This window comes from Lissotriton helveticus, chromosome 11, assembly GCF_964261635.1.
Source record: "Lissotriton helveticus chromosome 11, aLisHel1.1, whole genome shotgun sequence".
NCBI lineage: Eukaryota > Metazoa > Chordata > Amphibia > Caudata > Salamandridae > Lissotriton > Lissotriton helveticus.
The window spans coordinates 172,416,875-172,705,232 of record NC_136072.1 but is presented as its reverse complement, the minus strand read 5'-3'; the positions used below and the strand labels follow the sequence as shown (position 1 = coordinate 172,705,232).

The 288,358-nt window shown below is 44.1% G+C and overlaps 1 protein-coding gene across 1 annotated transcript; it reads right to left on the bottom strand.

Moving 5' to 3' along the window:
* Window positions 1-64,822: 64,822 nt before the first annotated feature.
* LOC144791729 (cytochrome P450 2J6-like) lies at window positions 64,823-230,197 on the bottom strand. Its single transcript, XM_078666497.1, has 9 exons — window positions 229,788-230,197; window positions 166,858-167,020; window positions 145,674-145,823; window positions 137,890-138,050; window positions 106,873-107,046; window positions 89,214-89,355; window positions 87,340-87,527; window positions 72,197-72,338; window positions 64,823-65,510 (listed from the first exon to the last, which is right to left on the bottom strand). The coding sequence occupies exons 1-9, from the start codon at window positions 229,956-229,958 to the stop codon at window positions 65,332-65,334; spliced, it is 1,470 nt and encodes a 489-aa protein (XP_078522623.1). The 5' UTR covers window positions 229,959-230,197; the 3' UTR covers window positions 64,823-65,331.
* Between the last annotated feature and the right edge of the window lie 58,161 nt (window positions 230,198-288,358).

The window sequence follows — 288,358 nt, the reverse complement described above, 5'->3', positions numbered from 1 at the left end:
GAGCTCACCACCGCTGCGCCCTGGGAGGGCCCCAAGTCCAAATGGCTTCCTAAGTGAATTTGATAGAGGATGCATTTCTAGAAAGGCCCTCACCAGCTCGGGGCAATACAGGAGTCCCTGAGCGGGAGATTTTCTCGCCGGATTGGGCCGTGCCGAAATTGTGGTATTTCTCATACCAGGCCGCCCAGCTGATGGCCCATTTTCATATCGCCCCATTTCATTACTAAATCTAGAAGCCAAACTCTTAGGTAAGAGCCTTGTGAACCGCCTCCTACCACATATATTGGAACATGTTCATCCAGACCAGTCTTGCTTTATGACTCAATGGTCCACACGCCACAGCATCAGGCGAGTGCACAACGCCCTTGCCATGGTACCTGCGCTTGGACGACCCACAGCAGTCCTACTCTCGGACATTGATAAAGCATTTGGCTCATTGGACTGGGAGTATTTATTCCTCCTCTTACAAGCTCTAAACCTCTGCCTTTGATTCTTATCTTACATTTGCTACTTATACACAGATCTTTCTCCCTCTGTGCGGGTGTCTGGAGCTGTATCAGCTTAATTTCCCATCAGTAGGGGCACGCGACAGGGGTGCTCCCTATCCCCACTCCTCTTCGCACATGCTATAGAACCTTTGGCAACATGGGTGCAATGGGATCCCCTGAGCCAAGGCTTAAACTGGTCCCAGGAGGTGTCGGACAAGATCGCATTGTATGGAGACGTCGTCCAGTTTTTCCTTACGGATCCGGGGTTTACGGCCCCACGGATACTGCAGATCCTTAAAGTCTTTGGGAAATGTCAAGTGTTTGCATGAATCTGATCAAATCCATATTATTCCCAGTCTGTGGCGATCAGGGACGAGGCACATGGGCATCACAGCTGACACACACATCCAGCGGTTTCACATACCTGGGTGTATTTATATCACCCGATCAGACAGTGTCCTGGACACGCAACATAAATCCCCTAATACCTAAGATCCGAGCCGAGGTGCGGGCATGGTCCACTCTTCCCCTATCCCTTTAAGGTCAGTCCACCATCTTCAAGATGGTCTCATTATCGCGGATTCTATGTCGGCTTCAGAGTTACCCCAATTCTATCCCTCAATTGTTGTTTACACAAATCAACGCAATCCTCACTAACTTTTTATTAGGCGGCGGGGCTACACGAGTCGCACTACGAACGTGTACACAATCCACAATACACAATTGCGGCAGCCGATATATTCGCTTATTACTCAGCTTCCCACCTCTTCAACATTAATGAATTGTGGTACAATTCTCAGACGACCCCAGTATTTGTGGTTGAGAGAGGCATGATGGAGGACCAATCGTTGCTTGAAATACTGTAGAGCCGCAGTCGCTTGAACCATCTACCCCCTGCCACGAAGGTAGTGATTTGGCTGTGGAGACGCGTGGTCCAGCAGATGGGTTGGGAGGGGCGGTTAACACAGAAGACCCCATTATGGCAGGGATCTTATATTCTACAAGTTGGGACATTGTCCAGGTTTAATGTAATAAAAGGAACAGTCCTTAAATCCTTCCAGCAACTACAGGAAGAATGTCACCTCCACCGTAATCAATTCTACAAAAACCTGCAGCTGAGACATGCTCTGTCCCAATACCTTGCAAAACTGATAGAACTCCCAGAATTCCATCCATTGGAAGGGCAATTATTAATGGGGCCATAGATACACATAAGATCAGACAAATATATCGAACTTTAGTTACACATAACAATACAACACTAGACACACTACGACAGAATTGGGAAAGTGACATACCGGATCTTTCAGATGATGATTGGACTGAGGCACTGGCGAGTCCTCGCGGTGCCGCTATAGTGTCTCGCTACCGTCTGATTCAATCCAAATTCCACCACTGAGCCTATTACACCAGACACCGCCATCGGAGCATGGGTGCAATATTGTCACCGGTGTGCCTTTGATGCAACCGAGAAACTGGCACCTTCCTCCAACCCTACTGGTATAAGATATTGACCTATCTTGGTATGGTTCTATCATGGCACATCCCATCTGATCCCACATTAGTTTTGCTTCACAGCACAGACGAAATTGGTGGCAATAGGTACAAACAGCACCCCTCTTATTGCTAGGGCTCACACTCGCTAAACAGGATATTGCTCAACATTGAAAGAGTGCCTCACCGCCACCCTTAGGAAAGTGGAAAAAAGCCTTAGATTTGTGCATGGGAGTTGAATTAGCAGTGTTCCAGGCACGGGGTTGCCCGCAGAAGCACCAAAGGATATGGCAATGATAAGCAGATTATAACGGTATTGACTTACCCTCAGAGGAGTCCTCGGAATCAATCATTTTGCGGGAAAGCAATTCAGTTTTGTAGGCTCTGTAAATTTGATATAATTATCCAGTTAGACACGATGCATTAATGAGTGGTACGGGGAGAGGTTGGGGTGTGGAATCTGTGGTCAAGTTTAGTATAGGTTAACTGTTTATTTTCTCATTTCCTACAGGTGCATGGTGGCATTTAACATTTATATTGAAATGTATTGACGTGTAGGCCCTGGGGCCGCTGATGTACCATATATAAAAATTGAATAAAATGTGTTTACAAAACAAAAACATTGCATATGCGCTGTCACTCATCCCTGCACTCATGCACAATTAATTCCCCCCCACAGACCCATTCCCACTCACTCATCCACAATAAAATACACATGGACTCAACAAGCCTATATAAGATAAATTGAACCAATAAACATAGAAATAAGAAACAAATGTTGCTGCCTAAATATGGCGGGCATATGCTTGCAATAATTTTTTTAATAAAATGTAAACCTAGTAGCATGAGGTCATCTTGGAATGGTACTGTGCGTAGTATACATAGTGTAACAATAATCAAAGCTTAAATGTCTAATGTCTTTATCATTTCCTCTTCACAATAAATCTATTGCTCTGCTACCTTTTGTTGCAACTTTTTATGATAAACAAATCAGACCTATGGCATCGGTCAAAACTTTTCCGAATTAACCAAATATGCTCATAGCTTTAAGTATTGGCTTGTCACCAAAACCACCTACGGCCATACTATATTGCACATAACATTTGCTACAAGGCAACCCATAGCATACAGTCCAAAAAGTATTAAGATGTGCAAAATTACAGTTGGCAAAACAATCTACAACCCTTACTATGAAGGCCTAACAAGGACACTCCTACTGCAGATTTTCGATGTCCTTGGTTTGTCAGAGGGGGTGATTAATACCAATACTCTTGTCTACTACGGTAATGTGTGAGCTGCCACACAACAAAATACTTGTTGGCGGGCTATTAATACAGTATAATAACTATCCCGCCTTATAGGCCTATTGGTTTTCACTTATGCTTTTCACAATAAATAAGTCAGACCTACTGCCTTTGTTGTAACTTTGATACTAAACTGATCTGACCTAATGGCATCTGACATAACTTCTCCCAATGAACCAGTCAGATGTGTAGCCTTTAGGGTTGACTTGTGGCCATAAACAACTTAGGCCTAAGCACTGAACATATTTTTGTTTTTTTTAAACTCTTTTTTCATGACTGTCACAAGGTGTTATACATTACTGTACATTACCAAATGTGTTTACATACATCAGTCTTTTCCGTTTCCATCATCGGTTACTATATCTAGCATATCTGTGCCAGGATGAGCTGTTTTCCTCATTCAAGCTCGGATTTATCTCATTTGTGATCTTGAAACATCAGTATCTTGACTTACAAAACTGCCAAACCCCAACTACCCATTTTTCCCCCCCTCCCACCTCCCGTCTCCTGGTCGTCCTCTCTAGTACACTCTACATTTCAGTCCAATGTGTCTCAAGCTATCCGGAAATAGGTAGGTGTGCTAGGCCCGGTCTGGCCCTTGTGGATGGTGCCGACATTCGTGAGTCCCAGCCGCCCTCCACTATATGTAAATGTTCACCCCACCTGGTCTTCCGGAATATCTAGGTCCACCTCTTCCAGCTCAATCATCATTGAGTCCCAGTCCTGCGCGATAGGGTATTTGCGAAGGCCCTTGTTCTCCTCCTCCCGCAAAGCCGCAGATTCGGCTTTGCCCCATTTCAGCAAGTCAGTCCGCCACATGTCTACCTTCGGGGCCCTGGGCGACTTCCATCGCATAGTGAGCACCCTGATTGCCAGTACGAGTGCCAGATCCGTGAATTTCAGTTGTGCTTTGCGTGTCTTGGGTCTTTTCCTATTACCTATCAAGCAGGGTAATGCTCCCTCAGGGATCCGGAGTGTAGTTATGGAGTGTATCGTGTGTTTAATCGTCCCCCAGTAAGTATGTAATTTCGGGCATGTCCAGAGCATGTGAAGGATATGCGCCTCTTCTTGTTGACATCTCGGGCAACAATGTGCGGCGGTAGGGAACATCCTATGAAGCCTCTGGGGTGTAAGATATGCTCTATGGAGAATCATGGCCTGTATGAACTGAAACTTAACATTCCTAGACACTCTTCTATGGTGCCCCAAAATTATTTTCCACTCCCCGTCTGTTATGTTTTCCCCGGAGTCCTCAGTCCAAATCTCTCTAAGTGTGGTGATCGGCGACGTCACATGTTCACTGATTCCGACATACAGCCATTTCACCAGGTGTCCCCCCGTGCCCATGTAATGTAGGAGGTGCACTAATTCGTGTTGTTCTGGTTTTGTGCGTTGTGGGGCCCAAGCTCGCCGCACGAAGTGCGTCACTGAGGCGTGTACCATGTATAGTCGCGGAGTCGCCCCCGTGGTCTGCACAAATGAAGCGTGATCCAGCATGGTTTCATCTCCAAACAGGTCTCCCACTCGGTCCACCCCGGCCTCCGTCCAGGGACGTAGTCTGCATGATGTCAGGGTCCCCTGTGGTGTCGGGAGTCCCAGTAGGGGTATGTTGTCTGCATATGGAGAGGTCCCAGCCGTGTATGACAGTGCTTTCCTCCAGCAGGTCAGAGCTACATGCAGGAGAGGGTGGCAGTCTCTGGGGATCTTAGCAGTGGGCAGTAGGAGGGAGTGTAATTCTCCATGTGCTAGTTTATCCGCCGTGTAAGCGATCTCATGGAGATCTCTGCCCGCCATCCATCGGGTCAACCATTGGAGCTGGCTGGCATAGTAATAACTCCGCAGGTCTGGTACGCCTAGGCCTCCCTGTCTGGTGTGTAGTTGCACTTTTTAAGGCTGATTCGTCTTCTCCCCGAGCCCCATATAAGGGTGATCAGTAATGTATTGAGCGCGGTGAAAATTTGTCGCGGGAGCAGGACCGGCAGGTTTACAAAGAAATACAATATGCGGGGGAGCAGGACCATCTTTGAGATCGCCACACGTCCCATTACCGATAGGGGTAGGGACGTCCAGAAGCCTATACTACTTCGTAGGCCAGTAATGGCCTTCCGGATATTACCGTCTATTTGGGCCGCCGGGTCCCTGTATACATTAATTCCGAGATATTTAAACGTGGTCGGTGCCACTTGGATTTCATGGGCGCCGAACTGTATGTGGGGGGGTTGTTGACCATCCCGAAAAAAGAACCCCAGAGACTTTCCCGGATTTATAGCCAATCCAGATATGGACTCAAATCGTCTGAAGATAGACGCCAGGTGGGAGTGGTCCTCTCGTAGGTTCCGGAGGAACACTAAGATATCGTCTGCATATATAGAGACCATGTGGTCCGTACCCTCCACTGGTATGCCCTCCTCTCTAGCTCTATTACGGAGTGCAATAGCCAGGGGCTCCAGTGTCAGAACAAACAACAATGGCGACAGTGGGCAGCCCTGTCGGGTGCCCCGGTGGACTGCGTAGCTGTCAGATGTGTGTCTGCCCGTGCGCGTCCTGGCGGTCGGGCCCGTGTACAATAGGCGGTTCCATTTTATGAGGGGCTCCGGGAATCCAAATCGATGCAGGACTTCGAACATGAAGTTCCACGTCAGGGAATCAAACGCCTGGCGGAGGTCCAGGGCTATACAGGCAGCATGTGGTAAGGTATTAGGGGTAGTTGTCATAAGGGCATGGAGGCATCTCGAATTTTGGGAGGTACTTCTCTCTGGGAGAAAGCCACATTGATCAGTATGTATCAGGCCAGGGAGGTGGTGCTGGATCCGCATGGCGATAGCCTTACTAAGGATCTTATATTCCATGGAGAGCATGGAGAGGGGCCTGTAGTTCCCCACCTCTAGGGCGTCCCTACCGGGTTTCGGGATAGAAATCACCAAGGCCTGCATGGTGGTAGCCGGGAGATGGCCGGTCTCGTAAGCAAGCAGTGTTTTATATTTTCTCCAGTACGGGGGTCAGCACATCAGCATATGTTTGATAGAACTCCCCTGGCAGGCCATCCATGCCCGGGGTCTTTCCTCGGTTAAGTGTGTGAATTGCTATCTTTATTTCGTGTTGTGTGATAGGCCCGGCTAGGGCCGCTTGGATTCCCGGGGCCAGCCTTGGGAGCAGAAGCTCTCCCAGGAAGTCCGCCATGTCGTCTCCAGCCTCTACAGGAGGAGGAGCATAGAGGTTCTCCAGGTGAATCTTAAATGTTTGGTTAATTCCTAGTTGTGTATGTACTTGTTCGCCTGCTGCGTTTCGAATAGCCGCTATTGTAGGGCTCTCTGGGGCATCCCTGACCAGCCGGGCAAGCAGAGCACCAGATCTGTCCGCCTCCGCCTGTTGGCGTTTCAGGTATGTCCCATGATCTATCACCCTCAAGGTTTCCAGTATTTCTGCATGCTCAATGTTGCACATCTGCAGATCAGCTTTCCTGTCGGGGTCCTGCCCTGCCGCATTTTCAAGGTCTCGCAAGCGCTCTTCCACGTCGCATAATTTGCCATGGATTTCCTGTCTGGCTCCCACTAGCCGGCCTATAGCAGCCCCCCGGATCACAGCCTTCATTGCATCCCATACGATTAGGTTCGAGGACGCCGAGTCCCAGTTTGTGGCAAAGTAGTCAGTCAAGGTGTCAGCTAAGTGTGCCCTAAATGGGCCATCCTCGAGCAGCGTGGGATTAAGTCTCCATGTAGGGACTGGCGAGGGTACCTTTCCCCAGTGTAGATCAAGTGTTAGTGGTCGGTGGTCTGAAAACGTTTTAGCTAGGTAATCTGATGTGACGCATCTAGTCGTGATGGAGTTGGAGCACACAAATCTATCCAATCGGGTATGTAGGTCGTGGACGGGGGAGTAGCATGAGTATTCTCTGTGTGTTGGGTGCAGTGCGCGCCAGGTGTCAGCCAACCGCCACCCTTGGAGCCAAGTCCCGAAAGAGTCTGATAGTTTATGTATTCCCGTCGCCTGAAGTGGGGGGTGTGATCTGTCGAGGGTCACATCTAAGATCATGTTCCGGTCACCCCCTAATATCCAGGGGACATCCACCCAGTCCGTCAATGCCCGGCCCACTGCAGCAAGGAATCTATCTTGGTCAAAGTTTGGGGCATAGATGCTGCCCAGGACCACCACCTCCCCGTCCAGAGTACCTCTCACCAATACATAGCGCCCTTGGTCGTCCGTGCGCCTTTCTAGTTCTACAAACGGAGTGCCGTGGCGTACCCATATTGTGGCTCCCCTGGAAAAGGCAGAGTATGTCGTGGAAAATACAGTACCCCTCCACTTTTTCCGTAGTAGGAGGGACTCGGAGTGTGTCATGTGTGATTCCGGGAGGAACGCTATATGTGCCTGTTGTCTGAGCAGGAAAGCATGCACTCTGTGTCTCTTCTGCACAGCCCCCAGTCCCCTCACATTCCAGGTGACCAACCTATACTTTCCCCTAATGTCAGCCATAATCATCTGTAGGTGTCGCAAAGAGTGTTCCCATATGTTCAAGCAAGTGATTCTTCGTCGTCAACCAGGAGACAGTTCCCTCCCTTATCCCAAACCCCAACTGTGGAGGCGCAGCCTCTAAACCCTGCTGTGCCAAACCATAAACTTTCAAACAGATGTAAACAGGTAACGTTGCATACGCTAGTGGGGGGGTCGACCAAGCAGGTGCCGTGTCCATTGAGCCATACCCGGTCAAGCCGTCGGCTCAACGGCGCCGCCGGGAGAGTTCTGTCATATTTGCGCAGTATAAGCAGCCACGTCTCGTGGAGGGGGGGGGGAAAGGCAGAGGAATAGGGGAGGGGAGGGGGGGAGAACTCTGGCCACCTTCTAATGCTGTCGGTAGGATGCAATCAGGTGTCCCAGGGGCACAGGAGGTGTACGAACCTCACCCCACTAGTCCCGGACAGATGCCACTCCTCCCCCCCCCCCCCCAGGTCCAGGTCATTTAGTGTTATCCAGCAAGGGAAGGGCCCCAAATATATCCAGGACAAACCTAAAGTCCCTCCTCCCCACCTCCGCCACCCCCCAGTCTATACAAAAAGGATATCATGTTGTGTTCCAGCCACAGGGCAGAGCCACAGGAAGTGTCATTCTTGGGCATTATCCATAAGTTCGTCCGCAGCTCTGGGTGTCACTGTCGGGAATAGGACCATACTGTTGTCCGAGTCCGAGTGGACTGTGCTATCCTCAGTGTCTGAGGGGATCTTCTCTTGGTCCTCTCTGAAGGAGCTCACCGCCGCCCCTGCATCATTTTGTTCCTGCTTCTGTTGGTGGACAGTAGGTTTGCGCTGTTTCGGGTGATTGCGTCGGGCGTTCTTCCCGGTCCCTCCCCGAGTCGAGCTTTTGCTGGACCCAATATCCGTAGAGTTTTGTGTCTGGTCCAGATGGTCCTCGATCTCCATCGTTTCCATCCATTCCTCCACATCAGCAGGGCTTTCGAAAAAATGAGATTTTTGGTCATGGATCACTTTCAGGCGCGCCGGGAATAACAAGGCGTAGCGTAGTTTTGCCCGTTGGAGTCTCTGTTTTACTTCATAGTAGGAGGACCGCTGTTTCTGCACATGAGTGGTGTAGTCCGGGTACAGTGATATGCGTTTGTTCTCCCACTGTATGACCGATTTTATTCTGGCCTGGCTTAGCAGCATGTCTCTATCCCTATAATTTAGGATCTTGACAATAAGCGGCCGTGGTGTTTGTCCCGGTTTCGGTTGGCCAGTTGGGATCCTGTGAGCTCTCTCTACACAGAAGAATGGTGACAAACCTTCAGAGGCGACATTATCCCGGAACCATTGTTCCATGAACTCCGTTGCACGGGATCCCTCGCTTCTCTCCGGCAGGCCAATAACGCGGATGTTATTGCGTCTATTACGCCCTTCTGCATCCTCCACGCGGCCCATCAGGGTCTGTACTTGACGTTGGATCAAGTGTATGGAGTCCGTATGTTCCGCCACCGCCGGTGTAATTTCAGCTATCGTCAGGCCCTGATCCTTGACTCTATCCGCTAATTTCTCATGATCTGCTTTAAGCAAGGAAAGGTTGGTGGTGAGGGTGCCCATCTGCGTCTCCATCATCGTCCTGGAGTCTCTGATCTCTTTAAGTATGAGGTCTAACTTGTCTCCCTGCTGGTTCTCCGGGGCGGTGGAAGTCGATGGCAGCAGTGCAGGGCCCCCCGGGTCCGCGTCCAAAGTGGGTCCTGTGCCCGCTCCCTCCTTGCCCTCCACAGTCTTCACGCCTTTACGCACCATGGTAATCTGCGGGTGTCCGGGTGGCAGAAGGGGTACGAATCAGGCCAAGTTTCGGCCGCTCGGCGTGTGTTGTACCTTCTGGAAGTGTCCCCTTCGGCCTCTCTTATCCCTCCCTCCCAGGGTCAGTTTCCAGTGGGGTCTCAGTGTATCCTCAGAGGGGGGGCGCCGTATCCCACCCGGTCCAGGTCAGATGGGCACTCAGTCTGTCTCTATAATCAACTCTCGGTAGGCGAAAGGTGTCTCCCTCCGACAAGCGGGGTCAAGCGGTCCAGGGTCGACAGCAGGATCAAGTGGCCGCCTTCCCGTACCGGCTCCCAGTCATGAAGAGGCAGGGGCCGACCCAGGAGGGCCCGTCAATGGCGTATGGTTGGCGGCACCCCGGGGGTTCCACTCCAGGTCCCGTCGACGCCCCAGTCTCCGATCCACTCCGTGGAGGTAGGGCCTGTGCCACTTCGGCTCCGCCGGTTCTCAGTCTATCCCCCGGGGCACCACGGCAGGGTCTGGTCGCGGGCTCCTGGGTCCCCGCCCGCCACAGCTCGTCTCCGCCCACGATCAGGGCCGTATTCGCACCCGAGGCCCCGGTGCTCCGCACAGCGTCAGGCCCCAGGGGCTCCCTCCTCTTGCCCCCAGGCTCCTCACCTCAATTCACTGCAGGGTGTCGATGGGCCAGGCGGGGAGAGCCCCAGTCAGCAGGCGCCGCCGCCGGCGCGGGCAGTCGATCTCCAGCGCCCGCGCCCCGGAGCCCCCAGCCACGGCGCAGGGCCGGTCGCAGCCTCCTCCTCTCCTGCCGGTGCCCGGGGTCGCAGGGCACCGGTCAGCGCTCTCAGTATAAGCAGAGACAGGATCTCTGTCGCGGGGGCCCGTTTCCGGTGCGCAGATGCTCCGCCGCACCGTCGCCCTCCTGACTCCGCTCTCCGGGCACCTCCGCCACTCGAGCCCCCGGTCAGCAGCGTGAGACCAGGCCTCAGACTCGGCCACGGCAGATCTCCTACCCTCCAGCCGTCAGCTCTCCAGGATTTTCGGCGGAGTAGGCGGGAGGTCTGTATTACAGGATTCGGCTGTTTTCAGGCAAATTCAGCCCCTCGGCGCGGTCACAGGAGGTTTTACTCCCCCGGCGGCTCCGGAGCTCTAACAAACTCCGTCCGCCATGCTGGCCTGCTAGCCACGCCCCCAGCACTGAACATAAACTTTCCCTCAAGGCAGCCTCTAACCATACAGTCCTCTAACCCTGGCTAAGAGAGAATAACAAGGATCATCAATCACAGTGCAAATCTACGCAATTAGTTTGCCCGAGGAGTAACCAGAATTAAAACCATTGCCTAGTACAGTAATAAGTGAGAGTCCATGTAACACAACACTTGTCTTCATCTTAAATGCAGTGTGATAATTTTCCTGTAGAGGTAGATAAGTTATATCATATGATTCTGACAATAACTATGCCAGGCCTAGTGCCTATATCATATCCCAATTGGCACCGCCTCACCACCTCTTCATTGTATCGGCCGCCACTGCTTCTTAAAACTTTTTATGGTGATCACGTAAAGTCCTGCAATGTCTATACTGTCAAGCCAACCCCAAAAACTACTTTAAGGTAATTCTACAAACCATCTTATAAAACTGTCGATGAAAAATGTAACTTCTTACTAATGTTACTGGCGGAATATGTTTGAAATTGGCTCGCTTCCCACTAGGCTACCTGATAATTCTACTGGGCCACAGGGGTACACAGGGGTACCCCCAAACTGTCCCAAACAGTGGCGTTTGTAACCCACTGATAGAATCCTCCTAGTCCCTTCTCGTAGGGTCAGGTGGAGTTCCTGGCAAAGTAATTCATTAAATGTTATATAAAGGTCATCACATTTTTTAAAGTCCGACACCAAAACATGGTAGTGTATACACTAGCTCACTTGCCAATGCATTTTTATGACTGTTGGAGCGTTCTAAAACATATGATCTGAAACTTAGATCAACATTTCTGGGACTACTACTTTCACGATAAAGTTATCCGTATTATGGGGCATATTATCAAGAAACGGCGTTAAAATTATCGCTGCTTTAGCGGCAGGAAACTGCCGCTAAAGCGGCGATAATGGGCTTGATAATATGCCCTTGTAAGTTCCCCTAGAAGCCCATGTTCTGTGTGAACATGGGCTTCTATCATTATCAAGCCCATTATCGCCACTTTTCCTGCCGCTAAAGCGGCGCTAATTTTAACGCCGTTCTTGATAATAAGCCCCCAAGCCCCTACTCAAATCTTTGATGTACTAACATTTTTTTTAAACTTTTCTTTTTAAAATTGCTTTAGATCTCCATTGTCATTCTGTGTCATTAATCTATCTATAGTTCTTCTCTTTTCTAGTATTCGTAAATTTGTTTACATAAGCCATTGCTTATGCTTTGTCGTACTCAAGTGGAGGGTAAAAATCCTTCTATACTATGAAAAATGTAAACTAAAAAATAGGATCTGACAAAACTCTTGCAAGTCTGGAAAATATTTTTAAGCAGGTACATACAAATAGTTGTATTATTAAACATGTTCTAAACTAAAACTACTCCTCTTTCTCTTACCTGAAAATAACTAGCAATGAGTTGATCTAGCACAGTATTTTACAGCTGCTGCTACCCACAGATGCACATAAGAACACAATGTAACACCACATAAGACATTTGAAAATGACCCTCACCTACCTCTTGTGAAGAGTGTATCCTCAAAAAGAGCTCGACATACTGGTGACCTGGTCACTGAGACATCTGCAAAAATGAGAATACCGTCACTTTGTTTGGTCTCCATCATTTTTAGTATTCCAGAGACCCTTTAAGATGTTCCCTGCCCACCAGAGGTCACCCTCTAAATGACTGCTGAAGTGCAAACTTGCACAGTCTATTAAGAAGGCCCTGTGGTGCCCTGCACAATACAAGTTACATTGCTTCCTCCCCTGACACATGCACATATACACCTTTTCACCTACTTATTTATTTAATGAGATTTTATATAGCACGAACATTACCCCAAGGTGTCAGAGCGCTTTACATAAAAACCAGTTGCGATACATAAGGACTTAGGATTACATGTGTTACATAAAAGATACAAACAGAAACAAAATTGCAAATGTACACGTTATAAAGTCACACAAGGAAGAGATATTCAAGGAAGGGATACGAATGGATATACTCTAAGAGTCACGTAGGAATGGTTGATAGTACAAAGGACTACTGCATATACTAGTGATTAGAGTTCTCTATATACATAGGGAAGGGATATGAATGGATATACTCTAAGAGTCGCATAGGAATGGTAGAGAGTACAAAGGTCTACTGCATATTCTAGTGATTAGAGTTCTCTATATACATATATATACAAATAGTAGATTTTCTCAGGTCAAGACCCAAAAAACCAGGAGAGCAGAGTTCCATTAAGTGGGGTCGGAGGGGGGACGCAGTCACAACACCAAGGGAGGGTGGGAGGGATACAAGCGTATGGCGAAAAGGCAAATCAGAAAAAGGAAGAAACATTTAAGGATCGTCAAGGGGGAAACGAGGGAAAAGGGGAAAGGATGCCTCCCCAAATGATTCACAAATGGACCAAAAGAAGCCCTTACAAGTCATAGAGCATGAATTACCAATCAATTCAGCCTAATAGTCCCCATATAATAGTAGGTACGTACGCAGACACCCACCCATGTTCCAGTATTGCACCAATCCACATATCTGACAAAGATCCCATGATAAAGTTTCTAAGTGAAGCAGTGGTACATGATAATATCTCCAGGAATGGCCTTCCACAGAGCACTTAAATTTCATATAGCATCCGCCTTCACCTCCAACATAGCGCAGACCTCAATCTCTCCCACTGTAATCTTCATTCTCATCCTACTTTCTCAACTGTGTGTTGCCCCTTCTGACGCCCACTCTTGTGGCTCCAAATTTACAATGAAAATGATATAGACTTCTGCAGTCAATTTCACTAGCAGTGCCCAATTCAATACCATGGCTCTCCTCTGTCTCTTTACAAGCAGCCCAACCGCTGCAGGTAAGAGCGGTCGGGCCAGCTGGGGGGATTTTCAAGAGAAGACCACGAGGGAAAATTAATTATTTATTTATTTCCCCTTGTGGCCGTCTCTCGAAATCCCCCCCCCTCCCCCATTCGGCACCACCGCCCCACCGCTCTTAACTGCAGCAGCCGCGCCTGAAGCAGCCCCTGCTTCTGTCAGTCTTCAAGAGTGGAGCTACATCTATCACTCCAGGATGGGGCGGGCCTGTCTTTTTTCGTGCAGAGTTCTCCGCCCCAACCGCAGAGTCTTCGCCATCGTGAATTTACTATTAACTAGGTTTGTGAATAGCAAAAAATAGTAAACTTACACAGAAGAGTAAATTTACGTTTGTGAATCAGGACCAATGTGTCGGGTTGAGGTTCTATGCACCAGGCATGGACTTGCGACTCTTGTCATGACGTGTGTCTGCGTGTGCCTGTATGTGAGAGACCAATACCCAGAGGTAGGATTTACCGCAGTACTGAAACAGAATAATTTGTCAAATACTGTCAGATGTGGTGTCCGCCCAACATCCAGTTCCCTCGTCTCACTTCAAGGGGTGGTGGGAATATCTTTTCTTCAATGCAGAGGCACTGATGCATTTTCTCTGTGAAAACTGAGTGTCTATTCTGTCTTGGGTAGGGTGGTCCCTTTAGCAATATCTGCTCGATAATGCAAAGTAAATCATGACAGTATAAGATAGAAAAAGTCCATACATGTCTTCCACATGCTGACAAAAATCTCTCAGGTCATGAGGCACTATAGTTTTGATTTTAACAAAGACTTCTGCTTTTGGGTTCCCTCTTGCGTAAAAAACCTAAATTGCTGACATACCCATTATGCCGCTATGTCAGAAGAGTGGGCCATCACATTTGTAATCCTGCTATGCTTCAAGCCACAGTCTCATCATCGGATTGAAAGGCTACCCAAAGGGCAGGAGAGGTGGTGGCTTCCCTGCCTCAGACATACAGGGGCTTATTTATGAGCCCTTGCGTCACTTTTGCGCGGCCGTTGCGTCACTTCTTGGGACGCACCTGCAGGGTAAACATTTCACCATGTTGCGTCATATTTACAAAGTGACACATCTAGGTAGATGTGTCACTTTGTAACACCTGCGCCACATTATACCTGCCCCAGGTATAATGTATGCAGGGTGGGCGTTCTGATGCAAGAAAGCCTCGTAGAAGTGATGCAGTGAAATCTATAAGATTTCACTATCCAGTGTTTCTTAGTAAGGAGAAATACCTTCTGAACTATTCCAAGGCAAGGGATTTAGTGGCAGTGAATAAGGTGAAGTATAGGGAGTAGGAGATTGTGTTCAGTGTTATGTTATGTCACCTGGCACATGTGTGGTTCATGAATGACACTCGTGTGTTGCTGTAGCACTCTAAAGTAAGCCCGGGTGGCGTACTCCGCTCCGCCAACGGAGTTTGCAGAGTTCTGCCAACTCTGCACTCCATTGGGAACGTGGCGTTCAAGCAAGAACTCTGACTCCGCGGCATAGCGGAGTTATCCCCTGGGCTCACTGTGCCACTGGATTCAAGCTATCCTGGCTAATGAGGGGCGAAACCCCGAAACGGATCCTAGGATTCTTGTTTCTGTTCCATGGAGGACCTGGCTTCAAAGAGCGATCTAGTACTATTATCTTCCCTAGAGAACGTGGATATTTATTTCTTTGCTGCTACTTTTATTTTAAAATGTACAGCTGCCAGGAAGAGCATAGTGCTGCTATAACTTTATATATTCCTGTCTGTACACTAATGTTCTTGTTTATGCTGTTTTATGCCCACAGTATGTAAACGTATGGTTCTTTTTACATATATCAAATTATTATTCCCGTGTTTGCCCGAGCCATATTTGAATTTTTGTTTTAAAATGTACAGCTGCCAGGAAGAGCATAGTGCTGCTATAACTTTATATATTCCTGTCTGTACATTAATGTCCTTGTTTATGCTGTTTTATGCCCCCAGTATGTAAACGTATGGTCCTTTTTACATATATTAAATTATTATTCCCGTGTTTGCCCGAGCCATATTTGAATTTTTGTTTTAAATTGTACAGCTGCCAGGAAGAGCATAGTGCTGCTATAACTTTATATATTCCTGTCTGTACATTAATGTCCTTGTTTATGCTGTTTTATGCCCACAGTATGTAAACGTATGGTCCTTTTTACATATTTCAAATTGTTATTCCCGTGTTTGCCCGAGCCATATTTGAATTTTTGTTTTAAAATGTACAGCTGCCAGGAAAGCACTTGGTGTGATAAATATATTTATTCCTGTCTGTACATACATGACCTCTTTCTAGCTTTTTAGCTACGTTTTACATTTTTTTATTACTCCTGAGTATATTTTGAGTCAGTTTTAGAATTATTATATATGCAATGAATTGTTTTTAGTTGTTTTTGCTTGTATGATTTGTATTTCTCAAATCGAATAAAAGCTTATGACTTGACTTGACTTGACCTGGCTTGGCAGTTCGGGCTGGACTTTTCCCATGAGGCACAGGGTCAAGACTGATTTGCATATGGCCAGGTCTAAACTGGGGTGGCTGGTGAGCAAAAGAATGATGGATTTAACCCAGATCTCTTGCCCGGGGGTGAATGTTTTGATTTGTTCTGCAGTCCATCCATCAATTGTGGGTCTTTTGCTAACTCGCCCTAAGTGCGCCGGGTATGCCCAGACGTGGGTCCCGTGCTCTCCATGCCACCGGAGTCAAGCTATCCTGGCTGATGAGGGGTGAAACCCCAAAACTGGTCCTAGGATGCTTGCTTCCAGTCCAGGGAGGACCTGGCTTGGCAGTTCAAGACTGATTGGCATATGACTGGGTTCAAACTGGGATGGCGAGCATAAAACAATGGATTTAGGCCCAGATCTTTGTACTGGGGTGAATGTATGACATTGTTCTGCATTCTGTCTGTCAATTGTTCTTTTTGCACTAATTCCAGGAGAGACCCCTTTAGACACCTTGCTGGAAGGTGCACTACCTCAACAAAAATGTAGAGTGCCCCTGCCAGAAGGACATGACCAGTTAATACCACAACCTAAGTCCAGCTGCAAGGACACCCTTGAAGAACAGAGTTTTAGCCAGTGGCACAAGGTTACCAGAGTGAGCTGCCGAAGAAAAGCCATACCAGGCATCCCAATATAAGCTACAAGAGAGGTTCTATTGCCATACTCCCCATAGGCTCCAATGGTCCAAGTCAGGGTTCGCCAAAGTCGATCCTGGAAGGCCGGATCCATGCCAGATTTTTTGCATATATTCCCATTTAGATAAATGTAGCTGTCTTAAAAATCTGGCATGCTTTCAGCCCTCCAGGACCAACTTTGGAGGACCCTGTCCCACGCCATAGAAAAGCATGAACCTGTTCCAACCTGACTGTCCCATATTGTATGGTTCCTATACTTAATTTTGCAGTGGTCCTGTAGATGTCCTGACAAATGCAGACTTCAACAGCTAGCCTAGAGCCTCATTGAATTGGCCCTCATTCAACAACCATTATTAATAACAATAATAATAATAATAGTATGTCTTATGAAGCACATAGCTACTTCTTACAAAGTATCCCAGTGCTAGGATTCTGACTTCGGAGGGTAAGTTGCTCATTATGCTAACCAGGTCTCAACCAGATCCAAAGAACTAGGTTTTACATTTTTTCTTAAAAAGAGTTTCAAATGGAGCTTGCCAAATTGCAACAGGAAGAGAGTTTGTTGCTGCAAGATGGCTGAAGGAGCTGCCTCCAATTCCAGCTCTTTTAAATCTTGGGGTAACAGCCTGTTTTTGTTCGGATAGTGTTAGGTTTCTAGATGGAACTTACGGTTTGACCATCAACTGAAGATAAGATGGGCCTTAAGAGGAAAGCCTTGTAGCAGTAATATAGTGCTTTGAAGATGACTCTATGCCTCATTGGGAGCCAGTGCAGTTTCCTCAGTGCGGTACCGATCGAGGCACGCTTAGGTAGATTGAGCAGTACCCGAACTGCAGTGTTCTGGATTTGTTGAAGCCTGTTAAGGCAGGATTGGGATACACCTAAGTAAAGGACATTGTAGTAGTCCAGTCTAGATATAATCACAGCCCGGACTACATTTTTTGGTCGGATTCAGGTAAAGGGTGGAGAATCTTTTTCAAAGATCTCAGCATCCTGATTTACCGAAGGAGAATTTTTCATTGAACCAGATGCCCAGATTTTTTACTTTCGGCTAAGGAGAGAGTAAAGAACTGAGACTATCAACCCGTTAAACCACGCTAAGCTGTGGAAAACACTTACTGAGATGGGTGCTCCGGCTGGGATTATTTCTCTCACAATTGTATTACCTTCTGACCGCTTGGGTACGTTATGGGCCTATGGGGGAATGTACTTCCTGCTTTAAGGTATCTCGGCGGATTCATCTGGGGTGTGTTCTTGCTCCCTTGTTCTTCTCATTATATATTAATGGAGTGGATGAGGTACAGCAAAAAGTGAAAGCTGACGCCGCTAGGGTTAGGAATTGCCCGGTTCCAATCCTACTATATGCAGACAATGCTGTACTGTTATCAAGAATTGCAAATGGGCTCCAGCTCCTAGTTTATAATTTTGTCTATATGAAGGATAACGACATGAAGATCAACCTAAAGAAAACATACACTATGTAGGATAGGGTAAAAAGGAGACCACACCATATTGAGGAAGAGAGATTGGCCGGGACGCAAGCGTTTTCATATCTAGGAATTCAACTTAACGGTGAGGGGAGCTGGGGAACACAGTTGCATACAGGAAGATTGAAATTCCTGGGAGCCATAGAATCCCTTTTTAGATCTGCTGCTAAAGTAGGTAATAAGCCAACCAGGGAAATATTGGTGTTTTATAAAAAATAAATGTCTTCTGAGTGTTAGCTATGGGGGTCCGCTGAGGAGGTGGGTAAATTGTGACCTTCTACATAAGGAAGAAGCAGTTCCCTTTTTAGAGGATGACTTACAAGCCAGCCCTGTTTTTTTTGGGCAAAATCTATGGAGGAAAGTTAACACAAAATTTACCAAAGAAATAATACTGGATTGTTTATCATTAGAGTCTGGGAAAAAGATTACATGGTTGGCCTACATAGATAGCCACCGGAAAAAGTAGAATATTAAGGGGAAAGAGTGAGGCACAAAGAGATATGCGTGAGAGTAGCCAGTCTACTGTGCGTAGATATATTTTAGGCCTGCTACAAGGTGGTTTTCAAAATGACCTTTTAATTGTACAGAACGCCCAACATAGATTCTACCTCACCTTATTCGCATAGGGATTTTGCATTTTAGGGTCACCTTCCCAAAAATGGGGGCTGGGCACATACACTACCTAACTGCCCATGTGACAGTATATCCAATTAAAGCACAATGCACTTTATCCTGTTTTGTAAATGGTATAATGATTTGAGAAGACAAGACTTATTATCCAATGTTTGAAACTGGAAAATATATTTATTACCAGGAAGCTTTTAAGTACTTATGTGCATTAGAAAATGTGGCTGTCTGTTTTTAAGTCTCCTCCTTCATTATAGCTGCTATTTTTAGAAGGAAACGTCTATCATATCTATAAGCACTCGTGTTAGACCTGGCACCATTGGTGTGGGTCTCCCTTCCATTTTTTGCTGTTGCCTCATATGTTTTTGCTGGTTATAGATGCTTTGGGCACTGTGCCACTGCTATCCAGTGCAAGTGCTCCCTATGGTAAATTGATGTATGGATTAGTGACTCCATGATTGGCTGGTTTGGTTTACTTGTCAGACCCTAGTACAGTGCACTGTGTGTGCCAAGGGCTTGTAAAGCAAAGGTTGCTGGTGGGCTTGCAGCACTGGTTGTGCCACCCACAGAAGCAGCCTGTAAAGTGTGTCTCAGGCCTGCCATTGCAGAGCCTGTGTGCAGTCTGGTACTGCCATGTTGACTGGGCAAGTACAACCACTTGCCAGTCCCTAAACCTTCCCTTTTCTGCATATGCCACCCGTATGGTAGGCATATGCAGTGCATTGTAGGTAAAAGGTAGGACATGCCCTGATGTGTGTGGCATGTCCTGATAGTGAATTACAGCTTTTTCGTTTTTCACTATTGCAAGGCTACCTGTTCCCCCTAGGCCAGAATGGGCAGTTTGATTATAACATCTTATAATCCTAAGTGACTCAGGGAACTAGGTAGAAATTCGAGTTTAGTATGCCTGAACTCAGAATGATAAAATACATCTTTTAATGAAGTTGGTTTTAATATTCTGTGTTTGAAAATACCACTTTTAGAAAGTAGGTGTTTTATTGCCTAACTATCCAAGCCTGCCTCTGCTAGGTTGTGTATTCCTTGTCTGGACTTTGAGTGACAGGGGTTTGGGGATTCCAGGAGACACGGTGAGTCAGCACAGGGATGAATAGACCCCTATGCATGTAGAGTGGTGGGAGGAGTTGCACCTGGGGCCTGAATAGGGCTGTGCCTGCCTTCCACAATGCTGGCTCCACCTCCTGTGGTGCGTTGAGGTCCCTGGCCCACACTGTCAAAGTGCTCCAGGACTGGCCAGAACTGGTTTGGACTAGGTACAGGACACACTCTGCCTTCAGAGAACAAAGAGAATAGTAGTATAAATATTGGGGCCCAGGCCCAAGGACTTTAGATCATTTTTGGGAAACAAGAACCTTTGCTGAGGAGAGGAACCAGAGAGAAACTGAAGGAGGAGACTATCCCTAAGCTGAGTGCTGTTTGGTGGATTGACCTGCAGTGGTTGCCTGACTGCCAAAGAAAGGAGAAAGGAACGTTGTGCTACTTTCATCAACTTGTAAAGGATCTCCATTGGGTTGAAGATTAAGCTTGCCTCCTGCTGAAGTCTCAGGGACAACAGACTTCACCAACCAGCTCCCCTGCATTCCCTTGCTGGGAATTTGAAGTGCCTACTGTTGTGATGGGCCTTCTGGGATACTGCGTGCCACTGGGAGCTGGAAGCGCGACTCACGAAGAAGCGTGATGCCGCCGCAGCTGCTGTCATCGCATCACTGAAGAAGGGTGCCACAGCTGCCGCATCGCATCACCGAAGCGCCTCGCATCGCCAGAGAAGAGTGTTGCCATCGCAGCAGATGCTGTCACATCACTGGAGAAGTGTGAGGGCGCTGCAGCCGCTGTAGTCGCACCACTGAAGAAGGGTGCAGCCACTGCTGCTATCCCATCGCATCACCGAAGCGCCTCGCATCACCGAGAAGAGTATCACCGTCGCAGCAGATGCCGTTGCATCACCAGAGAAGCATGTTGAAGTGCCTGTCGCAGCTCAGAAGATTTACAGAGTCACAGCACGGCCATCGGGCATGCATGCATCACCTCGTCGCTGTCGCATCAAGGAGAAGATGCCATTTTGTTTCATTGCATCGGGTCGTCAACACATCACGGCGCTGCTGGTCGCATCGCCACGGAAGCGCAGTAAGAAACAGACGCATCACCTCCCCACGCGGAGAAGAACCAACGCATCACCGTCCCCTACGCAGTAGTAGGGAACTGACGCATCACTGTTCTTGCGTGTAAGGAACCAACGTATCACCTTCCCTGCAACTCTTTCGTCGTATAGCGTTACGCATCCCAAGGTATATGGAGCATAAAGTTTCGCATTTACCATCTAAAGAGAACTAAGCTATTACTATCATTTTAATGTACAGTATTGGGGATTTTTGTTGTTTGTGGTCTTGTGTTAAGTCTATATAAATATACGTATTTTTATACTACAACTTGTGTGGTGTCCATCTGTAGTGCTGTCACTGTATTACTATATGTGTTCACAAATGCTTTACATACTGCCTCTGAGATAAGCTTGCCTGCCTGTGCCAAGCTACCAAGGGGGTGAGCATGGGTTATTTTAGGCGTGTAGCCCCTTACCCTGACTAGACACAAGGGTCCTTAATTGGTCAATGGTACCTACCTCTGCTGACTAGAGACCCCCAAATCTAACATTGGTGGTCAGCAGTGAGGAATCTGGGCTTGCATTTGTGACTCATATACAATGGTTGGTGAACACTACTAGTGAGTTCAGACCAAATGCAACCACATACATTTTGGTAGATTGTTTTTTCTGGGATTTTCTATTTTTGCCAAGAATTACCAAGTTTAGCCACCATGAGTAAAGCAGCTTCCATCGCATCTATTGATTGGGATTTTGAGGAGGAGAAACTAGAAAGATACAATCTGAGACAGCTAAAGCACTTCTGCAGGAGCTTTAAAGTTGCTATGACCGGTCTCACCAAAAAGGATGAGATCCAAAAGGCGCTAAGGGCCTGGGTGGAAGCAAGGCATGTGAGCATGTGGAGGGGGCTGAAGATGGAGAGGGGCCGCTGGAAGGGCCATTGGGTCCAGGGGGGAGGAGAGCACCTTCCCCAACAGGTAGCAGTGTTTCTGCCAAGGGCCTGTCCCCAGAAGAGCTGGAGGACAGGGAGAAAAATAGGATGCACGGAATGGAGCTGGCCAAGCTAAAGATGGGTGGGCAGTTGGAGTTGGAGAATAGGAAAATGGCCCTAGTGGGAAAAAGGATGCAATTGGATCATGAGAGAAGTTTGAGGGAGTTGGAGTTAAAAGCTAGGAGCTTAGAGATTACTCCCTCTGCTGGCAGCACACCGTCCATGCCTGTTGAAGCAAGGGTGTATATACCTAAGGATGTGGTTAAAGAATTTTATAAGAATGATGATATTGGGCATTGGTTCAAGGCCTATGAGGTAGCTATGTCCTCCCACCGGGTCCCTGAGAAGGATTGGGGAGCGGGGTTGTGTGGACGGTTCCTTAGTGAAGGGCGGGATACCTTGTTAGACTTGCCTTCTGAAGTCCACAATTCTTGTAGCCATATGAAAGAAGCATTGATGTACAGTTATAGGATGACTCCTGAACTGTATAGACAGAGATTTAGGAATTGCAAAGAGTTGGAGTCAAGCACATGGGTAGAGTATGTAACTTTTTTTGCAGAGCATTGGATGGTTGGGTGAAGGGTAGCAAAGTGAATGATTTTGAGGCGCTCTTTGATTTAATTGCATGGGAGCACTTGTCAAGTAATTGTTTTCCAGAGCAACGCCAGCAGGCTGACTAACCCTAGGAAGCTTGCTGAGGAGGCAGACCGCTGGGTGAGCACCCTGGTCCACAAGGGTCGTGTGAGAGACTCCGCCAAGAGTGGGCAGGGTCCCCATCAGAAGAGTGGGGGACAAGGGTAAACAGAGGGAGTTCCAGAAACGGCCCCAAAGTAATCCCCACGGGAACCAAGGGAAAGGTTCCCAGCCTCCCCCTGAGAAGAAGGCCGGGCCAGACAGGTAGACCTATTCTGAGGGGACCCCTGAGGTGCTTCAAGTGTGGTGAAGTGGGCCATAAGTCTATTGATCCCCAGTGCCCACAGTATGGAAAGACAGCACCCCCTAGTGCATCACCCTGGCAGATTTTGAGTGTAGCCCTGGGGGAGGAGATGGGTGCCCAAGGTGGGTGGGGTCCAGCAGAGATGTCCCTCGTTTCTTTAAGAGACTGTGAGGTGGTCCCCAGAACCCAGCTGCCTGATAACACACACTAAAAGGTACAGGCAGTGGGTGACCATCAATGGCCATAGAGTGGAGGCTCTTAGAGTCACCGGAGCCAGTGTAACAGCTGTCAAATGTCACTTGTGTCTAAAGAGCAGGTAGTCCCCAATGCATTTTACCCAGTTTTTGCCGCGGACAACACAGAGAGCCACTGCAAGGTGGCTCAGGTACCCTTTGAGTGGGGGGGAGGGGGGTCTCTGGTACTCTTCAAGTAGCTGTGAGGCCAGCCATGCCTGTTGACTGTTTGTTAGGTAACAATTTGGAGAGCTCCACTTGGGCTAAGGTGGGGCGAAGTGTTCATTTGGAGATGTTGGGTCTGCCTGAGTGGGCGTGTGTGACTACACGGTCCATGGCAGCCAGTAAGGGTGTTCAAGAGGACCTGGAGCCTTAAAGGGAGGGCCAGGTGCCTGCCTTAAAGAAAAGAGGTAGGGGGCGTGGGAAACCAGGCTCCGAAGTTCCCACAGTCCAGGAGGAGGCACACCTTGAGGGGGATGCCCTGGAGCCTACAGGGGAACAGGTAGCTGAACTGGGGGACCTGCAGGAGCTGACCCATTGGCAACAGGAAGGAGGACCCTCCAGGGAAGAGTTCTGCAAGGAGCAGAAGAAGTGCCCTTCTCTTGTAGGTTTGCGGCAGCAGGCTACAAACCAGGCAGCAGGTGATTAGTCTGGATTACATTAGATTTACTGGGAGAATGGTCTCCTGTATAGTGAGCCTAAGGTTGCTGAGCCTGGGTCAGCCCATGTGCTGGTGGTACCCCAGCGCTTCAGATCCTTCCTGCTTGGGATGGCTCATGATGTGCCGTTAGCAGGGCATTTGGGGCAGGACAAGACCTTTGAGAGGCTTGTCACCCACTTTTATTGGCCCTAAATGCGCAAGAGTTTGGACACTCATTGCAGGACCTGTCAGACTTGCCAGGCAAGGGGGAAAGAGTGGGAGGAAGCAAAAGGCTACTCTCCAGCCATTCCCTGTGGTCAGCAACCCCTTTGAACGGGTGGGCATTGACATTGTGGGGCCACTGGACCCCAAGACAGCCATGGGCAACAGGTTCATCCTGGTCTTGGTGGACCATGCCACCTGGCACCCAGAAGCCATCCCTCTCAGGACAGTGACGGCCCTCGTGGTAGGACGGGCACTGATGGGAATTTTCTTCCATGTGGGGTTCCTTAGAGAGGTGGTGTCTGACCGAAGTACGAACCTAGTTTCCAAGTATATGAAGTCCCTGTGGCAGGAATGTGGTGTAACATACAAGTTCACCACTCCTTACCACCCCTAAGGTAATGGGTTGGTTGAGAGATTCAAACGGACCTTTAAGGGCAGGATTCTGGGTCTGGAAGACCCCATGAGGCGTAAGTGGTACGTCCTCTTACCATGCCTTCTCCTTGCATAGCGTGAGTGCACCAGAAATCTCTAGGATTCAGCCCCTTTGAGCTTCTCTATTGTCACCCAATGAGAGGACCTCTGAGTTTGGTCCAGGAAGGCTGGGAGCAATCTCCCAAGAAATCTCCCCAGGATGTATATAGCTACATACTGGCCTAGGCCTTTCAGGCAACTCGCCGAGGCGAATCTGGGAGCCAGCCAGGAGATGAAGCAGTGGTACAACCAGAATGCCACTCTGGTTGAGCTTCAGCCTGGACAGAAAGTGTGGGTCATGGCCCTAGTGGAGCCCTGTGCGCTCCAGGATAAGTAGACCGGACCATTTGAGGTGGTGGAGCGCAAAAGTCCTATTACCTACTTGGTAGATTTGTGGTTTCCCAGGAACCCCTTGAGGGTCCTGCATGTCAACCGCCTGAAGCCCCACTTAGAGAGGTCCAAAGTGGGCATGCTCTTAACAACAGATGCTAGAATGGAGGAGGAGACTGAGCCTCTTCCTGACCTCCTGTCGGCGACAGCGCAAGATGGGTCAGTGGATGGTGTGAACCTCTCTTCCACTCTGACCCCTGAGCAACAGGATGACTGTCACCAGTTGCTGGGACAGTTTTCTGATCTGTTCTTCCTGATTCCCAGTGTCACTGATTGGTGCGTCCATGATCTGGACACTGGAGACAGTTCTCCTGTGAAGCACAAAACTTACAGGGTGACTGACAGGGTGAGAGCTTGCATCAAGGAGGAGGTCTCCAAGATGCTTACGTTAGGGGTGATTGAGTCCTCTAACAGTCCTTGGGCCAGCCCAGTGGTCTTGGTCCCTAAGGCTGCCGCACCAGGTGCCATGCCAGAACTCCGGTTCTGTGTGGACTACCGAGGGCTCAATACAGTAACGAGGACTGATGTGTACCCCATCCCCAGAGCTGATGAGCTCATCGATCGGTTAAGGGCTGCCCGGTACCTGAGCAAGTTTGACTTAACGTCTGGGTGCTGGCAGATGGCCTTGACTGATGGGGCAAGAGAGAGGTCAGCATTCTCCACACCAGATGGGCACTACCAGTTCTGGGTTATGCCCTTTGGGATGAAGAATGCCCCTGCCACCTTTCAGAGGTTGGTCAACCAGGTGTTGGCTGGACTGGAAGAGTTCAGTGCCGCCTACCAGGATGACATTGCAGTGTTCAGCACCAGTTTGGAAGAACACCTGCACCACCTCTGGGAAGTGTTGATGGCGCTGCGGAGGGCAGGCCTCACGATCAAGGCGAGTAAGTGCCAGATCGACTAGGGTTCCGTGCTGTACTTGGACACCAGGTTGTGAGTCGCCAGTTGGTGCCCCTATAGCCCAAAATTGAGACCATACTGGCTTGGGGGCCCCCCAAGACCCAGACAGAGGTGAGAGCCTTTTTATGACTCACCGGGTATTACTGGAGGCTTGTCAAGGGGTATGGCAGCATTGTTGCACCCATGACAGAGCTGACTTCCAGGAAGCAGCCCAAGAAAGTGATTTGGACTGACACATGTCAGAAAGCTTTTGATGCCCTGAATACTGCCATGTGCACAGCGCCCGTGCTCCTGGCACTCAACTTTTCAAAAGACTATCATTCAAACAGATGCTTCAGAGCATGGTATGGGGGCTGTTTTGTCACAGATAAAGGAGGAGGGCCTAGATCAACAGTATGGGTGGTCCCCAGAACACAGCTGCCTGATAACACTAAAAGATGCAGGCAGTGGGTGACCATCAATGGCCATAGAGTGGAGGCTCTTAGCGTCACTGGAGCCAGTGTGACAGCTGTCAAGTGTCTCTTGATGTCTGAAGAGCAGGTAGTCCCCAATACATTTTACCCAGTTGTTGCCGCGGACATCACAGAGAGCCACTGCAAGGTGGCTCAGGGTCCCTTTCAGTGGGGGGGTTTCTGATACTCTTCAAGTAGCTGTGAGGCCAACCATGCCTGCTGACTGTCTGTTGGGTAACTATTTGGAGAGCTCCCCTTGGTGTAAGGTGAAGTGAAGTGCTCATTTGGAGATGTTGGGTCTGCCTGAGTGGGCATGTGTGCCCACACGGTCCATGGCAGCCAGTAAGGGTGTTTAAGAGGACCTGGAGCCTGAGAGGGAGGTCCACAGTATGGAAGGACAGCAACCCCTAGTGCACCACCCCGGCAGATGGCGAGTGTAGCCCTGCGTGAGAAGATGGGTGCCCAAGGTAGGCGGGGTCCCACAGAGATGTCCCTTGTTTCTTTAGGAGACTGTGAGGGGGTCTCCAGAACCCAGCTGCCTGATAAAACTAAAAAGTACAGGCAGTGGGTGACCCTCAATGGCCATAAAGTGGAGGCTCTAAGAGACAGCAGAGCCAGTGTGACAGCTGTCAAGTGTCACTTGTGTCTGAAGAGCAGGTAGTCCCCAATGCATTTTACCCAGTTGTTGCCGCGAACAACACAGAGAGCCACTGCAAGGTGGCTCAGGTTCCCTTTGAGTGGGGGGTCTCTGGTACTCTTCAAGTATCTGTGAGACCAGCCATGCCTGTTGATTGTCTGTTGGGTAACGATTTGGAGAGCTCCCCTTGGGCTAAGGTAGAGCGAAGTGCTCATTTGGAGATGTTGGGTCAGCCTGAGTGGGCGTGTGTGACCACATGGTCCATGGCAGCCAGTAAGGGTATTCAAGAGGACCTGGAGCCCTAGTGGGAGGCCCAGGTGCCTGCCTTGAAGAAAAGAGGCAGGGGGCATGGGAAACCGGGCCCGAAGTTCCCACAGTCCAGGAGGAGGCATACCTTGAGGGGGATGCCCTGGAGTCTAAAGGGGAACAGGTAGCTGAACTGGGGGACCTGCCGGAGCTGACCCATTGGCAACAGGAAGGAGGACCCTCCATGGAAGAGTTCTGCGAGGAGCAAAAGAAGTGCCCTTCTCTTGTGGGTTTGCGGCAGCAGGCTGCTAACCAGGCAGCAGGTGATCAGTCTGGATCACATTGGATCTTCTGGGAGAATGGTCTCCTGTATAGTGAGTCGATGGCTGCTGAGCCTGGGTCAGCCCGTGTGCTCCTGGTACCCCAGCGCTTCAGAGCCTTTCTAATGGGGTGGCTCATGATGTGCTGTTTGCAGGACATTTGGGTCAGGACAAGACCTTTGAGAGGCTTGTCACCCACTTGTATTGGCCCTAAATGTGCAAGAGTTCAGACACTCATTGCAGAACCTGTCAGACTTGCCAGGCAAGGGGAAATAGTGGGAGGAAGCAAAAGACTCCTCTCCAGCCATTCCCTGTGGTCAGCAACCCCTTTGAACGGGTGGGCATTGACATTGTGGGGTCACTGGACCCCAAGACAGCCATAGGCAACAGGTTCATCCTGGTCCTGAAGACAGGGTGAGAGCTTGCATCAAGGAGGTCTCCAAGATGCTTGCGTTAGGGCTGATTGAGTCCTCTAACAGTCTGTGGGCCAGCCCAGTGGTCTTGGTCCCAAAGGTTGCCGCACCAGGTGCCATGCCAGAACTCCGGTTCTGTGTGGAGTACCGAGGGCTCAATAGGACTGATGTGTACCCCATCCCCAGAGCTGATGAGCTCATCGATCGGTTAAGGGCTGCCCGGTACCTCAGCAAGTTTGACTTAACGTCTAGGTGCTGGCAGATCGCCTTGACTGCTGGGGCAAGAGAGAGGTCAGCATTCTCCACACCAGATGGGCACTACCAGTTCCGGGTTATGCCCTTTGGATGAAGAATGCCCCCTGCCACCTTTCAGAGGTTGGTTAACCAGATGTTGGCTGGACTGGAAGAGTTCAGTGCCGCCTACCAGGATGACATTGCAGTGTTCAGCACCAGTTTGGAAGAACACCTGCGCCACCTCTGGGAAGTGTTGATGGCGCTGCGGAGGGCAGGCCTCACGATCAAGGCGAGTAAGTGCCAGATCGACTAGGGTTCCATGCTGTACTTGGACACCAGGTTGTGAGTCGCCAGTTGGTGCCCCTATAGCCCAAAATTGAGACCATACTGGCTTGGGGGCCCCCCAAGACCCAGACAGAGGTGAGAGCCTTTTTATGACTCACCGGGTATTACTGGAGGCTTGTCAAGGGGTATGGCAGCATTGTTGCACCCATGACAGAGCTGACTTCCAGGAAGCAGCTTAAGAAGTGATTTGGACTGACACATGTCAGAAAGCTTTTGATGCCCTGAATACTGCCATGTGCACAGCGCCCGTGCTCCTGGCACCCAACTTCTCAAAAGACTTTATCATTCAAACAGATGCTTCAGAGCATGGTGTGGGGGCTGTTTTGTCACAGATAAATGAGGAGGGCCTAGATCAACAGTATGGGTGGTCCAGAGAACACAGCTGCCTGATAACACTAAAAGATGCAGGCAGTGGGTGACCATCAATGGCCATAGAGTGGAGGCTCTTAGAGTCACTGGAGCCAGTGTGACAGCTGTCAAGTGTCTCTTGGTGTCTGAAGAGCAGGTAGCCCCCAATACATTTTACCCAGTTGTTGCCGCGGACAACACAGAGAGCCACTGCAAGGTGGCTCAGTTTCCCTTTGAGTGGAGGGGGGGGGGGTCTCTGGTACTCTTCAAGTAGCTGCAAGGCCAGCCATGCCTGTTGACTCTCTGTTGGGTAACGATTTGGAGAGCTCCCCTTGGGCTAAGGTGAAGTGAAGTGCTCATTTGGAGATGTTGGGTCTGCCTGAGTGGGCATGTGTGACCACACGGTCCATGGCAGCCAGTAAGGGTGGTCAAGAGGACCTGGTGCCTGCGAGGGAGGCCCACAGTATGATAAGACAGCACCCCCTGGTGCACCACTCCGGCATATGGTGAGTGTAGCCCTGGGGGAGGAGATGGGTGCTCAAGGTGGGTGGGGTCCCGCAGAGATGTCCCTTGTTTCTTTAGGAGACTATGAGGTGGTCCCCAGAACCCAGCTGCCTGATAAAACTAAAAAGTACAGGCAGTGGGTGACCCTCAATGGCCATAGAGTGGAGGCTCTTAGAGACAGCAGAGCCAGTGTGACAGCTGTAAAATGTCTCTTGTGTCTGAAGAGCAGGTAGTTCCCAATGCATTTTACCCAGTTGTTGCCACGGACAACACAGAGAGACACTGCAAGGTGGCTCAGGTTCCCTTTGAGTGGGGGGGGTACTCTGGTACTCTTCAAGTAGCTGCGAGGCCAGCCATGCCTGCTGACTGTCTGTTGGGTAACGATTTGGAGAGCTCCCCTTGGGCTAAGGTGGAGCAAAGTGCTCATTTGGAGATGTTGGGTCTGCCTGAGTGGGCGTGTGTGCTCGTGGTACCCCAGCGCTTCAGAGCTGGGGTACCTTCCTACTGAGGCTGGCTCATGATGTGCCGTTAGCAGGACATTTGGGGCAGGACAAGACCTTTGAGAGGCTTGTCACCCACTTGTATTGGCCCTAAATGCGCAAGAGTTCAGACACTCATTGCAGGACCTGTCAGACTTGCCAGGCAAGGGGAAAGAGTGGGAGGAAGCAAAAGGCTCCTCTCCAGCCATTCCCTGTGGTCAGCAACCCCTTTGAATGGGTGAGCATTGACATTGTGGGGCCACTGGATCCCAAGACAGCCATAGGTAACAGGTTCATCCTAGTCTTGGTGGACCATGCCACCCAGAAGCGATCCCTCACAGGACAGTGACGGCCCTCGTGGTGGGACGGGCACTGATGGGAATTTTCTCCCATGTGGGGTTCCCTAGAGAGGTGGTGTCTGACCGAAGTATGAATCTGATTTCCAAGTCTATGAAGTCCCTGTGGCAGGAGTGTGGTGTAACATACAAGTTCGCCACTCCTTACCACCCCCAAGGTAATGGGTTGGTTGAGAGATTCAAACAGACCCTCAAGGGCATGATTCTGGGTCTGGAAGACCCCATGAGGTGTAAGTGGGACGTCCTTTTTCCGTGCCTTCTATTTGCATAGCGTGAGTGCAAGTGAAATCTCTAGGATTCAGCCCCTTTGAGCTTCTCTATGGTCACTTAGTGAGAGGACCTCTGAGTTTGGTCAATGAAGGCTGGGAGCAATCTCCCAAGAAACCTCCCCAGCATGTATATAGCTACATGCTGGCCTTCAGGAACCAGACTAGGCGTTTCAGGCAACTCGCTGAGGCGACTCTGGAAGCCAGCCAGAAGAGATGAAGGGGTGGTACAACCAGAATGCCACTCTGGTTGAGCTTTAGCCTGGTCAGAAAGTGTGGGTCATGGCCCCAGTGGAGCCCTTTGCGCTCCAGGATAAGTAGACCGGACCATTTGAGGTGGTGGAGCGCAAAAGTCCTGTTACCCACCTGGTGGATTTGCGGTTTCCCAATAACCCCTTGCGGGTCCTGCATGTCAACTGCACGAAGCCCCACTTAGAGAGGTCCGAAGTGGGTAGCTCTTAGCGACAGATGCTGGAATGGTGGAGGAGACTGAGCCTCTTCCTGACCTCCTGTCGGCGACAGTGCAAGATGGGTCAGTGGATGGTGTGAACCTCTCTTCCACCCTGACCCCTGAGCAACAGAATGACTGTCACCAGTTGCTGGGACAGTTTTCTGATCTGTTCTCCCAGATTCCCAGTGTCACTGATTGGTGCGTCCATGATGTGGACACTCGAGACAGTCCTCCTGTGATGCACAAAACGTACAGGGTGACTGACAGGGTGAGAGCTTGCATCAAGGAGGAGGTCTCCAAGATGCTTGTGTTAGGGGTGATTGAGTCCTCCAACAGTCCTTGTGCCAGCCCAGTGGTCTTAGTCCCAAAGGCTGCCGCACGAAGTACCACGCCAGAACTCCAGTTCTGTGTGGACTACTGAGGGCTCAATTCAGTCACGAGGACTGACGTGCACACCCCATCTCCAGAGCTGATGAGCTCATCAATCGATTAGGGGCTGCCCGGTACCTCAGCAAGTTTGACTTAACGTCTGGGTACTGTCAGATCGCCTTGACTGATGGGGCAAGAGAGAGGTCAGCATTTTCCACACCAGATGGGCACTACTAGTTCCGGGTTATGCCCTTTGGGATGAAGAATGCCCTGCCACCTTTCAGAGGTTGGTCAACCAGGTGTTGGTTGGACTAGAAGAGTTCAGTGCCGCCTACCAGGATGACATTGCAGTGTTCAGCACCAGTTTGGAAGAACACCCGGCCACCTCTGGGAAGTGTTGATGGCGCTGCGGAGGGTAGGCCTCACGATCAAGGCGAGTGCCAGATTGGCCAGGGTTCCGTGCTGTACTTCTACACCAGGTTGTGAGTCGCCAGTTGGTGCCCCTACAGCCCAAAATTGAGACCATCCTGGCTTGGGGGCACCCCAAGACCCAGACAGAGGGGAGAGCCTTTTTAGGACTCACCGGGTATTACTGGAGGTTTGTCAAGGGGTATGGCAGCATTGTTGCACCGATGACAGAGCTGACTTCCAGGAAGCAGCTTAAGAAAGTGATTTGGACTGACACATGTCAGAAAGCTTTTGATGCCCTGAATACTGCCATGTGCACAGCGCGCCCGTGCTCCTGGCACCAAACTTCTCAAAAGACTTTATCATTCAAACAGACGCTTCATAGCATGGTGTGGGGGCTGTTTTGTCACAGATAAATGAGGGCTTAGATCAACCCGTAGCCTTCATCAGTAGGAAGTTACTTCCACAGGAACAGAGGTGGAGTGCAATTGAGCATGATGCATTTGCTGTGGTCTGGGCACTGAAGAAGTTGAGACCGTGCTTGTTTGGGACTCACTTACAGGTTCAGACAGACCACAGGCCCCTCAGATGGTTGATGCAGATGAAGGGTGAGAATCCAAAGCTGTTGAGGTGGTCCATTTCCCTACAGGGGATGGATTTCACGGTGGAACACCGCCCTGACACAGAACATGCCAATGCTGATGGTCTGTCCAGATTTTTCCGCATTAGTGATGAGAACTCCCAGGGTAGGGTAGTTCTCCCCACATTTCAGCTGGAGAGGACACATTTTAGACCTGGCACCATTGGCGTGGGTCTCCTTTCCATTTTTTGATGTTGCCTCATATGTTTTTGCTGGTTATAGATGCTCTGGGCACTGTGCCACTGCTATCCAGTGCCACAGTGCAAGTGCTCCCTATGGTAAATTGATGTATGGATTAGTGACTCCATGATTGGATGGTTTGGTTTACTTGTCAGACCCTAGTACAGTGCACTGCGTGTGCCCAGGGCTTCTAAAACAAAGGCTGCTGGTGGGCTTGTAGCACTGGTTGTGCCACTCACAATAGCAGCCTGTAAAGTTTGTCTCAAGCCTGCCATTGCAGAGCGTGGGGGGAATCTGGTACTGCCATGTTGACTGGGCAAGTGCACCAACTTGCCAGTCCCTAAACCTTCCCTTTTCTGCATATTAGTCACCCCTATGGTAGGCCTAAGGGCAGGGTGCATTGTAGGTAAAAGGTAGGCCAAGGCCTGATGTGTGTGGCATGTCCTGATAGTGACATGCATTTTCGTTTTTCACTATTGCAAGGCTAACTGTTCCCCATAGGCCAGAATGGGCAGTTTGATTATAACATCTTATAATCCTATCTAACTCAGGGAACTAGGTAGACATTTGCGGTTAGTATCCCTGAACTCAGAATGATAAAGTACATCTTTTAGTGAAGTTGGTTTTAACATTCTGGGTTTGAAAATACCACTTTTTTAGAAAGTAGTTATTTTATTGCCTAATTATCCAAGCCTGCCTCTGCTAGGTTGTGTATTCCTTGTATGGAGTTTGAGTGACAGGGGCGGTGGGATTCCAGGAGACAGAGTGAGTCAGCACAGGGCTGAATAGACCCATCTGCATGTAGAGTGGTGGGAGGAGTTGCACCTGGGGCCTGAATAGGGCTGTGCCTGCCTTCCACAATGCTGGCTGATGTCCCTGGCCCACACTGTCAAAGGAAAGAAGGAGTCTTGTCAACAAAGTGCTCCAGGACTGGCCAGAACTGGTTTGGACTAGGTACAGGACACTCTCTGCCTTCAGAGAACAAAGAGAATAGTAGGATAAATATTGGGGCCCAGACCCCAGGACTTTAGATCACTTTTGGGAAACAAGAAGAACCTTTGCTGAGGAGAGGAACCAGAGAGAAACTGAAGGAGACTATCCCTAAGCTGAGTACTGTTTTGGGGATTGGCCTGCAGTGGTTACCTGATTGCCAAAAAAGGAGAAAGGAACTTTTTGCTACTTTCATCAACTTGTAAAGGATCTCCAAGGGCTTGAAGATTGAGCTTGCCTCCTGCTAAAGTCTCAGGGACAACAGACTTCCATGTATTCACTTGCTGGGAATTTGAAGTGCCTACTTTTGTGCTGGGCCTTCCGAGAGAGTGCGTGTCGCTGTGAGTTGGAAGCGTAACTCATGGAGAAGAAGCGTGACGCCTCTGCAGCCGCTGTCATTGCATCACTGAAGAAGGGTGCCACCACTGGCACGGTTGCATCGCATCATCGAAGTGCCTCGCATTGCAGGAGAAGAGTGCCACCGTCGCCGCAGCAGACGCCGTTGCATCACCGAAGAAGCGCGATGATGCCGCAGCCGATGTCGTCGCACCACTGAAAAAGGGTGCCGCCGCTGTCGCATAGCATCACCGAAGTGCCTCACATCACCAAAGAGCGTCGCCATCGCAGCCGACGCCGTCGCATCGCCAGAAAAGCGTGTCGCAGGGCCTGTTGCAGCTCAGAAGATTCACCGAGTCACCGCACGGCCATCGGGCGTGCATGCATCACCTCGTCATTGCCACATCAAGGAAAGGACACCATTTTGTTTAAGTGCATCGGGTCGTCATTGCATCATGGTGCTGCTGGTCGCATCGCCACGGAAGTGCAGTGAGAAACAGACGCATCACCTCCCCACGCGGAGAAGAACCAACGCATCACCGTCCCCTACGCAGCAGTATGGAACTGACGCATCACCAATCTTGCGTGTAAGGAACCGAAGCATCACCTTCCATGCAACTCTTTCATGGTATAGCGCTACGCATTCCAAGGTACATTGAGCATAAAGTGTTGCATTTACCATCTAAGAGAACTAAGCTGTTTCCACCATTTTAAAGTACAGTATTGGGGATTTTTGTTGTTTGTGGTCTTGTGTTAAGTCTATATAGAAATACTTATTTTTATACTATAACCTGTGTGGTGTCCATCTCTAGTGTTGTCACAGTATTACTGTATGTGTTCACAAATACTTTACACACTGCCTCTGAGATAAGCCTGCCTGCTCGTACCAAGCTACCAAGGGGGTGAACAGGGGTTATTTTAGGAGTGCAGCCTCTTACCCTGACTAGACACAAGGGTCCCTATTTGGTCAAAGGTACCTACCTCTGCCAATTAGAGACACCCAAATCTAATAACTGACATATGAGGCTGAGCAATGAAGAGCCCGCTTAACTAAATGAGCTGACTGAAGAGCCTATTTTTAAATTTTTAATTGTTTTTATTAATAGTTTTAAATTTTTAGATTTGTTATTATTATTAAATAGTTTAAATAGGTATCTATATATTGTACTTTGTGTGCAATTTTATCTTGAGATATCCCTATATAAGGTTGAGAAATGGACACTATTGCATGTCGAAGTATGCCATACACTATGTGAAGTATCTGATGCAAATTTTGAATCGTATATAGGATGTCTATGCGCTTTTATTTTACTTCCTCTATTTTTATAGATGTACTGTGAAAGAGAGGGAAATGTATTATAATTAAATTTTTTTATGACTCTTTTATGGATATTTTTCTTTTCAAATAATTTAATTTCACTTGACTTGACCAAGACTATAAGGTCACCAGGCATTGGACCAGGTCTTAAGGTGCTTGCCCAAAACCAAGACCTCCGTCTTCCCAGCATTCAGGTTTAGACAGTTTAAGTCCATCCAAGCACCAACCTCTAACAAGCATAAACAGAGAGAAGGCCATTTGTTCTCCGTTCCGAGATAGACTGATGGCAACATTGCATGTCATCGGCATATGAGATGATGGTAAACCTATAACGTCCAATGATCTCAGCCAGAGGGCTGGCGTAGATATTAAAAAGGGTTGGGCTTAGTGAGGAGCCCTGTGGTTCTCTGCTCCAAAGAACACACTGTTGAGTGGAATGGTTTTTGGGAGACCTGAAAGGTAATGTCCTTTCAGAAATGAGGCTAGCCAAAGCAGCGCTTTCCCGCCTTTGCTGCTCTCTAGAGCCTCTTGATGAAGATGTTGTGAGATACGGTGTTGAACGTGGCACTGAGGTCAAACATTAAGATTGCCGCAGTGTCGCCCTCATCCATAATCCGCCAAGCTGACTCGAAAGCTAGCAGCAGGGCAGATCCAGTACTATAGGAAAGGCGGAAGCCTGATTTTGTCCAATGCAGCAGGACGTTATCCTCCACAAATCTCCAAAGCTGCCTATTCACATGCTTCTCTGCAATCTTAGAAAAAAGTGGTAGCAGTGAAACGGGTCTATAGTTTTCAGGCTTAGAGGGGTTGAGTAAAGGTTTTTTCAGAAGGACCACCATGGCGTTTTTTCAGTTCTGGGGTGCCCCGCCTGAGGACAAAGAGCAATTCAGTAATTCACATGGGACAGGTTGAATTTTCTCACAGCCCTGCTTCAAGATGGAAGGAGATATTAAGTCTGCTGGGGAACCTGGCTTAATAGCAGAGTATTGGGATTTCAGTTCCTCAAGCTGAATACAGCACAATTGCTGGAGCTTAACAGTGTCAGCAAATAAATCAAACCAAATCTTCAGCGGGGATGATTTCTAGCTTTCACTGGGAAGAAGGCATGAATTTTCTCCACTCTCTGGGAGAAAAAGAAGCTAAAGCATTACATCTTCCTTCAGATGGAAGAGATGAAGGTGAGAGTGGAAATAACGAGGTGAGAGATTTGACAATCTGGAAAATTTCACGAGAGGAATTATTAGTGGACTGAATTTTCTTAGAATAGTAGTCTCGGTGGGACTGATTAATAGGCTGGTGATGTTTTTTGTGCCGCCTTATAGTCAGCTCTGCAGACTGGATCATAGGGTTTTTGGCTTGTTTGAGCACATTCTGGGTTTTGTAGCAGTTGCTGAGCACATTCCAATTACAGTAACCAAAACTAACAGTAACATTAGTTGTGTCCTTTGGTGTAAATCTCTAAAACCATTTGATGTATTATAGGCCAGAGTGCAACTGAACAGACCCAAATGTCACCAAAAAACACTCCCAGGATAACATTGGCTGCAGTGCTGGATGATAAACTGAACTACAGCTACAAAGACATTTTGAGTTTGCTCTCTGGCCCTGAAAGTGCAAGGCCCATCTGTTTTTGGTGTTTCCCAGTGTTTAAAGTGTATGACAAATACCAGTAAGTAACATGCTTTTCCTTAACGGTGATAAGAATGGTCTGGAGAATGGAAGTATTACCTGCTATTTGAAGTGTCACATTGTCTCTAATGTTCTACCCTTCCACCAGCTCTTGTAGAAAGACATGACAGCTCGACCTCTCTAACCCATAAAGACTCTAATGCTAACATGAAGATCTTGGCCTTTCAAAGGGCCTGCAACAGTAATGTGACCCCGGGCATCAGAGGTAAAAGACATTGTCCCCAATTCATGCACTGCAATCTCTGACGACCTTGGAAGCCCCAAAAAGGCCCCACATTGGCAGACAGGCAGTTGGCAAGGAAACAGTATAGGAGGCAACTTCTGCCCATCCACAGCCTCAACACCTCTAGAGAAAGGAGTGCGGGGGCTCCTCCCAACCCTGTTGCCCTGCTTTCCTCCTGCTCTCAGCTTTGGTCCCTAAAGGTAAATGTATTGGTTATGGATGGAAGGAGTGATCAGGGAGAGCCTGTGAACAGACATATAGGGTGGGTGGTGGTGGAGAAGATGAGGCTCATCCAATTTCTTTCCTTGGATTACTGCAAGGTCTAGTGATGTCTCACCCGCTGGGCTCCTTACCTAACTCGCTGACAACCCATTTCCTTTCATTTATTCCCATCCGTGTGCCCAACCTCACTTTGCAAGCCGAGTCAATTTGTGGTGTGAACTTTACAAGGACCAGCATTCCTTCCTCATAGACATCAACCCACCACAGTCTTAGGTAGTAATACAAGTGACATCACTCCCCCCACACCTCCCACTGACATCATAAAGGTAACCCTGGTTGCAGCCTTACCCCTACAAAACACTCCTGTTTGCTTGCCACTAAGTGGTTATGAGATGGGCTAGAAGAAGAAACTACAGAAGTACAAAATGTTTACACTCTGCTTATATCCTTTTCCTTATAGAATACAGCAAAACCCAATGCGGCGGACCAAGGTTCTGCACCTCAATTTCCATATAAGTTACAAAATATAAATTGTCCATGCAATCTCGTCCAGGGTATGCCGCACAAATATCCCACTGGATACCAGATAAGAGAGTTCAAGAATGGAAGAACGGTGCCACCAGAAGGAAGTCAGAGGTTCTCAGGTGTAATCCAAAAATATTCTTTATTAAGTCTTCAAATTAAAATCTTTTTGTGGACATCAGCCAACGCGTTTCGTTCCCGGAGGAACTTCGTCAGGGCAAAAATGTGTAAGTCTGGTATCCTGCAAGCAATTTTCAACAGTGGTTTCCTCAGTAACTGATATTCAACAAGAATTTCATATATTTGACTATTAGATTTCACAAGTCATTCGCACGTCTCAAGACCCCGCAGTTTCGCAATTATGTCAATTCACGTAAGAGGTAAGATACCAGATCCTTAGAAGTAAAGAAAGTAGTCGCATCAAGGTGGAGAGAATTCCAGGCATCAAAATAAGAGCCCAAAAATAGAGTCCTCGTCTATGTAGATGTCACGACCAATCGTCTTGCATTCCGACCATCGGTCCTTACCTAACTCACTGCCAACCCAATTCCTTTCATTTATTCCCATTTGTGTGCCCAACCTCACTTCGCAAGCCGAGTCAATTTGTGGTGTGAACTTTACAAGGACCAGCATTCCTACCTCATAAGACATCAATCCACCAAAGTGCCTTGGGTAGTAATACAAGTGACATCACTCCCCCCACACCTCCCACTGACATCATAAGGGTAACCCTGGTTGCAGCCTTATCCCTACAAAAAACTCCTGTTTGCCACTAAGTGGTTATGGGATGGGCTAAAAGAAGAAACTACAAAAAAAAGTTAAAAAAATGTACACTTTGCTTATATCCTTTTCCTTATATCAAGGTTCATTGGAATGAGGTGAATCAGAAGCGACAGAGTTTTTCGCATAATTATCGATTTGTGGCATCTACTGCATAATCTGCAGATTTTAACAACCGAACACGTTTTCTAGCTCAAATGGATTAAAAATGACTAAAAACGTGGTAACCCTTATCACTTTTGCTTTGAACACCTCAAGAGACCTTCTGTGAACCCCATCTGTAGCCCTAACCTACGCCGTATCCCTCTAATTCCCCTGTCTTTCCATTGTCATTCCTTTCCTTCACCTGTGTTGCTTCCCCTGCTCTCTCCGGGTTGTTAAAGCGCCTGCGGGTCATTTTTCACCCCAAGGACCCTGGAGCCAGCCCCCGCCATGCCAAATTAACCTCCAACTTTCTGAGGTTGATATAGAAACACCTCATAAAGGTAACCCTGGTTGCAGCCTTATCCCTACAAAAAACTCCCTGTTTGCCACTATGTGGTTATGGGATGGGCTAGAAGAAGAAACTACAAAAAAAGTTTAAAAAAATTACTTTGCTTATATCCTTTTCCTTATATCAAGGGCATTGGAATGAGGTGAACCAGAAGCCACAGAGTTGTTCGCATAATTATCGATTTGTGGCATCTACTGCATAATCTGCAGATTTTAACAACCGAACATGTTTTCTAGCTCAAATGGATTAAAAATTACTAAAAACGCGGTAACCCTTATTACTTTTGCTTAGAACACCTCAAGAGAGACCTTCTGTGAACCCGATCTGTAGCCCTAACTACGCCGTATCCCTCTATTTCCCCTGTCTTTCCATTTTCATTTCTTTCCTTCACCTGTGTTGCTTCCCCTGCTCTCTCCGGGTTGATAAAGCGCTTCGAAGAGCTTTTCCCTCTCTTTTCCTGTCAGGTCTTTACATCTATGCTCCCTATCTGTACATCCGCCATTGTACTCACTTTTCTCGTCATTCTGACTCTCTTGAGTCTCAGAAAGCTCTGAAATGTCCACAAGTAAACCAGTTGGCGCTATAACTAATATCACAAAAACACACGAAGGCATACATAGTAACTAACTTTGAAATGCTAATAAAAAAATAAAAATAAAACAAACTAATAAGAAATAATGGAGGATACGCACCTGTGTGTCGACCACCAAATAGCAGTGGGTCGTCACATCGCCTTCAGCAAGCAAGTGAAGTGGGCAAGGCCTGTGCCTGCTGTTTTACCCCTTGGCATTATGACGTCATGCGTTACGCGTCCAGCGGGTAAAACAGCTGCTCAATTATGAGGTGCGCGTGCGGGTCATTTTTCACCCCAAGGACCCTGGAGCCAGCCCCCGCCATGCCAAATTAACCTCCAACTTTCGGAGGTCGGTATAGAAACACCTCATAAAAGTAACCCTGGTTGCAGCCTTATCCCTACAAAAAACTCCTGTTTGCCACTATGTGGTTATGGGATGGGCTAGGAGAAGAAACTACAAAAAAAGTTTAAAAAAATTACTTTGCTTATATCCTTTTCCTTATATCAAGGGCCATTGGAATGAGGTGAATCGGAAGCCACACAGTTGTTCGCGTAATTATCGATTTGTGGCATCTACTGCATAATCTGCAGATTTTAACAACCGAAAATGTTTTCTAGCTCAAATGGATTAAAAATTACTAAAAACTTGGTAACCCTTATTTCTTTACATCTATGCTCCCTATCTGTACATCCGCCACTTTACTCACTTTTCTCGACATTCTGACTCTCTTGAGTCTCAGAAAGCTCTGAAATGTCCTAAAGTAAACTAGTTGGCGCTATAACTAATATCACAAAAACACACGAAGGAATACATAGTAACTAATAAGAAATAATGGAGGATACGCACCTGTGTGTCGACCACCAAATAGCAGTGGGTCGTCACATCGCCTTCAGCAAGCAAGTGAAGTGGGCAAGGCCTGTGCCTGCTGTTGTACCCCTTGGCATTATGACGTCATGCGTTACGCGTGCAGCGGGTAAAACAGCTGCTCAATTAGGAGGTGCGCGTGCGGGTCATCTTTCACCCCAGGGACCCTGGAGCCAGCCCCCGCCATGCCAAATTAACCTCCAACTTTCTGAGGTCGGTATAGAAACACCTCATAAAGGTAACCCTGGTTGCAGACTTATCCCTACAAAAAACTCCTGTTTGCCACTATGTGGTTATGGGATGGGCTAGAAGAAGAAACTACAAAAAAAGTAAAAAAAAATACTTTGCTTATATCCTTTTCCTTATATCAAGAGCCACTGGAATGAGGTGAATCAGAAGCCACAGAGTTGTTCGCGTAATTATCGATTTGTGGCATCTACTGCATAATCTGCAGATTTTAACAACCGAAAATGTTTTCTAGCTCAAATGGATTAAAAATTACTAAAAACGCGGTAACCCTTATTACTTTTGCTTTGAACACCTCAACAGAGACCTTCTGTGAACCCCATCTGTAGCCCTAACTACGCCGTATCCCTCTATTTCCCCTGTCTTTCCATTTTCATTTCTTTCCTTCACCTGGCTGTGTTGCTTCCCCCTGCTCTCTCCGGGTTGTTAAAGCGCTTCGAAGAGCTTTTCCCTCTCTTTCTTTTCCTGGCATTTCTTTACATCTATGCTCCCTATCTGTACATCCGCCACTTTACTCACTTTACCACTTTACTCACTTTTCTCGTCATTTTGACTCTTGAGTCTCAGAAAGCTCGGAAATGTCCACAAGTAAACCAGTCGGCGCTACAACTAATATCACAAAAACACACGAAGGAATACATGGTAACCAATAAGAAATAATGGAGGATACGCACCTGTGTGTCGACCACCAAAAAGCAGTGGGTCGTCACGTCGCCTTCAGCAAGCAAGTGAAGTGCTGTTTTACCCCTTGGCATTATGACGTCATGCCCTACGCGTGCAGCGAGTAAAATAGGATCTCAATTATGAGGTGCGCGTGCGGGTCATTTTTTCACCCCAAGGACCCTGGAGCCAGCCCCCGCCATGCCAAATTAACCTCCAACTTTCTGAGGTCGATATAGAAACACCTGTCGTTAGTGGCCAGTTCTCTGCATGGGCCCCGCCCTTTACCACTAGTCTCAGGGCCCAGGCACTATTTTGTACTCAAGTTGGATAGCATAGTTATTCCATTTGGGCTCTGAACTCTTTTAGGACGAGCAGTCAAGCTCTACTCCTGGGGGAGTGGAGGCCAGGTACTCAACTTAAAGCATGACACAGTAAAACACAGTTGGCTGATAGGTATTTATGTTGTTTGGTGTACCTTTGGTCAACTTAAATCTAGATTCAGGACTTGTGGGTTTTACTGCAGTGGTTGTGAACATGGGTACTTAGGGAGGCCAAGCAGTGCAGAGTACTTCCCCCTTCAGGAAGCCCCCTAAGTGTATAAAAATGGGACTTTCCGGGCCTCTCACCATATTATGCAGGGAGTTCCAACGTTATAGCCTTATAGCCTGCCGTAGAGGGCTATACCAGCTATTAAAGGCCCTCTCCAGCGTTAAAGTCCCGAGCCGAAGGCGAGGGCCTTTAACAAGGGAGAGGGACTTTAATAGCCGGTATAGCCCAGCTAGGAAGGGCCATAAGGCTATTAGAACATTCTGCCACTAGAGGGCAGAATGTTCTAACAAAAAAGAACAAAGCCTTAAGGGAGCGGGAATCCCCTAAGGCTCCCCTCAGGCTTTGTTCACAGCCAGCGCTGTGAACAAAGAAACATTGGAATGTTGGCGCTCCGGGCTTTTACCAGCCATTATAAGCCCAGAGCACTCCATTGTTTTCAATGGAGCTCCCAACATTTCAATGTTCTAATTTGCTTTACCCCACTGCTGTAAACAGTCTCGGTGAGAGATCAGGCGCCAGGCAAAGGCATGCAAGACTAAGGTTTCTCTACAGTACCTTTGGCCGTCTTTTCCAACTGTCTAGGTTTGGAAATACATAGGACAGCTCAGTGGGTAGAAGTCACAATTGCTGAGATCCGGGTAATATGGCCTATAAATATATGAATCCAAAAACTCACCACTCAAGCAGCAGGGGCGTCAAAGAAATAATGAATGTAGTGTTCTGGGAGTACAGTTTTAAAGTGTTATTAGGCATCTGGACATTGTTTTCAAGTCAGGACACAATCCATTTGAGGCCTGTAAGGCCAGGTGTTCTCAGATATGTCTTGAAGGTTCTTAAACAGAGGACTGATGTAGGGAGTCAGCACTCACTACGGCAAGCCCTGGCTTCCACATTTTAGCATTCCTTTCCTCAGAAAGGGCTACTGCACTGAAAATGTTGTTCCTTGGGGGAATCCAAGGGCCCCGTAGGGACCTGCTGGGCCCACGAATACTATCAGTCCCAACCAACTAAAATTGGAATTTAGGGTTAGAGTGTTAACCCAGCTTTAATCCTCAATACTTTCAGTAGCATAGCTAGTGTGTCATGGGCTTATTGCATGGAAGGAAACACCCCGGGTGCTGTTTGAATTTTAAAATACAGCAGTAATTAGGGTTCAGTGGGCAACTCTGGTGTCTGGGCCCCGGTGCCACTGCACCTGCTGCACCAATGGAAGCTACACGCCTGAGCACTTGCAGAATATAATCCTAGTAGTGGGCGCCGTTCCAGCAGTTTAATAATCAGGACGACGAGCTTCATATTCTGCATAACAACACCAGCTTCAGGCCTGAGAAGGGAACACTTGAGATTTGATAACCATATGAAGGAGAGTGATGGACAGCTTAGATGGTTCTGGGGGAGGACGAATTGCTTTGAGATTTTGTTACTGAAAAACAAAAATGAATGCCCCATGCTTAAATAAGATGAGGTTGCCCACCTGCCATTATTTTCCTACGAAAATGATTCTGGGCCAGATTTACAAACACGGTTGTACTAGGAGCAGCAACCAGCCCTGGCAATGTGCTCAACCGGCCACAGGAGCTTGGGGGGGGGGGGGGGTTGTGAGAAGCACCGCTCCCGCTTTTGTTACAGGGGGCCGATATTGCAGCACTGCTTCAAAACCGGCCCCTACGGGTCCAAAAACTAGCCCACACAGGTCCAAAACTGGCACCCACCTTTCCGGCCCATTGGGAAAATGCCCATTGCCCGCTATGGCCAGTCAGGCCCTGTTCACAAAGGGCCTCCGCATTCGTGGCGGAGGCCCCGCAGTTCTGGCGGGGAATCCTCACTCGTGGCGGAGGCCCTCACTCGTGGTAGGACCTCCGTAATGACAAACTGCAACTTGGAGATCCTGCCATGAGTGAGGGCCCCCGCCACAACTGCAGGGTCTCCGCCATAAATGGGAAAACCCTTTGGGAATCGGGCCCTCTATGCTTTTGGCTCAAGGACTTTGACCAGCAGGGTTGGAGGAAGTGGGGCAGCTGATGCTACAGCGGAACTCCAAAAATCATTTCTAATCAGCACTTACCATTTCCCTGAAACCTCCGAACACACACTCATTCGTCAGTGGGGCCCATAACACTGCACTTTTACTCTATTCACTTAAACTTGGCTTCAAGGAATTTGGTGAAACACAATGGAGTAATGCTGTAACATTTAGTGGAATGTCTAAACCTATTTAATCAGTTATTATTTACACCTACAGTTTTATACACTTTACCATGGTTTTATTCAAACATTAATTTTATTCAGACACACCACCATAGTGGCAATGGATCTGCTAGAAAGAAAACTAGGCATAGGAAAATCACAAGACCAGCTTTAATATTCAATTTTCCCAATTTTATTAAAAGCAAACTTTATTATGTCTGACATTTAGGCATTGATTTTTTTTTGGTGTTCAAACTGCTTTATTACATATTGGTAAAGTACACAACTTCCAGTGCCTACAACCTGGAGGCCAGCAGCATCGTATATTGAATGAGCAAACCTCGTTAATGAAACACAGCCATTTGCACTGGCATCCCGGAGGCCCAGCGGCGTAAACCAGTGTCTGTTTAGAAGCGCCAGCCAGCACATGGGATGAGACGAAGATAGAATGCAGGATGCAATGCAGTAGAACATGGTTTGTTTTCGTTAACTATCCTCAACCTCTGAACAACCCCAATAGTACTGGTCAAGTAGTAAGGTAGTCTGTACGCTACAGTAGTCTCGTGGTGGGTATAACACCAGTGATGCATTGTCCATTTGTAAATTTTGACCGGTCGGCATCACCAGGGACAACAGGTCAGTCTATGTCTTCTGGGCCCGCTTGTGGGACAAGGAGAGGCTCGCATATGTGACCCCTAAATTCGTTCCAGCCTGACCAGATGTCTTCCCATTTGCGAGGGCACCCCCTTGTAGTGTAAACCGTTTTTTCTTGTAACATACACCAGTCCATATCGCTTTGCCAGTCCCGCAGTGTAGGTGGATTGGGGGCTCCCCATAGTCTTGCTATGTTTCTTTTTGCTACCATCTGCCCCAGGGTGACCCAGGTCCTCCCCCTCGAGGACAGGTCCGTGGGCTCCCAGATGTTCAGGAGACATCGCTTAGCCTCAGGACGAATCTCCACCTCCCAGACCTCCTGCATACACTGTACCACCCGCCTCCAGTATTTTTGCACTTGTGGACACTCCCACAGTATGTGGAAAAAGGTGCTTACCCCTCCGCAGCCCCTTTTACAGCGCCCATCACCTCCCCTCCCTATTGCTGCTAGCCTAGTGCATGAGAAGTAAACTCTATGTAGGATTTTCAGCTGGACCAACCGGAACCGGGCCGAGATAGCCACATCTCTAGGTGATGCGAGAGCATTGGACCACTCCTCCTCATCTATCTCCAGCCCGTCTGCCACCCATTTCTCTTTCAAGGGGAGGAGAGCGTCAGGGGGGTTATTAATCAGTTTTTTGTATGTGAGGGATATGGCTTGTTCTGGGAGAGGCCCGTCGAGCAGCCTGTCCTCCAGTGGTGAGGCCTGTGGTAAGGTAGTGTCCGGTGGAATGTTAGCCAGGAGGGAGTGTCGCACCTGTAGGTACCGGAAATGTTCAGTGTGTGAAAGGTCGTGTGTTGCTTGCAAGTGCGCAAACTCGTGTATTCCCTTTGGCCCCCAAAGATCTCTAATTTGTGAAATGCCTATCAGGTCCCAGCTGCGGAACCCCTTAGTGCGTCTCTGGGAACCGAGTTTTTCAGAGGCGTCGACATGGTGAGGGTATCCGACCAGCCTAGTTGTTTCTGTGCAATGTGCCATATTTGTACCGAGTATTGGGTCGGGCCTGTGAGTCGGTGTCTACCCGGTTTGGAGTAAAGTGCAACCTCGTAGTTCCCCCCAGGGAGGAGCCATCTATCCATACTGTACCCGGGGTCCCCCCCGTCACCGTACGTCCCTTGGTTAATCGCCGCTAGGTGTGCTGCCCAATAGTATTTACGGATGTCGGGAAGGGCAATCCCACCGTCGTACCATCCCAGGGTGAGTTTGCGCAGTGCGGTTCTGGGCGCCCCGGCCCACAGTAGGTCCCGCTGCGCGGCTTCTACTGCAGTGAAATATGAGTTGGGTACTAGCTCAGGATAATTCTGCAACGCGTATAAAAACCTCGGCAGCGCCACCATCTTAAAGAGGGCCGCGCGGCCTAAGAGGGACAAAGGGAGCTTTTGCCAGGATTTAGCATCGCGCTGGAGTCGCTTGAGGGGCGGGATTAGATTACGTTCGTACCGCAACGCCTTGTCCGTGGAGACAAAGACACCCAGGTACTGGAAGCCGTCGGTGGCCAGTGCTAGAGGGCAGGTGGCGGGGAGCCTCGGGGGTTCACCGCGCAGAACGTAGAGGAGGGATTTATTCCAATTAATCCGAAACCCTGAGTTCCTTCCGAAACTCGTGAGGATGTCGAGCGCCGCCATGATAGATCTACGAGGTCTAGACAGGTACAGAAGGATGTCGTCCGCGTAAAGGGAGATTTTGTCCGCCCATCCTTCAGTCCAGGCTATACCCCTGAGGTAGACATCCTGACGTATCCAGGCCGCGAGAAGCTCAAGGGAGAGCGCGAAGAGGAGGGGAGAGAGAGGACAGCCCTGTCTAGTTCCTCTCCCAAGGGTGAAGACTTCCGATGCTTTCCCGTTCACCACCACCTGGGCCAATGGCTCCGTGTATAGGAGACGCACCCAAGATATGAAGTGTGGTCCAAAGCCCAGTTTGCGCAGCACTGCTATCATGTAGGGCCATTCTAGGGTGTCAAACGCCCTCGTGGCGTCAAGGGAGACCACCACTGCGTCTTCCTGCAGCCTGTGTCGCTGTCCAAGTACCCCATTAAGGCGGCGAATGTTGAGCGGCGTGTTACGGCGGGGCATGAATCCTGACTGGTCCGGATGGACCAGGGTGGACAGGACCGGTTGGAGTCTATTTGCAAGCGTCTTGGCCAGGATTTTGGGCTCCGCGTTGAGCAGCGATATCGGCCTGTAAGAGGCACAGGACTCTCTGGGCTTCCCTTCCTTTGGTATAGCCACTATCGTCGCTAGACGCTGGTCCCCGGGCAAGATTCCTTTTTGCCGACTCTCCTCGAACATAGGCCTTAAGTGTTTGCTAAGGGTTTCTGGCTGCAGTTTGTAGAGTTCTATTGGGAGGCCGTTAGGTCCTAAGGCTTTACCCGGTCGGAGGTCAATAATTGCACGCTGTAGCTCGGATGCTTCAAGCGGGCGGTCGAGGGCTTCTCGGTCTTCGTCGGACAGGCAGGGCATACGGATGTCTTTCAAGAGGGCCATGGAGTCCTCCTCTGGACGATCAGATTCCTGGCTATATACCTGCTTGTAGTGGTGTGCAAACTCCGCCACTATTTCCCGGGGTTCAGTTACCACGGTCCCTGGAGCCGTGAGAAGCTCCGGGACCACTCTATTGGCCTGTTGCTTCTTTTTGAGCCAGGCTATTAGTTTCCCGGCTTGTCCCCCTGATCATATATTCGTCCCATCTTGTGTCTGGTGACCGTCTGAGCTTCCTGCGTGACCAGTTCCCTGTATTCAGCCGTTCTAAGCCTTAGCCTATGGAGTATATCAGGTGTCCCATTGTCGCTGGCCTCCTGTTCCAGGAACGCCAGATCTGTTTCAACTGTGGTGATTTGTCGTTCTCGCTCTTTCCGCCGACCTGCTATGGTCGACAGCGCTTCCCCCCTGAGCACCGTTTTAAAGGCCTCCCATAGGGTGACTGGGGAGTCCACGGACCCTACATTATTGTGGAAGTATTGGGTGATGGATTTGGTGAGGGCCTTCCTAGTCTCCTCGGCTTTAAGGTGCCAGGCACTGATCGGTGTAATGCAGCCCTCACGTCGGGCCCCAAAGGTTAAGTGCGTGAAAATAGGTGAGTGATCAGATATGCCTCGCGCTAGATGGGTGGCTTCGTGGACCGTCATGTCTTGGTGCAGTAGGGTGAGGATGTAGTCAAGGCAGGAAAATGTGCGATGTGGGCCAGAGAAGAAAGTGAATTGGCTGTCCGCCGGGTGGAGCAGTCTCCAGACGTCAGTGAGCCCAAAGGCGTCAAGGAAGTTAGCCAACCATGCCTGCCCAGGAGGTGTGTCCCTGGGGGGATGTCTGTCTAGGGCGCCGGATATTACCGCATTGTAGTCTCCCCCCAATATCAAATTCCCATCAGGGAGGGAGAGTAGCGTGGTGCCTAGGTCAGCATATGCTCGGGTTTGGAGGCCCGGTGGGATGTAGACTGAGAGCAGGTTTAGGCGGCGGCCCTCCCATCTGCCTGATAGCACCGCAAAGCGGCCCAGTGGGTCCGGCTCGATATGGTCTATGTGGATGGGTAGTGAACGACGCAGCAGTATCCCCACTCCCCTGGAACCTGAAGTGAAGCCTGAATGAACTGCAAGGGTATACCCACATCTGTTGAGTGCCTGACACGTGTTCCCCAAGAGGTGTGTTTCCTGCAAAAATACTGCATCCGGCTGATATCTCCTGAGGAACTGGAGTACTATAGTACGTTTGAGTCTGTCTCCTAGCCCATTAACGTTCCAGCTTAGAACTTTGAGACTTTTTTCCCACCTCTTAGCCATAACCGTTGCCTTGTGGAAGAACTTTTGTTCACGCCCTGGTGTAGAAGTGGAGACTTACTGAGAGAACTACACATGACCGTACAACCTTCCCGTTGCCCCTCCCCCCCAATCACCCCCCCAACAATCATGTTGAATACAGACATTAACATTCTTCATAAATCGGCGGCCCACAGTCCCCATCCCACCCCTTTGAAACCCCCAACCGTTTGAACAATCCCCCCACCCTGCTCCCTGCTCCGTAGGTTTCAAACTACCCACACCCCCAATTAGCAGAGCGCCTGTCGCCCGACCCCACCCTGGAGAGAAGAAAACCGCTTCCCCCCCGAGGAAAACTCTGTTGGTGAGCACGTGTGCCAGACCCAACTCCAGCCGCCGTGTCTGTGTCACCAAAAGTATAAACCCCTCAGGTTGACCGCCTTGCCTGGAGCTGTTCAAGGGTACAGTAGTGTGGAGGAACGCACCCGCCACCCGCCATAGGAGCCCAATGTCTTACCACGATGGGCACGCATTCAGGTCCAGTCAACGCAGCTTGATTCCGCATGGCAAGACCTCAACGTGCTGTGTCGTCGTGAGGGGAGTCCCAACGAGGACTATTCGATCTGGAGCGCCATGACCGCTGACTCCTTTCGGCATCCGCTGGATTTCCCACCGCTGACCCTGGGGATGATGCTCCCGGTTCCCTCCAGTTGCCACGGTTCTGTGCTGCTGGCGCTTCAGGCGCCAGACTGTCGATCCATTCCTGGACCGCCTCCGGTGAGGTGAAGAATCTTGACTTGCCCCCGGATATGACCTTGAGTTTCGCGGGGTAGAACATCATGTACTTGATACCACGTTCTCGGAGTGCCGCTTTTACCCCATATATGAACGTCGATCTTGTTGAACCTGCATTGTAAAGTCTGGGAAGAATCGGATTGTGGTACCCTCGTACTGCAGGTCACCCTGTTGCCTGGCAGCCTGGAGGATGGCATCGCGGTCTCGGTAGTTTAGGACCCTGGCGATTATTGTTCGCTGCGGGCAGCCAGGTTTAGGCTTGGGGACCAGGGCCCGGTGGGCCCGCTCAATAGTGAAGAACTTGGAGAGTCTCTTGGGTCGCAGGTGGTTGAGGATAAGGTCCTCTAGGAATAGCTCCGTACTGTGCGTCTCTGAATCCTCCAGCACCCCTACGACACGTATATTACTTCGTCTGGCCCTTCCCTCCTGGTCCTCGAGCCGCATGGTCATGAGGCGGTGTTGGTGGACAAGTTCATTTACCCTCCCTTCCAGTCGTTTCGAGGAGGCCCGGAGTTCCCCGATGTCCGCTTCATTGGTCTTGGACCTCTCAGTGGTCTTACCGAGGTCAGTGCGCAGCAGGTTTACCTCAATCGTAATTTTGTCCATTTTCGATTCGAGCGTGGTGCCCAGTGTTTGTATGGCGGCCATTATAGAGGTCAGTGAGGGCTCCTCCACTCCCATGGCACCCCCTCCTTGCGCTCCGGACTGTGCAGGGCCAGTCGCCACCGCATACTTGTCAAGTTTGTTTGTTTGGGACGGTAGCCCCAACTTGGGCCTCATCTTTGGCGTTGGCTCCAACGCCCGCGGTCCCACAACACTGTCCTGTGGCCGATAAGTTTGCGCCCCCCTTTGCAGCAAGTCGGCTCAGGCAGGGGGGCGAGCAGTCATGTGATGCGGAGGGCTCTCCGGGCAGGTAGGTGTCCACTCGCCGGCCGGGCCCGCGCCGCTGGTCACGGGAGCAGGCCCCGCACCCAAGCGAGTCACAGCACGCCCACAACGGTCTGCACTCCTCAGGACGTCCCCCGGTGGTGCTCACAGGTCGGCCAGTATATTCGAAGGCAGCAGCTCCTCCGTTTGGTGTTCAGGGGCTGCAGCAGCCCAGGCGCTCACTTCAGCACGGGCTCCGGCCGCGAGCAAAGGTATTGCAGGGGGCTCTCGTAGCCCTGGCGGTCGGTCCCCGGCCTCGCCGCAGGTCTGTACCCGCTCCCAAGTTTGTCGGGCACTCCTCCACCTCGTCCCGGCAGGCACAGGGGACCACTCCCGCCCAGCCCAGCGTCGCCCTCCTCAGAGACGCTAAGGCTGGTCCCTCCGGCGGCCTCGAGGTAGGCCGCAAGCCGGTGCCTCAAGTTTGGCTGCGCCGGCCCCGGGCTCCAAGTCGCGATCACGGGCCAGCCGCTATGGGAGAATCTCCGGCGCCCAGGGATCACACCCCGCTCCCGCAGCACTCCAGGTGCTTACCTCAGTACGGGCGCCGGCCGCGAGCGAGGGAAGCAGGGGGTCCTCGGCGCCCCGGCAATCCGTCCACCGGCTCTCACTTCTGTCCAGCCCAGCGCCGCCCTCCTCCGGGATGCGAGGGCTGGTCTTTCCGGCGGCCGCGAGGTAGGCCGCGATCCGGTGCCTCAAGTTTGGCGGCCCGACCCCGGGCTCCAAGGCGCGATCTCGGAGCAGCCGCCGGGAGCGAGGCGACGGCGTTTCGTCACTGTTCGGAGCTCGGACTCCGTTCCAGGCCCAGAAAGGCAGCACTACACCCGAGGGGACAGGTGCGCTTGGGTTCAGGCGCCCCTGCAGGGATCAGGCTGGCGGATTTTATGGGGACAGCAGTCGCCCCGGCAGAGCTTGGCGACTAGGCAGCCATCTTCGTTGGCTCTTGGCCACGCCCCCGATTATTTCTTTAATAGGTAAAAATTTTGAGAGGAAATCGAAAAAGCAACCACCTCTAAGCAAAATCAGGGGTTTTTATACACCAATTTCTTAACTTAATCTATCTAAAAAGTATCTAACATCACCAATTCGGGTTCTGATTGGACAATTTGGGGTGGGTGAGCATCTCCTCACCTTTACAACATCATATTCAGGGTGAATCAGCAAAATCATAATGCGTTATTGTTTAGGACAGTCTTTGGCCTGGGCACTTCCTCGACTCTCAACGTTGCGCTGTATTCCCACGTTCAGAACACTTGACCGTCCATGTTTTGGCAATCATCCTAACTTCAGGGCAAAGCAGCCTTGAACTTCCCATCCGAGCACAGGCAGCTCACTCTCGCTGGCAGGGTTTGGGCACGCATGCGCAGTCCAGCACTTGCTCACAGTTAGCCAGAGTAACCGGATTTTGTAGGCCTCAGAGGCCACTTTTGGAACTATCATAGAAACAAACACAAATTAATGTTAATTATGGTACTGAAACCCTTCTGTTTATCTCCCACCATACTAATGTTTCCCTATTAGTTATTACCTAGCAGCTAAGCCACATAAATGGGTTTTATACTTACATATCTGACGACCTTTCAGCACAATAACGTGTACAATAAGCACATTCATATTTCGCTTATTTACATTTAAGCTGTGTGTTAGTTCACAACACAATAACAACATCAATTAGTTAATTATATTGCTCCATGCAGGCAAAATTAGTATTCCCATGAGTTCATGAATTTGCATCTTATACTATTTGTTGATTAATACACCTCAAAACACTATTAGTAAATGTTAATGTTATGGAACATTGATTTTACAAGAGGTACGCAAAATTTTGTTTTGCCATCTATCTCCATCAATTCCCTCATCTGGTGATTTTATCACCAAACATCTCTCAAAATTTTGGAAAATGTAGCAGAACATCTTTCGAATTCTTCAGTTTAGTACCATCTACACTCTAGTATCTTTCTCCTTTGAATCTTTGAAAATCTTCTCTCTTATTTCTTCCATTAGTCTAACTGGATACCTGCCATCACACATATTACCATTTCTCCATCTACGCATTCTACTCTCATGTGTTTCTCCCCATAAATCTTGACCTCTACCTCTTGGTCTAATATGCCTGCTCAACTTCTCGCTTTCCAATTCATACATCTTTTCTTCCCATTCGACCAATGCTTCAAATTGAGTTGGTCTAGGTCTCTCTCGGTTCAAGCTTCATCATTCTGTCTCTCAGATTTCTCAGGATTGCCAAATCAAATGATCCTCCTTCTGGAAAAGCTAACACACCATCATCCTTGGTATACCGTACCCAATTCTCCAACCAAACACACGTATGGCAACCATATATGAGGCACAGGGCCAAGACTGATTTGCATATGGCCATGTCTGAACTGCGGGTGGCTTGGTGAGCAAAATAACGATGGATTAAACCCAGATCTGTGACTGGGGGTGAATGTTTTGCCATTGTGCAACATTCCGTCCATTATCTTGTGTGTTTAACCATATTTCGACATCATATGAGAAGCAGGTGTTTTTGGCGAAGGAAGTATTTTTCCCTCTCTCGTAACTACCTCTTTGTCTTTTACAAACATGTTTTTCAACTTTTTAAACCACAAAGGTTTCTTCTTATCTTCGTCATAATAGTAATAAGACATCTTTCTGGTAATTCTCTGTCTTTCAAAAGATCGTACACTTCCCTGTTTGCTGTTCCGTAACACCAACCTATCACAGTGCGGTTTGCACTAACGCACCAATTAGAACAAGATACGTCACTATAATGCTCAACCAATAGCTCTCGCTGTTTTCCGTGATGCACCAATCAGCTCCTACTCTGTCTTGGTCACGAGGACCAATCCCACCGCAACACTTTTGACGTCACCAGCGCTCTGGCTTCTGCAGCGCTAACTGGCCCCTCCTTTACAGGGTTTTTTTTTTCAAAAAGCCGTATTTACAAGATATTTTACAAAATCAGTTAGTAACTTACACAAAACAATACCATTTGCCTGTTTCGCTAATAAAGTGATAGATTTCTCAATCACACAAGTATTCTGTAACTGGAGTAGACGACGCTTACCTCCACAGAATTTTAGACTCGTCGATAAAGTAGCACTACCCTCTACCTTACCCTTCTATCAGGCAATAACAAACTCGTTTCTCCAGGAAAGCACATACAGAGATCTTTTTTACCTCCTTAGAGACAATCCCAGAGTTTCACCAGAACGCGTATTGCAATTTCATTTACACACGTTCATACAGAAATCCCTATTCATATATACACGAACTCTGTATCACCAGTAGGCAGCACCTACCTCTAGCCCACCTCAGAATTCCTCTTTTGTTAGTAAAGTAGACGCCACTCCTTTACCCTTCTATCAAGCTCGGGTTAAGTCCTACTACTCTCCGCGAGGTAAGTTTTAATCAGGATACGCAATGAACCCTGTGCTTGAAGGCTAAGATTTTTATAGACTGTCCTCACCATACATTTATCCTTTCACACCTAATGTCCCTAAACAGTGATATGCGACAATACCACCGCAGTATTCGACGATACTCCTTTTTTGAAACAGACCAATGCACTGTGCGACTTTACTTGCCACACTTCCTCTGCCTGCAGACAGAGGCTTAACTCCGATCTCGAAATTTCGAGTACATGACATGTGAGCCTGTGCACCAATCAGGGACACCCACAACCAAGCATCTGAGAGATCAGCCAATCAGGTGCAAGTACCACACCCCAGTACCTGGAGGTGGCCACACCAATGCAGGTGCAGAGCAACAGAACTGCAGAGAGAGCTGTAAGGGAGACAGAGGAGCAGGCTGCACTGAGACCAGAAGAGAAACAGCATGGAGTCCCAGGAGGCACAAAAGGACGGAGGGGACAGAAAGAGGAAGGTTAAATTCAGCCCAACAGAGCTCCAGGTGCTGGTGGGGGAGGTTGTGGAGCACTACAGCCAGCTGTTCGGGAGACAGTCTCTGCAGGTTGCTGAGTCTGTAAAGAGGACCACCTGGCTGGCAATACAGAGCAAGGTCAATGCCCTACGAGTGACCCACAGAGAAATTGATGACATGAAGAAGAGGTGGTATGATCTGAGGATCACCACCAAAAAAAACTAGCCACCCAGAGGAAGGAATCAGCAGCAACCGGTGGGGGGAAGAGCGGTGCCCCAAGCCTCACCGACCTGGAGCAGCTCGTGGAATCAACCATGGAGCCTGAAAGCATACATGGGATCGGGGATGCTGATAGCTCAGCAAGAGCTGCAAGTAAGAAAGGTAAGATGCATGGACATGTACCCCACCCATTCCCAGGCCCCTTCCCCAATGTGGGTGAATCACTCACAATCTAGCACACATGACTGTAGTCCCCAGCAATGCATCATGGTAGTTGTAGTCATAGGTACATACATCAAAGCTGCCAACACCGAACCCTGCATGCCATGCCACACTCCACATGCACAAACAGTGAAGGCAAATGAAAATGTGTGTTAGGAATCTGTGTTGGGAAAACAGGCAGCTGATCATTGTCCATGTCTGTTCACAAGAGAGTCATCGCGCAGAGCTGCAAGTAAGAAAGGTAAGATGCATGGACATGTACCCCACCCATTCCCAGGCCCCTTCCCCAATGTGGGTGAATCACTCACAATCTAGCACACATGACTGTAGTCCCCAGCAATGCATTATGGTAGTTGTAGTCATAGGTACATACATCAAAGCTGCCAACACCGAACCCTGCATGCCATGCCACACTCCACATGCACAAACAGTCTAGGCAAATGAAAATGTGTGTTAGGAATCTGTGTTGGGAAAACAGGCAGCTGATCATTGTCCATGTCTGTTCACAAGAGAGTCATCGCGCAGAGCTGCAAGTAAGAAAGGTAAGATGCATGGACATGTACCCCACCCATTCCCAGGCCCCTTCCCCAATGTGGGTGAATCACTCACAATCTAGCACACATGACTGTAGTCCCCAGCAATGCATCATGGTAGTTGTAGTCATAGGTGCATACATCAAAGCTGCCAACACCGAACCCTGCATGCCATGCCACACTCCACATGCACAAACAGTCTAGGCAAATGAAAATGTGTGTTAGGAATCTGTGTTGGGAAAACAGGCAGCTGATCATTGTCCATGTCTGTTCACAAGAGAGTCATCGCACAGAGCTGCAAGTAAGAAAGGTAAGATGCATGGACATGTACCCCACCCATTCCCAGGCCCCTTCCCCAATGTGGGTGAATCACTCACAATCTAGCACACATGACTGTAGTCCCGAGCAATGCATCATGGTAGTTGTAGTCATAGGTACATACATCAAAGCTGCCAACACCGAACCCTGCATGCCATGCCACACTCCACATGCACAAACAGTCTAGGCAAATGAAAATGTGTGTTAGGAATCTGTGTTGGGAAAACAGGCAGCTGATCATTGTCCATGTCTGTTCACAGGAGAGTCATCGCGCAGAGCAGCGCTGAGAGGGGAGTGTATTGCCACAACATCGTCTGTGAGGGAGAAGGCCAAAGACACTGCTGGACCTAGCACTGTCCCTGAGGAAACATCCACACCCCAGGCACCCACAGCAATGGAGCACGACACCACTGCTCAGCCACTCTCGCCCCTGCTGTTCGACACACAGACTCCGCCAGCACCAGCAGAAGCCACAACACCCAGCTCAGGGTCCCCTGTGCACGTGAGGCCAAGGAGGCAGGATGTACCACCTTTAAGGATCCTGGAGAGCTCCGATGAGGAAGTGGTAGTGGGTCCCAGACCTAGTACACCAACAATGGCTGGCCTCGCTGGACAACTTGGCTCTCTGGGATCTGGCCGTGCAGGTGACCGTGTCCGTAGGGCACGAGAGCAGGATGAGGGGCAGGATGTGCAGGGTGTCTTCGCTGGGCTTGAAGCCACAATGGTGAAAGTCCAGCGTATGCAGGCCAAAGGCATCATGGCTGTGCACCGGCAGGTGCGCATCCTGAATACCAGGATGTCGGACATCGATCGGGGGATAGGTGCCATGGCAAGGGGAATGGAGGCCATGGGCAAAGGGATGGAGGCAAGGGGCAAAGGGATGGAGTCCATGGCAGAGGGGGTGAGGGACATGGAGGTGCGCATGGGCACCCTCTGTGACAGGCTGCAAAGTGACCAAGAAGAGAGGCGCAGGTATAGGCGTGAGGTCAGGCTGCTCAATCAGTCGATTAACCGGTTGGCAACTTCCACCACCCTGCAGTGTCGCCGCTCTGTTAATCTGCAGACTGACATTGTTCACTGCTGCAGTGACTTGTCCCGGGGGATGGGGAGGGTGACCTCAGCAATCGAGGCAATGCTGACACAGCTGACAGCCACAGGTGGCAGCATGGTTGTTGGGGACACTGAGGAGTCAACGAGCAGGAGTGGGTCCAGCACGCCTGTTCAGGACATTTGTAGGAGCAGCAGACTCCATGCCGAAGACACCAGCACCACTGCACATGTAGACCCCCAGCCCCGTGCCTCGCAAAACCATGCGTAAGCGCAAGCATTGAGAGACATAATGATCACAGGACAGGTCAAAGTGAGGAAACTTTGGCAAAACATTGTGCAAAGTGCATTTAATTTGATATATGTTTGTTTTGAAGGTGCTGTTGTGTACATTGAAGTGAGTGTTCCAATCACTGGACATGGCTGTGTGTCATCGCTCAATTAGAAGTATCTGTTGGTAATTTCAGCACGTCGCAGTCGACCATCTGTTGCTGGTGCTGCTCCTGCTGCATTGTGATCTGCTTGTGCTGTCCCATCATCAATGTCCTCATGATATGTGAGTTCTATCTCTGTGCCCTCCTTGGTGGCAAGATTGTGCAGCATGGCGCATGTCGTAATAATCTTGCAACAGATAATTGGCGTGTACTGACGTGCACCTCCACTCTTATGGAGGCACCTACATCTACTTTTCAGCAGCCCAAATGTACGTTCCACCACGCAACGTGTTGTTCTGTGTGCCACGTTATAACGCCTTTCACTCCTGGTGGATGGGTTCAGGTAGGGGGTGAGCACAAATGACCGCAGGGCATATGCACTGTCACCTGGGTGGGAAAGGATAATTAGATTAGTCACATACTCAGGAGTGCTCCTTCTGCATGAACTGCCAGGGTGTCTCACACATACTTACCCAGCAGGTATCCATCACCAAAATCACCAGCAACAAGGCGTCTGTATATCCCACTGTTGGTGAATATGTAGGAGTCGTGGGTACTCCCAGGATATTTGGCTACAATGTCCGTTATCATGTTGCTAGCGTTGCAGATCACCTGCACATTGATTGAATGTGTGGACATCCGGTTTCTGTATATGTGCTCAGTTGCTGCAGGTGGGCATAGTGGGATGTGCGTACCATCGGTGCAGCCTATTATGTGCGGGAACTGTGCAAGTTGATAGAATTCGGTTTTTGTCCTTGCTAGTTCTGCAGGTGTCTCAGGGAACTCAATGTAGTGCTCCATCCTCTGCATCATGGCGTTTAGGAATTTTCTGAAGAAGCGTGACAGGCAGCTCTGGGACACTCCACCTACAGAGGCTATCACGTGCTGGTAGCTCCCAGAGGCAAGAAGGTGTAGGCAGCACAGCACCTGTACATGGGGTGGGATGGCGTGTGCTCTTGGGGTTGGGTGTTCCAGATATGGGTGGAGGTCCCTGATCAAGTCCAGGATTGTTCTGGGGTGGAGTCGGTACCTTTGCAGGATCTCTGCTTCAGTAAGTTGGAAGAGAGTGATCCTCTGCCTATATACCTGCTCCTCCCTTAGCCAGACCCTCTCTCCTTCTGCCTGTATCCGTAGCCGCCTTGCAATTACGTAGAAGGCCGCCATTGTGGGTGTACTGTTGCATTTTGGGAGCTTCTTATATATCCTGTTCCTGGTTTCCACCTGCTTCCAATCCATGTTAAATACCGACTCTTAAATACCGAATTTCACGAAATTCGGTATTTCCTGACTTTGCTACATCTCAAATGGCCTTTTTTACCACTTCTTATTTACCGACTCTGTAAATATGAATCCGGTATTTACCGATTCGATAACTTACCATTTCGTATTTACCGAATCATTATGTATTCGGTAAATACCGAATCGTGTAATACCGATTCGGTGTTTTACCGACTGGTATTTACCGATTCGGTACGTTTTTGGTGACATACATCTCGATGCACTAATACCGGTCGGTAATGGCCGATTTTACAGATTTTCGGCCGTTACCGACCGGTATTTGGCTACCTACATCGGGCCCTAATTTCCTAACTTAATCTATCTAAAAAGTATCTAACATCACCAATTCGGGTTCTGATTGGACAATTTGGGGTGGGTGAGCATCTCCTCACCATTACAACATCATATTCAGGGTGAATCAGCAAAATCATAATGCGTTATTGTTTAGGATAGTCATTGGCCTGGTCACTTCCTTGACTCGCAACGTTGCACTGTATTCCCACGTTCAGAACACTTGACCGTCCATGTTTTGGCAATCATCCTAACTTCAGGGCAAAGCAGCCTTGAACATTCCCATCCGAGCACAGGAAGCTCACTCTCGCTGGCAGGCTTTGGGCGTGCATGCGCAGTCCAGCACTTGCTCACAGTTAGCTAGAGTAACCGGATTTTGTAGGCCTCAGAGGCCACTTTTGGAACTATCATAGAAACAAACACAAATTCATGTTAATTATGGTACTGAAACCCTTCTGTTTACCTCCCACCATACTAATGTTTCCCTATTAGTTATTACCTAGCAGGTAAGCCACATAAATGGGTTTTATACTTACATATCTGACGACCTTTCAGCACAATAACGTGTACAATAAGCACATTCATATTGCGTTTATTTATATTTAAGCTGTGCGTTAGTTCACAACACAATAACGACACAAATTAGTTAATTATATTGCTCCATGCAGGCAAAATTAGTATTCCCACGTGTTCATGTATGTGCATCTTATACTATTTGTTGATTAATACACCGCAACACACTATTAGTAAATGTTAATGTTATGGAACATTGATTTTACAAGGGGTACACAAAATTTTGTTTTGCCACCTTGCTCCATCACTGACATCCGAGAAGTCTCAGTGGGCTCCCACCACATTCTAAACATGCATTGGCAAAAACCAATAGATCTAGCGTTGGTCGCCAGCCTTCTGCGGCGTTTTAGCACAGTGGACGGGGCCGCGACGGCCAACAGACATGGACAGCACTACGGAGGTAGTGCACGTAACGGTCGTTGCCCATCAGAAGCAGCGAAGGGGCTCAAGAAACAAAATAATAGTTTACTTCAAGCAAAAAAGTTTCTTTGGTCTCCAAAAAACACACAAATTATAATAGTACTCCCTGGCCCGGAAGGGAACTACCCTGTGTGTGGATGTTTTCTTTGTGAAAGGACGACTTGTGGTAACTTGTAAATGAAGTCAGCCAATTGCTGATAAGGGCTGATACATTGCCCCTTAATGCATGCTGAAATGGGTGAAAGTAAAATCCTAATGACACTAACCACAGATTGATGGATGGAATCTGGCTGAAACCCCTATAAGTAACGATGTTATATACAGCATTTTAGTAAAATCCAGGGTCTTAGGCTAACACAGACCTAAAAAAGTCAGTCTGTCTGGCATTAGCTGCAAGCTACTTGCCTTTAAGAAAAAAAAGAGAAGGAAGGAAAGAAAGAAGTAAAGAGAAGGGAGGAAGAGAAGAAAAGGCAGAAAGAAAGAAAGAGAAGAAACAAAAAAGAGAATGCAATAAAGAGAGACGGAAAGAGGGAAGATAAGAAAGAAACAATGGAAGAAAGAGTGGAAGAAATGAAGGAAGGAAGAAAAGGAAAAGAACGCGAGAAGGAAAAAAGAGAATGAAAGAAAGCAAGAGAGAGATAGAGAAGCAAAGTGAGAAACAAGAGAAGCACAGTGAGAGAGAAAGAAGGGAAAAGAAAGAAAGAAAATGAAATGAAAAGAAGAAGAAAGAAAATGACAGGAAAGAATGAAAAAAGTAAGAAACTCATAAAGAATGAAAGAGAGAAAGAAAGGAAGAAAGAAAGAAAGAGAATGAACTAGAAAGAAAGAGAAGGAAAAGAGAGAAAGGAAATGGAATGAATGAAGGCATGAATGAGAGAAGAAGTGAATAAAGGTAAGAATGACAGAAGACTAGAAAGAATGAAAAAGAGAAAAAGAAAGATGGAAACAAAGTAAACATATAGGGGCATATTATCAAGGGATTTATCTCCACTTTTTTGGCTTTAAAAGCCAAGAAAGCGGAGATAAAATTATGTCCCTATCAGCAACCGGGTGCTAACACGCACATTCGCATGTTAGCACCCTTTTTCTCTACGCTTCCCCTTGCATCTCTAATGAGATGCAAAGGGGGCGTTCCAGATAAAAATAATAGGAGAAATGTTGTTAAGCGACATTTCTCCTATTATCAAGGATTGCACTAACCCTGTTAGTGATAAAAAAAAAGCAGCGCTAACCGCGGTTAGCACTGCTTTTTTTACACCTGGTATTTTCCTGACTTAGCCATGATATCCTATGGAAGGTGGATATCATGGCTAAGTTTGTGAGCCCCTATCATCAAGCTAACGCCAAACTAAGAGAGATTATCATTGGTTTTCCAGCGATAATCTCTCATTTGGCAGTTAGCGCGAGGATTTTTATCACTTCTGAGATAAACCTTGCTAATAGCAAGTTATCTCTGCGATAATTTCCGGCGATGCTTAGCGTTACAAAAATTTGTTGCTAAGCATCGTTAGCGATAAATATCGCTAATTGTTGGTAATATGACCCATAATACCTTATTACAGAGCAGTTTCAAATAGACACAATCTGATCTGGTGTGCTTCTTAATAGAAGCAGTCAGAAAAGCAAAACACTTCAAAGGAATTTACAACATCAATGACAGGAGATGGGATGTGATAAGGATGGAATGTGCATCAGAAGTGTCCTGCTATCACTTCAGGCTCTAAACACAAATGCAACACTAAGGTAATTATAAAGTAAAAACAAGCACTGACAGAGCACCCGCAGGAACCCGGGAGGTGCCTCCCCCGAGCCTATAAATGGAGGGAATGTGGTGTGCAAAAAGGTGTGGACACTGTGTGGGCACGCGCAGATAGACAGGCGGTGATATGGACTGCGATTCATTTTTAGCCGCTGGGTGAACGGCTGTCTGCAGCAAGCGGGGGAAGGGGGAAGCAACAAGAGCGGCAGGGGAGAGATAAGTACAAGCCCCAGAGCACACTGAAATGCTTACGAGACGGAGAGGCCGAGCAACAGGCCTGTGGAACACTTTTTAAGCAACTCATGAAAGTGCGCGTTTATTATTAATGTAGCACGCGTGAAAGGGACAGCCAAAGAAACAAGCCGCGCAGAGAAATGAAAGGCACGTAAGCCATTGTTGCAGATAAACGCCGTAATAGGAAAAAAAAGTGCGTAGTGGCTAATTAAGATACACTGTCTCCCGCCGCAAGTACCCCTTCCAAATTAAAGAAGTATTAGTCCTAAGTACTTGATAGAAACAGCCTACTTAAAGCACAGGGAAGAAGGAAGTGTTTTCAAGCTTTTTCTGAAACTCAGGTACTTGAATAGCAGCCAGTTTTCCGGGTCCATGTGTGACTATTTAGGGCAGTCTTGTATTTTTGTTAGAATTCTGGAACTTGTAGTCTTAGTAAACCCAGTGTATAACCAGGACTACAAGTCCAATAACTCCAAGAAAAAAAGTACAAGGCTAACTGGTCACACATTGATTGGGAAACTTGGCAGCTATGTACTTGGGCATCTTTTCAGGCTTGGTTCAGGGTATTCCAAAGCCTGGGACCCTGGGTGCATCGTGCCACCTTGTTAGATCTTACAAAAGACGCATTGGGTGATCAAATGTCCAGTGTTTGCATACCGCGAGGGCACAAACAGCACTTCAGATGGTAATGCCTACTGCTGTGCAGGGCAGCGGGACAGAACACAGCTCAGACGGTCCCTGTACCCATTAGATCGCATCTTCCTATTTGTTGATATATTTAACTTGCCTCAGTGCTCTTTTCCCTTTGACTGTGTGGAAATACTAAGCGTAGGCGTATGAGGATATTATCTCAAAATAATATGTGTTATAATGTAGTCAGCATTTAAGAAACTGTTTTGTAAACAATACAATAACTTTAATCCCGCCCTCTGTTAGTATAATGTATTGCATGATGACTGTTGGCAAGTGGAGGAGAAGCAACTCACTTAAATTAAATAAGGAAAAAATTGAAGTCCTAATGGTTTCTGTCGAGTTTTTACCTCTTAGTGCATTTTTCAGCATCTCGACTCTTTACATGAGCACTGTTTACATTACAACATGTCACACTCATTGTATTATAGCATGGGGAGATTAACAGCCTGATTCATCAAGGAACCGTTTTGCGAGTCTCTAATAGAGATTCATAAGGAATCGCTATTAGAGACTCGCAAAACGGTATTCATGTAGGAATCGCAAAATAAAATGCGATTCCTACACATTCCTTATTTGCGATTAGCAAATTGCTAATCGCAAATAAGGAAAAACTCCCCATTCATTCCTATGGGCCAAAAGGCCCATAGGAATGAATGGGGAGTATTCCTTATTTGCGATTAGCAATTTGCTAATCGCAAATAAGATAGCGATTTGAAGGGTGCCAGGGGTGTCCAAAGGACACCCTGTAGCACCCCTTAAATGCACATTTGAACAGGTGTTGCGCACACACATGTCCAAAGGACATGTGTGTGTGTAACATGCAAAAGAAACAAATGCACTAAAGTGCTTTTTACTCGTTTTTCGCAATTTACCACCAAGTCAGACTTGGTGGTAAATTGCACCCAAATATTGCGATTTCGCAATTTCTAATTGGTTGATGAATTGCATTTAAGGAATCTCTATTAGAGATTCCTTAAATCCAATTCCTCGCAAATATGCGATTTCGGTAATAGCGATTTTTGCATTTGGGATGATGAATCCCAAATGCAAAAATCGCACTCGCAAAGGGCCAGATTCTCAGAATCTGGCCCTTTGCGAGCGCAAATCAGCTTGATGAATCAGGCTGCAAGTGATTTGCCAAGAATCACAGGATGTTGAACCAGTCCGAGAGTAGACCCTGTTTCCCCAGTTGTAAAGTCGGCAGCATTGGCTGGAATGCCACATCCTGAGTAGACGGAGGGTGGCAGGCAGAAGCCACATGAAAGCTCGGCTTCTCATGGGTTCGAGGTTCCAACAGGACCTCGAGCCGAGCATGAGCCACCTTTCAGCCTCTCCCACGTCAGTGTATGCAAAGGATGCTGTACGTGCCTGGCCTCGAGCCCACGTGCATCCGGGCTCTGCGCCGCCATACTTAGGGAAATAGAAAAAAAAACACAAGTCCCTGCGGCAGTGATGCGTGCAACGCATCAGAAAATAAGAAAAAATCATCCGGCGCATTCATCTTTCTGACAGTAACAAAAAGGTTACTGGATGGACTCATCTCTCAAGCCGGTAAATATTATTCAATCCATAATGTGTACATGCGTCTTGCAATCCATCACCCCAGGCCATCAAAGTGGATAAAACAGAGGCCCGACGGCGCAAGCTGAAATTATCTGTCGACCTCCTACCGCTGTCCAGATGTAATACCAGCTAACAGTAAGTATTTGTGTAGCGCACACTACAAACTGGTGATATGGCTGCCCAATTGAGGTTCCTTGTTTTATCAGCCTTGAACGGGTGAAATGTGGAGTCTATTCACACCTGACCTGCATGTTTAAAGTTTTTAAAAAGTGGGGAGGGAAAAAAAGCGTGCGCTGCCAACCTCCGGAAACAGGAGGTGGCAGGGGGGGGGGGGGGGGCAGGAGATGTGCACGCTGTCTGTACGCGTGCACATCTCCTGTCCGCGCGTGCCACCTCCTGTCTCCCTTCCAGCACCAAAGTGGCAGCAATAGTCTCACTAGCAAAGCAGTGCATGTGCTCCGTTTCCACGCGAGACCTACCAAACACACAGGCACCGAAGGACACGTGCTCCCTGTGAAAGAGCAAAATGAAGTCACTCAAAGTGAAGTTAACCAGTGGCTTTAGTAGGCTGACCCTTTGCCCCATGCTGTGCTGTGATGGGCGGTATCAAAATGTGATTGACACAATAACAGACCAAGGGATAAAGAGAGATGGCTGAAAGCCCCTATATGTATGTAAGTAAATTGTACACATTTTACCAAACCAAAAGGTCTAGGCTAACAATCAACCCTAAAAAGACCCAGTTTGTGTTTATCCAGGCCCTCAGCCTTAAAGAATTGCATGGCTCTTGGACGACTTAATCCATCGAACATATATTATAGGCACTTAAGGGTCACCTGGTCTCCTCGTAATTGATTGAAGACATGACACTACAGCTCCTCGTGGAAATGTAGAAGAAACAAAGCTGATGGTTCTGGACTGCAGGATGTTCTAATTTCTTGCATCTGAGCTGGAAAGTGTCTGACATTTGGTCTTTCTTGTCCGCATTCCTAATTTCCATGCATGCCTCACTGGATATCTTTAATCTTGGATAGTAGGTATGCTATGGTGCCATATCAGGGCCTAAGCCCTACCAGTGCTAGTTTGTCTATTCATCTTAAAATTTATTGTATAAAACATTCACTATTTTTATGTAAAACTGGATGCTGGGCATGCTAAAGCCATAATAATCAAGTACTGCTCGACTTTAAAATGCTAGTTTAATGTGAACTTTCCATTGGACTCAATACATATTTTGGTGGATCACTGAAGGAGATTGCTACTTTTTTCTTTTATAAACAATTTTATTGGTTTTTATGAGCAACAAAGTAAAACAGTGCATGAAATTGGTACTTTTTAATGGAAATTGAAGGTAGAAAGAAGGTTGTACTGTCAATCACAGGCTATAATAATTATAATGTGTGTTCTTTCTTCTTCACTACAATCTTTATTTTGAATTCTCAAATAAAGGATCATTCTATTTTGTTTTTATGAAAAATGTACAGAATTAATTTTTAGGTGTTTGTTGTAGAGTAGGCATAGGTTCCATGAGGTGTTTGATAGGAAAATCTATTTTATTTCAATAGCAACATCACATGTGTTTCCAGATGATTTTCAATGTCATTGATACTTAACTTTTCAAATCAAGCACTTTTTCTTTACAACTTGTTGAATCTGGTCTGTTGAAGGCAGCAGGTTACCTACGGATGTTCTCCTGGGGCTATCGTGGAACAGCGCAGACCGTATATGGATGAGGATGTAATGTAGATGAGAAAATGTAGGTCTCATTGAGTTTCTTTACTCCTGCAGGAGGCCGGAAGGTGAAGGCCCGAAGAAGGCTAGAGAGGAAGATGAAGAGCTCGGTCCTTGCCAGCTGCTCCCCAAAGCACACACGATGACCTGCAGTAGAGAAAAAAGAGGAGTACTGTCATCTGATGAAGCCATGGACCGAAATTACTCACTCGAAGAGCCACATGGATCATTGGGGCCAATGAATATTCTCAGGCATGTGTGATGTGCACACAGCTGGGAATCAGGACTGAAGTAATGGAAGTTCTCCAAATATTGATTGGATGGGGCAACCTCAGCTGGAGCTCAACTAATTAGAGACTTGCCAATCTTACTGCTTAAGCCTCCAAGTGTATCATTAAAAAGGCACCAAACAAGGTTTTGGGACATAAGTATATGTGAACCTACCTGCCAGCCCTCTTTAATGTAAACTAGAACAAGCAATGATGATAGATCTAGGCTGTTTATATTCTTCTGGGATGTGCAAAGGTGCTAGCTTGTGAAGAGAATGTTATCTACATCTTATGGCAGACAGAGGTAAGTGTCCATTAAAAGTAGTGTGCATTTTCACTTACCACTAGTGTCACAGGTTCCTGTTTTTTATGTTAGAATTAAAATGAATATGTGTTCACTATGTACTGCTCACTCTCTTACACATCAGACTTAACAATTTTGGCCCACTTCTGACAATGTTGTCTTCTCCAGGTCACAGAAAAAATAATTCACAAGAGTTTACCATTGAATATCCTGTAAGAATACAGGCAGATCCTCTTAAGTCTTTTTATTTTATTAGTTTTCGTTTTTCACATTCTAGTCAACAAAGTTTGGGTACCATAAGGAGGGTTCCAATGTATTTCAAATAATTATGGACCATATTTACAATAGGCCTTGGCGGAAAAACAATGTCACCGCACTCTGCTGAGCTGAGTTCCGCAAGCAATTGGAGTGAGGCAAGTTGTACAGATATTTTGCACTGGGAGCTTGTCTTGTGCTGTAAAATCAGCATGAATGGCACCACCGCAGTGCAACAGGGCGGACCTTCTTTTCTGCCGCTCGAGTAGATGTTCTACTCAAGCAGCAACTTACTCAATGCGAGGGGCAGGTTTCTCAGCGCGAGTGGTAGAAACCTGCAGCGGCCACCTGGATTGAGAAAACTCACCCGTAGGTGGTCTAGTGTTGCTTTTTGCTCAACGTAAAGTTCTTTACATTGTCCAACAAACTGAAGTCGGTAATTGATATGGATCCTGGAATGATACAAATTGGCCCTAACAACATCCAATGGCCACTTTTCCTCTTTGAAAGAGGAAAGAATGTCAATGACCAGGGTAGCCACACTAGACTGAGACACACAAATAGGACGCTCAAAAGGGCATGTCCCAGCTGGCCACTGTAATTCTGCAACCAAACAAAAGGACCACATCAATAGATATAGGGCCGAATACTCGCTGGGAACAATGCAAACATAAAACTTGTCACAGCACAAATATTATCTGCAGAATAGCATACCCATATAACAGGTGAAACATCAGGATGAACACAAAAAAATTGATTCAGGATTCAAGAACACATGCAACATTCTGTGTGTGAAACAAACAACCAATTGAGTAGCCCACTTTGTACAAATGATTCACAAGGCAGATGGTCTGTACTGGACAGTTATTGAAGGAAACCCTGTAATGACCCATGTATGACTACACACCATTTACTGAATACAGAAGAGGGATTTTAGAGTTTCCACACATCTACATGGTATAATTGATAATGTGTAATGGTTGCAACTCAGCATTTGAAGAGGTCCAAAAACAATATTTAAAATTTAGGACCAGCAAGCAGCTGCCCCCTTCCTACATGAAAAGGATTTTCCATACATTTGTCGGAATCCATAGGGGCACGTAGAAAACCACATTTGCCTCAAAACCAGGGCCACTATATTAGGTAACTCTTTAGGGTTCCTTTGACTTAAAATAGAATAAATATAATATACCATCCTACTGGACTGAATGGGGCTCACTCTCTGAAATTTCCGATACAGATCATCACCAAATACTCTTTGAATATACCATTAATGGTGTTAAATAAAAAAAAGTTCAGTGGCCTGACTATATTTCCCAATAATCTAGAGGGAGACTCATTAATATAGCGACAAGTTATTATGATGAATTTGATGTTTACTTACAGATCTGTTGGACTTTTCCTTTGCATTAGGCCCATGCAACGAAACACCATGAGGCTAATATCAGTCTCCAGTTTTGGCCAGTTTTAGGACTAGGTTAATTCCATGTACCTGGATCCACATTGTAGGAAGTTAGTCAGGTGATTAGAGTTCCCAGCACCCTAGTCCAAGAACAGTGATGTGAATACATGTTACCATGTCTTTGTGGGGTCAGGTGAAAATTGATGTGATGTTGCTGCACAACTTATATCTTCTTGGGGTTTTAATTCTACACACTACGGGGCATATTACCAAGGGTGGCGATAGGCAATTATCGCCGGTTTAGCGGCCGTTTTCTACCGCTAAGTGGCGATAATTCTATCGCTCTATTAGCAAGCTGTCGCTAACTGATGTTAGCGACAGCTTTTAGGCGGTAGCGAGCAGTTTGGGGCCCACTTTTCATGTCAGCGGTATTTATCGCTAATGACATGCAAAGTGGGCGTACCCAACCTGTTAGCGACTGAAAGCAGTCGCTAACGTCGCTATCGCCTATTAGCAAGGCAGGCGTAGCGATGGGAATATTCCCGCTATCGCCAAAAAACAACGCCTGCTCAGACCAGTTCTTAGCCATGTTATCCAATGGGAGGTGGATAACATGGCTAAGAGCATTTCGTCGCTAATGCGTGAATATCGCTGTATTCTCAGCGATATTCACGCATTTCGCCTGATTTTTATCGCTTTTGAGATAAACCTTGCTAATAGCAAGTTATCTCAGGGATAAAACCTGGCGATACGCGGCGATAAAAATATTGCCTCTTACCCTACTTAGCGATAAATATCGCTATTTGTTGGTAATATGCCCCACATTTTCCAAATATCCAAAACCAAGCAAAGTGTTGTGAGTTTATGCCTAACCGTTGTGTTCAAGGTCTGGGTGTTCTTCACTGCCTTTATTTAGAAATCCCCATTACTTTTTTTTATACAAGTTTCAAGACACTGGGGGACATATCAGTAAGGAACGGCGATGAATAACACAAAGCGTGCTTAGCGCTTTGTTATTCATCGCCGACTATCTCTGGAATTTATCGCCCTGGGAGCATGTTATCAACAAGGCGTTGCTCCAGGGCGATATAAATTCCAGAGATAGTGGGGGAAATCGCAGTTTCGCAGGGAACATCCCTGGTTTTCCAGCATTGCTCCCTGCAAAAGGGCGATAACCTTGCTCATACGACCCTGTGGATAAGTCAGGATTTTAGCAGACGTTAGTTTTTGGAGAAAACAGCAGTTTTCTCCAAAAACTAACGTCTGCTAAAATGCTGGGGCAGCCTTGTAAATATTGCAATGTGCACATCAGCGATATTTGCAAGGCTGTACTGCCCAGTGACGCCCACTTTGCATTTCATTAGAGATGCAAAGGGAGGCGTCGGGAAAATGGGTGCTAACATGCGACTATGCATGTTAGCACCCTCTTGTAAATAGGGCAATAGTTTTATCTCCGCTTTTTTGGCTTGTTAATATGCCCCTGGGAAGCCGTAGGTAAAAAAAAGCAGAGAGCTATCACCTGACCCTATGGACTCACAAATTTGGGTTTATCCATAAAACTGAAGTTGTTACCATGTAGATTAAAATGCAAAATTACTTACATTTATAGTTACAGTATCTAAAGTAAAACCCTGCCCTTTCCTAAGAGGCACTTAGTTTTGGTACCTTGATCTACGTGTACCCCCTTTCCTTTGACGTTGGTAACTTTTTACTTCAACGAGGCACTGTCTTTAACCGCACGACGGTCCCGATGTAGGTAAATTAGATTTACCAATTCATAAATACCAAATTTTACCGATTCGGTATTCATGAATCGGTAAATCTAATGTAGATAATTTTTCGGTAAAAAATACCGAATCAGTAGGATTCGGTATTTACCGATTCTGTAATTACAGAATCGGTATTTGTCATTGATTCCTATGGGCCTTGAAGCCCATAGGATTCAATGGCAAATACCGATTCTGTAATTACAGAATCGGTAAAATTACCGAATTGCCAAGGGGGACAGGGTGTCACTTTGACACCCTGTTGCACCCCTGTTTGTGGCTTGTGTGCCATGTGACACACATACATGCCCTTAGGGCATGTATGTGTGCCACATGGCACAGGTGTACATGCACAGATGTGCATGTACACAGGTATTCGTTATTTACCATGCAATAGTATTACATGGTAAATAACGAATCGGTAAGGGCCTGTGGCACTGTTTTCAGTGCCACCTACATATTGATTTACCGATTCGGTAAATTTACAGAATCGGTATTTTACCGAATCGGTAACTTTACCGATTCGGTAAATATACCGATTCTGTAAATTTTAAGGCCCCTACATCTCCATTTGCAAATACCTGTCGGTAACTGGCGAAATCGGCCGTTACCGACCGGTATTTGCCGACCTACATCTGGCCCTACATGTCTATCGCTGTTTTTTAGCCTTGAGATGGGGAAACGTAAACGAAAGACACACTACCAATCTTCCAATACACAGTTATAACTCACTGACCCCAGAAGTGAAAAGATCCTCTCCAAAGGGTAACCTTCTCGAATTGATATAAATAAAATTCAGGGGTACTAAGCGACTCGATGATGAAGAAGGCCACATGACATGGGTGAAAGTCCAGCATCCTTAATACTAAGTGACCTTCCAGCCCAATTGCATCTGAAAAGAACTGTCCAACAACCAGGATCTGCTCAGTTATATCAATCATACAAATTTTGCTTAGGTGGTGTTGCTTGGAAGTTCTGTGTGTTTTTTGCTCGTTTGCACCCAGAAAGCGAACACTGAAACAACTAATACAGGGATTCCAATATACAGCGTGCAGGTGCTGCTACACTGAAGGAGGATCCTCAAGGGTCTTAACCTTAATAAAAGGATCCCCTGTCTTAAGTTTTTGTGATGTGTCATTGATGAGGACACCAATCAGACAGCACCATCGCTGCATGTAATACAGCTGTGCAGCAGACCCTCACAGGTAGGAGCGGGCCTACCTCTGAGTGAATGAACACATTCTATACAATAGGGCCAACAACCCTTTGGCAAAGAGCAGAATGGCACAGCTTGGCCTAATGTGTGGACCTTCCTCCCTACAGATGCCTAGTGTGACAGCTTGGATCTTGACAAAGGCTATAGCCCATAGTGTGAAAGGATTTTTCTTGTTATATATTTCAGATTATCTCTGTGAGGAGGGTTGGTTATTTGGTAGCTAGAATGTTTTGTGATGGTGAAATGCATGAGCTGATGAAGGTCACATTTTCACTATTTCACCAACAGTTATCTTGGATCCATTGTCCATCAAATTAGCTTCACCTAAACTTAGACACACTTCACCATGTATCCCTGCACATCAACTCCCAGGTGGAGGCATTAGTAAAATCCCTCATTTAATTGTTACCCTTGCTGAAGGATTTGCCTTTAACTCATCAAGAGAGTGGTCCCTTGATGGAAAATCCCATGGTCAATTTCCAAATTTACAGCCTCTTTCAGAGTACTGTGCTAACACCATTTGTGCCTGACTTCAAATCACATGTGCGAAATGCGCTCCATATCCTGGTTCCTCCCCCTATAAGTTGCCACAGGTAATACCTGAAAAAAGAGTGCATAAATGTGAATAGCGTGCAATGAAACCGGTCTCAAAAGGCAGTCGTTTCAAGGTGTATGGGAGCATTTTTTGTAACTGATCACAAAAAAAACTAGATGCTGGTCAGTCATGGTGCTTCACCTGGGTGGATTTTGTGCCCAATTCTTCCATGCCAGTTGCAGTAAGACACTAAACGTTCAACACACTTGAGCTGGTATCCAAGCAGATCAGGCTAAGCAAACTCCTTTTCATAATGCACTACTTGCTATGCGCAAGAGGTTTCAGACAGAACCCCTATTTCTTAGGCGCGATGGCCACTGCATTGACCGCGGTCCCCTTTAATGCTGTTTGTGGCATAGATCTCTGTCTGGATGAACCAGGCATCTTGAAAGATAAAAATTGGTAGGATCATGCTTCCAGATATTTGGATTTTGCCCCTCTCAATCTCCTAATGGTTCTGACCTCCAAATTTACTAGGATGTGTGACCAGTGTTATTTTTTATTTGGCTCCCTGATTGCGGAACCATGTGGCTGATCACTCCACTGTCCTTTTAGTACTGATGAATTTCCGCCATGGTTTGGAAATGCTATGGGTTTTGAATGATGTAATGAGATCTTGTTTGTACTTGCTGCACACAAGCAACAACAATTGTTTATTTGTTGTACTGTTCATTAATGCTCTAAACATACACATCCCTATGCTGTAAGTGGTTATATGACGAGTTTTATAGTATGGAAATGATGGTTTCCCAAGTGCTTCTGTCAAATAAAATACATTCAAATTCTGAAGAAACATTATCATAGGCCTAAAATATTACAAAAATCCAGGGTTTTGTTGCTCTTACACTAGTTCTCACACTGACATTTCTATCTTGCACATACTGTTTATTTTCAAGCCAAATCCAGTTGCCATTTTAGGTGTCCTGTAGCATTCCACCCATATTATCTATATTTAATAACTAGTGGCCAAAAGCTAGATACTGTCCACATTCAAATATTATGTCATCCTTCTTGTGATATGATTACCTGCAGAGAATGGTATGAACGCCTCCTTGCTCAGAAAGTTGCCTTCTTTGTCTAGGAAGTGGCCGGGGTTGAATTGGCGCGGAGTCTCCCATTGCTCAGGATCAAACAGGACAGAGGATAGGTTTGCTAAAACAGTTGTATCCTGTAAAGACATCACTCTGTGATATCTTATTATGTATTTTCTTCTACAAATGATTCTGGACACCAAAATATTTTAACAATTCAGTGAAATCAAACAATAGGCATTTTAAAGCACACCACAGTCAAGAAAGAACACCATTGCCTATACAGATTGTACATCAAAGCACACACTAGTACAACATGCAGACATTCTTATCAAGTCATGGGAAAAAGGAGATATTTTTTGCTTTTGAGACCATCAGTAATGCAAATAAAAGATCTCTGGCAAAGAGCCCCCCTGTGGGGCTTGTTGGTCATTGTAGCACGGTCCCAACGAGGAGCTGCCCTATGCTGAAGCATGACACTCCTCGGAGTGTGTGAGGCTCTTTCTCCTTATAGGAGCTACTCCACCCCTGTCTTCCTTTAGGAACAGCCCACCTCACTGTTTATAATTTTTAATGGATTTACACAAAGTTACAAAGAGCACACTTTTTTGTTGTAATTCTGTTCAGCAGTTTTTGTGGTATTGCTGTTCGATCGCCACTGGGTAATTGTGAGAAATTGAGTTGTTGGTTGACTGGGGTGTGAGCCCTGGTTAAACAAGAACCATAAATCCCTTGCAGGGTGAACCCCAAAAAGTCATTCAATTATCCTGTGCTTAACCCTGGGTATTTTAGCACAAAAAGCAGTCAGGTTTGACATAGACACAATCTTTAAATTATTTATGTAGCACACAAACAGTAATAAAGTAAAAACACAACACAAGCAAAATCCAAAACAGTTTTGAAAAATAGAATAGATTTGAATACATTATTTGACTCCAAAATGATAAAAATCCAAACAGTAGAACTAGAGTTATGAATTTTCAAGGTTTTAGTGTACACTAGCATCTAAAAGATCAAAGTGCCAACTGTGGATATCTAGTCGCACATGACCGAGTCAAAGTTAAAAAATATGTCCGACCGCAATGAAGTTCGGATACAAGAAGTGATTGGTCAGCGCTTACCTTCAGACTTAGAAGAAATGCTGAGAAAAAGTGTCTGAGAAGGTAAAATTCAGCAGGGCAAGACAGTAGGAGGTGTTTGAGGACAGAGTGTTGCAGTTAGATGGCCTTTGGTCAAAGCCACGGTGAAGAGTTCTATGTTTGGACTTAGTCACCGAAATGGTCGTTGAAAATCTCCAGCGGGACGAGGCACAGGGCTGTAGCCAAAGACAGATCCACGAGGTCGGATATCCCGTTGGGGAAGGACCCCTGAGTTGGATTTGCTTCTGCAGTGAAGAACGTAGCAGGAGAAGCCGCAAAGTCAATCCAACTGCCGATGCACCTAGGATGTATAGGCAGGCCAGTTGGTCACAGTCTCCTCCTGGTTCTCTGGGCAGTCCTCAATTTTAAGATTTGGCCATCTGGGCACATTTAGCACCACAAACAAGGGCCCAGGACAGGTGGGACACCTCTTGAGAGTTCAGGATTCACTCAGGCTGGGTCCAGGTATGGGTTTAAGATGGTGGGAGCCTTTTGCGCCCCTGTGCCTCTGAACAGGAGGCCAGCAAACTAGCCCTTGGAGTCACTCTGGTAGTCCTGGGTGCAGGTGAAGATGTATAGGTCAACACCTGGGCTGGCCTCTGAGGGTTCAAGGCAGACTCCAGGCAGCAAAGCATTCCTTTCAGGTACAGGAGCAGTCTGGCAGAGTGCACATCAGGTCACACCAGCAGGCAATCCTCTGAGACTCCTTCTGCAGGTCCAGTAGTGAACTAAAGAGTGGGTCTGAAGTTCCTATTTTCATACCCTGGTACCGTTAATCTAGAAAGGTTTGTTGAAGTGCATGGAATATCCTGGCTACCCTGCTCAGGCTCCAAGCTGGCTGAAATACCAATGTAAGGTTATTAGGCCCATTGTCTGAAGGCAGAGCACAGGTCATTCATTTGCAAGTGAGGTTGTGCTCACCTCAATCCCTCCTCCTGCAGCAAATGACCCATTAAGGCACACCTAATCCCTCCACTGGGTGTTAGTTTGGTCGGAATTCACAAAATGTAACTGTCAGCTACACCCAGTTATGTGACCTAAGACAGGCTTTAAGCACCAAAGGGCAAAAGGAAAGAAAATGCCAACTTTTTAAAAGTTATAGCACCCAAAACCCATGCACTGATAATCACTTTAGATTTGTAAGATTTATTATCAAAAAGTCATACACAAAGCAATGATGGCACTTACAAGTTTACACAGTGTTACAAGTATAAACAATGACATGTGTAAACAAACAAAACGTGACTGAGGGAAGCTACAAAAACATGGTTCAAAACAAAACTGAGACACACAACAAAAAATGTATCCTCTTCATTTAGAGCCACATGTTAGCGTTGGCGGTGTTTTGACCCGTAGTTAATTAAAGGGTCGTCAAAAGGACAAAACATCAGACATAAGAGCGTCCACTGGATTTCAATAACATATCTATAATAAAATATATACATGGGTTTCAGAAAACTAATATTCTTACACAGAAGCAAGGTAAAGGAGTCACTTGTGTGGCCCAAAGAAGTGAACAACTGAGTATGTCATACACCCAAAGAATAATTGAGTGCCAGAAAGGAAGAGGATAAGAAAGATATACCACAGAAAAGTGAAGTATGAAAAAAGTGCATTAGATATAGCTCAAAATGAAACCAAATGATTTTGGAAGAGGAAGAAAAAATTGTAATAACCTGCATCATCAAGAAGAATTCATCAGAATCAGAATCTTACAAATCAAAAGTTATTATCTGTGCATGGGTTTTGGGTGCTATACCTGTTGGTTAGCACCATCTTTTGTTCTTTTTTTCTCTTTCTCTTTTTAACCAAAAGTCCTAGTATTTATGCTTTAAATCCTTTCTCGTTGGTAATGTTGTACTTGAACCACTGTCTGGATTCCAGTATTATTTAGCCCCTGGTTCAGGTCCTAGGGTTGCCGCTGTTGTTCGTAACAACTTTTTAAAAGTGGCATTTTCAAAATTGTAATCAAAAACCCAACTTTACCATTCATTGCTATTCCAAATTCACATCCCCACCCATCCTATGGAATGGGTAGGCCTCACAGTAGTGAACAATGAATTTAGGAGTTTTTCACTACCAGGATTTGTAAAACTTAGAAGTACATTTTCAACCTTCTAATTACACAGCCCACAGCCCTTGGGCATCCTTAGGCAAACCCTAGGAGTGACTTATATGAAATAAAAGGGGAGTTAAAGGCTTGGCAAGGGGTTTTTAATTCTAAGTTGACATTACAGTTCAAAACTGTGTTCAGGCTGCAGTGGCAGTCCTTGGACATGTTTGAAGTGCTACTTAAGTGGGTGGCTCACTATCAGCATATATTTACAGGCCCTGGGAATAAGGTATGCCACTCTACAGGCACTTAATAATAAATTAAGTTTGTCAATTGGGTATAAGCCAACTCAACCATGTTTAAATGAGAGATCAAAAGCACTATAGCATTGGTTAGCAGTGATGAAGTGCCCAGAGTCATAAAGCCACAAATTCAGCAAAAAAGTGGATATATATATATATATATATATATATACATATCTTTTGAATCCTCTCGCCTCCTTGTCCACTCCGGGCGGAAGCCAAGGCACAGCAAACAGGTACGTTTTTTAGCAAATTATTTTATATTACACACTATGTGCAAAGTTTCGTGCAGTAATTGGACGGCCTACGCGTTTCGGCTACTCTTAGCCTTTCACTGGACCATAAAGTCCCTGGGGCCTTATATATGAAGGCCTTGTGCCGCCAGTGCGTCACTTTTTCCCATTTTAAAAGTGGCGCATCGGCGGTGCAAGGCCTTCATAAATAAGGCCCCTGGTGTCTAGACCATTTTTAAAGTGCACAGTGCAAATACCCTTTTCCATTTCTACTATTCCTCTAGACTGTCAACCTTGTTTACAGTTAATGGCAAAAAAGAGGTTGCCATTTTCTTGAAATAACTTAAATTCACTTAAATATCACAGTAAAGTACACGTAAATGTTCAAGTAATTCAAGTATTTACATTTAATTGCACACAGCGTGCAGTTATCTCTGATGAGAATTATTTTGATCACAGTGAAGTACTAGTAATTCAAAGAATCAAGAGTTATCATGTCTTGTTTCCCTATGTTGTTTTCAAAATTAATTGTTCTTCCCGGGGTTCTTGGTCCTTAACGTCTATATACATTATATACAATTTTGTTTCGTCAACCGAAGTCCAAATTCAAATCCTTTATGTTTTCTTTGGCCAAATTGCTCTTTATATTGTAAAGTACTATATTTCTGTTACAAGAAATTATTTTGATTCAATGAACTCTTTGAAATCAACTCCATCTTTTATCCAAATTATATAACTTCACAGTCGTTATTTACCATCTATTTTCAAATAATCATGCTCCTATCTATTGTATCAATTCATTCAAGTTTAAAGGTCTACCCCACCACTACTTTTTAAGATATTTATACCTATATACACATAGCCAGTCAATATTGGAGTTCAGATGCTTGCCTGAATTCATCATTTAGTCTATTTACAGATGTAAAATAGTTCAGCATCTTGATTATGCCCATACGGATACTCTGTCCCCATTCCCAGAATCATTCTGGACTCTAGTTTCCGTAGTTGCAATGTGCGATCTCCCCCTCTCTATGATGGTTTACTGAGCTTAATCCCTGAGTATTTCAGTAGGTTGGGATTGCTCTGATGACATTCAGCAAAATGTTTATCCATGGGGTAATTAGGGTCCTCGTTCTTAATCGCACGTAGATGTTGGAGTATCCTCAATTTTAGTTTATTTATGGTACTTCCTATGTAGGATTTCCCACATGGGCACAATAGTCTGTAGACCACATGCTTTGATTCGCACGTTATGTGGTCCATAATTTTTTCAGATCTCCCATTTTGCAATTTGTATTTTGTAATGTTTAGGCCATGTTCACAGGCCTTACATTTGGCGCACTTCCAAAATCCAGGTGTAGTTAACAATGAGATCTTCCTTGGTTGCCTGATTTGTAGGTGACTCTGAGTGAGTATGTCACGTAAAGATGACGTCTTTCTATAGATGACACTTGGAGATGATGTAAGTTTTCCTTCAGAGTTTCATCTAGTAATAAGATGTTCCAATTTCTCTTCAGTGCCTTCTTCAAATCGTCACTTTGGTTGTTGAAGTCCATGATCAAGCGTGTTACGCTATTTGTCTCTCCTGTTTCGATGTTCGTCCCCTTTGTTTTGCCAGTTGCTGGGACTAGGAGGTCTGTTCTCTTTTTCGAGTTCATTCTGGATTCTGCTGTTTCGATAACTTCTCTTGGGTAACTCCTTTCCCGGAATCAGTTACTCATTCTTTCAATCTCCTGTTCTAAATCCTCCGTTTCAGAGCAGTTTCTTTTTGCTCGTAACATCTGACCATAAGGAATGCTCCACTTGAGCTTCGCTGGATGCCCGCTGTTAGCATGAAGTATGCTATTACAAGATGTAGGTTTTCTATGTATCTTAATACATAGGCGGTTGTTCTTGACAAAGGTTTCTACATCCAGAAAAATTAGATTTTTTTCACTTATGGCTGATGTAAAGTGGAGATTGCAATTGTTATTCTCCAGTGAATCAATGAACATTTGGAGCTCTTCTTTGCTTCCGTCCCAGATGACAAACAAGTCGTCGATGAAACGACACCAGGTTTTAATTTTTGAGTGTTTTTTTCTTTTCTTGTTCCATGACCTCATTCTCCCAGATGGCCATCAGGAGGTTCGCATATGTTGGAGCAAAAGAAGTCCCCATTGCGGTCCCCTGCTTTTGCAGGTACAGGTTACCCAAGAAAAGAAATACATTGTGTGTCAGGCAGTAGGTTAGCATGTCAATCAACATTGCAAAGTGTTCTAGATGACTAACTGATCGTGTCTCCAAGGTCTTTTTAATGGCTCTTATTCCATCCTTATGGCATATCGAGGAGTAAAGAGACGATACGTCTATCGTTGCCATTAGGTAGTTTGTCTTCCACTCAATCCCTGATATTTTATTTAAAAAGTCCATTGTGTCCCTCAGATATGAAGGTAGTGAGGTTACATAGTTCATTAGGAATATATCAATAAATCTTGAAGTTGTTTCTAACAATGAACCTATGGAACTCACTATTGGTCTCCCAGGCGGTTTTACCAGAGCCTTATGTACTTTTGGTAAAAAGTAGATAGTGACTGTAATAGGATTGTCTGTTTTTAGAAATCAATCAAGCCTTTATCTTTCCACCCTAATAGTAGAGCATGATATTCCTCTGTCCACTCTTCCATTGGGTTGTTTTTTAGTTGTTCAAAGTGATCTTGATTGTTCAGTTGCCTTTTCGCCTCAGTGATGTAATCCATGATGTTTTGCACCACAATATTTCCCCCCTTATCTGAGGATTTTATTATTATGGTAGGACCATTTTTAAGTTCTGACATAGCCTGATATTCTTTTGACGAGAGATTGTATGATCTTGTTTTCCATGCCTCTCTTTATTTTTTACGGATTTTCCTGAAATTCTCGTTATTTCTTCCACCATTATCTCATGGAATAGGTCGATTTTATTCCCTGGTGGTAATTGCGGACAGAACCGTGATTGTTTCTTCAATCCACTTTCACCTCCACTATTTGTGGGTATTCCAGATTTATTGCAAAAGTCAATGTCCGATTGAAATGAACTTTCACTTTCTTCTCTGTTTGAGAGTATGTTTTCTTCAATAGATGTCAATGCCCTCATTGCTAGTAGGTCCTTTTGAGCAATAGAGGACACATTTCTGTCTTCCACTGGGTATTCTTGCTTCCGATGTTTTTTCTCAGAGAAGTATTTCCTCAGTTTGATTTTCCGACAAAACTTATATAGGTCAATACGTGCATTTGGTACATCAATGTTCTTATTTGGGCAATAGGATAGTCCCGTATTGAATAACTTTAAATGCATGTCAGATAATTTTTTACTTGATAAGTTGATGACCATGTTATCAGTTTTTGTTATCCTTTTTTTATTGTTACTTTTGTTTTCCTATGCCTCTCTTTGATTTTACTCCTCCTTGTGCCCCTTCTGGTTGTGGTTTTGATTGGGGCTTTGATGGTTCTCTCCCCCACGTATTTGCTCTGCCTCTTCCTCTTTGTCGCGTTATCATCTGGGCTAATTGCATCTCCCCGCGAAAATCCAGTGGCATTGCTGTTGTTTCTTCATCTGTTGAGCTGATCTCCGAACTATCAACCACATCCGTCTGTTCTGTTCCTGCACATTTGTCCATCACCACATGACTTCTTAATGTGTCTTATTTATGAGCGAATGTGTAAATCCGCCCGTTGGCATAATCCAGCCTATCTCTCGTGAATTTATTTGCTTTGCGTTTTTCCACTTCCATTTCATGTTTAGATACCTTCTTCTCCATGTTCTCAATTAACTCTTTATTTTCTTCTGATACAGGGATTTTGGCAAGTTCCAGTTCCAATGTTTCAATTACACTCATGATTTTCTCCAATTTTCTTTCAGCATGTATAATGAGTGTCCTCATGAGTTTGAAGGAGCATTAGTTTGTGTCGGTTTGGCACAGTTTGATTAAATCTGGGTCCAAATCATTCAAGGTGGGCATGATGAGTATCCTGAGCCCCCAAGGAAGTCTTTTAAACTCTATATATCTATATATGTGTATATCTTACTGCTAAGCAAAACCTACAAGAGTACCTGCCAAACGTAGATGACATCAGATGTGGTACTGTAAGAAATTGGGTTGTTAGATGATGGGATAAGTACTCACCACCAGGAATAACCAAAATCGATGTTGTGATGACCCACTAAAGTCACTAAATAAACCTGAACCCCTTGGTAGCTATAGCATCAAGCAAACAGGCGTAACTTAGGGGCAATGTGTAAAGTATCCATGGAGTGCTAAACAAGTAAAAATAATAAACAAAAAGACACCCAAAATGACAAACATCCACTAATGGGAACCAGTGAAATGAATTGGAAAACTTTTAAGTTGAAATAGCGCAAGAAGCCCAAAGTGCCAATGATAGTCAATGGTCGCAGTAGAACCGGATGTATGCGCAACCAGGCACTAACCCTGATAGAGGTTCATCCTTCATCCTTTTAACTTTTAGTCCTTTAAGTTCCAATCCACCACAGAAGTACACTTCTAAAGCCCTTCAGGAAGTCAGTTGAAGAAAGGCCTCTGGTAACTTGTTGTATCCCTGCAGCTTGAACAGGTCAGCCTTATGACCCTTGGAGTTTACTTCATTGTTCTGGTTACTAGAGAGAGAACAGGTCTATTCCACAAGGGCACTTTTCAGGTCGCAGACAGCAGTTTCAGTCCTCTTCTGTTCTTCCTTAGGTCTAGAAAGTGTTCTGAAGGGGGTTCCTGGAGATGTCACATTTATGTCTGGGACAAACTAGTGGGTGAGAAAGGATTCCTGGGGATGTCCTAACCAATTAGATAAAGGTTCCCAGGTCTAACACGACCCATTTAGGGCATTTTCAAGGTGCCTGAAGTTTTCGGCCATACTAAACTTGGGCTTCCAAGGTTAGGAGCTGTGCGGCAGGTGCACTATGGTGATCCAAGTATGCTCCCACCTCTAACACTAAAATCCTGCTTGAGCCAGTCTCTGTAACCACAACAACCTCAGAGAGAGAGAGAGGTTTTGTAGAACAATTTCGTTTTAGCAATCAAACAGGGAATACACAACAATAGTTTTGGCATCCCTCCTTTGAATTGTGCCACAAATGTTATCAGTCAAACAGGCTGTGATACTGTAATGTCAAAAAGAGTCCCACTGGGATTGGGGCCAGTCTGTCTTGGGGAGACAAAATGTCAGCTAACATTTGCCTATGACTGGGGAGGCTTCATTGAAGTGTTTCCTAACTTTCATATGAAAACTCTCACAGACATGCTAATCAGGATGTGATATTCAAACATGATTTAACACCTTAATGTCAAAAAGGATCCTCACAGCCTCACCCTACATATCCTATCAGGCTCAAATGGTTCATCTCTTTCAGATCAGTCTGTTGTTTGCTCATGGTAGTAAATTTGCACTATATTCACTCCTATTGAAATAATAATTACTGGCTGGAAGAAGTATGAGAGCAAAATGCACATTTAGCGTTAGGGTACTTCAGGCAGGGTAATTGTACCTTCCTAAAAGTTCCCCTTTCTAAAATATTTATCACAAATCTGACTTCACCATTGAATTGGGCAAACCTGCTCTAGGATCAAGCTGGTTGACAGTCTCCTCACAGTGATTCAGTAGAGCCAGAATCTCACTGCCTCCAGAGGTAGTCATCACATAGCCTTGGTTGATATTGCAGTAACCATCTAACTCTGAATGGTAGTACGACTTGGTTAACCCACTAGAAAAAAAAGAACACAGGAGCTCCTTTTGTGGCCTCACTGATATGTCATGTTGACTGGTAGAAAAACACAAGGTTGTCTAGACAACAGGAACAAAGGCAAGGAGACACAGCTTCCTAAAGCCAAATAGAGGGAATCTGATCCACTGCAAAGTTGGACAGTGTTAGCCTTCCTTCCTTGGAAATGTGGAAGGAACACCAGTCCCAATTTAGTCCTCACCTTTGTCTTTGCCTCAATTATAGAGATATCAGAAAGTAAAGGTCAGCTTTGCTGTAGGGCTCAAAATAAATTATGTCTGTAAGAAAGTCCACTGGCTTCCAGCCGTAGCCAAGGTTATTGTATAATATTTAAACCAATATTTTTAGCACAATAGTTGTTTGAATCCTGATTACTTTCAGGAGAAAAACTTCAAACCAAAAACAAAGACCCTTTGTTCCTTTGATACCCATGTCTCAATTCCATTTCCGGCTTACATTTATAGGCATAGGTAACCAGCTGGCATTAGGGAAAAAAGGAGGGAATTGGAGAGGATGTAGCCTTATGGCTAGAGTGGTCGACCTCGACGCTGGGGAGCCGGGTTCGAGTCTTGGCAGCGGCGCTCAACATCCTGGGCAAATCACTTAATCTCCAAGTGCCTAACAAAATTTTTTTTAATCTGTAACGAAACTGGTGCTCATGTAAAGCGCTCTGATACCTGATATCTTCAGGACTAGCGCAATATAAAACTCTTCAGAAGAAAATTTCATGCCCATTAGTTCGAGAGGATCTATAACCTGTGAGAATTGGACATCTTAAAATCATGAGAAATCAATCCAGGTACATTATTGCAATATTAATACACTGAATTTAAAACACCCATATTCAGAACTCTATGCTAAAAACATGAACATTTATCACAATTGACCTTCCACACCATTAAAAAGTACTACAACGAAGCAGGGGAGATGGCACAGGCCATTGATAAAGAAAAGAGAAGAGGAAATGGATTCTGCATCTACAAACTGTTCAAAATGGGTTCAAAAAGGATGCAGAGATGTGCATCTTTCTGCTGCCTTACCACACCCTTCAAAGAGGAGTGTATTAACCTCTATGAAACTGTCAAATGAGGAAAGTTTATTCTTCTTCTTGCAACTGCACATTTCTGCCACCCACATGCCCTCTACCTCAAGCTTCTTCTACATACTTCTACATACATGAGTATATACTACTAATTTGTTTACTGACTGTTGACCTTGATACATGCCAAAAAATAACCCCCAAGAGAGTTGGTTCTTAGTAATGTAAAACAATATGACCAGCAACTTACTGTCTGTAACATTATTCAGCTCATCGGCTTGAACTGCACAGTGGTAGTAATCTTTTCCTTTGAAACAGCTCTGTACGTTATTATCAGATTGAAAGGTGATTGGCACCCTGGCACATTATTCCAGCTGACCCCTACTTTCTGACATATATTTGATAATTTATACCAGCAAGTCCCTTACTTGCTGACATGCATTTGGCTAACTGATTTTTTTAGTTTAACCTTAAACTTGACAAAACACCAGCTGGGCCATATGTTGTTTGATATATATTTATCAAAATATGCTTTAAAGCTGGATTTGATCTTACTGGTGACAGCCCTCCGCAAATTCACAACTTAACGACAAGGAAACGTACACTCTATGTCACCTCTTCCCCACAATACACAATGAGTTTCAAGACACCATACAGGTTACTCTAACTCATTAGGGTGTTGTCTTAACTTTGGTTAATTCTTCACAGAGCATTCATTGAGCAACCTGAATGCCAGTTCATACTCCAAAGAAAGCGGGGATATTTCTCTTGGGGCCAGACGTGGGTCTGTTAGGTAAACAGACCTGCATCTTTCCTTTGACGAGTGTGTGACTACAGGGAGGTGGCCCCTCGGCACGACCGTGACACCTTGCTAACCCAAAGTAGGGTTTACAAATCAAACAAGAAGCCTTAGGTACGAGAGCCATTGGCTTTTCTATTAGCATGGCCTCAGTGTGGTAGACTGCATACAGTATACATTAAGCACTGACCAAAGCTGTTTGACCCATATGGTCAAGAAGTAGGTCAAAACATGATGTCAATTTATATAACATCATTTTCATGGATGAGTGGATAGACAATACATTGAGGTCCTCATTTATAAAAAGTGATGCATCGCTGCGAGAAAACAGCGATGCGTCACTTTTCATTGCGCCCTCCCTGCGACACCAATGATATGTCATATTTACAGTATGACGCATCATGTCGCAAGGAGTTACAGATACGTCAATATTTCTGACGTATCTGTAGGCGCATAAATGACGCATTGCTGGAGTGTGTCCCAAAAGTGACGCAACTCCAGCAATGGGTCATTACACATGGGCTAGTCCCATGTGAAATGTGCCTGCATCAGTCTTACGCCTGCCATGAGGCAGGCGTAAGATATTGCCGTATTTGCGTCCTAGAAGTGGCACAGTGAAATCTTATAGATTTCACTGCGTCACTTCTACGACCCTATTTTGCGTCGGAACGTCCCGGCATACATTATACCGGGAGCAGGTATAATGTGACGCAGGGGTTTACACAGTTACACAGGTGGATGCATCACTTTGTAAATATGGTGCAACAAGGCTCACTTTTTACGCCGCTGGTGCGTCACAAAAAGTGATGCACCGGTGGTGCAAAAGTGACGCAAGGGCTCATAAATAAGCCCTTGATTATCATCTGATATCCTTATCAATTGTTCTATTTAATCATATCCAGGTCACCCAACTACTAAAGGAGAATTTCTGTGGGATTCTCTGAGGTATTTGTAGATCTGGACCCTTGTCTCTATCAGTATCATTATATTAAGAACTCCCAGAATGCTGTTGAGTCTACTGTGGTGGTATGGCTACCATGGTGTGACTAGGTCCCCTATGATGAAACATGCCATGACACAAGTGGGTGAGTTGACCTACCAAATATCTCTGGATACCTGTAAGCCATTTGAAAGGGCCTAAGAATATTTGCTGTCTCCATTCTCTAGAACTTTTCGTGGTATATATACTTGTTATAACGGAGGTCGTGCTAGGTTAATTCCTATCTCTCTATTGGTGTACTAATGGCAAGATATTTCTCTCCCACCTCTTGGTATGACTTTTTTGACTTTTACTTCCCAACTTTGAGATTGGCATTGTAGACTTATTTGGTTCCACATAACATGCTTCTTAAAGATGCCCTGGATGTCACTTAAGATAGAAATGAAGTCACAGACTACAGTGTGACCTATTGGGACAATCGAGAACTAGGTACTGTTTGCTGTAAAGTATAGAGTAGTCTGCAATGGCCTCCTAATTTGATTCAATTGGCCTGACTAGACTGTCTGGCTGTTTCCATACCATTACATGTTTCCTGTCTTGGAAGACATGCTCAGATGGACTGATCCAATGGATATAGCATTATTCTTTGTGAAACCTGCTGAGTGAAAGTACATGATCCCAGAAGAGGGGATTCTTTAATATGGGAACTACAACACGTTAACATCATGATGACCCTAAGTATGTTGTTCAGTCCTCGTCATTAATACAATGTCCCAAAGAACTTCAATACTCCACTTATAATAATACACCCCTTGCCTTGCTCACAGGAACCAGCCAATCCCAATACATAGAACAATAGTGGTAATAAGTTGACATGTTAGTCACATCAGGAGAAATGCTGGTAAGATAATAGTTAAAAAATGGACATGCACAATTTTTCTTTAACACATGCTTAGTGATGTATAAGCTAATTCATTACTCAAATATTTCACTTTCAGCTTGGAAAAAGCGAAAGGTTCCCTTTACACCAAAAAGGGTAAAATGTGCATCAACTGACAAAACGGAAGGGAAGATAATGTTATTTTCTAAAATGTTCTTTGTAGAGGAGCCATCACTTTTTGCAAAACTTTAGACTGCTGAATGATTTGAATACATCACTTATGTAGCCTATCAAATCTTTCATATTCCTTTCAGAATGATATCCCAATCACATAAAATTGGGATAATCCATCATTTGAATATGGGGTCATGTGGGTACTAATAGTTAATTGGGAATCTGGGTAAAGCGGTCCACTCAGGGCAATACAATACATATCAACAACTTCCGAATGAGAGCTGTGACACTAAACTAGAACTATATCTCTCAGTCTCTTCCAATCCTTTACTTGTATGTTGTGTAATGCACTATGAAAGAGTTGTCACATCACACACAATTGCAGCACCGCTTCATTGCAACAGGGGCAGACAAAACCTAGTTGGAGGATGAAAGCATATTCGGAGATAAGGCATTTCTAATGTTCTATGGCCGTGATCCCATCATCAGTTAAAACATAGCTAATTGCTTCAAGGGCATGTGTATTTCAATCCACCTGCTGTAATAACATAAATGTTACAGCTACAAGCAAGGTTGAATTTGGGGTGATCCCAGCACTTGTAGAAGTGGAGAAGTGTGGCTCAATGGTTAGAGCGGCAGACCCTGATGCAGAAGTCTGGCCTGGGACCAGGGTTCAATTCCCGCCTCAGTGGGTCTTGGGCTCAATTTCCTCGGACCTGATAATTCTCGCCTCGGTGCCTATTCTAATCATGAGTGCAACTCTGGGCAATAGCTTGCTTAATCTCCACAACGGCCCCAACAACTCTAGGATGCCTGGCTTCACCTTGATGGATCCCAGGAGTGGGCACTTCACAGGGAAAGGCCAGGAAGGGTTCCTCAGCAGTATTCGTACAAGCGCCGAGTTGCCTCCGGGGAGTCGTGCGCTATACAAGTACCTCTACATTTACATTTACCCTGTTGCCAACAGCTCATAATAGAGTCTTCTAAACAGATTCAGCTCTGCTTTTTAGTCACTATCAATGTGTTCAGCATTTGAGATGTCATTGGCTCTACTGCTTATTAGCTCATCAGACTTAGGTATATATATCTATATTGTAAATGTAGTGTGATGTGATAGTCAAATGATGACCTCTTAGTTGTAGCATCCCAACATGCTGGCATTATTCTCTCATATTTTTCTTCTGAGGAGGAAGTCGGTGATTAATCCTCTGATCAATTTCCTATCTTGTTGCTTAAGAACATCCTATGCTTCGAGCACTCAAAGTGTCTCCACGCCTGAAAGATCACAGCTACAGAGTTTTACTCAACCAGATCTGCAGTGCAGGACACCCTATCTCAATATTTTCTCAAGGTATATTTCACAAACAAACTAATGGTGCCTCTTATCAGTGATCTAATGGTACCTCGTACCCAGTGTTCCACAATAGCCTCCCAAGAGCTTCCAGTGTGTTTTCAATCAATGCTCTGATGATGCCTCTCAGTCTTAAGATATGTAGTGCTTAAAAGAGTATCTCGTCCAATGCTGCATAATCTTGAAACCTATTAGACCGCTGAGGAAGGTGCCAAGAATATATTTTATAGTATACTCTATAGCCCTCTGTCATTGAGTTCTGCAATTTGTCCTGTCTGAATAAACCCCTTATGAAGATAACTTCAGCAGCAGCATCTCAGTATCATTCACAAGTACAGCATTTCCTTCAATATCAACACAATCGGAGCTACATGGACATCAACCACTGAACCATGACATATGGATGGCACTGTGGATGGAGGCCAATAATACTGCCTTCTAATAATCAGTCAAAACGTGCTGGAAACATATGATTATACCTTTTCTGTGTGGAATCCTTGCAGTGTTATATCCTTTATACATCTCCTTAGAAACCCAATTGGAGCGATATTACAGTAGCGTTGGATCTCATGAATCACAGCAGTCGTGTAGGGCATCTTTTTCCGATCATTGTATTGGATGACCTGTGAATCTCCAAGGACAGCATCCAGCTCCTTCTGGACTTTATCTATAGAGAGACATTAATAATTATAAAATGTTATTCTCTTTGAAGAACAGGAAGATAGTCAACTGTTACTTGGTGAAACTGAACTAAGGATCTTTGGGTAGTATCCCTTGTTTCTTCTGATCTTGGACAGCACGCACTAAGGAAATACTAATATACGTCTGATGGAGCAAAAGCAAATTTGCCAACAATAGGCCGAATGAAGTTGAAATGTTAGACATAAATATAACATTTTCGAAAACAGAAAGCAAAATGAACATCAAGGAAAAAGACTATGACCTATTCACAAAACCATCTTTGCCATAACCAAGTTCCTCATTACCCATTGCATTTTTGGGAACATGCCCATCCAGAACAATATATTTCAACTTACCAATAAAAACCTGAGACAGAATGTGCAACACATTAGGATAACCACACATGCACAGATATGTCCAAAATCTAAACCATGCATTAATCATGAAAGCCACAAAAATTCAAACATAATATGGGATGCACGCACAATGTTATTTCTTTTAGCTTCTCCAGACTGGTTGGAAGAAACTCTACTGCTCAATGTGTTGAACTCATCAGGTAAGCTAATCCATTATTGGCTATTTAGTTTAATGATATCATTAACTTAAGTTCTTATACAATCCTGCAACAAAAATGAAATATTTTTAGGGACCACAGCTCTACTGCTGAAGATGTATAGTTTCGAATATCGTTTTGTATTAGAAGATTTAGTATTTACATATTATTCTAGTCCTCTTTACCCAATGGCTTTTTAAGCTGTAATTTCAGTATGTGGGTCAGCCGATAAGCCTAGAGATTTCACTGATTTGGGTAAAGATTGAGAAAAACTATCACTGTAAAGATCAGTGGGCACGTCATTGCACAGAGTGGCATCCATTGGGTAATGAATGAGAATGAACTCTGTTTTTTATGAATTTAGTTTTGGAAGGTTTGAGGACTAAGCTTTGAATGTCAGGCAAACTGTTTTTCAGAATTCTTAAGTCTTGGATGGAAAAGATGTTTAACTATGATTGAGTGTGGTGGGCATACTATGGGACCGCCCTGCTGCCACACTGCCAAACCTGTGTGCGGTATTCACAAAAGGCATTTAGTAGTAGTAAAGTTAGTATTCCTAACTTTACTACTACTAAATGCCTTTTGTAAAGACCAAAAGTCGTAAAGTTAGGATTTTGTCTCAGTTTTCTAGTAGTAAAGTTAGGAGTCCTAACTTTACTACTACTAAATGCCTTCTGTGATTACCAAAAGTAGTAAGTTTAGGATTTTATCTTAGATTAGTTCTGTGAATCGGCCCAAAAGAGTGGTACATAGCAAGACTAATAACAAATATGAGACTTACTGAATGTTGAGGGATAAACTGCCAAACAGAAGGTCAGATGGGCACAGAGGGATATTAAAGAAAAAAATGTGAAATAGAAAAAGCAAACAATGAATAGTGAAAAAGAGAAAAACATAAGGATCAAACGAAAGAGGGTAAAAGGAAATAGAGACATTCGCAAAAAACAAGCAGTTCAAAATGTCTATACATTTTCTGCAAACAATAGCTTTTCCAAATCTTTATCTTTTTTCTCTAGTGTGGGCCTGTGTGTCCTATGTCTGGACACATTATTTACCGGTGACCTGTCTTTCGACTGTGTATAGTGCATGTACCATCTGTAACAAGATTCTGTGTCTTACCTTGGATCATTGGGCGGTTTGCCATGTACAGCAGGGCCCATTGCAGCGTAATGGCGGTGGTCTCGGTTCCTCCCAAAAAGAGATCTGCCACAACCTGTGTAAGGTTCTCTTCATCATAAGTAGAGAAGGGGTCTTCTTTCTTCTGATGATGGTTTGTAAGTATGCAAAGTTAGAACGGGGAGGTACTGGAAGCGCAATGGGGCATTGCAAAAATGATTAAGCTTTCCTGATAGTACAGTTAATGCTGCTTTTGACACAATTTTTTTTTTAATTATTATTATTTTTATTTGGTTGCACATCAAAACACCATGTAACATTTGATGGGATTGATAATCCTGGTCTCCAGGGCTCAGGTATCACCAGGATATAAGAATTCTCCAGCTACAGTACTCAAATGCTACAACCCATTTTCACGTCCACACCACACTAGCATGTGTTGATCCCAGTGGTTGCATTCCTAAACTGCTTCTGTTAAGCTCTGGGTTTCTCCTCTGGCGCATATTATTCAGTCCTACATGTCAGTTTTTTACTTATGGTGATGATCTTTAGTTTTTATTCGCGCTATATAAAACTCTGTAAAAATAAATACATTAATGTCCAAGGAATTGTGGGGCATATTACCAACAAATAGCGATATTTATCGCTAAGTAGGCTTAGCGACAATTTTTTTATCGCCGCGCATCACCGGATTTTATCGCTGAGATAACGTGCTATTAGCAACGTTTATCTCAAAAGCGATAAAATTCCCGGCGATAGCGGCAAAATGCGTGAATATCGCTGAGAATACAGTGATATTCACGCATTATCGCTAAAAGGGTCTTAGCCATTATATCCACCTCCCATGGGATATAATGGCTAAGAACTGGTCTGAGCAGGTGTTAGTTTTTGGAGATATTCGCGCTTAGCGCGAATATTTCCATCGCTACGCCTGTGTTGGTAATAGGCGATAGCGATGTTAGCGACTGCTTTCAGTCGCTAACAGGTTAGGTACGCCCACTTTGCATGTCATTAGCGATAAACATCGCTGACATGCAAAGCGGGACCCAAACCACTCGCTATCGCCTACAAGCAAGCTGTCGCTAACAGCAGTTAGCGACAGCTTGCTAATAGGGAAATAGAATTATCGCCGTTTAGCGGCCGAAAACTGCGGCGATAATTCCCTATCGCCCTCCTTGATAATATGCCCGTCTGTGTTTTCCATGATTTCAATAAACAATGTAATCATATTTGTGCAGTCTATACTGCATTGCATCGACTTTAACCAGGACTACTGGAAGAAAGCAGCAGGAGACTACACGATTATGCAGCAGGGTTGGCTAAATTATGCAGCATGCAAGGACAAATTATGTGGCATAAAGCAACACATTTTGAAGCAGTAGTCCTTAAAAGTTTTTTCATTTTTTCACATATTAGTATTGTGCGGACAAAGGTTTCACCTCATTAATATCAGTTTAACAGCTAAATATAGAAACCAGCAACTAAAAGGCGACCCGTTTAAGTGAAAACAGGTCTGCTACTGTGCGGCATGTGGAAGCCCTTCTGAGTAACTTTTGATCTGTTTGACCCACAAACATTTGTTTTCATGATAACTGCAGGTTATGCAAAAGATTATATGGCAAGTGCGGGAAATCCGTAATTATATGGAAAACGACGCAACAGCAGAATCCCACACTTCCAGTGTGGCACTGACTTTAACTAATTATGTTAACAAACAAGGACCCCCTGATACGGATAGTTATCCTGGGACAGGGTAAACAATATATGTGAAATAACAATCCCAGGCATATATTAGAGCAACAACCAATAGATTCAACAAAACAAACTAGTGCAGTTTTAGGACATATACATTTTTAATTTGATTAAAAAGGATTCAATAAAAAACAGTGCATTGATCAAAATTGATAAAAGATTCTATAATGATACATGTGTATTCACAAGAAAATTTAATTAAAAAGGAGGTTAGGTGGCATCCGGTCGACGCGTTTCGGCATAAACTATGCCTTCATCGGGACTTAAACCATCCAATTTCTGTAAAAAAGATTATAACAATAGTTTACTTATTACACCTTCTATCATTAAGTGATATAACTGAACTAGTTCTAGTTTGTTACAACATTCTATTGGTATAAACATTCGCAATAATGATATATCGCCTTATATACAAATATTTTACACCTATGCATATACAGATTTCCATACCCAAGCCACACTTTAATGTGTACAGGCAAACACGAAGATGTGGTACTCAGAGTTCAATTATTTGGCAAAATACAAAAGTTTACACATTTTGTCAAAGACATCCTTATATATAATTCTCTTATCAAGCAATGATGCCAGGTTGATCAGATCTAATGGTTCAATTGGTGGTTGTCATCCAATTGACTAGTCCATCTAAGCATTTCAATGGCTTTGTGTTTGCTTAAGGCTTTTACTGAAACACGGTTCCTTATTGTTTCTTAAGTACAGGGAGAGTTATAAAATAGAGAAAATAGAAGAATAAGATAGGAAAGGTTGGAGAATAGAGAAATTCCATATTTGTTACACTATTTCAGTTAGGATCCCTATTTTAGAAAAATGGTGTCTTAAGTATAAGCACCAATTTACTATGATTTTATAGAGGCAACTTTTCCTACATTTCTAATACATAAGTATAAATTTCTTACCTAAACTTGTACTGAAGTACAAGAACAGTGCTGTTCTCTAATTATTTAAGCTGCAGAGCGGCTGTATAGATGCTGTATCCACGGATTCAAGGCTGGGTGATTTATTTAAAGTTTTCTAAGGGGACCAAGATGATATGCGGGTAAGCCATGGGTCAAAAACTTTTTTTCCCCCAGTTCCCTTGTTTAGAGCCTTTATTGTTACGCTAACAAGATTACACATAACTGCTCACCTTTTGTTTCTATTTAGTGTTCTTTCGGAGCTTCCTTAGCCTAAGTTTCTTGTTAAAATACGAACAGATCACAGTATCCTATTCGTCAAAAAACAATTGCTTTAGTATGCACCCACAATAATGCTTCTTTATTATACAACAGAAACATATTACTGGTTCTCTTACCCTCAGAGGATTATTTTATGTCCTTCTACTGGGGTCTTTTTAAACGGTTGTAGGTGACATGACGAGGCCTCCGGTGTGTTGAATGAGGTCCTAACAATATAACACACCAAACAAAGTAAGCCGGGATTCTATAGTGCTAGTTTATAAAAAATATATACGGGTGATCAGTGTATAATTACCACTTACCTAAATATCTTTAAGTGATATTATTGCGTGGTGCCAATTCGTTCGCGTAGGTTGAGTAAAAAACTTGTTTAAGGCAAGGACGTCCTGTGTTCTTTTATATTCTGCTGATATAACTGATATAGGCTCCTAGTTAGAGAAAGGGCGAGCAGCCTGTTAATATGCCATTTTAAAACAATCACTCTTTGCCGGTTCACTTTTAAGGCGTTTACCTCATCCTGATACAAAAACGCAACTAAACGGACTACCGATTGCTCGCACCATTTAAAGTAGTGTGGAAAAGTAAATTTTGCCATGTTCTGTGTCCCTACGTGTCATCCATCATATGTTATGTGTGCATGATTAAATATGCATATGCATTCCCCATGTCCGATTAATGACGCAATTACAGTTGTGTCCACCTCTAGTATGCCAGTTCCCAGTCCTCGTGAATACTACGAATATCAGGCCTATGTAAAGCTACGTTGCCACGTTTCTCAGTGTGCACGTTATTTTATTATAAAGTCCCCGTTTCTAGGCCTCAAAAGGGCCTGGACATCAGATTCAGCTCCTGTCTCCTGAAACCTCGCTGAGGAGCGATACAGCCCCCACCTGTATCCTCGACCCTTCACTTACTTCCTGCCTCGCAGTGCCCGGCCCAGCATGGCTCAGTCTCTGAGTCTGCCAAGAGTATGTTATGTTATGAGTCCAGTTATCAGTTCAGTCCTCCTTCTCTGCATTCCTAAGCTACTGAACTGCATCAATAGTTTCCGTCATTGTCTAGCCTTCACGTCTCCACGTTAGAGAAATACTGCATTTAATGGTCATTTAATATTCTTCATCACGCACTACATGTAGAATAATGCATGGTCCAGTCTTAGAATCAAGTTAGCTTTTCCCCTCCTGACTTCTAGTTTATATCAACATGTTCTCTAAACATCAGATACTAGATACTGTTTAGGTACATGTCGCCCTGACCCTCCAGACTTCAGTCTCTGCTCCTAGCACAGAGTTCATAGCCCCCAGCTTCTCCTAGTAATACGTCATTGCCAGTTTGCGCGCACCATCAGGTTAGAGGTCCCGGCTCCTCAGGTAGCCCCCTCCATGGTTTCCGCCCCATTCATGACATATCCTGTTACGTCTGCACCACATGTCTATGTATACGCCCAGTTACACCTACTTTTGTCCTTATCTTTCGCGACTGCTACGCGTCACACCTTCTGCTCCACCCACTGCTACGCCTACTGCAATGTAATGCTATGTGTTTGCGTTATGTATATATGCTCATGTATTGTTATTAAAAGGCAGCGCGCTCATCCCAGATCCAGCCCCAGCAGCTGCTGGGCCCTGTCATCCTATTCCCATGCAGGTTGTCCTGTTCCTGTCCTTATGCTGTATTAAACCTGCAAAACTCCTACTACCTCGAATCTTGACTCTTATTTATTGAGCTATCTGTTATGATATATGTCTAGTCAAAAATAGGGTATTATTTATTTATTTACCACATAATGGCGCCCGAATAGGGACTTGCCCTTTCCCCACGCGTCGGTGAAGCCACGCCGACCCCCTGACCCTCTGCAGTCGTGACGGAACTCTTCTGCGCAGTGGCAGATATTTCTGCTCAAGTATCCCTCAGGCCCACGGAGGAGACGGAGGAGGCGGTCCAGCATCCAGACGAGACGGTGGAGGAACGCGGCGAGTCCCGACCAGAGCCCAAGCCAAGAGTCCAAGGTCCGAGGTATCCGGAGGTCCACCCGTAACTGAAGTCCGAAGTCCGAAGTTCGTCGTCCGTCGTCGTAGCAGTCCAGTCCAGTCCGAGGCTTTCCGTTCTTGCTGCCCGGTGAGTACCGTTACTGGGGTGGTATCTAGACAGGGTCAATTTAATTGACTCTGGTCCGTGGGTTGGTGGTACACAGTCCCACAAACGAAGTGTCCACTTCGGTGGATGCGGGTCCTGACGTGTCTCTTTATGAGACCGGTAAGTTTCGTACTGTTTCAGCAGTACATCTAGTTTCTGTTCTAGTCAGTTTCTGTTCTCGAGAAAATTTATGTGTTCTGTTCTCAGTATTTCCAGGTAGTATTCTGTTCGAACTGATTATTTTAAATGTTTTTCATGTATTTTAATGTCGTGGTATGAATGGGGAATAAGTATCGTGTTCATTGTGTATTGTATTGTGTCTGGATTACAGTTCAGTCATGCCCATATTTTCCAAGTTACGTCAGTTAAAAACTAGAAAGGGTCTGCTGGAAGCAGCAGTTCCCGTCCCGCCCAGGGACAGTCCAGGTCACTTTATGTATCAGAAACATGGCATAAGTGCCATATTGTATCTAGATTTATGGGTAGAGTATACCAAACAGTTAGAAGAAAAGTATAGATGGCCCGTATCGGGTACATGGGATGCCGAATGCATCATGCGAGTAGAAGAAGCATTATGGAAAAAGAAAGCCAGACAGTCACAGAAAGATGCCATCGAGTTATGGCGCAAAGAAGCTCATAAAAGAACCGAAAAAGAAATCAGAAAGTCAGAATTAAGTAGAGAATCCTTAGAGCGAGCCCAGGAAAAAGAATTAATCGAGATAGGTGAACAAGTCAAAACCGAACAGTCAGACAGACAGAGGAATGCCCTTATTAAGGGTATGTACCCTCTTCTTGCCGAGGGTTTGCCAAAAGCGACCCCGGAGGCATCCAGTAATTTTCCGTCACCATTAGTTCCGACCAAGTTACGTCACAAACCGACCGCAGCTGATATTTTTATTTCGTCCTATCTGGACGACACAGTCCCTGAATATGCAAATCCTGTTCGCGCTCCGCCAGTCCCTGTAAATCAGGCACATCCTGCTCCTCCAGACACCGGGGCACCCCATGCAGTACCTGCTACGGTACCCCCGGTCCAGCCAGCATTTCAATTTCCCGCTCCGCCACGAAGAATATCAGTCGACGATTCTAGTCTAGGGGCCGCAGGAGGAGGTCCTCCTCAAACCCCGCCGCCACGCAAGCGTTTATCAGCACTCGAATTACATGCTCAAGCATCACAGCGTACTCCCAAGAGTAATAAGTCTGTTGCAGAAATCAGGCAAGCCCTTGGCGAATGTGCCTATGATCCAGTCCCAGGCGAGAATAATATGGTTTTATATTCGGTACGCGTAAGGAGGGTGACCGAGTATCTAGTCACCCTACCAAACATGAAAGAAGATCTAGACAGAATATATCGTTTCATCCGTACAGGGGATGATCCAGAAAGTATTAGTGATGCTATGTCTCAAAGGAAAGCTGAGATCCAGCGTATGATATTAAAGTTTTTAATTAACTGTCTAATAAGAGAACAAGATTACCCGTCTAAAGATCCGGCTGAAATGAAAACCCTGACAAAATGGAGTGATAATATAGCCGAGGGTAAGCACAATACCATTAGTGCCATGGAGAGTATGTACAAGAACACGAGAGAAAACGTATGAAAGACACGAAAATGAAAGTACTAGTTGCACAATCCGTTCCTCAAGACAGTCAGAAGAGGGGTCCGAATCAAGCCAGTCATCCTGCAGCTCCCGTTAAAGGGAATTGCAATTATTGTAAACAGCCAGGTCATTTTATAAATGAGTGTGCAGTTCTGAAACACAACATAGCTACTGGTAAGACTAAAGAAAGACCACGTCCGCCTAGACAAGAGCAAGTTTCACAGACTCCTCAGCCACAGAATGCACAACAGACAGTTACAGCACCGCAGCCTATTGCTGCAACACAGCATGTCACACAGCAGATGTACCAGTATGCACAGTCTGAGTATCCAGAGTACCAGCAGTATTCATGAAACAGCCTAGAGAGGGAGGTAGGCTTGCCTCTCATCGAGATACCTGTAGATCAAGAAGGTCCCTATGTTCATAGTCAAGTATTAGGGAAAGACAGAAAGTTTTTGATTGATACAGGGGCAAGTAGGACCACAATTAGTCATGCCGAAGTTCCAGGGGCTCCGCTCTCAGGCTCAAGAAATGTTTCCCTTGGATTTTCAGGAAAACCTATCGTAAATGAGATTTCAAAGCCAGTTACTCTAGAAGTAGGTCCATTGTCCCGTACTACTGATCTGTTACTTACTAAGTCATGTCCAGAAAATCTATTGGGCATTAAAACACTGAAAGAGTTAGGTGCAGTTATATGCTGTTCCCCAGAGGGAATACGATTGTTCCTACGTGACTTTAAGGGTCACTATGTATTACGAGATTTTGATTCAAGACTGTCTAATGTTCCACAGCATCTATGGGCGCAAGGTCCAACTGATGTAGGTTACATGCAAATCACACCTTATCGTGTGACTCTCAAACCAGGTGTAGTGTTACCACGAATCAGACAGTACAGATTGCCACCCGAGGCTGTAGCAGCCTTATCTAAAATTATTGACGAGCTCATCGCTCAAGGAGTAATTGTAGAAACTGACTCCAATGTATGTAATTCTCCGATCATTCCAGTCATGAAACGTACTGATCCAAATGCACCCCCAGTATATCGATTAGTGATCGACCTACGAGAGCTTAATAAATGTATTATTCCGCAGTACCCAGTTGTCCCAGACATCTCTTCCCTATTAACAGCCATTGATTCCGAAGCCATGTTCTTTACAGTAATCGACCTCAAGAACGCATTTTTTAGTGTTCCAATTCATCCAGACAGCCAGTTCCTTTTCGGATTCTGTTTAAATGGAAGGAGCTATATGTTCACACGCGCTCCTCAAGGTTTCACAGAAAGTCCTAGTATTTACAGTCAAGCACTTAAGAGACAACTAGACAACATTCACATGCCAACTGACACTGCCCTGCTCCAGTATGTCGATGATCTACTGATCACAGCCCGTTCTGAACGTGCTTGCGAGCGAGCATCCCTTACAGTCTTGTATTTCCTAGCCGAGATGGGGCACAAGGTGTCCCCTTCGAAGCTTCAATTCTGTGTCCAGCAAGTGGTATACTTAGGACACTTACTGTCCAAGAGCAAAGCACATACGAAAGTTACTGACATCATTTCCCAGGGTAACGATCTAGCAGATCGCACAGCCAACCTTACAGCCCAGACTCCAGACATTCCAGTTAACATGACACATACTCCAGATCCGACTACATGTATGACAGTTAAGGACCCTACTCAAGATGTCATAGATATCCAGTTACATGCTACTCCCGATGAAATCAAGAAATGGTCCGAACAAGGAGGGGTCCAGACAGATCAAGGATGGTTAACAAAGGGTAGAGCCACATGGTTTCTCCCCGACTCTATGGTTCAAGTCATTATCAACACCGCACATAGTCCAGCACATTTAGGAGAAAAAGCTATGTTAGATAGTATCCAGAACATTTGGTTTAACAAGCATTTACGAGCTGCAGCTAAGCAGAAAGTCCGTACCTGTATGATATGTTGTCAGTTTAATTCAGGTAAAAGTGTCCCGGTGGAACAAGGTGGATTCCAGCCCCCTGACCACCCTTTTGAAGTCCTCCAGATGGATTATATTCAGATGGAGCGATGTCGAGGTTTCAAGTATGTCCTTGTAGTTGTATGCGCTTTGTCCAGGTGGACAGAAGCATATCCAGTCCCAGATTACACAGCCGCGACCACTGCCAAGCAGTTGGTTCGTGAGTTCTTCCCCCGTTATGGACTCCCTAGAGTCGTATATTCTGACAACGGCCAGCCATTCTCATCTGAACTCATGAAGCATGTTTCCCTGTTGTTAGGGTACCAGTGGAAGTTCCATTGTGTACGCCATCCTGAAGCAGCCGGTCTCGTTGAGAGACATAATCAAACCCTGAAAGTCCGCATCGCCAAAGTCTGTCAAGAAAAAGGTGTGGACTGGCTAGTAGCTCTGCCAGTCGCTTTATTTTATATGCGCATGGTCGCACATTCCAGATCAGGTCTGTCCCCGTATGAGGTCGTTTTCGGCCGCCCCCCAAATATGTGGGGTACTCCTAGACCCCGAAGTATTACCGATATTTCAAGTAATATGCTGACAGATTACCTAGCTTCCTTGATGTCTGCCCTCAACTCATGTCGTTCACAGGTTGCCGCCGCATTTCCAGATAATACCGAAGTGGCACCGCATGAAATCGTTCCAGGATCCATGGTGATGGTCCGCAACTTTGACAGATCAAGTCCGCTGGAGCCTCGTTGGAAAGAGCCCCGACAGGTCCTCCTCACCACCCGTACAGCCGTGAAGTTAGAAGGCCGAAAAGGATGGATACACCTTTCTCATATTAAACTGTTTAAAGGACTGAAACCTGCCTTAAAGAACATTTCCCAGGATTCAAAGGATTGCCAGAATATTGTTCTCAAGGACTGTCCCGCAAATGACATTGATTCAAAATCCCCCCTGTTAGAGAAAACTCCGCAGCAGGAGTATAAACAGAAACTACGGTCTAGTAAAATAAGTCAGCCAGTTTGATTGTCTAAGTCCTCCCCTAGGTGAAACGGTTAGACTGTTTCTGACATGTATAAAATAGACCCCCATAGTGAGAGAGTTAGTCAAAACTCAATCCGATGTATCGTTTTTCTATGTTTCATATTGTTTTCCAGCCTTATGATTTCCTGCACCAGTTATGCATTTTACCTATGTTTCCCAGTTTCACATGTAAATAAGTCTGCTAATGCTACAGTAGAGCACACGTTTAGTGATCTGCCCCCTCACGAGCTGTCCTACCGCCTCGCTATGCGTAATAACTCATTTATCCGCATGTTACATTACTCACATCAGTCCAGCAATGCCACTAATTGTTGGGTGTGTGGTCGACTCCCCCCTTTCCAGACCCCGAAGGGAGTTCTGCCACTTTTTCCTTATCCATTTTCACATAATGGTTCGTGTGGAGCATGGTCCACGTTAACGTCATCCTCAACAGATATGTCTTTTCTTAACAGTACATGTTTCCCAGACAAGCAAGGTCTTCCCCACAGAACCGGGTTAGATCTAGAAAATGAAGTGTACAATTTAGGTAATTATTCGTCGAATTTTATGGTCCTGAATGTTCAGTCTGATACTACTCCAGACTTACCTGCTATTTCAGTACTACCAGTCAAAGGCGAATTATGTGTCCGAAATAAGGGTTCCGTACATGTAGGACATAGTGATTGTACTACTATTGTCAAGTATAGTGACAGTGGGAAATCTATTTTCAAAGCTTCACGTCATTCATATTTTATTTGTGGTCAAACCGCATATGTTCGTCTGCCCCTCGATTGGGAGGGAACCTGTTACATTGCCTTCCTACTGCCACCAGTTTTCCTAGCCCCACCTGATTATCATAGAAACACACATCTAGTACACATTAGACATAGAAGGGAGTCCCCGATTGTCGATTACACTGAAACCACTCTAGAACAATATACCGATTTCAATAAAGGTTTCTTTTTCTTTATAGGACCTGTCCAGAATAGTAAGTTAATCCGTAGATTAACCAGAACCCTTGAAGCTGTAATAAATGAGACTGCCTCTGCTCTAGGTAACTTAACCGAAGAGCAATCTGCTATGAGATTTGTCGTTTTGCAAAATCGTCTCGTCCTTGACGTCATACTGGCCGATAGGGGCGGGGCCTGTAGAGTCATCGGATCTAGTTGCTGCATTTTCATTCCAAATAACGCGCCGTCTGTTTATTCAGCTATAACCAGACTCCATAAAATTGCCCATCTGATACACCAAGATCCAGGCACCTGGACATGGTCCGGTTGGTTCTGGAATATAATTTCCGCATGGGGATGGAAAGTCTTGTCCTTTCTAGGTATAGCAGTAGCGATCATATTCAGCTGCTGCCTCTGTATACAATGTGGCCCTGCGATTTGCGGCATTTGTGCTACCTCTTGTATTCCTAGTCCCAAGCCCAGTTCTAAATCCCGTTCCAGGATAATTCGAGACGAGCAAATGATACTGTATGAAATGATAGATGGTATCATGAATATTGATGTTTCCTGATGGAAACGTAGTGACAAGGAGGGAATGTGGAAAAGTAAATTTTGCCATGTTCTGTGTCCCTACGTGTCATCCATCATATGTTATGTGTGCATGATTAAATATGCATATGCATTCCCCATGTCCGATTAATGACGCAATTACAGTTGTGTCCACCTCTAGTATGCCAGTTCCCAGTCCTCGTGAATACTACGAATATCAGGCCTATGTAAAGCTACGTTGCCACGTTTCTCAGTGTGCACGTTATTTTATTATAAAGTCCCCGTTTCTAGGCCTCAAAAGGGCCTGGACATCAGATTCAGCTCCTGTCTCCTGAAACCTCGCTGAGGAGCGATACAGCCCCCACCTGTATCCTCGACCCTTCACTTACTTCCTGCCTCGCAGTGCCCGGCCCAGCATGGCTCAGTCTCTGAGTCTGCCAAGAGTATGTTATGTTATGAGTCCAGTTATCAGTTCAGTCCTCCTTCTCTGCATTCCTAAGCTACTGAACTGCATCAATAGTTTCCGTCATTGTCTAGCCTTCACGTCTCCACGTTAGAGAAATACTGCATTTAATGGTCATTTAATATTCTTCATCACGCACTACATGTAGAATAATGCATGGTCCAGTCTTAGAATCAAGTTAGCTTTTCCCCTCCTGACTTCTAGTTTATATCAACATGTTCTCTAAACATCAGATACTAGATACTGTTTAGGTACATGTCGCCCTGACCCTCCAGACTTCAGTCTCTGCTCCTAGCACAGAGTTCATAGCCCCCAGCTTCTCCTAGTAATACGTCATTGCCAGTTTGCGCGCACCATCAGGTTAGAGGTCCCGGCTCCTCAGGTAGCCCCCTCCATGGTTTCCGCCCCATTCATGACATATCCTGTTACGTCTGCACCACATGTCTATGTATACGCCCAGTTACACCTACTTTTGTCCTTATCTTTCGCGACTGCTACGCGTCACACCTTCTGCTCCACCCACTGCTACGCCTACTGCAATGTAATGCTATGTGTTTGCGTTATGTATATATGCTCATGTATTGTTATTAAAAGGCAGCGCGCTCATCCCAGATCCAGCCCCAGCAGCTGCTGGGCCCTGTCATCCTATTCCCATGCAGGTTGTCCTGTTCCTGTCCTTATGCTGTATTAAACCTGCAAAACTCCTACTACCTCGAATCTTGACTCTTATTTATTGAGCTATCTGTTATGATATATGTCTAGTCAAAAATAGGGTAATATTTATTTATTTACCACAGTAGCACACATTTTTACATTCTCATGCTACCGCTTACCTAATTTAAAAAGGCCGCTAATTCATACATAGTGCGCTACCACACTCGTGATTCAGTTCTGAGTGTACGGCGGAGACGTCGTGATATTCCGCCTTGTTGGATCTCAAAATGCACGTAACTCCTAGTAAAAAAGGTGCAAGGTTTTAATGTTACCCGGATTCTTACAAAAGGCTAAATTCAAGTCCGTTAGACGCTACATGGCATACGCGGTTTCCTACCTTGAGTTTACACAGGGGTGCCGACAAATCCGGATACACTGCCGATGCGTCAGGTTTTTCAACCCTCTAAATATATACTGCGTGTAAATAGGGCCTTCCCCTTTAAGAACCTAGGCTCTACATTAACCAATGACACCCGTTCTTATAAAAGAACTTCCAAATTTCAAATCAGGGCTGTTCTTTTTGAAAAACCTGACGCATCGGCAGTGTATCCGGATTTGTCGGCACCCCTGTGTAAACTCAAGGTAGGAAACCGCGTATGCCATGTAGCGTCTAACGGACTTGAATTTAGCCTTTTGTAAGAATCCGGGTAACATTAAAACCTTGCACCTTTTTTACTAGGAGTTACGTGCATTTTGAGATCCAACAAGGCGGAATATCACGACGTCTCCGCCGTACACTCAGAACTGAATCACGAGTGTGGTAGCGCACTATGTATGAATTAGCGGCCTTTTTAAATTAGGTAAGCGGTAGCATGAGAATGTAAAAATGTGTGCTACTTTAAATGGTGCGAGCAATCGGTAGTCCGTTTAGTTGCGTTTTTGTATCAGGATTAGGTAAACGCCTTAAAAGTGAACCGGCAAAGAGTGATTGTTTTAAAATGGCATATTAACAGGCTGCTCGCCCTTTCTCTAACTAGGAGCCTATATCAGTTATATCAGCAGAATATAAAAGAACACAGGACGTCCTTGCCGTAAACAAGTTTTTTACTCAACCTACGCGAACGAATTGGCACCACGCAATAATATCACTTAAAGATATTTAGGTAAGTGGTAATTATACACTGATCACCCGTATATATTTTTTATAAACTAGCACTATAGAATCCCGGCTTACTTTGTTTGGTGTGTTATATTGTTAGGACCTCATTCAACACACCGGAGGCCTCGTCATGTCACCTACAACCGTTTAAAAAGACCCCAGTAGAAGGACATAAAATAATCCTCTGAGGGTAAGAGAACCAGTAATATGTTTCTGTTGTATAATAAAGAAGCATTATTGTGGGTGCATACTAAAGCAATTGTTTTTTGACGAATAGGATACTGTGATCTGTTCGTATTTTAACAAGAAACTTAGGCTAAGGAAGCTCCGAAAGAACACTAAATAGAAACAAAAGGTGAGCAGTTATGTGTAATCTTGTTAGCGTAACAATAAAGGCTCTAAACAAGGGAACTGGGGAAAAAAAGTTTTTGACCCATGGCTTACCCGCATATCATCTTGGTCCCCTTAGAAAACTTTAAATAAATCACCCAGCCTTGAATCCGTGGATACAGCATCTATACAGCCGCTCTGCAGCTTAAATAATTAGAGAACAGCACTGTTCTTGTACTTCAGTACAAGTTTAGGTAAGAAATTTATACTTATGTATTAGAAATGTAGGAAAAGTTGCCTCTATAAAATCATAGTAAATTGGTGCTTATACTTAAGACACCATTTTTCTAAAATAGGGATCCTAACTGAAATAGTGTAACAAATATGGAATTTCTCTATTCTCCAACCTTTCCTATCTTATTCTTCTATTTTCTCTATTTTATAACTCTCCCTGTACTTAAGGAACAATAAGGAACCGTGTTTCAGTAAAAGCCTTAAGCAAACACAAAGCCATTGAAATGCTTAGATGGACTAGTCAATTGGATGACAACCACCAATTGAACCATTAGATCTGATCAACCTGGCATCATTGCTTGATAAGAGAATGATATATAAGGATGTCTTTGACAAAATGTGTAAACTTTTGTATTTTGCCAAATAATTGAACTCTGAGTACCACATCTTCGTGTTTGCCTGTACACATTAAAGTGTGGCTTGGGTATGGAAATCTGTATATGCATAGGTGTAAAATATTTGTATATAAGGCGATATATCATTATTGCGAATGTTTATACCAATAGAATGTTGTAACAAACTAGAACTAGTTCAGTTATATCACTTAATGATAGAAGGTGTAATAAGTAAACTATTGTTATAATCTTTTTTACAGAAATTGGATGGTTTAAGTCCCGATGAAGGCATAGTTTATGCCGAAACGCGTCGACCGGATGCCACCTAACCTCCTTTTTAATTAAATTTTCTTGTGAATACACATGTATCATTATAGAATCTTTTATCAATTTTGATCAATGCACTGTTTTTTATTGAATCCTTTTTAATCAAATTAAAAATGTATATGTCCTAAAACTGCACTAGTTTGTTTTGTTGAATCTATTGGTTGTTGCTCTAATATATGCCTGGGATTGTTATTTCACATATACTGACTTTAACTAATGCCATGCTTGAGTTGGGCCTTTCCAGACCTGACTACATTTTCATTACAATGGTCCTCGATCCATCTGAGAATACGGTTCAAGTCGCTTTGCTCAGTTCATAATTCTCTAACAGCCTGATTCATGTACGGGCCGTTTTGCGTGGCCCTAATAGCGAATCATAGCGACTCGCTATTGAGGACACGCAAAACGGCATTCATGTAGGAATTGCTAAATCAATAGCGATTCCTACATGTTCTCTATTTGCGAGTAGCAATTTGCTACTCGCAAAAAAAGGAATAACTCCCCATTCATTCCTATGGGCCAAAAGGCCCATAGGAATGAATGGGGAGTATCCCTTATTTGCGAGTAGCAATTTGCTACTCGCAAATCAGATAGCGAATTTAAGGGTGCCAGGGGTGTCCAAAGGACACCCTGTAGCACCCCTGAAATGCTAATTGAAACAGGTGTTGCGCACACACATGTCCAAGGGACATGTGTGTGTGCAACATGCAACTTAGAAAAATGCTTTTAAAAGCATTTTTCTAAGTTTTTGCTATTTACCGAGAGGTCTGACCTCTCGGTAAATAGCGGCCCAAAATTGCTAATTCGCAATTCTTAAATGTGTCATGAATAGCATTTAAGGAATCTCTAATAGAGATTCCTTAAATGCTAATCCTCGCATGTTTGCTAATTCTTTATTAGCGATTTTTGCATTTGGGATTGTGAATCCCAAAAGCAAAAATTGCACTCGCAAAGGGCCAGATTCTGATAATCTGGCCCTTTTGCGAGCGCATTTAGCTTCATGAATCAGGCTGTAAATTCCCTGAAATCTTCCCCTTCCTCCATGCATTTTAAATTGCATAGTCTTTTATAAGCTATATGATGATCCAGTTTGTTACTACTACATTTCTCTACAGTTAAACAAGTGAAGCTAGGCAGAAAAGCTTTCTTGATTGTGGCGCCTACTATCTTGAACAAAGGGGCATATTATCAAGGACCAGTGTTAAAATTATCACCGTTTTATCGGCAGGAAACTGCCGATAAAACGGCGATTTTGGGCTTGATAATACGCCCTTGTTAATTCCCATAGAAGCCCATGTTCTTGTGTTAACATGGGCATCTATGGGAATTAACAAGGGGGTATTATCAAGCCCATTATCGCCGTTTTATCGGCAGTTTCCTGCCGATAAAACAGTGATAATTTTAACACCGGTCCTTGATAATATGCCCCAAAATGCCTTTATTTTTTCAGGAGTATGCCTCCATGTCTCCGTGACGTGAAGCTTTTCCACAACTCCCTGATGACTTCAGCTGGAAGTTTCAGGCTCTTCTAATTAAGCAAAATAAAAATACAGCGCCATTATGGCCATCTGCATTAGTTCTACCTGGATACTGGCAAAGATGGCCTATTCTTCTTGGGTGAAGGACATATTGTATAATCTCAAAGTCAGGAACAAAGAAAATGCATAAAACTCAATGAATATCCTAAGGGAGATTGATGTCTCAGGTGCTGACTAAGGAAGTAGAAGGGAGCGGGGGTCATTTGCTAGTTTCATCTGTCCAGAATCACCAGGTCTTTCCTGGCGATGATGGATCTTCCGCTCTTGATAGGGCGGGCGGTCTGATGACCTACTCTGACGGGCCCTACTCCATTGGCCCATTCATTCCCCCAACTTGTAATAAAATGGGCAGACTGAGAGTTTGACGAACAGGGTATTCCGCCGCGTTTGTGACACCGCACCATGTCTGCCAAACACTCAATGGGAGCCTTGGTCACATCTTTGGGCATTAAAGCTAATTTCAGACTCCCCTACAGGTATCTTTATTTAAGCCGTTTGTTCCCATCACTCATCCTGGGCTCTCCTTTTCCTCTCTAGACCCGCCACCGTAAAAGAGAACAGCAATGAGGAGCTTCTACTTGTTATCAGGTCATGGACAAGCATCAACCCGATTTCAAACACCATTTTAAACTTTCTTTTAGCAGGGTACACCTCTAACCATGTTTCAGAAATCAACCCGCGATCATGAATTTAGCAATAAAACAGGATGTGAGGATTTGAGATGCCACCAAATGCCACTACTGGACCAGTGGATTGGGGGATTTAACGCAATAGTCACTCTGTTGTTGCTTATGCCCTGCCTTTCATAGAGCAATGCCAACCAGTGTCCTATCACACTGCCATATGGATGCAAATATAATTGGCATCATTTATTATAAAATGTGGCACAGGGGCTATCAGAAGTCAGAAATGTATGCTAATTGCTGTAATTGTTGTTGTTTCAGGTTAGTGATTGAATACACATTTCTGCATTGATTCAAACTCACTATAGCCTTATAGCCTGCCTTAGCAGGCAATACCGGCATTAAAGGCCAACTCCACCTTTAAATGCCTGAGTGGAAGGCTGATCCTTTAACAAGGCAGTGGGCCTTTAGTGTGCGATATAGCCCAGGTACAGAAGGCTATGAGGCTATTAAAACATTCCGCAACTAGAGAGCAGAATGCCCTAAAAATATAAGAAAAATATGCCTCACGGAGCCCGATGGGATTTAAATACCTTCGGATCCATGAGACCTTTGTTCACAGCAACAGCTGTGAACGACAACTTTGGAATGTTGGCACTCCGGGCTTCTACCGCCCATTATAAGCCTGCAGCACTCCATTGTTTTCAAAGGAGCTCCACACATTCCAATATTCTAATTCTCTTTGGATCACCAGAATGCTCTTGTACCTGAGAGGTTCATGTAGTCCAACAGACACTTACTTACATGTGCGATCTGCTGCAGGTAGCAGTCGATGAGGTCTTGCGGTTCATCAGACAGGTTCTCCCGGTGGGTCTTGATCTCCTGCTTGACATACTCCTGTAGCATTTTCCACTGAACAAAGACTTCATTTTGGGACAGAGGTAATCTGCGCATCAGGAATGGGAATGCATCGTACAGCTGCAAAGAGAAGTTAAGTAGGATTCATTGAGGAGCAAGCGACTGGAAGGTCTTTGAAGAAACACATTTAAAATCATCATCTGGGGTACAAGCAGTGGCCCTTTTACTGTGCTGAAGTGCCACTCGTCCTGTAAACAAATGCAAGCAATTAATTGGCAGAGGAGTTGGCCTAACGGCTAGGGTGGTCGACCTCAAATCTGGAGAACTGGGTTTGAGTTTCTGCAATATCCTGTGATTATGGCCAAATCACTTAATCTCCCCGTGCCTAACAAAAATGAATGTGTCCTCATGTAACGCAACTGGTGCCCGTGTAAGCTCTCTGATACCAGATACCTTCGGGTCAAGTTTGCGCTATATAAAACTCTGTAAAGATAAATAAATTAATTTCCAAGGTATTCTGTGTTTTACATGATTGCAATAAACAATGTAATCATATTTGCACAGCTTTGTTACTAGTCTAATGTAAGAAAATAAAAGTCTTCTTTTATTACACTAGAAGTAGCATCTGAAACATCACATCTCTTATAAGTGAGAAAAGTCATATCAACTGCAGTAAACAAGAATGTTTATTGCAAGTTCTTTCTGTTGATTTCTCTAACACGTTCAATAGACTCCTGTCATGATCAAGAGTGGCCATAAGGTACAAGTGCTGATAATGGGTCAGTAACCAGTTCATCTTTCTGTTTCACTGATGAAACAGGGTCTAAAACAAAAGTATTAATTCTGCATTGTTATAGTTGTGGATCTGGCATTTGGTATCAAAATTGACAAGTTTTACTGACACTGCCGGGGGTTACCATAGCAACAAAGCATCTAAGATCCTATCTATTAACTGAAGAACCATAACACATCCCTTGAAAGTACTGGGTACACTCATTTGATTGTAGGGGCTAGAGGAATGAGCCCTGAAGCATAACTCTAGGTAATCCAGGTAATGAAAGACCCATTAAGCTGCTAAAAATAGTATACACCTGAAAGTGAGGCAAAACATATCCATGTACTTTGCTGAATTGTAAAATTTGGAACATGAAATAATATTGGTGTATGCAAAAAGAGGCCGATTTCAGTTCCTTGCAGTTGCCGATATTCTGTCCCCCATGACTGTTGAGAGGTAATATGGCATTCCAGAATGTATGAACAGATGTAGGAATCAATAATCCAGACAAATAAATAGCTCTTTTATGCAACCAGAAAAGTGGGCAAAACATAAGGCAGATGTAAATAATACATTTCTGGATTTTGCAAAAAGAAGGCAAACGTTTCCCGAAATCACTGCACTGTCCGCTTGTGGAGTTGCACAATGTAGGCATTGGCTACTATTATACATTTTATGTGAGGCACTCACTTGATGGATATACCAAATGCTGTAGTTATGTTAACACAGCACGTTTTTGAGATTATATGTGCCTAAATAGTAAGTGTTGTGAAAGGATGCATATACTGTCAAATCAGACATCATTTGAGGGCCTGGGCGTAAAATTCTGCTCCGCTTGTTCAGTTTTTTATTCGCTCGCGCTCGTCAACATTAAGTTGGCAAGTGAAGAAAATCTTACTCCAGGCCACTTCCTGGTGAGATTTCTCATCGCGGTTGGTCGCGGATGGCCGCTACCGATCGCGTTGAGAAACCATCTGTTCGCTTTGAGGAAGCTGCCGCTCAAGTAGAACATCTACTCAAGTGGCATAAAGAAGCAGCACCCTCTTGCACTGTGCATGGTGTGGTTTGTGCTGCTTTTTCCAGCTCAAGACAAACACCTGATGCTAAAAATCAGCACGAACGGCGTAATTTAATGCACTTCGCAGCTTGCAGAACTCTGTGAGGCGGCTGAGTTTTTTAATAATTTGTGGCGTTCCACGTAGCAGAACTCGGCGAACTCCACCCAGGTCTAAACATTTGTTCAATGCATCAATATCCCATGGATGTGTATAGGGTCATGAAGAGAAAATGTCATCCAGGCATATGTCCAAGGTGACTGTCAATACTTGTTGAGACAGTTTCTGAGAATGGTGTCTCCATTGCGTAGAGGTGGTCAGTTATCAGGACTGAATCAGCTACATGTGGAACAGGTTTTGATGTAGTGACAACATTTTCTGGGCTGGTGGAAGCTGCTGATTTTTGCAGTGCAGACAACTCCATGATAGCAAAGTCCTGAACAGAACTGAGCTGAACATGAGAGGGTGTTGGAGGCCACATGATAAAGCTTAACGCAGTCAATGGAATCAATTAGATTTTTCTAGGATCATGGTAGTGGTAGCAGCATTGCTTTGCATGTGCCTTACCCCTATCATTGGAACAGGCGGACAAAATGGAGGTCAAATCCACACCTTATGTATTTTCTCTTTTACACAAGATGGCCTGGTTTAGAAGTCCATACAGTACTTTAAGAATCTCTACCGCTACGTTGATTAGCGTCTTTTGTATTTCTAACATGGTCTCTGATCTCTAGCAGGTTACATAGCAGATCAATGCATGACTGTTGCTGGGGGACACATGCCTCCTGGTAGATCTGAGAACAAACATCAGATTATGAAAAACTATGTTGTATTGAAATACAGTTTTAGGCAGGCTATTAGTCCAAGTTGTGGATTATACAGGTTATGGTACAATGACAACACTGTGCTTAACTTCTGTTACCTGAAAGGCTTGTGTTGAACCTGGCCCTTTTTGCAGGGTCACCCCCCAGATTGTTGGCTTCCGATGATGAACCCTTTTTTGCAGTCATTAATACACAGTGCACTTTTCTCTGCTAACCAACAGCATGGTGCAATTGGCTTCCACCTAATTGGTACATTTCATCTACTTGTAGGTCCATAGTAGATCGCACTACATGTACTCAGGGTCTGTAAATGAAATGCTAGAAGTGGCGCTCCAGCAGTCATTGAGCCTCCCACTAAAGTAGCCTTTTAAAATATGTCTCAGGCCAGCCACTGTAGCTTGTAGTGCAGTTTTAAACTGCAATTTCTACCTGGGAAAATGAACTTTTTACCAGTCCTAAATCTTTTCTTTTATTACTAATCAAAGGTAGGGCAGGGTGCATGGTATTTAAGAAGTAGGACATATGGGTTCAAGGTTAACATGTCCTGATAATTAAAAAATCCTAAACTAATTTTTCACTACTGTAAGGCCCATTTCTCCTATTGGCTAACACTGGGTTGGTTACTTCAAAGTCAAAGTCAAAACAAGCTTTATTCGGTATAAAAAATATCCATAAAAGCATTCTACACAATAAAACTTGATTCAGGGCAGTAATATAACAATAAAAAACATTTCTTCGTGTTACAATCCCCTTTCCCCCCCCTCATAAAAAGATTTATTAAAAAGGATAAGTTTTTCATTTTTGATATATAGACACCATGCTAATCAATAACATTTTGTGGGGTACATTGAATTACAACAAGCTTTAAAAAGGTACCTGAAGTAGAGCCCAACATCTGGTCAACTGATCAGTCTCATAGACAAGTGATTCCAAATATGAGAGCATTTTCCTTCGTTTAATTGCTAATTGGGTGAAGGAAATTACTGCATTACAGATCGTGACATGATCTAATTTACATTTAAAAAAGAAGGGGGTTTTATAGGAATACAGGATTGCAGAACAAAATAAAGTGCAATGTGCTTTGGGCAAATTTACCATTGCAGGGGCACATAGGAAGATTTGCACTCCAATTGCCCATCTTAGGAAATGCTATCTGAAAATGCAATGTTTGTAGCCTTAGTCTAGTCAAGTAAAGTCTGTGTTGGGTATTCCTAATGAATATAAGATAAGGTTGAGTGCCTAATGAAAAGGGCCCTTCACTGAATGATCTAACATTAGATTTAGTGCATAGCCCTGCCTCCCTTTTTATCTTCCTAGACCCAAGGAGTTTTGTTTTAAGCTCCCCCTTACTATAGTTGTCCATGGTCAATGGGTCTTTAAAAACAGCATTCACATCACACTCGATCAGAAGATTATTGAGGTATTTTAACCATGGTATCTTCTTCGAGTGATCAAGTCTAAGACAATCATATATTATATCCTTAGTAAAATAAGTTTCTTCCTTTGTCCAAATTCGATGCCATAAGTTGATGGTCAATACACTAATCGAATCGCTTAAAAAAATGAACATCTGTTTCTCTATGGACAATATAGGTAGCAGTAGAATTAGGGATTGACAACACCCTACGCAAAAATGTATTTTCCATTTTTTGTAATATAGATGTATCTGCCATTCCCCAAAGGGCGCCACCATAGCATACCCCAGAAACACATTTGCTCCCATAAAGTTTTAAAATCTCTCTCACAGGCTTGTTACCTATTTTTGTGAGACTTTAAAAATAGCCTCACTTGTCCTTAAAAATGTCAATTTGCTTAGGTTAATATGTGCATTCCAGGTACCTTTACAATTAAAAAGTAATCCTAAATATGAAAAGGTATAAGTCCTCTCAATGGGTGCACCATTTATAAAGTGGGTACTCTGTTTAGTTTTACATTTCCCACAAGTCATAACAAGAGTTTTAGATAGATTAATTGCTAGGTCTTTATCAGTCATAAACTTGGTAAAATTATCAATCAAAAGCTGAAGACCGTTTGCAGTCCTGGAGGACAGGACTGCATCGTCTGCGTATAATAAAATAGGTGTTACGAGTTTACCTACAATAGGGGCATCAGCCTTAAGACCCTGTAGCAAAGAATGAACTCTATTAATATGCAATGAAAATAAAAGTGTTGTGAGGACGCAACCTTGTCTAATCCCTCTGGTAACTTTAAAGTGCGTTATGCATTCCCCTGTTGGTCCATATTGTATCTTTGATGTTAAATGGACATAAATTTGAGACAAGAGACTAATGATATTGGTTGGAGCACCCATCCCTTCCAGCGTTTGCCATAACATAGTATGGTTCACTAAATCGAACGCGCTGGAAAGATCGACAAAGCATAGGTGAAGAGAACCCTCCTTTGCAAAAGTGTATTTTCCCATGATTAGCTCCAAGTTTATTCACTGTTCAGCCGTTCCGATTCCTTTTCTGAAGCCATATTGTGTTTCAGTTAATATGTTTCCCTCCTTCACTCAACACTCTAGCGTAGCAAGTAAAATTCTGCCCATAAGTTTGAATGTGGAGTCAGGGAGGGAAATCGGTCGGTAACATTTGGCACTAGCTCTATTGCCCTTCTTGAAAATTGGGATGATTACACTTTCGACCCATGTTGCGGGCAACACCCCGTTAGTAACAGCATTTAAAGATTTTAATTAAATGGGGCACCAGAAATCAATGTTATATTTAAAGATATCTATCGGGACCTCGTCTGGGCCTGCCACCTTCCCACTTGCACTATCTTGAAGGGCAGTTCTAATCTCATCTACAGTAATTATATCAATCTTGCCAAAAGTTAACAAGGTGACATTTCCGCCCTTGCCCTTATTATTGCAACATTTAGCGGGATTAAAAATTCCCTCAAAGTACGACAACCAGTCCTCTGGACTCACCACAGTATCGATTCCTACCGAATAATCACCTTTAAAAAGGGGTTGATCTATGGTTTTCCAGAAGAGGGTTGGTTACTTATTACATTTGAAATGTGCTAACGTTGGATTGTAAGCAGATAGAGATATTAAATGAATTGTAATTTTAAATTGTATTTAATGGTAAAGTCAGATTTTAAGACAGAATTCTGAAAGTGCTCCTTCTAGAAAGTTGCCATTTACTTGTCCAAAGCATTCATGCCTTCTTCCAGTGTCCTGGGTTGTATACCTGTGAATGGTTCTTCTGTTGGGGTTTGTGTATTCCTCCCAGTGACACAAAGGGAGCTAGGTGTGAGCAGGATGGGTCATCCTGCCATGATTGCTGGGAGTGGAGCTGTGCCCACCCTCACTGACAGGGGCTCCAGCACCCATAAAGGAACCTTACATCAGCCTATTTTACCCCAGACAGTTTGGAATCTTGAAAGGGAATGGATGAACCTCCCAGAACCATATGTGGAGGTAGGGCAGGGTGTCCCCCACACACAAAGGCTTGCACCAGGTATAAGTATTCAACCCTCAGAACCAATCTTCAGAACACTACTGGACCTATGGATTTTACAGAAGAAGGACTGCACTGCTGCTTGAAGACTGTCTTGGTGTCTGAGAAGTAAGCATGGTGTTATAAAGACTCCTGGAACAGGTAGGTGAAGTTCAAGTCACTTTTTATTACGGCCTCCACTCAGGAACCTCTAACACGTCGCCTTGCAGGTCCAGCGACTACCAGCTCTGCCAGTCAGCCTGCCTTGTCAACATTCTAAGGCAGCCTCTCTCTCAACTGTAAGAACATTTCAAGGGGTGGAAAGGGAGGGGGGCGGAAGGGAGAGAGGGAGAGACAACTGAAGGGAAGTGGCGTGTAATTAAGCAGAACAAGAAAATTAAGGGAATTATAACAGATGGACCTGCCTACCTCCATCCCAGGTTAACCAGAGTTACTCCAAGGATCAGTTGTCTGACCTCCTGTTTAACTACAGGGACATAACAAGCTCCAGGGACCTCCCTGCAGCTGCCCCGCTGACCTGTTGCACCTGGAACTGCTTGGACCTGTTGGACCAGCATCTGAACCTGATTAATCCCTGCTGTCCTCTGCTGGAGTCAGTTCCTGATCCCCTAGAGGTGCCCTGTAGATCCTGGACCCTTGGCTGACTTTAGTCTGAGCTCCTCCCAAGAAGGAAAGCTGAAATCCTGAAGTTTGGGCTCTTCACATACACAAATGGGCCCCTTCATGCCAAGACTCTGCTGTCCACAACAACCACCAGTGCGAAGCTCTGGTGAAGACCTTCGCTTCACCAAACATCGATCGCCAGTGACGACCGGCAACATTTATGATTGTTTTCAAAACATCCATGGTTATTTAAAAAACCTATCGATTCCAGAAAAAAACCTGGAGTGACCACTTTAGTATAAAAGATCCACACTCACCCCTGCAAATTAGAGGAGAATTCCTTCCCAACTGAGACGGGGGCCCTGCATGCCGAATCTTCGACACACAGCGGTCTGACCTCCCTTGCGGGTTGTCATCCTCGACGCAGAGTCAGGCTCCTTCGTTCTGAACCATCAGGTGCGGGGCTGTTTCATCCCTGGGGGTTTCTTGGCTACAGATACACATATCTATGCCCATACATACACCTACACATCTAGGTTAGGCTAGGTATATTTTGGCAAATTACTTAGGGCAAGCATTTTAGAAATATGAAAGTGCTACTGTTTTTATCTGAACTGTTTCTGTTCATCTTATTAGCACTATGGTAGAAATGTATCTACTATTCACTATATTGGTACTAGCAATATCTTTTGTATGCTTCTGTCTCCTGATTGTTGCAGCACATATGTTTTACACCAGGCTGTCGCTGGACCAGTAAATTCTTATTGAAACGTCCCAATTGCCATCCTGTGTGTTCTCAGAGAGAAAGCAAGCATGAGTGTCTGAGCGGATTGTACTGTACTGTTTTCCACGATCCCTGAGGAATCAGGGTTGTCATGTTCTGTGGTTGCCAGAGACTACCTCCTCCATTGTAGAGTACAGGGGGGTGATAGTGGCACTGTAGAGCTAGCAGGTCTAACGGCTGACATATCCTGTGGGGGTGTCTGAAAGCAGTTGAGACACCAAGCCCTCAGTTTAGAACATCCAAAAACGTGCAGGTCCTGGAGAACTCATAGAAACTACACAATAGCTATAGTGATGAGCATCCATGATGATCTACGTCATACTTGCGGCCTCCTCCACCTCGAACGGAACACTTTGCACTGGACCTATAAGGTAACTTCCCTGGGCACTACCCTGGTCTATATATCCAACCCATGCTCCATAGGGTTCAGCAGCCTGAACGTGTGACTTTCCCCCGGTCTAACGTGTCCTGATGTGGCAAGAGGGGCGCTTTGTGCTTTTAGGGGCTATATGCACTAAACACCTTAAAATGTAATATCTCTGGTTCTACTAATTGGATTTGTGTCGTTCTTGTATCCTTTTATTTAATACAATGAACTCAATGTCTTCAAAGTTGGTTTGGCATTTTTCCTATGTTGTGTTTTCACTTTATTACTGGTTGGGTCTGAGAGCTTTATTTCCCTTGGGTCATCTCGCTCCCATGAGAGTCAGACTCCCAGCAGCTATTACAGGACTTGGGACTTAGGTCCCGATCACGAGTTTGTGGTGCTGTGGCAACCGCCTCACAGACGGTCCAACTGCTGCATTTTGAGTTTAGCGGTCGGACCGCCACAGGACCACCGCAACAACCGGGGATCATGGATCCCACGGCAGGGGTGCAGCGGTGAGAGACCACAATATGCTGGCTGTGCCAATGTGGTACTGCCAAGCATATTACGAGTTGGCCACCAAGACCCTTCCTATGGCGGTGAGCCCCGCCAAGAAAAGGGTGGCGATGAGGCAATTCAAGCCTCATGTTGTGCCCCCGCATGTTTACACCCACAGTTTCTGCACAGTAAGAAATGCACGACATGATGCATTTCTTCCTGTGCAGGAATGTGCTGCGGCCCTCCCACGGCACTACCTTGTTTTATGGCTCTCATTTGAGCCTTAGAAAGGCACATCCCTGGCAATGACAGGCCCCAGGAAACCCACCGTGGGGCCTACATTTTGTAAATTGGAGACGGGCCATGTGGTCCCCCCTCCCCGAGCCTCTTAAGGCCCTGAGCAATTAATGAGCCCATCCCCCAGGGCCAGCTCAGATGCTATGTCCCGAGAAGCCCATCCGCAGGACATATCGGTTTCCTGCCCACAGCGGCCTGGTTAGGGAAACCTGTGTTGTGTAGCTTGGCAGGAGCATTTTCACAACTTCTGCCAAGCAGGAGGTAACAGCATGCTGCTCCCAGGGGGAAGGAGCCTAAAAAATGCTCAGATGTTTGATTTGTTTCCCTGCTTTTGGTGATGTGGGCAGGGAAACAGGTCAAACTATTGCTTCCGCCCGCAGGGAGAAGCATTAGTAGCCGCTAATGTGGGGCGGAGCAATGCCAGCTCCCGCTGTTCGCGAGGACCCTGCTGGGGCCGCTGGGAACCTTGAGGCTCCTCATGCAGCCCCCAACAAGACTATGGTTGGTGCTCTGGGTGGGCACCAGGGCTGCCACCTTTTATTGTATGGGGCCTTGGAGAATGGGGTCACAGGGGCCGAGATCGGCCTGGGGATGCCCCTGCTTGCCCCTCAAAAAATTATGTCGGGCCCCAGGGGATGGGGTCCCGGTGCCAAAATGAGTCTGGGAAGGGGGGCTGGAGTGAAAATCAGCAAGGCATGGGGGCTGCATGCCCGCCTCCCCCTAAAAATGATGCCGGGCATGAGAGATGGGGTTCTCTGGACCGACAGCGCCCTGGAAGGGTCTGCATGCCCCCCTCCCAATAATAATGCAGATCACAGGGGGATGAGGTCCCTGGGGCTGATTTTGGCCCCTCTCCTCCTGATAATCATGCCAGGCCCAGGGATGGGGTCTCTGGGGTAGAAATAGGACCGTTAGGAGGGCCGTGTGCCCATCCCCTGATAATCACGCTGGGCCTGGAGGATGGTGTCCTCCAAGGACACATTCAGCCTCGGGAGGGGGGGCACATGCGCACACCTCCCCTTTATTTAAAGCATTTTGGTTTATATATTACATCTTCAGGGCTTGGCCACATCCAGACCTGCATTACCTGCCTGAGCCTGCTATGACAGTCTTTTTCTATAGCTTTGCTTTTGTTAATTTTCAAAATACAATTTTCTTGTAAGTTGTAATATTTTTGAGAAGATGTTGCCTTTTTTCTGAATACAGAATTATGGTTATTAGATGTTCGTTTTCATGGCAATTACGATTATACTGTAACAAACTTGTTTTTTCTCTTTCTTGTCCCCATTATCCATGTCTCTTAGTGCTCCCAAGCATTCCCTTGGGGTCCGGCACCAATCATTTTGCCTTCCTTTTGCAGTGGATTTTTTTTACGATTTATAAGATGGTGGAATACAATTGATTCCCTTCTTTAGCTAATAATATTTGCCCAAAAATTCAAATGTGATTTACAGAAATTGCGTATTCAAATTGCGATTTTAAATCATCATTTTATACAAAAGTATTAACCTTTTCAAGCCACCTCACTAATATCTCAAAATTTACGGAACAGATTTATATCAAAGAATGTAAATGGTTTAGACCTACATACTAACAAATGTGGACTTATCTTTTAATGGGAAGCTGTTAACAAGACTTGGGGGGATGAGGGTACATCTTTCCAATCCAAAGGAGTAATAAGTTGATGTCTCCACTCTTGATATGGCTTCTGACTGATCTAAGAGTTCGAGCCCATGATGTGTGCCACTGATGCTGGCAAGGAATTAGCCCTCTCTTTAGATCTCTCTTGGTCTCCAGACTGGTGAAGATAGCCTATGAGTCTGCACAGTGGAGAGAACTGAGGCATTCTCATTGACTCTCCAGTTGACTATTTTACACGATGAATCTGTATGGGCATTGCACAAACCTGCCAGAGACCTTACCAGGTATATTTTAGGAGGGCACCCACTTTGATTCTGAGAATTAAAGGGACATGACAATAGTGACAAAGGTGTTGGTATTCAGACAAAATATTTAATTAAAAATATTGTGTAACATAAATATTGTGTCAAGAATATCGTGACACATACATATTGTTGCCTTTAAAATCGTTGACAAAAATATTGTTTTAGGTGTTGGACTTATTATCAATGTGTTTAATATTGATGTAGTTAATAAAGTTGTTTTTAATATCGTTTTTAGTGATAATTAGTGTGTAATATATTGTATTTTTTTTATAGTAATTGTTTATAATTTTTAGTAACTGTTTTATAGGAATTGTTTTTGTTATTTAATTCGTTTTTTTGTTTTTTGATTTAGTATAATTATATTGTTAGGAGTGGTATGTTGGGTTTATAGGGGATAAGGGTGGGAAGTATTTTAAAAATAATGCATTGGTATATATATTTTAGTGTTTATTTTTACATTTTAAAAGATTGATTAGGAACAGGATGTTGGGTTTATAGGGTATAAGGGTGGGAAGTATTTTATAAAAGTTGGTATTATTGTGTATTTTGGGATGTTCATTTTTGGAGAAAAAAATGTAAACTTTTAATAGCGGGATCCTGGGTTTATAAGGGGTAAGGGTGGAGAGTATTTAAACAAAATACGTATTTTTTTATTTTTATTTTTTATTTATTTTTATTTTTATGACCGTTGGTATTCAACATGTATGTTACACAGCATTCAGCTTACAACCCAGCTGGGCCAGCCGCGAGTAATGAGTATTACATCAAGCGTATCAAAGGAAAACAGCCTTACGGGCGACAACCCTGGGGTTCGGCGGCGTATATTAATCTGCTACATCGCTGTACAATCATACAAGCATTCGGTACTGTAAAAGTATGGGTCTATGGGGCTTTTCTCATTTTGTAGGCGAGCACAGAGTCCCAGAGCCATGCTAACACTCATCAACGTCTTCAGGTGAGGTAGAGCCCACTATGACACGTGTAAATCGCAAGGTAGAGTGCCGGTTGAATTCGTCTTTCAAGCGGGCGTGGTGTGGCATTATTGAAAGATGAGGCTGCTCAGCATCTCAAGTGCGTCGGTGGGTGTGTATCTATGTAGCGTATCTACTCTGATGAGAGTGGCTGATGTTGGTATTGGCATTCAGGTGAGAACACCTTGGCCATGGCTGCTATTTCCGAAGGCCTCATGTGTAGTGAGTGCAATAGTCGGCTTTCAAGGGCTTGGTCCAAAAGGAGGTAGGACCAGTATATCAATAAACTACAAAACAGTAACTCAGGAAATACAAGGTAAAGGTAGGTGGAATGGGGGTGGAGATAGCCATGTGCCCAAGGAGGGAAGCGCGGTGCCAATGTGTCGATAGCGGTCCAGAGGGTGGGTGGGTGGGAGATTAAAGAGGGCGGCTCGCCTGTAAGTCAAGCGTGCAAGGGGGGATTACCACCATAAGGGCACGTCGGGTGTGGTAATATAGTATCGTGCGGGAGGCAGCCGGTGGCAGGACCCCTTGCAACAGTGATATGTGCGGGGTTGTAGGCGCGGGAGGGGCAAAACACCCGCCATTGCGAAGCAACCAGATATGTAGCATGTGTTGGGCAAGACGTGGTAGCCGTGCAGGCAGCGATCGGAGGAGCATGTATGCCGCGTAGTGTTCATTGCGGGGAGGGGAAGGGGGGCAGCATATATCACTTCACCTGATCCCTTGTTCCACACATTTCTGCTGAAAGGATTGTAGGATGTCATCCCAGTGTTGTGCAATTGGAAATTTCCTGAGGCCCGCTGTCTTCTCTCGCCACAGGACAGTGCTCTCCGCTCGCGCCCAGTTTGCAAGCGACAGGCTCCAGTGTCGGATTTGTGGGGGTGTGTCGTCCTTCTGATAGAGCAAGGTTTTGCATCGCGACTTGCTCGAGTCATGAACCTCGAATCTGTTGTAACCCCGTAAACAAATTGTACGTGTTACTAATCTCTTTTATTTTTTATATACATGTATATTAGAGTAGCTTGCCTATGTGTTTTACTAATACGAATAACCCTTGTCTTTAAACATGGACGCTGCGCGAAATTTGATTCTGCGCATGCGTTAGACATAATCACGTGACATGACGCAGTCACAGTTTGGAGGGAAAGGGTGCGCATGCGTAATAGCCATAAAATGGCCGCGCTTTGTAATAACGAGGTGAAGCTTGCACCACTGCTCTTGTGATTTGTCTGTTGCACTTACCCTTAATTGCATAGTATATTTTTTTTTTTATAAGAAACCTGAAGTACAAAAACATGAGATGTAATACATTCATTTATTTCCATGTGTTAATTTGTTTTCGCTTACTTTTCATGTACCGCGGGAAATGTGGGTCTGATTGTACTAAGAGCCATCTTGAAGGTCCCTTCCACGCATGCTCAGGCAGCCCGGGAAGAAACAACCTTGGACAGTGGAACTCAGCCAGCTGGCAGCCACAGTCAAGATGCTCATGTGAAAGCCACCTCTGCCCCAGCGAGATGGAGTTAAAATGTTCTGCAAATAATACAATGTATTCTTTTCTATTGTATTCTGCGTATTCTCTCATGGGAACCCCAATCTTGCTAGGCGGTACCCAAACATGTAAATAGGGCCTCAGAAAAGTCTGTTCTGATTGGTGTGTTAACCCATCCTACCTTAGGACCAATCGAAATTGGGGATTCTGACACTTTGCAACATTTGGGGGGTGGTACACTGTCCCAAAACAGTATATCTAGCCTAGGTTCACCTAGGGAAGTCGTCCGACTTGTCCGAATAGCTGACCTGTCACTGACCCAACGCACTCAATAGGTGACTTGATACAGAGGTGCTGCGGAGCTCTCTGTCCGAAATTTGACCATAGACTCTGAAGGTTTTACTGAACCTTAAGTGCTAGCGGAGCACTTTGCTGGGAAATTCGCTGACCCAATCGGGGTCCTGACTGATAGCTGCAGAGAGGGTGGAGCGCTGGCGTTGCTTCCAAACTGCGGGTGCGGGTCGTGTCCTGGTGGTCCTGTCCTGATCCTAATCTGGTTTTCCTGTCCTGTCCTGGGGTGTCCATTCTGCACCGGCTGTCCCATTGAGGGTTATCCTTCCCTGAGGGTTTTCCTGTCTTTAACTGACCCGTGGCCAGGGTTGGTTTTCACACCAGTCTAGGTAAATATCGCTCTGAAACTCCTAAAACTGCACCTTTCTATTTTTCTGTCTTTGCTTCAATAAAGACATACCTTTTGCATATGATAATTTTCCATGCTTTTTCCGCAACTGTTGCATACCATAAAAGTCATTTGCATTTAATTTCATAGCGTGTTCCTATGTTACCCTACCTTTTAGAAATCATTTTCTCCATTGCAGTTTGCAATTTCCTGATATGGTCTCTAATTTTCTCTCATAAAACTGACTAAAGTAACTCTGATTTATAGCGTGTTTCACTTTGCCCTTAATATAGTTTGTGTTTAGGATTCCAAAGTACTTAGTTATGTTCATGGAATATACCCAATAGCTCAATTTACTAGTATAATAGCTTGTTCATTCATAAATGTCCATTCTAGTGTTACCAATATTTTCTTTCCACTTAGCGTGTTCCCTGTCGCACTAGTATTTGAAACATAAATGATTGTCCTTATAGTTCTTCTGTATAGTTATGTACTCCTTGCTAAATTGATTTTAGACTGTCTCCTTGTAGTGGAGTGTATATTTTAAGAGATGGAATTTTAAGATAAATCTTTTAAAACTTCCAGTTGTCCGTGGTCATTTTATGAAAATGCAAAGTTTATATGTTGGGTTTGTATTTTTCCTGCCTTTCCTTTCACAGCTAGCTCCCTGACCCATCGTGGTCATAGGTACCCGTGTCGGTGGATGGTAAGTCGGGTACACTGGAAATAGTAGGAAAGGAATCACGATTATTGGTAGTAGATTGTAAGGTCATCTGATCAATGTAGATGGTGAAATTGAAGTATATGGGCCCGAGACCGAAGTGGGGAAAATATTGGTCGGGTGACCTGCGATCTCTATCACTTCCACCGCTTGGTAAGCAGTCTCTTGGCCGTGATCAGCCCGAGATCCCAGTATAGGTCCTGGGCCTTATTCAGCCGTGTGCGTTTGTATAGTCCCAGTACGCAGGCCTCCCAAGTTCTCGGCACTTGTTCTTTGGTGCAATGTTTAAGCAGTGTAGTCACCCCATCCCAATACTGTTGAAGGGCAGGACAGAGCCAGAGCATGTGGAGGAGGTCCGCCCCCAGTAAGGAGCAGCGACTGCAGGCAGTATCCATGACTGAAAAATATCTGTTTATCTTGTCCGGGGTGAGGTATGTGCGGTGCAGTATGTAGAGCTGTATAATTTTGAAGCGAGGGTTACGTGGGATGTTAACTGGGCCAGCCAGGATCATTGCCCACTCCTTGTCCGTCCAATCCCTTCCCCTGTCCGTCGCCCATTTCTCTCTCAGTTGCACGGTAGTGGGATGAGTATGAAGCAGAAGAGCTTGCGCTAGCCAGTGAATTATGTGCGTGCCATTGCTCATGACGTGAAGGTATTGTATAAAGTGGTGAGTGGGCAACTCGTCAGATATGTCCCCCCAGGCGGCAGTCAGCGTATGGATGAGGGATGCGTGTAATAGGAACTGTCCAGCCGGAAGAGATGTGTCTTCTACGAGATTGGCAAAGGGGAGGAGGGCGCCATCTGAGTATAGATCCCCCAGTGATTCCACTCCCGCAGTGGTCCAGTTGTCCAGTTTCACAGCCGTTAGAGTCCCCGCCGCAGTCGGGGTGCCCAACAGCGGGAGTACCGGGGCATAAGGTACAGTCGCCCGGGTCAGACGCAAGCAGCGGAGGAAGCATCTACGCACCACTGCAAGCAGTAGTTGTGTCAGACGGGGTGTCCGGGTCAATGGATGAAACAACACATGGATCTGCAACTGGGACCAGACAGCGGTGTCCGTGGCAGTGTCTCCCAAGTTCTTACTACCTAGCCAACCTGACACCCACTGCACTTGCGCCGCCAGATAATATAACTCCATGTTGGGTACAGCTAGTCCTCCCGCCTCAGTGGGCAGATAAAGCTTCGTCAGCGCAACGCGCGGCCGGCCTTTATTCCAGATCAGGTCACGTAGCAGGACCTCAAGGTCACGAAACACCCGGGTAGGGACATAGGATGGAATATTTGCAAAGTAGTATAGTAACCGCGGCAGGACTATCATTTTTGTCAGGGCTATGCGGCTAGGAACATTCAGGGGCAGCGTTTTCCAGAACCCAGCCTGCGAGCGGGTGGATGTGATCGCTCGCATCAGGTTCCCCTCCAATATATCCGCAGGGTCTCGGTAAATGTGGATCCCAAGATATCTGAATGTCATGCGATACCACTGTAATCTCTCGCCCCCGATGCGTATCTCACTCTCGGGAATATTCGGGTCAAAGGAGTAGGCCCCTGATTTGGTCCAATTCACCTAAAAACCCGACATTTCCTCAAAGGTGCACAAAATGTCAGTCAGGGACGCCGGAACATCACTTAGGTCTTTGACATATAAGAGGAGGTCGTCAGCATACAATGACACCACATGAAGTCCATCTGCCATCGGTATACCCCACTCCGCCCCTCGGGACCTGAGTATCGCAGCCAGGGGTTCCACAGCTAAGGAGAACAGCAAGGGCGATAGGGGGCAGCCTTGCCTGGTGCCCCTCTGCACACGGATAGGGTCAGAGAGCAGCGCACCAGTGCGGACGCGGACCGTGGGTCTGCGGTATAAGAGGCCAACCATAGTCTGATAGTCGTCTCCCAGCTCAAATTTGTCCATGACTGCTCGCAGGTAAGGCCATTCCACTGAGTCAAACGCCTTTTCCAGGTCCAGTACCAGGCACCCGGCGCGTGGCCACTGTCGTGTGGCGTACTCTTGTATGCGGAATAAGCGGCGGATGTTATGGGACGTGTGTCTCGTCGGTACAAACCTGTTTTGGTCATGGTGTACCAGCGCGGGAACCATGGGGGCTAGTCTGCGGGCAAGCGCAGAGGCGAGGATTTTATAGTCCGTGTTGAGGAGGGCTAAAGGGCGGTAGGATCCCATCCGCTCGCTATCTCTGTCGGGTTTGAGTAGAGATACAAGGGTAGCCTCATTAAGTGTCGGGGGCAGAGAGAAGTCGTCCGTAGCCGCAGCGTACATCTTCACCAAGTGGGGGATAAGGATGTCCGAGGCGGCCTTGTAGAATTCGGCTGGCAAGCCATCCGGTCCCGGAGACTTGCCATTTGAGAGATTAAAAATGGTGTTGCGGCGCTCCTCGGAGTCCAGCGGTGCTCCGAGGTCAACCTGTTGCTCAGATGTTAGGGTGGGTAGTTGTACGGTCGAGAGATATTCGGTTATGGCAGCCAGTGGGACACGCAGTCGGGAACGATACAGCCCCGAGTAGTGATCTGTGAACGCCTCGTGTATTTGACGCTGGGTGTAGAGTAGGCTGCCACCTTCCGCCTGTATTGCTGAAATGGGGGTCGAGCGATCCTCCCGTGCAATCAGCCAGGTTAACAGCTTGCCAGGCCTATCACCCTGTCCGTGGACGCGGGCAGAGTGTGCCGCAAAGTTGACGTTGCGCAACCGGTCCAGTAGGCGGTCATGTTCCGCCATGGCCTCCGTCAGTCAAGCGCCCGCATCCCCCCCGCAGCGTGCTCAAGATCTAGTAGCTCGGTCTCCAGGTCATTTTCAAGCTGTCGCCGTATGTGTCCCTGTGTTCCCAAGCAGAGTCCCCCGGTCACTACCTTGAATGCGTCCCATTCAGTTTGGGGAGAGGACGCCGTACCAGCGTTGAGTTCAAAGTATTGAGCCGTCTGTGTGAGTAGGGAGTCACGGAAGAACGCGTCAAGCAAGAGGTCCGGCTGGAGGCGCCAGGTGGGGATAGGTGGGTGTGGGTTGTCCCAAGCAATGACCAACGTGTGGGGATTATGATCCGAGTGCATGCGGCCCATATATTGCGTATCCCTGACCAACGGGAGAAGTTCAGTGGTGACCATGTATCGATCTAAGGGTACATGTAGCGCATGCGCACCTGACCAGTAGGAATATGTTCGGGTTGTGGGGTTGCGCGCCCTCCATGCGTCGTGGAGATCCCATTGCAGGGCCCAATTGAGGAGGGTTTTCGTGGTGGTGTGAGCCTGGGCATTAGCCGGGGGTGCGGTAGATCTGTCCAGATTTACATCCAGGACGCAATTGTAGTCGCCCCCAAGAATCCACGGGATTCCATGCCAGGACGCCAATGTCGTGGAGAGGCCATCAAAGAAACCGCCCTGATCGGTGTTCGGGGAATATAAAGAGGCAAGTACCACAGGGCGCCCATCAAGTCTGCCTCGGGCTATCACATATCTACCCTCTGAGTCTATCCGTGTGTCTATGACCGCCCACGGGGTGCCTGGCCGGATCCACATGAGTGCCCCACGAGCATAGGAGGAGTACTCCGTGGCGTAGAGCTGTCTGCGCCACCTGCGGCGCAGTGCGTGGACCTCTGTTCTATTTAAGTGTGTTTCCCGTAGTAATGCGACGTGAAATTTGTGACGTTTTAAGTAAGAATAAATTTGGTAACGTCTCGACGGTGTGTGCATGCCTCTTACATTCCATGTGCATATCTTGATCTCAGCCATACTCACTATTGTTAAACAAAATACGTATTAGTGTTTATTTTTGGATGTGTATTTATTACATTTAATCAATTACATTTAGAAACTTTTTGGAATGGGATTTGGAATAATATTGGATAAGCGTGTGGATAGATATTTTTAAAATAATTAAAGTTATTTAAATGAATTATTTTAGAATTATAATTCTTTTTTTAGATTATTTATAAAATCAATTTCAAATTTTAAAACAGACTTCAAAAATATTGATACATTATTGTTAATTATAATACATTTAAATGCATTTCTTTAACAAAAATAGTGTTAAATGATATTTGTTGAGAAATTATTGTTAGTTTATAAAAAGTAACATTTATTATTATAAACAAATTCTAAATTTTCCAAAAATGTATATAGTTTTTGAATGGTGTGAAAACTGAATAAAATATTAAAATATTTTAATAACAGTTAATTTGAAACAAATTATTTAGGTAGAAAAATATTCATATATCTTTTTTGATAAATTATTTTATAAATAGGTAAAATGTTTCAAAAATATTAAGACATTGCTAAATTTTTATATAAATGTATTAATTTAAAGGGAAATTTTACATTATATATTTTGTAAAAGTTTTTAAACTATAATATTCATACTTATATATATAATTTAAATTACATTTAGATTATGTTTTAAATATTGTACTTTGTTAAATATGTTCATAGATAAATATTTTACCCAATTTTGTATGAAATATATTTAAAAAGTTATGTGGCTAATATTCATTTAAAATTATGAGGTTTGATTTAATTTGGAATGATTATGTTTTTATAATATGTTTACTTAGATGCATGCTCACTCTGTTGGTATTTTGGTGGTAATAATAACTTCATAGTGTGCTGTATTTTGGGTTCCTTCTTTTGTAGCAGTGAGGTTTTTGTAATTTTTGTCTATATAGGGCCCGATTACGATCTCGGTCGAAAGAGTTCAGAGGCTTTCCGATCGCGATCGTCGGTTTCAGTTCTGACCGCCTAATTACAATTTAGGCAGTAGGAAGTGAAACTGGCTGGTCATTCTGGCTAGAGTCGGAGACCGGCCGTAATCCATATGGACAGCGTTTTACGCCATCCGGATTACGATGCTTGGTTTCCGACAGGCTTTCCAAGCCGTGCTCTCTGTCAAGAAAAGCCTGTCAAAGGGCCCCCTTCATCCAGCGGCCTCCAGTTGGTGGCCAGGGGGCACCTATGGTGCCCCACTGTTCATTCCTGCAATACGTGACAGGTACGGTGTGGTGTCTGCCACACTGTGCACGGATTAATACAAACTCCCTTTTCTGTATAGGAGAGTGTGCTGCGGCCAGTTTCCAACCACAGCACAAGCTGCCATATAGAAAAGGGAGCTTGCGACTGCAACATGCGTGGTTGCATCGTAATTCAGAAGTTGGGACCGCCGACCAGAGGCGGGTCGAACCCGTATCCACGGCGGTCAAGTCCGCCCGCCAGCGTAATAAGGCCCTTAGTGTCCAACATCTTTATTGTTATAGTTATATTGGAGTGGGTATGGTGAATGCTGCCCCTTTAGTGTCCAACACCTTCCCTTAGTTAGGTTATATTGAAGTGGGAATAGTAAATGTTGGCCCTTTAATGTCCAACAACTTCCCTGACTTATTTTATCTTGGAGTAGGAGTAATATATTCAACCCTTTTAGTGTCCAAACCCTACCCTCGGATATGTTTTATTGCAGTGGGAATAGACAATGTTGCCTCTTTAGGGCCTTTATTTACAAGGAATTAATGAAGCGAGGTGCATCTTCCTACACAAAAACAATTGCAAGAGGTGATTTCCTCTTCCTATGTGTGCTGCAGAATGTAGCACGCATAGAAAGAGGAAATAGACGAGGAGAAATTAAAACATTTCTCTTGGTTGCGCCTCCCTACGCCTTCACTGGGGAGGCGTAGCATTCTGAACTAAAGGTGTATTTGTTTGTTTTTATTCACCAGGTTTACAATTTGTTAGATCCTGTGTCTCCTAGTTCCTTGCTGCTCAACCTGTGATAGTGTGATGTAATAGAATGTTTATGAGTGCATGGTTTGGATGAGTGATTAGTTGGAATGAGTGGGGCTAAGCAGAAGGATGCTTTTCCGGTGGGACTGTACCATCTTACTTGTAACTGAATAGACCTACATATTCAGGATTAATTACCTACCAGGACCTTCCTTCATTTACAAAGCAATTTCCTGTAAATCTGGAAATGTGGCAGAAGCCTTTGGTGTTGTGTGGGAGCTCCCACAGCAACAACAATGGCATGCCCCTTTACACGCAAAGTGTTGCATGTAAAGGGCCTTGTTAACAAGGACACGAAAAGCCATGCAGGGTGGCTTTAAGTGTCCTTGTAAATACAGGGCAGCAGGTTGCTTTGCCAGTGCCTCACAAAAGGTGACACACCGGCAGCACAAGGGGCTTGTAAATAAACCCCTAGGTGTCCAGCACCTTTCCTTAGTTAAATTAAATCCGAGTGACAATAGTAAATGTTTTTCCTTTAGTGTCCAACACCTTCCCTGACTTATTTTATCTTGGAGTGGGAATAGTACGTTTAACCCTTGTTGTGTCCAAAACCCTCCCTCTGGAAAGTTTTATTACAGTGGAAAAGGCCAATGTTGCAGTTGTGTGTCCAGCACCTTCCTTGATTTGATTTATCATGGATTGGGAAAAATATGTTTAGGGCCAGATGTACGACCATTTTTGCATGCGCAAACGGGTTTGCGAACCCGTTTGCGAATGCAAAAACAGCATGGGCCATGTACAAAGCCTATTTAGCGAGTCGCAATTTATTTGCAACTCGCTAAATAGGTTTTGCGACTCGCTATTAGGGAGGGGCGTTCTCTTCCTAATAGCGAGTGCAAGCCCATGTATAACTGTTTTGCAACCGCAATTGCGGTTGCAAAACACTTGCAAATTACCACCCTCTTTAAGAGGGTGGTAATGCACTCGTAAAAGGGAAGGCGTCCCCAGGGGACCCCTTCCCCTTTGCAAATGCAGGGGAAAAGTTTTTTGAGGGCAGGCCATGGTCCCAGGGTCCACTACCTGTCCTTAAAAAAATGAAACAAAAATGTTTAACTTGGTTCTTTTTTAAATGCATCCGTTTTACTTTAAGGAAAACGGGCTGCTTCGAAAAAAAAAAATAAACTACTTTATTGAGTGCAGTCTCAGACATGGTGGTCTGCTGAGCCCAGCAGGCCACCATACTTGGGAGGGCCTGCCATTCCCAATGGGGTCGCAAATTGCGAGAGGCTCATTAATAATTATGTTACAGCTAACAAATGATGGTCCGAATGCTGACAATGCAAACATTCTCCCCTAGTCAAAAGATCTGGATTAAATCCATCATTCTTATAATCATGAGCCTCTCAATTTGCGACTCCATTGGGAATTGCAAACAGTGTGAAACACACTGTTGTACATCCAAAATAGTGCCTCGCAAATGACGAGTCGCAAAAAACTCGCAATTTGCGAGGCGCTATTTTGGGCATCGTACATCTGGCACTTAGTGTCCAAAGCCTTTCCTCAAATAAGTTTAATTGTAGTAGAAATGGTTCATGTTGCTTCTTTAGTGTCCAGCACCTTCTCTGAGTTAAGTTAGATTGGAGTGGGAATAGCAAATATTGCCCCTCTAGTGTGCAACACCTTCCCTGATTACATTTATCTTGGAGTGGGAATAGTATATCTAACCCTTTAATTGTCCAAAACCTTCGCTCAGATACGTTTTTTTGCAGTGGGAATGGACAATGTTGCCTCTTTAGTGTCCAGCACCTTTCTTAAGTTAAGTTGAATTGGAGTGGGAATAGTAAATGATGTCCCTTTAGTGTCCAACATCTTCCCTGACATATTTTATCTTGGAGAGGAAATAGCATATTTAACCCTTTTAGTGTCCAAAACGATCCCTCAGATACAATTTATTGCAGGGGGAGGGTTTCATGTTGCTTCTTTGGTGTCCAGCACCTTCCCTAAGTTAAGTTTAATTGGAGTGGGAATCGTAAATGTTGCCCCTTTAGTGTCCAATACCTTCCCTGACTTGGGGCCTGATTACGAGTTTGGTGTTCTTCCAGCAGGCGCCTTGCCAGAATCCGCAGGAAGACACCAAACTCATACTCAGACCACCCACCGGATTATGAGTCTAATCCTAGCGGGCGGACAGTACTGCGGCGATCCCACAGCAGTGCCTTTCTAATGCTCAAAGGAGAGCCTTAGAGAGGCACCACCATGGGAGCACCACAGTACGTTCCTGCACGGGAAGAAGTGCATTGTTTCCCGTGCAGGCACAGGGTGTGCAGAAATACAGATGGCACACCCTGTGCCCCCCTGCATGCACAGAGGCAACAGAGGGCACTGTAAGGCTCCCTGAGTTGCCTCACTGCCATCCTTTCCAAGGCGGGCTCACAGCGATGGAAATAATGATGGCGAGGCAACTCGTAATATGCTTGGCAGTGCAGCAGGGGCACTGCCAGCATATTGTAGCCTCTGACCCCTGTGCCACCGCCTTGGGATCAAGGATCCCCAGTGGTTGCTGCGGTCTGGTGTCAGTCTAACAGCCAAAGTTGTAATACTGCGGGTGGGCTGCCAGTCTGGTGGTTCACGGACCACCACCACGACTATGGCAGTCCAATGGACCACTGTAGTGTTAATCAGGCCCTTAATTTAGCTTGGAGTGGAAATAATATATTTAACCCTTTTAGTGTCCAAAACCTTCCCTCAGATAGGTTTTTATTGCAGTAGAAATGCCCATGTTGCTTCTTTAGTGTTCAGCACCTTCCCTGAGTTAAGTTAGATTGGAGTGGGAATAGTAAATGTTGCCCCTTTAGTGTCCAACAACTTACCTAACTTATTTTATTTTGTAGTGGAATCGTATATTTAACCCTTTCAGTGTCCTAACCCTGCTTTGAGGTAAGTTGTATTGCAGTGGGAATAGAGAATGTTATTTATTTAGTGCTATAGATATGTGTTTACTTAGTTTATGATGAAGTGGGAGTAGTATGTTTTAGGTTTGTAGGAGTAAATAATTACAAAAAGTAGTTTTTACATTGATATGGTAAAAAAGCATAACGCTTGCAATTCATTAGTTTTTTACACAATATACGTATAAGGCTCGATTACAATGTCGTTAGGAGTTGCCTCCAACCGACATTGTCAGGGTCTCTGGACTGACCGACCTCTGGTCGGCGGCCCGACACCAGAATGACAATGCGACCACACATGGTGCGGTCACATACTCCCATTTCTCTATGGGAGCTTGTGGCGCAGCTGTAAACCGTCCATAGCACAAGCTCCATAGAGAAATGGGAGTTTATTTTAATCCCTGCACTACGTAGAAGGCAACTCAAGGTGCCTGCCACTCAGTGCAGGGATTAACAGTGGGGCACCATAGGTGCCCCCTTGACCTCAACCAGAGGCTAGGATAGTAGATAGGATAGGATAGTAGTTGTTTGTCTGTTGCTTAATGTGGTTTAGCATGTCCATGTAGGTGCAGCCTTGTTTGTTTGAAAGTAATGCATACATAAAAGGTATATTAGTTTTTTTTTTATTCTCCATTCACAGTGTAACGTTGATGGAATGGTTTTTGACGGGAAACATCCTTTACAGCGCAACTTTTACCACGCAGTGCCTTTACGACGCAACTTTTACAACGCAAACCATTACAACGCATTGCGCTGGGGGGCGCTCTAGGATAGAGAATAGATTTAATTTACTATCCAACACCTTCCTTACTATCCACGGGGACTGGAGTTGGAATAGTAAATTAAACTATTCACTATCCAGCGCCCCAAAGCACTATGCGTTGTAAAGGTATTCGTTGTAAATACCGCGTTGTAAAGGCATGCGTGGTAAAAGCATGCGTTGTAATGTCATACATCCGTTTTCGACACATTTTATACGTGCTATCCATCATCCATGTGTGACACTGGGCTAGTTTGAGTAAGTTTGTAGGGGTAGCAAATTTAAGTTTACGTTTGTTATTACTTTTATTATCATATAATAGAAATTCTTCCTCTCTGTGGGTTATTGTAAGCTGTAGTGGTATGTCTATAGCTCTGTATGTTTTAGGAGGAGGTGGGGTGTCACATCTTGCGACTGTCATTCAGGCCATATTCCAAGTGATCACCTTTAGGGGTGCCATTGTGGGGAGTAAGAGACTTGAAGGAAAAGCCCTTGTGCACCGCAGCTAACCTGACCTACCCCAATGGCACTAATATAATGATGGGCAGCTCAGGAATGTGAAGGGGAGAGAAGGAAAAGAAGAGAGCCAGTAAGCAGAAAAAACAAGACCAACGTCCCAGGTAACATCCACCGCAACCAATAAAGCCCCCCGAAATGGGCTGAATATAGACCTCCTACCCTCTCCACAGCCAGTGAAGGCCAACAAAGTAGACCAGCAGGGGAATCATCCCAAGGGAGACACCTCCAATAACCCGGATATCCCAGCTCGAGAGTCAGGTGGCCAGTTCCCTACGGAAATCGGTGGCCACTGAACAAAATGCAGTAGAGAGACCCCCAGGTAACAATCATCTGACCAGTGCCCAGTGTTAATGCCCGGGCAAACACTTGCAATCCTCTGCAACATAGCAGCACAAGCGGTAAGTCAGGGATCGCTGTCAGTCATTGTCATCAGGTGGTCGGATAACCAAGCTCTTCAGGTGGGGTCCGGAGCAGAGCCAGTCAGCGGGAAGTTCTTGACAAACTTTGGGGTGCTCTCAGATCTGTAAAATAAACAGTTTTACTAGAGTGAAAATTCTGCAGCATGGGCACATATAATAGGAAATATTTATTATCAGTTTTTTGAAGAGCACATTTCACTGAGAGGAAGTCATGCCAAGCCGCCTGAACAGCTGTCATGAAGTTGGGATAAAAAGTTATTGTATTCCCTTGATAGGATATGGCTTGTTGCTCCCTCGCCATCCTAAGTACAGAGTTTCTGTCCCTGTTATTCAGGAGCCTGGCAATGATAGGGCGTGCCGTGGCCCCAGGAAGTGGTCCAGGGCCCAACGACCTATGTGCTCTCTCTACCAAGCATACCGCAGACAACGCTGTGCCAAACAGCGTTTTCAGCATTTTCTCAACATAGTCCTCAATACAGTTCATGGCAGTGGGCTCTATCACGCCCATAATTCTAATAATATTCAGTTGAGATCTGGCCCCCGAATCTTTGTTTTTGTTACGTATTAACTCTAGCACTTTTTCCATGCAAAGCAATTGTTCTTTTGTTGCGTTGCCATTGTCTTCAGCTGCTGATGTTCGTTGCTCCAGTTTCTGTCACCGTGGTTCGAGATCAAATCTATCTGACAGCGAGTCTATTTTGCAGTCGATTGCTATAAGGGACTGTTTAAGATCCATAAACATTGCTCTACTATACGGCTCCTGGGGGGAGCCACTATCATCAGCAGGATCAGTAGTCCATTCCTCTGACAAAGGCTCGGGCCACACGTAACCCTGCACTGTTCAAAAGGCCCAACGTCCAGGCTGTGGCTCCCCGCAAAGCTACAGTTCGCCTCTGCACAGCCTGCTCAGCCAGATCAGCGGGCTCCCCTGGGCATCCAGACGATGGGGGGGCTACCCAGTTCAGTGGCCCCCGATGATATCTAAAAACAGCCGATAAATGTTGGATAAGTAAACCGGCCTCACAGAGTGGCAGCCATCTTGCGGCCAGACTCTCTGGTGCCCCTCTGTTTATATTCTTTAAATGTATTATTTTGGTCAAGTAAAATATTATGTTTTATTTATATATTGTAGTTGTTATTGTAAGATATATTTTTTGTTGCTCGTTTTTTAAATATAGTGTTTTTGTCATTTTTACTGCTAATTATTACTTGTTTTAACAATTTTTATGTAGTTGATACTGTTGATTTTTATATTTTTTACATAGTCTATGGTTAGTTATGTCACATATTTTTGTTTCCAATATGTTTGTTTTCCATATATGTTATATTAGATATTTTTGATGTCAATATTTATATGTAAAATTTTTGTGACTTTTTAAATTAAGTATAAGGTCTCGATATTTTTGTTCACAACATTAAAATTCAGATAATTCTGTAAGTCAATATATTTGTTGTCTCGATATCGTGTGAGTGATCCAAGGTGTTTGAAGCATAAAAAGTAGTAGCATTCTTATATGCATTTGTGTGATTGGCCCCAAAATACTTAAAATGAGAATCTTAAAGAAATATTCATAAACTTTTAGTACAAATAGAATGGACTATGCTGTCTTTGCACTTTTTACTAATATGGATTTGGAGGTTTTGGTGCTAATTAAATAAATACTCTGATTTGTATAGTGTGGTTAATCACCCGTGAGGGTCTCTAGGGCTGTTCCTAGACACAGGGAGATTAAGTGATGTACCCAGGTTCACATGATGTTGAGATCCAAAGTCAAAAACAACAATTGATGGACGGAATGTTGCACAATGGCAAAACATTCACCCCTGTCACAGATCTGGGTTTAATCCATCATTATTTTGCTCACCACACCACCCCAGTTCAGACATGGCCATATGCAAATCAGTCTTGACCCTGTGCCTCATGGGAACAGTCCAGCCCGAACTGCCAAGCCATGTCTTCCCTGGACCGGAATCAAGCATCCTAGGACTGGTTTCTGGCTATCAGCCTTCATCAGCCAGGATAGCTTGATTCCAGTGGCAAGGAGAGCACGGGGCTCACGTCTGAGCATACCAGTCCAAAGTCGGCAGTTACATCACACCCTCTCACTTGTATTTACACAGGCATGTAACAGTACTCCTGTAGTACTACTTACCATTCTCACAAATGCATATTTTAGTGCAGCATAAACCACATGCATTCATTGCAATGATAATTACTACTGGCAAATAATAAAACAGTGTATGTAAAGGCCAATACCTACACTTTTATAAAGACAACAGAATCTGGTCTTATTTCCTGCTTTGTGCGAGACATGCACCTTTTTTGTCTATTTGGTGGGGGTAGATAACAGCTTACAGGGATAAAGGTCATGGTCACCAGTGCTTGACTGGATTTTCTGAAAGTCTGGCACTGCTAGATGTGCCAGCTAGAAAGGGCCAGGGTGTGGCCTGTTTTTTTTGGTCCCATGGACCACGACTTGACCAGAAAGTCCTTACACTTGCTCTTTTCAAGTTGACCCATCAAGCAGTGCCAGATGCCCCACTGCCCAAAATTACAGTCCAACACTGTAGAGACAGAGAGCAATAGGAGGCAGTGTAAGAGACATTTCAGGGAGAAGGAAATCAAAAAGGAGGAAATAAGGCATGGAACTGAGAACGGCATTTGGACAAACCGACAGATCATGAAGATTGTTCAATTGACTTTCAAGGTTTACGATAGCTAGTTGGCATTAACGTGCTTCATAATTCTGATTCTAACAGATTTCAAATTCTGATTCTTTGGCTCTGGAATCGAAATGTTACCACCATCTACCCATCTTAATATTTCAACTCATCAATCAGGTCTCTTTCAGGGCAAGGGCATGTCTGTGATTCACCTTCCTCTCTGTCTTTGATAGCCTATATAGTTCTCTTAAATTGGCTTTTCAGTTACTGCAAATGGCCTGCTGTTGGAACTGGCTCTTTCTACATGATTATCCCCAAACTTGTTGCCTTCCTCCACCTATTTTCTGACCTTCTTTTTGTTGGCTTAAGGACTCTGGTCACCACTTACCATTGATAAAGTGCATGTGCCCTCTCCTTTAAAACATGGTATGATTGGTTTACTCCTGTTTGGCATACATAGTTTACTTGTAAGTCCCTTGTAAAGTGGTATACCATATACCCAGGACCTGCAAATTAAATGCAACTAGTGGGCCTGCAGAACTGCTCATGCCACCCACAGAAGAAGGGCCTGATTACGACTTTGATGGTGTGACGGCCTGCCAGATTAGGAGTTAAATCCTGGTCTGGTGGGCGGTCTTGGGGCGGTTTGACTGTGGCAGTGAGCTAGGATCATATTATTCCACCCACCTCAGTCAGAGTGCGACTGCACTTTCCTGGATGGTGTGGCATATATGCTACACCGTGCAGGAAAGGAGGTTTGCAATTCTTGGGGGCACTACATGTGCACCCTCGCATGCACCCCAGGACCAAATTCGGCAGGGGGCCCTTTATTGCCATTTTGCCACCCTTTTCATGGTGGGTTTGCAGCCAAGAAAAGGGCAGTGAAATGGCAACTCTAAATGCTCCGCGATGCAGGCTGCGGCACCGCCGACATATTCCTTCCGGTAAAAGATCACGGGCCCACCAGCCAGGATTCTTGATCCCGGCAGTGTTGGCGGGCTAATGGCAGTCAAACCACTGCAGTCATGATACTGCAGGCGGTCTCGCAGTGTGGTGGTGATCTGTCCGCCCCCACAGATTTGGTAGTCCTATGGTCCGCCGAACTCGTAATTAGGCCCGTAGCCTTTCATACCCATCTCAGGCCTGCCACCACAGTGCATGCATGCACAGTTTATTGCTACTTTAACTTAGCATTCAAAACTACGTGCAAGCCTTAAACTACCATTTTATTACACACAGGTCACTCCTAAGGTAGGCCCTTGGTAGCGCTGTGGGCAGGGAGCTCCGCCCAAGTGTGGACATAAAAATAGGACTTGTAAACGCCCTTTATGAATTCCCAAAGTCGTAAACATAAACATTTGGTATAAGTTTAGACCAAACGTCTAAGTTTACCTTTGTGAATCGGGCACTATATTTTTATACAATCTTGTGTGGAGCCTCTTTTGCGGTGCATTCATTGTGTTTCTGTGTGAGTGTGTTGCACAAGCACTTTATACATTGTGTCTGATGATAAGCCTCCCTGCTCTGCACCAAGCTACTAGAGGGTGATCACAAGTAATCTTTGGTGTGTAACTTATTTGCCCTTACTAGAGTAGTGTGTTCTGTTTGGCTTAGGTGCAAACCCTAGACAACCAGAAACCCCATTTCTAACACCTGAGCTTTAATTTCCTATTTTGAGAATCCAGCTTTTCGCCTGTATGCCTGCCCTTAGACATTTTCTCCCTTTAATCCGACCTGGGTTTCCTCCCAAGAAGGATTTTTTGATGGGTTGCTTGGCTAGATAACAATTTGAGGGTGGCCTTATTATGCTCTAGCTCTTCCTGCCCAGCACACTGCACCATGTTATCCACTGACACCCCCAATATGTGTTTAAAACTTTCAGCCAGTGAAGAGTTCCTCATATTCTCTTTCTTGGGAGTTGTAATTCGTGATCCCTACTTCTGGAGGGTTTTTTCCCCTCTCTGACTTTGCACTCATTCTATCCTCCAAACATTTGATATATAAAATACAGTAACCAGGGTTTATTTCTCCTGTTGACTTGGTGAATCCACAAAGGAACCCGTCTTCACCCCTAAAAATGTTAGGTCTACCTACTGACCAACATGTCAATTTTTCACTGTGATTAACGAAAAATCATCGGATTGCAAATGGCATTTAACCAGGGGTATTTGTTTACTAGAGAGATCCCCGAGTGGGCATAACACATGGCAAATGAGGTGGCGATCAATGTCAGGCGGTGCTTGTTGGAGGATGCCTGGCTTTCCTTTCTTTGCCAGGCTGTCGCTGTTTTGAAGTCCTCTAAACAGAGGTGACCCGCCTCATGCTCACTCTGCACTTCCTGTTTGAAGCTCAATGCCGGCCACTCCTTCCAACCAGGAGTCACTCTAAGTTAATTCCTGTCCCAATAAGCTAAATGGCTTCCTTAAAACAACCACTTCAATAAGCACAGCTCATTAATTAATCACAAAGATAGCAAAGCAATAGATCACTCTAAAACTTTCAAGAGAAATATTCTGTGTTTATGAGCAGTAAAAAAAGGGGAAGCGAGTTTCAAGGTTGTTATGGACATATAAACTGTCTCTATTGGTTGGAGTATGTTTTGTGTGTTTCCTACAGCATATTTGGGGGCTTTAGTTTACTTGTTGAAATGTTTTGGAAGTTTCTCTTTGTTGCTGATATTCTGGAGCAGATTTACAAGCCCCATGTGACTCTTTTACACCGTCGTTGCGTCACTTTTGTGACGCAGCGTCGGCGCAAAAGAGGCACCATGCTGCGGGGTATTTACAACGTGACACATCTGGGAGATGTGTCACGTTGTGATGCCCTGCGCCAGAAGTAGGCGTTCAGGCGTGCGGGGGGGGTGCGTTCCGGCCCAGGAACGCCTCCTAAACGTGGCTGAGTGAAATCTACAAGATTGACGCAGCATTTAAGGCACCCCGGAGCCTTGCTGGAGCTGCGTCTCGCTTGTGACGCAACTCCACAAATGCGCCACCTTTACGGCACAGATGCATCACGCATCCGTCCGTTTTTGCCCCATGGCGGTGCATCCATGGGGGCGGAGCCCTGACGCACAATAACTGGCGCATCCCTGCTGACATGCAGGGATGCGCCAGTTATTGTAAATCTGCCCCTCTGTGTCTTGACACGGATCCAGTATGTCTAATAAATGGGTGTTAGTATGGCAATTTCTAGTGTCCTACACCTCTCCAAGATCCAGGCGATTCGATTGAGTGTCCCAGAAGTGGAGGATGACGTATTCAGATCTGTAAGAGGTCTTGGGGGCAGCAGGTATTAAATGCTCTTGTAGAAGGTATGTCTGTAGTTACCATAGCCTCTATTGTCAGGTGAGACATTGGGGATATCTAGCAAGTTGCTTTGAGTTAGTAGAATGCCATCCCTACTCAGAGATTAATGTTCACCTCCCAATATTTAAAGTTAAATAACTGAATGCTAAAGCTTACTCTGCTCCAGGATTCTTTGCGGATGTTGGCCACAAGATAGGTGGCTCTCAGTAATTGATGGAAGGTGGGATCTTCACTCTGGAAGGAATGCCCAAATACTACAGAACTAATCACATTGGAAACACAGTTTGTAATCAGCTGTGCTGGATCCATGGGTTTTCCTGAGAAAATGGAAAGAGATTAAATGGAATCAGTTTCCAGTCGACAAGAGAGAACAAATGTTGGAACAAAGCAGTCACAAAGTAAATACTAAGCTGCTGGTGCCTCCAACGCTGCATGAGTCAATCTTGATACCACTTTATAACGTTTTTAGCAATAAGTTCAAATAACATTGGGTACAGACTCTGACTTTGCTAGAATACTCTTTCAGGAAAGATTATCTGGCTCTAAATATACTTGTGGTTAGTAACTCTTTCATTTCTAAATCACTGGTACAAATTATATATTGGCCACTCACTTTGAAGCAAAATTATCAACCAGCCATGCTGGAGACTTTTTCACCATTTCGTTTAAATGGCTTTCAGAGGAGGCCCACTACACAAAACAAAGGATTCAAGCCACTCTCGGTAACTGGAATGACGAACCAATTTATTGTCAACATGCATCGCAGATGCATTCCATTACATACCCTGGTCCTCGTTAAACAAGGGGGGGTGCAGTTCCTAGAGGGGATGGAAGGTAAGGTGGAAAAGACAAATCTTTTATCATGTTGCCCTCACACATCCCGAAAGGTGTCATGCTTCATCATTGGGCCTTGCGCCTCGTCGGGCCGGCGCTGAAATGCTCGACGGGCTCACCGTTTCTGGGGCTCTTTGTCGGAGATCTTTTAAAGAAGCCGTTGGGTGCGTGCAGGTGTGGGGGCAGTGGGAGTTTGTGTGCACGTGAATGATTAATTAAAATAGGTCAGGGTCAGTCCTATAATCAAAAGCTTTAATGGTTAAGGTAGTTCCTGCCTAATTAAAATAAGGGTGGACGCCTTATGGGAATGTGATGTTCCCGGTAGGCAGTCTCTAAGGTGGGGTCCACATGTTCGTGCCTGGTTGTTCCAAAGAAATCGGTTGGCACTTCTTCAGGACCTATGTGAGTATAGTGCACAGCTATCAACAGGCTCAACGATTGTTGAAGGAAGCCTGGCGTGGGGCCCTAGTAGTCCTGTACTGGGCGTAATGGAAACATGTGGATAAAACCAAAAAACAAAGGGATTGTTAAGGGCTGGGGGGGGGGAGAACACAAGAAAAAAGGAAGAGAGATAGTAAAAACTACATTGAGTGTAGGAGGACATGCAGGCCCCTCAGTGAGTGGCATGACATCTTCAGCTGATAGTGGAAGCTGAGAAATGTGTGCATCTCGTGGGGCCTGAGTAGCCCTGAGTGTTGGTCCTTCTCATGGTGGAGAAAATGAGGAACAAGCTATATCTGCTGCCTGCAATTCCTACACCCCATCTACCATGGCTAGCTACTGATCTAGGTTGTTACTGATCTAGGTTGTTGGCATAGCAGCATTACTGGGGCCAGGACGGCCATAGCCTGGTAATTCTATGCTTAGTAAAACACATGCACTTAAACAAGGGGCACCTAGTTCTGCCTCTCCCCAGGTTTGCACAGACCAGGGTAATACAGGAGAGTGTAAGGGTGGGAAGAATGAATCTAGATATTATGGCGGGTATATTAGCTACCTCGCTAATGTCACGACCCTCTCATGCACCCTATGTGTAGTGGGTCTAGCGCGCAGGGCCCCTGTGGCGTTACCGCTGTGGCGGTTTATGGCGAGCTATGATAACTTGCCTAAATTTCTCCAAGACCATTGATTCCATTATCCTTAGTTTAGTGTAGTGTTATTCCCCAAACCACAGGTGTCCTTTACCCTGCACTGTGTTAACTTTGAGGCGCATTATGGCGTGCCATGATGTCATTACAAACCAACAATAGGCCTGATCATCAATAGTTACACCAGAATCTGTGTGTCCAACACTAGAGGGATCACCTAAAACTTGTATAACTCCCTCCCAGACTTATCTAAGTCGCTGTGTTGTGGTGTATCTAAATTAAAACACTATGCCATCATAGATCCACCCAAGAATAAATGAAAAAGTGTGGAACAGAGAGAAAGCACCTCACGGTAACACCACCAGGGGGACCGCTGGCTGGTACTCGTCAGCAGGTCCACTTATCATCATTGGTTACTTTATCTCTGAGAAGAAAGAAAATAAATATGTGTGTGTGTGTTATTAACAAAATCTCAAACCCATGAAATCAAAATCAATATAGAAACCTAAATGTGAATGCAATATCTATATATGCTATTGCCATGCATACCCTTTGAACCCTGTGAGGATATGGACAGATAATCCTCACATCTAAAAGTTGGTAAAGCTAACTAGCTTAGGATAACTTTATTCAGTGCTGCTAGCTTCCCAAATTAAAAATGGTTCCCTTCAAACCATGATCAATTATTAAGAGCCAACATGATTCATCGCCAGGAGACAATTCGGGCAACTTCGTCAAGGCTACTGAGGTTACAAATCAATATTTCATGGGAGGTTCACATCAAACCATCTGGTTGTCTCCATACTGCATACCTGCAACCATCAAAAGGGGTGTGCCACGCGTCGAACGATCGCGTCCGGTCATCAGCTAAAAAGCATGACAAAACTATTGCCAAAAGGCTGGCATCCAAAGCAGACCAGTAGCCAGTGTCAGATCAGTTGCAGCTTAAAAAAAGTTTCTATTTAGGAAGACATCCAGGGAGCAGACAGAAATCTTCTGGACCTCTACCTTCTCTTCCCTAGGCTGCCCCACAAGGTTCCCAAACAGGAAGCTCTCATATGTCGACATATTCCCCTTTCCAAATTGTTTACCATCCCATCTCAAAGAAAGAAAACTGGTCAATGGTTTGCAATTCCAATTGAAGTCACAAAGCACTGATCCATATCGTTGTGACTCCTAAATAGGAGGGAGCACCCCATTCGTGCCTCCGTCTAATTGTGATTCGAAAAGTGTAGCAAAGTTGAAAAGATTTTTCCAACTCCTGAAGGGGCTTTTTATATGTTGTAAAATCCCTTTTTCAGCAGAAACCCCTCTGATTTTGGAAACCGTAGGGTTTTATTGTTGCTCTTGGACAGTCCAGAGTTTTATTCTTGAATATCATGATGCATACAGTTTATTCTATCGGTAGGCACTCTTTTCACTGTCTTCAATCATGTATTGTGACTTTCTAACTTTTAGGAATCTTTCTTAAGTTTTTAATTAATTGCACAAGTTTTTCTATTATTTTATGTGTTTGAACCCCAAAAAAATAAAGTCATTGTACATGTTCTGCGGGTGTTGCAGAGCTGTTGAACAAAAGCTTCAGTAACAGTGATCCCAATCCCATGAGTGCACTTTTTTTAGGGCAGGGTGCTGACTAAGGGATTTCCCAAATGAAAGGATTGATCACTCCTTAGATCTCTCTTCCTCTCTCTCTGTCTTTATAGAAGGAACAGCTGATAATGCAGTGCATGCCCCCATCCATGGAAGGGACACTGGATGAGACATTTTGCTTCTGTGCAGAAGGGACAAAGAGTGAGGTAGTGTACCAGAAATAGGACAAATAGGGACAAATGTCTTTGGATGGCAGTAGGAGCTGTTCCCTCTGCCCCTGCTTAATGTCTACTGGTTACCTTGGGCCGTATTAGGAAAAGGGCTCCCTGTCCCTGTGTGTGTCACGGCACACGTTTAAACAGGAATGCTAACTGCAAACAGGGACACTGTGCCCTATTACAATGAATGTGCTGCCCTCAGGTCAGCCACCAACTTGTGCTGCCCCCAGGGCAGCACATTCAGTGAAATACGGAGCAGCTGTTTCAAAGACCCACTGCAGGTGATTGCAAAGTGACTGCACCGACCTGCATGGAGATGTCTGGGGGGTACATGTGACCCCTTTTACCCCCTCCAGAGGGCTGCCTTCAGTGGTGCACGTTAGTTATTATTAGAAAAATATTGGGGTGACCCGGTGTCCCTCAGAACCTGGGCATCAGTGTTAAACAAAACAATTGGTTCTGTTGGGTTTTCAATTACTTTTGAATGTTCAAGCAGCATAGAGTTCACTTGTAACATATAACATTGATTTAAGAAAAAAAGAAAAATAGCATGAACATAACACACACCACAGTTAAGAATTCAATAATATCACTGATTCACCCAGACCAGTATGGGTTTATGCCAGGGAGAAACACGGCTCTGAATATCCGGCGCCTACACAATGTGCTGGCCCGGAGGGAATGTATCGAGGAAGATGCTGCGGTGTTGTCTCTTCATGCCTCAATGGTCTTCGATTCCATAGACTGGACCTATTTGTTTGAAGTCCTGGAAAGGGTGAGATTGGGCCCCAAATTTGTAGCATGGGTGAAGTTGCTATACACAGATATCCTGGGGCAGGTGAGGGTCAACGGCTACACGTCTCGGACATTCGGGTTACGCAGGGGCACTAGACAGGGGTGCCCGCTATCCCCGCTGCTATTCTCCTTCTTATTGGAGCCCCTCGCGGCCTGGGTGGGCCGAGATGTGATGGTGCGGGGAATGCACTGGGCAGAGGATGTGGAGGACCGTATATCTTTATATGCGGACGATATACTGCTGTATTTAGCATCCCCCTATAAGTCAATTAGTGTGGTACTTGACATATTCACGAATTTCGGAAAATATTCTGGGTATGCGATCAACTGGCACAAGTCCGTCTTATTTATGCTTCATGGTCAGGTTTCCAAGCTTCCAGCTGGGTACACCATAGCAGTGGCAGAGGAAGGGTTCTGTTATTTGGGGATTTTGTCACTTCGGATCCGACTCGTTTCTATAGCTCCAACTTGGCCCCCCCGTTGGCTCGTCTACGTACGGATGTGAAGCATTGGAGGTCCTTGCCTCTCTCGTTGGAGGGTCGAGCTTCACTCTTTAAGATGCTGGCCCTCCCTTGTTTCCTCTATGTATTGCACAACTGCCCACACAGAGTCCCGGATTCGTACTTTAGGGCAATAGAAGGGGAACTCCGCACGCTGCTGTGGGACCGAAAGCCCCCCCGGGTGGCTCTGAAGAAACTTACGAAGGGGTGGTACGACGGTGGCATAGCATTGCCCGACCTACTCTATACTACTGGGCGTCGCAGCTGGTGACCGTTAATCACTGGTTGTACCACCCCACTGACGACCCAGCATATGCTCTCGACCGATACCGAACTGACAGCTTCGGTTACCTGGGGGCTTTGTATAACACTGACAGGAAATGCAAACAGAAATTCTTTGGACCCACCCAACATACATTGGACATATGGTGTATAGTACGTTCCTGCCTGGGCTGGACGGGCATTCTTACGATGGTAACGCCGCTGTGGTACACGCAGAAATTCGGCATGTTGTGCCACCAGCCCGGGTTTGACAAGTGGGATCCAATAGGGATCTTGGCAGTGAAGGACCTGGTCAAGAAAGGGTCCATACTAACATTTGGGGAGCTTCAGAGCCAATATCGTCTGGCTCAGAGAGAGTTATATAGGTATTTGCAAATTAGACACGCGCTCTTGGCGGTTCTTCCATCCCTTAAAGACATACCTGATTCGTCTCCATTGGAAGACCGGTTGTTAGACGGACCTCTGAGTTCCAAAGCGATATCCCTCACATATAAGAAGCTGTGTAATAACCTACCAGACACCTTTCCAAAGCTCAGGGAGTGGTGGCAAGAGGACCTGGGCCCGATAAGTGATGATGACTGGCAGGAGGCCCTTATGTCCACTCGAGAAGCGGCCATCACACTTAAATTTAGGCTCATACAGCTCAGGATACTTCACAGGTCATATATGACAGGGAAGACCTTGGCAAAAATAGGTTCTAGACCCGACGATTTATGTTTGAGGGGGTGCGGACAACAGGCCACCTTCTACCATATTCTGTGGAGCTGCCCGAGAATACGTACACTTTGGGAGGGAGCCTCAGATCATATGCGGACGGCCTTGGGAAAGGATGTAGTGCTGACACCACAATTAGGACTGCTTAATATATGGGAGGCGACTGATCTTACTGAAATTGACCAGCAATTCACAGCACTGGGATGCACGTTAGTTAAACGGGAACTGGCGAGAGGATGGGGGGAGCAAACCCGCCGTTCATCACCGGGTGGGCGAAAGAATTGGACTGGTGCATGCTGGCGGAGACCGAGGTATTTGTGGATAGGGGGTGCCCCAAAAAATGGGGCCGGAAATGGTCATTGTGGAATAAATATCATGGAGAACCTTGTGTATCCCCTGTGGTGGAATTGGAGATGCGGAGGAATACTAAGAACTGTGTTGCTATGTAACAAATAATCTACATTAATGCTTGCCCAAATGATCTCTTGCTTGATTTAACAATGTTGTCTACTTCTGTATGTATGGCTGTAAAAACCAATTACCAAAGTTATACATTTTTAAAAAAAAATAATTCAATAATATATTTTAGAAATATCAAATAACAAAGGCTGTCACAATTTACAAATTCAATTGCAAAATGGGGTTTTTGGGTGACTGTTGTGAAAAGTGACATGTGGTGATTAGTGATAAAGACAGTACACTATATTCAAAACAAAAATGACTGTAATTTAAGAAGGGAAAAAAAGGAGAATTTCTGTCAGTCCTTATGATTTTGCACATATGCTTCAGGACCATTGATAAGTGAAACTGTGATCATGAGCGTTGTGCAGACATATGTGGTGCGTCGACGTTTCGACCCCATAAGTTGCGCAAATAGTAAAGTGCGTCAAGGTGGGTCTTCTTCAGGACAGCGGTGCACGGACAGTATGCCACCTTTTTTTGGTGCACCATGAGTGCCCCTCCTATGGGCCTGTTTGCATCTTTGCTCATGTCTACAATACGACGCAGGTGCCGAAGCAAAGAGATTCCCTCGTTTGCATGGACCCACACCTCCATAGAAATGAGGGAACGCCCTTTCATAATTATTAGCCCCGGCACTACATATGAACCAGTGCTATCAATATTAGAGAATGGGCCGCACAAGCGTCTGCACCCACTTCTGTATTACTGTTTTGCCCCGGGGCACAATGTATAATATTGCCCATTGTGTTGACAGACTGTGAGTCCCCTGAAGGAGTTCCATAGTTTGTTTTAAAATTTAACAGCACAATTTAGGCTCTGCTGGTTAAAAAGCATACCCAAAGAATACTCAAACCCATAGTAAAGACCATGGCGAGATGTCTAATTAGTGAAAACTTGTTCCACTTTCAGAGGCACAGAGAAGAATACCAGCATCTTCTCTGTAAGCTCTATCCAACTCTCCACACACAGGGTTATTATTCCTCCTCCCAGTGTGTGGTGTGTTGTGTTTTGTTCTGCATACAGAATGCTAGATGTGGGTGGGAGGGCAGGAGACTGTTTGAAGGAAGAGTGGTGCACAGACACAACACAGTGTGGGCTTGAAAATGACTGTGGTTGCACAACAAGTTAATCTGTACACCTGCACGGGACATATTTGATTGCATGTGTGCCTACAGAAATTAGCTAGAAAGCTAATCAGCAGGTTCGAGATATAATATAGAAGGTGCCACATTTTTCCAGTTAGCAAAGCTTCTCCAAAATAGTAAACTTTCGAGAAAAGATGGTAGAAAGGCTGATTGTGTTTTCTTGCTCTCTCTCCCCAGTGTGCTACTTCCATCTTCACTTTTTGCCACCTGTCATTCTGTGTTGCGTCTGCACCCACCACCAGATGAAGATGGGAAAAAAACACAAGTCTATCTCTGGCTCTGCAGACAGACAACATAACTATTACTCACCTTTTTCCACCCTGAGGAATTCCAAAAGTTGCTGAGCAATCTCCTGAATCCGGACTTCCAAGCTTCTTTTCCCTAGTCCCAAATTCCTCATCGTCATCATTCCAAAGCGTCTCTGCTGCTTCCATGTATGACCGTTGGAAAACAAAATCCCTCCAAGAAAAATCATCAATGAGCAAAACCTTTCAGCTTCTGTAAGGGTCAGCTCAGACACCTGGACAGCCCATGCTCTAGTGGAGCAGCAGATCATATCCCCAGAGGGTGGAACTTAGGGGCAGACATAAAGGGTTGTACAGCATTACAACGCGGGCTTTTACCCCGCATGCCATTACAATGCAGTTTTTACAACGCAAGTCGTTACAACGACTTGCGTTGGGGGGCGTTGGATAGTGGAATAGTTTAATTTTCTATTCCAACTCCAGCCCACGTTGACAGTAGGGAAGGTGTTGGATAGAAAATTAAACTATTTCCTATCCTACAGCGCCCTCCAGTGCAAGTCGTTGTAACAATTTGCGTTGTAATAGCAGCGTTGTAATAGCAGTGCGGGGTAATGCCCGCGTTGTTAAGGATGTTTCCCGACATAAAGGGGCATATTTACACCACAAAGTCACTTTTTTGGATGTTGTGGTGGCGACAAAGGCTTCGATTCACTTAACGTGGCTTAACGCTGCCTTGTAAATAAGGCACCCTTTCACGCTGTACTTAGCATTAAAGGGGAGGGCAATGGGTGTTGCGATGGGCGTTCCACAGCAACACCCATTGATTTTTACGCTGCCCCCTATTTACAAGGGTGGCGTATATATGGGGCAGTGCCAAAATGAAGAACAGGGAAAACCTGGTCTTACCCTGGCAAAACCTTGACAAAACGAGGAGAAATGTTTAATTTCTCCTTGTTTTTGTTGTTTCTGTGTTCACATACGGACACAGCAAAACGCCATTGATTGCTTATGTGCAGGAAGGTGTCCCTTCATGCACATAAACAATCAGTAAAAATAAATTATGTTTTGCAACTTCTATGTTTGCTGCGTTATGCAGAACGCATAGAAGTTACAAAACGCCATTTAAAGATTGTTGATGCGCAGGAAGGATCACTTTCCTGCACTTTAACAATCTTCCCCTGCAACGCAGACACCCTTGCACTATTGTGCAAGGGTGCCTGCATTGGCGCTAGGCAGCAAAAGTTAGCGCTAGAGCAGGGGGAAAGGTAGGGCTGCATCATATTGTTGTAAATATAGGGCAGCCCTGCGTTTTAGAAATGGGGGAGCGAGGCATTAAGCCAAGAAGGCTAACACCGCGCTCCGTCGCTTCCATTGTAAAGATGCCCCACAGTGTGTTGCAACAGAGTACACTCTCTGCCAAACTGAAGGTCTGCCAGCCTGATTTACAGATGGGTGCCCCATATGTATGTCAGCGACAGAGACATTGCCGACATACTCCTTTGATGGCCTGAAATAATAAGGGGCATCAAAGGTTTGACTATTCGACTGTCAACCCGATTTTGAGTCAAGTGGAATGTCCAGTTTTTACTCTCCTTTACCAACATCTAAAACATTGCAGTAAGAGACAATAAAAACATTTAAATTACCCCCACACCGTGGGAGTTTTCTCCCAAGGTGTGGGGTTTATTCGTTTTTTTTCAGAAACAAAATGCTGCTTTGGGATTTTGTTTTTAAATATAAAAACATTTTAAAAGATGGAGCGTACAGACATTTTGACAAAGACGTTCATCAAACTTGTACTACATTGACAGGACCCGCCATGGCGGCAGTTCCGGACAATGTTCAGAGTTGTCTGAAGGACTGGTGGGCAACTCTAAACTTGGTGGGTGGAGAACCCTTGATGTGGAGGAAGTAAAGTACTCTGCTATACTCACATACTTCTTCCATCCACCAAACTCCAAATCAGCCAATTGGTGGCCTGCAATAGTGTTTCATCAGCAGGTAGCTCTACCTAAGGCCTGACTCTATCAGAGGTTCATATCTAGTTTAGTAAAGCCATGAAAGGGGAAATGTGACAGGGCAGTCAAACTAAATGGCATTTGATGCCAGGTCAACCCTGACACCAAAGGAATACCATAAAGAAGGAGAGAGGGACTCCTGGGGTGGTCATAGAACTCATTTGACAAGAAAACCATCCTTCCTTCCCAGGTGACAGGCTGTAAATGGTGGCTGTCACACAGGGGTGTTTGGAGAGAATGTAGAGTCCTATAGTCAGGAGTGATCTCAATGCTCTTGCCTATCAAATCAGAGGCCGAAGATGTGGCGCTGAGCTGCTCCTCTCTGGCCTGGTGGCCTACGTGATGCCATAGATCTAGAGGTCTTTAAGGCGCCTGAGGAGTCCTGGGCATCGGGAATGCAGGGTTATAACGTCCACTGCTCCTATTTCGCCAGAGTCTACTGGTTTTAAACATCAAACATGTTCTAATGTCTGTTCTGCCCTACAAGACCAGCCTGTATCTAGGGCAGATTATCAGAGGTTAGAACAGAGAAGACCCAACGTTCCTCTCTCCCTGATGTGCTGCATTTTCCCCACCCTTTAATTCCTGTCTCCTTTAATCCACCTCATAGCTGCCAGCTAGCTCTTCCTCTAGCCCACTATTATGACATAACCAGCAACCACAGTTCAAACTATCCCTTCTGGCTATACTCATTGGTGGGGCTTCAAGCCCTGTATCATTGCTCTGCTTCAAGGACACTATCTCCTTTACCAAGGGCACCATCTACACCCAAACACCATGCGCTATGTGGTTAGGAGCACACTCTAGTACCCGAGTTAGCACATTGGGCCCCATAACAGGGTATATTGTAACTGCTTACCTCTTTGCATTAACCATGGATTTTCTCCAGAGGTTAGTGAATAAAACAGTGTTTGTTCATAGTACTTGGCTTATCTTTGTCTACAAATAACTATTTTGTATTGTAGAGTAATTCTAGAAATCTATCACTGATTTTGTCCCAAGAGCCTTGACAGGCCCCATGAAGGCAGTCTTGAACTCTGCTACAAGATTTATCTCAGGAGCAAGACTCTTTGATCGCACCTCACCATTGCGCATTGCCCTTAACTGGCATCTTCTAAGTTGCTTGGATCTTTAAATGCTGCCTTAGGTTACTAACTTATCGAAGGCATCAATACACATGTAAGCAAAGATTACTGGAACTCAGTATTCAGGGTTCTTAAAAAGGAAGTTATGCTAATCTTTTGGGTTATGGTGTGCTGGTCCATGGAAGAATTGGTACCTCATGACAATTAGTGTTCCTAGTGAATCCAGCTCACATGGCTCCATGCTTGGTGGGGGTGACCTCTGTACTGCTGGGATGGGGAGATGACTTTCAGATCCAGAGGGTAGTTGGTCTGTGAGATGACAGCCACAATGCTCACACTATGATCACTCTGACCCTCTTTGTGTCCTCCACATCTGGCTAGAGCAGAGGCGAACTAGGTGAGGGATGTCTCCGTTACAAGGCTGGATAAGGGGATCCTCAATATGTTATTCAGGGTCACTTACTCCAGCACACAGGTCCTTTTAGGCTTTGAAGCTTGTCGTGTGCATCTGCTCACACCATGCCATATGGGAGGCAAGTGGATGCTCAGAAAGGGCAGTTGAAGGTGTCGTACAAATTCGCCAGAGAATACTGCACTCAAGAGCATCTAGGCAACCCTTGTAACAACTTATCCCTGAAACCACTGGAGCCAGCAATCATGAGGCGAGCTAACAGAATTGCCAAGGGTGTTGAGGATTTCATTCGCAAGGGAAGATGTTAAACAGTGAAGGCTTATGCTGGAAGGCTAGTTGTTGGGCACCGCATTAAATTCAGTCAGCACATGTATAGTGTCCAAAACCTATATCGTCCCACCACCGTAATGTTTTATGGAAATAAATAATAATGCATTTCTTTTAAGTTAAATTATTTGGTGGGATTTTAGTTTTAAAAGCTCAGTAATCTCTTGAAGTTGACAGGTTTAATCTAGCACCTTACAAATGCTGCTTATTCTCTCAGTTTAATGCATTTGACACAAAAAGGACCTCACCTACTTTGGACTGCAAGTTAGAGCAGTCTAAGGACAGCATCTAGTTCAGCAAACAGCATTGCACAGTAGTCTTTCTTCCAGCTCGATGCATGCAGGCATGTATTGTTCAGTCCACTGCTTATGGCACTAGAATCGTGTGCAAGGACCATGAACCTTTGGTAGTACAGGAGAGCCAATCAATCAATCAATCAATCATGACATTTGTATAGCGCTCTACTCACCCGGAAGGGTCTCAAGGCGCTGGGGGAGAGGGGTCCGTTACTGCTCGAAAAGCCAGGTCTTGAATTGCTTCCTGAAGGAGAGATGGTCCTGGGTTAGCCGAAGGTGGATGGGGAGGGAGTTCCATGTCTTGGCTGCCAGGTAGGAGAAGGATCTTCCTCTGGCGGTGGCTCTGCGGATGCGTGGAACGGTGGCGAGGGCGAGGCTGGTCGATCGTAGCTGGCGGGTGGGCGTGTAGAAGGTCAGGCGGTCGTTGAGGTACTTGGGGCCCAGGTCGTGGGGGGCCTTGTGTGCGTGGGTGAGGAGTCTGAACGTGATCCTCTTTCTGACGGGGAGCCAGTGCAGGTCTCTCAGGTGGACGGAGATGTGGCTGTGTCAGGGGATGTCCAGGACGCGTTGTGCGGACGCGTTCTGGATGCGTTGGAGTCTTTTCTGAAGTTTGGCTGTGGTTCCGGCGTAGAGGGTGTTTCTGTAGTCCAGTCGGCTGGTGACGAGTGCCTGGGTGACCGTCTTCCTGGTTTCAGTGGGGATCCATCAGAAGATCTTACGGAGCATGCGCAGGGTGTTGAAGCACGATGATGAGACGGCGTTGACTTGTCTGGTCATCGAGAGGGAGGAGTCCAGGATGAAGCCCAGGTTACGTGCGTGGTCCGTTGGCTTGGGGGTGGTGCCCAGGGCAGGGGGCCACCCGGAGTCGTCCCAGGCGGAGGGCGATAACCCCAGGATGAGGACTTCCGTCTTGTCTGAGTTCAGTTTCAGGCGGCTGTTCTTCATCCACTCGGCGACGTCTTTCATCCCTTCGTGTAGGCTGGTTCTGGCGGCGGCGGGTTCGTTGGTGAGGGAGAGGATCAGCTGGGTGTCGTCGGCGTAGGAGATTATGTTGAGGTTGTGTTGGCGTGCGATGGCTGCGAGGGGGCTCATGTAGACATTGAAGAGGGTGGGGCTGATCGATGATCCCTATTTAACGCCGCAGATGACTTCGGTGGCCTCGGATCTGAACGGGAGGAGGCGGACTCTCTGGGTTCTTCCGGCGAGGAACGAGATGATCCACTCCAGTGCCTTCTCTTGGATTCCGATGTTGCTGAGGCGCTGCACTAGGGTGCGGTGGCAGACAGTATCGAACACTGCAGAGAGGTCCAGGAGGATGAGGGCCGCTGTCTCCCCGTTGTCGATCAGGGATCTGATGTCGTCAGTAGCTGCGATGAGGGCGGTCTCGGAGCTGTGGTTGGCTCGGAAACCGGACTGCGAGTGGTCGAGGGATCCGTTTGTCTCGAGGAAGGCGGCAAGCTGTCTGTTGACGGTCTTCTCGATGACTTTGGCAGGAAAAGGGAGGAGCGAGATGGGGCGGAAGTTCTTGAGGTCGGTGGGGTCCGCTGATGGTTTCCTCAGGAGGGCCCTGAGCTCGGGATGCTTCCAGCTCTCCGGGAAGGTGGTGGTGTTGAAGGAGGCGTTGATGATGTCCCGGAGTTGGGGTGCGATGATTGAGTCGGCCTTGTTGAAGACGTGGTGGGGGCAGGGGTCGGTTGGGGATCCGGAATGGATGGTGTTCATCGTGCGGGTGGTGTCTTCGGTGCTGACCGCAGTCCAGGCGCAGAGGGTGATGGTGGGGGACGTTGGTTCGGTGGTTGGGTGCATGTTTGGTGCGCCAAAGCTGTTGTATATTTCGGCGATCTTGCGGTGGAAGAATGAGGCGAGTGAGTCGCAGAGGTCTTGCGAGGGATTGATGTAATTGTTTCCGGCACTGGGGTTGGAGAGCTCTTTGACGATGCTGAAGAGTTCCTTGCTGTTGTGGGCGTTGTTGTCCAGTCGTTCTTTGAATGCCGTCTTCTTGGTGGTGCGGATCAGCTGGTGGTGTTTGCGGGTGGCGTGCTTGAGGGCAGTCATGTTGTCTGTGGTCTGGTCGTTGCGCTAGGCTTTCTCGAGGGTGCAGCAGTTCTTCTTGGAGTTCTTAAGTTCGTCGGTGAACTAAGAGGCTTTCTTGCTGCCGTGTCTGCTGGGCGGGGTCTTCAGTGGTGCGAGGTCGTCTGCGCAGTTGGTGATCCACTGTGTGAGGTTGCTGGCTGCTTTGTTGGGGTCCGTTGTGCTGGCGGGAGGGTTCTGGCTGAGGCAGGTGGTGAGCTGGTCGGCGGTGATCTTGTTCCAGCTCCTGCGAGGAATCTGTTGCGGGTGGTGGTGGGTCGTGGTTCTTCTGAAGCTGAAGTGGACGCAGCTGTGGTCAGTACAATGAAGTCCGGTGGAGTGGCTGAAGGAGATGTACTTGCTGGAGGAGAAGACTGGGTCAAGCGTGTGGCCGGCATAGTGGGTTGGGATTGTTCACCAATTGCTTGAGTCTGAGTTTGGCGAGGTTGTCCAGCAGGGTGGTGGTGTTGCTGTCCTTGTTGTTCTCCAGGTGGAAGTTGAGGTCCCCTAGGAGGATGTAGTCTGGGGAGGTAAGGGCATGCAGGCTGATGAAGTCTGTGATGTCTTCGCTGAATTGTGTGCGTGGTCCCGGGGGTCTGTAGATGAGGGTGCCTCTGAGTGTGGTCTTGGGGTCGGTGTGTATCTGGAAAAGGAGGTGTTCCGCGGCGGTGAGGGTGTCGTCGGAGCTGGTCGTGATGCGGATGGTGTTCTTGTGTACGATGGCGATGCCTCCTCCCGTCTGGTTGACGCGGTCCCTCCGGGCGATCTTGTATCCGTCCGGGATGGTGATTGCGATGTCGGGTGCTGAGGAGGCGTTCATCCAGGTTTCTGTGAGGAAGGCGACGTCTGGTGATGTTGTGTCGAGCAGGTTCCAGAGTTCGACGGCGTGTCTGTGGACGGAGCGGGTGTTGAGCAGGATGCACTTGAGGTGGTTGCTGCTGGTGCTCGGCTTGGCAGGTGCGGTGCAGGTCCGGAGGCAGGTGAATTTGCAGGCTTGGCAGGTGAAGGGTCCGTGGGTGCGTTTCGGGGTGGCTCTGTAGCAGGCGGGGGTTCGGCCGGCATTGAGTGCGTTGAGGGTGGCGGCGTCGTAGGTCCATCGTGTGGTCTGTCGTCGACGGGGGCCAGGGGTCCTGGCGCTGGGCGCGGTCCAGGCTCGGACGGGCACAGACGGGCTTGCCTTTGGCGCGACTTCGGCGCACCTGCTGCGCGCGTCCGCAAGATGACTGGCAGGCGGAGCTGCAGCGGTGGGGAAGTGACCTACCCGAGGGTCAAGGGTCACTGTCTCCGCCACGCAGTGGACTCCTTAAGAGGGAAGGAGGGGAGGAGGGGTCAGCTGGGAGGTGGGAGGGAAGAAGCCAATGAGTGTGGGGGGGCGGGGCCGCACGGGAGGCAGCGGCGGGAAAAACAGGGCTGAGGAGCCCGGCGGACGAACGAGGAAGAATTCACTCACTCGGGGGTACAGAAAAAAAGAGAAAGGGGCGGGCAGGCACACGGGGCACACAATCAAGGCTCAGGCAGTCCAGGCGGCGCTCGTGCAGGGTAGGAGAGCGCCGATCTGGAGGGAGGAGCAGGCGGCAAGATGACTGGCAGGAGGAGCTGCAGCGGTGGGGAAGTGACCTACCCGAGGGTCAAGGGTCACTCTCTCCGCCGCGCAGCGAACTCCTTAAGAGGGAAGGAGGGGAGGAGGGGTCAGCTGGGAGGCGGGAGTGAAGAAGCCAATGGGTGTGGGGGGGCGGGGCCGCACGGGAGGCAGCGGCGGGAAAAACGGGGCTGAGGAGCCCGGCGGACGAACCAGGAAGAACTCACTCACTCACTCACTCATTCGGGGGTACAGAAAAAAAGAGAAGGGGGCGGGGTAGGAGAGCGCCGATCTGGAGGGAGGAGCAGGCGGCAAGATGACTGGCAGGCGGAGCTGCAGCGGTGGGGAAGAGACCTACCCGAGGGTCAAGGGTCACTCTCTCCGCCGCGCAGCAAACTCCTTAAGAGGGAAGGAGGGGAGGAGGGGTCAGCTGGGAGGCGGGAGTGAAGTAGCCAATGGGTGTGGGGGGGCGGGCCGCACGGGAGGCAGCACATGAAAAACGGGGCTGAGGAGCCCGGCGGTCGAACCAGGAAGAACTCACTCACTCACTCACTCAGGGGTACAGAAAAAAAGAGAAGGGGGCGGGCAGGCGCACGGGGCACACAATCAAGGCGCAGGCATTCCAGGCGGCGCTCGTGCAGGGTAGGAGAGCGCCGATCTGGAGGGAGGAGCAGGCGGCAAGATGATTGGCAGGCAGAACTGCAGCGGTGGGGAAGTGACCTACCCGAGGGTCAAGGGTCACTTCGGGACAGTTGTGAGAGTCACTGTGATTTTGTAGGGGAAGCAGCCTGAGTCGACAATGGCCCAGGGCATGCTGTAGTGTTAGAAATAGTTTTATTCTCAGAGTTGCATGACAACAGCGTAGGAAGTCCAAAGTAGCTTAGGGAGGTAGTCATAGGTTGAGAGCAGCAGTACGGATCGGGGACCTTGGGTGAATTGCTGGGTCAAGTTGAACTATTGGGCACACCACATCATGGAAATCAGGTACAGAGGCCAGAGGAAAGGCACTGGGCAAGCTGCAGTGTTGGGTGCAGTGTCCCCCAGCTTTTCGACTGCTCCCTAATGCCACATTCATGCACAGAATTGTGCAAAGAATTGCAGGATCCTGCAAGCTCAGAAGGGGAAGAAGCTTCTTACATGCTTCTTGTCAGCACCTTGCTGCATTCCATGATTTTGGTTGATTCAGGCTTCCTTAACATTGGAGCCGCTACATTGATGCCAAACACACCCACCAAGTATTCTCTCAAGTTGCGAATAGCGTAGAGTGCCACATGACATGCAACATGTCAAACTTGGGCTTTTTTTGAGGTAGAGCAAATGCCATTGATAGAGCGCGCAGGTCACCCGGCCAATAATTTCACCATACACGTATCGGGCCCATATACTTTTCAATTTATCATGTACATTAATCGGGTGACCTTACACTCTACTACCAGTAACCCTGGTTCCTTTCCTATTTATTTCTCGTGTAGCCGACTTACCAATCCACCATTACGGGTACCTAAGACCACAATGGATCAGGGAGCTAGCTGTGAAAGAAAGGCAGACAACCAAATACCAACATTTATATTTCTTTGTATTCGTAAATGACCACAAACTCAGGAAGTTTTTAAAGGTGTTATCTAGAATTCAGATTCAGAAAGCATACAGTTTATAACTAATAAGCAATCAATAATCAAGATAACAAAGAGCACATATCCATATAGAAAATATATCAGGGCAACCATTTATGAGTCTAATGGAAGATAAGAACAAGAAACATGCTAATCAAACATGCAGAGATGAAATGTAAGATTGAATAACTATAGATGGGGCAATCTTAGACACAAACTAGAATTTCACTACTGGGAAATTCTTCAAAGTTGCGTAAGAGTTTTGGAAAAATCTTACATCTATAGCAAGGGTAGAGAAATGGAACACGCTATAGTTCTAGGAACCTTACTTCAATCAACTCGAAAAGGGAAAATTATAAACCACATCTATATTTCATAAACGGTATGAAGAGTTGTACTTAAAGGAAAGGTAACATAGGAACATGCTAGAAAACAGCAATAACGTATGAGCTGTCATTCAGTAGCTTTGCGAAAGCATGGAAAATCAATTATGCGCAAAAGTGTGTCTTTATTAAAGCAAAAGACAGAAAATAGAAGGTGCAGTATAGAGTTTTCCGTACTATAATTACCTAGAATGGTGTGAAGACCAACCCTGGCCACTGATCGGTCAAGGACAGGAAAAACCCCAAGGAAGGACAGTCATCAATGGGACAGCAGGTGCAGAATGGACACCCCAGTACAGGACAGGAAAACCAGATTAGGATCAGGACAGGACCACCAAGGAACGACCAGCAACCGCAGTTTGGAAGCAACGCCTGCGCTCCACCCTCTCTGCAGCTATCGGCCAGAACCCCGATTGGGTTTGCGAACTCCCCAGCAGAGTGCTCCGCCAGCACTTAAGGTTTAGTAAAACCTCTTGAGTCTATGGATATTTCGGACAGAGTGCTTCGCAGCCCTCTGTATCAGTCACTGTGATACGGCGGCCCCACCTACCCGTCACACACCACGATATTGCAGTCCTTCCCGTACGACAGAGAACCCGGCCAGAGCGTCCATAGTAGCAACCCAACCCACCAAATGTCCAACCCTCTGTCCTCTGTTCCAGGACCCAATCCGGAACGGCAGAAACACGGAAGCACTACCACGTGACCCCGGAAGTACCTCCCCCTCACGTGACCGGGACACTAGAAATGCCGGAACCAGGAAACAGTCCGACGTCGGATTGAGCTTGTGGCAGGAGACCCCGACCGGAGAGGCGAAGGAGACGGCGACCGAAGAGGAAGAAGACTGGTCCGAAGATTGGTGGAGTCCACCGGAGGTTGCTGGGGAGCGGCCGCAACTCAACTTGGAGAGTTGCGGCGGAGCGGGTGAGTGACACGGAACCCCTCTGATAGCACATTAGGTGCAGTGTAAATAATTCCTTTCTGTATATTTGAACTACCCTTTAGGCTCACGTCGTCACTCGGAGCACTGTGTAAAATTTGTAAAGCACTCCCCCACTTTGTAAATAAACCCTTTAATCCTCACGTCCCACCACCCTACACCCCTACTGCTTCTCGATACCCTGCTTGTGTCCGTCCCTATCCTGACCCTTCCGACCCCTCCTCACTATCGTCTTCTTACCCCTCACACTTCCCGGTGCCGGTAACAGGGATTTGACGAGAGAAGTCCGGCAGGACTAACGGCTCCTTTCTTTTCTTTGTTTTCTCCCGGTACCTCCGAGGACATCCCCAAGAGTAGAAGACCCGGAGAGCCCGCTGACATCGATACCGGACCTGGATCCCTCCCGTGGAGCTGTGCCTTTCATTTCTGGATCATTGACTCTTGCTAATCACCCTGTTTTGAGCAACCATACGGAAATAAATCAAACATTGCCCACTATATTCGGCCTCCGCGCTTGGTATTCCGGTCCGCCACACCCCCACGCACACAGTTGGTGTCAGAAGTGGGATCCGGAGGCATGGAGGCCGTCGTACAGAAAATGGCCGAGTCCCAAGAGATGTTGGGAAAACTGATGGAGAAGTTTTTGAAAACTGCTGAGGAAGACCGGGGGCAACTGCATGACGTCCTCAAGGGTCAAGGGGATGCTCACGACCAGGCCATGGGTAAATTAACGGACGTCCTCGGCCAACAACAACAACGACCCATAACCTCCCTCCCCTCAGTAATCTTGCAAAAGTATGTTCCTGGCGACGACCCGGACTACTTTTTTACGAACTTTGAAAGACTCGCACAGGCCGCCTCCTGGCCAGCCGATCGATGGGGGCAATATTTGGGCCCGCTACTAACCGGAGACCTCCAAGCGGCGTATCAGCAAGCCAACATACAAGGCAACACACCCTATGATGACATCAAGAAGTGTATCTTGGAAAGGTTGGGCATTGATGACGAGACCTATAGAGTGAAATTACGCCAAGCCAAGGAAGGGCCCCAAGAAACCCCCAGGGCTCTATCCTTCCGGATTAAAGATCTCGCCAATCGATGGTTACGTCCCGACAACTCCACTAAGGACGACATCCTAGCAAAAATATATCTCGAGCAATTCCTGGCATCCCTACATCCGGCCACCCAAAGATGGGTGCGACAACATGCACGACTCACCCTCGACAGCGCCGTGGAGATCGCGAGTGCTTACAGTCGAGCCCAAGAAACATCCAGGGGCAGAGATGACCATCCCCACCGAGCGCATATCAATGCAGTCAGACCCCAGCGACCCCCCCCTCCAAGGAAAACGGAGCCACCTTCCCTGCTGCCACCACCGCTCATATACAGACCACCCAATCCGGGTCCACAGTGTTACAACTGCGGTGGCTATGGACATATAGCACGTGTATGTCCACAGAAAGACGAACCCATGGAGATAGGCTTGGTACAGAACTATGTGTGTGCAACACCCGGGGGAAAAACCCCACCGTTCCGTTGTCCCGTGTATGTAGACGGACATCCACTCCTAGCTTTGGCTGACACGGGCTGTCGCCAGAGCGTTCTACGGCCCCAGGACCTACCGACCCCACCAAGACCACCTACAGGAACCGTCGCCATCCAATGCGTACACGGAGACACAAAAAAATACCCTACCACCCAGGTGCGAGTACGGCACCCAGCTGATCCCGGGACTGAACTCACTGTAGGTCTGATACCGAACCTTCCTGAGCAAGTGATCCTAGGGAGTGATTATGCTGGTCTCCCTAAGCTGGTACAGGATACTACAGACTCCCTGAACCAATGGTGGGGAGAAGCACCCTTTTCCGGGGAACAACCGCTGGCGGAAGATCCGACCAAAGCCCGGAAATCTCGTAATCAGAAGAGGCAAGAAAAGCGAAACCACACCACCGCCTTCCCGGTGGTTCCCGATGTCCATCCATGGCAAACAGATAGAGAATTCCGGGCATCGCAACAAGAAGATCCCGTCCTACAAGAGGCCTGGGGAAAGGCCCTAGATCAGGAAGACCCCCTTCACGTATGTCCCTATTTCTTTACAAAGAACGGACTACTCTATAGAAAAGGGAACCCAAACCAACCACCTCAGCTATTGATTCCCAGACCCTTTAGAGAGAAGGTGCTCTTCCTTGCCCACAGCCATCTCCTAGGGGGTCACTTCAGCGACGAAAAAACCAGTCTGTCCATCCTGGAGAAATTTTATTGGCCAGGAGTACATCAGGAGGTCAGACAATATTGTAGAGAGTGCCCAGTCTGTCAGAAAAACAGTAGATATCGACCTCCCAGGGCACCCTTACTCCCTCTACCCCTCATTGATATCCCCTTCACCCGGGTCGGAATGGACATCATAGGCCCCTTACTACCCTCCCGCAGTGGCTGTCGTTATGCCCTAGTTCTGGTGGACTACGCCACTCGCTTCCCTGAGGCAGTGCCCTTACGCCAACCTACAACACAGACCATAGCTAAAGCCCTCATCTCCATATTCTCACGAGTAGGGTTTCCCAGGGAGATCCTCACGGATCAAGGCACTCCGTTCGTCTCGTCCCTAATGAAACAAGTCTGTTCAAACCTCGGCATAAAACAGATCCGCACTTCCGCCTACCACCCCCAGACAGATGGGTTGGTAGAGCGATACAATGCCACCCTGAAGTTAACACTGAAGAAAATGTTGGCCTTAGAGGCAAAGCGGTGGGAGGAGATGTTGCCGTTGGCCTTGTTTGCCATTCGATGCAAACCTCAGAGCAGCACCGGATATTCTCCATATGAGTTGCTGTATGGTCGACCACCCCGCACCCTTCTTGACATGGCCCAAGAAGCATGGGAGGCCGAACCTGACAGAACCCGACCCCTGCCAGAATATGTCGAAAATCTAAAAACACATCTCGCCCAGCTGCGTGACATTGTCCGCCAGAATATGGAAAACGCACAAGCTAGCCAGAAACGGCAATATGATAAGGGTACCAAACCTCGTTCCTTTAACAATGGGGATCTAGTTCTTCTGATGAGACCCACATCAGACCACAAACTGTTAGGGCAGTGGCAAGGACCCTATGCGATTCTTCGCCAAGTGACCCCGGTCACTTACGAAGTAGAGCTCGATCCTGTTCGAGGCACCACACAGGTGTACCATGTCAATCTTCTTAAAAAATGGGAAGGACCCCGACCCGTCCTATCCACCAGCGACATTTTAACCCCTCTCTTATTTGAGTCATGCTTTGACCCAGAGATGACCGGAGAACAGAGACAGAGTCTCCGAGAAACCCTACAACCCCTACAGAGAGTGTTTTCCTCCTCGCCAGGTCACACGACCATCACAGAACACAGCATACACACAGAGCCGGGTAAGATTGTACGGCTTCGACCCTACCGGGTCCCTGAAGCCCGTAGAAACGTGATCAGACAAGAAACCGAACTAATGTTGGGTATGGGGATCATTGAGCCTTCCGTCAGTGAATGGAATTCCCCCATAGTTCTAGTGCCTAAACCTGACGGGTCCGTGAGGTTTTGCATAGATTTCAGGGAGGTTAATAAAATATCTACCTTCGACACTTATCCCCTTCCACGGGTCGATGAGATGGTCGAGAGCATAGGGAAGGCCCGATACATATCCACGTTAGATCTCTGCAAGGGCTACTGGCAGATCCCCCTAAGAGTCCAAGACCGAAAGAAAACTGCCTTTTCTACCCCAGACGGCTTATTCCAATTCACAGTATTACCTTTCGGGTTACACGGGGCACCCGCCACCTTCCAAAGGGCTATGAACCAAGTGTTAAGGCCGCACTCAGAGTATGCCGGGGCCTACCTCGACGATATTGTTATCTATAGCAATAGTTGGGCGGAACACCTCGATCACCTCAGCAAAGTCGTCGGGACCCTGGGCTCTTTTGGGTTCACCATTAATCCTGCAAAAACCACGCTAGCAGCTACTTCGGTGAAGTACTTGGGCTACCTCTTAGGAGAGGGAATGATACGTCCACAGGCCAAGAAGGTAGAGGCCGTTCAATCCGTTCCATTCCCCCAGTCTCGAAAAGACCTCCGGGCATTCCTAGGCCTATTAGGTTATTACCGCAGGTTCATACCCAATTTTTCCCAGACTGCAGCTCCCCTCACCGATCTCCTAAGGAAATCCACAAAAACAGAAACCCTCCTAAAGAATCCCAACCCTGTCCTACTGTTAGCCTTTTCTCGACTCAAAGCAGCATTAACCTCCAAACCGGTATTGGTCAGTCCGGATTATTCACGGACCTTCCTCCTACAGACAGACGCCTCGGACCAGGGTTTAGGGGCGGTCCTGTCACAGAAAGACGAAAAAGGGAACGAGAACCCCATTTTATACCTGAGTCGTAAACTGTATCCCCGCGAAACCAATTATGCTGTGGTAGAGAAGGAAGCATTGGCCATTAAATGGGCGGTCGAAAGTTTAAGGTATTATCTGGAAGGGAGAGAGTTTGTCATCTATACTGACCACGCCCCTCTGGAGTGGATGGCCCGTAATAAAGGACATAACGACCGGGTCCTCCGGTGGTTCTTAGCTCTGCAACCATACAGATTTCGGACATTGCACCGTAAGGGGACTGAACAGGGCAATGCCGATTTTCTCTCCCGTTATCCCATGGCCCAAACCAGTACTAGAAAGACAGCTAGGGGAAGGGGATGTGATACGGCGGCCCCACCTACCCGTCACACACCACGATATTGCAGTCCTTCCCGTACGACAGAGAACCCGGCCAGAGCGTCCATAGTAGCAACCCAACCCACCAAATGTCCAACCCTCTGTCCTCTGTTCCAGGACCCAATCCGGAACGGCAGAAACACGGAAGCACTACCACGTGACCCCGGAAGTACCTCCCCCTCACGTGACCGGGACACTAGAAATGCCGGAACCAGGAAACAGTCCGACGTCGGATTGAGCTTGTGGCAGGAGACCCCGACCGGAGAGGCGAAGGAGACGGCGACCGAAGAGGAAGAAGACTGGTCCGAAGATTGGTGGAGTCCACCGGAGGTTGCTGGGGAGCGGCCGCAACTCAACTTGGAGAGTTGCGGCGGAGCGGGTGAGTGACACGGAACCCCTCTGATAGCACATTAGGTGCAGTGTAAATAATTCCTTTCTGTATATTTGAACTACCCTTTAGGCTCACGTCGTCACTCGGAGCACTGTGTAAAATTTGTAAAGCACTCCCCCACTTTGTAAATAAACCCTTTAATCCTCACGTCCCACCACCCTACACCCCTACTGCTTCTCGATACCCTGCTTGTGTCCGTCCCTATCCTGACCCTTCCGACCCCTCCTCACTATCGTCTTCTTACCCCTCACACTTCCCGGTGCCGGTAACAGGGATTTGACGAGAGAAGTCCGGCAGGACTAACGGCTCCTTTCTTTTCTTTGTTTTCTCCCGGTACCTCCGAGGACATCCCCAAGAGTAGAAGACCCGGAGAGCCCGCTGACATCGATACCGGACCTGGATCCCTCCCGTGGAGCTGTGCCTTTCATTTCTGGATCATTGACTCTTGCTAATCACCCTGTTTTGAGCAACCATACGGAAATAAATCAAACATTGCCCACTATATTCGGCCTCCGCGCTTGGTATTCCGGTCCGCCACACCCCCACGCACACAGTCACCTATTGAGTGCGTTGGGTCAGTGACAGGTCAGCTATTTGGACAAGTCGGACAAATTCTCTAGCTAAACCTAGGCTAGTTATACTGTTTTCGGGTCAGTGTACCACCCCCCAAATGTTGCAAGGGTCAGAATCCCCAATTTCGATTGGTCCTCAAGTAGGATAGGTCAACACACCAATCACATTTGAATTCTACAAGCCTAGTTTTGCATACTCTGGGACCGCCTAGTGATTTTGGGGTTCCCATGAGATACCCAAGCCAACCGACCACGCACGCAACCTGGGCTTCATCCTGGACTCCTCCCTCTCGATGACCAGACAAGTCAACGCCGTCTCCTCATCGTGCTTCAACACCCTGCGTATGCTTCGCAAGATCTTCCGCTGGATCCCGACCGAGACCAGGAAGACAGTCACCCAGGCACTCGTCACCAGCCGACTGGACTACGGAAACGCCCTCTACGCCGGAACCACAGCCAAGCTACAGAAAAGACTCCAGCGCATCCAGAACGCCTCCGCCCGACTCATCCTGGATGTCCCCCGACGCAGCCACATCTCCAGCCACCTGAGGAACCTGCACTGGCTCCCCGTCGACAAGAGGAACACGTTCCGGCTCCTCACCCACGCACACAAGTCTCTCCACGACCTGGGCCCCAAGTACCTCAACGACCGCATGACCTTCTACACGCCCACCCGCCAGCTACGGTCCACCAGCCTCGCCCTCGCCGCCGTACCACGCATTCGAAGAGCCACCGCCGGAGGAAGATCCTTCTCTTACCTGGCTGCCAAGACATGGAACTCCCTCCCCATCCACCTTCGGCTGACCCAGGACCATCTCGCCTTCAGGAGACAACTCAAGACCTGGCTGTTCGAGCAGTAGCATACCCCTTCCCCTAAGCGCCTTGAGACCCTCCCGGGTGAGTAGTGCGCTATACAAATGGTAGGATTGATTGATTGATTGATATTCTACAGAATACAATGAAAACATTACAAATGTATCATTTGCAGTACAGTTCGGCTTCGTCGGCTGGGTGAAGGTGCATCTTCCCAGGCACGTCTTGGCTGCCACCTCTGGTTGGCAGTCATTCAATGTCACCGGCCGAAGTCTGTCATGCGCAGAATAGCATTTCAATATGGATTCTCGAGCATCCCATCAGACCCTCAATACCGTGGTACATGAAAAGTAAGCGAAAACAAAGTAAAACATAGAAATAAATGAATTCACTGTATACCATGAATAGCTACTCTATACCCCTTTACTTAAAATATACTATTGCGTGAGAGTTTTAATGCAAACAGACAATAACATAAAACATTTGTGCAAGCTTCACCATGTGAGGTCACAACAGCCATCTTAAAAGCAAGTGTGCAAGCGCAAAGTTTCCCACCAGAACTGCAAGTACGTCACGTGAGTGTGACTAACGCATGCGCAGAAAGAAACCCCGCCAAGCAGCGGCCATTTTAGATACAAATGTTATTGAGTTAGTAAACACATACGCAAGCGTCACTAGGACACCCCAAATGCCAGAATAAAGGGAAATTAGTAAGACAAACAGGTTGAATTATATTGTTATAAGTTATTCGAGGTTCATGAATCCAAGCAAGTCGCGAAATATGCGAATCCTTGCTCCATCACCATGAGTTCCCAAATCAAAGCAAAGATTTAACTTATAAAATGGCCTTTCCAAGACGGTACTCAGTTCATTGGAAGTTGTCTTAGTTATCTCAATTCAAGTTGTGGTAGAGGTTCTTCATGTGAGGTCAGTTTCTGATTCAGCATATAAAAGGCAGCCTTTGAAAAGTCATTATGTATTTTAATGCATTGCTATCCCTTATTTTTTTGTGCTCAATGTCCACTTTTTGTTCATTTTGGTCCTCATTTTTTCCTTGTCAGTGTGAGTTATTCCTTTGGGAATTATCCTTCCTTAATTTGTAATTGCGGATTTCATTGAGGATCTTCTTTTCCTTGATATGTTGGCTTTTGTTCCTGATCCTCAGGAAGATTATTGCCCAATTTTTGTCACCAATGCTATCTACTTCTTCAATCAATAATCACAAGATCAAAAAAGGAGGCTTGTTCCAACTTTGTTGGGGTTTTCCTGCTAGATGTGACCCTCAAAGGAGACACCTGTCATCTTTACACATATATTATCCCAAACAAGGTGGTATCTTCACTACCAAGAGGAGTCATCCTTTCTTCAGGCAATCTGGAAGGGCTTAATATAGACCATCTTCACATGTAGTTTGCGACACCTCAACTGGCTGGTACAGTCCCTGGGTCGCTCTCTCTTGGGTGAGACATGAAGAGAAGGAAGAAGAGGGCTTTTCCCTCCATTTACCAATTTTGGGTGGGGAAGGGCAGTAACATGTCACAGTCCATCATGTTCGCCTCTAGATGATCTTCACACTCACCTGAAATCGATCTCACACTTTAGTGATCTCTCTATGTAATAGGGAGAGATTGCTGAGAGATCCAGTTTCAGTAATCTCTGGTCAGGATGGGCAATAGCAATATGTCTCCAATCTCTGTAATGATTTGCAAATGAAGTTGGTCAGAGCAGCTGGTGTAGCAGCTGTGTCTTCTGATACAAGCTTCAAACGAAACATGTTTTCAGCATACCTTGCAGGGTTTTACTCAGTCCTGGAGTATATCCATACTCCTTCAGGTGTAGCAGGCAAGTCATCCTGCATCTGGCTGCGTCCACCTTTCTCTGCAAATCCTTTCATATTTTTACGTGAAAAGTGAACTCTGAAGTTACTCACAAGGTCACCTTATATTCAGAAACATTGCTTGTTAGGCCTAATCCAGCTAGACACTAATATTCAAAGTTATCTGCAAACCTTTAGATGAAACCCAACATTACAAAGTGGATATTTTAAGTGTATGATGTGCCGTTAAATGGCAACCAGCTATCAAATGTGCACTTTTATTTCCTTGTACATGGCAGACATCCATAATGTCCACTGAAGTCCACATTTATTTATTTTGCAGTTTCATATACCATTCCAGTCGCTATGAGGCATTGGGGTGACTCATAGTCATTCAACAAGGGGGAGGGGGGGCGATTTCCACTACTCAGGAGTGGGAGTTCAAGCACAAGCGGTTGCCCCACATCAATCGTCAAAACAAGGAGTGTTGTGCTGTTACTCAGGAAGGAGATGTAGAAGTCACACTATGTCTAGATGCCACTGAGTCTCACTGAGATCTACAGTTGGGAATCCATTTGTTGGATTTTAATGCCCTCACACACCCTTTCAGGTGTCATGCTTCATCATATGGGCTGCTCCTCGTCGGCTCGGTGGTGCAATACACAACGGGTTCACCTCCGAGAGGGGCACTTTACCGGAGATCTTCTATCCAACAGCTGTTTTGTGAAGTGCGATTCTTCAGGACCATAAGAAAAATGGGGGGAACTATCTACACTACAGAAACTCTCTCTGTATCCAGAAGGTTCATCATAATGTCACAAGAAGAAGGTGCTTAATGTGTCAATGTACCTGTGCTGAGCTGGATCTACCTAATATGTCTAGTATTGCAACGCCGAGCCGACGAGGAGCAGCCCATATGATGAAGCATGACACATGAAAGGGTGTGTGAGGGCATTAAAATCCAACAAATTGATTCCCAACTGTAGATCTCAGTGAGACTCAGTGGCATCTAGACATAGTGTGACTTCTACATCTCCTTCCTGAGGAACAGCACAACACTCCTTGTTTTGGCAACTCATAGTCAACCAAAAAAAACATACATCACAAGAAGATAAATGATAGATGGTACAGAGACTGCCGTGATTACAGTGTAATGAGCTTTAAGGAGAGAGAATTTTTTTTGAGCTAGCTGGAAGTAAAATCACTCAGTTGTATGCTAAATGGAATTTCTTTTATGTTTTTATAAATGCCATAAATTGGAGCATTTTGTAGATCAACATGGAGGGACATCTAGACAGATGCTGTGGTGCGGTAAGGATTGATTGACCACTTATATGTTTTGAGTTTGGATGGTTCAATAATAGTTTGGGCATGATTCTGAGGTCTTAGGCTATTTCAGATGTTTAGAAGGTTGGCCAGATAAGGAAGTAAGTTTCAATAAATCTGAGTAAGTAAAACCTCTGACCTTTGATTTTATCATTGCTTCAAAGGAGAGGCACTGAAATACTCTGAGGATGGGTATATTGTTGCTGAATTCCCTGTAGAAGAGAGGATACGAAAAGTAGAGCAGACTATTTCTTTGATAAGGGTAAGTAGTAATTTCAAGATACCGGTCAGGACTGCAACACCACAGTTTATACACAAGAGCAAAGGAGCGTGTTGCTGCTTTTGGTGGGATGGGGAGAGGACTTTCTGAACTTTTGGAGATGGAGCAGATGGAAGATGCAGAATTTTTGATTTGTTTAATGTGTGGGATGAATGACAAAGCTGGATCAATGGTGGAGGAGCTGTTTTTGAAACAAAACCAATATGGGCTTCAATAATCTCCCAGAGAACTCCTTGTAAGTTTTTTTAATAATTAGATTTAGCATTGAAGCAAAATTAAAAAGAAGTTTCTTGAATTACTATATTTATCTTGTAATATTTTCGGAGGAAAAATGTGAAGTATAAATTAAAAAATACAGACTTTTTAGCACCAGAGATTCTGCACTTATATTCAACCAAGACCATGATAAAGTTGCATTGCTAAACTCAGTCAAAAATTGATCTCTAGTTACATTGCCAGACAAGCCCCTGGGTTTGTAAAGCAACCTGTTTTCATGGTTCTGATAAAAGGACATCATTTTAAGGTAAGAGTAAAACCAAAGTTGAGTGTGAGTCAGCCATTCCTTAGTATGTTACATAGAGAGACATGGATATCTTACCTTTATTGCCCAAAAGGTCAGATAGGAGTGGTGTTGATGGTCGCCCAGAGAGTTCTTCCGAATGGGAAGTGAGAGCGTTCCGTATTGTCTGACACCCATTCAGTACGATCACAGGGGTTCCCCCCAGCCATATAGTGAAAATATTCCCATAAGTCTTTGCCAGCTGTGAAAACACAATGAAAAAATCCTCACATCAATGTCATAATTTTTTTATCTTTAAACTACTTTACAGTTCTTGTAAGTGTCTATGTAGAACCTCATACTACCTCATTCACTCATTAAGCTATAAAAAGGCTAACTGACCCTCAATGAGTAGCTGATATCTTATCTGTGCTGTTTGAATACCTTTTCCATCTCCCTAGTTGTCCCTCATACTGTACTGATGTCTTCTCATTACACTCCCATAATCCAGGGTTTAGTAGCAGTAACCCTCTGCCACCTCCACATCTTAGGGTTGCATTGGACCCAAAGTACCAACCTGTCCTGTACCTACAGGGCTTTTGATACACAAATGAAATGTAACAAAAGACGGGTGACCTGATTTAAAGAATCTGGCATCAGTAGCGGCCAGCATGGCTCGTGGGTTGGGTGCGGGTCATGAGGGGAGGGGGGTCGTGAGGGAAGGGGGCGCACGAGGAGGGGGTCACTCCGGAAGGGGGGTCGCACAGGGAGGGGGGTTGGACGGGGAGGGGGTTGCACAGAGAGGGGGGTCGCGTGATAAGGGGGGGTATAACTTGTTTTTCAAAACAACCGCCAGGTCCCACGCCTTTACTGCTCCTGCTCTCCTTCTCTCCTGCCTCCGAAAGGTGCTGCCGTGACACGGTGCTCAGCCAGGGGCCAGAGGGCTGTGCATGTTCTCTATGGAGAAGGGCATAGTGCACATGACTAGTTTGTGTGGCCCGAGAGGACCGACCAAATAGTCTTGGGCACTCAGGAGTGGGCAAACCACTCCTGCCCTGCTCAGAGAGCAGAGCAGCCCTGAAGCAAATCAAACATAAAATGCCAATAACTTAAAGTTATTACCATTTTATGTTTTGCCTTCTCACACTGCAAGAAAGCAGTGGGGTGACGCTCCTCCACCATAGCGGAGGAGTTCCCCCGTACTCCAATGATAGAGAGAATTCCTCATCGTCTTCTCTGACAATAGAATTGGTAAACACCCAAAATATAGAATCCAAAATATGGAAAGGACATAATATCGAATCAAAGATATCGAGATGACAGAATATAGAATAGACATAATATAGTTGGAAATAATATCGACATATAGGTAAGTAATATCGAATGTCATTATATCGAATATTATTATATAGAATGTCATTATATAGAATGTCATTATATCCATTTTTTTAATTGTATTATATGTTAGTATATGTGTTAAAAGTATATAATTAGTTTTAATGTATGGTAAAAAAATTTTAAGATAATGAATTTTATGTTAATTCATTTTTGTGTATATTAGTTCAGTAGCGGGTTGTGGGTTTATAGGGGAATAGGGTGGGAAGTAATTTAATTTGAATTAAAAAAATAATAATGTATTAATTAATAATTTATTGCTTAATGATTAATATTGGTAATTAATGTATGCGTATATTAGTTCAGTGGCGGGTTCTGGGTTTATAGGGGAATAGGGTGGGATGTAATTTAATTTAAATAAAAAAATATATCAATTAATGAATTAATAATTTTATGGTTAATAATTAATGTTGTTAATTAATCAATTAATTCATTTTTAATATTTAAAGTTATTAATAAAAGTGTTTAATTAATTTATATTTATGTAAATGTTTAACAATTAGTAATTCATTGCATATTAATTATGGATAATTATTGCATTAATATGTTAATTATGTTCATTTTTTCAGGAGTGTGTTGAGTGTTGATAGCGGAGTGTGGTGTGTATTAAATTAATTGAAAATACATTTTTTATTAAGATTTATATAATTTTTAATCAAAGTTGTTTCATACTGTTAATTGTGTTCATTAATTTAGATATCATTGTTATTAATTTTATTGTTAATTGAAAATACATTTTTTATTAATATTTATATAATATTTAATCAAAGTTGTTTCATACTGTTAATTGTGTTCATTCATTTAGATATCATTGTTATTAATTTTATTGTTAATTGAAAATACATTTTTATTAATATTTATATAATATTTAATCAAGGTTGTTTCATACTGTTAATTGTGTTCATTAATTTAGATATTGTTATTAAATGTTATTGTTAATTGTGATTAGCTAATTCATTAAATGTTAATTAATTATGTACATTTATTACTATTTTACTCTATTGGAGGTGATGTTTATATGGGAAAATAGTGGGAGGTTAATTAAATAATTAATTATTTGTTAATTGATTTTAATTGAATTGTAGGACTGGGGCTACTATATTATTCCTCTACGCTATTCAACACTTTCCCTACTGTTCCACTCACTGAAGTGGGAATAGTCATTTTTCCCTTCCCGCTATCCAACACTTTCCCTACTGTTCCACTCGCTGGAGTCGGAATAGTAATTTTTACACTTCCGTTATCCAACACTTTCCCTACTGTTCTACTCGCTGGAGTAGGAATAGTAATTTTTACCCACCCGCTATCCAACACTTTCCTTACTGTTCCACTCGCTGGAGTTGGAATAGTAATTTGTATCCACCCGCTATCCAACACTTTTCCTACTGTCCCACTCCCTGGAGTAGGAATAGTCATTTTTACCCATTCGATATCCAACACTTTCCCTACTGTTTCACTCACTGGAGTGGGAATAGTAATTTGTACCCCCCCTCTATCCAACAAATTCCCTATTTTTGCACTTGTTGGAGTGTGAATACTAAATTTATTCCCTTAGCTATGCAACATTTTTAATTTTGTTATATTTAAGGTAGTGTACATTATTAATTAACATAAACAATATTACTTTAATTATAGAAATTATTATATATTATTTATTTATATATTATATAATAAGTTTATTTATATATATATATATATAAATATATTTTTTATGTTTTAAATATTTCAAAATTAAGATTAATAAATATTTTATATTATTAAGTGAATATATATGTTGAAAAAAATGTTTTTTTACATTACATTTATTCTTTTTACATTTTAAGCTTCTTTACAATATTTTAACTATGTTTTACTCAATTATTTTCATTATTTAATTACTTTTATATTATTTTTAATACATTTAAAAAATGTGATCTTTTAGTTAACTATACTTTAAACATCGATAATTTGTACTCGATATTTTAGTACTTACCTGTTTGTAGATAGGGACTTGATATTCTGTCCCTCGATATTTAGTCACTGATCCAATATAAATGCCCTACCTTGTATGCTTTCCATTAAAACGTAAAAGACACACAACTGATGGACGGAATGCAGAACATATCAAAACATTCACCCCAGTCAAGTGATATGGGTAAAATACATCATTTGTTTGCTCACTAAGCCACCCCAGTTTAGACCTGGCCATAAGCAAATCAGTCTTGACCTTGTGGCTCATAGGAACAGTCCAGCCCAAACTGCCAAGCCAGGTCCTTCCTGGGCTGGAAACAAGCATCCTAGGACCGATTTTGGGGTATCACCCCTCATTAGTCAGGATAGATTGATTCCAGTTGCACAGTGAACTCGGGACTTCTGTTTCAGCATACCCAGAGCACTTAGGGGCCCATTTGGATTACGGGCGGACCACCCGCCATAAGGGTGGGGGTCCCTTGGGGGAAATTAGGATGCACTGGAATCAAGCTATCCTGGCTGATGAGGGGTGAAACCCCAAACCCGGTCCTACGATGCTTGTTTCCGGTCCAGGGGGGACCTGGATTGGCAATTCGGTCTGGACTGTTCCCATATTTCACAGGGTCAAGACTGATTTGCATATTGCTGCATCTAAACTGAGTTGGCATGGTCAGCAAAAGAACGATGGCTTTAACCCAGATCTATTGACTGGGGGTGAATGTTCAATTTGCTCTGCATTCTGCCCAGCATCTGTGTGTCTTTTGCTTTGATTAAAACGTGCCACCTGTGGAGACTATGTTTCTCGAGACTTCCTGCACCAGACATGGTGTTAGGTCAGCTACCAATTTAGGCTGGCTGGTCGGCCATCATAGATGAAAGTGGTAGCTCTGTTGTAGTGTAGTTCCTATTTTCCCAATAGGCTCTGCGCATTGGAATAGTACCTACAGCAGTAAAGGCCTAGGCCAGACGTTAACTAGGTCTACTACTGTCGATACTAGACTTAATTTTTGGGTTTGCCAGCTAAGCTCAGAGTTCGCTAGAAACTTTCTCGAATGTTCAAGGAAGGATTAACTTCCCTGATTAGACAAGAAGGGATTTAGTTTCTGACAACCATAGAACATGACAACTTTGCTCTCCCCTAATCAAGAGTCAATCTCGAGAGTCGTGTGAGCACAAGGCAATTATTTTACTCAGTCAGTACGTGCATTCTTAGTCTCATCAGAATGTAGAGAAAAGGAAGAGACGGGCGTGTTCAATAAAAAGGTGTTATTTATTGATCAGTCTCTTTTCTCATACAAGAGAAATGGATCGATATTATTGCAATACTTATAGTTAAGTAAAGTGCATACATTAAAAGCAATAGTATAAAATAATACTGTAAAAACATTGATATGGTTTCTGAGCCATATGATGTTAAAATGATTAAAATATATTTACATACACATATACATTTGACTAAACGTACTCAACTGGTGTTTCTAAATACGCCTACCCCGTGTACCTGACCTAAGTCTAATGCGTGGGCGGGAATAGAAAGTTACAGTTTAAGTTAAGTTTGTTTTTGCCAAGTGAATAACTAAAGAATTCTCTGTGAGGGGTTATTCAGTTCTGTACCTGGAAGTTAGGATGAATGAGGAATGGTATCTCTTTCTCTGCTCTCGATATTCCAGGCTGCCTGCGAGGGCTGCCCGAAAGCGCCGGTGCTGGGTCTCTCGGCTTGAGATAGCAGCGCGTCTCTCAGCGCGTCAGGAAGGCGGGGCTGCTGCCAGCGGGGTCTGCTTCTGCTCTCGGCTTCGGCAAGTATGGCTGCTCCGTCTTGTCACCACGCGTGTGTTTGCATAGGGCAAGGTCGGCAATATTTATACCTTAAAGGTGCCGAGATTGACGTAAGGATGGACATAGATACGTCAATAAAGATGTCATACGACTTGCTCGTTAGCACATTCTTTACTAAAGTTCTCTGTGAAATCAAAACAATGGCCGCACGGATTTTCCAGGTTGTCATAGGTTTGATTTGTTATGAGAACGTCGTATGCCTTATCAGGGGCTGGAGGAATGTCGCTTGTCTAATTAGATCTCAAGCGTTATGACCTAATCAGATAACACGTTCCTGTGCCGGAGTGTGACTGCGTCAGATAACGGTATCTGCATCATGGGGGTTTTCTTGCCTCATGGGCTGACTGTTAGTTAACTTGATAGTTAGTTTAACCAAAATAGGGTCAGGAATAGGGGGACTGATTCAGAACCTATAGAAATACACGACACCCACTCCACGCTAACTATGGTCATATCTACTAATCTATGCATAGTATAACATAGTACAGCATACTATAGAGTATAGTGTATACCTTACCACCCCAAAATACATAAATGCATTTCGAAATTTTCAAATATACTGAAAAATTGCAGTCATATATATTGTATGCACTTAAGCTATGAATTAAATGCAAAAGTAAACACGCATTTTTATGCATTATTGCTTATTGGTATATGAGAAATACACATGAAATGGCTCTTAATATGGCTATACAGAAAGGAAGTTCGAGACCATTTCATCACATAATAAAATATTTGTGAACCTACCAGCGGGCAGCTAAAGTCTATAAAGTATCTAAAAATAGAAATTTTAGTTCTCTAGGAATAGTTTCTTACTTTAAGCAGAAGATCAGTGTCCCGGGAAAAAATATGTAGAAAAATATTTTAAGGGGCATGCTGAAAAAATTGCTGTCCGTGAACTGGAGTGAAATTGTTCATGTGACTTTATTTTTAAAGTTGAAGGCCGAATTCAGGGAACGCCGTGTGCGAGTTTACTCAAAAGTCTCTATTTCTGTTCTGGAGAGAACATCATATCATTCAGGCTTTCGAAAAAACTGTCAACAGCTTCATGGGAAAGTTCCACTAAGTCGGAAATAGGTGTAACCATGCATTCATGCGCATGATTGTCTCCATTGACATTCTGATTCGCATTGCTGACAGAAGGTCGTACCTGTTCGATGCTGCTTTCATCTTGAACTTCACTACTCTTCAATCGCAGTGGTGAAGATTCCAGGAATGCCGTCATCAGGATTGGCAGCCTTTGAGGGCAGCACAAAGCGTGAACCTTGGTAGGAACCAACAGTGTATCTGCATCCACCGGCGCATCCGATTGTAGCGTCAGACAGGTGTCTAACACGCATTCTTCTCCGCATAGCAGACACCTTAGTACAGGTAAAACACACCTTTGCCACATTGGTCGAAATGATAGAAACCAAGTCATGTTCAGGTCTCTAAGCCGGGAGAGTCCCAGGATTTTTGATATCCGGTCCCGGTATCCAATGGCTAGGATCGTATCTTCCATTGTCGCGAGAGTTTGATCTGTGACATGGGTTGCCATAACGAAAAATAAGGACTAGGAATAGGGTTCCTGCAATTAGTCCCAGGATCAGGGGAAGTCCGCCAAAAATCGAATGGACGAAATCTGGAAAAATACCCAGTATGGCTTTGAATGGTGTTAATGCCATCGAAAATACTGTCTTAAATACCTTTGAGACCCCAGTGGTATCAGAAATATTTAAGATTTCGCTTAGGATTTCCGCGAAATGTACGGGGGAATTAGTTGATAATAATGTATGTATCTCTGCAGTCGTCCTTGCGACTTGTAGATCATACGTTTCTTTTGATGACGTGAGCCTTGTAGGCGTCTGAAGAAGCACTGTTTTCATTCTGCTTCAAGTGTCTATTCGAATAGAAGTAATTTTCAAACTGGGCCATGCCCTTGCCTCCCTGTCTGGAAAGGAGCTGGGGAATAAAGAGCGTCCACAGCACTTGACCTTCGCCGTTGTAGTTACTAGATAAGGAGTCCCGGGCATAAGACTACAACATCTGCGGTCTACAATAAGAATGTAACTCCCATTATAGAGTCTTTGAAAGAATGGTTCTATTTCAGTTGCAGGTGCGCCTTGCTGGTGACATGAAAGGTTGTATGAATTCCCTTCACAGGCTCCATGCAAACTAATTCCGTTACACAGAAGCGTGCCGCTTAGTGACATAGCACAATTGTTGCCACTAAGAAACACTTTCTGTCCTTTATTACTGACACATGCATGTGAATAGGGCAGGTTCCAAGTTGTTTTAAGGTACCCCTTTCCCAATTTCTCGTACATGCCAGCCTGTATATATTTTTGGCAGTATTGAAACCTGAAGGTTGAGATTGGAATGTTTATGATTCCGTGGATTGTCCATTCACTGACAGGTCGTTCTGACATTGTCATTGGTAATCTTTCTAGTTTTTCAATGCTCAAGATTGTATAATCAGCACCCTTTTGCGCCATACCGATTTGTCTATCAGTAAGGTTAAAGATTTGGAATAGTGACGTTGTGTTGATTAAACGCCAAGGCACATAGCCTGAACGCAGATTTTGTAACGTCCAGCCAAGCTGTACAATGGAACGCAATTGTGACTGACCATGTTGTAATAACAGTAAGTCTTGCGATAATATATCGATTGCTGAAGACACAATGCTGTCCAATGAAAAAATTCTGGAGGACAGAGTCATTAACCCATTGTCCACTACAGAAAGTGATTTTTCCAAATTAATACGGTCAATTTCCCGTATTCTTTCTGCTGTCTCAATTTGAGTAACCTTCCAGGCCTCATTGTATGCTGCATATACAGAGGCTGCTATGAAACGCTTTTGACGCTGTTTGCGTGGTCCCAGTATGAAATCACGCAAGTCAGCACCATCAGTAAGTAAAGTTAGGTGTTGCTTAATTTCAGGCAGTGTGGAAGTCTGTAGCCATTGAAGGCATAATTTGCCCACACTGTAGGTTGTTATTATCCCTGGGTGATGTCTTTGAGGATATCTAGGGTCTGGCCTGGTCATTTTGAAACCCTGTGTTTTATTCAGGAATCTATCTTGACAGTTATTTGTATCTGTGGGCCAGATCAACCATTGTTTCCAATCAGGATGTGTTCTGTTTTTGTTTAATATATGGTTTACGTCTATCTCTTCATCTGTATCAGAGTTATTGCTAAACATTGTTGGCTTTGGAATAGACGGATTATTTAAATCTTTGATTTTGGCTAAGCCAAGACAGGTGGTTTGTTGAACAGTGTCATTTAAAAATATCATTTGTTCTGGGATCATGCAGGCTCTAAACAAAGCTTCTAAACCCTGTACTTGCCATTCTTTTGTACCCCAAACACTTTTCAAATCAACATTTTTGTCCCAATAATCAAATCCAAATGTATTCATTTTTTCAAAGAATGAATCTGAATATATCAATTTTGTGTTGGTTATCATGGTTTTCATCCCTGTCTTGTTTGACAATTTAAAATAAAATGTTTCAGCATTACTTATGTTAAAACCTGAAAAATATGAATATTTGTCATACACGGTTCTAGAGCTCCCTTTTGGAGGTGTAGCGCAATGTTCCCATTGATTATAATTTAAAACATTTCTAGGTTGTGCCGATTTATGCAAAAAATGGTTACCATAATGGTTATAGCAATACATACTATCATAATTTGTAGAACCTTGCAAATAATCATGTTTTGTAAATTTAGCAGACATTACTAAGTCAGACATCATGTTGTTAATACTCTCGAAGTCCCAATCATCAGCAAATGAGTTTGGTTTTGCAAAGTCACTCAAAGAGATCTTGATTTGGTGTGGATATTTCAGGATCTCGACCGGACCATAAATTTCATAGTCAGTGTTGTCCCAGGCTACCCCACCAGGTATAGGATTGGCTGTGAAGTTGGCTGAAGAAAGTTCTGAAGAAAGTTCTCTTTTCTCGACGTGTGAAGATGTGTGTGGTTTGAGGACCAAGTTGATGTTCTGACTTGCTGTGTCCATTTTAGCATATTTTCCCTCAATGAAGCGTCCCAAAGTAAATACCATGATGAGCCAAAGTATGAGGATAAATGCACCAAAACCCACCCAAAATTCAATCCACGGAGAAACCAGATATGTTTCTTTCAGATGTTTCAAAAGTTCCTTAGCTTTGTCTTTAAAGGATTTTGATGATGGCTGTGTCTTTGATTCACTGAAGCCGTCAGAGGAATCATCGAAGTTGATGAAGTACCCGGATGCAGTTCTGTCAATTTTTCCAATTGCTTCAGGATTTTTGTTCCTTGCATTTTTACTTGGTACTTCAGTATAGATTGGTGTGTCTCTGCTAAATGTCTTTATTTGGGTTTTCAGAGGTCTTAGTTCTATTGCATTGTTGCATAGTCCTTCTTGTTCTTCTTTAGGCGTTTCGAATGTGATGAGCCTTTTTGTTAGGACCTCTGTGCTGGTAGCAAACCTTGGTGTTCTGCTACTTATTGGGAGTCCACTTGGCCTACTGTTTGTTATCGGCCACATGTTGTGGTTTTACCAGGTCGATGGATACAACTCGGTTCTCCTTTTTTCCAGCAAGTGGCGGTAGTACAACTGATCTTGTCCCGTTGACAGACAAGACAGGAACTGCTTTTCTGTAAGAAGGCCCAAATTCCTTCTTTACCGCGATCTTCTCCCTGACTAGATCCCCGACTTTTGGAATCCAGACAGGTCTTGCTGGGACAGGTGGTGATTCTTCAGTGGTTGTTGGCTGTTGTTTCAACTGTATGTTGCTCAGGTCTTTTCTTGTTTTGTTTAAGTCCTGCAAAATAGCCAAACGGTCTTTGACATCAAAGGTTTTTTCTATTACCACTGAAGTCTGACTATCAAGGTCAGAGATCAACATCCTAGTTCCGAATAATAATTCGTACGGACTGAATCCCTTCAGAGAATTTCTTGGCAAGTTATTTAGACTACGTTGGACACTTATTAGATGTTTGACCCCCCCAGCTCCCGAACCTAATATCCTTTCCATTATAGATTGCTTTCTGCCTTGGTTTTTTCTTTACACCATCCCGTACCCTCAGGAAGGAAGTGAGAAGATTCCCGCTGGGCTGTGCTCATTTGGCCATGTTTCCCCCCCAGGCTGGATTGCCTGAGTGAAAACAATGGTCGAACGTAGCATGCTCTTAGCGTATATGCCATTTAGACTCGCAAATCTTGTATAATAGTCCGGATGTCAGCCGAGTGCTGGTGATCTACATTATAAGTGGAAACTAGCCTGTATATGTTAATCGCAAGCCATTCTTTTTGCTGGTAATATTATCTGCCTTGATACGACGAGGTATTAAACTGCTTCTCTCCCCACTGCGATCTCTGTTGCAGTTTGGGCAGTTTTTTACAAACATGGTGTAGTGCAGGCTCATGCCTGGCCACCAGTACCGTGATTGTAATTCTTCCAGAGAATCTTTTAATTTAAGGTGTCTGAGACCCTCGCCCATGTGTGCGTCTGCGATTAACAAGTTTCTCCTGTCCATGTTTGGAATCACTCTATCCCCCACTCCAGGGATTCGAGCAAAAGGGACGGAGTTTGCATCGATTATGTATGTATAATTGAGTGGATAGTTGATCGGTAACGCTGAGCAGTCGCCTTTTGATGACGTTTTCACCGCCAGCATTGTTTCACCGTCAATGTATTTTAATGTACGCTTTTTTCGATCTACGGGAGCCGATTTAGTGGCTGCCGCTGCGGCTGTTTCAGCCAATAAATTCCCTACAACGTGAACGCCATCATGTTGATGACTCAGTGAGTGAGTCACGTGAGTCTTTGGTAGTTCTTTTTGTAAAAGAGCTACTTGTTCCCAGAGCAGTCTCTGCTTTATTGATGCATCTGTGTCATCTTTGTAACCGTTCTGAATCCATGTCTGCAAATCCTTGTTATATGCTTTGACGCAGTAATATGAATCTGACACTATAAGTGTCGGGAATTCGCGATCCGCATTATCTAGCGCCATTTTCAAAGCTATTATTTCAGTTTGTTGTTCTGAATTAGTTTCTACTGAGTGTGATTTTGTTAATAGAGGTTTTAGTTTACCTCCGCGCCACACTTCTTTTGTAATCTCACATGTGGGGTTGTATGCTTGTTCTCCCCAAACAGAGGGTTGAGCATGTCCGTCTGTATAGATTACACAGGCGTAATGTCGTAGAGGCAGAATGTCGATTGGCAGAGGATACATCTTTTCATATTTTAGATTTTTTAATTCTTCTAGTTCTTAAAAAATTGTCAACCAGGCTATACTTGATAATTCATATCCTTCGTATAGAATTTTTAGATGGGCAATTCTGGACTTTTTGAAGTTGAATTTGTAACCCTCTGCAGCGAACCCAAGTATTATGGTGTTCACTCTTTTCAAGTGAGTCTCCAAGTCATCATCTGTTAGGTAAATGTCATCAACATAAGATAATGCTTCATCATCATATAGTTGTAGTAATTCTGTTACTCTCGCTGAGAATACCCCCGGGCTGTTCTTGTACCCCTGGGCTAACCGACAGAATTGCTTTTGAGTGCCATTTACTGAGAATGCAGTTAAATATCTGCTCTCTGGTGCTATGTTTTGACAAAAGAATCCATTGGAGATGTCCAAGGTTGTTTTGTATTTTTTGCGCACTATGTTATTCATTAGTGCAGCACTGTGTGAGTTTTGCACTGCAAAGGTTTTGCAACATGTGTTAAGGTGTCGGTAATCCAAAACTAGACGGTACGAATTGTCTGGTTTGGAGACCGGAAACAAAGGATTGTTCATTTGTGAGGTGCAAGTTTCAATCACCCCCTGGTATTCTAGCTGATCTAGTATTTCATTTACTTGTTTTTTAGCTTCTTGCTTAATTGGGTACTGCCTTTGTGCAGTTGGTTGTGATTTTAACTGGATTTTGTGAGGAGGAGAATCCTCATCCCATCCTACATGATTTTTATATAAAGCAGGTGCTAAGGCCACTGCCCACTTTCTAGCAAGTGTGTATTTTTTATGAATCGGTATTTGATTCGAGAAGGCAGGCATAATTACTTCTTCGCCATGAGGGCACTCCCTGACAAACTCTGGTGGCCAGTCTTTTTCAGCTAGAAGGATGTCATAGCCTTTGGAGAGGTTATCCCAAAATAGTCCCCTTATTTTCCTAGTCTTATCTCCCTCTATACGTAATGTTATCTCGTATATCTTGTGGGGCTTGCTAACTCTGGTGTCTGCAGTTTCCACTTGAAGGTATTCATTCGTGTCCACTGTCTCCAGATGATTCATAAGGACTTTGCGAGCTATGCTCACCTCTGCTGCGCTGTCTAGCATTGTCTGAGCCCACTCTCCGTTTTTCAGTTGTGTCCTCAGTATTCTCGGCATTGTTAACTACCTTGATACTGGCTACCTTCTTTTTTGGAAATTGTAATTTCTTTTTTAGCTGAGCAGGTTCCTTGTCTTTGGACTTGGCGTGCTCTTCTGATCGTCCTCTTCTTTCCGATTTCTGCGAGGAATTCTGAAAAGATTGAGAGGGACGTGTATCAATGTCTTGATATCTATCAGGTTTTTTAATATTATCCCTATTTCTAAGGTTATATCTATTCCCAGAGGGGTCACTCTGTGGTGACCTCTGTCTTTGGTTTGGAGATTTCTCTCTTCGCCTCGGAGACCTTCCTCTGGACTGGAATTTCTTTTCTTTAGGATTGGATTGTTTATTTCCATCCCAGTTCTTTTTTGGTGAATTTTTATTATTAAAAAATATTTTTTCTGGACTTGTAGTCAGTTGCGGTTTTACTGGTATTCCACCTAGACTATCTCTGCCTAGTTCTTCATAGGATTTTTCTATGATTCTGGCAATTTCAGCTGGTTGGTCTGCTATATCTGTCTCTTTTAACCTCTGGCGGATCGCCACGTTTGCTGCTTCACCTTTTATGTTGGCTAATAATATAGCCGAGACCTGCTTGAAGTCTTTTAGTAATTTCATACCAAGAGTTAAAGCAGGTTCTGGACCGTATTCATCTTGAATTTGTTTTAGCACATCTGGTATTACCGAAATGGATGGAACACCGTGCGTTTTTGTGTAGATGGAAGCAAAGACTGTACCCCAAGTGTCACAGTCCTCAATGTGTGGTGCGATTCCCATTGGGAGACATATAGTCAGAATCCTGTGTTTTTCCAGCGGGGTGGTGTCAGGAAACACCGCCTCTATTTGGGTGATTTTCTGTGCCAACCAGAATGGTATTTGTTCCCGTTTAGCTGGAACTTTACCTAGGCAGGATTGGATGTTCTGTGGTGTGATTTTATTTGTGTTCCCCTGGTGAGGGGTCAGCTGTGGAAGTTTAATCGCTGGCTGAATTGTTGAAGTCCGCATTACATACTGAACTAATTGTCTATGAATTTTTAGTAGTTGTTTTAGCTGTATTAACAGCTCTGCTGCAGGCATTCTTTCGATGTCTGGATGTGGTGTGTATCCGGCTAAGACCGGCCACGTTGCTCCTGGTCTTCCTAAAGGACCGAGCCTTGTAATGTGATTGTTATGTTTTAGGGCGCCATCAAATAAGAGCAAATGCTCTTGGAATTTGAGTGGTACTTCCACCTCCTCGAAAGGAGTGTACTCATTAGGAGGTTCCTCTATTTTGTAATAGTGGAAGTACTTTGTTACAGCATTTGCTGCTGGAAAATGTATCCATGAATAGTATACCTCTGTCTGCCGATATTCGTGTGCCTCAATTACGAATATGACTGTGCCACCTCTAGGTGTCAGTCCATTTTCTATAAGTTTTAAGGTTATAGATCTCCTTTTAATGACCGGAATTAGTGTTATATTCGGGTCTGCTGCTTGCATGGTAGCATCAGCATCTGCGAGTTCAGTAGCTAATCTAACTGTTTCTCTTTCTTCATCACTGTCTCCCATTTTACAGACAGGATGGTATTATGTCTATTTGCAGATCAGGTTTCTTTGTGGAACAAAGATTAGATGCACAATATTTTGGAACTGTTTATCCTTCAACGTTGACTATACCAAGAACCATACATAGGAGTTCCCTCCTGCGAGGTTTTGGAGGATATAACCTTTCACCCACTCCAGACGTCTTTGGAGTATTTGGGAAAAGGGGTCTGAGTGAGAAAGCACGACTGAGTTACTCTAAATGTCTTACGTTAGTTTTATCGCCCTTTCCAAACGCGTTGGGCGCCATGTAGTGTAGTTCCTATTTTCCCAATAGGCTCTGCGCATTGGAATAGTACCTACAGCAGTAAAGGCCTAGGCCAGACGTTAACTAGGTCTACTACTGTCGATACTAGACTTAATTTTTGGGTTTGCCAGCTAAGCTCAGAGTTCGCTAGAAACTTTCTCGAATGTTCAAGGAAGGATTAACTTCCCTGATTAGACAAGAAGGGATTTAGTTTCTGACAACCATAGAACATGACAACTTTGCTCTCCCCTAATCAAGAGTCAATCTCGAGAGTCGTGTGAGCACAAGGCAATTATTTTACTCAGTCAGTACGTGCATTCTTAGTCTCATCAGAATGTAGAGAAAAGGAAGAGACAGGCGTGTTCAATAAAAAGGTATTATTTATTGATCAGTCTCTTTTCTCGTACAAGAGAAATGGATCGATATTATTGCAATACTTATAGTTAAGTAAAGTGCATACATTAAAAGCAATAGTATAAAATAATACTGTAAAAACATTGATATGGTTTCTGAGCCATATGATGTTAAAATGATTAAAATATATTTACATACACATATACATTTGACTAAACGTACTCAACTGGTGTTTCTAAATACGCCTACCCCGTGTACCTGACCTAAGTCTAATGCGTGGGCGGGAATAGAAAGTTACAGTTTAAGTTAAGTTTGTTTTTGCCAAGTGAATAACTAAAGAATTCTCTGTGAGGGGTTATTCAGTTCTGTACCTGGAAGTTAGGATGAATGAGGAATGGTATCTCTTTCTCTGCTCTCGATATTCCAGGCTGCCTGCGAGGGCTGCCCGAAAGCGCCGGTGCTGGGTCTCTCGGCTTGAGATAGCAGCGCGTCTCTCAGCGCGTCAGGAAGGCGGGGCTGCTGCCAGCGGGGTCTGCTTCTGCTCTCGGCTTCGGCAAGTATGGCTGCTCCGTCTTGTCACCACGCGTGTGTTTGCATAGGGCAAGGTCGGCAATATTTATACCTTAAAGGTGCCGAGATTGACGTAAGGATGGACATAGATACGTCAATAAAGATGTCATACGACTTGCTCGTTAGCACATTCTTTACTAAAGTTCTCTGTGAAATCAAAACAATGGCCGCACGGATTTTCCAGGTTGTCATAGGTTTGATTTGTTATGAGAACGTCGTATGCCTTATCAGGGGCTGGAGGAATGTCGCTTGTCTAATTAGATCTCAAGCGTTATGACCTAATCAGATAACACGTTCCTGTGCCGGAGTGTGACTGCGTCAGATAACGGTATCTGCATCATGGGGGTTTTCTTGCCTCATGGGCTGACTGTTAGTTAACTTGATAGTTAGTTTAACCAAAATAGGGTCAGGAATAGGGGGACTGATTCAGAACCTATAGAAATACACGACACTGTGACACACCACCAAGGAAATGGTTGCAGAGATTCACAGAATGGTAAGTATGATGTCCCTAACATGCTGCAAATCCAACACCCCATTCATGAGAGGGAAAGTGGGTATGTTAGCACTGACAATGTGTCACCGGTTTTGGGTACACTGGCAGTGCCAACATATGGTTACAAACGTTCCCCAAGCAATGACAGGCATTGGTGGGTTTTCCAGGTACTGTTTGAATGCAGCCACTTTGCCGACAAAGCCTCCGTCACTCTTGAAGGACAATCTGAATATGGTAGGTTTTCCACCACCACCCTGGCAGAAATTGTAATTTTCCCACTGTGTTAAACATACAAATTCTAAATCAGGCTCTGTATATGTACAACTCTATATATTGAGAGGTTTATTTTATCGTGTCCATTTTGCCTAAACCTCAAATTACCCGACAGAGTGGACCTGTAGAAATGACCAGAAAAAGATTTAATTGACTCTTCCAAAAATGTGGGCACATTGCGAAAGTTGTAAAAGGCTACTTTCTATCAAAATAGAACAATTTTGTGTAATCAAAATTAATTAATCACTCCCTGGAAAAAACTTCCACAGACTTTCTGCAAGAGAATGCTCATCAGAATTTCTGAAATCTTGAACCTGCAAAATTCCCAGTGATTTCCCAAATGACAAAGCCCTCCCGGCAATATTTTTTTAATTAATTGGGGCCCCATCACAATTTATTTCTGGAAGATGGGATTTAGCATCTTCGACTACCAGTTTAACCCTGCGGTGTTAGCTGACAAATAATTTTCGCAACAGTGATGCAACATTTCCAGGTTTTTGTAAGTTTAAGATTTGTAAGTTGTAAATCTGGCTGAAAACCACAGAACTCATGCAACACCCTTTGATGGGAAGCTTTCTTTTGAGTGAAAACTGCCTTAAGGTCAGTGCATGTACCCCCACGTTCAGGACCACATCTAATACCAAGCATCCTGATCCAGAGAAGAAGTAGAATGCTCCCAGATCCTGGAAACCACATCATTCTCGGGGCAAGGTCTTTGCTCTGAAGATACAACTCAATCAAATTAAATTCCCACTGCCACGTATGTTTATTTTGTATTATCCTGCGAAAGCAGTATAGATGGCACAGGCCCCGGTACAGCCCATGAACATGCCTCTTTGACTAGAGCTGGGATAGGAATACACAGTAACTATTAAGATTTAATAGGTCAAATCTACATTAAGGCTCTTCAGGCAGCTATGTGACAGTACTTTCACAAAGTAACAGGAAGGGATGCAAAACTTCAACAAATGACCTAAAAACACCTTGGTATAATGGGAAATACTATGACAAATGGACAAATGCAATTTTGCCTAAGGATCTGAAAATGCCTGCATCACAACAGATTTGCAGAATCCAAACTGCTGTTAGCAAAAAACGCCAGGACTAACAGAGATAGGATTCTCAACTGAGATCTCTTGATAGCAAAGTGCAAGGACATTTGGTCATCAGCATGTGACAGCACAGCTAAGCCCTGTGCAGCGCTCTATTTTGTTCAGCTTATTTTTATTTACTGGTTATTTGTCTGGTTATCAGGGTGATCCTCTGTCTTTTAGAAAGATTATCAGCAATGAAAGCATTACCCGGACCTTGAGCAACAGAGGTGACTCCAGAAATTAACCTTTGATGCGACCCATTACTTGTAGAATTGGAGTGACTTGTTGGTTGCAATCTGAAAGCCCAAAGCGAGGCTACGCTTCTAGATATTACATTCTGTGTCAATAATATTCATTTCCCTTCTGGTGATGTTTAAGCCCACCCAATTTTCCTGAACCTCTTACTATCTCAAATAAGTGAAAAGCCCGTCGAACCAGTGCTTAATTTGACCCACTGGTTTCCGGTGCTCAGCACCAACAAACACTTAATCACCAACACCAGCACTTTTCATGAGCCCCAGTTAATGACACATTCATTTATGGTAGGCACGGGGAGATTAAGTGATTTGCCCAGAATCACAGGATGTTGAGCCATAGCCGAGACTTAAACTTGGTTCCTCAGCGCCAAAGTCAGCAGCTCTGGCCATTACGCCACATCTTCACACCACTTTCAAGGTTAGTAGTTTGTTCTGTTTTAGGTGGTGCTAACAGGAGAAATGGGTTGGTGCAAGCTGCCTTCTGGCGAGAGCCCAGCACTTATTTTTTTTATTTACAAATTCACCAATGCGTGGAACTGTCACATGTTGTTAATGCATATTGATGGCACCCCTTTGACCAGGTTTCAGTTCCAAAGAGTCTTAGCCATGAGTATTGCCAAAGCTGGTTTAAACCCCAAAGACTTTGGGACACATTCGTTCCGGATAGGGGCAGCCACAGAGGCCACTGCAAGGGGATTGAATGTCAATAGTGTGAAGAGGATTGGGAGATGGTCTTCCAATGCCTATAAGTGTTATGTACGGTTGCACATGTTGTAAGGGTCAACCTCCGCCCCTCTGACGCCTGCCTTTTGTCTTGTTTATTTCTAGTTTCTCGGGCCTGTGACGCAGGACGGAAACTACTACGGGATCATCAAATCCAACAATCAACATCTCGGCAACGGCAGGAAGACAAACGAAGGACATATGTTGTATGGGTAGTCGGTCATTCTTATGCAAAGCCAATTTTCCTTGCAGGAACGGGTAGACGGAGGGCGGAGTGCGGGGGTTTCAATGTTTCCTTCCATGGCAGAGGGGGGCTTCGCCTCAGTCAGCTTATGGGGTACATATCAGATCTACTCGAGAGACACACCTCACCGCCCTCAGTGGTCATCTTACACCTGGGGGGGGAATGATTTAGTAGACTTGGGCAGAAGGGTCCTGTTGGAAGAAATCATCTCAGCGGCAGGGTGGCTGGCGAAACTGTTACCAGATTGCACTATAGTGTGGTCACAGTTGATACCGAGGCTGCAGTGGAGGGGGGGTGAATCAGTCAGGGCGTTGAATCACTCGGTAAAGAGGGTCAACAGTAAAATAGACAAGCTATTTCGAACTCCTTACCTACCGAGTATACCTCATGGTTGCATCTGGGGGGAACAGTTCTACGTGCGGAATGGGATCCATTTGACAGAGTCAGGGAATGCCCTATTCATAAGGAACATCTTAGCATGGGTAGAAGGTTTTGCGAGGAGGATATGACCTTTCAGTGTAGACTTTTGGGGGGCCCAGATAGTCGGTCAACTATGCTGGCCTGTAAGGTCATAATCGGTGAGCAGCAATTTAAGGTCCTTAGGGGGCGGCACCATTCATCGAATGGGGTCGCTCAGGGGGAGGGGCCATTGGTCTCTCCCAGAACTTCAGGGGCCGGATATCCGTCGCTTGGAAGGGTGCGGGGGAGGGAGTCACACTTTCCTCAGGCTGGTAGCCACCCCTCACATACGCTATGACGTCATCAAATGGGGCGAGTGTAAGGGCCCTCCTGTTATGGTTAAATGGAGTTCACGGAGCGCACGAGGGCAACCAGGAGAGGGACGTACTCTCCTAGTAACCGGGCACTTGTTGCGCATGCGCATCTCGGACGTGAGAGCGTAGCTGGGTAAAAGGATCTTACACTGGTTAGCGACATTGCCGTAGGACCCGAAATTATTAGAATGCAAAATTGATATGAGGATGTTAGATTCGGTTAGGAAACATGCTGTATTAGACATTTGTTAAGGTTAGCCCATCATACCTGTCTAAACTTGATGTAAATCTAATATCTGAATTTTGCATTTAATAATTATGTAAATAATGTTATTTTATTCAATTTTAATTTTGTTTCATATTTCAATAAATACGGCCCGCCTTCCAAAGAATTCTGTTGTTTGTCTGATAAGTTTTGATGACTATAGTTTGCATGATAAGGGAGCGGGGGTGGCCGTCAGTCCCAGACCATGATGGGTTGGTGCAAGCTGCCTTCTGGCGAGAGCCCCAGCACTTATTTTTTTTATTTACAAATTCACCAATGCGTGGAACTGTCACATGTCCTATGTGTGCGTGTGCTTACGTGTGAAAGAACGTCTGCATGTCTGGCAGTGTGAACGCCTGTTAAGTGATAATGGCTGTATGAGTGGCAGGCTTTGAGGCAAGACTCAATTTATGTTTGGCAGTGGTAAAAAAACAGAAGTAAAGTGAGGATGGGAGACTAAGGCATTTTCCTGCAGATTTTTTTAAACTTAACCTGCGAGTAGCTTCAAATATCTAGCCAGCAGTTTGATGAACCAATGTAAAAAGCACCAGCAAGGACATCAACAAGCACCAGCAAGGAAGGCGAAAGGTAGAGAAGAAGCGCCGCTCTACCTGCAAAAACAGTATGTGTTTTCAAGCTTAATTTTTTATGGAAGTGCAATTCGTGGCCATTTCCTCCCTTTATGCTGCTGTGGAGGAAGGTCAGGGTTGACGCTTCCACATCTCACCAGACCAGGAAGTGCTGCCGACCCTAGAGGGCCTGCGGCTACCACCCCCCCCCCCACCCCTTTGTGGGCAGCATCCAAGGGGCGCAGCAGCAGATGACACTAAGAAAGCGTGCCAAGCAAGGGGCATAGAAGTGGTCAAAAAACAAAGTTACGTTTGAAAGTCCCAATTAGGGGGAGGGTGTGTGTATGAATGCAGACAAAAGGGTGACCAAGGAAGCGGTAAGCATTGCATCGTTTTTTGTTAGCTCATGAACGCCCATCTCACCCACCCACACTAGATAATAAGGGTGTCGCAGCTACAAAAGTTGGGGGCGGGTAACCACAAGCTTTAACAATAAATATCTTCATACAAGGACATAAATAGACAATTGCCCGAACAAGCTCCTTGGGATGCGTCACGGCAGGGACACTCGAGGACAGACAAAAGGGACATAAAAGGACAATTGCCTGAACAAGTTTCTTGGGATGCCTCTCGGCAGGGACACTTGAAGGCAGACAAAAGGGGTAAGAAATGGTCAGCGCTGGAAAGACGCTGCACTTGCAGCTCAGGCATGGTCACAAGGCCGTGAACACCAGACATTTGGTAGCAAGGGAAGCCTCGAAACCACGACACGCTATACCAAAGTAATTGACGGTAGATGAGCTGTCATGGCAGTTGGCAAACAATGATTTACGACACCCATTCAAGAGACTTTTTAATTTGCAGGGAGATGCATTGCAGATTGTGTGTAATGGTATTGATATGCAATAATGATAAGATTATACTGTGGACCAGTTAGGAACTGTATGCTTTACAAAGGTTGCTAGTTAAGCAAGGAGCTGAACATATTAATGACTGATGCAATTGTGATAACTTAGGTAACAGCTTATAATTTGAATAAACTGCGGCTGTTCTAACACCACAAATATCTTTGTGTCCATAATTGATCATAGAAGTGAAAGGCGGGAGGGCCTGTGGGATGCTCACACAGCTGGGGACGTTATAGTTATTGGTTACTCTGATTGCTGCCTCCATTTACAGGGAGTCCTGTTTGAGATGGCCACGATTCTCAAGAATAAACCGAAGTAAATGTGCATCAGACGTCGGAATAAACAATATACAGGGGAAATCTTTCTGTAGAATATCTACCCCCCCCCCACCCCAGAGGTGTTTCCACGCCCCACCTGGGTGGTGCACCCCACCATTTGAAGACTTCTGAATTCTAAGTGCTTGCATAAGAAGGGATGCTATGTACAAACATATAATCATGAGATGGCGGAGTGAGATATGGAAGTATGGTACCTAATCTGGAGTTCTACATCAAATAAATCACAATGGCATGCAGTGGAAGAGAGCACAGGCTTGATTTCAAGACCTGCGTTTGTGGTCATAAGTTGCACATTGGTGGCCAACCTAAGTCCTTGATGATCTCATGATCTCATGATTGGAACTTTGGCATTTTCAGCTCTACTGAAGACAATGAAGTGACTGAGGGCCTGTTAGAACTGGCTATTTCTGGTAGGCTAAGGCTGACGCCAAAGCCAGGCAGAAACCACCATTCTAGTCAGGGCAAGGGAGTCACACGCCAAGATAACCCCTGCTCACCCCCTTGGTAGCTTGGCACGAGCAGTAAGACTAAACTCGGAGGCAATGTGTAAAGCATTTGCGCCAGCGCACGACAGCAACAACATCCTAGGCACACCACAAAAGGAACTCCACACAAGGTTATATTAAAATTACTTTTGTATTGTCAAAACACATCAGATAGAAATCACACATGTACATTGTGCCAACTGGCACGGGCAATATTCATAAGGGATTATTTACAAGACAGGGCCACATGGGTCACTGTCAGAATCAACACATTTAGAAATAGTACTTTGTAGATCATAGAAAATAAGATATAAAACAAAATAACACTTATAAATCACATCCAGTAAATACTGGGAACAGGTAAGTACCACCTACGCAACCCTAACCACCTTAGGAGAATGTCACGCAGGGAACCAGGACCTCACTAGGACCACCTGTATTAGAAAGAACAACCACCTATGCATAAAATACATTTAGGGGTATAAACAAGAACACATTACCCATGATGCATGAAACACATTCAGAGGAGTAGTAAAGGAAAACACATGATGCCTAAAAACATTCAGAGGTGTACGGACAACCACCTAAGTGTCACACAGCGTTTAGGGGTCTAGAAAAGGACACATTACCCATGATGCATAAATATACATTCAGAGGAGTAGTAAAGGGAAACACATGATGCATAAACCTACACATTCAGCGGTGTTAAGAACAAAGCACATGATGCAATAAAAATACATTCAGAGGTACCAGAACAATACAATAGCGCAAAAATCACGAGATGTCTAAAAACATTCAGAGGTGTAGGAATAACACATGATGCAAGAGAACACATTCAGAGGTGCAATAACCATACAATTGCGCAAAACTTACATAAGCCACCACCTGTGGCAGTCCCTAGGCCAACTGGCCTTGTTGGGGCTAGGACGCCCTGTGTCTCAATGTCAGGGGCCTAAACGGTGCAGGTGCCCACTACTTGCTGGGCACCTGGGAACATCCCAAAACCTAAACGGCGCAGCTGCCCACTAATTGCTGGGCCGCTGTGAAACAAAAACTGCGACAGGGTCCTCACTGACCCTAGGACAGAACTGCGCTCAATCGTTGGAGCCACACAGGCTCTTACACCACACTGCGCAGAACGTGGGAGCCACACAGGCTCTTAAAACACTTGTGTCCCCCACGACCACGGACTCTGTGCAATGCTGGGGCGGCCCACTGCCATCCGGGACGGCCCTATCTCCCACCAACATCTTGGGCTTCGCACTGGCATGGCTCCTCATGGAGCCCTCGAGGCTCTAAAAGTACCTCTTGAGCCCTTCGTGGGCTAAACATAGCCAAATGCCCCCACGAGCCTCAGAGACTCGTCAACGCGGTGGGGTGACCCACTGGCATCCGGGGCCGCCCTGACTCAGTGCCTCCAAACCGGCACCAAAACAATCCATAGGCTCCCTCGTGGAGCGGAAACGGAACTACCCACAGGAGCCTGTCGGGCTCTGTCGGAACATTGGGGCGGCCCACTGTCATCTGGGACCGCCCTACTTCCACCCTCATCTTTGTGCCATCTCATGGCACCCACAGCAGCCCCCACGGAGTCCCCCAGCCCTTTGTACTCACCGGGCTGCTCTCTATGGGGACTCCGCTTCTCTGCTTCTCTTCTCGGGCAGCCGGCGGGGCTCTCTATCTCCGGGGCTCCCTCCTCTACATGGGAGCCCCGCAACACACTGGTGCTGGTTTGCTGGCGGCCCCGGGGCTCTCCCTCACTCCTGGGAGCCCCGGGCCACAGGCATTCGCCGGCTTTTCCTCCTCTTTCCCAGTGGCGGCAGGCAGCCAATCGGGGTGCGGCGGCAGGCGGGACTTCCTTCCAAAACCGGAAGTCCCACCCCACGTCAGGCACCGTAGTGCCTGGCTTCCTGTTTTTGCGGCGCGAGGGCCGCGGCGGTGAGAACTCGGGGCACAAATGAGGGATGGACACCCTCGAGGTCCAAACTAAACATAGAAGCGAGGTGGGCACTCGCTAAATAAGTAAATAAACGGGCAAAGTCGCAGGGTAGGCACCTGCCAAACCTCACGCAAAATGCGTGACGGCGACACGCTCGGATTTCAGCAAAAAGCGCTCTCAAGCGCTATGGGACAAAATAAAGCGCTTCCATCGCGCTGGGGGCACTGGCAGCACCCACAGGCCCCTAGAAATGACCCCTATAACAAGAAGGGTCCACAGAAGTTCTTCAGGGGATGCAGCAAGTCCTTCCAGGCACTTTAGGCTATAACAAGCCTTGGCAAAAGCAAGAGAAAGTTCCCAGAAGTCTGCAGCAGGGGACCACAGGCAAAGGTCCCCAGGGAAAGTCCATCAGGTGTCCAGGGGCTGGGCAGGGCCCAGGGATTACCCTGGGCCCAAGCAACAGCACGCCCCTGGCAGATTCAAGTCCAAAAACAAGAACATTTTGGAAGGGGACACAGCCCCTTCTTATACAGAAAAAAGTCTTTGAAGTCTTTGTGCAGGCAGTGTGAGAACCAGCTAGAACTGGTTATAGGGAAGTCCTGTCAGTATCAGGGACAGAGGTGACAGTCGCCCAGCGGGGAGGTGGAGCCAGCATTGTGGCAGGCAGGCACAGCCTCATTCACACTCAGGTGCTATCTCCACCCACTTCCTTGGCAGCAGATGCTGCCTTTCATCCACGGGCTGACTCAGACAACCTCCTGGGGGCTCTGCAGCCCCTGTCACCCTCAAACCAGACAGTCAATCCACAATCAGGCCCAGGCACTCTGGGCCAGGCTCACCAGCCAATCACGCGCCAGGCACAAATTACACAAATATGCCAACTTCTCAAAGTGGCACTTCTAGACTAGACACAATCATGCTGCATACACCATTACGCAGCATTCAATCTCACAAGTTCGCACATATCAAACTCGACCCTGCACTCCCCACACATCAGGAACTACCATGGGCATACATATTCCCCATTCATTCCTATGGGAGGGCAGGTCACTCACCATACATACACAGAGAGCACACGCACTTTACACTGTACCACAGTGAAAAAGTGCGCAGAGGCCTAAAATCACCAACACCAGGTCACAGAAACAGGCTAGGAAAAAGCAAAAAAGTTTCGGGGTGAACCTGCCAAAAGGGCCAGGTCCAACATAACCCCCTTCCAGCCAAAACGCAGGGTAGACCAATCACTCCACTGATGGGCTTCCTTGCTTTGGGCGACAAAACACTGACATGGGCCCGCAAGGCAGGGACACCTTCCAGTTTTTCGCCACTCTGAATCTACATGGTTTCCTACAAACAAGAACTCTCTGACCCAACTAGGATACCCCACTGGTACACACTAGTCATCCACAGCCAGGACCAGGCCCTAGGCCATCCAAATATCACAGGTCCTGTCCAAACCACAGAGTGGGGGGCAGTAACCCCTGGCACACAATAGCCATTCTCCACTTTCCCTCTCAGTGTAGCTACAACTACCACTGATCCAACAACCCAGGGACCACACCCTCAGGCTGACCAGAGGTCACGGGCAAGAATGCCCCACCCTACCTCTACTTCTGGGTTTCCGCACCCTCACAGGGAAGCACTCACCAGAACACAACTCTCCTATCAGATCAGGACCTCACTCCATCACTGGTCTATCACCTGGAAACTATTTCACTTCTGAGGTACAAAGCACACAGCACAGTCCCTCTTCAAGCAGGTGGGGGGACACAGCACGCAGCAAAGCCCCCTTTCCTCTACCTTAGTGGAAACAACAAACTGCAGGTGAGCCCCAGATCACACAGCAAGGGCAGCCCCCTCAGTCTCTTCAGCTGATCTACTTTGGCAGAGATTCCTTCTTGACCTAGAAGTTTCCTAATCTCCCAACCTAGAATCTAAACCTTCAGGTTGCACCGGGGTCAGAAGTACACCGTCCCTCTGCATCCCCTTCCAGAGTTCTGCACCCTCCACTTAGGAGCGGTACTACCCAACACAAGGACCGCCGGAGTTCTGGTTACAGACACTCCCCGTCCTCTAGACACAGGAAGATCCTCCTCAAATGACCTGTAAGTACAGCCTAGGTCCCTGACCTGACGCTCCCGGGGGAACCCTCCAGGCCCAGAGACAGGGTTTCGGGCCAAGGTGGGACACACCGTCCCACACTCACTCCGCCTCCACTGAGACAGGGCGTGAGCCCCTACACCCCTACCATCCTAATGGGACCTAGCTGGGCTACACATGAACCTCTTCACCTACACAGGATCATCCGATACACAAGCCACTACTTTTAGAATCACTCCCTAATATCTCTGCAAGACATCTAGCACACCGCCAGACATCCACCTTCTTGTCCAGTGCCTCTGCAGGACCTCCTGCACACCACCAGAGGTACACCTCCTGTGCAAGCTCCTTTTATCACTAAAAACAAAAAACCTCACACCAACTCCTCCAGATCAACACACCACTCATCCACACACTCCCCCTTCAGACTGGTGAGGCAGTTCCTCACTGCCTCTGACTCTCAACCTGTACCCCTCTTACTGAGCACCAGGCACCATACTCTGGGAACTGGGAATGGGACTTCACGCACTGGACACATTTGAGCTGCCACTACTGGATCCTACCATACTGGGGAATCCAGACACACACACTACACTCAGGGGATAACCACCCTCCCAAGCAAGCCATTTCTCCTCTACACTCCTTCTCTTCCATCTACCCACACAGGAACAGGAATGGGGATTGGACACTGGACCCAGCAAGGGATTCCTAATCTATGGGAACCTCCCCCTCTACTGGCGTCCCGCCCTGTCACTTTCTCTCATCTCCCACTAAACATAAAGCGCAGGAACACAATTTGAAAATGACACTCTTGAGGAGAAACAAAATCACAACAATAATCCCAAACATAATAATAATAAATAATAATAATCCATATTTGTAAAGCGCACAATCACCCGTTAGGGTCTCTAGGCGCTGGGGGCCGTCGGGAAGATTAAGCAAGCTATTGCCCAGAGTCACATGGTGCTGGGCTAACCTGCCACCGGTGCTGGGGATCGAACCGTGATCCCCAGATTCCAGCGTCAGTCGCCCTGGCCGTGGCGCAACACCTCTCCCATGTGACTATCTGAAAAATGCAGAGTTTTGTAATGTATCCAGCTGTCGCTTTGGCACTGCGCAAACACAAGTCCAAATCCGCACCGCTGACCAACAATGTTAGAACTGGCTATTTCTGGTAGGCTAAGGCTGACGCCAAAGCCAGGCAGAAACCACCATTCTAGTCAGGGCAAGGGAGTCACAAGCCAAGATAACCCCTGCTCACCCCCTTGGTAGCTTGGCACGAGCAGTAAGGCTAAACTCGGAGGCAATGTGTAAAGCATTTGCGCCAGTGTACGACAGCAAAAACATCCTAGGCACACCACAAAAGGAACTCCACACAAGGTTATATTTAGGCAGTGGGGTTTTAGGTTTAAACCTATAATAACTGATAAAACCCCACTGAAAGAAAAATAGCCCTCACCGGTGAAAACATATAAACACTGAAAAAACACCTGGACAACCACAAACTAAATGCCATTCAAAGAAAGGAAAAAGAGAGTGAAAGTCATTTTTTTCTTCCTGAAGGGGTCAATACAATGTAACTTTGTTATACAAGGAGCAGTAAGAAAGACTGGCTAACATTATTCTGCTTGAGTTTTGTTCTTTAGGGATGGCACTAAAATATTGTTTCTTCTTCCTTTTACTTTTTCAGTTTTGTGGCCTTTGGTCTAAAGATGCAGGGTTTAGTTTCATGTTTTAGGTCTAATTTAATTATTTTATAAACTATAGAGAATCAGGAAATATCAAACTCATATTTGATATTTTGGCTGCATTTGATTCTTTCACCTATAGGTAAAATGGCTGGTTTCATAAAAATCTTTCCTAATATGTGTCATCACATTTACCCACAGAGAATGGGTAAAAACCCTTAGACCATAGTTTCTAGTGGGACAGTATTGAAAGTAGGTGAATTGCCAACACCTCAGGCTTTAAACATCCAATGCAAGGTATGGTGACAAGTATATATATCACCAAGCATCTGGGATAGTGGTGAAAACATGACACCAGACTTTTGGAAAACATGGAACGCAGTGTCACTTGTAATGCTCGGCAAAAAAAGGTTCTTTCCAAGTTCAACAAACATTGGAGTGATATTGTTTGTATTTGCAGTGATTCAGCTATGTATATAAAAAAGTTGGGTGATGACCGGTCAAAATTGATACCCGAGCTGAAGTGATTCCCTGTAGTAGATCCTTGCCACTTGTTAGATGGTATGCTGAAAGCAACTTTACAATCTTAAGAGTTAATGAGGGATGCTATGGACTTTTTAGTCCATTCTGGTGCACAGGTTTCTAATGCATAGGAACTAAAACACAAATATTTATCATTTTGTGCTTTATGTGGCATCAAAGAAAGATAAATAAGAAGGTCTGTGCACACCCTATTAAACAATGAAAACCAATATCATCACAATGTACACAAAGGTTGCGTGCAACCTGGTTAGAGGGTTGCCAGCCCAGAATCAAAGAAGATAAGCTAGAGGAATACCACTAGTATACCAGGTGCACTGCTGAATTAAAGTATAAACAAATCTCTGTATTGAATAATTGATACAATGAATACCTTATCAATACAGAGATTTGTTTATACTTTAATTCAGCAGTGCACCTGGTATACTAGTGGTATTCCTCTAGCTTATCTGCATCAAAGAAAGAGTCATCTCAACTGTGTCCCTTAGCTGATGGTTCTCAGCCCAATGGGCTAAGAATGCTGAGAGGGCCTTTTCACAGAAGTTTACATGGGAAGGAAAGAGTGAGCGCACATGACCCAAAGTCTCACTGAAGAAGTATTGTATGGTGTACTACAATAAGATTAATTTGCAAAAATCTATTTGGACCTCATATACACTATAAGTACACTGTCTATATACCATGTTCTTTCAGTGCAGAAAGCAAGCAATAATAAAAGCAAAGCGTTCCATAAACACCGGAAAAACATTTTTTCTGTTGTTTTTAGTGGCGCGAAAATGTGTAACCACTGATAACAACTGTTTTTAAGATATTGAAAACACTGAAAAAAAAACACCAGAATTGACCAAAAATAGAAACTGAAAACAGGAAAGCCTAGTTATATTAAAATAACTTTTGTATTGTCAAAACACATCAGATAGAAATCACACATGTACATTGTGCCAACTGGCACGGGCAATATTCATAAGGGATTATTTACAAGACAGGGCCACATGGGTCACTGTCAGAATCAACACATTTAGAAATAGTACTTTGTAGATCATAGAAAATAAGATATAAAACAAAATAACACTTATAAATCACATCCAGTAAATACTGGGAACAGGTAAGTACCACCTACGCAACCCTAACCACCTTAGAAGAATGTCACGCAGGGAACCAGGACCTCACTAGGACCACCTGTATTAGAAAGAACAACCACCTAAGCATAAAATACATTTAGGGGTATAAACAAGAACACATTACCCATGATGCATGAAACACATTCAGAGGAGTAGTAAAGGAAAAGACATGATGCCTAAAAACATTCAGAGGTGTACGGACAACCACCTAAGTATCACACAGCGTTTAGGGGTCTAGAAAAGGACACATTACCCATGATGCATAAATATACATTCAGAGGAGTAGTAAAGGGAAACACATGATGCATAAACCTACACATTCAGCGGTGTTAAGAACAAAGCACATGATGCAATAAAAATACATTCAGAGGTACCAGAAAAATACAATAGCGCAAAAATCACATGATGTCTAAAAACATTCAGAGATGCAGGAATAACACATAATGCAAGAGAACACATTCAGAGGTGCAATAACCATACAATTGCGCAAAACTTACATAAGCCACCACCTGTGGCAGTCCCTAGGCCAACTGGCCTTGTTGGGGCTAGGACGCCCTGTGTCTCAATGTCAGGGGCCTAAACGGTGCAGGTGCCCACTACTTGCTGGGCACCTGGGAACATCCCAAAACCTAAACGGTGCAGCTGCCCACTAATTGCTGGGCAGCTGTGAAACAAAAACTGCGACAGGGTCCTCACTGACCCTAGGACAGAACTGCGCTCAATCGTTGGAGCCACACAGGCTCTTACACCACACTGCGCAGAACGTGGGAGCCACACAGGCTCTTAAAACACTTGTGTCCCCCAAGACCACGGACTCTGTGCAACGCTGGGGCAGCCCACTGCCATCCGGGACCGCCCTATCTCCCACCAACATATTGGGCTTCGCACTGGCATGGCTCCTCATGGAGCCCTCGAGGCTCTAAAAGTACCTCTTGAGCCCTTCGTGGGCTAAACATAGCCAAATGCCGCCACGAACCTCAGAGACTCGTCAACGCGGTGAGGTGACCCACTGCCATCCGGGGCCGCCCTGACTCAGTGCCTCCAAACCGGCACCAAAACAATCCATAGGCTCCCTCGTGGAGCGGAAACGGAACTACCCACAGGAGCCTGTCGGGCTCTGTCGGAACATTGGGGCGGCCCACTGTCATCTGGGACCGCCCTACTTTCACCCTCGTCTTTGTGCCATCTCATGGCACCCACAGCAGCCCCCACGGAGTCCCCCAGCCCTTTGTACTCACCGGGCTGCTCTCTCTGGGGACTCCGCTTCTCTGCTTCTCTTCTCGGGCGGCCGGCGGGGCTCTCTATCTCCGGGGCTCCCTCCTCTACATGGGAGCCCCGCAACACACTGGTGCTGGTTTGCTGGCGGCCCCGGGGCTCTCCCTCACTCCTGGGAGCCCCGGGCCACAGGCATTCGCCGGCTTTTCCTCCTCTTTCCCGGTGGCGGTGGGCAGCCAATCGGGGTGCGGACGCAGGCGGGACTTCCTTCCAAAACCGGAAGTCCCGCCCCGCGTCAGGCACCGTAGTGCCTGGCTTCCTGTTTTTGCGGCGCGAGGGCCGCGGCGGTGAGAACTCGGGGCACAAATGAGGGGTGGACACCCTCGAGGTCCAAACTAAACCTAGAAGCGAGGTGGGCACTCGCTAAATAAGTAAATAAACGGGCAAAGTCGCAGGGTAGGCACCTGCCAAACCTTACGCAAAATGCGTGACGGCGACACGCTCGGATTTCAGCAAAAAGCGCTCTCAAGCGCTATGGGACAAAATAAAGCGCTTCCATCGCGCTGGGGGCACTGGCAGCACCCACAGGCCCCTAGAAATGACCCCTATAGCAAGAAGGGTCCACAGAAGTTCTTCAGGGGATGCAGCAAGTCCTTCCAGGCACTTTAGGCTATAACAAGGTTTGGCAAAAGCAAGAGAAAGTTCCCAGAAGTCTGCAGCAGGGGACCACAGGCAAAGGTCCCCAGGAAAAGTCCATCAGGTGTCCAGGGGCTGGGCAGGGCCCAGGGATTCCCCTGGGCCCAAGCAGCAGCACGCCCCTGGCAGATTCAAGTCCAAAAACAAGAACATTTTGGAAGGGGACACAGCCCCTTCTTATACAGAAAAAAGTCTTTGAAGTCTTTGTGCAGGCAGTGTGAGAACCAGCTAGAACTGGTTATAGGGAAGTCCTGTCAGTATCAGGGACAGAGGTGACAGTCGCCCAGCGGGGAGGTGGAGCCAGCATTGTGGCAGGCAGGCACAGCCTCATTCACACTCAGGTGCTATCTCCACCCACTTCCTTGGCAGCAGATGCTGCCTTTCATCCAAGGGCTGACTCAGACAACCTCCTGGGGGCTCTGCAGCCCCTGTCACCCTCAAACCAGACAGTCAATCCACAAGCAGGCCCAGGCACTCTGGGCCAGGCTCACCAGCCAATCACGCGCCAGGCACAAATTACACAAATATGCCAACTTCTCAAAGTGGCACTTCTAGACTAGACACAATCATGCTGCATACACCATTACGCAGCATTCAATCTCACGAGTTCGCACATATCAAACTCGACCCTGCACTCCCCACACATCAGGAACTACCATGGGCATACATATTCCCCATTCATTCCTATGGGAGGGCAGGTCACTCACCATACATACACAGAGAGCACACACACTTCACACTGTACCACAGTGAAAAAGTGCGCAGAGGCCTAAAATCACCAACACCAGGTCACAGAAACAGGCTAGGAAAAAGCAAAACGTTTCGGGGTGAACCTGCCAAAAGGGCCAGGTCCAACAGGGCCAATACTAGGTGGTACTGGCCTTCTGCTCCACCATCCCAATGCTTGTCTTTCTGTCGCTCCCTTGTTTGTTTTAAAACATTCTGCCCTGAATTATGGAGACTAAACATGTCCTAATCTAGTTTCCAGAGAATGACTGTAAGAAAACCAAAAGACACCACCATTAAATAAATTAAGATGGGAAAAATATGTGTTGCAGTTGCAACCACCTGAGTGCCCTGTGATAGTTGAATGAGGAGTTCATATTGGTAATGGACAAGACAATAGCCCATGAAATCTCAAGAAACGTCAGGACTCTGGAGTTCTGCTTGATCTCTGAAGATCACTGCTGCAACCTAGGTAGTATTTACTTTACACCAGTGTTGTTACCCTCAAGATGTATAAGATAAACTGGCAGAGAAGTGGCATCAATGAGCCTGAACCTTTTCCCACCTACAGCAAGATCATAGTATCATCGGCATGTAAAGTAGGGCTACAGAAGATGGAATCAGAGAACCAACTGTTCTATTCCATATAGGTACCCTAATATAGGCGCAGGTAACAATGCAACCTTTCACCTATATTCTTCCCTATATTACACACATCATGGTTTACAGGGACTGACCTTTTACCTAGATACAACACTGCAGAGCGCAGGTTTTCCCTAGTTCGAATCTCATACATAATGCATGAGGTTTCTTGGAAGCACAGCAGGACTACCACCTCCTGTATAATATCTCTGTATGAAGTTCATGTCCAACATCATCCTTAGGCCGACACAGTAACATAACTAGGTAGGACCCCAGGGGAGACCTATGGGTATAAATACATCACATCTTGCTAAGATAGACGGAGAAGACCGAGAAGTTCTTGCATGCAGACACTCCAGCTCGCAGTGGTCTAACATCCCTTTGCGGATCGGTCAACTCGAGACCAAGACTGGGTTCCACAGTCTCTCACTTCAGGTAATGGGGTTGACTAAATCCTAGAGGGATTATTGGCTTTACACATGGTAGGTACACTTAGATAGGGAGTGTGTTTGTTAAAAACAAGGGAACCCCATACAGTAGAACCTGGGGTAACGAGATGCTTTGGAAGAACAATGGTTCAGGGTAGGCCTTAAGAGGTCCTTAGCGAGGAATGGAACAGAGAGCGAGTGCTTAATAAGTCGCTGGGGAGCAGAGGTAGTAGGTATTGGTAGGAGTTTTTTATTTTACTCTCTTTTCTTAAGGGTATACATAAATAATTATACTGTATTGCAGGTGCTCAAGTGAATAGTACGGTGCAGGACGTGACATAAGTGATCAAAGTGAACGAACTGTCACACAACAACAACAAGGATAAAAACACAACAATTATATACAAATAGAACGGGTGAAATTCCTTGGGTGGGTCGACGGCGTTTCGATCTATATTAATCTAGATCATCATCAGGACAGATGAGCCTCCTGAAACTATAAGAATTTTAAAATTAAAATCAGGCTCCTACATGTATGCCTTACATGGCATTCCTACATGTATACTTTTAATTGCAAATTAGTTTTTTCGCTCCCGGGGAAAAGACAAAGCATGCACATGTACATATCTTAACACATGGGCATTTGATGAAGACTCAGTTTAAAATTAAATCGAAATAAATTAAATTAGAGAGGCATGTGATTTAACCTCAACTTAGTGTATGGCGCTTCATCCGTCAAGAGTTATGAGCGCATATATTGCTGGTACAAATTAATTTATACAAAAATGAACAATTTAAAAAATGTATATACCTTGCCGGTGCTCTTTAAGGCAAGGATGATTAGTTGGCAATACAGTAGATGTTGCTGTACTCAATTTGAATCTGTAGGCAATAGAGAATCGCAGTGAGCATGGGATGTATTTTGTAACATTAAAGGGTTAAATTTTATGACATTAAAGGGTTAAGGGCTGTAGTTAAAGTCTATAATTGCAGGGACAGTTAATAAATTGGGCGGATAAAATCAATATGTTTTCCAGCACAAGATAAGACTCTCCTCTTGGTTGCTGAACAATGGTTCTGGGATTGTTCTATTAATGAAGAGAAAGGCGGGCTGAGGAATAGCCACTCATACTGCAACTTACTGTTTACTTAGTGAAAGCATGGGTCTTCCACTGAAGGGAACAAGTAGCGCTCGGTCACATCTACTTTGCGGAGGGTCCTACTTGAACTTTATACAAAAAGAACAGAATTACATTAATTTGGACCTTAAAAACGATGCTTATCACTACTAGGCTGTATGAAGTATAAGCTACTCACTTTGAGGGGTTTAACTGTGAGAACCCGAAGTTAGTAGAAGGGGTTCGCTTAGCAAAGTCGCTTTTGCAGTGCAGCAGTCTTGGCGCCTGTAACTGCAAAAAACACTTGGGTCAGTGCGTGGCTAAGGCATAATTAAAAGTCCAGGCTTTTCCTTGCGGGCGGTAATAAACTTACTTAATAGGGCGTCACGTCGTGGCAGTAGAAGGGAGTCCAGGTATCTCTTCCGCGATAGCTCACAACAGACTGAGCACCGGCGCCGCCATTAATAGCGTGTAGCAGTGCGTGCGCGCGCAGAGACAACGTAGTGTGTCATTTGGCGCATGCGCGAATGGGGTACGGTCTGAGCATGCGCTAGGAGAGAGTGGTGCCTCTGGCTCCTGCGCAGGGGGAGTTAATGTGTGGAACGATTTACAAAGGGCCGGTTATGAGATTTAATGGGCGATGTTAATCCTCAAGGGCCAGAAAAGCAGCCTATAAAGCTGCGCAAAGGGATGAATTGTGAAAACCGATTTACAGATGGAAAGGGGAGATGTTAATCCTAGTGGGACATAGTAGCAGCATTTAAACTGACCGAATAAAGAGCCAATTATAATTGGACAATGTTAAACGCATTTCTTCAGAACCCCTTACAATTAACACTTGTCGAAGGTGCTGAGAAGGTTTTGGAAAAGGACATTCAGTTAACACAATTAAACAGTTATTGATGCAGCTTTGTCAGTAGGAAACCAGAATTAATTAAACACAGATAAGCAGTTACTGATACAGTTGGTCAGCTTGTAACCAAAGGACATGACTTAATGGATTCTCAGAAAACATCACTTGGTGTTAATCATGTACACATGTTCCATTCATCCAGTGAATTGAGTCCTTTCTCAATTGTCTTGCAGTAGAATATCCATTTACATTCCAAGCGATTTAATATTGTTTGTTGATTGCCACCTCTGGCATTTGGCATCAGTTTGTCAATGACTTGCCACTTCATGTCGTTCTCAGTATGTCCCATTTCGAGGTAGTGCTCCACCAATGGGGCCGTTGTCACCTTGCATCGGATCCTACTCCTGTGTTGGGATACTCTGGTCTTTATTTGTTGAGTCGTCTGTCCGATGTATAGTAGTTTACACGGGCATTCAATACTGTAAATTACATTTTTAGAATTGCAGTTGGTGAAAAAATTAAGAGTGTGCTTAACACTTCCATACTCGAATACTTTAGTGTTGGTGGTGAATTCGCATGCCATGCACTTATTACATTTAAAATGCCCTAGGACTCGTGGTAGATTCAATCTGGTTTCAATTGTGTTATGAATGATTGGGTTGCTAGCTGCTCTCACTAGGTGGTCTTTCAGGTTGCGACCCCGTTTGAATGAAAAGAGTTGGAGCCCGGTGTTTAGCTCTAGAGGATCTAGTACATTCCAATGTTTTTTTATCATTTTCGTGAGTTTGTTACTAGCTGTATTGAAAGTAGTCACGCAGGCAATTTTAGGGGTGATTTCTTTGTGGTGAGGTTCAAGCAGATATTCCCTGTGTGTATACCAAGCCCTCTTCATCGCCCTTCTTACCAATTTTCTGGGGTAACCTCTTGTAGTTAGTTTTTTGCAGAGAACTTCTGCTTCAATGAAGAAATCTTTTTTATATTTGCAATTTCTCCTGATTCTCAAGAATTGGCCATAGGGCAGGCCATCCCTCAGAGCCCTGGGGTGTGCACTATGGTATTGCAAGAGGGTATTGCGTTCCGTAGGCTTACGATACAATGTGGTGCATAGTTGTTCCTCTTCGCATTTAATGGTCACATCAAGGTAGTCGATTTGGTGTTTGTCATATGAGTGGGTGAATTTAAGGTCTGTTTGGTGGGTGTTAAGCCATCTGCAGAAGTTTTCTAGAGATTCTACATCACCACTCCAAATCATGAGAACGTCATCGATGTATCGATGCCAGGACTTTATTTGATTGCGAAAGGGATTTATGTTGTTGAGGATGATATTAGTTTCTATGTCATCCACGTAGAGAATCGCAAAGTTGGGGGCAAAAACAGCCCCCATGGAAGTGCCCTTACACTGCCTATAGAAGGTGTCTTTGAATAGGAAATAGTTTTTTGTCAGGGCTATTTCTAGAAGGTTTATTATAAACTCTGTGGGGACTTGGTGAGGTGCAGGTCGGTTGTTCAGATGTTTTTGGATTACGTTAATTCCTTTGTCCTGGGGAATGTTGGTATATAGTGACTCTATGTCTAGAGTCACTAATATCTCACTATCGGGATGGAATGGCTTAGATTCAATTAAATTGATCAGGTGTGTGGTGTCTTTGACATACGTGGCAGTGTCTTGGACCATGTCACGGATAAAGAAATCAATATATTTACCCAGGGGTTCTACAACTGACCCACAGCCCGAAAGTATTGGTCTTCCAGGGGGTCGTTCTGTGTCCTTATGTACTTTAGGCAGTGTATAAAGCACCGGGGTGCGAGGGTTTTTATTATTTAGGAATAGAAATTCATTCTTACTCAGGAATCCTGATTCCAGTGCCTCTTGGGTGATACTGAGGATGGTTTCACTTATACTCTTAGTGGGGTTGCCTCTTAGTTTTTCATAGTGATCTTGGTTATTGATCTGACGTAAGATTTCACTCTCATATAGGTTGCGGTCTTGGATGGCTATACCGCCGCCCTTGTCACATGGTTTAATGACAATGTCATTGTTCTGTTTGAGTTTGATCAGGCTATTTCTTTCCTCCTTGCTGATGTTGTAAGGTGTAAATTTGTAGCTGTCCTTTATTTTGTCCAAATCACGGAGTACTAAGTGTTCAAAGGTGAGCACTTCCGGTGGCATGGTTCCACTAGATGGACGAAATGAGGACGGTGGGCGTAAGCCTGTGGTGTCATTTCTATTGGGACCCTCACGGTTCTTAAAGAAGGTTTGCAGTCTTACTTTCCTGAAAAATTGCATGATTTCAGCTTGGATATTAAACCAATTAGGTTTTTCAGCAATTACAAAAGATAGACCTCTGCTGAGCAGGGATATGTCTGTTGAATTTAATTGATGTTGGGACAGATTAAATATAGGTATTGTTTCGTGGTTAGTATTAGTTACTGGTACCATGTCTAGTATTGGTAACCCCATTGGTAGAATCTGTTCCTGGTTTGGCGTTCCCCTGGGGGGAAGTTGTATCTGGGTTTGGGCCGTGTCTTCCCTCTCCCTCTCCCTCGAGGGGGGTCTGTGTGCCTCAACTGGCCTCTCCCTAAAAAATGGGGGTTTGCACTAGTGGAGGTACCAGGGCCTTCTTGACCCTCCGAGTCTTCTGATTCTGCTGAGGATTTAGAGAATGTCACTGGAGCTCGGTTTCTGAACCTGCCCCAAGAGCCAGTCGGAACTTTTTGTTGGTCAGATGGACCCGCAGTAAAATAATCCTCCCGGAGGTACGGGTAGGTTTTTTCTTTATTATATTGGTTGATGTCTTTGGAGACTTTTGTTGTTTTTTTGTGGTGCTCAAAACTCTCAAAATCCTTAATAGTGCGGTCTATTTTTTCTAAAGCTGCTTTGGCGTCAGCCAAGCTATCCAAGTCACGGATTGCTTGTTCTAAAGCTGCAATCTCTTCCAGCTCTTTTTTGCTATGTTCAAGGGCGGTGTCGATGCCCAACACCATCCAGTGGCGTGAACACGTTGTTCCTATATGAGAGAAACCCAATTTAAATTTCGGGTCTTGGATGAAGATAGCTGGTACGTTGCGTACCTGCAGGCCTATTGGGATGACTTCCGCTCTTAAGTAATCCGTTAGCATTCGAGCGTGAAGTTCTGTGCGTATATGTTTTTTCTTAAGATGTTCTAGCTGAGCAAGTTTCTCACTGGCTGTATCAGTGGGGGCCCTAGGGTTGCTTACGGGGTCTTTAAATAGTGATGGACCTGCTAGTTTTGAGGCTATGTATTCTTCTGTGTAAGTAACAGCTGTATTTGTAGACATTATATGAATAAATGGATCAAGTCTATTGCGTATTTAGGAAAAAAACCACTCAAGGAGTGATACCCTTGCAGTGTAGCCACTGCGCATGTAATGTTTGTTAAAAACAAGGGAACCCCATACAGTAGAACCTGGGGTAACGAGATGCTTTGGAAGAACAATGGTTCAGGGTAGGCCTTAAGAGGTCCTTAGCGAGGAATGGAACAGAGAGCGAGTGCTTAATAAGTCGCTGGGGAGCAGAGGTAGTAGGTATTGGTAGGAGTTTTTTATTTTACTCTCTTTTCTTAAGGGTATACATAAATAATTATACTGTATTGCAGGTGCTCAAGTGAATAGTACGGTGCAGGACGTGACATAAGTGATCAAAGTGAACGAACTGTCACACAACAACAACAAGGATAAAAACACAACAATTATATACAAATAGAACGGGTGAAATTCCTTGGGTGGGTCGACGGCGTTTCGATCTATATTAATCTAGATCATCATCAGGACAGATGAGCCTCCTGAAACTATAAGAATTTTAAAATTAAAATCAGGCTTTTTTCGCTCCCGGGGAAAAGACAAAGCATGCACATGTACATATCTTAACACATGGGCATTTGATGAAGACTCAGTTTAAAATTAAATCGAAATAAATTAAATTAGAGAGGCATGTGATTTAAACTGAGTCTTCATCAAATGCCCATGTGTTAAGATATGTACATGTGCATGCTTTGTCTTTTCCCCGGGAGCGAAAAAACTAATTTGCAATTAAAAGTATACATGTAGGAATGCCATGTAAGGCATACATGTAGGAGCCTGATTTTAATTTTAAAATTCTTATAGTTTCAGGAGGCTCATCTGTCCTGATGATGATCTAGATTAATATAGATCGAAACGCCGTCGACCCACCCAAGGAATTTCACCCGTTCTATTTGTATATAATTGTTGTGTTTTTATCCTTGTTGTTGTTGTGTGACAGTTCGTTCACTTTGATCACTTATGTCACGTCCTGCACCGTACTATTCACTTGAGCACCTGCAATACAGTATAATTATTTATGTATACCCTTAAGAAAAGAGAGTAAAATAAAAAACTCCTACCAATACCTACTACCTCTGCTCCCCAGCGACTTATTAAGCACTCGCTCTCTGTTCCATTCCTCGCTAAGGACCTCTTAAGGCCTACCCTGAACCATTGTTCTTCCAAAGCACTTAGATAGGGAGGCATTGTAGGAGTATGCACTTTTATTATCATGTGTTTTATATACTTATATGTATTCATGATTACATGTGTTTTATATACTTGTATGTATTCATGATTACTGCAAGATGGTAGAGTTATACCATCCATTTACTTTCTTAGTGCTTCTAATCATTTATCTCAGCTACTGTCTAACGGTTGTTGCAACTCATCTATTCTACACTACAATAACAACTGTTCAATAAATTCTTATCGAAAACGCCCAGCCTGTTTATTCTGTGTATCTCTCTGAGACAGACAAAGTAAGTACGAGTGACTGGGCGAAAAGTAGTGTATTGTTTCCACGATTCTGAGGGATCAGGTATGTCATATTTGATGGTTTCCAAGAACTAGTCTCTCCCTGGTAAGAGGAGAATCTAGTGGCACTGTGAGCTAGCTGATACAGAAGGCCAACATCGCTGGTGGGAGTGTACAGAGTCAGTCTGACACCAATCCTGCAGTGTATGCTGTCCGAACGCGCAGATCCTGTATGCTTTTTATAGGAACTATACAACATAGCGAGATGCTGATTACAAAAGATTGCAAACAGACACAAATACTGGGGGTACCCCAAGGGGAAACAAGGCCAGGACATGCATTTGCATGAAAATGGTTGGCCTTTATGGGTCTGAAATTATACAAGCAGTTCGGCTTATTCTATTTGTGTTCTATTTAACTTTTTTTTTTAAATAAACTGATACTGTGGATATTTGTTATCTGGGTTTCAAGGATGTGCTTCAGACACTTTCATGTTTGGAATGTGTCTACTCCGAAGACAGCCAGAGATAGCTACATCACAGCTGTGTTTAGTGCCTCTGGTCAGACTCTCTAGAGTCACACAGATATACTAAGTAGCCAGATCATGGCTTTCTTTAGTGCCACTTTTCAGACTCTATAAATCAATATAGTTATTTTGAGTAGCCGTCTCACAGCTTTCTGTAATGCTGTTGGTCATACGTAACAGCCTCACATGGTTATTTTGAGTAGTCAGACTAGAGTTTACGTTAGGGCTTTCAATCACACTATGTAGATTCACACACTTATTTTGAGTAACCAGATCTGAGTTTTCTTCAGTGCTGTTGGTAGGTCTCTGCCGTCTCACCCAGTTTTTTTGGATAGCTGGATCACAGCTCCCTTCTGTGCTTCAGATGATACTCTGCAGTCTCACAGTTATTTTATGCAGGTGGATCAGGTGCAACAGCTCTCTAAGGTGCTCCTTGGATCAGTTAAGTCAGTCAACCTGCTGGCCATTGAATTACATGATGGTGCATGCATTTATTGAAGGAGCTGTCATGTTCAATGCTGCTCTAGCCAAGTAATGTTATGCGGTGCAATGAGAAGTATAGTGCTTCCAGATGGTGGTGAGTACCTCAGTAGGTATGGCCTGAGATGATGCCTTATGACATTCCTTCTTTCCCATTATTTAATTCAATTAATGATTGCCACAAAACTTAAGTACCTTTTAGAATATTTAGGATTTGGCAGATGTCCCACTTCTATACATTAGGGTACACTCTAAGGGCCTGATTCACAAAGGTAAACTGAGACAAAAGTCTAACTTTACGACTTTCGATATTCACAAAGGACATTTACGAGCAGTAAAGTTAGACTTTTGTCTCAGTTAATCTTAAGTTTTGATCTTAAATTTAATTGAGACCAAAAAGTTCAACTTAAGACCAAAACTTACGTTTAACTGTGACAAAACTCTTTCTTTACTTCTCGTAAATGCCATTTGCGAATACCAAAAGTCGTAAAGTTAGACTTTCGTCTCAGTTTACCTTTGTGAATCGGGCCCTAAGGAAGTTGACCAGGGAATACATTAAATTTTGGCATATGTCACACAGCAGACAAACTCTACATTACCCTCCTAGTCCATCTTTTCAGGAATCACAGATCAGATTAGTATCCACTCAAAATTATAAAAAAAGATCCACCGTCCAGGAATTTGAGACCACCATGTATTTTTCCTTGATTGCAGCTATGAGCTTTGAGTCAATTGCAGGAACTGGTCACTCCATCAACAAATATCCAAGAGTCCCATTGAAGCTCCCTCATCGAGCACTAGCGGGACCAATATTTTTTGGAAAGAATGTGTGCATTCTAAGCCTAGCATATAATGCAACATCTTTATGTAATTTAAACAAATGCAATTAACCAAAGCTTTTTTTTTTTATAAAAGGGCTGACAATTAGCAGCTTGACCTAGGCATTTTAATGGGGGTTGTCCACCTGCCTCTGTGGTTGAAGTCTTAGGGCCTTATTGTGAGTCTGGAGGTCAAATCACGGAGCTGCGGCGGTGGCGGTCCAGCCACAGTTGCACCGGCGGTCTGACTGCAGTATTATTAGTTTGGCAGTCGGACCGCCATTTAACCGATGCAACCGCCAGGAAACCTCATTCCCTGGTGGTGGAGCGGTGGTCAGGAGCCCAGAATATGTTGCTGCTGTGGCACTGCCATGAATATTGTGAGTTCCCCGACCATCAGCCTTTTATGGCGGTCAGCACCACCATGTAAAAGCTGGCAATGGGGAAACAAAGGGCACCCTACAGGGCCCCCTTGCCCCATGGAGGTAGATGCATGCATGGGGATACATGGTGTGCCCCCCTGTGTGCAAGCACCCCCCATTCCAGCAAGGCAGGGACATTACAGGCAATGTCGTTCTGGAATTCGCTGGGGCTCATTAATCTGTTTCCTGCTCTGCCGTGGGACCGCCACACTGCCTGCCTGCCAGACAACAATTTGTGTCATAATCTGGCGGGCGGGCAGAGTTCAGGTTTGGTGGTGCGGGGGCCGGGCGATGGTACTCGCCCCGCTCCTGCCCCACCAAATTAATGAGGCCCTATGCAAAGTCTGTCATATTTGTCCTAATATTGTTCCTTCAAAGGGATTGACAAATCACAGAAAGATTCTGTAATGAGTAGCCCATCATGCCAATGGAGCACAGTGTAATTCCCACCACATGTGCAAACTGGGACTATAGCCTACAATTTCAAGAGGTCCAGACATGCTGGGGTATTTACTCATTCAACATTACAAATATACTTCAGTTCGTTTTTGTAAAAGACTGCTATGGTTACATTGTGGCTTCCGATGGTGTTGACAACATCAGAGATGGCAGTGGAGAAGTCCACTGTACCTGGGCAGCCAATCCATCATTACTTTGGGAGGCATTACCACCAGTGGTTGAGCTGCAGTAGGATTTGCCAGGCGGTCGCATGCCATCCTCTACCCTCATGATAGAGCAGTGAACACTCCTAAGCAACAAGAGTTCCTCAACTTGTTGGCAGAGGTCCTATTACAACTTCCCCTAAGTTGGTTTTTCTTGTCCTGAGCCATGAATGGAAGGCAAAATAATGCCCTTTTATATGCGGGAGGGAGGGAGGAAGGGGCAGAGAGCGAGAGAGCGGGAAAGAGGAAAGAGAGAGCGAGAGAGAGAGAGAAGGGGAGAAATAGAGAGAGAGAGAGAGAGAGAGCGAGAGAAAGAGATAGATTCAGTGTCTGTCTAAGCAATGATATACTCCGGTGTACTAAGATGAAACGCTACCGCATGCTATAGGCATACACTTTTTTGAATTTTGAATAGAGTTATAATATTTTTACGTTCGGTTTTTTCACAATGTACAAGTCAAACATTTTCAAGACTCGCCTCATTCACAGACTCTTGGAGCCAAGCCAGACCCATAGCTCATCCTGCCGGTACTCAGACAAAATATCGAAAATAAAATATCGTAAAGACAAAATATCGAAGTAAAAATATCGAAGGTAAAAAATATTGGGAAGCAAAAATATCGGATACAAAAATATCGTAATAGGTAAGTAAGTATAAATATCGATAATAATAATATCGTATGACAAAATATCGACAATACAAAATATCGTGTAGTAATGGAAAAAATAAATAGTATAGGAAAAAATATAATAATTGTACATAAAAAATTGATAAAAAGGTCTATATTAAAAAATAAAAATATATTTAATAAAAAAATATATTAAAAAAACATATCTAGTTTTAGGAGCGGGTAATTGGGTTTATAGGGGATAAGGGTGGGGAGTGTATTAAAATGTATGTAAAAATACATAAAATATGAAAAAATATGAAAAAAAAGATAAATTTTAAAATAATATTTAAATTAATAATATTAATAAATAATAATAGATATCAAGTTTTAGGAGCGGGTTATTGGGTTTATAGGGGATAAGGGTGGGAAGTAATTTAAAAATAATTAATAAATTAATATATGTTTGTAAATAATTTTTATTAATACATTTTTGGTAAATAATTAATAATAATTAGTTAATTAATTAATATAATTTTGTACATTATTTTATATAATAATTAATTGGTAATTAATGAATAGTAATTATTGAATTACTAATTATAATTTTGGACATAATTTTAAATAATAAATAATTGGTAATTAAACAATAATAATTAATTGGTAATTAATTAATATTAATTAGTTAATTAATTATTATAAATTTGTACATAATTTTTAATAATAATTAATTGGTAAATATTTATTAATAATTAGTTAATTAATATAAATTTTTACATAATTTTAAATAATAATTAATTGGTAATTAATTAATATTAATTAGTTAATTATATTAATTAGCTTCATTTAGTTAAATATATATTTTTTACTTTTTGTAAATTATTTTGGAAAAAATAATATTAATAATTAAATTTATTTATTTACAGCTAATGTGCTAATATATTTACTTTATTGTTTTTGTTAATTAATTAATTTGTAATTACATAATAATAATTATTTTTGGGTAAAGGAGTATTGTTAGAGTTCAGGGTCAGTTTTCAGTTTTTGGGTAAAGGGGTATTTTTTGGGTTCAGGGTCAGTTTTCAGTTTTTGGGTAAAGGGGTATTTTTAGGGTTCAGGGTCAGTTTTGGATTTTTGGGTAAAGGGGTATTTTTAGGGTTCAGGGTCAGTTTTCGGTTTTTGGGTAAAGGGATATTTTTTGGGTTCAGGGTCAGTTTTCAGTTTTTGGGTAAAGGGGTATTTTTAGGGTTCAGGGTCAGTTTTGGGTTTTTGGGTAAAGGGGTATTTTTTGGGTTCAGGGTCAGTTTTCAGTTTTTGGGTAAAGGGGTATTTTTAGGGTTCAGGGTCAGTTTTGGGTTTTTGGGTAAAGGGGTATTTTTAGGGTTCAGGGTCAGTTTTCAGTTTTTGGGTAAAGGGGTATTTTTAGGGTTCAGGGTCAGTTTTGGGTTTTTGGGTAAAGGGGTATTTTTAGGGCTCAGGGTCAGTTTTCAGTTTTTGGGTAAAGGGGTATTTTTAGGGTTCAGGGTCAGTTTTCAGTTTTTGGGTAAAGGGGTATTTTTAGGGTTCAGGGTCAGTTTTCAGTTTTTGGGTAAAGGGGTATTTTTAGGGTTCAGGGTCAGTTTGGGGTTTTTGGGTAAAGGGGTATTTTTAGGGTTCAGGGTCAGTTTGGGGTTTTTGGGTAAAGGGGTATTTTTTGGGTTCAGGGTCAGTTTTCAGTTTTTGGGTAAAGGGGTATTTTTAGGGTTCAGGGTCAGTTTTGGGTTTTTGGGTAAAGGGGTATTTTTAGGGTTCAGGGTCAGTTTTCAGTTTTTGGGTAAAGGGGTATTTTTTGGGTTCAGGGTCAGTTTTCAGTTTTTGGGTAAAGGGGTATTTTTGGGGTTCAGGGTCAGTTTTGGGTTTTTGGGTAAAGGGGTATTTTTAGGGTTCAGGGTCAGTTTTCAGTTTTTGGGTAAAGGGGTATTTTTAGGGTTCAGGGTCAGTTTTGGGTTTTTGGGTAAAGGGGTATTTTTAGGGTTCAGGGTCAGTTTTCAGTTTTTGGGTAAAGGGGTATTGTTTGCGTTCAGGGTCAGTTTTAATTTAATGTACGCTGGATTTGGTATAGTAATAATTAAATTATTAGAGTCCAACATATACTCACATTTAATATACAGTGCAAAATTTCTATTAAGATTGTTACATTATAGTAAGATAATGATACAAATTGTTCAACATGATTGTAGAAACATTATTTTTATTTATGTTTCACAAATAAAATGTTATTTCATAACAAAAATCTTTTTATTACATTTGGTTTTATAAACATATTTTATAAACACAATGATAAGCAACTATACAGAAGCATTATTATTTTCATCCTTTTTGTACAAAAAAGAAAATTATTTATTATCTCTTTTACATATTGTAATTTCAGAAAGAAATGTAGAAATAACAAAAGTATTTTTTCCACTTCATTTCAATACATCAAATATTTATTATATAATTCACACATTTTTTACACATTTTTCAATTATTATAATTTGTGACAATGTACTTTTATTTCTAGACATTGTTAACATAAATATTATTCTTTTTTTAATATGTATTTATTACATTCATTTATATATTTGTCAATCAAATCATTGTAGGATTAAAGTAAATATTTATTTACAATAATAGAAACTTAATGTTATTTTTTGCCAATTTAGTTAAGTATAGATATTATATTTTATACTTGGGACTATTTTATTGCATTTGGGTGCTTTATTTTGTAACCGGGTTAGGTCGTTTTGGGTTATTTGGAAGAAGGGCTGATCGCGGTTGGGAGACACTTCACGTCGCTTCAGGTAAGGTTTATTTTATATGTTTTATGTGTATTTTAATGATGTTTTGAGATTAGTGACCTTATATTTTGTGTTGTTGAATGTGAGGGAGTTATGTTTTAGATTTCGAAAACAGATATTTACTTATGGTATATACACGTAGTGTTAGTTAGTTAAATCATTATATATAGAGTGAATTTTAGTCTTTTACGGTATATCTACAAGTGAAATCATCAATTTTAATATGTTTGTACCTAATTACTAGCTAATTAATGTGGGTGGGAATGTCTGTTTTCTATGTTTTTGTCATAGGTGTACGCTACATCGGAAGTTCCGTTTTTTTTTTAAGGAAGTGTTTGTTTGTTTAATTCAACACTGCTTTACAAACACTTCTTTACATTTTTCGGGTTTGCTGGAGCGATTCTTTCTATTTTTCCAATTTTTCGGGTTTTTTATGGTTATTAGATGGCTCTGGACAACGTGGATGTCTTAATTTTGGAACAGTTGTATTTTTACATTTTTTTGGGGGTTAATTTTGCACTACCTGGATTACTTTGGTGGAGAAGGACGTTATTGGATTCACAACATGATTGGTAAGTCCTTGCTTTCTTATTTTGTGTGGGTGGGTAATGGTATTTGTATTATGGAATTGTTTTTTACTTGTTATTTAGTTTTAATGTGTGCATATATTATTATAATATCTCTATATATTGCATACATTAAATACTTTAGAAGCTCACGTTACATATTTTTGCATACTTAGGTGATACTTTTAGTGTTTTATAACATTTTGGGAATTAATTAGAGTAGTGTTTTGGCAATGATGTTTAGGTATTCTATGCCTTTTGTACTAGGGTAAAGTTTAACTTGTTCTTCCAGGTACTTGTGCATTTGTTTATTTTGCTTTGATGTTTTAGGGACAAGTTCAGTTACAGATTGGTCCATTCTAAATTCCTGGTAGCTCTGTTCTTTCTGTAGGCATTTAATGAAATGTTCTAGAGTTTGTTTGGTTCTGCCAGTTGATTGTACAAATGCATTGTGCCAACCTTCCACTGCATTGTTAGTTTTTGATTCTCCGTTAAGGGTACTTCTGTAAACGTTCCACCAGGGTATGAGGAATTTGGGATTTCGTCTGTGGCCAGATCTGTGGAGTCTGCCTACCCAGGTGTCTTCAAAGTAGTCGAGAAATGGACTTAATTTAGCTTCATTTTGTTTATAGAAGGGGCTGTCTATAAGAATGTTGTAGTGTTCAGCTACGTCTGTTTCAGGGACATAAGTAAGTGCAATGAGTTTTTTAATTTGGAAACCAAAAGATGAGTTTGTAGCATATTCGACACTTAGGGTAGTTTTTTGAAGGTGTCTCCATAAACACTGGTTTAAATGATAATAGCAGCCTTGAATGCAGGTATGGGGGTGGATTTTTAGGATAGTTGAGAGCATTGCTTGCTCAAAATCAAGAATGATTTTTTCTGGAGAAAAATCATTAGTTTTTTGTTTAATTATATTTATTAATTCCATATATGTGGAGTTATTTTTGTTTGGTAATAGTGCATATAGCAAAGGTATGTTGCAGTTGTGGTAGAGGACATGTATTGTGTATAATTGGAAAAATGGTTTGGGACAGATGTTAAATGTTCCATCCATCATCCAATGTTGGCTTTGCTGCAGTTTAACTAAATTCATATTGGTACCAAAAATTATAAGCCTTTTGTCATTGTTTTCGTTGTCGTAAACTATAAATGGTTGTTTATTTAAAGTTATTATTTGGTTAGCAGTTACATTTATATCCTGATATGTTCTGGGAGATGGTGTTGTAGCAGTAGTAGCTTTTTTAGTTCGTGCTATAGTTCTTTTTAAGGAGAGGATATTTGGCATTTGAGTTGTGGCAGTTTTTGGGATTTTAGGAATGGCTTCTTTTAAAATGACATTTGTTTGCTTTTGGGAACCTGTACTAGCTTCTTTTATATTTTCCAAAGCTGTTCTAACTTCTATTTCAGTAACATTAGGTGGATGATTGTTTTCCCTAGTATACAGTACTGTAGCTTCTCTAGTTGTTGCTCTGCCATAGCACTTGTTAGAATAATATTTACAACATTTCCAATTAACTTTCATGCCATATTGCTTTTCTTGTGTATAAGTGTAACCCATGTAGCATAGTAATAGTTTTCCTTTCTGGCTGGTCACAAATTCGGCTCCTTCGGTCATTTTGTACTTTGTATATCTATAAAATATATATATAATAGTTAATGTCAAATTAAATGTGATAAATAATCTATGTTAGTGATAAGTAGGAATGTTTATACTTACGTGTTTTAGAATTTACAGCAAAATTTGGAGTTGCTTGCTTCTTATGTTGGGGATAATTGTTTGTGATGTTGTAGCTGTTATGAAAAACATGTAAGTAGTATATTATTAATTAATGTTTCGGTACATTTGCAATGTTAGAGCTCATTTCTACTACAAAAGTGTATCTTCATGATTCACATTGTGAAGATACTTACATATTGTTTTAGGTTGGTCTTTGGCAGTATAGTTGTATCTTCAGCTTCTGGAGAGTAGTTTGTAGTGTTATCTTAAATAAAAAAGGAACATATGTGTTAGAATAATCACCATGTTGGTATGTTTTTTAATAGATTATCTGGTAATTATGTTCTTTAATATACTTACTTTGTGATTAGTATCTTTATTATTCAGAATGTGGAGTTCTGTATTATGTCTGTATATCTATTCGTTGTGTTTGCTCTGTAAATAAACAATATATAATAGAAAATAATTAGAACAGTTCTAAATGTTTGTATTGTTTTTCCACATTTATTTCAGTTGCATAATACTTACTTAGTAAAATGTATTGGAGAAATAGTACTGATGTCCTTAGTTCATTAGTAGTGCAGTTTTCAGTAGTAGAATCTACAGAAAAAAGAAATATGTGGGGCAAAAGTCATTATTTCTGTGTGTTTAGATTTATGTGCACATAATGAAACAATGTGAAATTACTTACATAGTTATTAGAATCTGTATTCCTATGCTTTGTGTACAGTTATTTTGAGTAGAATATTCAGTAGTCGTTGTATCTAAAAAAAATAGTTTCATATAATTATTTAGCATGTTAAGTAGTATGAATAGCAAAGGGGCACTGGGTATTTAGCAGGTAAGTAAGTAGTAGTAGCAAATAATGCAGTTTCTATTTTATTTACTTACTTAGAAGATGTGATAGTAGGTTGATAGTCTGGTTCTTCTAGTTGTTGTGCAGCAATTCGGATAGAGATAAATCTCCTTCAGTGACTTTTGGCAAGTAGTTTGTGCTTAGATTTTAATTGTTTATATAGGGGAGTGTCAGTAGTAATTACTTTGCTATTGGTTCATTAAAAAAATTAGGTTTGTGATTGGTTAGTTAGTATATTTGAATTTCAGTTGTGATTACTTTGTAATAGAAGTGAAAAACCCAAAAAAATTATAAAATTATACAAAGTAGTATAGAATATTTTTATATGTGTAGGTGATATAATTATACCAATAGGATATTTTTGACAATTTAATAGTGTGTCTATAGTATTAATTTAAGTATTGTGTGTTTATTTAGATGTGAAAACATATAAAACGTTAATTAATTATGCAAACAGATGCCTATAAAAAGTCGATATAGCTGATAATCCGATATTGAAGTGCACAATATTTTTGATGTCGATATTATAGTTAATGTCATTATTTTTTGTAGATAGCGATATTTTTGTTTTACGATGTTAATGTAGTCGATATAAAAGTAAACGATGTTTTTGTATATCGATATTAAAAAATCGATATTTGGCTATATATCTAGTTAAGTATAGGAAGCCGATATATTTGATTTCGATATTTTTGCTCCGATATTTTTGTAAGTCGATATTGTGAATGTCGATATTTTGTCAGACATTCCATCCTGCCCTATTAATTTGCCTGTGCGCTCTTCTATTCGTGCTGGGTTTTAGCACAAAGGGTCGTCAGACACTTAATAAAATGATTTGTAAAAAGCAAGAACTAGAAACATGAAGCCCTGCCCACATGCATAGGTCCCATCAAGGCTTCTTGTAGAAGAGAAGAAGAAGAGTGCGTGCAGTGTAAATACATTTAAAATAAACGATACAAGGGCAGAAACCTCTGGCCGTTGTGTGGTACGTAACCATAGTCATGATTTCTTAGGGAGAACCACCAGGCCAAAATGGGATGGAACTGGGGTGTAGCTTCAGTGGAGGTGTTTTGCAGTGTGACACCCCACAAATGTATTCTTGGTTTGTTAGTTGGATCTGGGGCTTGAGTTGGTTCTGCTATGTCTGTATTGGTTTTTCTCATAGTTTTCCTTTTACTAGAAGGATTTAACTTGTTTAGTTTTTTGGATCGGGATCTTAAATAATATATAGTGACCAGTTTAACAAAAAAGCAGTATAAACCTGCACATATTGAAGTATTCCTTGAATGGGTGCAAATGTGCTTCTTTTTGAAATTGGTAGTAGTAGGCTTGGAAAACTGTGCCAGTCTTAACTTTCCCTTTTCTGAATCATTTTGTCCACCATAAGCGTGGAAGGGTATACTCAGATGTGAGTCCCTTGCTCATTGCACCATCAGGATTCAAGCAAGCCGGGCCGACGACGGCTGAAATGCCAGAAACCGGTCCCCGGAAGCTTGTTTCCTTCCCAGTATAAGAATTGGCTTGGTAGTTTGGTTTGCCCTGTTCCCATCATGCACTGGGACAGGAACAGACTAATTTGCATGTAGCCAGGTTCTGAGCTGGGATGGTGCAGTGAGCTAAAAAAACGGTGATGGATTAAGCCCTGATCTTTGGACTGGGTAAGAGTGGTCTGCTTATTTCAGACACTCTGTTCATCACCACCCCCTTTTCTGAATCATTTTGTCCACCATAAGCGTGGAAGGGTATACTCAGATGTGAGTCCCTTGCTCATTGCACCATCAGGATTCAAGCAAGCCGGGCCGACGACGGCTGAAATGCCAGAAACCGGTCCCCGGAAGCTTGTTTCCTTCCCAGTATAAGAATTGGCTTGGTAGTTTGGTTTGCCCAGTTCCCATCATGCACTGGGACAGGAACAGACTAATTTGCATGTAGCCAGGTTCTGAGCTGGGATGGTGCAGTGAGCTAAAAAACGGTGATGGATTAAGCCCTGATCTTTGGACTGGGTAAGAGTGGTCTGCTTAATTCAGACACTCTGTTCATCACCACCCCCTTTTCTGAATCATTTTGTCCACCATAAGCGTGGAAGGGTATACTCAGATGTGAGTCCCTTGCTCATTGCACCATCAGGATTCAAGCAAGCCGGGCCGACGACGGCTGAAATGCCAGAAACCGGTCCCCGGAAGCTTGTTTCCTTCCCAGTATAAGAATTGGCTTGGTAGTTTGGTTTGCCCTGTTCCCATCATGCACTGGGACAGGAACAGACTAATTTGCATGTAGCCAGGTTCTGAGCTGGGATGGTGCAGTGAGCTAAAAAACGGTGATGGATTAAGCCCTGATCTTTGGACTGGGTAAGAGTGGTCTGCTTAATTCAGACACTCTGTTCATCACCACCCCCTTTTCTGAATCATTTTGTCCACCATAAGCGTGGAAGGGTATACTCAGATGTGAGTCCCTTGCTCATTGCACCATCAGGATTCAAGCAAGCCGGGCCGACGACGGCTGAAATGCCAGAAACCGGTCCCCGGAAGCTTGTTTCCTTCCCAGTATAAGAATTGGCTTGGTAGTTTGGTTTGCCCTGTTCCCATCAAGCACTGGGACAGGAACAGACTAATTTGCATGTAGCCAGGTTCTGAGCTGGAATGGTGCAGTGAGCTAAAAAACGGTGATGGATTAAGCCCTGATCTTTGGACTGGGTAAGAGTGGTCTGCTTAATTCAGACACTCTGTTCATCACCACCCCCTTTTCTGAATCAGTTTGTCCACCATAAGCGTGGAAGGGCATACTCAGATGTGAGTCCCTTGCTCATTGCACCATCAGGATTCAAGCAAGCCGGGCCGACAACGGCTGAAATGCCAGAAACCGGTCCCCGGAAGCTTGTTTCCTTCCCAGTATAAGAATTGGCTTGGTAGTTTGGTTTGCCCTGTTCCCATCATGCACTGGGACAGAAACAGACTAATTTGCATGTAGCCAGGTTCTGAGCTGGGATGGTGCAGTGAGCTAAAAAACGGTGATGGATTAAGCCCTGATCTTTGGACTGGGTAAGAGTGGTCTGCTTAATTCAGACACTCTGTTCATCACCACCCCCTTTTCTGAATCATTTTGTCCACCATAAGCGTGGAAGGGTATACTCAGATGTGAGTCCCTTGCTCATTGCACCATCAGGATTCAAGCAAGCCGGGCCGACGACGGCTGAAATGCCAGAAACCGGTCCCGGAAGCTTGTTTCCTTCCCAGTATAAGAATTGGCTTGGTAGTTTGGTTTGCCCTGTTCCCATCATGCACTGGGACAGGAACAGACTAATTTGCATGTAGCCAGGTTCTGAGCTGGGATGGTGCAGTGAGCTAAAAAACGGTGATGGATTAAGCCCTGATCTTTGGACTGGGTAAGAGTGGTCTGCTTAATTCAGACACTCTGTTCATCACCACCCCCTTTTCTGAATCATTTTGTCCACCATAAGCGTGGAAGGGTATACTCAGATGTGAGTCCCTTGCTCATTGCACCATCAGGATTCAAGCAAGCCGGGCCGACGACGGCTGAAATGCCAGAAACCGGTCCCCGGAAGCTTGTTTCCTTCCCAGTATAAGAATTGGCTTGGTAGTTTGGTTTGCCCTGTTCCCATCATGCACTGGGACAGGAACAGACTAATTTGCATGTAGCCAGGTTCTGAGCTGGGATGGTGCAGTGAGCTAAAAAACGGTGATGGATTAAGCCCTGATCTTTGGACTGGGTAAGAATGGTCTGCTTAATTCAGACACTCTGTTCATCACCACCCCCCTTTTCTGAATCATTTTGTCCACCATAAGCGTGGAAGGGTATGCTCAGATGTGAGTCCCTTGCTCATTGCACCATCAGGATTCAAGCAAGCCGGGCCGAATACGGCTGAAATGCCAGAAACCGGTCCCCGGAAGCTTGTTTCCTTCCCAGTATAAGAATTGGCTTGGTAGTTTGGTTTGCCCTGTTCCCATCATGCACTGGGACAGGAACAGACTGATTTGCATGTAGCCAGGTTCTGAGCTGGGATGGTGCAGTGAGCTAAAAAACGGTGATGGATTAAGCCCTGATCTTTGGACTGGGTAAGAGTGGTCTGCTTAATTCAGACACTCTGTTCATCACCACCCCCTTTCCTGAATCATTTTGTCCACCATGAGCGTGGAAGGGTATACTCAGATGTGAGTCCCTTGCTCATTGCACCATCAGGATTCAAGCAAGCCGGGCCGACGACGGCTGAAATGCCAGAAACCGGTCCCCGGAAGCGTGTTTCCTTCCCAGTATAAGAATTGGCTTGGTAGTTTGGTTTGCCCTGTTCCCATCATGCACTGGGACAGGAACAGACTAATTTGCATGTAGCCAGGTTCTGAGCTGGGATGGTGCAGTGAGCTAAAAAACGGTGATGGATTAAGCCCTGATCTTTGGACTGGGTAAGAGTGGTCTGCTTAATTCAGACACTCTGTTCATCACCACCCCCTTTTCTGAATCAGTCTTAACTTTCCAGGCATACTACTGGCAATCAAACACCCAAAAGGAGATGGGATGAATGCTTGCTAATAGTGTAACCAGTGGCAATCACCGGGGGTAGCATTCGAACACATGTTGTTTCATCCACTGTGCCACTCTAGACAGAGGACCACCTAATGCAAATCTGTTCTTCTTGGAAACAGACTATCCTGTATGGTGGTCTTCTAACCCATCCACCCAACAACCCACTATTCTTATAGTTGGGAAATTTGAGATTCATACATTCCGAATCTCACTGAGTAAGTTATGCACCTACCCCTGAGTATCTAGGGACTTTGCACCACCAGAACGTCACTTTTTGTAACGTTCTGTGGCGCAGGAGCCTTCTCCATATTTACGAGGCAGCACTAAGCCACTTTTTTTGACTTAATGCTGCCTCATATAAATGGTTCCCTTTAACGCCATTTTCTGTATTAAAGGGGCGTGCAATGGGTGTTGCTGGGGGCGTTCCCAGCAACATCAATGGCTTTTATTTTTTTGTAATTCTTTTTATTATACTTAATATCAACAAGGCATACTTCTTCCAGTTGGTATACATACTCATTAAAATCCAGCAAATTACAGTTCCAGTACATTGTCACATTAATAATTGAACCAACATATTTGTGAACAGAACACTGCATGCCATAAACGTCACCCTCCTTAGAAGTCCTCTCCCAAACCTTCATCAGCTTCCTCCTCTGGTGGTTCACAAATATTTCCCCTGAATGCATTCCAAGCCCCCCAGATCTTGCCCCTTTTTCGAGGGCAACCTCGCTTGATAAATACCGTTCTTTCTGCTACCATTGTCGCGTCCATGTTTTTACACCATGCGGTGAGTGTCGGCACTTCCATTGCATCCATGGCTTTTTTGACACTGCCCCAGATTTACGAGAAATCGTAAATGTGATGCAGCACCAAAAACGTGTGCCTTCACACGGGGAGGCGTAAGGAAGGCAGAACGAGGAGAAATATAATTATTTCTCCTTGTTTTTCCTTTTTTTATGTGTGCTGCATTCTGCAGCACACATAGAAAAAGGAAAACACCTCTTGTGATTGTTTTTGTGTAGGAAGGTTTCTCTTCCTGCAGAAAAACAATCATCCCCTCAACACAGGTACCCTTGCACCAGTGTGCAAAAGTGCCTGCGTTGGTGCACGGCAGCCCATTCTGCGCTGGCGCTGGGGAAAAGCACAGGAATGCGCTGCCCTACGACAAAAACACATAAATGAGGCCCCAAATTTAAAAAAATATTTGGAGTTGGTAGATTACCCAGGGTGCAAATCGATCCTGGGCCCAAATACCACAGCTTTCCACATCATCAAAAAAACTGAAATTCCAAGGAAAATTCTTGATGTCTCCACCATGTATTTGGGGGAGATTTCTGGTCAGAGTGATTGGCCAGAGACACAAGTGAGGACTGTTTTAATTGGGAGAAGTGTGGGAAACACAGAATAGCACAGCACTTGGGGCCAGATGTAGGTTGCCAATATCGGCCGTTACCGGTGGGTATTTGGAGTTTGAGATGTAGAGGGCCTAACTTTACAGAATCTGTAAATTTACCGATTCTGTAAATCCAGATGTAGGTGGCACTGAAAACAGTGCCACAGGCCCTTAGGAATTCATTATTTACCACCAAATAATACTTGGTGGTAAATAATGAATTTCTGTGTACATGCACATCTGTGCATGTACACCGGTGCCATGTGGCACACATACATTCCCTGAGGGCATGTATGTGTGTCACATTGCACACAAGCCAGAATCAGGGGTGCAACAGGGTGTCAAAGTGACACCCTGTCCCCCTTGTAAAATCGGTAATTTTACCGAATCGGTATTTACCGATTCGGTAATTGACATTGATTCCTGTGGGCCTCAAAGCCCATAGGAATCAATGGCAATTACAGAATCGGTAAATACCGATTCGGTAATTACCGATTCTTACCGATTCGGAAATTGAATAGGTAAAAATACCTACATCCCGATTGCCAGTTCCTAAATACCGAATCGGTATGATTCGGTATTTAAGAATCGGTAATCTGGGATTACCTACATCGGGCCCTATGTATTTTATTATTAGATTTCAGTCTGTTTTTAGCTTCGAACTGTAGTTGTTGTGGAAGAAAAAATACTTTTTGCAAATCGTCCTCTGAATCATGACATTTTTGAAACCCCAAATTCAAAGTCATAGAAACACCCACTATTCCTAAACTCAGGGTCTTGGGCACATTTCAAAACTGCAAGGTTTCCTGCATTTTCATTTATTAGATTTTACCTTATAAATTGATGCAGGGTTGGTACAAAGTGAAATATAATTACAATCTGCTGCGTGGTTAATGGCTCTAGGTCTCTCATGTTGTGTGACAGCCAATAAACACTATGGGGGATATTAGCAAGAACCTCATTACATTTACTGCCGTTTTAGCGGCATGAAACTGCCGCTAAAACGGCGACAATGGGCTTGCTAATATGCATTACAGAATTCCAATAGAAGCCCAGGTTAGATGTCCTGCACATCTAAGCTGGGCTTCTATTGGAATTCTGTAACGCATATTAGCAAGCTCATTATCGCCGTTTTAGCTGCAGTTTCATGCCGCTAAAACGGCGATAATTTTAACGAGGTTCTTGCTAATATGCCCCTATATATCCCTGAAAGCAGATGAGTATTACAAATGCATGTTATTGTTGTAAATCTGACAGTAAATACTGCTGCCTATTTATATATATTTCCTACTGACTTTCATTGGTTTTTGGCTTTAATGTTTGAAACATTTGAAAAATCATGGGCGACCTACACAAATGCCCCCTTGCAGGATTAAAAGTTTGTCATTTTTTCGAGAAATGTAAATTTTTCCAGGTTCATTCATTAGTTTCACACACCTTTCTCCCCACAGCCTTCAAGCTGAGATACTGACTACTACTTAGAAAATTCTAAAAACTCCAGTGATCATTTTTTTTTATTCGGGCTGTTTCTCATAGCTGGGAAGAAGATCATCCTAGCACAGCAAGTATTTTGTTGATGACATTTTTTGAAAATTATAAATATACACTTTCTTTGACAACACTTTTTCCCTTTTACCGAAAAAAAACAACTACATTTTGCTACATATTGGGTTTTTCCTAGGTTCCCTGCAGGTGAATGCACAAACCATGGGTGCCTTCAGAATCCCCAACATGTCAGAACAAAGGACGTAAGTTTGGCCTGGCTATCTTTTGTGGTAAAAAAGTAATGAAGTCTTAAGTACTGGTGGGAAAAAGCCTCAGCACTTTAGGGGTTAATGCCAAAATAAAAATTCAGCAAAAATGTTATCCTGTCCCCATAAGGGAGGCTTGGCCAGCCTTGTTTTTTCAACGAACTACAAAATGCATGATGACAATTACATTCCCATATGTATAATGTGAAAAGTGAAACTACTAGTGCCAGAACGAGTAACTCAATGGCTGAGAGTTGACCAGTATGGTACTTTATGGAAAAGATGTCATGCGCCTATCGGATTATAGATGTGCGCGTATGCTACAAATATGAAATTTTACCTTGAAAAGTAATTTTTATATCACACCATGGACCCGATTGTAGCGCTCTAGTGCTCCGAGGGTCTCCCTTGAGCCCCGGAAGCACTATCGCACAATGTAACACTTTCTGGCCAGGCGTGGCCAGAAAGAGATAAATAAACGGACAGGAGTGGCACGGCACTTCCTGTCCAGACCAGCACTGCGTGTGCGTGTGTACTCTCTAATGTATTGCGATGCATGTGCAATAACCATTGTCCCACAGGCAGCCCCAGATCCCCACACTGGCGACGAGGGTGGGATCTGCCTAAATCAGCGTGAGCCAGCTGACGAGGAGGTCGGAGACACAGCGCCCCAGAAGCGGCAACACCCACACAGAAACCGGGCAGAAGACCAACAAGACCGGCCCAGCAAAAGAAAAAGAAAACGGAGCCACGTACCGGTAAGCAGCGTAGGCCAGAAGCTGCGTGAGGCACCGGCAACGAAGACCCAAAGCGGCAGAAGACGAGGTGCCGAGGCAAGACGCGGCCAGCAGGCCGAGCGGTGCGCGCATGCGCAGACGGTAGGGGCCGACTCCCTCTAGAGTCGCGTGAGCACACGAAGGGTGAAAGCAGCGCACAGGCCCGAGCAGCACGAGGCCCGAGTAGGCCCGCAAAGACACAGAAATCAGAGGAGGCTCCACGCGCATGAGGGGAGACACGCGCGCAAGAAAGCAAAAGGAAAAATAAAACAAGCACGAGCTAAGCCAAAAGAGAAAAAAACAAGCACGAGCTAAGCCAAAAGAGAAAAAAAAACAGGCACGAGCTAAGCCAGAGGAAACAGTGAGAGGACGATATAGCCATAAGTAAACAAGGCCGGAGTTAATAAAGATAAAGAAGCACGCCTTGGCTATCCAAAATGTCCCAAAACCAAGGAGGAGCAACAGGAGGAGCACCACAAGCGGCAGCAGTTCCCGCAGCTCAGCCTCCCACTCCATCAGCACACTCACAAATACAAGCCCTACCACCATTCAGCGAGTTAATCGACCCGGGCACGGCAGCGCCACGATGGGCCGTGTGGTTAGGGCAGCTCAACAATTATTTTGTCGCCACCAGGGAAAAAGACAATGAGGTAAAGAGATCACTCTTATTACATTTTGGCGGCACGGAACTCTATAAACTGATCAAACACCTCCCCAACACCGGGGCCGCCACAGATTATGATGCTGCAGTCACCGCATTAAATGCCCACTTTGATCCCCAGCTGAATCCTCACTTTGAGAGATTCAAGTTCCGGCAGTCCAAACAACGAGAAGGAGAGACAATGGACGCGTTCCACGCACGACTGAGGGATCTCATAAGCACGTGCACAGAGGACGACGAAAAGAAGGAAGTAACAGCACAACTCATCCAAGGATGTCGTAACAAGCACTTGAGAACTTTAATCCTGAGACAACCGCGAATATCCCTCGACGAAATACTAATCCTTGCAAGGTCGCACGAACTATCCGATGCCCGCGCCACTGCAATGGAGGCGGCCCTCAATCCACAACCGGATACAGGGACAGTAGTGAAGACAGAACGAGTAGACGCAGTGCGCACATTTGGCCGAGGAGGCAGAGGACGTTGGCCGACCAGAACACAACGCCGGACGCCATGCGGATACTGTGGCAGAGACGAGCACAATCAAGATGGCTGCCCAGCACGTGGAAAAACATGTTCAAAATGCGGAGTCTCCAACCACTTCGCAAGCGTATGCAGAGGGGGTTTTCACGGACGGAATGTCTCAGGGAGGAAGACGGCCACTGGAGCAATCAGACAGCTATCGTTAGGCGATGTCACGCCATCACGATCAGCTAAATCACAGAAACAACTACAGCAGCAATATGATGAATCTTCCACAGAAGACCAAGATGAATGTTATTACGTGTCGTTTGTCAGCGAACTGAAGAAAAGACGACGACCACAGCCGAAATGCCAGATACTAATTCATGGGTCGCCGGTGACCGGAGTCATCGACACGGGGGCCACAGTGAATGTGATGGGCATCCAACATTACAAAGCACTAAAACCAAAGCCCAAACTGGTCCCATCCAAAGCCAGAATCTTCACCTATGGTAGTCAAGAACCACTCCCACTACGAGGGAAGATGGTAGTACAGGTCAAAGCAGAGGACCAACAGGTACTGACGACATTTCATGTGATAGACAAGGAAGCAGACCTACTAGTAGGGAGTAACACAGCAGAAGACCTATGCCTCATTGCCTTCGCGAATGCAGTGAAAGCGCTGCAAACAGACGACATTCTACAAATGTTCCCCAAGTTATTCACAGGCCTTGGGACTATCAAGCATCCACCCATCAAGCTGCACATAGACCCTGCCATACAAACGATAGCGCTAAGACATAGAAGAATCCCATTTCACCTACGCGCCGCGGTAGAACAAGAACTGAACCAATTGGAGACACAAGGAGTGATCGAAAAGGTATCTGGACCGACGCCATGGGTGTCCCCCATGGTGATAGCTGAGAAACCGCGGCAACCTGGAAAAATCAGAATATGCATTGATATGAGGATCCCTAACAAAGCCATCCGGCGAGAGCACCATCTCACTCCAACTGTAGATGACATTCTGACAGACTTGAATGGAGCCCAATGGTTCTCCAAGTTGGACCTCAATGCAGGTTATCATCAACTGAGGCTAGCAGAAGAGAGCCGCTACATAACGACTTTCTCGACACACCTTGGACTGAGAAGGTACAAAAGACTAAACTTCGGGATCTCGTCCGCGGCCGAGATGTTTCAGAACACTATCAAAGAGATCCTTTCTGGGCTCCAAGGAGTGCTAAATGTCAGCGACGACATTTTAATCCATGCCAAGACAAGTGAAGAACACCACCGCAGACTAAAAGCGACGCTGCAGCGACTGGCGCAGTACGGCGTGACACTACATAAGGACAAATGGCAATTCTTCAAAAAATCCATTGAGTTTTTTGGCTACGTGTTTGGTTCAGAAGGAGTCACCGTAGATCCCCGCAAGTCACATGCCATCAAAAACGCCCCTGCACCTACCACAGCATCGGAAGTGCGGAGTTTCCTAGGGATGGCGCAATACTGTGCAAGATTCATCCCCAATCTGGCCACGATTGCTGAACCACTAAGAAACCTAACCAAGAAAGAAAACTCATGGAAATGGACAGAGACCGAAGACAAAGCCTTTCAGCAAATCAAGACAGCCTTGTTAGATAGCACCACAATGGCATACTTCAACACTGCCAAACCCACAGAAATAGTAGTAGATGCCAGTCCAGTCGGCCTGGGAGCACTGATCTCACAAGAAACCGAGCCGGGAGTATGGTCGCCCCTAGCGTTTGCAAGCAAAGCACTGACAGCGACAGAATCTAGATACTCGCAAATCGAGAGAGAGGCCCTGGCAGTGAAATGGGCTTGTGCACATTTTCACCTGTACATCTCCGGACATCCCTTCAGAATGGTGACAGACCACCAACCACTCATACCCCTATTCAAAGGCACAGCTCCTCACCCGCCACCTAGAATAGAGCGATGGGCAATACAAGTGCAACAGTACCAAATGGACCTAACTTACCGCCCAGGGGCGAAAAACCCTGCAGACTTTCTCTCTCGTCACCCCGACCCGGAAGGATGCCGACCGACAGAACATGCTGTCAGCTGAATCGTGCCCCCGGGCCCTCACGGCAGAGACTATCATATCTCAGTATGAAAACGATGCCGTCATTCAACGAGTGAAGGATGCCCTGCAATCAGGCTCATGGGAGAATTTCCTAAGGAATGTCAGTGGGTGGAACGAAGAAGACAGAGCTCGCCTGACGCAGTTCTGGAGAGTACGATATGACCTGAGCCGGGCTAGCAATGAGTTGATTCTCAGAGGCCACCGAGTAGTCATCCCCAAGACATTGCAAGAAAGAGCAACAACGCTAGCTCACGAAGGACATCAGGGCACCCGCCGGATGAAAGCGCGGATGCGGGAAAAGATCTGGTTCCCCAACCTAGAAGAAAGTGTCGACACAGTAGTACGACAATGCCGAGCGTGCCAGATAACCAGCGCTCCTGACGCCCCTGCACCTGTGATCACGGAGGAACATGCTCCATCACCATGGTCATGGCTCAGCCTAGACTTTGGAAGCTTCCCAGACGGGAGAGTCACGGTAGTGCTAACTGACAACTACACCAAATACCCAATTGTAGACCTGGCTGCATCTACCAGCTTTGCAAACATCCGCCCCATCCTAAGCAAACCATTCGCCATGTTCGGAGTCCCTCTTGTCATCAAGACTGACAATGGACCCCCGTTCCAGGGGAGCGAATTCAAGGAGTTTCTACAAAATCTGGGCATCAGACATCACAGAATCACACCTCAGTGGCCTCAAGCAAATGGCGAGGTAGAACGCTTCATGAGAACAATTAACAAGACTTTACGAATTGCCACCTCAGAAGGAAAAGACCCCGAAGATGCACTACAGGTTTTTCTAAGGGAGTACAGGAGCACACCCCACAGCACTACCCAACGGTCACCATGGGCGCTAATGCTAGCTGGGCCAAGAAGAGACCTACTCCCAATGGCAGAGAACTGGACGCCAGCGCCATACTCTCCCAGTCACACTCAAGAGAGGCGGAAGAGAACAAACAAGAAAGCAAGCTATCAGAGGAGAGCTCAGTCAAGGACCCTACGTCCAGGAGAAACTGTACTAATCCGGACCAGAAGACCAGGAGGGAAATTCAATACAGCGTTCGAATCTGAACCATGGGTCGTCAAAGAGACCAGGGGCACAGCTATAACCGCCAGCCGGAATGGAGAAGAGGTAACCAGAAACGTTTCCTGGTTCAAACAAATACCACCAACTCGACAGCATCTGCCCGCTCAAGATGAGCATACAGCAGACGACACAGAGAGAGAGACCGGAGGAATCGGTGAGACAAGCACACTCTCGACCGCAGCGGAGCAGGACGAAACAGCTCCTACATCACCAGAACATGTACAAGAACATGCACCTACCAGAGGCAAGTGGAGGTATAACCTCAGGCCGAACCCTAAGCCAAATCAGAGACTAGCTGGTTTTGTGTGCTGAACATTTGTTTGTATATTTTTCAAAATCCAAGTTGGGAAGGGATGTAGCGCTCTAGTGCTCCGAGGGTCTCCCTTGAGCCCCGGAAGCACTATCGCACAATGTAACACTTTCCGGCCAGGCGTGGCCAGAAAGAGATAAATAAACGGGCAGGAGTGGCACGGCACTTCCTGTCCAGACCAGCACTGCGTGTGCGTGTGTACTCTCTAATGTATTGCGATGCATGTGCAATAACCATTGTCCCACAGGCAGCCCCAGATCCCCACACCAATTACGACATTTGGTGGTACAAGAGCGGGCAGCTCGTCACCACCACGCCCCGCACCGCCAAGAGTCACCGCCGCCTGCATGCCAGATTACATATTTTTTGTAGTCTGGTAGGCGGGCAGCATGGCCATCCCGCGCTGGTTCTGTTTACAAGACTCATTATGAGCCTAAATCAGCACCACCGTGGGACCGCCAGTGTATTTCTTCCTGTGCATGAACTCGGGGTGCGGAAATAAAGGGAGGCACATCATGTGCTTCCCTGCAGGCACCCCATGCACAGGGGCAAGAGGGAGCCGTGTAAGGCCCTCTTTCTTTCTTCACCTCCATCAGTTACATGGAGGAAGAACTTCCATGAGACCGCTGGCGGTGAGGAAAGTCATAATATGCTTGCCGATACCTCAGGGCCCCACCAAGCTTATTGCGGCCCTCAGACCGCTGAGGCACCGCCAGGGAAATGCGGTTCCGTGGGGGCTGCTGGAGGTGCAATGGTGGTCCGACCCTCTAAGTCCTAATAGGGGGGTCGGACCGCCGGTGCGGCTGGACCACTACCGCCACGCCCCGCGAGTCTGGTGGTCCTCAGACCGCCAGACTCGTGATCAGGGGCTAAGTGTCCTAGAAGAAAATGACAGTCTCATTTAATATTCTGAAGGCAAATACCTGAATGAGGGTCTCGTGGTGCACTTCAAAGTTCATCGACAACAAGTTTCCAAAGAAGAGGACAGGAGTTGGGCCGGGAGGAAACCGCCTGATGATCCACCGCTGTCTGAGAAACTGCGCAATGAGGAGAGAGACCACTACAGCCACTAGAAGCTCACCAACCAGCGCCATTATGTCTTATACAGCACTGCCTCCTCTCCTACAAGTGCCCAATCTGGATATTTACCTCCCTCTGTTCCCTCACTTTCAGGGGTTTTTTCCTTTTGGTTCTCCTCAACTTATCTCTCATTTGTTAACCATTTTCGCTTGTCTTTGTACCCCGCAATCAATCCATCCCTCCTTTGCCTTCAATAGTTGCTCTCTTCTTTTCTTCTGTATCTCACTGTTGTTCTCTCTGCAGTGGATTTGATTTTGAATTATTCGGCGTCTTCTTGCAGGATTTCTACAGAACTATTTTCTCTGTGTGTACTTCCGCCCCACTTTTTGCCCTGGCATACGCCACCGTTTTCGGAAAACGCGCAGGAATATCAAACTATAACCGGCCTGGAGAAGCCTCTATTGACAAGGCCCAGTTATTTTTCGGCATGGGAACGGCCCCCTTATGCGCAGACCAAATACTGGTTAATTATTAAATGTTTTCTACTTCTGTCAGTTATGACGCACAGTTATCAGTCTGGAATATGGTGTAAGTGTGAATGTGAAAAGGATGTCAGGATCAGCTCTTCCAGTGTCCAATTTTATAGCTTCATTCGAGCTAAGAGGATGCGTGTTTGCTAACGTCGGGCGCCAATGTCTGTCACTCACTTATCTCCCTCCCTGTAGCCCTAATGAGTAATGACCTGCTCGACTGCAGGCAGTCTGTGTGTTCTGGACATTTTATCGCGTCATCAGGGACTTAGACCAGCTAGAACAGCCTCCACCCCGCCCTCCAAACAGCAAACGAAGACTTTAAAAAAGTTTTTAATCGAATGGTGTTCCCTATTCAACATAGCGCCTATCTGCCCCATATCTTCCCTACTTGAATGAGTGGCCCTATGTGCTATGGATGGATGCACGAGGCAGCGTTCCAGCTGATTTACCTCAAGCCAATCAGCCCCGGCTCATTCCATATAGTATCAGGAGTAGGCAAGAGAAGTATTTTTTCTTTGAAGGAAACAATTAGAAAACAACCCCCAAAAAATCTGTGAGCTATTTTCTGCCCCCACATATGTTTGTGCACCCACCCGAACAACACAAATCAAAATGTAGCACCCCTCTTTACACCGACAAATATACATATTTACTATGACCTCTGTCTCCCCCATACACACAGATTGTTATAAGCCATTGCTGCCCTGACCCTGATGAGAATGTTATTAGTAAGAGCAGGGGTCTGGAATTATGGGGTAGGGGAACACCAAATTATGCGGCAGGTTTTAGTAAATTATGCGACAAGAAAAAAGCAAACTATTCAGAATTATCGAGTACATTTTTTGATAATATTACTTCATTATTTTATAAAAAAATGTATGTGCTAATACTGTCTGGGCAAATATTTCACCTAATTATTACCAATTTAACTACCAAATGCAGAAATAAGCAACTAAAAGATGAGCAGTTAACCTTCGCAAAATGCCATCCACTGTGTGCGAAAAATGTTGCCACTTTTTAAGTAATTTTTGATCCGTTGGAGGTACAAGCAAGAACCTTTTTTTGATAAAATCTGCAGATTATGCAGCAGGTAATGAATTATATGGCCAATGCGGCAAATCCATAATTATGCAAAAAAAGCAGCAGTCGCACGATCGCATAATTCGAGTAGCCCTGACTGAGAGGCACGTCACTTGTCATGTGTACCCTTAATGTGGCCTAGATTCTTATTCAAGAAGGAGCAACAATATATGCTATTAAATCACTTACAAGACAGATTTGTGTACTGTACACATCCTGAACTCTCGTATATGAAGCACTCTCATATGGCTAATAAACAAAAAGGAGGCTCAGTGTAAAAGTCTTTGCCTAATATCACACAATTTGGCTAATCATTAAAGCCGGGATTTATCCCCGATTTCCCGGGTTCACGTTGACCAAGCCAGCCATGGGTACCTCTTTGAGACATCAAAATGCTCTGTCATTAATTTTTGAAGGATGAGATGAGATTGTGGGTAATGGACTGAATCCATATTCTATTTTCGGCAGTTTACATAGCACAAACATTGCCTAAGGACATAAAAGTAGGTTTTTTTAGATTCTATTTTTTTATTTATTGCGATTTTAAATAGCGCGAACACTACCCAAAGGTGACAGACTGCTTAACAAAAGAACCAGTTGCGTTACATAAGGACTTTGGATTACATGAGTTACATAAAAGATATAAACAGGAAAATAATTGCAAATGTACAAGTGGAGTGAAAGGAGGGAAAAATTACAATTGTACAAGCTGTAAAGTCACTCAAGGAAGAGATACACACAGATAAACTCTAAAATCACATAGGAATGGTAGTAAGTACAAAGGTCTACTACACATACTAGTGGTTAGAGTTATATATATATATGAGAAAGGCCATTAAGGCCGAAACATGTCAGTGTGGCAGACTGGGCTCTGTGCAATAAATTTAATAACTCAAATTCCAGAGTGCGGCGTCCTTCGTAGTAAAATTGATTTTGGCCTTTGGTTTGGCCCAACGCCTGAACCGCTGTTGAGCGATCCGGCAGGAAGCCACATTGTGCAAAAAAAAAAAATATATATAAGTATATATATATATATATATATATATATATATATATATATATATATTCACTGAAAAAACCATAGGTTATAGACCATATATAGTTAGGAATTAGCATTTAGAAAACCTTATTTTACTCACACAAAACCATTGAAATTCCATATATAGTTAGTTGCACTAACTATATATCGCGCACCCGCAATCCACTGCTGATGATGTCACATATTACATCATTCATGACATGGTCAGTGACATCACTGATGACATCACTGATGACATCTCAAATGACATCACTGATGACATCACTGATGACATCTCATTTGACATCATTCTTGTGCTAATACGATAAACCTCTTCAGACTCTAATATAACCTTAGATACACTCAGTGTATACAGACACTCACACACTGTCACTCATCCATGGAGTTACTCACACACCTAGTCAGTCATGCAAAGAAACAATCTCACCTCCATTTCCTCAACTATACAGTTATACACACCTTACTTATTCAAACATATACTAACACATATTTACTCTCTTATACAATCCCTGATACAAGTTCACAATGATCCATACAGCCACTCACACATTCAGTGGCTCTCATGCACAGTTATTTATATATGCCAACTCTCACATGTACTGTGTTTTACATATGTACTTACTATGACATGTAGCATTGAGATATCCATTCACTCATCAATACACTCATGCACACAGTCAACCGCCCATGTAGCTTTTTCCACATGCACTCTTGAACTCATACACCTAGTGAATCAACTGCTCACACATCTATGCACAGAGTCACACACCTCCCAGCCACCCCCACACAAACTCAATCTCCCATAGAAATACTTGGGCAACCAATTAATAACACATATAGCCTCTCGTATAGCTAATGATCAACACATGCAGCAGTTTACATCACAACAGACATAATGATGCACAAATTAAGACAGTTTAGTCACTAACCCATGCATTCAGTGAGACACATTTAATCACTCACTCATACAGTCAGTCACGCACCTACTAAATCCTTCATCCAGACACTTATACATCCACTCATTCTTCAATATCTAAGACATATTTTAACTTTACAGAAACATACAGTCACTGGATGTTGTCATCAGTGATGTCATTTGAGATGTCATCAGTGATGTCATCAGTGATGTCACTGACCATGTCATGAATGATGTAATATGTGACATCATCAGCAGTGGATTGCGGGTGCGCGATATATAGTTAGTGCAACTAACTATATATGGAATTTCAATGGTTTTGTGTGAGTAAAATAAGGTTTTCTAAATGCTAATTCCTAACTATATATGGTCTATAACCTATGGTTTTTTCAGTGAATTTTCAAGGTTTTGTAAATGCTAATTCCTAACTATATATGGTCTATAACCTATGGTTTTTTCTGTGAATTTCATTGGTTTTTTAACAGCTAATATCTGTAGCTGTAAAATGTATTCTTCTTTAAATCCAAAAATATATTTTATATGTTTATGAATAATTTTTTTTTTAAATATTTTTTTTTCTTCGTTCCCGCTTCGCGAATCGGGAAGCTTCCCGTTAGCTGACCTTGATGCCGCGAAATAGACCGCGAGCCGGTAAACGTTTCTTTACCGCAAGTGCCGCGTTAGAAAACAACATCGTGACGCCTCCCGTCCGCATGACGTTCCACGTTGTCGCGTGATACGTCATATGACGTGCTACGTTAGCGAACTGGTACGCGAAGCGAGTGCCAAAGCGCAGGTTTCTGGAAGCAAACCGGGAGGCCCTGCAAAGCGCTTAACGTAAACACAGCAAGTCATGTGACTTGGTAATAACACTTTTCATTGGTTCATTTCACTTTTGGTTTCCTAATGATGTAAGACTAGGTCATATAATCTAAAATGAACACTTTTGATTGGTTGAGAACTCTTGTTTTTCCCAAATGATGAAAATCCCTCCTTCTTTCCTCACTCTGACTTTCATCATTGTGAGAGAAAGACCCTTTGTGATCACTGAGCAATGGCTTCTTTAGTAGCTTCAGCTGGTGCTTCCCCACCACCTCCACCACCTCCAAGGAAGAGAGGACCACCTGCTCAAGTTGTAATTCAACAAGAAGAAGAAGAAGAGGAACAGGAGGACGAGCACGAAGAGAGGCAGTTTTTGCCTGAGCAGCCCAAGACGTCTCACCGGAAAGAAAACTTCATTTGGCAATTTTTTAAAATTCCCAAAGGTCAGAAAAAAGTAAATGCAAGATACGTAACTTGCCTTATATGTCAAGATAGACTGTCCAGAGGGACCGACAAAAAATACAGTTTCGGAAACTACACAATGCATCGCCATATGACTAGGTGGCATCCTAACAACTACAGTGCTGCACAGTTTCGGAACGACCTAGATAATCTCCCTATTATGGCCAGAAGATCTGTTGTACCGGAAGTAACGGGACCAGAGGGCAGGGAGATGGTGCCAAATATACAAATGAGATTTGGTGAAGTAAAACACACCTGCGTATTTTGCGATGGATTCATTTCCTACGGAGAAAGAAGCATCACTCTGATCAACAGAGCTATTGACTATCATATGCAAGTTTGTCCGAAACGCCCAAAATAATAAATACTTCTTTTTTTTGTTTTGTTGCTCCTGTTGAGCCCTTTACAATGAATCGTTTTCATTGCCCCCTCCAAGAAAAACCCAAAAAAATATAAAACTGTTCCGAAAAATTCAAAAACATTAAAAAAATGTTCAGAAAAATAAAAAAAAAAGTTCTTTTCAGAACTACCTCCCCGTTATTAAAAAATTGGTACAATATTTGGAACTGTGCCAACCTCTATTTCTCTTAGTTCGCTTCCTAGTTCGCTCGCTGGTACGCGAACTGGAAGCGAACCAAAAACAGTAAGTATAAGGGAAGGAAACACACACTTATGTTAAAAGAAAGACAGCTATAGGGGAGTAAACTAGAGATACTATTACCCATAATCCACTACTGATGATGTCACATATTACATCATTCATGACATGCTCAGTGACATCATCAGCAGAGGATTGCGGGTTTTTTGGCAACATGCCTTATCCACGGTTTAATAACGCTGCCTTTTGCTTTATATAAGTTTTCAAATTGTATGAAATATATACCAATAGGTCTTTATGAACCTTTAGGTAGTGCTTTTGTTCATGAGGTCTGGTCGCTTCCATACACATACAGATGTTTCAAAGATGATCAAGAAGTTTATCTGAATGGAGAGGAATGCACTGAGACGCCAGATCATTCACTAATGTGTAGGCACATACAGTTACACGATTCATGCAACAAACACCGACCAAATATGGCTTGCGTGTTGCAAGGCACGCCAGTTCCTGCTATCATCCCCACGTTCAAGTTGTTGGAAAATGGTAGTTATTTGATGCTCAATAATGAAGATTGTTCTGAGTTAATTAAAAGTATTCCTTTTATCGTAACAGTAAGTGAACGGGTTATTTGCTGCAGAAATGTTCTATTTCCTCCCACACATGAACATAGGGAGTTTTCAATCTGGCCACAAATACCAACCTTGGGACACGTTTCAACGGCATGACAAGAATAAGAGCTCTTTTGTCTCAGAGAGAGGTGGCCTTGAGTTCGGCCCGTGAAACTTTCGTACTTCACATAGCGAACACCCGTACACAGGTTTGCCTTTCAATTTCAGCAACATGTTTCCGACTATCTTTAACGCATCCTCCACAAAATCCCTGGCACACTTTTTTAAAGTTGTTACCAGTGGTCTCGTGACTTCATTTGAGAAAATCTTTGGAGTCATCCCTGCTCCCTTTCATTCCATTTTCTCCACTCTGGTTCGTGGATTGCATTTTTACTTGCATTACCAGCGGACGCTCTTGTGCTTTTTTACATTTTTAAATATGGATGTCCCTCCTATGCAACCTCCGACCCTGCAGCTGCTGACACTGTTCCGCAATCGCATGCTAGAATATTATGGCACAATGCCGTTGGCGATATTAAGCACGGCATATGGATTATCTTTTCGGTTCTCCTACTTCACCTGTGTCCAGCCTGTATTTCACTGCCTGACCTGTGATTTCGATTGGGCCATTGATTTGTGTCTCTGCGGACCGGTTTCTCCTGACGTCGACTTTAATCAGCTGATGACTCCTATCATTACTCACGAGTTGGTTTGTCCTGGCGAAAGGATTATGGCTGTGGCATTGATGCATGGACTACTTGGTCCCTGGAATTTACTGGCGGCAGCACAGTCTTTCTTGGAACACAGCTTTCTTGAAAACCCACCGAGCTGTCCTCTGATGGTGATAGAGGATCCGGTGCTGGGAGAGCACGTATGTTCTTTTCCGCTTTTAAATTGGATGGCTGAACTGTTTTCGGATGAAGACGGTGACTTCCTGTTGGAGGCTGTTGCAGCTTATTTTGCATACACAGTTATGTCATAGACCTTTTTCATGTTTCATATGCTGAGTACTAGCATTTCATTGACAATTCATTGACTTAATTGTCAAGTTTTTATTATTTACCTTGCCTATTGGCTTAAGACTCGATAAAGTACTTGGCTGTTTTATTTTTCTTTAGCATTGAATTTTCCTAGTTTTTAATGCTTTACCTTGCGGACCGTCCACATATAAACTTGCAATCTGCTCTCATGAGATGGCACTTCTATTATCTTATTCAGTTCGTTTCCGGATCATGGGGAGGTGTCATCTAGGTCCTGGATATCTTTACACCGTGTTAAGTTAGCATGGGCTCATTACCGGTTTAAACGCCATTTTTCCTTTTTTGCAACTTCTGCACACGACATTTAGTTGTTGCTTTAGCTTTCCACCTAGTAGTTCATCGTGGTTTACATGAGAATAATATGTTATTGGTCTACTATCTGCTTTACTTGTTAAACTATATCTGTACAGCGAGTGCTAAAGTTTCAAGAACAACACGATACAGAATTGTTATGAGGTCTGATCTCCACCACTTCATACTCATAACATAAGTGCAACTTCTGCCAATTCTGGGCATGAGGCGGGTTTTATATTGCTTTGCCGAACACACATACACAACAGTTGATGCGGTTCACATGAAGAGAGAGCTGGTGTATGCTGATGTGATTCCTTCAAATCTAAGACACTAAAGTATGGGCACGCCCTAAACCAACACAAAGAGACCTTCTTAGCAAATAATATAATATGTGTATTAGGGAGGGTGAGATATAAGCAGCCGCGGGCCGTGGAGGGAGTTACGGTGAGGCAGGGAGGCGGGGAGGGGGAGAAGCAGGGTGGAGCCCTCTCTACCTTGCCCCTCCCCCTCCCCGCCTCCCTGCCCCACCGTAACTCCCTCCACGGCCCGCGGCTGCTTATAAGTGTTGCTAACTCTTATTCATTTACAGCATGTTAACATACTGTCACCATTCGCTTTTTATGTACTAGTAACTATGCTGGTAATTTTGCTACTGATAATATGTGTACTTGTATTCTCCACCCTGCTTCTCCCCCTCCCCGCCTCCCTGCCTCACCGTAACTCCCTCCACGGCCCGCGGCTGCTTATAAGTGTTGCTAACTCTTATTCATTTACAGCATGTTAACATACTATCACCATTCACTTTTTATGTACTAGTAACTATGCTGGTAATTTTGCTACTGATAATATGTGTACTTTTATTATCTAAGGTACTACGCCTGAGAAGACGGCATTAGTAAATAAACATTTCAAATACACATGTGTTCTTCTTAACTCCATGTTCTGGTTTCTAAGAAATATATAACGACCGACTGTTCATGAGTTCCACGTATCCTGAGGTACTATAAGTTCATATTCTGGATTGTCTAAACATTGAGAGTTTGTTATATCCAATGTGACACTGTACCTAGCTTGCTAAATAGTTTTTGATTACTAACGTGAGTTTTGGGACACCCTAATTCGCCGAGGTTCCAATCCTCTGTCCACAGTTCTGTGTGAGAACAGAAACCCTGCGACAGGGGCACCCCCGACCCTTGCTGGAGCTTCATCACACTTGCGATACAACTCCAGCAATGCGCCACCTTTACGGCACAGATACATCACGCATCTGTGCTGTTTTTGCCCCGTGATGCGCCGCATTGTAAATGCAGCACACCATAGGTGACGGAACAGCGGCACAGAATGACTAACACATCCCTGGTGATGCGCCAGTCATCATAAATCTATCCCTATGCTTCTTATCTTGTTAGAGATGAACCGCCATATGTATCATCAAAGTTATTTGCATTTCCTAAATAGCGAACTTTAAGGAATAAATAGCGATTCTTTACCATTCCTAGTTTGCGATGAGCTATTTGCTAATTAGCCGAATGTAGCCCAATGAAGCCCAATGTAGCCCAATGTAGCCCAAAGATGGCCGCCAGACACACAAAAAAACAAATGTAGCGCAAATATCAGCCAGATGTAGCCCAACTATAGCCCAGTGACAGAATGACCAATCAGCTTCGCAAACCTCCGTTACGCGAAGCGGAGCGCTGTTACAGATATATATCTTTTTTTGAACGTTAATTTCTCAAAATCCACTGGAGCACATATATTGAGACCTAGCAAAGGCACATCGGGCTACCAGTCCCTAATATTTTGCCAAGTTTCGTGCAAATCCATTCAGCCGTTCGATTATTATTTTTATTATTTTTTTTTGCCCCGCGGGGCCCTTTTAAAACCTCCACATCAAACCTAGGGGGTCAGCGAGGATCTACTATGCCCCCTTATAGTTATTTCCCCCTTTGTTTTGACCTCCTCTTGTCTCTCGATCCTACCGAGAGACAAGATGGCGGCCGCTACGGACTGTTTGGAATGTTGACAGACGCCGGAGAACCAATCAGCTTCGCTTCACAAAGCTCCGTTGCGCGAAAAGTCCGCGAACCAGAGCGCTAACCGGTCCGCTGTTACAGATATATATCTTTTTTTAAACGTTAATTTCTCAAAATCCACTGGAGCACATATATTGAGACCTACAAAAGGCACATCGGGCTACCAGTCCCTACAATTTTGCCAAGTTTCGTGCAAATCCATTCAGCCGTTCGGGCTAAAAGTGAGGCCAACCGCCCTATGGAAAACTCAATGTTAAAAACACGTTTTGGGACCCCCCTTTTTTCTCGGCCCCCACTGGACGAACCCCCCCCAAATTTTCAAGGGCTGCTCAGAATCAAAATGTGCCATTTTCCTGAAAATTTCAGCCGATTCCGTCCACAAACGCCAAAGTTATTAGACATAGAATTTTCAAAAAACCCATAGAGAAAAAATCCTAACTATATATACCTACTGGCGACCGCCAGTAGGTAATATATATATATATTATATATTACCTACTGGCGGTCGCCAGTAGGTATATATAGTTAGGATTTTTTCTCTATGGGTTTTTTGAAAATTCTATGTCTAATAACTTTGGCGTTTGTGGACGGAATTGGCTGAAATTTTCAGGAAAATGGCACATTTTGTTTCTGAGCAGCCCCTGAAAATTTTGGGGGGGTTCGTCAAGGGGGGGCCGAGAAAAAAGGGGGGTCCCAAAACGCGTTTTTCCCATGTTAATTTCCATAGGGCGGTTGGCCTCACTTTTAGCCCGAACGGCTGAATGGATTTGCACGAAACTTGGCAAAATTGTAGGGACTGGTAGCCCGATGTGCCTTTTGTAGGTCTCAATATATGTGCTTCAGTGGATTTTGAGAAATTAATGTTCAAAAAAAGATATATATCTGTAGCAGCGGACTGGGCAGCGCTCCGCTACGCGTACTTTTCGCGCAACGGAGCTTTGTGAAGCGAAGCTGATTGGTTCTCCGGCGTCTGTCAACATTCCAAACAGTCCGTAGCGGCCGCCATCTTGTCTCTCGGTAGGATCGAGAGACAAGAGGAGGCCAAAGCGAAGGGGCAAATGACCATAAGGGGGCATAGTACATTGTCGCTCACCCCCTAGGTTTGATGTGGAGGTTTTAAAAGGGCCCCGCGGGGCAAAAAAAAATAAACATAATAATAATCGAACAGCTGAATGGATTTGCACGAAACTTGGCAAAATTGTAGGGACTGGTAGCCCGATGTGCCTTTGCTAGATCTCAATATATGTGCTCCAGTGGATTTTGAGAAATTAACGTTCAAAAAAAGGTATATATCTGTAACAGCGCACCGCTTCGCGTACTTTTCGCGTTACGGAGCTTTGCGAAGCGAAGCTGATTGGCTCTCCGGTGTCTGTAAACATTCCAAACAGTCCGTAGCGGCCGCCATCTTGTCCCTCGGTAGGATTGAGAGACAAGAGGAGGCCAAAGCGAAGGGGGAAATGACCATAAGGGGGCATAGTAGATCCTTCCTGACCTCTTAGGTTTGATGTACCATTTTGCCAAGTTTGGTGTAATTCCGTTCAGCCATTCAGGCTGTAGACGTATGTAAATGTCCTATGAAAAATTGCATGGGGAAAACACATTTGAAAGTGTTGAAATTTAGAACCAATTAAAATGTTACTTTGGTTTTGTATTTGTGTGTGATGAAAGTTAATTGGTTATGTATATATGTCAAATGAGAGGAAACCACAGCCATTTTGTGATACTACTGTCTGAGGTACATTTGTGAGGAATTTTTGGTGGTGAATTTCTGGTGTTTGATTTACACAGTACTAACACTTCTGCTACTTTTAAAAAGGTGAGTTGTTAATTTGTAAGGGGAACTATGTTGTACACTTGAAGATAATTTGAAAAATGTTTTCTGTTATTTATTTGCAGTCCTTCTGTTATACTAAATACTTGATAAAGTTAGTTTTATATTATGTATTACTAAAAACGATAAATGAAAGTGATTATTTTTTTCTGCAATTTACAGCAAGCAATTTCAAAATAAAATGGCTCACAATGAAGAGACCGTGGCAATTTCTTTTGAATTGTCCAACACATTGATTGAAATTGAGAGCACCAATAATGAAATATTGTCACAAGGAGGACATGACTTGTATGATTCCATTAGATTGATTGAAATGGACAGCACCAAGAATGAAATATTGTCACAAGGAGATGACTTGAATGATTCCACTACATTGATTGAAATTGAGAGCACCAATAATGAAATATTGTCACAAGGAGGAGATGGCTTGTATGATTCCATTAGATTGATTGAAATGGACAGCACCAATAATGAAATATTGTCACAAGGAGGAGATGACTTGAATGATTCCACTACATTGATTGAAATTGAGAGCACCAATAATGAAATATTGTCACGAGGAGATGACTTGAATGATTCGACTACATTGATTGAAATTGACAGCACCAATAATGAAATATTGTCAGAAGGAGATGACTTGAATGATTTTTTTGATCAATCTCTTGATGGCGAATTTATCGAGTGTTTGGAGACCATAGAGTTACAAGAATCATTATTGCAGACTTTTCATGAGGACATTGCTGATGAGGACATGTTAGTAGTTCTTTCAAATTTAGAAAATTCTGAAGAATAAATTTATATTTAGAAATCAAAAATTGTTTGAGACATTATTCATTTTTATTTTTAATTTATGAGGTTGTAGCGAAGTGATTGTAGTATAAAATGAGACTTATAGTATAGAGTGCAACATTTTTATGTTACATGGTAAGTTTACTCATATTTACTTCCCTTCTGCCACTATATTATCTCCAATGTGTATTTGACATCTCTTCTTCATCTCCGGCCTCCTTTCTCTCACTGTGTGTCTCCGATGCATCTTATCGCTGGTATTTTGTGTAATTACAGAAGAGAGTAAAATAAAATAGTTCGGAACGTGAAAAGGGGGCAAAGTAGAGTACTCCTCACCCCCTAGGCCTTTTTAGGCGGTCCCAAAAGGATCAGTTTCTGCTTTCCTGAGAGATTATGGTATGAGTTCCATATACCACAATAACTTGCATTACAACATGCAAGATATCTATCTCCTATTACCAACTTTTGGAGATATTCGCGCTAAGCGCGAATATCTCCAAAAAGTAACACCTGCCCTGAGCAGTTCTTAGCCATGTTATCCAATGGGAGGTGGATAACATGGCTAAGAGCATTAGCTCGGTAATGCATGAATATCGCTGAGTTTTTAGCGATATTCATGCATTGCGGCCGTTTATTATCGCATTTGCGATATACCTTGATAATAGTAAGGTTTATCTTCGATAATTTCTGACGATGCTTAGTGGTAAAAAATTGGTTGGTAAGCATCGTTAGCGATAAATATCGCTTAACTTTGGTAATATGCCCCAACGTCTGTTAACGTTCGATTCGAAGGAAATGAGGAAGTGTTGAAAAACATTGTCTGCGCCATCTTGCCTTTTTTGAAATGCCACACTTTTGTCGTGCACGGCAGCCATTTTAGGTGTCTTGACCAGACCCACTCTCTGCACGCTGTCGATTCGTAGCATGGCTCCTCACCCACGCAAGCATCTTCCCTAGGCACTGGTCACCACCGCTCTCTGTCTTATGCATGGGCAATAAACCTCCCCCCATCTGCGCTGCTCTTCCCTGAGAATCACACTCTGTGCCCGCCCGACACCTCCCTTTCGCCCTATTCACTACCGCACCCTCTGACACTCCTCTTTCTCTGTGTCCGATTGTCCAGGCTATCAGCTAGCCCTGCAGATGTAGTTTATGGCCCCAGCTGTGAAGAATCACCCCTCTTCAAAGGAGTTATAGTAGATCAAGGCCCACACTCGATGAGATCCGTCACACCACACGTGTTCCTACTATCTGAAAACCATCCTGTATTGTGATTGGGGAGGGGACCGAGCCTGAAGCGGAAGATTCCAGGAATGACTCTTTGTACATCAAAGTTTTTACAATTATGTGTCATATTAAAAATATATAGCACTCCAACAAAGTAGTAGGTATATAAAACTTTAATAACATATAAATATATACAACAAAACAAAAACAGTAAAAACATTTAAACAACGAAGAGACCGTGGCAATTTCTTTTTAATTATCCAATAGATTTATTGAAATTGACAGCACCAATAATGAAATATTCTTGTCAGTAGCGGTCTGTTGTGCGAATAGTTCCAAGGCAGCAGAACGCGCTGAAATCTAGATGGCACGAAAGTGATGTCTAGTAAGTTGCCGCCCAGCAAAAAACGGCGTGGGGCGCCGCGGGGGTGAGTGAGTCCAGTAGGCACCACAGCTATTCTTACCGGCATTGCAGAATTACTGCTGGGGACAATGCCTGTGCTGTAGCAGGGTCACAGCAGAAACAAAAAGGATTCTGTTGAAGATGTTGTTGGTTTTCAATTTCAAAACAGTTCTGGTGTCAACTGCTATGCTAATGTAGTGGTAATGTTTTGTTTTCTCTAGAAAATGTAAAAGAGGGGGAGGCAGTCCAAAGTTCCGTTAAAAGGGCAAAGGAAAGGATCGGTGGTTTGAACTATCAGTCAAAAAGGGGAGGGGGTGCAATAATTTTTCCTACCGGGTCACACTGTGCTTTCACCGGAAGTGAGGTCTGCAGGATTCTAGTAATTCAAAGTGAGGCTGGCGCCAGCATGGGAGCGCCGACGTCCCGCGGATACAGTTTCGTCACTCCACGGGCGATCATGGCAGTCATTCCCCATCGGGGGTCGGAGACTCCGGCGGCTCCTCTAGAATCTTCAAGGTCGTGGAGGACTACGGTGGTAGAGTCAACCAGTGACCGGGCCATTTCTTTATGCTGGGCCCGCTCTTGCCAGGTCGACCGCCATTTTGAGAGTTCGGCAGCTACCGGCGATTGCGGGGTCACATGAGCGGACGGGCTCCACCCTGCCGGGCGAGACGTTGCAGCATGGCCACAGTGGAAGAACCCTTTTCCGGGCGCCTGGAGCGCTGAGGGTGCAGCTGGGAAGCCTCCACCTGGGGAGGCGGGAGAGGCCTGTTCGCACCGTCTCTCCCTCCCAGTGCACCCCACGGCGTCTCGCTTGAGATTTGTTATGGCCGGACCAGGCGATGAGGACGAGGGGGGGGTCGGAGGCATGTGCAAGACATCCCCCCCCAGTGTTGTCGCAGCCATTATAAAAGAAAGAAGTGTCCCGTCCGTCTTCGGGCCGGGCTTCCGGTGGATGTCGGCCGGACGCCCCTGGCTCTGGCCCCATGAACGGGTTTCTTGGTTTATCGGCTGCAGCCGGATCCCGTCGGCCTCGGCCCCCCGACCGTTGGTGGTCGGACCGGAAGAGCATGTGGTGGGACTACCTGCAACTCTCAAGGGCCACCGCGGCCGGACTGGGAGAGAGAGGGGAGGGTCGAGGAGACATTCCCCCCCCCCTGCAACTGTTCAGCGTTGTAAAGGCAATCCCCTGGCCGGGTCCCGCTGGCCTCGGCCTCTCCTTCGGCTACACCCTACGTTAGGATCTCCTGGCCGAGGCGTGGCAGCAGGACCTGCCTTATATGGGCTGCTCCCGGCTGGGCGTAGCCGGAACCCTGCCCCACCTTGGAAGTTTCCAGAGTGGGGGTGGATGTTCTACTGACTTGCATTTTCCCTAGTCTATCGATTTTTTGGGCGTGGCAGGCGGTGGGACAGCGAGGGGTGATTTGGTTTCTCTTACTGTTTTTCTGGTCTCTCACCACTGGCATATTTTAACGTTTTCTTGTTTCTAGGACATTAATAGGTTTTATCATTACGTTATGTTATCGTTTCTTTGTTCGTTGTTTAATAAAAGTTCATGTTCATCAGTGGCCTACTGATTTTCGTTTTCCTATTTTTTTCTTTCCAGGTTGTTTCATGGTAAAGTTTCTGTTAACAGGATACAGTGATCACTTTGTTATTATTGCATATGTCCTTTTCACTAGGGGTGCTCTCTGGTCGGGCCAGATGACGTATCACTAGTAAATGGTCCGGGTGAAAAAGGTGCATCAATCAGTGGGGAGTAGATAGGCATGACAGATTACAACGGGGGAGAACGGTCCGCATTACGTACCCTTTCACTACTTGCAAAGATTTTCCTACGTTTATTTGCAAACAGGGAATACCTCCAAAAAGAACTAATTCCCAAACAGTCAATGTTCGGACAATCAATCAATCAATGAGGAATGAAATAGGTACGACGTGTTAAAGGCTTGCGTTACCTACCCTTCACTATCTGCAAAGGGAGATAGAATATTCCTATTCTTCCTCGTTTGCAGGTAGAGAAGATCCTTAAGAGAATTAACTTCGAACAATTCAATGCTCGATTGAAACAATCAACAAGGGGTACTGTGAACACAAATGAACGCCGCTTATATACATACGCATTGCTATTTTCAACAGGTTGTTGCTAATGTTTCTATTTTAGCGAGGTCAAAAGAGATCCCATTAGTGGCCTACTGATTTTGCTCGATTCCTTTTGTTTTTTTACACGATTTTTCGCTATCTGCAAAGACTAAACAGAGTATTGCGACTCTGTGCTTGTTTGTAAATAGAGAATGAACCAAAGAGAACAATCAATCAAATGGAGAGAGAAGCAGGCACGACGGATTACAAAGGGGGCAAAGGGCTGCGTTAACTACCCTTCACTATCTGCAAAGAGAGAGTACTCCTAATAGAAATGAGGGGTGGGGGGCAGCAATCAAAGCAGATCAGTGTGCATAAACACGAAAATGTTTTTACTTACCACGTACTTGACATTCGACAGCTTATGATATTTGCTATTAAAAAACCATTGAAATTCACTGAAAAAACCATAGGTTATAGACCATATATAGTTAGGAATTAGCATTTACAAAACCTTGAAAATTCACTGAAAAAACCATAGGTTATAGACCATATATAGTTAGGAATTATCATTTACAAAACCTTGAAAATTCACTGAAAAAACCATAGGTTATAGACCATATATAGTTAGGAATTAGCATTTAAAAAACCTTATTTTACTCACACAAAACCATTGAAATTCCATATATAGTTAGTTGCACTAACTATATATCGCGCACCCGCAATCCACTGCTGATGATGTCACATATTACATCATTCATGACATGGTCAGTGACATCACTGATGACATCACTGATGACATCTCAAATGACATCACTGATGACATCACTGATGACATCTCATTTGACATCAATGACCACATCACTGATGATATCATTCATGTGACAATACAATGCATCTCCTCACACTTTAATATAACCTCTGTTACAACCCAGTGTTAAATACAGAGTATAATTTTTGAAACCATTGACACACCAATACTAGTTACTACATACGCACTCACTGATTCCTACGTCTACACACACATTCACTCATTCACCCATACAATCATTAATACATACAATCACTCATCTTTACAACACTATCATATGCACTCATACACCTATACAGACTCTCACACTCTGTCACTCATCCATGGAGTTACTCACACACCTAGTCAGTCCTGTAAAGAATCAATCACACTTCCATTTTCTAATCTATACAGTTAAACATAGAGCACCTTACATTTGAAACATATACTAACACATAATTACTCTCTTATACAATCATTGATACAAGTACACATTGATCTGCACAGAGTCACACACCTCCCAGCCAGCCACACACACACTCAGTCTCCCATACAAATACTTGGGCAATCAATCAATAACCCATATAGTTACTCATATAGCTACTGATCAACACATGCAGCAGTTTACAGAACAACAGACATAATGATGCACAAATTAAGACAGTTTAGTCACTAACCCATGCACTCAGTGAGACACATTTAATCACTCACTCATACAGTCAGTCACGCACCTACTAAATCCTTCATCCAGACACTTCTACATCTACTCATTCTTCAATATGTAAAACATATTTAAACTTTACAGAAACACACAGTCACTGGATGATGTCATCAGTAATGTCATCAGTGATGTCATCAGTGATGTCATTTGAGATGTCATCAGTGATGTCATCAGTGATGTCACTGACCATGTCATGAATGATGTAATATGTGACGTCATCAGCAGTGGATTGCGGGTGCGCGATATATAGTTAGTGCAACTAACTATATATGGAATTTCAATGGTTTTGTGTGAGTAAAATAAGGTTTTTTAAATGCTAATTCCTAACTATATATGGTCTATAACCTATGGTTTTTTCAGTGAATATATATATATATATATATATATATATATATATATATATATATATATATATATATATATTACCTACTGGCGGTCGCCAGTAGGTAGTTATAGTTAGGACCTAGTTTCCATAGGAAATCCACAACATTCTATTTGGAATAACATTTGCGCCGGTCGACGAATACATGCGAAATTCTCCAAGAAGATTGCCTGCTCCGCCCCGCTCCATCCCTGAAAGTTTCGGGGTGATTCGTGAAGCGCCGGCCGAGAAAAAAGGGGGGTCCCAAAACATGTTTTCCCCATGCAATTTTCCATAGGGACCTTTAAGTGAGGCTACAGCCCGAACTGCTGAACGGAATTACACCAAATTTGGCAAAAAGGTAGAGTTTGGTTCGCAGTTTACGCTTTTTGTTAAATGGTGTAAATCCGTTCAGTAATTCCTGAGAAAATCTAAAGTAAAATCATAGCTATATCTAGAGACGAAGTACTGCACGCTTACCTTCCCGAGCACGAGCTTTATGCTAATTGACTGTCAACACTTCACACCAGGAAGTGTTGGTAGCCATCTTGTGCCTCAGTAGAACCGAGGCACAAGAAAGCAGTGAAGCAAACGTGCAAAACACGCAAAGGGGGCAGGGTAGAAACACCCTAACCCCCTAGGCCTGCTCAGGGGGTCCCACAAGGACCCCCAAGGACCCCCACCCCCAAAAAAAAATTTACATCGTGGGATATGCGTAGGTATGCGTACCCTGTGAAAAAAAAACCCGGTCTGATTTTTTTTCTAATTAGCCCCCGGGGGGGGACCAAATTCCGGGGCTTTATTAAAAAAAGTGTGGGGGGGCCCCAATCCCCCCACACTGCCCCGGGTAGTGCCACCCCCGGGGCAAAGTAAGTATAATAGCGGGGGGCACACGGCCCCCCCCCGCAGCCTCGGGGACTGCCACCCCCCGGGGCTTGCATATGAATGACTCATCAATCGACGCCAAAGTCATAAGCAAAACAAAAAATGCTCTTCCTATGGAAACTTGGTCCTAACTATAACTACCTAGCAGTAGTAGCTATTACATATATATATATATATATATATATATATATATATATATATATCCACAACCACAATCCAACTTCCAAAAGAAGAGGCACGTACTCAGGTCTGAAGGTATGGGGCCAATTTAATGTTGTTTCAGGTCACCCACGACCTCGCAATAAAGAGAGACGCGTTTCGCCTGCGCAGCAGGCTTTGTCAATCTAAACGGCTCCAAACATTCCAAGGTATATATAGCCCTCCCCTTTCTTCTTCAAACATGGGTAGACATAAAAGAAGGACTGTGTGCAAAATTTTTGTATGGCTGGCTTCCTGTCGAGTGCCCTTCCAAGCTTTTGGGTATTTGTTGAATGATATATGCACAGCATTATCCTTTCTGGATGTAATTACCAACACACTCCCCATGCAACATCGGTCCCGGCAAGGTGATTTCTGGGAGTTGCAGTGCCTACATCACTGCCACTGATGGGCGGTAATGTGATCTGGGACTGTATGTGCTCCCGCCAATGACTCTACAAAAGCGAGGGTGGGGCAGCACCTTGAATAAACAGAGGCATCCGAAGAAGGCTGTTGTAAGCTGAAATGCATTATGCAAGTATGCTGTTTCAATACAGCGCTTCCGAGGCAATTACCCGTGTGGCCTCTTCCTTTCTGTTCTGGAGGGGTTGTCTGGATGTTTTTGCGCCGGCCAGTGGCGTGTCTGCTGTTGCAGTTTCTTTTGTTCCAGAGGTATCGGATTCAGCTCAGCCCGCCTCCACGAGTGAGACATGCAGGGGCTGCTGTGAAATACAGCTCGTGATTCTACGAGGAACAGGTCACATTGCTTTCCTGTTCACAGCCAAGCGGTCACTCATCTCTACAAGGCTGGAACATATACGGGGTCCGAAGGAAGCGCTTTGTGATATTTCAGCATTCAGGGCTTTCCAAACCAGCCACTTTGTGCTATGTCCTGCCCAACATTATCCTTTCTGGACGGAATTACCAACACACTCCCCATGCAACATCGGTCCCGGCAAGGTGAGTTCTGGGAGTTGCAGTGCCTACAACACTGCCACTGATGGGCAGTCATGTGATCTGGGACTGTATGGGCTCCCACCAATGGGAGGGTGCAGGCCTCCACAAAAGCACGGGTAGGGCAGCACCTTGAATAAACAGAGGCATCCAAGAAGGCTGTTGTAAGCCGAAATGCATTATGCCAGTATGCTGTTTAAATAAAGCGCTTCCGAGACAATTCTCCGAACGGCCCCTTCCTTTCAGTTCTGGAGGGGTTGTCTAGATATAAATATATATAACTGTTTTTTTTTAATTATTTTTGTTGTTTTATTTTTTTTTATTGTTTTTTTGAATTTTTTTACTTTTTTTGACTGTTATGAACAATTTTATTTTTTTTGTAATTTTTATGGGGACAAACAAAAAACAGGGAATTGTAAACGGCTCAACTGGAGCAAAAAAAATCAGGAAAAAATTAAGATTTCTTTCTGCAGTTGTGGTTGTCTCCAGCACGATTGATCAATTTGATACTTTGCTCTCCATAGCAAATTGTAGTCCCGCAAAATATACAAACTATTTTAAAATCTCCAAACTGGGGTTGGATATTTGGGACCATCTCCCTTGTCTCTGGACCCGATGGAGTGGGTTGTTTGCTTTTGGAGGTGCTGGGAGAAGATTGGGGAGGGTTTCTGGTCAGTTCTCTGACCTCTGCCACAGCATAGTTGTTGGGGTGCCTGCGTTGCATATGGCGAATCATAGTATTGTTGCCAAATGAATATTTTTTTGCAGGGTTCCCCCTGGAAAGTACAGTGCCACAGATCAAACATGTCACTTTTGGCGCATTGCCTTTCTTTAGTCCCCTTGGGATTTTAAAAAACTCTCACACAATGTGCTCCTTCGGTTTATAGGGGGTATTATCTTCAGGCAGGAACTGCCTCTCCTCCTCCTCCTCCTCCTCCTCCTCTTCTTGTTCACCACCACTGTGGTGTTGTGGTGGTCCTTGTGGTGGTGGTTGAGATGCTCCTGCTGCTGCTGCTACTGTAGCCATTTCTCACTTACTAGAAACAGGTCTTCCTCAGTCAAAGTACAAAGTGAGAATGAAGAAAAAAGGTGGGGGCTTTCATCATTTGGAAAAAAAAATTGTTCTGAACCAATGAAAAGTGTTATTTTCAGGTCACATGACCCGACGCGCGCGATCGTATGCGCTCGGGCGCTTCCGGGTGCGCTTACGCCGAGCGTCATAAGACGCATCGCGCGGCTACGCGATACGTCACGATGATGTTTTCGTCCGCGGCAATGGCGCTAACGGGACGCTCACCGGTACGCACACCGGGGCGCGCCGGAAGACTGCGCTTACCGGTGCGCTCACCATATATACTATACACATACACACCTTAGGGTCTTTTTTTTTTTTAGCCCTTTGGAGTAGCTGACGTTCAATAAGTTTCTTAAATAAATAAAAATAAATAAGCCCCTTTTTTTTAAAGGGGGTTATTTACAAGTTCATTGTGCCTCACTTTTTGCGATGCACCAGCGGTGGGAAAAACATACATTGGTTTTAACCTTAGTGTTCTTTCTATGTCTATCACGCTCAGTGACGTAACTGTTTGGCGCCAAACATAGGCTTTTAAATTGTATGTTCATGCTTCCTGTTTGTTGAGTGAAGAAGGACACAGCCTAGTGTCCGAAACGCGTCTGAGGCAAGCACAGTTCCAATCACAGCAAAAATAAATCTGGCATCAGCTAAACTTGTGTCTGTGATCCTGTTTGTGCTAGGAGGCACTTGGCAAAAGTGGAGTGGGGATATATATATATATATATATATATATATATATATATATATATATATATATATATATATATATAACCTACTGGCGATAGCCAGTAGGTATATATAGTTAGGATTTTTTTCCTATGGGATTTTTGAAAATTCTATGTCGAATAACATTGGCGTTTGGGGACAGAATTGGCTGAAATTTTCAGGTAAATGGAACATTTTGTTTCTGAGCAAGGGGGGGCCGAGAAAAAAGGGAGGTCCCAAAACGTGTTTTTCCCATGCAATTTTCCATAGGGCGGTTGGCCTCACTTTTAGCCTGAACGGCTGAATGGATTTACACCAAACTTGGCAAAATTGTAGGGACTGGTAGCCCGATGTGCCTTTGCTATGTCTCAAGATATAGGCTCCAGTGGTTTTTACGAAAATTAACTTTGAAAAATATATATTGGGCTACATTGGGCTATATATATGTTGGAGCCCAAATGTAGCCCAATGTAGCCCAATGTAGCCCAAAGATGGCCACCAGAGAAAAAAAAAACAAATGTAGCCCAAATATCAGCCAGATGTAGCCCAACTATTGCCCAATGACAGAATGTCCCAGAGTGTTCTAAAGAACAACTAGAGTGCTAACAGTCCTACTTATTACAAAGGTATGGCACACCTGAAGCCATCTTGATTGGAATAAAGTGGTAACTCTTAAAACATTTAACTTAAAAAGGAACACAATGAGGGGGTTCATTTTGCCATAGAAAGTATGATTAGCGAATATATGACGAAATCCCGCATACCATCAGTCCGCAAAAAAAATCCCGCATGTACTATTAGGCCGCAAATTAAAATAACGAAAACTTTTAGAATGAATATGCCTTTAGCATACACTAAACAACTAAACTACCCTAAACCCTAAAACACTACCCCCAGCATGACCCTACACTACACAAACAGTACAACACTACCCTAAACCCTAAAACACTACCCCCAGCATGACCCTACACTACACAAACACTACAACACTACCCTAAACCCTAAAACACTACCCCCAGCATGACCCTACACTACGCAAACACTACAACACTACCCAAAACCCTAAAACACTACACCCCAGCATGACCCTACACTACGCAAACACTACAACACTACCCTAAACCCTAAAACACTACCCCCAGCATGACCCTACACTACACAAACACTACAACACAACCCTAAACCCTAAAACACTACCCCCAGCATGACCCTACACTACGCAAACACTACAACACAACCCTAAACCCTAAAACACTACCCCCAGCATGACCCTACACTACGCAAACACTACAACACTACCCTAAACCCTAAAACACTACCCCCAGCATGACCCTACACTACGCAAACACTACAAAACTACCCAAAACCCTAAAACACTACACCCCAGCATGACCCTACACTACGCAAACACTACAACACTACCCTAAACCCTAAAACACTACCCCCAGCATGACCCTACACTACGCAAACACTACAACACTACCCAAAACCCTAAAACACTACACCCCAGCATGACCCTACACTACGCAAACACTACAACACTACCCTAAACCCTAAAACACTACCCCCAGCATGACCCTACACTACGCAAACACTACAACACTACCCTAAACCCTAAAACACTACCCCAGCATGACCCTACACTACGCAAACACTACAACACTACCCTAAACCCTAAAACACTAGCCCCAGCATGACCCACACTACGCAAACACTACAACACTACCCTAAACCCTAAAATACTACCCCCAGCATGACCCTACACTACGCAAACACTACAACACTACCCTAAACCCTAAAACACTACCCCCAGCATGACCCTACACTACGCAAACACTACAACACTACCCAAAACCCTAAAACACTACCCCCAGCATGACCCTACACTACGCAAACACTACAACACTACCCAAAACCCTAAAACACTACCCCCCAGCATGACCCTACACTACGCAAACACTACAACACTACCCAAAACCCTAAAACACTACCCCCAGCATGACCCTACACTACGCAAACACTACAACACTACCCAAAACCCTAAAACACTACCCCCAGCATGACCCTGCACTACGCAAACACTACAACACTACCCAAAACCCTAAAACACTACACCCCAGCATGACTCTACACTACGCAAACACTACAACACTACCCAAAACCCTAAAACACTACCCCCAGCATGACCCTACACTACGCAAACACTACAACACTACCCAAAACCCTAAAACACTACCCCCAGCATGACCCTACACTACGCAAACACTACAACACTACCCTAAACCCTAAAATACTACACCCCAGCATGACCCTACACTACGCAAACACTACAACACTACCCAAAACCCTAAAACACTACCCCCAGCATGACCCTACACTACGCAAACACTACAACACTATCCTAAACCCTAAAACACTACGCCCAGCATGACCCTACACTACGCAAACACTGCAACACTACCCTAAACCCTAAAACACTAGCCCCAGCATGACCCTACACTACGCAAACACTACAACACAACCCTAAACCCTAAAACACTACCCCCAGCATGACCCTACACTACGCAAACACTGCAACACTACCCTAAACCCTAAAACACTACCCCCAGCATGACCCTACACTACGCAAACACTACAACACAACCCTAAACCCTAAAACACTACCCCCAGCATGACCCTACACTAAACAACCACCACAACTCTACACTACACTAACACAACACTACACTACACAACACTACACTACACTACACAATCACTAACCCACGAAAAAATTAACACACACCCACTTACCTCTCTCGTCATCGTGGTTTTCACAACGCAAATGCATTTACCATACATGCCTTTAAAACGTAATTCTTTGTAAAGGCATGCGCGATAAATGCACATGCGTTTTGAAAAAATGCGGGATAATGGTATGCGAGGTCAATGACCTTGCGGGATAATGGTATGCGGACTGAAAGTCTGCGGGATAAAAAATGCAGGAAAATGGCTGCAAACCATGATTAGCAGCAGACTTCCCTGGTGAGCACTAGCTTTACTACAGTGATCTAATGAGCAACTAGAGTGCTAACATTCAGAATTTATGGCAAATGTGTGACACATCTGAATGCCTTCTTGATAGAACCAAAGTAAACAAGCATTGAAAATGCAATAGATCTCGCCCTCGTTTAAGTTAAAGCCATTCTGTTTGTAATGAGGTGGCTTTTTAGCTTTGCTTTTATTAGTGTTTTTAAAACTTTCATGTAAATAACATGCATATGTATGCATATATGTATATGTATGCATGCATTTATATTTATATAGATATGCAGACTATATATGTTTATATATGTATATTCACTACTGGCGATAGCCAGTGGGTATATATAGTTAGGATTTTTTCTCTATGGGATTTCTGAAAATTCTATGTCTAATAACTTTGGCGTTTGTGGACGGAATTGGCTGAAATTTTCAGGAAAATGGCACATTTTGTTTCTGAGCAGCCCCTGAAAATTTGGGGGGGTTTCGTCAAGGGGGGCCGAGAAAAAAGGGGGGTCCCAAAACGTGTTTTTCCCATTCATTTTTCCATAGGGCGGTTGGACTCACTTTTAGCTCGAACGGCTGAATAGATTTACATGAAACTTGGCAAAATTGTAGATATGGTTTGCCCGACGTGCCTTAGCTATGTCTCAATATATGTGCTCCAGTGGATTTTGAGAAATTAACATTTAAAAAAATATATATATCTGTGACAGCGCTCCGGTTAGCGCCCCGGTTCGCGTACCTGACGCGTAACGGAACTTCGCGAAGCGAAGCTGATTGGCTCTCCGGTGTCTGTCAACATTCTAAACAGTCCGGAGCGGCCGCCATCTTGTCTCTCGGTACGATCGAGAGACAAGATGTGGTGAAAAACTAAGGGGGAAATGAAGGAAAGGGGGCAAGGTAGACCACTCCTGACCCCCTAGGATTGATGAGGGGGATATTAAAGTGCCCCGCGGGGCAAAAAATAAAAATAAATGTTTTTTGCGATTTTACGCCGTAGAGGCGCGTCCCGGTACGCGAGCCGGGCAGCTCACCGGGCAGCTCACCGGGCAGCTAACCGGGCAGCAAACCGGCAGCGTAGCTGTCAACATTGTAAACAGTCCGGAGCGGCCGCCATCTTGTCTCTCGGTAGGTTCGAGAGACAAGATGTGGTGAAAAAAGAAGGGGGAAATGAAGGAAAGGGGGCAAGGTAAACCCCTCCTGACCCCCTAGGATTGATGAGGGGGATATTAAAGTCCCCCCCGATTTTTCGCGGTAGAGGCGCCTCCCGGTACGCGAACCGGGCAGCTAACCGGCAGCGTAACGGGAGTCCGCCATCTTGTGTTTTTGGAGCGTCCGGTTCGCGTACCGGGTAGCGTCCCGGTAAGCGTAACAAGGGGAAAACCAAGAGAAACAGTAAAAAAAAAATTAAGGGAATAGATTTCCAGCAAACTTGGCAAAATTGTAGGGACTGTTTGTTTGATGTGCCTTTGCAAGGCCTCAAGATATGTGCACGTGTGGATTTTGTCTAATTAAGGTTAAAAAAAATATATACATCTGTAAGCGTGCTCCGGCACGCTTACGTTACGGGTTTTGTTTGCGCTGCTGAGCCGATACGTCACGGTTATGCGACGCGTCATGAGGCGTCTCATGTGGCTACGTGATACGTCACGTAATAAAGAATATATTTTACAGCTATAGATATTAGCTTTTAAAAAACCAATGAAATTCACTGAAAAAACCATAGGTTATAGACCATATATAGTTAGGAATTTGCATTTACAAAACCTTGAAAATTCAATAAAAAAACCATAGGTTAGAGACCATATATAGTTAGCTGGACATTTTATTGACATAAAACCAATGAAATTCCATATATAGTTAGTTGCACTAACTATATATCGCGCACCCGCAATCCACTGCTGATGATGTCACATATTACATCATTCATGACATGGTCAGTGACATCACTGATGACATCACTGATGACATCTCAAATGACATCACTGATGACATCATGACACACCAATACCAGTTACTACATACGCACTCACTGATTCCTACGTCTACACACACATTCACTTATTCAACCATACAATCACTCATACATACAGTCACTCATTATTACAACACTATCATATGCACTCATACACCTATGCAGACACTCACACACTGCCACTCATCCATGGAGTTACTCACACACCTAGTCAGTCCTGTAAAGAATCAATCACACTTCCATTTCCTCATCTATACAGTTAAACACAGAACACCATACTTCAGTGACATCACTGATGACATCACTGATGACTTCTCAAATGACATCACTGATGACATCTCAAATGACATCACTGATGACATCATGACACACCAATACCAGTTACTACATACGCACTCACTGATTCCTACGTCTACACACACATTCACTCATTCACCCATACAATCACTCATACATACAGTCACTCATTATTACAACACTATCATATGCACTCATACACCTAGTCAGTCCTGTGAAGAATCAATCACACTTCGATTACCTCATCTATACAGTTAAACACAGAACACCATACTTTTCACACATATACTAACACATACTTACTCTCTTATACAATCACTGATACAAGTACACATTGATATGCACAGAGTCACACACCTCCCAGCCAGCCACACACACACTCAGTCTTCCATACATCCACTCATTCTTCAATATGTAAAACGTATTTAAACTTTACAAAAACACACAGACACTAGATGATGTCATCAGTGATGTCATTTGAGATGTCATCAGTGATGTCATTTGAGATGTCATCAGTGATGTCATCAGTGATGTCACTGACCATGTCATGAATGATGTAATATGTGACATCATCAGCAGTGGATTGCGGGTGCGCGATATATAGTTAGTGCAACTAACTATATATGGAATTTCATTGGTTTTATGTCAATAAAATGTCCAGCTAACTATATATGGTCTCTAACCTATGGTTTTTTCAGTGAATTTTCAAGGTTTTGTAAATGCAAATTCCTAACTATATATGGTCTATAACCTATGGTTTTTTCAGTGAATATATATATATACACACACAAGAAAGTTTGCTGAGGCCAATTCACGAAGCTTTAGCAACATTTATTTTAGTGCAAAATGTGGTTGCAGGTACATAAACCTGATGCGTTTCAGCAGAATGCCTTAATCATAGGTAAAGAGGTAACCAGACACAGGCGCTTATATGTCCATGTCTACTATTGTGCGCACAAACAACGTAAGTGCGTCCCTGTTTTTGGGCACACCTTTTGATTCGTCAAAACAAGACAGACTTCGTGATTTTTAGTTATGTTCTTTTAATCCTGATTCAATAAGTTCAAAATTTTCATTTGTAAAATGTTTTTTAGCAGATATTTCAATTCATATCCTTGATTATACGTTTCCAATGCACATTTAAAGATGAGAAACAAAAAATGCTCCAATGCATTTCGGGCGTGGCCCTTTTTCAAGGAGCTCTGTTGGTGAAAACGATATGGTTGAAACGCACAATAAAATCTTGGGTTCATCACTCAAATTACATACTTGAAATAACATGCAAAATTCATCAAAATGTGTCAATGCATGTGCAAAACGTAAAACCATGCTAAAAGTGATTTGGTGAAGAAATGAGATAAAATAAAACTTACCGGGTGTGCAAGGATCAATGTTTTGCGCTGTAAAAAAGGTAATGATGGCAAAGGTGAGTGGTGACCTGACACAATGGTGGGTCAACTAAGGATCTATACAGGCCAGCTTGTATTTAAACTTACTTCAAATGTGAAGCTGAAGTCATGAAGGCGGGTTTGCGACCCTTCTCGTCACGGAGTGTTGAAACTCGGGTGAAGGTGCTTGTATGCGCGGGTGAGTTTAAACCGAACAACAACCCGGAACTGGGAGTGCTGTCAGTGGAAATAGAAAACGGGCTCATGTAAGAGGTGTGTAATGCTGAAATAGGGCATCCATATTGGAACGGGGCCAATCGGTGTGAAAAGTGTATCGGGATGGTGAATGAAGCATGTTTAAAACATTATGAAATAATAATCATGTTTAAAGCAACCCGTTTAAATTGCAATGCATCAATGATATCAAAAACGATCTTTACAAATAACAGCTGAGTTCAATACGGTCAATGAGACCAAATGGTTTCAAAGACTGAAGGCGATAAATCCAGGTAGTTTCACGTTGCAATAAAGTTTTGTTGTTGTATTTGCCCTCTTTTTTTATCAACCAACTCCAATACCATAAATTTAAGTTGGGCAATGTTATGTCTCATAACTTGGAAGTGCATGGCTATGTTTGAGCGTTCATTCTTGGTCCGTATGTTGGATTTGTGCTCATTGAGGCGTATCTTAATTTTTCTTTCAGTTTTCCCTATGTAGATTTTCCCACATGGGCATTTGAGCAAATAGATAAGGTTCATTGAATCACATGTGGCATTTACATTCACCTTGATGCTGTGCCCTTTCATCGGATGGTTTATTGTGTTTCCTCGTATGATGTTGTTACAACTATTACAGTTGTGACAGGGACATGTGCCATTGTATGTAATCGGTTTCTTGGATTCCTTTGATAGTATTTCTTTGAGATTTGCCGCTCTTGTATATGCAAAAATAGGTGGTGCTGCGAATAATTCTTTGAATTCGGGTTCTAACGCAAGTATCCGCCAGTGGTTTAAGATGATCTTTTTGAACTGTTTGCTTTGGGTGGAATATTGTGAGACTACCACCGTTCTTTTTTGGTGGCCCTTGTGAGAGCTTCTTTGCGTGAAATGGCGTTCACTCTTGTGGTCGCTTCAGTTATGACATCTTGAGGGTACCCTCTATTTTGGAATCTGATTCCCATTTCTTTGATGCGGGTGTAGTAGGTTGATGGATCTGATGTAATGCGTTTGATTCGCAGCATTTGGCTGTATGGAAGGTGTTTTTTTTAAAGAATCCTGATGAAAACTTGAGTGGTGTAGGGTGTTGTTCCGGTCTGTACTTTTTCTGAATAGATCGGTTTCAAGTTTTCCATTGGTAAGTTCAATAGATACATCCAAGAAGCTAATTAAATGGTCACTGATATGCCAGGTTAATTGGATTCTGTCGTCTTTTGAATTAAGTTTGGTGAGAGACAGTTCTAATTTTTCTCTTGTATCTTTCCAGATAAAAAACAGGTCATCAATGTAACGGACAAAAAGTTTTAGGTTGTCTTTCCAGATGTTGTTATCAAAAATGAAAGATTTCTCAAATTCAGCCATATACATGTTGGCATATGTTGGCGCGGCGCAATTGCCCATGGACATCCCGGAGAGTTGTGTGTACCAGTGTTCGTCATGAGTAAAATAACTGTAGTATAGCGTGTAAATCATTAATTCCATGAGGAATGGTTGGAGGTTAGTGGGGATGTCACTGTTCAAGATTGCCTTTTCCACTGCGTCAATCCCTCTGCCGTGTGGAATGGATGTGTACAAACTGCTTACATCGGCAGTGCATAGTATAAGTTTTTCATCTTCTCCTATTTGTACATCAGCTAATTTGGCTAAGAATTCAGTCGTATCCTTTATGTAGCTTTTTTGAGTTTTAACAAGGGGTTGTAAGTAACGATCCAGGAATTTGCCTACTGGCTCATGAATAGACCCTCTGGTGGAAACAATTGGTCTAAATGGCGGATCTGCCATATTTTTATGTATCTTTGGAAGCATCATTATGGTGGGGCTACGTGGATGTTCAACCGTGAGGTATTTGCGGGTCCTGTCATCGATGATGCCTTCATTGGTGGCTTTTAGGATAAGTTGCATTAATTCACTCTTGTATTCCAATGTTGGATTCCCTTCAAGTAACATGTACGTACTGCGGTCAGAGATATGCTCCTTGATTTTTGATTTGTACATGCTAGTGTTGACTATTACTAATGCGCCACCTTTGTCTGCCTTGAGGCACTTTATTTGGTTGTTATTGGCTATCTTACGAAGAGTCTCCTTATCTTTTTGAGTGATGTTCGGTTGTGCCTTTTTCTGAAAGTTGATTTTGGCAATGTCCTGTTTAACCAGTGTTTCAAAGGTGTCAATGCTTTTATGGCTGGTTGGTGGTATATAAGTGCTTCTGGGGCGGAGACCTAATAGTTGATCAGATTTGGTCTCTGTGGTTGGTGACAGTACATTACTGAAAAAATGCCTTAACCTCAATTTTCTGGTTAATTTAAATGTGCTGATTTCTAGTTCCAAAAGGCTGCCGGAATTGGTGGGAACAAATGATGTCCCTTTTTGTAAGAGTTTGACTTCATGTGGTGTCAATATAGTGTCTGGGATGTTGATGACTAGTGATTCTTCTTTTTGTTGGTTTTCTTTGAACATCTGGTTTCGGTCTGATTTGTGTCCTTTTTTTTTGCCCCGCCGGAGTCTTCGGTGTCCTCGGGGCCCTCCTCTAAAAAAGGCTCCCTGATAGGAATGCTGTGGGTGCTTGAATCCATGCTTGGGATTGTCTCTTGTCCGTTCCTAGATGTAGTGGCGAAGGTGCTCTGTTTGGGTGGGCGGTTGGATATCTCACTGCCAGAAGATGAGGTGTCCGTTTGTTGGCTATACGGTTTGTTGCGACGTCGTTGGGCATATATGTCGGCCCAGGTATAGACCTCACCTAACTTGTAATCTAAAGTGTCCCGTCGGAACTTGCGAATTTTTCTATCGTTGACATCTTTGGTGTGTTTATCGAGTTGTGTTTTAATTTCCTCTAGTGTTTTGGTTAGATCTTCTAGTGACATTGATTGTTCTAACTCCTTTTCAAGTTCCTTGATTTCTTTAGATAGATCAGTTAGTATACATGATAATTCTTCCACGATTAACAAAATTAGGTCTAGGCTGCATTTGTTCAAGATCGCATTCCATTTTTCCTGGAAGTCTTTGGAATTTTTACACAATGACGGTTTGAGTGAAATCCTGAGTCCACGTGGTATGCGTAACGCGCGATGGTATTTAATTAGAGTGTTTGCGTGAAGTTTTTGGTTTATCTCCTTTTTAGATAAATATAATAATTGTTTGATGCATTGCTCCTTAGTACGGTTTGATGTAGTTTGAGTGAGATCCTCATTGATTAAGGCATAAATCTGTGCAGTTTCATTCTCATCAAAAGCTAAGGTGCTTGCTCTTTGTTCTGTAGTTTTGGAAATTTCTTCGTATTGCATGATTGTGATTGGTTGAATAGCGTGCTACCAGCCTTGAGGGCGGTGTGGGTAGAATTGATGAATTGGGGTAAGGCTAAGTGCACTGCATTAGTTTGTAAAGAGTGTTAAGAATAACGTTGGTTGAAAGATTATATTGTTGGGTGCTCCATCAGGTGGCGTAACCGTCCATGTACGCCAAATTCATGAATACTATTGTGCGCACAAACAACGTAAGTGCGTCCCTGTTTTTGGGCACACCTTTTGATTCGTCAAAACAAGACAGATTTCGTGATTTTTAGTTATGTTCTTTTAATCCTGATTCAATAAGTTCAAAATTTTCATTTGTAAAATGTTTTTTAGCAGATATTTCAAATACGGTTACGCCACCTGATGGAGCACCCAACAATATAATCTTTCAACCAACTTTATTCTTAACACTCTTTACAAACTACTGCAGTGCACTTAGCCTTACCCCAATTCATATATGTCCATGTGCCCACGTGACTTTGCATAGTGCATGCAAGTCCCACAATGCATTATTACTGCCTCGAGAAGCTTGCTGTGTTGTGGCATCCATTCCATATTTGCTTAATAGCGTTATTTTAGAACCACAAAGTCTTTTAATTTTTCTCTTGCTTCAATGCAAAAATAAAGTGTCACGTGCAGTTAAAAGTTCATTATTAGCAGCATTTATTCACCGACCTCATTTTCAGTCCAGCTGCCACATTTCAAATCTTTTCATGCAAACGTGCAGAAGTCCGGAATTGCCAGGAAGAAGTGAAAACCTCTCCCTTCTCCCATTCTTGCTTCTAAACTCACGCACTTTTAGGTTCAATCCTTTTCCAGCCCGAACGGCTGAACGGAATTACAGCAAATTTGGCAGAGAGGTAGAGTTCGGTTGGCAGACTATGGAGATATGTAGATGATATTTTTATCGTTTGGAAGGGATCTGAAAGGGAGACAACAGATTTTGTACAGACTATCAACAACAATAATCTGAACCTTAACTTTACATCACATATAGACCCCCTCACGATAAGTTTCCTTGACATTCTAGTAACTGTACAGTCAGGGAAGATAGAAACCAGTCTCTACACCAAACCAACCGCAGGCAACACCCTTTTACACGCGAGTAGTTTTCACCCCCACCATACAATCGCCAGTCTACCATATGGCGAATTTTTAAGAATCAGAAGAGCCTGCAGCACAGAAAAATCTCTACAAGAAGCCCAAAATAGCGCTAAAATCAAAATGATGGAAAGAGGCTATTCAGAAAAAAAACTTAACGCAGCAATGCATAAAGCAAACCTTAAAGACAGGGCATCCCTCATCCATCCAGATTCTAGTATCATTAATAACCTTGATACAGAAACAGGGAGGGCTGTCACCAATGTAGAGATCACTAACAAAAACAAGTCATGCAGATTTATCTCTACTTTCAGTAGACAATCTCAGATCATTAAAAAGATAATTAACCAACAATGGCCCATAGTACAAACTGATGCTGTTCTCAACGAAGTCTATACATGCAGACCCAACTTCACATTTAGGAAGGCCTATTCGATGAGAAATGACTTGGTCAAATCTAGCCCTGAGTTATTCTATAAAAAAAGTTGGTTCCCCACCAAAAAAGGCTTCTATAAATGCAGTACCTGCAGGGCCTGCAAGTTTGGTATCAATACCACTACATACACTAGCGCATTTTCTGATATCCCTATTAAAATCAAGGGATACTATACATGTAAAATAGAATACGCAGTGTATATACTTAAATGTATATGTGGTTTGACCTATGTAGGCAGTACAAAACTGCAAGTACATGCTAGGATACTGCAACACTTGAGAGCCACGGTCAATTCGGACCCTAAATATCCAGTGGCGAGACATGTAAAAAGCGAACATGATAACAATTTAGAAGTTTTGCAGTATTTTGTTATAGACAGCATACCATCCAACAAAAGAGGGGGTGACAGAGACAAAAAATTACGCCAACTTGAAACCAAATACATTCTTGAGCTAGATACCAAGACTCCGAGAGGGCTGAATACCTGTGAAGATCTATACCACTACTTATAATAAATAGCCCACTCTTCTTCCCATAGGTTTACAGTATACATAATAGGACTTTCTTTAGACATATATTTATTTATTGTTTTAGGTGACTCCTTTTAAAAATATTTATACATTTTTATACATTTTAAACATTTTTAATGTATATTATATGTGTAAATTGGGCCTGCAGTCTGAACTCAATATTTACCGTTAGCAGACCATACATTCACTTCTGAGATACAGCAATTACGGGCTTGTGTAAACTGAGATACTCATTGCACTGTCAGTATGTTCCAGAGATTCATGAGTTATGTGTTTATTTATATTTATACTTATATTTATATTTATACCTATGTTTATGTATACATCTGTATATATATATATAGAGTATAATATTGGTTTATTCTCCTTTATCCTATGATATTATCCACATTAGATCCTCGATTTTTGCAGTATTTGTACAGATATTAATTGTACTTCTCGTTATACCGAGAAGCATTACCGCCTGAGTACCATGCCTTTCACTTTGCACTTTATATTTGCACTATTTTGCACACGCATTTGCACTATTTATGAGATTACAAAGTATGGATGATCCAGACAGGGTACTGATGGCACATACAGCATTATGCAGTAAATAATTGTGTTGTACATTTTTGCCGATTTAAATGATTTTAAATATATATGTATTGGTACTATATATTAGGCAAAGCAATGTAAGATTTTAGACAACTGTTCTTAGATACATTTTAAGAATAACATGCAATATATGCTATATTAGAAAATAGTCTGTTTTCTATTGCCATCAATAATGCCATAGTCCCTCGTCGATATTCACAATGGAAAGTGTATTCTCATATGATTGGTGAAAGGTGATTTAAATGTATTGTGGTCACGAGCACCAATTACCAGCGAGCAAGGCGACAGGGATCGCCGAAACGCATTTGGCAGACACGGCTTTGCACTTTATAAAATGATTTAATAAATACCAGATTTATGGAAGATATTTTGAGAGTCCGTTTCACTCGTTTTTGTTGCTGACTGGCGGTTGAGTGTGGAAACCATATATATATACATATATATATATATATATATATATATATATATATATATATATTCACTGAAAAAACCATAGGTTATACACCATATATAGTTAGGAATTAGCATTTAAAAAACCTTATTTTACTCACACAAAACCAATGAAATTCCATATATAGTTAGTTGTACTAACTATATATCACGCACCCGCAATCCACTGCTGATGATGTCACATATTACATCATTCATGACATGGTCAGTGACATCACTGATGACATCACTGATGACATCTCAAATGACATCACTGATGACATCACTGATGACATCTCAAATGACATCACTGATGACATCACTGATGACAACATCCAGTGACTGTATTTTTCTGTAAAGTTAAAATATGTCTTACATATTTATGAATGAGTCGATGTATAAGTGTCTGGACGAAGGATTTAGTAGGTGCATGACTGAATGTATGAGTGAGTGATTAAATGTGTCTCACTGAGTGCATGGGTTAGTGACTAAACTGTCTTAATTTGTGCATCATTATGTCTGTTGTTCTGTAAACTGCTGCATGTGTTGATCAGTAGCTATATGAGTAACTATATAGGTTATTGATTGGTTGCACAAGCATTTGTATGGGAGACTGAGTGTGTGTGTGGGTGGCTGGGAAGTGTATGACTCTGTGCATAGATGTATGGATTCAAAAGTGCATGTTGGAAACAGCTGTATGGGCGGTTGACTGTGTGCATGACTGTATTGGTGAGTGAATAGATATCTCAGTGCTACATGTCAAATTAAGTACATATGTAAAATACAGTACATGTGAGAGTTGACATATATAAATAACTGTGCATAAGAGCCAGTGAATGTGTGAGTGGCTGTATGGATCATTGTGAACTTGTATCCAGGATTGTATAAGTGAGTAAATATGTTTTAGTATATGTTTGAATAAGTAAGGTGTGTTTAACTGTATAGTTAAGGAAACGGAGGTGTGATTGATTGTTTGCATGACTGTCTAGGTGTGTGTGTAACTTCATGGATGAGTGACAATCTGTGAGTCTGTGTTTACACTGAGTGTATCTAAGGTTATATTACAGTCTGAAGAGGTTCATCGTATTATCACATGAATGATTTCATCAGTGATGTCATCAGTGATGTCATTTGAGATGTCATCAGTGATGTCATCAGTGATGTCATTTGAGATGTCATCAGTGATGTCATCAGTGATGTCACTGACCATGTCATGAATGATGTAATATGTGACATCATCAGCAGTGGATTGCGGGTGCGTGATATATAGTTAGTACAACTAACTATATATGGAATTTCATTGGTTTTGTGTGAGTAAAATAAGGTTTTTTAAATGCTAATTCCTAACTATATATGGTGTATAACCTATGGTTTTTTCAGTGAATTTCATTGGTTTTTTAATAGCTAATATCAAAACCTTTACAATGTATTATTCTTTAAAAAGAAAAATATTTTTTACATGTTTTTTATACAATTTTTTTTTATTTTTTTTTGTTTCGCTCCCAGTACGCGTACCGGTTAGCTTCCCGTTAGCTCAATCCGGAGGCGCGACCCGGTACGCGAACTGGTAAACGTTCCTTTTGCGCACCTCTCGCGTTACAAAACAACATCGCGACGCTTCGCGTCAGCATGACGTTTCGCGTTCTCGCGTAATACGTCATATTACGTGCTACGTTCGCGTACCCGGAAGCGTAGCGGTACGCGAACCGGAAGCGATCCGCGGTGCGGCGCCGACCGCGTAACGTAAACATAGCAGGTCATGTGACTCGGTAATAACACTTTTCATTGGTTCATTTCACTTTTGGTTTCCTAATGATGTAATACAAGGTCATGTGATCTAAAATGGACACTTTTCATTGGTTTAGAACTTTTGTTTTTCCCAAATGATGAAAACCCCTCCTTCTTTCATCACTCTGACTTTCATCTTGGTGAGAGAAAGACCCTTTATTGATACTTTGTGATGGCTTCATTAGTAGCTTCAGCTGGTGCTAGCCCACCACCTCCACCAAATCCAAGAAAGAGAGGACCACCTGCAGAAGTAATTTTGCAAGAAGAGGAAGAACAGGAAGAGGAGGAAGAGGAGGAACAGCATGAGTTTCTGCCAGAGGAGCCCAGGAGGTACAATAGAAAGGAGAATTATATCTGGCAATTCTACAGAATTCCTGAGGGGCAAAAGAAAGTGAATGCACGTTACGTGTTTTGCCGCATATGCGGTGATAGATTGTCTAGGGGCACTGATAAAAAATACAGTTATGGCAATCATACTATGCATCGGCATATGAGTAGGTGGCACCCAAATAATTATAGTGCTGCCCAGCTACGTGACGAACAACAAAATCCCCTCCCAATGGCAAGAAGATCGGTGGTTCCAGAGGTGTCGGGACCAGAGGCGAGGGAGATGATCGCAAACATCCAAATGTTGTTTGGGCACGTAAAGCAAGTGTGCGTGGAATGTGGCACTTTCATCTGCTACAGAGAAAGTAGCATCACTTTGATTTTGCGAGCAATTCAAAATCATATTAATGTTTGTACGAGACGCACCAAAAAATAAATTCTTTTTTTTTTTTTTTGCTCCTGTTGAGCCCTTTATAATGGATCGTTTTTGTTTCCCCCCCCCCAAAAAAAAACCAAAAAAAATTTAAAAACGTTCAGAAAATACAAAAAAAGTAAAAAAATGTTCAAAAAATACTAAAAAAAATATAAAACAACAAAAACATTAAAAAAAAAGTTCTTTTCAGAACTAACTCCCCATTATAAAAAAATTGGTAGAATATTTGGAACTCTGCCAACCTCTATTTCTCTTAGTTCGCTCCCGGAGCGCTACCCGGTACGCGTACCGGAAGCTAACCAAAAAAAATATTTTTAAAAAAAAAGAACAGTAAGTATAAGGTAAGCAAACAGACAGTTATGTTAAAAGAAAGACAGCTCTAGGGAGTAAACTAAGGATACTGTTACCTACAATCCACTGCTGATGATGTCACATATTACATCATTCATGACATGGTCAGTAACATCAACAGCAGTGGATTGTGGGTAACAGTATCCTTAGTTTACTCCCTATAGCTGTCTTTCTTTTAACATAACTGTCTATTTCCTTCCCTTATAGTTACTGTTCTTTTTTAAAAAACATTTTTTTGATCAGTCATAAACAGTGACATTAATAGAAACAGAGAGAGTGAACAAGAGTGAAGAACTATGGTCCTCCTCAGCCACCCTCAGAAAACCAAGGGGGTCAAGATACATCTACCATGCCACCTTCTACCCATTCTGAACATTATTTGCCCTCCATCTTGTATCTTGATTCGACCGAAACACAAAATGGTGGACTGCCATAACGCTGCTGGTTTGCGAACCGGGCAACTTCCCGGGAAGCGGTCCAAAAAAAAAAAAGTTGGGAAAGTAATTCACAGACACTAAGAGTAATAGAGATGGAGTGAGTGAACAAGACTGAGGAACTATGAGAACAGAGGGACTGAGAAAAAGAGTGGAAGGAGTTGAGTAAATAGGTAATAGAGAAAGGAATGAGGAAAGTAGCAAAGGCAGGAAACTGAGGATTAAAGAAGTGAAGCAGTGGATCTAATAGTAGGTGAATGTGATAGAAATGTAACGAAAAGAGTACAACTATTTACCTTGTAATTGCCGTTAAATTAATCACATTTTATTTCTATACTTTCAATCTGTGAAAGAGAGAACCAACATTTGAAAAAAATTAAAATATGTATTTAAAAATTACAAAAGACAAGGGAAAATATTGAAGGACAAATAGTTTTTCAACAACTTTGACACTGACAGAAGCTTCTGCTTCTCCAGGTCCTCTACACAATCCTAAAGATATACATTTTAAACTAACAGTATCTTGATGCAGATGAAGTGAGGCCTATCTTAAAACATGGTGCATCTTTTGCATTGCTCTTGTTTCAGAAAAGTGTCGCTTCAGTATGCCAATAACATGTCTCCTATCCAGAGATTTGTTTGAGGTGAGGCCTACTCAGAGTTCAAGATGAGATTTACACTTGTTGAAGTGTACAGAGGAGATAATATCTGTGAAAGTCTACTAATGAAGTGAGTCATGTCCACTGCACTCTTCAACAAAGTAGAAACCTCCTATGTTTCCCTGGACAGACCTAAACTTGATCTGCACAATGTGATTCGTAATGATAGGAAACACAGGTGATGTAATTGAAATATGTGCAATTTATTTTGCTCATTTCACAATCACATCACTTGTGTTTCCTTTGCTTAGGTATCTCATTGTGCAGATGTAGTCCAGCATATGAAAGAATACGTAGAAGTGCAGCACTGCATACAATAAATTTAACACTTACAGAAAACTCACCTTCTCCATGCCTCCTACACAGTTCTACATATACATCATAAATGCAAACAGTACAGAATTAATTATACATGTTAAATGGTTTATTTTTGCTGTTCTCAGAATGTATCAAAATTCACTAAAAACAGTGACTTGAAGGTATTCATCATGTAACAGCGGGGAAAAAAAAACACAATCAAAATGATTGTGTTTAAAAAACCCATACAACATCAGAAATTAAAATTCAGAACTCCTTAAAGTTAACTTACTTTCCATGACGTCCAAGGATGTCCTATGAACAGCTTACACTCTTTTGTGCTGTTATTACTTTCAGCCCGCCACTTTCTGAAAGAAAACCTCCATCGTTTTTAAAAACACGTTACATGCAATAAATGACTTCTTGCTCTCTACCACTATTTTCCACAAGGCCAAATCTAGTCAGAGATATTTATAACTCTTGGATTTCTTGTAAGCCAATCCCATCATTTGGCATTTCCGCAACTTTCAGAATTAAAATGTTGAAGATCATTTTCACAATCCTGGAATAGTAATATCTTCCCCTTCTTGCTCAGTCATGTTCTACATTTCCTATGACACTGATACTGCTTAATATGAAGCAGACTTACACTACCTCTATGAGTACTACAATTATTTAATTCTCTACATCACTTTTAATCACAAAGCAATGTAAAACAGTAGACAGCATTGCAGACTTACATTCCCTCTACTCCATGTTTTGATTGGCTGCTTCAATTAGCTTATGAAAAGAAACAGTTTTTCTGAACTCATTTAAAGTGCACATACATCTCCATGATGTCCAATCCTATGATTAGAAGTTATGTCTCTGAACTACACTTATCCTCAAGGCCAAATTGTGTAGGAGCCATTAGAACTTCTTGAAATTCCACAGATCATATCCCGAGATTATTTTCCTAAAATTTTGGTTTTAAAAACACCAGGTAAGAGTTTTTAAGGTCATACGGCAATTTTTTTTTGAAAATTAAAACAGAATCATTGCAGAATGACCAGCCATTTCTAGACTTTAAATAAGCTGTGTAATGTCCTGATGATATTGAAGGGCCGTCATGATATATAATTGCTGTAGTTACAAAAGTCCTTCCTGATATTGACAACTGCGAAGCTACAAAATTTTTTATTAAAGTTGTCAATTTTGTTCCATCAAGCCTACATCGTTGGAACATTAAAATGACGTACTGGCCATATGTTCGTATAAATAATGTGGACATCATTTCAGATTTACATTGGCTACACTCCATGTTGTGATTAGCAGCTTTTACTAGCTTATTAAAGGAGACTGATTTACTGTCTGGCAAAGTTAAATATATAAATCTTTCTGAGTCTACACTAGTAGTACTTGATACCATACAGTTCTCGCAGTCATGCTGCCATTGATAAGAAAGCCCAAACAGCTGATCTACATCTACACCTTCAGCATGTAATACATCAAGCATATACATTAAAAACTCCTGACAATCTTGCTGAATATTTTGAGAGAATTGTGTTTGGCCTGAACATCTATCTAACAGATTTCTAATTTCAGACACACTTTCTATGTTTCTTCTATCAGTGGTACATTTCTCTAACACAGAATTTAACAAACTGCAAAATCTTTGATCAGAATTGACCACAATCTCTTCTTTTACATTTTTTAGAGAAAACAAAACATTAATTACTACATTAGCATAGCAGTTGACACCAGAACTGTTTTCAAACTGAAAACCAACAACATCTTCAACAGAATCCTCTTTGTTTCTGCTTGTAATTTTAGGTTCATTCACTTTTTGTCTTTTTGCTACAACCTCCCCAGTATTGTTCTCATTTCTTCGTTTCCGGCCTACCAGACGTTTCTCAAACAAAGGAAACTGAGGCAAATGTGGCGCATACTCTCTTCTTAACCTATTGTATTCCTTAACACAATCTAGATCTGCACAAATGTTTCTGACATCACACTCAATCAAGTACAATCCCGATAAAGTTCTAACTCGTGACAATGCCACATATGCCATACCCTCCTTGAACACAGAACTGCCAATATTCACCAATGCAGTGTCTACACTTAAACCTTGCGATTTATGAATTGTCACCGCATATGCCAAGCAAACAGGGAACTGCTTACGGCGAACATATAAGTCTTTTACAAGCAAAAATCTAGCAGAACAACGAGCAATTAGCTGTACTTCCTCAATGCCATCAAATTTAATTTTTAAAAATTCAATTCCATCTCTATTTCTGTATTTCACAAAATCAACAACATTACCCATTGATCCATTTACCAGACCTCTTTCAACATGTAAATTCCTTCTTAAAATTATACGGCAGTTCAAGCACACATTCAGAGTCTTTTCAAAACCTGCAGTTTTAGATATACTCTTCTCTAATGAATCCAATTTTGTTTTCAGATTCTCAGACAAAATAATTGTTGATCCCATATGCTCTACTCTATCAATAGCTTCCACTTTCACAATCTCTTGCTTTTCTAAATGCAACATTTTGTTGTTAAATTTGGCACATTCTGCAAGAGTTGGCATCAAACATATTCCAGATTTCTTATCAGTAATTTTCTGAAAAATATTCTCAGGCACAACATCTTGTTCTGGATATAAATTTGACAGTAATCGTGCATGTAAAGCTTCTTTCCCATGCTCGGTCACTTTTCCAATTCTAACATCTTGTAGAATAGTCTTGTAAACTTCATCCTTTGCCTGACGCATATTTTCATGCAGTTCAGCATAATTGAAGTTTAACCATATATTGACGTTGCCAATGCTGCCTAGGCACTTCCTGGTATCTTCATGCGTGAGCATTTTGAACACAGGTTGCCCTTTCACTGGTGTCAGCTGCAGAAGATCTCCGAAAATAATGATGTGTTTGCCACCAAATAACACATCATACTCTGTTTTGAGAACTTCTTGCATCCTCAAATGCACAAAGGCAAGCATGACATTGGAAACCATGCTTACTTCGTCAATGATAAGAAGTTTCATTTTCCTCAAGATTCTTGAAACTTCAAAACAAGCATCTCCAGATAGCTTGTGATATTCTAATTTGTTGTCATGCTCCACTGGCAGCATCAGTAAACGATGTAAAGTAATCCCTTTAATATTATGTGCTGCCAGTCCAGTTGGAGCAGTGACAACACAAGACAGCGATGACTCTGTCCTTTCCTGCAAATAGCATGAAATTGCTTTAATGAGGAAACTTTTTCCAGTTCCCGCTTCTCCACTCACGTACAGTCGGACAGGCTTCAACGACGTACATGAGCACTCTTTCTTATCATGACTTAATCCATGATCAATTTGCATGGTAACTTCGTCATATATTTTCCTCTGCTCAACGTTGAGTTGCCTTTCCAACTCTTCTAAGTTAACCGCATCCTCTTGAGCATGTGCCATGGCTCTTTCCACCTCATTCATAGCAGTGGCAGCTTCATTTTCAATAAGAGGTCCTCCTAGTGGATCCTGACTCAATGAAGCAGAACTCTGACTGTCCTGAGAACTGTCTCTGGCAATCTCGGCTGCAATCGTTGCTTCCTGCTCAATTTCCGCATTCAACATTTCTACATATTTGGGAAAAGCAGGACATTCTATGGTCTCCTTGGCGGCATTGAAAGAGTCTTCATAACAGAGGAAATCTCCAAGCAGTTCCTCTTCTGCACGCCAAGGCTTGAAAAGTTGCAAAAGTGCTAAATAGAAAAACTCCTTTTTTTCAGGAGATTCGCCACTCAATTTTCGATGGTTTATCAAGTGGCATTTTCTTTGCTTGACCAGACATCCCTCACTTCCTATTACAGCATACACTCCTTTCTCAGTATCTTCTTTGATGTTCCTCTTGAACATGTAATTTTGCAGAACCTCATACAGACAAACATTCTCTAGGTGACTGCTTCGATTTGGATAATATGTATCCAACATGTTTGTCTTCAAAATGTCGGTACTGTTTGGCTCCTTTTCCGCCAAATACTCAATTTCCCGCACAGGTTTGAGAACTCGATTACGCGTTGCAGCAAGACCAAGACTCGCCCAAACGATACTCCTGGACTTGGCATAGAGACTTGCTGAAGACAACCGGTCAGAACATTCGTACGCTCCGATTTCTCGATGCGACAACATCTTCAGACTGAAACTGTACAACTTCTTGCTGAGGCTCTTTTCATGGGAAATGTCCTCCCACATATCCTTCAATTCTGTCTTCTCTTTTTTGGTGATGTAAGACGTCACATACCGAGCCACAGCCATACAGTTATCAGCCACAAACTGTATATCCATGTTAGCATTCCACATGGACAAAATCACCGGGTTGTAGTCGTTGATGTACTTGGACTCTTCGTTCCTCTTCAAATTGTAAGTGTTTTTAGGTGATTTCTTCATCACATTATGTCGCAGCGAAGACATCAAACTGTTTACTCTTCCTTTAGAAATCACCGGTCGTGGAAAGCCGAAACGACATTTGGTGTAGAACTTGTCTTTCTTTCGGAATTTACGACGGCAGTACTTTCCACATCGATGGCTTTGGAAACGCAGAACTTTTTCTCTTAGGCTTTTCTTCTCCTTTGCGTTTGGAACAGCACACGTAGAATACTGTTGGATGAAACTCATCACTGAGTCTTCTGGATCCGTTCCAAATTTAGGTGCATCCTTGATCCACAGCAACATATGTATATGAGGAGCACCTCTTGCTTGGTACTCCTTTCTCCAGAAGAAATCCAACACCTCTCCAAGAGGTGGATTCTTCTTATTCATGATGAAAGACATCATAGCTTCAAATTTATGATTGAAGTACCTACATACATTGACTCGATGCAAAGAGCACAGTTCTCCGGGTGTCTTGAATTCGATGTTTTCTACGTTAGCATTTGCCTCTCGTAGAAATTCAAGTAAGTCTTCCCAGCCATACTCGGCACAGCTCAGAGTGAGGAACCATGTGGGAGTACCTAAGTTCCTCAGCATACATTTTAAATCACCATGACGACGGTACCAGTACTCATTAGTACCACGCTGACACGCCATGAGATTAATCAGGTGAGAATCCAAAATACTATCTTGGACATTCACTTTATCCATAAAATCACTTGCCGAGATGTTTTGCATGTGTATACCACTTTTCAAGATGTGGTTCACTGCATATGACAGTCCAGACAGATCGCTTTCAAACAGGAGATGAAACAAATAAGGAATGCATTGTCGAAACCTAGCATCTCCTGCATACAATCGCAAAGTCCGGTATTCAGAAGCAGGAATTTGATGAGGTCGCTCATCATATCTTCCTCCCTGACCTGTTGGAAAAAGCTGTGGGAAACACCGAGCTTCCAAACTTTCCTCCCAAACACTAATGGGACTCCCTTTGGCTTGTTTCATTTGAAACAACTCAATAGCATTCCCCATGACTTCCTTTGAATGCAAAGGATGAACACTATAATGTTCATATATTTCCTCACTAGTAGAGGGTTCTACTTTCTCAATTTGACCAGCACACAAATCGCTATCCTCTTCCTCACTTACTTCCTCTTCTGCAACATATACATTCTTATAGTATTTATTATTTTTTTTCAAATACAATGTTGCCTTTTTAACTTTCCTAACATCTACTAAATCTTGCCATATTTTCTTATTCTTTGTCGGAACCCCATTAACTAAGATAACCAGAGGTTCCTCTTCCACTTTTTCTACTCCAATTGTGTTAATGTTTTTCTTGAAATCTAGAGGCAAATAAACAACTCTTCCCTTTAATCCTCTCTGTAAATCTGATGGAGGCAATTTCCCTGTCTTTGGCTCCATTCTTACAATAGCCTGAAAGGGATGGATACTTTGAATCAAAATAGATTCATAAGTATTTAAGTCCTTCAATTCAGAAGGAATCTCAACCAATTCCAGATTATTATGAACTGCTCTAGCAGGCATCTGGTTTTGTTTTAATTTGTTACAACAATAAGTACACACACGTTGATCGAATCCCAAATCAAAACAATTTTCTACCATCAAGTATGTTGCAAAATCCTTCCATTCACTATTATTTTCCCTTTCACTTTTTGCATATAAATCCACTAACTTAGTCTGATTCTTATAATAAGTGCGTCTACAACACACACAAGTGAAATTAGGCCTCTCACTTGATTTCATGTCAAACGTCGCAATTTCCCTCTGGAAATTATCTGTACTGGAAACCTGTACACTATCTTCCAAATGACCCTCTACTTCTTGCTCAATTTCAACATTCTCCTCTTTACTTCCAAAGTAACAAAACTCAATTTCTTCACATATATTCTTCACATCTATTTCAGAACCATGCAAAAGAGCAGCGCATAATTGTTTCAGCATAATTGCTGGACTCTTAGCATAATACAACAGTCTAACTAACTTACTCACTTTGTTATGATGCACTGCTAGCATCCTGAAATGATGAAAAACACTCTGGCATACTCTCCTGGAAAGACAAGCCAGTGAATGACCATGCAAACCTGTCACTTCTCTCACTCTGCAAGGATCTAATTCTTGCAACAACCTTATTTTCTGCTTCAAACTTTTCTTGTTAAATGTCCGTACAAAATCACAAAGCAAATTGATGGAATCCTGTCGCACACTGCAAATACTACTACACTTCCAGGTGTACACAGGACCCTTAGCACGTCTTCCTAAAACCTCATTACCTAACAACTCTTCTGCCTCTGTTGTCACAAGTTTTTCTTTTTCAACTGGACAACCATCTTTCACTTCATAAGCACGACCACTGATGTCAACTGCATGCACCAAATCATTATCCTGGAAATAACTCTCTTCATTAAAAAATGCCTCACAGCTTGAACTATGTATCCATTCTCCAGAAAAAACTTCACAAAAATTACTACGATTAACTATTCTCTTCCATCTACTATTTCTTTTGAAATCAAAAATTGCCTTGTTTAGCTTCCTAATTCTATTGATTATCAAAATAAATAACTTACGTTTAATTTCAAAAGCCTGATCAATAACTTTCTCAACTTTTTTTTTCTCCTATAAAAAACTAATTTCTGTTGACCTTTCTTAATATTTTTTAACAAATTGCCAATTATCCTGTTACGGAACATTCGTTTACGAATCTCCGTAAACTGTTGTTTCCTTCTACTATCATGCACAGATTTATCTCTTGCTCTAGCAGTAACATTTTCATTTGTCCTTTTCTTTCCATTTGATTTACTTGTCATGTTATGGATTGAAACATTTTCTGTACTAATATTTTTTTTATTAGAAATATTTCTTATGAAATATTTAGAGCTCTTACCCGGTGCTTTCTTCATGGCTTGAGAAATCTTTTTGTTAGAGGACTGCTGCATTTTTTTTTTCTCCTGCTGTCTTTGACGTTTTGCAGCCTTCATCTCTCTTATTTTTGTAGGCATATTGTAATCTTGAAATGATCTGCAGTTGAATCTGAGGAAAAATATAATAAAAAATGTTATTAAACATTATTATCAAACAGTAAATCAGTAATAGTGATCAAAAACATAACACACTACTTGTCATTTTAATTTGAAGATTTTTTAGTCATTGCCATTTTTACAATACAGAAATACCAGAAAAGAAATGACATTTATATTTATGTTACCTATGCTATTTTATATGTGAATCTGATCTAATTTTATGAGCATATTTTAATATTTTATTGAAGACACTACACATAACCTGTTTTTAAAGGTGTCTTTATTTTTAAATTAAACGGTTTACCTTTTTACTTTTTATTGATTATAAATTTTAAAAATAAATGTTTATAATTCCAAAGGCTCAAGCAGGTCAGCTTCCCATCCTATATCATATAATTCGGACAAATCTGCATCCTCATCACGCTCTTCTTCATCCTCAGGATTTAAATCATCCAATGGATCAACATCCACTGATGTTTCAATTACAAGTTCAATGATGAGGTCAAAATCAACTGATTGCAGATTGTCGCTCATGTTGAGGTTGTCTTTATCTTTAAATAAAGATAACAACAATGAGATGTTGCAGAGTAAGAGACAAATCTCACAGATTATAATAGTAAAATTATTTAACAAGAGTAACATTTTGCAGCTATTATTTAGCCATGTCCAGCGATGCTGAGCAGGTGAAGCCTATGTCTAATTTTTCACTGAACAGGACTCATCTGTTCTTAACCTTGGATAAGCCTCAACGACTCTGTGTCCCCTGCACATACTCAAATGTTAAAGTGCAGATTTATATTAAATGGCACATCCCCAGGCATGCACCAGTTAATGTGCACCACTGCTTTACCACCCATGGTGTGCCGCATTTACAATCAGATAGGAGAAAGCTGCTTCAAAACCCTGCGCCTGCTTGAAGCTGGCATAGGTCTTGACGCAACATTGTGGAGATGGGGCACCCCTGAGCCTTGCTGGAGCTGCATCGCACTTACGATACAACTCCAGCAATGCGCCACCTTTACGGCACAGATGCGTCACGCATCTGTGCCGTTTTTGCCCCATGCTGCGCCGCATTGTAAATGCAGCACAACATGGGTGGCGGAACAGTGGCGCAGGATGACTGTCACATCCCTGGTGATGCGCCACTCATCATAAATCTATCCCTAAGCTTCTTATCTTGTTACAGATGAACTGCCATATGTATCATCAAAATATTTTACATATTATAAATAGCAAATTTTAAGGAATAAATAGCGATTCTTTACTATTCCTAATTTGCAATGAGCAAATTGCTAATTGCAAATTACCCATTCATTTCCATAGGCTAGGAGGCTCATAGGAATTAATGTTGCAAGTTGTGATTAGCAATTAGCTCATCACAAAATAGGATTTTTTTCAAGCGTGCAGGGGTATCTCAAGAACACCCTGCTGCACCCCTGAAAAAGAAATGTGGGAGCACATGGCACACCTACATGCCCTAATGGCATGTATGGGCGTCATATGGGACCTTTTTTTTTTTTTAAAAAAAAATGCTTTTTGAAAAGAATTCGCAAATTACCACAAACTAGAAGTTGGTGGTAGTTTCCAAATCCTTAATATCATTTTTTACATATTTTTTTTTGATACATTGCATTTAAGGAATCACAAATTTTGAATTATTGACATTTTAAGTAATTTCCACATGTGCAGTGTTTTCAAAATATAATTTGAAAATCGTTTTTGGGGAAAAGTAATGGTTTGCAAATTTATGACAAGGACATAATGGTGTATGCTTCTCTATAAGGCATTTCAGTATCTCTAATGTCATTTTTCCCATATTACATTATAAGACCTTTCCCCATGAAGCACATTCCTTGTAAATATACTCCCACCTGTGCATTGCAAATTTAGATTTTGACTGTTTCAGACACATAGCCATGTTGAAAGTGACCCAAAAAAATTGCAAACGTTTTAAAAAAAAACATTCATGTGTCTTAATGACATTTTAAGTCATTTCCCCATGGACAATGTTTTCTAAGTGGCACAAAAGAGGTATACACCTATCATAAATCTGTCCCTAGCATTATAAATGATTAAATCAGGATGACAATAAGATGTGGCCTATCCAGAGGTTTGTTTAAGGTGAGGCCTACTCAGGATTGCAGATTAAAGTTACGCTTGATGAAGAATACAGAGGAGATAATTTATTGTAAAGGCCTACCAATGAAGTAAGTGATTTCTACTTCATTGCACCAGTCATCATAAATGTATCCATAAGCTTCTTATCTTGTTAGACATCAACCGCCATATGTATCATATAACTATTTTGCATTTCCAAAAAAGCGAATTTTAAGGAATAAATAGCGATTCTTTACCATTCCAAATTTGTTTGAGAAAATTGCTAATTGTAAATTACCCATTCATTTCCATGGGCTAGGAGGCTCATATAAATGAAGGTGCAATTTGCGATTAACAATTTGCTCATCACAAATTAGGAATTTATTCCAAAGGTGCAGGGGTGTCTCAAGAACACCCTGCTGCAACCCTGAAAAAGAAATTTGGGGGCATATGGCGAACATAAATTTTAACAACATTCCTTTACCTCAAAAACGATTTTCAAATCATAACTTCAAAACACAACACATGGGAAAATTACTTAAATTGTCCTTAAGACACATAAAAGCGTTTTTTGATTGGCTTTCCTGCATGGTAGGGTCACTTTTAACATGGCTATGTAACATAAACATTCAAAATCAAAATTTTCCATGTACAGGTGGGAGCATATTTACAAGCAATTTGCGCCACAAAGAAAGGTCTGACATTAAAATGGGAAAAATAACATCAGGGACAGTCAATTGCCTTATAAAGAACCATACACCATTATGTCCTTCTCATGAATTTAAAAACAATTCCTTTTTCCCAAAAACGATTTTCAAATCATATTTTCAAAAAACTGCACATGAGAAAATGACTTAAAATGTCATTGAAACACATGAAAGCGTTTTTTGATTGGCTTTCCTGCATGGTTGGTTCTCTTTTATCATGGCTATGTAACACAAACATTTATAATTAAAATTTTCATGCACATGTAAGAGCATATTTACAAGCAATTTGCGCCACAGAGAAAGGTCTTACACTAAAATGAGAAAAATAACATCAGGAACAGTCAATTGCCTTATAAAGAACCATACACCATTATGTCCTTGTCATGATTTTATAAACAATTCCTTTTCCCCAAAAACGATTTTAAAATCATAATTTCTAAACACTGCACATGGGAAAATGACTTAAAATGTCATTAAAACACATGAAAGCGTTTTTTGATTGGCTTTCCTGCATGGTTGGTTCACTTTTATCATGGCTATGTAACACAAACATTGATAATTAAATTTTTCATGCACATGTAAGAGCATATTTACAAGCAATTTGCGCCACAGAGAAAGGTCTTACACTAAAATGAGAAAAATAACATCAGGAACAGTCAATTGCCTTATAAAGAACCATACACCATTATATCCTTGTCATGAATTTAAAAACAATTCCTTTTCCACAAAAACGATTTTCAAATCATAATTTCTAAACACTGCACATCAGAAAATGACTTAAAATGTCATTAAAACACATGAAATCATTTTTTGATTGGCTTTCCAGCATGGTTGCGTCACTTTTAACATGGCTATATAACACTAACATTCAAAATCAAAATTTTCCATGCACATGTGAGAGCATATTTACAAGCAATTTGCGCCACATAAATCATAATTTTCTCCTTAAAGCACACTATTCTCTATCTAAAGTAAAGAAATATTTTCTCACCTTAGCAAATACTTTGAGTTTGAAAACTGTCTCAGAAACACACCAATTTGTCTTCAGCAGAGCAAAAGGTATGCACTCCAGAGTCTGCAGCTATCAAAAGCACAGAAATGGTGTAATTCTTCACACATATTTCTCATGTCACCCAATCAAAACTCTTCCCTCACTTTTTTTCAAATGAAAACCCTTCCCCCTCTGCCCTTTCTGCCTATTTTCCATAGCAACCAGCTCTTGGAGAAACTCTGGTGTTTGCAAATTCACACAACAATGTTGCAATTGAACTCTGAACTCTCAGTGCACCTGCATATCCAGTGCTTTCTTTCATTTAATGATTTTTTATTGACCACTCAAAATACATCTTTCAAACAACACATCTGTACACCCTAACTTTCTGTTTTCATCAATCAAAATCCACCAATCACTGTTACTACTTCATGAACACAGAAACTCCACAGTTTTTTTCATTTCAAACTCACATTTTTTCAACTACCATTTCATTGCCACACTTCATCTGACTGCAGGAGAACCTTCTCTCACCATGTTTTCTGTCTGGATTGTTGGTCATAGTTATATTCACTGGGCTCAAAGGTACGTTGAAAGCAGGAATTTACCTAACCTCAATTTACAAGATGTGGAAATTAAGTGGTTTGGCCACAGAGGATTAAAATGTCACCAATTGATACCATTGGTGAAAACCTTTATGCATTTGCCAAAACCTGACCTGTTAATTGTGCACTGTGGAGGTAATGACTTGGGCACTTTGACTGGTGTAGGTCTGGAAATGCTTTTAAAGGACACCTTTGAGCAATTAATGGCACTTTTTCCTCAGACTGCCTTGGTATATTCAAATATATGCCAAAGACAGAAATGGAGGTGGTCAAACCAATTTTGTCCACAAATTGAGAAGTCGAGGAAGCATGTAAACAAATCTGTTTCAGCTTACATGAGAGACCATGGAATGGGCTCCCTGTACAACAATAACTTGCGTTACTACATGCAAGATATCTACAGAGGAGATGGAGTTCACTTCTCAGATGAGGGCAACAGAATTTTCACTCTGAATTTAAGAATGTGCATTGGTACCTACTTATAAGTACCTAAATGTACCATAAACCCAAAAGCTCTTCTCAGAGCTACCCTACATCTAATCACTCACAATTATTATTTTACTCTAACTTTTTTCACTAATTTTCAACAAAGTACACTCCCTGGGGCGCTACCCGGTACGCGGGAGCTAACCTCGCGAAATTTTTAAAAAAAATGTTATTTTTTCGCACATATGGGCCTCATCAGCCACCCTCACAAAACCTAGGGGGTCAAGATAAGTCTACCGTGCCCCCTTCTACCTATTCTGAACATTATTTGCCCTCCATCTTGTATCATAATTCGACCGAAACACAAAATGGTGGACTCCCGTTACGCTTAAGGTTCGCGTACCAGGGCGCTCACCGGTTCGCGTACCGGGTCGCTTCCTGGGAAGCGCACCATCAAAAAAGGTGGGAAAGTAGTTCACACAAAAGCCACTTGAGACAATTTCACCAAATATAGATTAGCTCATACTACATACCAATCCCTACCATTTTCACAAATTTGATTGGAATTCCATTTAGCCATTTAGCCTGTAGACCTCTCTAAATACCGTGAGGTAAATTACTTCACAAAACACATCTGAAGTGTTGGAATTGACAACCAATTAAAATGTTACTTTCATTTTCTACTTTTTTTACCTCACATTTGATTGGTTATGTACCCGAATATATATAAAGGAAGAGAAGGAAACACAGCCATTTTGACTACTACTTCCTGGTGTACATTTCAATAGGATTTTCATTAATAACTTCAACTTCTTTTTAAAGGTAAGTTGTTATTTTTAAAACTGAAGTATATTGTGCACTTTAAGTTAATATGGCAAACTTTTTCTGTTAGTTATATACTATCCCTCTGTAGTACTTATAAATTTAGATACACTTTTTTATATTCCTACTTCCACTCTGATACTATACACTGCCCAAAGATAAATTCTCTGTTAAAAACTGCCTATCTAAAATTAATCCCAACAGTGCCCTACCTCTACTAATATATATTTTTTTTATGCAAATTTCAGGAAAAATGGAAAGTGAACAAAACATTTCATTTGAAATTGTCCTTCCAGAGTCCAACACAGAAATCATTGATCCAAATGAGATTGAATTTATGGATGAAACTTGGGACCAAGAACTACTGCAATGTGTACAAGCAGTAGATAACCTCCTTGCAAATGAGGACATTTTACAACCTCAGAGACTACAATCTATATTCCATGATTATGAAATTTCTGACAATGAAATGTTAGAAAGTTTAATAAATTATGAAACACAATAAAAAAAGCTTAAAAAAAAAAAAATAATAATCAACAAAACCAACAATCAATTAACATACAGCATTTGAAAAGTCTATCATTCATTTTTCATTGTGATACGCTCACCAGAACGCTTCCCGGTTCGCGTACCGGGCGCTAACCACGAAAAAAAACAAAAAAAAAATTATTTTTTTTTTGCTTAGCGGGGCCCCTTTAAAGCCTCCACATCAAACCTAGGGGGTCAGGGAGGATCTACTATGCCCCCTTATGGTCATTTGCCCCTTCGCTTTTGCCTCCTCTTGTCTCTCGATCCTACCGAGAGACAAGATGGCGGCCGCTCCGGACTGTTTAGAATGTTGACAGACACCGGAGAGCCAATCAACTTCGCTACGCGAAGTTCCGTTACGCGTCAAGTACGCGTACCGGGGCGCTGCCTGGTCCGCGCTTACAGATATATATCTTTTTTTGAACGTTATTTTCTCAAAATCCACTGCAGCACATATATTGAGACCTACAAAAGGCACATCGGGCTACCAGTCCCTACAATTTTGCCAAGTTTCGTGCAAATCCATTCAGCCGTTCGGGCTAAAAGTGAGGCTAACCGCCCTATGGAAAACTCAATGTTAAAAACACGTTTTGCGACCCCCCTTTTTTCTCGGCCCCCCCTGGACGAACCCCCCCCAAATTTTCAGGGGCTCCTCAGAAACAAAATGTTCCATTTTCCAGAAAATTTCAGCCAATTCCGTCCACAAACGCCAAAGTTATTAGACATAGAATTTTCAAAAATCCCATAGGGAAAAAATCCTAACTATATATACCTACTGGCGACCGCCAGTAGGTAATATATATATATATATATATATATATATATATATATATATATATAAAACCTACTGGCGGTCGTTAGTAGGTAGTTATAGTTAGGACCTAGTTTCCATAGGAAATCCACAACATTCTATTTGAAATAACTTTGGCGTCGGTGGACGAATCTTCGTGAATTTCTCCAAGAAAATGGCCTGCTTGGTCCGCTCCTTCTCTGAAAGTTTGGGGGTGATTCGTCAAGTGGGGGCCGAGAAAAAAGGGGGTCCCAAAATGTGTTTTCCCCATGAAATTTTCCATAGGGACCTTTAGCCAGGGCTACAGCCCGAACGGCTGAACGGAATTACAGCAAATTTGGCAGAGAGGTAGAGTTTGGTTGGCAGATTGTGCTTTTTGTTAAATGGTGTAATTCCGTTCAGTAGTTTTTGAGAAAATTAGAAGTAAAATCATAGCGATATCTAGAGACGGAGTTCTGCACGCGTACGGAAATTCGCACAATTATGAGCATGAGCTGCATGCTGATTGGCTGTCACCTGTCTGTCAACACTCCAAACCAGGAAGTGTTGGCAGCCATCTTGTTCGTCGCTAGACGCGAGTCACAAGAAAACAGTAAAACAAAGTTGAGAAATAAGGAAAGGGGGCAGGGTAGAAGAATCCTGACCCTCTAGTCTTGCTCAGGGGTTCGGTTATGAATACATTTTTAGGCAATTGTTTGTGTTTTTTTTAAATAGAAAAATCGCGGGGTACGCGTACGGAAATTCGTATAATTTCGAGCACGAGCTTCATGCGGGTTGTCTGTCAACTGTTTGTCAACACTCCAAACCAGGAAGTGTTGGCAGCCGTGTTGTTGGTCGCTAGAACCGAGATACAAGAAAACAGTAAAAGAGAGTTGGGAAATAGGGAAAGGGGGCAGAGTAGAAACATCCTGATCCTCTAGGCTTGGTCAGGGGGTTGTTCATGGATTTTTAGGCTATATATATATTTTTATTTGAAAGAATGGAAAAATCGCGGCGTACGGAAATCTGTACAATCAGGAGGTGCATGCTGGTTGGCTGTCAACGCTTCAAACTAGGAAGTGTTTGCAACCATCTTTTATTTTGAAGTATGCGGGGGGGGCTCATGGCTCTCGTACATGCGCCGGGGACCGCCACCTTACTGGGGCAGTAATATTTCAAATAAGGGGGGGTCCGTGACGGCACGGAGCTTCCAGCCCCGGCGATTACCGCTTTTTGGGGCTTTTTAATGTTGGGAGAGGGTTGCGTGGCCTCCGTCCTGGAGCTCTTGATTGTTCTGGGGTGCACTATGTCTCAGGGCTGACTCCTGCAGTGTCCCGGGGTGTCTACCCCCGGGACACTGCTGTTTAGTATGGTACGGTGGGAGCGTCGCGGCTCCCTCTTTAGCACAACAAACCGGTTTCTATTTGAAAGAGAGAGCAAGTTAAGCTGCTGTGTCTTTCAAGTAGGAAAGCATATTGCTTTTCGTTAGAGAGCAGCATATGAACTGCTCTCTCTGAAAAAGCAATGCCGGCTCTCGAAGGATGCGGGGAGCCGTCTGGGACCGTGGGGGTATTGGTGTTCCCCACAGGTTCCCTAATGATATTTTTTTTATCCCGGGGAATGGGTTATTTTTCAGCTCCTTAAAAATTCGTACATATAATTTTTCCAAAATCCTTTTTTGTGTTGGGGAACAGAGTATTACTCCAGTGACTTTGTCATCTATGTATGTGTTTTTCTTTTTTTTTTTATTTGAATTCTGTTTTATTTACAGTATGTTTCCAACTCTCTTCAGAATGAGTTCCACAGCGTAGCGTCCATTGCAGTGTTGTTAGCTTTTTTGTTCTCTTGTCTACTTACCAGTTTGTTTTCAAGATTCGGTGTACTATTTCTGTTGCTTTCGTTTGTGTAACATTTGTGCAGCCTTCTTTTGTGTATTTTTTTTGCATCTGAGTTTGTTTATTCAGTGTTTCATCCAGTGTTGTGAATATAGCACTACATCTGTAGACATGTATTTTACTTGTTTTATTTGCCTCCCTGCACCCTAATTGACAAGGTAATGGGGTGAGTCAAAGTAAGGCGGTGCTGTCGTCACTGTTTTAAGTTTGCAACACAGTAGGTCGGATAAATAAATAAAGCACTTGACACAATGCAGAGTGACACTATTTATTGTATTTGAATTTTGCAATGTTTTTAAGGTAGAATACACTCATGTACAAAATATTGTTTTATTTGAAAAATAAATATTTAATATAATTCATATGAATCACCACATATGCTGATATTACAGTAAAGATAAAATGAAGTGTTTATGTACAAGAAGCTACAACATAAGAAATTCAGTATGGAAAATCAACAAAACAATTTAGAAGACACTTTCGAAATTAGTAACATTGTCAAAGAAGAGCTGAAAATACTTTTTACAAGTAGCGATAATGAAGAGGAAGATATAAATGCTGCAGATATTAGGTGTAATTTCTCAGAGTTAAGCTTGGGTATTGATTTTCTGTAACCATTAGATGGCATCGAGTATGATCATATGACTTTTGAAATTGATAATGAGGCATATGAAATACATGATGACATTATTTTAGAAGCTCTATTAAGTTATGAGATGTTATAAGTATACATTTTATTGAAATGGTTTGAGACATTCTTCTTTCAGAATTGTAATCATTTAGGTAGTACAGAAGTAGTCATGTTGCAAAGTGGGACTGCTTCAAACCCTTATAGACTGTGTATGCACTCTTCTATGCACCGGCAAATTTGTCTTTTATATCTGTAATTGCCCAGTCTGTATCCTTACAGTTCCAGGAAACAGTAACACAGTTCTAGAAAGGCAGCAATTCTGCAAATTTCTTACTGCCTTAGGCTGGGGTAGTTGTTACATCAAAAAGGCTCGATAAAGAGCCTGCACTTTGAGTACGAATATGATATAGAATAGTTGATAACCATAGCCAAGAAAGGCAGCAAGTAGGTGTGTATACTTGTAGATGATGTGTTGATTGAGTGTAAGATGAACAAGGGGAAAAATAACAAAGGCAGCAGACCCGCACAATACCCACTGCCTTGTGAGGGAAGTGGATGTTTGGATTTCCAGTCGATTACACAGACTGTGAGTCGGATTCTGCAGTGGGAGGCTGAGAAATGGGTACCACATCTAAGCAAGTAATGGAAGTGCACAAAGTACACACACTGTGAGGTGGAAAACATACAGTAGAAACATTTCTAAACTAAAGAAATGAAGGCTGAATTTCCTACTGTTCAAACTGTAAGAAAATCTGAGGACATTGTGAAATTGTCTCTGTTTTAAATAAATCAAGATTGTATTGAATGTTTTCTGTAGTGTTGGCACTGTTGGTATCTAGTTGTCAACTCTACTGAGTGCAGAATAGATAACCTCAGCCAAGAAATGCAGCAAGTGTGCAAATTTTCCACTGCCTTCAGTCAGGGTAGTAGCTACAACAAAAAGGCTCGTTAAAGGGCCTTAACTTTGAATCTGATTATGAAATTGAAGAATAATTGATAACCCCAGGCAGAAAAAGCAGCAAGTAGGTGTGTGTATATGTGTAGATGATGTGTTGATTGAGTGGAAGATAAAAAAGGTGAAAAATAAGAAAGGCTGCAGACGTGCAAAGTGCCCGCTGCCTTGAAAGGGAAGTGGGTGTTTGGTTTTCCTGTTCATTATACAGACAGGGCGTCGGATTCCGCTGTGGGAGCCTGAGAAATGGGTGTCTCATCTAAGGAGTTAAGGAAGTGCACAAAGTACACACAATGTGTGGTAGAAAGGGCGCAAGAAAGGACGCAAGTGTGGAAATTATCCACTGCCATTCAATGGGTAGTAGTTACCAAGAAGTTTCAAAAAAGGGCTTGGACTTTGAAGTTAAATTACTTGAAGAATAATTGATAACCCCAGCTAAAGAAGGCTGCAAGTGTGCAAATTTCCCACTGCCTTCGTCCGGGGTAGTTGATAGAACAAAAAGGGCTCGATAAAGGGCCTGCATTTTGAATAGGAATATGAAATTGAACAATATTTCATAACCTCTGCGCAGAAACGCAGCACGTGCGCAAATTTCCCACTGCCTTCTGCCAGTGCAGTATCTACATGAAAAAGGCTTCATAAAGGGACATGAGTTTGAATTAGAATATGAAATTCAAGAGTAGTTGATAACCACAGCGAAGAAAGGCAGGAAGTGTGCAAATTTCCCATTTCATTCGGTCGGGGTAGTAGCTACAACAAAAAGGCTCGATAAATGGTCTTGAGTTTGAATCAGGATATGAAATAGGTGTTATACTTAGTTTAGTTTCCATTGAGTTAGTGGTACGTGAAACAACAAGGTTTGTAGAGCTTGCGAAGATGTGTGGTCCGGGCAGGACGTACTGATAGTAATTTATTTGGTCTTGTGCATTCTGGCTTAGTATGGGCAAGTGGCGATTTTGTGTAGGTTTGAGGGAGATTACTTTATTTGGTACTGTACTTTATACGTAATGAATGAAGAATCAGTTAAATTGTGCTGAATACGGACATGTGGTGATGGTAGGAGGTAGCGGTTACCAAGACTTCATGACTATGTGGCATTGATATAGCTGCACAATATTGGTAATTTAGTGTGTGTGAATGCAGTGATGATAAGTGGTGGAATGAGTTAGTGGCACCTGAAGGAACATGGGGGCATATTACCAACAAGTAGCAATATTTATCGCTAAATAGGCTTAGCGCCGATTTTTTTATCGCTGCCTATCGCTGGATATGTTAGCGGAGAAAACATGCTATTAGCAACGTTTTTCATCATTGTGCTAATAGGCGATAGTGACGATAGCGACTGCTTTCAGTCGCTAACAGGTTGGGTACGCCCACTTTGCATGTCATTAGCGATAAATATCGCTGACATGCAAAGCGGGCCCCAAACCGCTCGCTATCGCCTAAAAGCTGTCGCTAACATCAGTTAGCGACAGCTTGCTAATAGAGCAATAGAATTATCGCCGCTCAGCGGCCGAAAACGGCCGCTAAACCGGCAATAATTGCCTATCGCCAGCCTTGGTAATATGCCCCAAAGTTCTGTGGAGTCTGCGATTATGCGTGG

What these genes read in the sequence shown, in the direction of transcription:
- LOC144791729 (XM_078666497.1), bottom strand. Translation starts at nt 229,958, where the DNA reads ATGGCGCTGGTTGGTGAGCTTCTAGTGGCTGTAGTGGTCTCTCTCCTC. An exon ending in ACCACGAGACCCTCATTCAG is followed by an intron (nt 167,021 to 229,787) that starts GTATTTGCCTTC and finishes GTGTTTTCACAG; the next exon opens with CTGGCAAAGACTTATGGGAA. An exon ending in AAACCGCCCAATGATCCAAG is followed by an intron (nt 87,528 to 89,213) that starts GTAAGACACAGA and finishes GTCTCTCTATAG; the next exon opens with ATAAAGTCCAGAAGGAGCTG.